General features: G+C 40.1%; 7 protein-coding genes across 7 annotated transcripts; 2 read left to right on the top strand and 5 right to left on the bottom strand.

Annotated features, from left to right (window-relative positions):
* Positions 1–602: 602 nt before the first annotated feature.
* On the bottom strand, positions 603–53,911 carry LOC136677758 (hemicentin-1-like). The gene is made up of 19 exons (XM_066655374.1): positions 53,647–53,911; positions 52,918–53,151; positions 52,609–52,734; positions 38,069–38,203; positions 36,190–36,459; positions 35,558–35,812; positions 35,182–35,436; positions 34,869–35,098; positions 20,751–20,769; positions 19,924–20,178; positions 19,586–19,840; positions 19,240–19,494; positions 18,902–19,156; positions 18,564–18,818; positions 18,200–18,460; positions 4,640–4,866; positions 3,457–3,694; positions 763–985; positions 603–657 (listed from the first exon to the last, which is right to left on the bottom strand). The coding sequence occupies exons 1-19, from the start codon at positions 53,909–53,911 to the stop codon at positions 603–605; spliced, it is 4,068 nt and encodes a 1,355-aa protein (XP_066511471.1).
* On the bottom strand, positions 38,281–47,755 carry LOC136687617 (sialic acid-binding Ig-like lectin 12). Its single transcript, XM_066662122.1, has 5 exons — positions 47,715–47,755; positions 44,705–44,830; positions 44,088–44,401; positions 40,788–41,021; positions 38,281–38,378 (listed from the first exon to the last, which is right to left on the bottom strand). Exons 1-5 carry the CDS (start codon positions 47,753–47,755, stop codon positions 38,281–38,283), a joined length of 813 nt encoding a protein of 270 aa, XP_066518219.1.
* Positions 53,912–70,341: 16,430 nt separating the features above from the next.
* LOC136677766 (B-cell receptor CD22-like) lies at positions 70,342–76,745 on the bottom strand. The gene is made up of 10 exons (XM_066655385.1): positions 76,367–76,745; positions 73,310–73,543; positions 72,456–72,710; positions 72,118–72,372; positions 71,786–72,034; positions 71,619–71,700; positions 71,116–71,161; positions 70,923–71,009; positions 70,726–70,806; positions 70,342–70,374 (listed from the first exon to the last, which is right to left on the bottom strand). Exons 1-10 carry the CDS (start codon positions 76,743–76,745, stop codon positions 70,342–70,344), a joined length of 1,701 nt encoding a protein of 566 aa, XP_066511482.1.
* Positions 76,746–85,500: 8,755 nt separating this feature from the next.
* Positions 85,501–106,454, bottom strand: LOC136677771 (sialoadhesin-like). The gene is made up of 21 exons (XM_066655399.1): positions 106,326–106,454; positions 104,361–104,708; positions 103,868–104,104; positions 101,903–102,250; positions 101,409–101,645; positions 100,734–100,988; positions 100,378–100,638; positions 100,217–100,301; positions 98,662–98,707; positions 98,483–98,563; positions 97,080–97,099; positions 96,944–96,966; positions 90,286–90,636; positions 89,115–89,357; positions 88,677–88,931; positions 88,339–88,593; positions 87,985–88,233; positions 87,801–87,888; positions 87,680–87,722; positions 86,280–86,512; positions 85,501–86,164 (listed from the first exon to the last, which is right to left on the bottom strand). The coding sequence occupies exons 1-21, from the start codon at positions 106,366–106,368 to the stop codon at positions 86,125–86,127; spliced, it is 3,741 nt and encodes a 1,246-aa protein (XP_066511496.1). The 5' UTR covers positions 106,369–106,454; the 3' UTR covers positions 85,501–86,124.
* Positions 106,391–115,884, bottom strand: LOC136677780 (Schwann cell myelin protein-like). The gene is made up of 5 exons (XM_066655410.1): positions 115,817–115,884; positions 113,999–114,053; positions 111,792–112,139; positions 106,506–106,562; positions 106,391–106,422 (listed from the first exon to the last, which is right to left on the bottom strand). Exons 2-5 carry the CDS (start codon positions 114,045–114,047, stop codon positions 106,391–106,393), a joined length of 486 nt encoding a protein of 161 aa, XP_066511507.1. The 5' UTR covers positions 114,048–114,053; positions 115,817–115,884.
* A 2,735-nt stretch (positions 115,885–118,619) lies between these two features.
* Positions 118,620–227,303, top strand: LOC136677786 (sialoadhesin-like). Its single transcript, XM_066655423.1, has 36 exons — positions 118,620–118,769; positions 119,623–119,689; positions 120,392–120,583; positions 121,540–121,782; positions 121,969–122,223; positions 122,331–122,560; positions 128,896–128,914; positions 134,860–135,114; positions 135,222–135,451; positions 144,238–144,256; positions 144,671–144,919; positions 144,999–145,080; positions 145,255–145,300; positions 145,400–145,486; positions 145,602–145,682; positions 153,505–153,571; positions 154,026–154,097; positions 155,965–156,198; positions 158,115–158,369; positions 158,456–158,697; positions 171,550–171,568; positions 171,748–172,002; positions 172,086–172,315; positions 179,357–179,375; positions 180,867–181,100; positions 184,425–184,666; positions 185,727–185,982; positions 189,909–190,259; positions 191,741–191,972; positions 201,384–201,400; positions 219,550–219,791; positions 220,532–220,794; positions 222,598–222,775; positions 222,948–223,065; positions 226,693–226,709; positions 227,274–227,303. Exons 1-36 carry the CDS (start codon positions 118,620–118,622, stop codon positions 227,301–227,303), a joined length of 5,778 nt encoding a protein of 1,925 aa, XP_066511520.1.
* Positions 227,304–227,350: 47 nt separating this feature from the next.
* LOC136677788 (B-cell receptor CD22-like) lies at positions 227,351–230,369 on the top strand. The gene is made up of 6 exons (XM_066655437.1): positions 227,351–227,624; positions 228,547–228,789; positions 229,311–229,569; positions 229,894–229,939; positions 230,039–230,125; positions 230,244–230,369. The coding sequence occupies exons 1-6, from the start codon at positions 227,351–227,353 to the stop codon at positions 230,367–230,369; spliced, it is 1,035 nt and encodes a 344-aa protein (XP_066511534.1).
* Positions 230,370–245,218: the final 14,849 nt, after the last annotated feature.

A 245,218-nucleotide genomic window follows, 5' to 3' on the forward strand; every position in this document is an offset into this window, starting at 1 on the left:
ACATCCAGAGCCTTGAGGAACCCGGGGTGAACTTCATCCACCCCTGGGGCCCTACCGCCAAGGAGTTTTCCTACCACCTCCACCACCTAAGCCCCAGTGATAGACGAGCGCCCCCCCCCACCCCCCCAACCCCCCCCGCCCCCGGGTCCCCAAACTCTAATTCCTCTGCGGAAGACATGCTGGTGTGATTGAGAAAATCCTATAAGTATTCCTTCCACCGCCTAATGACGTCCCCAGTCGAGGTCAACAGTTCCCCACCCCCACCAAATGCAGTGTTGGTGGAAAACCGCTTTCCACTCCTGAGTCGCCTGATGGTTTGCCAGAATCTTCTCGGAGCCGACCGAAAGTTGTTTTCCATGTTCTCACCGAACTCCTCCCACACCTGAGTTTTTGCCTCAGCGACAGCTAAAGCCGCAAGCCGCTTGGCTCCTCGGTACCTGTCAGAGACTAATAAGACCATAAGACTAATCCACAAAATGGATTTTTGGGAGAAATGTTTGTTGTGGTTTACGTGTAATACATTTTCTCTTTCCAGTGGTATTCAGATGAAAGGTATGTCAATGTGTCATAAAATTATTCCAGCTGTGTACAGTGAATGTTTGTCATTTTACGCTGCTGTAGATCACAGTCAGATCCTCAAGTGCAGAAGCAGAAGACCTGGGTCAGCAGAACAGACTCAAGTCACCAACAATTATTTAAAAATAAAGCTAATTATAAGTTGTTTAAAGAAAAATTATGTTTGATAAGGTCAGTTCCTCTCACCTGCTGGAAGCATCATTGCGAATAAATCTGACACTAACATACTGAACGCCCTCTTCAGTCTTTTCTTCCATTTTAGTAAAGCGGCGCTGGACAGTGGCATACTGAGCATCCTCATCAATCCCCAAGACAGAAGCTTTTGATGAAGAGCTTCCATCATTCTTAGGGTTTATATCTCGCAGATGAACAACACTAGCATAATGAACGTCATCTCCAGTGGATGGATCTAGATCAGCAGTTGGATCACATGGAGATCTCACCACAACATCACTGTAGAAATTTTCCTAAATCACAAGTAATGACCAACTGAGTAAGTCATTCTGTTTAATCATTCTGTTGAAATAGTACACCATCTGAACTGTATTCTATTGAACAACATTTGAAATAGTATGTTTTACACAGTTACATTAGGGTCATAGTTAATAATAACTGTTAATATTCAGTTTCACAACACTTATTTGGAGTTAACTGATCAGAAAGATGCATACACTTACCTTACACACAAAACAGCAATTATGACAAATATACGCCAAGCTACCACTCCAACAACTGCATAGAGAACTACATATGCAGCTCCTGTGTGCAGAAGTAAAAATGAACAAATTTTTACTTTGCATTTCTTCTTCCTCTTATTATTATTATTATTATTATTATTATTATTATTATTACAAACCGGATTCCAAAAAAGTTGGGACACTAAACAAATTGTGAATAAAAACTGAATGCAATGATGTGGAGATGGCAAATTTCAATATTTTATTCATAATAGAACATAGATGACAGATCAAAAGTTTAATCTGAGTAAATGTAACATTTTAAAGGAAAAAAATGTTGGTTCAAAATTTCAGTGTCAACAAATCCCAAAAAAGTTGGGACAAGTAGCAATAAGTGGCTGGAAAAAAGAAATAAAGCATATTACGAACAGCTGGAAGACCAATTATCACTAATTAGGTCAATTGACAACATGATTGGGTATAAAAAGAGCTTCTCAGAGTGTCAGTGTCTCTCTGAAGCCAAGATGGTAAGAGGATCACCAATTCCATCATTGTTGCGCAGAAAGATAGTGCAGCGATACCAGAATGGTGTTACCCAGCGTAAAATAGCAAAGACTTTTAAGTTATCATCATCAACCGTGCATAACATCAAAAGATTCAGAAAATCTGGAACAATTGCTATGCGCAAGGGTCAAGGCCGTAAAACTCTACTGGATGCTTGTGATCTCTGGGCCCTTAAACGTCACTGCACCTCAAACAGGAATGCCACTGTCAAGGAAATAACAGAATGGGCTCAGGAATACTTCCAGAAAGCATTGCCAGTGAACATAATCCACCGTGCCATCCGCCGTTGCCAGCTGAAACTCTACAGTGCAAAGAGGAAGCCATTTCTAAGCAAGCTCCACAAGCTCAGACGTTTGCACTGGGCCAGGGGTCTTTTAAAATGGAGTGTGGCAAAATGGAAGACTGTTCTGTGGTCCGATGAGTCACAATTTGAAGTTCTTTACGGTGTTGTTAATTTTGCTGTGTTGTGAAGACAGGTGATGGAAAAGAATCTCCGCAGACATGGTTAAAGGTCTAAATACATCTTTATTTACAAAACAGTGTCTTACGGGTTCTTAAGGATCCCGTGAGAGGAGTGTTCAATTTAGCGCTCAAAATCTCTCCCATGTCTAAATTCTCTCCCTCCCTCCACTGCTCTATATGGACACTGCTCTATATGGTTCTCCCACCTTTCCAAATATGGTGATCTAGAGATTGGTTAACATTCGCATGTTCTAAGGGAGGGGTAAAATTCATAGTTTCTTACCCTCACTGACAGCTTATCCTAAACATTTCTCTCTGTGGAACACAGACACAGAGCATATGGCTGAACATAAAAAACAGTGAACATTCCTTAATACTGCACTTAGGCCTTATCATTAAATGTACCTCAGTGGAACACTGGGACGGCATGTCATCCGGACCAGAGAGGACAAGGATCAGAAGCCTGCATCACTGATGGTATGGGGATGCATGAGTGCTTGTGGCATGGGCAGCTTTCATGTCTGGAAAGGCACCATTAATGCAGAGAACTATGTTCAGGTTCTAGAACAACATATGCTCCAATCTACACGTCAACTCTTTCAGGGAATACCCTGCATTTTTCAACAAGATAATGCCAGACCACATTCTGCAGCAATCACAGCATCATGGCTACGTAGGAGAAGGATCCGGGTACTGAAATGGCCAGCCTGCAGTCCAGATCTTTCACCTATAGAGAACATTTGGCGCATCATAAAGAGGAAGGTGCGACAAAGAAGGTCCAAGAAGATTGAACAGTTAGAGGCCTGTATTAGACATGAATGGGAGAGCATTCCTATTTCTAAACTTGAGAAACTGGTCTCCTCTGTCCCCAGACGTCTGTTGAGTGTTGTAAGAAGAAGGGGTAAAAAATGGCCTTGTCCCAACTTTTTGGGGATTTGTTGATGCCATGAAATTTTGAAACAACATATTATTTCCCTTAAAATGATACATTCTCTCAGTTTAAACTTTTGATCTGTGATTTGTGTTCTATTCTGAATATAATATTAGATGTAGGCACCTCCACATCATTGCATTCAGTTTTTATTCACAATTTGTTTAGTGTCCCAACTTTTTTGGAATCCGGTTTGTATTAGTAGTAGTCAGTATTAGTATTAGTATTAGTAGTATTCAGTAATACCTTTTACACCAACAGACACTGCAGCTGCTGTCTGAGCTCCGTACTCATTCTGAGACACACAGTAGTAGGATCCACTCTGTAGAGCACTGTAACTGTGTCCAGATCCTACAGGTGAGGTTTCACCTTCTTTAAACCAGGTGTAGTTCTGCACAGGTGGATTAGCATCACTGCTGCAGGTCAGAGTCACTGAACTGTCCTCCACTGTCTCACCAGAGGGACGGATGGACACTAAGATGTTCTTTGGGCCGTATGGAGGTAGAATAATGCATTAAGAATGGGATTAATTAGATGGATGAAAATGACCAATGGCAGCATTCTTGAATATGTTAACACTTTAATTCATTCTTTTAAAAATAAAATATGTAACCATTAACAGTGTCTGGTGTCTGCACAGGATAATTGGACACACGTAAACATCCGACAATTTCACACAGTGAGTCCACTGGCTAAGGTGTCTAGGGACTGTGGGAAGAAACCCACACAGACACTTAGAGAAAACTAAACTTCTCTCAGACAGTGACCTGAGACTGGGTTTGAAACCACAACCTCAGCACCCTGGAGTCTTGCTACTTACTGTATTGATTTTTAATTTAAACTACATGTTTCATTCATTATGAATTTAGTTGGAAAAAAGCTCATTATTTAAAGCTCCTCCTGCAGATATTTCAGTAAACTTTCAGAATTCTTTAACTGGCTTTCACTCATAGATTTATTCATTCATTCATTCATTATCTGTAACCGCTTATCCAGTTCAGGGTTGCGGTGAGTCCAGAGCCTACCTGGAATCATTGGGCGCAAAGGCAGGAATACACCCTGGAGGGGGTGCCAGACCTTCAGAGGGTAACACAGACACACACATTCACTCAAACACTCACACCTACGGACACTTTGGAGTCGCCAATCCACCTACCAACGTGTGTTTTTGGACTGTGGGAGGAAACCGGAGCACCCGGAGGAAACCCACGCGGACACGGAGAGAACACACCAACTCCTCACAGACAGTCACCCGGAGCGGGAATCGAACCCACAACCTCCAGGCCCCTGAAGCTGTGTGACTGTGACACTACCTGCTGCGCCACCGTGCCGCCCACTCATAGATTTATTATTGTTTAAAAAGGAATTATTGCTACAATTCTGCACCAACCCTGAAACTGAAAGAAATGAGTCTGTACTTACATCTGACATTCAGAGTGACCTCAGGAGAGTTCAGACCCTTTACAGCACAGTGATATCTGCCCTTATCCTCCCTGCTGACCGACTGCAGGTGGAGCTGGTCAGTTCTGGAGGATAAACCATGTCCATTTTCGTACCAGGTGAATGTTGGACTGTCAGGCAGACTGCAGGAGGTTTTACATGTGAGAGTGACTTTATCTCCCTCTGTCACTGTCTCAGGAACCTCCACCTGGAGAACTGTAAGCAACAGAAATATATACACAGTGCAGTCCTCACATTAACTGAATAAATGGTTCATTTCTGTTGTGAATGATCTGCAGGAGTCCGCTGTCACTTTAGTTTCAAACTCACAGTGTATTTAGAACACCTTCATTTTGTTATTTTATTTCAGTTTTTAATCTCACAATATTTCAGGAGTAACACTGAAATACATCTGGACTGGAAAAGTACTGAACTGTGCTTCTCCAGGACTAAGCAGTGTTTCTCTCATGTGTTTTATTTATTTATTTATTTATTTATTTATTTATAATTTAACTAGGAAAGTCATTAAGAACATATTCTTATTTACAATGACAGCCTGGCAAAGCAGCAAGGTCTGCTTGAGGATTTTTGGTGACAGGATCAGTAAAGACTTCTGACTGCCAAAGAAAAATCTACAGAATGCCTCTTTGGGTCCCTGAGCTCCTGTGCTGGCAGAATTGTTACAGTCTTCCACAAAGAATGACTGTTTTGGAAACAAGCATTCAGGCCATGTTATCAGAGTTTAAGGACTGGCATTCCTGTGCTGTTCGAGGACTATCTGGGTGTGGGAGTGGTGGCAGCGGACAGTGGGCATGGCATGGGCATTCAGACAATAAAGAGAACTCTAAACATTGAAGAACACAATTTGAGATGAGGATATTTCTCTATTCCTGCTCTATCGAGGGGTAATATTAGTTTATTTTTGTTATTTCGGAACACTTACAGTGTAAATGTCTCTGAATCTGGGAGACTGCTAACAGCATTACCAACAGTGCTACAGAAACAACTTGAGTTACAAATGAGACTCTGTGTATAGCTCAAACAGTGAATAATCCTTAATGTTAAACATCAGCCACATATAAACGACTGTCAGTTTTCTTCTCAAACATAACAATCCTTTAATAAACACAGAACTTCTGAACATAAACAAACTGGAGAGAGCAGCATTTTCCTACAATCTTAGATGTCGCCTTTAAGTAAGTGATGGAGACATTTCATTCATTAATTTTCTGTAACCCTTATCCAGTTCAGGGTCACTGTGGGGACAGGCCTACCCGGAAACAATGGGTGCATGGCAGGAACACACCCTGGAGGGGGCACCAGTCCTTTTTAGGGTGACACGCACTCATACATTCACTCACTCACACACACACACACACACACAAAAACACACAAACACATATAGACCTACAGACCATGGCAGGAAATCCACGCGGAAATGGTGAGAACCAGAGGCGATTGCTCTAAGACTGCAAGGGAAGCTCAGCTTCCCCTAAAATGTCAAAAAATAAGTGATCAAATATATACTGTTGTGTGTACATGTCATTGAATAAATATGCACTACAACACGCTCAACATTTGTTCAGAATCAGCTTCTTATCACTGGTAAAGACGCCACTTTCCTCTCAATCATTCCCGTAGCTTCAGTTCTTTAAACGGTTCAATGGCGTATAGCGAAGCAGCGAAGTGCAGCGAAACGAGCCATTGGATAAATGCCTGGGCTTTGTCCCGCCCATTGGACGCTCGGCGTCTCTGGAGGTCTATGGGGCAGTGGGCTGGCCTTGGCTAGCCTGGATGCTCAGCTTCTGTATGATGATTGGATGATCTGTCTGAGGCTGAATCCCTTTTTGATTGACAGCGATCCTTTGGTGTAAAGATCCGTGCGAGCATTACATTTTCATTCTGTTCTGAATTGAACCGGAGACTTTCTGAATCCTCTTAGTGGCATTTTCTTTGCTAAAAACGACTAGCGACAAATCGAGCTTCTATTTCTGGTGGGGTTTTTTTTGTAACTGCTTGTGTTTGGAGAATGACTTCTATCACTCTTTCTGACTTCTATCGCAGTTTCTGTCCAGCGGGTGCTGCTGAGCCCCTCCACCATCACAAAGCACTCACAGGCGGACACACTTCACATGGGCCAAGGCCGTTTAAGCAGCCTAGCTCTGCTGGCCATTGAGAGGACACTAGTCAAGTCCCTGGAAAAGACGCCTTGTTGGTACGACAGGGTCACAGATCATTTTGTTGAAAAGGAATGGAGGGTAGAATTTACATATAAATAAACCCACACATTTTATGGTGTAGGCCGAAATTGAGCTTCCCCTCCTTGAAAGACCAGCATCCGCCACTGGTGAGAACACACCACATTACAGACACTCACCTGGAATTGACCTTAAACCCACAACCTTCAGGACCCTGGAAACCACCGTGCTGCTCTGGGGACATTCCCCCAGTGTGAATTATGCTTGTGCCTATCTTTACCTTGTCAGACATTTTAATATGACATTTCTGTAATAAGTCTCAAAAGTGACAATAGGTGTGAGGGTGTGAGTGAATGTGTGAGCGTGTGTGTTGCCCTGTGAAGGACTGGCGTCCCCTCAAGGGTGTATTCCTGCCTTGCGGCCAATGATTCCAGGTAGGCTCTGGACCCACCATGACCCTGAAATGCGGTTATAGATAATGGATGGATTTCTGTAACACAGCCCCAAAGGATGATATATAGTAATAAACTCCTAACTGTACAGAGTGGAGATTATATCTGATGAGGAGTGACAGCTCTGACTCACCAGAGATGAAGAGCAGAAACAGCAGAGAAACAGTGAGAGACATTCTGAGTGAAACCATCAGTGAAACCTGGATGATCAGAAATGACACATTACTTTTTCAAGGCTCGGCAACATCTCTAAATCTGCAGAACCATGTTCATAGTGCAGACACAGAGCTCTGAGTTAAACACTGTTACTGCACTGAACATTAGATGTTTGTTACATAGCAGTGTTTCTACAGTTATAGAGAGAACACTTTGTGGATCCTGAAGGAAACTGCAGCGTTGCAGTAGCAGACATATTCCACATGAACAGACATAAACTAGTCTAAATAGAGGGGGTTATAGTTCTCATATCACTGCTACATTTCCTCTGTTATATACATGCACTTCACTAACAGTGCATCTTAGTAGATGCTTTAGAGTAGAAATGATCACAAGGGACCAATAGTCAACCTACATTTCTGAACCTAAAGACAACACAAATATTAGAGTCACTTCACTTCTCTTTCCTTTAACTATGAATTAATGACTCTTTACTGATTCCAAAAGCACTGAGTCTTTTCCTATCTTCATCTCGTCAATCCAAAGAACAAATGAAGAAAAACACAGAATAAAACTATGTGGGTAAAGTGTTGCTGACATATTTTCACGTCTGGACACTTTCCTTCCTGTCTTCAATCTATTGGTTCTTTCATGATCAAGCATGAAATAAACATAGAGACTTTACATCATTAAAAAATGGCTACTTAAAGAACTGTTAAATATTGTAAAAAACTAAGGCAGTAGTTAGTTGATAAACATCTTCCATTATCAGTGATGTTGAGTGACATCTCTATTTTTACATTTACTTAGAATTTCCATTACCTTTGAACACACAGGCCTCAGGTTGTGAGCTTGTGATGTTGTCTACTGTTGACTTAAACTGCCATCTAGAGGAATTTGATCTACTCCCACTGCATCATAAGGTCCATTACTGGCTGAGATCTGGAGCTCTAGTAACTCATCTGTCTCTTTATCCATCTTTCTCTTCTGCTCAGATTTCACTTAAAACATCGTCCTCAACATGTTTAATTTCATATGACGATAACTGGTGTTAAAGTGATGGTGTAACAGCTGTGACAGAAAGCAGATAAATCTGAGATGCAACTGGAAACTGACTGGAATCATCTCACACCTTCCGAGATGAAGAAAACACCCTCAAACTGACTGTTTTTGTACTGAGGTCACTTTCTCTGGTTTTAGAATGTAGGAAATCTCTGCCCATCTCTCTCTGGATTTGTTTAATTAAAAAATATACAGAACAATAAATTATTGATTGTGTTGTGAGCTGTGGAAGAAAGCAGAATCAAGAGGTGACACCAAAATGGATGCAATGCAATGGCTTTATTTAAACGGTATCTTTATATCCTGCAATTCAGGATTTAAAAAAACCTGCTAATAATGTAAAATAAGCAAAGTATAAGTGAAAGATATAACACAAGCGACAAAATATTTGATACAGCAGATAAAGGGAACCAGTGAATGAACAGAATTAAAACAAATGAAAGAAATGTGGATTAAACAAATGTCTCAATAACAGAATCAGTTACATTCATGGATGATTACTGTGAAGATATTTAAATTTGAAGAGTGCAGGAGTTATTTAGTTGTCACATCACCACAGCACTTGGACATTGGGTCAAGAGCTTCATACATGTCATTGTTAGGATCTTCAACCAACCCCCTCCCCTTAATTCAAATTGTCCTGTTATAGATTAGGAAGTGTAATCAGGCCTGGCTGAGCTGGCAGACAGAGGCATGTTGCATCCACTCACTGTCATTGGTCCACCTTATAGATGTAAAATCAGAGACAGTAGCTCATCTGTCGCTACACAGTGTGTGTCGGTCATCCTCTAGTCCTTCATCAGTGACAGAGGACACTGTTACCTGAAAATGTTTTGTTGGGGGACTTTTCTCAATGCAGTAGTGACAATAAGGGCTTTAAAAACTCCAGCAGCACTGCTGTGCCTGATCCACTCACACCAGTACAACAAACACAAACACATCACCACAACGTCATTGTCACTGCAGCACTGAGAATGGTCCATTATCCAAGTCATACCTGTCCTGGCCTTTGAAGAACATTGTGAAATGGGGATGGAAGTAGGCAAAAAGACAAATGGACTACAGTCTATGATTGGAGAACTACAAAGTGCTCCTGTTTAGTCAGTGGAGCTGATAAAAAATGTACAATGAAATAGTAGGTGTTTCTAATCCAGTGATTGTCTGATGTGTACATGAATGAGCAAGGAAGGTGTGCAGGATGTGTATTAAAGGAACTCTAGGAAAGAAAGCTAGATAACAATTTTTTCTTAGTTTTGATTTGATCTAGTATGTTTTTAGTATTAGATCAATGCATTTTAACTGATTATACTATAATATTCTAAACATGCAAGTGTGCATCAGTCAGAATTTTCTTTCTCTCTTTCTCTCCCTTTTTCTCAGATGATTTGGTGGGAGGATCTCTTCCAGTTCCTGTTTTGACAGTTTAATTTCTGACATTCTGAAAGAAAAATAAAACACAGCCAACATTAACCCTTTCTGCTCTAATACAATTTACATAAGCTTCCAATTAACTCCTAAATGCCAAAAAAGTTTTTGTTTTCACCATAAATGACCCTAGAGACATCTAAAGTGATCCACAGATGTTGATCTTTGCCAGAAAAGGTTCTGAGTGTTCCAAGTATATTTATTTTTATATTTATTCAAGTCTAAATAGAGGATCACATGTGGTATTTCATAGTATTTTATTGGAAATCGAATTTTGTTTTTACATATTTTTTTTTTATAAATTACTTCAAATATACATTGCATAGTTTATGTTTGGGCTATGACAAGCCATTTTGGACATTATTATGTTCTAACAAGATAAATGGACTTGCTAGGAATGTATATTAGTCCTTTTTGAAAAATTGTGGCAATAATTATCCAAAGTGTCAAAATGGTGTCAAACAGTGCTCAATCACCTTGAATAAGGTGTTAAATTAATGGTTAATTAACGTCTTCTGGCCGTTAAATGGTACTGCATGATAAATGGGCATTTCCTTTTATAAAACATAAGATGAAAACTTCATACAATATTTTTTTTAAAAATAAGGATTGCACATGGTTTGCTTGAGGCAGATTTCTCATTATCTGTCTTTATATTTGCATATATTACACCACTTCAATGGAAAGATCACAGTTCCAGCTTTCATATGACACTTTAATCATGCAAATATCTTATTTCTTAAATATATCTTAAAAATAATATCTTAAAAATAAAAAAGGTATGAAGCAGAGAATGTGACAATTACTAGTCTGAAACCACTGGTGGTTTCATGGAGCTGATCTTAACATAACCCATGCAGACTTTGCTGACATATGTAATTTAAGTAAAGTGAAAATGTCCAAAATATTAAATCGTAAATGGAACAAAAACACAGTAAATATAAGCAAAAAAAGAAAATGCAGATGAATGCTCTATCTGGAGAAGGTGAAGTTAGAAACAGGTTCAAAGAACAAACACGTTTCTCGGTACAAACTCCACAGATGAACATGAAGCAGTCCTCAGTAGAAGAAAACTGACTCAATGCTAGTGTAGTGGAGGATGGATCCAGATCAATAAATGAAAAATTAAGACTCTGACTTTCCATTCTCTTTTATATAAAAGGAGAAGATGGGACCTGCATTCCACAGAGTGTGCGTGCTGAAAGACTACGCATGCACACACACACACAAACTCATGCACACACCTATATCTGATTGCCAGAAGGCTAAGCAGAACACTTTTCAGTGACCCCCAGGATGACACTGAGTGGTCCTCCTCAAATGTTATGATGACCAGATGACTTAAACCCCCTTCTTCTGAGCCTAAGTGATACCCCAAATTTTATGACTCCATTAAGCCTAAAAGATCAATCAGAGCCTTGGAGACCTGGATTAAAGAACCCCGGAACTCCCAGCGTTTATTACCCTCCAGCGTCTGACTGTTGAACCTTATCTTATCCAAGATCGCCAGATGGCCTCAGGACTGGCTAATGGTAACCTCTCTCAACCCAAGTTCAAACCAGGCAAACAGCATGGACCAACAGTGCCCCTAATTTGACAGTTGCGAAATCATATATCACCCCAATCACTTTCACCCTCTCGTTCTAAAGAGATATTTCTGATGTTTCTGCTAAAACTAAGCATGTATTATACAATTTGTTATTAATGTTATCATCTGTTATTCTCCTGTGACTGTCTACTAACTAACCGAGTGATGTGAATTAATGTTTTAATCACAAGGAAAAATTCCGGTCTCAATTTAGAAAAATTAATTAATCTCTAACATCTAGAATAGTTGATAATATACTTGATATATATATATATATATATATTTGATAAAAATACTCCAGTATACTCATTATGCTATATTCAAGTATGTATGAAGTATTAATTCATTTTTGGTTATATATTCGCCAAAACATAAGTGATCTTTTTCTTTCCCTGGAACTTGAGACGGTCACGTGGACTCCCCAAACCCAGGAACCAATCAGAGGATGGCGACCTCCCAAATGGGCGTGACTGCGCCACCTATGAAAAAGGGAGTCGCACTCCCTTACTTTACGCTTACGCTCTCTCTTATGCTCCTGTTTTCTTGACGCTCTCATCTCTTGTTTTTCTTAGTTTTCTCTTTACACTGACAAAGCCGACTCTTCCAAAAGACTCTTAAAAGAAGACAGATCTTCATGCGAACTGACAGGGGACGCCTTGTGTCAGTTAGCATTGCAATACAGAAGTTAAAGAGGAACAAGGACGATTAATCGTCGGTAATCTTGAACTTTCAACTTTTAATTTGTGTTCGTTGTTTGTAGCCCAATCCAAGTTTAATTTTACGACTGATCAAAGCAGGTGAAACTTATTTTGGCCAGAATAAGAGCCACCGCTGAAATTAGTTGGGGATTCAAAATTAGTAATAATTATTTACTTAGGAGTACATCGCTTCTGAGGATCGGAGGAAAAAAGTGCACTTCCTTGCAACGTTCTACCTCACTCCGGGAAAAGCCAGCCAGGCCAGCAGTTCTCTGTGAAGGGAATCCCCCGACTGACGTCACACCGTCTAAGGACGCCAAAAGCGGCTGACTCAACCTGGAGGAAATCTCCTCACTAATCAACCTACCTTCAGCTGTGACAAGTCAAGCACCTGAAGAACGGAGATTGAAAATCTGCTGGACCCATCGGCTTGGTGATAATAACGACAAGAGAAAGCAAGCAAGTACATTCCTCATTCTCAGAAGCTGATGCAGAATTAAGTCTCCTGATAAATTTATACACTAATTAAATCATTTAGCAACACATTATTAACAAGTCATATAGCCTAGCCAATTCTTAAATTCAAACTGGTTTCACCTGCATTGTTTCCGTGAGATTTTGCTATGTTTATCAACTTATTATCATTCCTCTTAATAAATTATTTCCATTATTTGAAATAATACAGTGTGTGGAGTTTGTTCCTTAGAGTCTGAAAATTCTGAGAACTCATCCCTAGCGTTGACAGTATTTCAATCTCTGATAAATTATTGATATTGTTGTCATCTAAATTCAGTAATAATAATAATAATAATAATTATTATTATTATTATTATTATTATAAGTGATAATCACCATTAAGCATAACTAACTCAAATACTGTTACTAGGCTACACTAGGTTCTCATACTCAGGAGAGCGGGACTGAGGATCCAGAGCTGTGTATGTATCATCAGAAGGACTGGAATTGACAGTCTGTTTGAGGGAGAGACAGAATGAATCCAAGGACAAGACATAAAGACGTTTGAGGTAGTGTAGGATTTCTTCATGAATCTGAATGTCTGAGTGAAGGGTGTTTCTGAAGAGACACTTACCACAGATGAGCTATACATGTTATCAGATGACCTGGGCATGGGCTCAAGAGCTGTAAACGTGTTGCCATCAAGCTTAGGGTCATAGTTCTGTAACAATGAGGTTAGAGAATGTGAGAATTTTTTACTGTGGCCACTCAGGTTTAACCTGCAGTGTTTCCAAACCCTGATGAATATCTCCTCATGCACAGATTGTATTGGAGTTTAGTCTTCGATTTTGGTGCTCAATTCAAGAGTCTTCACTGACCAAGAGCATTTACTTTGTAGAATAAAAGTCTGGAAACAACACTAATTTCATAATATTTTACCGTAATGAACAGTAAAATATAACAATTTAAACAATGGTCTGGAGCCACAGGACACAACTAACTACTTAACCCTGCCCTATTTACTCTGCTCTAACCCACACTATAATTTCAACAGGGGAGAAACAAGCCCTTCAGGAGTTTAAAATGATAAGTTCCAACAGCAGTCTTTAAACACCTCACCTGGTAGATATTATCTTGATCCTCCACCACGCTGTTCTTCACAATCTTCCTCTTCCAGCTTTTAGAAAAGATTGAGAGATGTATCAGTGTGATTCATTATTATGAAGTTATAAATGCTTTTGGACTAGCCGATACCAATATTAATAACCAATAATTGTATCATTTTGCAATTGATATTAATTGTAATTAAACATTGGGTTAAAGCTAAATAAATTATTTGTATTGTGAGTTGTCCTAGGACAAGCCTTTTTTCAGTATTTGTACATTTCTATACAAGTTAATTTAAATTTTTTTCAATGATTTACTGCTGGTTCCACATGAATGGTTTTTAGAGTGGCACTAATTAGCGTGGCACTGACTTTGTTTTTAGAAATCGAGGGAGAGAGTGGCATAAAGTCGCTCAGAGGGACAGAGAGTGTTTGAGTGAATTTCTGAAGTAATAAATTCAGACACTGTAGTGGTTGAGAGTATCTTTCTGTGGTTTAACCTGCTTTCTGTGTGTGTGTTTGTGTATGTTTACACTGTTATCTGTGTGTGTACTGAGCATCGAGGATATCTTAAATTAGTTTTCACCACAGAGAAATGTAATCTCATAAACTGTAAAAAAAAACATCAGTGCAAATCTGCAAGCACAAAGTTATTGATTGTAATATCGGCTAAAATTCCAATATCGAACCAATAACAATAAATAAAATATATAATAATATATCCCCCTTCCTGGATCAGGGCCTTGTCGTGGCGGAAGGGCTTGTGTGGTCTCATGACCTCCAGGGTTATGTCGTCGGGAGCTGTTAGCTCCCAGTAGGGTCTCCCATGGCGAACAGGTCTGGAGTGAAGATCCAGACAAACATGATCCAAAAGCATTCCTATGAGTACACACATTAAAATTCAGTGTACCCTGCCCGGGAAAGGGTTACCGGGACCTACCCCTGGAGCCAGGCCTGGGGGTAGTGTCCGACGGCGAGCGCCTGGTGGCTGGGCAGCCCACGTAACCCGGCCGGGCTCAGCCCGAAATGGCAACGTGGGAGGATCATGTAGGCTCACCACCCGCAAGATCCAGAGTAGGGGTGCGGTGCAATGCCCATCGGGCACAGAGCGGGGGCAGGGGGGCCCCTGGCGTCGTGGAACTTGTCAGCGGAAACTGGTTCTTGGTACGTGGAACATAACCTCACTGGGGGGGAAAGAGCCAGAGCTGGTGCGTGAGGTTGAGAGATACCAGCTAGATATAGTTGGGCTCACCTCTACACACAGTGTAGGCTCTGGAACCAAACTCCTCGATAGGGGTTGGTCTCTCTCTTACTCAGGAGTTGCACAGGGTGAGAGGCGCCGGGCGGGTGTGGGGATACTCACAAGTCCCCGGCTGGCGCCTGTACAGCTGGAGTTTGTCCCAGTAAACGAGAGGGTCGCCTCAATGCGGCTCCGGCTTGCAGAGAGGAAAACTTTGACTGTTGTGTGTGCGTATGCACCGAACAGCAGCTCAGAGTATTCGGCCTCCTTGGAGGCAGTGACTGGAGTTCTAGAGGGGATTCCATGCACTGACTCTGTTGTTTTGCTGGGGGACTTCAATGCTCACGTTGGCAATGACTGGGAAACCTGGAGAGGAGTGATTGGGAGGAACGGACTGCCTGATCTAAACCCGAGTGGTGTGATGTTGTTGGACTTCTGTGCTAGCCATGGTTTGTCCATAACGAACACCATGTTCGAACATAAGATTGCTCATAAGTGTACTTGGTACCAGAGCACTCTGGGCCAAAGGTCAATGATCGACTTTGTGGTTGTGTCTTCTGACCTGAGGCCATATGTTTTGGACACTCGGGTAAAGAGAGGGGCTGAGCTGTCAACCGATCACCATCTGGTGGTGAGTTGGATCCGATGGCGGGGAAAGCTGCCGGACAGACCTGGTAAACCCAAACGTATTGTGAGGGTGTGCTGGGAAAAGCTGGCAGATGACTCTGTCCGGATTGATTTCAACTCTCACCTCCGAGAGAACTTCTCACATGTTCCGGAGGAGGTAGGGGGAATGGAGTCTGAATGGACACTGTTCCGGACCTCCATCGTGGAAGCGGCTGCATGTAGCTGTGGTCAAAAGCTTGTCGGTGCCTGTTATGGCGGCAACCCAAGAACCCGTTGGTGGACACCAGGGGTGAGGGAAGCTGTCAAGTGGAAGAAGGAGGCTTTTCGAGATTGGCTAGCTCGGGGAACTTCCGATTCTGCGGATGGGTACCGGCAGGCGAAAAAGGCTGCAGCTGTGGCAGTTGCTGAAGCAAAATCCAGAGCATGGGAGGAGTTTGGAGAGGCCATGGAGAATGACTTCCGGGCGGCCTCAAAGAGGTTCTGGAAAACACTCCGACAGCTCAGGAGGGGGAGGGGGGACACTGTCCAAGCTGTGCTCAGCAAGGATGGTGAAACTCTGAACTCGACTGAGCGTATTGTTGGGCGTTGGAAGGAACACTTTGAGGAACTCCTTAACCCGAGAGACATGCCTCCTGTACAGGAGGTAGGGCCAGAAGTGTCTGGGGGGTCAGATTCCATTTCCTTGGCTGAAGTCACTGAGGTGGTGAAAAAGCTTCGCAGTGGCAAAGCTCCGGGAGTGGATGAGATTCGCCCAGAGTTACTGAAGGCACTCGATACTGTGGGGCTGTCTTGGATGACACGCCTATACAATATCGCATGGACCTCGGGAACGGTGCCTTTGGATTGGCAAACCGGGGTGGTGGTTCCTATTTTCAAAAAAGGGGACCGGAGAAAGTGTGCCAATTATCGTGGCATTACACTTCTCAGCCTCCCGGGGAAAGTCTATGCCAAGGTGCTGGAAAGGAGAATCCGTCCGATAGTCGAACCTAGGATATTGGAGGAACAATGCGGATTTCGTCCTGGCCGTGGAACTATGGACCAACTCTTTACTTTTGCACAGATGATTGAGGGGGCGTGGGAATTTGCTACTCCACTCTACACATGCTTTGTGAATTTGGAGAAGGCATATGACCGTGTTCCCCGAGAGATTCTGTGGGAGGTGCTCCAGGAGTATGGGGTGCCAGGGTCGCTCCGGCGAGCCGTACGGTCCTTGTACTCTCAGAGTTTGAGTTGTGTTCGCATCCTTGGTAGTAAGTCAGGCTTGTTCAGTGTGGGCATTGGACTCCGTCAGGGCTGTGCCTTATCTCCACTCCTGTTCCTGATATTCATGGACAGGGTGGCGCGGCGTAGCCTGGGGCAGGAGGGCTTCCGTCGAGGATCTCGGGAGGTGGCATCTCTGCTTTTTGCGGACGATGTTGTTCTTCTGGCTTCTTCGCACGGAGGCCTCCAGCGTTCACTTGAGCAGTTTGCAGCTGAGTGTGAAGCGGTCGGTATGCGGATCAGCACCTCCAAGTCTGAGGCCATGGTTATCTCCCGGAAACAGATGGCATGCTCCCTTCAGGTAAGGGGTGAGAACCTGCCCCAAGTGAAGGAGTTCAAGTATCTCGGGTTCTTGTTCACGAGTGATGGGAAGAGAGATGGTGAGATTGACCGTAGGATAGGTGCAGCGTCTGCAGTAATGCGGTCACTGTACCGCACCGTTGTGGTGAAGAGAGAGCTGAGCCATAAAGCAAAGCTCTCAATTTACCGGTCAGTCTACGTTCCCACTCTCACCTATGGTCATGAGCTCTGGGTAATGACCGAAAGAACACGATCGCGGATACAAGCGGCCGAAATGAGCTTTCTCCGACGGGTCGCTGGGCGTACTCTCCGTGATCGGGTGAGGAGCTCAGTGACTAGGGAGGAGCTTGGAGTAGAGTCGCTGCTCCTTCGCATTGAGAGAAGTCAGTTGAGGTGGTTTGGGCATTTGATCAGGATGCCTCCTGGACGCCTCCCACTGGAGGTATACCAGGCACGTCCAACTGGAAGGAGGCCCCGGGGTAGACCCAGGACACGCTGGAGGGATTATATCTCCCGGCTGTCCTGGGAACGCCTTGGGATCCCCCAGGAGGAATTGGTGGATGTTGCAAGGGACAGAGACGTCTGGGCTTCTTTGCTCGCCCTGTTGCCACCGCGACCCTGAAATGGAGAAGCGGAGAAGAAAATGATGATGATAATATATCCGCTGCCGGTATATTGTGCATCACTAGTTATTTGTTACTCCTTCATAGTCTTTCTACAGAAAGGAACACGCAAAGAATTAATTGAAATGTATCAGAACACACATGCTCAGAGAAATGTCCATTCTTACCACATCATGAAAACAACAGCAGTGATCACTGCAACTCCACAGACTCCAACTCCAACCCCCACATACAGCATGCAATGTCCTGTTGAGACATGACAGAAATCCTGATTGTTTCATATGCTCTATCTAAACTCGCCAGACTGCCAACACCAAACAATCAAGAATGAAGACATGGTGCATTTTTCTTCAAATACCTTCAATATTGACAGGAACTGCAGCTGATTTTTTAGACCCAAGTTCATTCTGAGTGAAACAGTAGTACCATCCACTGCTTCTGGAGTTCTTTGTAAAGCTGTAACTGTGTCCAGATCCTACAGGTGAGGTTTCACCTTCTATAAACCAGGTGTAGTTCTGCACAGGTGGATTAGCATCACTGCTGCAGGTCAGAGTCACTGAACTGTCCTCCACTGTTTCACCAGAGAAAGTGATGGACACTGAGACACTCGTTGGAGGATCTAATCATTTAGAGGTGAATAGCAGTGAGTGATTAGTTAATCACAGGACAACAAGGATTATTTTGTGTATATATAGCCATTGGAAGATAAATAATGCACTTACACAAAACATTCAGAGTCAAAACTTCAGAGTATTTCTCTCCGTGTTCATTACTGCACTTGCACTTGTATTCTCCACTGTCCACAGAGCTAGTCTTGTTCATTGTGTAAATCTCTCCTTTTGATAAATATGTTGTTCCTTTAAACCAGTTACACTCTGGAGGTGGATTAGCATCACTGCCGCAGGTCAGAGTCACTGAACTGTCCTCAACTGTTTCACCAGAGGGACGGATGGACACTGAGACACTCTTTGGAGGATCTACACATCAGAGAATAACAGCAGTGAGTGATCTGATCATCACAGGACACAGAGTCTGATTAAACAAATCATTTTTCACTTACACAGAACATTCAGAGTCAGAGCTTCAGAGTGTTTCTCTCCATGTTCATTGCTGCAGTTGCACTTGTATTCTCCATTGTCCACAGAGCGGATCCTGTTCATTGTGTAGTTCTCTCCTTTTGATAAAAATGATGTTCCTTTAAACCAGTTACACTCTGGAGGTGGATTAGCATCACTGCTGCAGGTCAGAGTCACTGAACTGTCCTCCACTGTTTCACCAGAGGGACGGATGGACATTGAGACACTCTTTGGAGGATCTACACATCAGAGAATAACAGCAGTGAGTGATCTGATCATCACAGGACACAGAGTCTGATTAAACAAATCATTTTTCACTTACACAGAACATTCAGAGTCAGAGCTTCAGAGTGTTTCTCTCCATGTTCATTGCTGCAGTTGCACTTGTATTCTCCATTGTCCACAGAGCGGATCCTGTTCATTGTGTAGTTCTCTCCTTTTGATAAAAATGATGTTCCTTTAAACCAGTTACACTCTGGAGGTGGATTAGCATCACTGCTGCAGGTCAGAGTCACTGAACTCTCCTCCACTGTTTCACCAGAGGGACGGATGGACACTGAGACACTCTTTGGAGGATCTAGACGTCGATATATCAGCAATGAGTTATTCTGATCGTCACAGAATAGGAATAAAGAATGCACAGCTCGATCAAATGAAAATTCACTTACACAGAACATTCAGAGTCAGAGCTTCAGAGTGTTTCTCTCCGTGTTCATTGCTGCAGTTGCACTTATATTCTCCACTGTCCACAGAGCGGATCCTGTTCATTGTGTAGTTCTCTCCTTTTGATAAAAATGATGTTCCTTTAAACCAGTTACACTCTGGAGGTGGATTAGCATCACTGCTGCAGGTCAGAGTCACTGAACTGTCCTCCACTGTTTCTCCAGAGGGACGGATGGACACTGAGACACTCTTTGGAGGATCTAGACATCGAAGGATCAGCAATGAGTTATTCTCAGAATAGGAATAAAGAATGCACAGTTGGATCAGGTGAAAATTCACTTACACAGAACATTCAGAGTCAGAGCTTCAGAGTATTTCTCTCCGTGTTCATTACTGCACTTGCACCTGTATTCTCCACTGTTCACAGAGCTAGTCTTGTTCATTGTGTAAATCTCTCCTTTGGCTGCCAAAGAGGTTCCTTTAAACCAGTTATACTCTGGAGGTGGATTAGCATCACTGCTGCAGGTCAGAGTCACTGAACTGTCCTCCACTATTTCACCAGAGGGATGGATGGACACTAAGATGTTCTTTGGGCCGTCTGGAGGTAGAATAATGCATTAAGAATGGGATTAATTAGCTGGATGAAAATGACCAATGGCAGCATTCTTGACTTTTTTAACTATTTAATTCATTCTATTAAAAATAAGTGACCATTAATGATGTTAAGACTCAGAGTGTCTGCGTGTGCCCAATGATCCTGTGCAGACACCAAAGTTTTAATTGCTGATAATCTCACACAGCGACTCCACTGGCTAAGGTGTCTAGGGACTATGGGAAGAAACCCACGCAGACACTTGAAGAAAACTAAACTTCTCTTAGACAGTGACCTGAGACTGGGTTTGAAACCACAACCTCAGCACCCTGGAGTCTTGCTACTTACTGTATTGATTTTTAATTTAAAATACATGTTTCATTCATCATGAATTTAATGGAAAAAAGCTCATTATTTATAGATTCTCTGTGAAGATATTTCAGTGAACTCTCAGAATCCTTTAACTGGCTTACACTCATAGATTTATTATTGTTTCAAGAGAAATTACTGTTACAGTTCAACACCAACCCTCAGCTTTCTTTATTTTCTGAAACTGAAAGAAATAAGTCTGTACTTACATCTGACATTCAGAGTGACCTCAGTAGAGTTCAGACCCTGTACAGCACAGTGATATCTGCCCTTATCCTCCCTGCTGACCGACTGCAGGTGGAGCTGGTCAGTTCTGGAGGATAAACCATGTCCATTTTTGTACCAGGTGAATGTTGGACTGTCAGGCAGACTGCAGGAGGTTTTACATGTGAGAGTGACTTTATCTCCCTCTGACACTGCCTCAGGAACCTCCACCTGGAGAACTGTAAACAACAGAAATATATACACAGTGCTGTCCTCCCATTAACTGTATAAATGTTTTATTTCTGTTGTGAATGATCTGCAGAAGTCCACTTTCAATTTAGTGTCGAACTCACACTCTATTTAGAGAAACAAAAATATTGATTTTTTTGGTTTCAGTTTTTAAATCTCACAATATTTCAGGAGTAACACACTGAAACACATCTGGATTTGTCACGATACCAAAATTATGACTTTCGATAGTATACCTGCCTAAATATCTTGATACCGATACTGAGACGATACCATCGCAAAAACCTAAAACATCAGGAAAAGTAATGAACTTTCTCCACAAGATCAGCAAAAACACTGTTATCTGCTTGTTAAGTGTGAGGCCACACGTCATGTTTCAATCGCCACTTCAATCCTATGTCATACTTTCATAAGACAGGTTTACTGTTCGAATAAAGCTGAATGCCTCAATCAATTTTGTGTTCTCATTTTAGAAAAAGGAATCTATTCAACATAAAAACGAAGCAAACGTGTTTCGCTAGGAGGTCTGAAATGTATGGAAGCCTGTTTCCACCACCTAAAATAATACAAAAAGGCAACAGTTTTTTATTTTTCATTAATATGCAATTTGCTATCTCAATATTTTGAGATACTATCTCATTATTTTTTGAGATACTAAGTCAGTATATTGAGATTGTATACTATCATATCTCACATCTCAGTATATTGACTTATTATTTAAAATAATAAAACACTGCCTCAACATAATGAGATAATACCTCAATAAAAAAGAATGCGATACCACCTCAATGTATTGAATTAGTATCTCAAAATAATAAGAAAGAACCTTGAAATATTGAGATAGCAACTTGCATATTAATGAAAAATAAAACATTTTAAAAGTAAAAATTTTAAAAATTATTTCCTGTGGCGGAAACAGGGCTTCCATAGATGAGTTCAAATTAGTGGCAAAAATCATTAACGAAGGGAAAGGAGGCAAAGTTTAAACATGACTTCCTACATTTCTAATATAAAGAGATGATTTGGACTTTGCCTCATAAATATTTGATCTAAAATAAGAGATGTTATTTATAAAATAGTGCACAGACATTACCCAGTTAATGCTAGAAAAAGTCGATTTGTTTCCATCTCTGATAGTTTCAGTTTATACCTTCTCCTTTTGGGTAGATATATTTTGGAATTTAGGAAAAACAATAGGTAAAGACATTCCCCTTAAAAGTCAATATATTCTCTATATCTTTGATGACCCTCTATTTCAATCTAATGAATATTTTATTATCAACCTGGTTACAATACTAGCAAAACATTACATTCTCAAAGTTAAAAACTCCCATAGAAAACTACCATCTTATATATCTTTTATAAACTCAGACTTTAAAATATATTTGCAAACAATGAACTCGATAGGCCTCAATTTGAATAAAAAACTTCAAAATGTGTAAAGATTTTGAAACAATACAATTTTATTTAAGTAAGAAATAATTAAGTACAGTGTCTTATTTCTGCTGATGGATCTTACCTGTGACAGAAAGATCAACTCCACCTGCACCTGTCCACTTTCCTTGAGGTCGATCTGTTATAAATCTGAAGTAGTATTTCCTCTGGTCCTTTTCTGTCACATCTCTCAGTCTGAGGGTGCAGTTGTGTTGTTTATCTCCAGTGAACTGAGCCCTGTCTCTGTACTCTGGGTCATTTAACAGATCATGATTTGTAGGCCATTGTTTGTCCCAGAAAGCTTCTTGCACTGAATGATTACTTGGATATGTGTAAGTGCAGCCCATTGTCACTGTAGATGCTTTTAGGGCACAGATAGACATGGGGTTGTATTTTACACCCCACTCATTATGGGTAAGAACTCCTGCAAAACACAATATAGAAATGTTAATTCTGGAGCAAGATGACAGCAAGAAGCTCCACAGATCACTTAATGTCCCTGCTGAGACTGGACACGCAGTAGAACAGACTGGGTTCATATTCCAGAAATATATTTTCTCTAAAATCTTTATCTCTAACATTACCATGACAACTTCCATTAGGACTGAGTTTAGAAAGATAGCTATTATACACCAGTTTGAGTTCAGTCTGATCCTGACTCCAGAGAGCAACAGAGTGCTAAAGATAATGTTGATGAATGCTGGTGAATGAAGAGTTGACTAAGATACTGTTTTAGGAAGGACATAAAACCACAGATTCTCTAAAAATGTAACTACGCGTTGCATCGATGCAGACCACAATGACCCTCCCCCACTCAGAGACGCAGACAGCACCACATTCACAGCAAGATATTTCCTCAGACATGGTGTTGGTTTCAGGGACGAATAAAAATGTTGAACAAAGGAAAAATACTGAGGTCTCCGGGAAAAAATATATAACTCAACGAGGAGCGACACCACGTGGTAAAAACGTGACGGCTTTGTATTAGTTACTTTCCTGGCACCTCATATAAACTCTGATCTGTCCCAAACAACGACCTACTCCCTAAATAGTGCACTTTTAAGATTTATAAAAGTATTTATACTACACCCCTACATACTACACTGTGTTTGAGATTCAGGTTTGAGATGATGTGGCGGGGTAATTGCACAGGAAAGTAACAATTAGAAAAATGTAATGCCTAAAGGGCAAAGTCAGCAGGGAACCCACCAATGTGTATCCTACCTGGCAAGAAATAGTTAATCCTCCTCTAAAATTACTTTGGGTGGCACGCGCCCTTTACCTAGTGTGTCTAAACATAGCAGTTCAACTAACTGAAAGTAGGCGTGCCCAAAACTTCCCTGTCCACAAGGTGCTTAACAAAAGGGGGAATGAATCATACACTGAGTCTGCTTTACATGCACTAACCTTGATGAGCAAAGGCAGAGTAACAGATAATTAAACTAAACAAACAGAATGAGACAAAACTAGACGAAGTTAACCAAATTAAATTATAAACAGAACATTACCAAACTCTGCAGCCAGAAATGAGCCGAGCTCCTCCAGCATATCAAAAACACACGCATACATTACATTTGTTGTAAATGCCTCACTGTTAACTGAAATACCAGTTCCTAAACCCTGACACCACTGAGATTAGCTTCTTTAACACATGCCAGCCTCAATGGGGTATGTAAACATGGCCTAATTGCCAGACAGCGTCACTACTCTTTTGTATAAAGTGGAACAGATCTGAGCTTAATCGCTTTGCTCAGTATTGAGTAGCACTTGGGTTTGTGCATACAGGTTTCACAGAAGATGCTCATGTGCTGGAATAACACTCTCAGCTGTGTGTACATGTGGTTAACCTGTCAACATACACTCTCTTCCTGTCCTGTTCTCTAATGAACATATATAGTGTGGCAACCCTTACCGCAGACAGTCAGGACTTGAAGTTTCATTGTGAGTGTGAGAGTGCAGGAGGAGGGGCAATGTTGCAGAGTTCTACATATCCCATCATGCTCTGCTGGCTCTCCTTCTGAACTTAAGCCTCAGTTACAGCTGCATTTACAGTTCAGTGCTGTTAAATTTGAACAGCTGGTAATTGTTTATGTGATGTTAGTGCATTTATATTGAGTTTGGTGTAGTGTACTCAGATTTTGTGTGGTTCACCATGAATCAGGTTCCTAGCACTGATAGTTTCCTCCCTGTATTTTCTTCATTGGTTACACCCACCAATGTTTTTAAGTGCTGTAAGTGTGTAATAATCCAAAAAAAAAATTGAATTAATATTACACTGGTTAAACATGCTGCTTTCTTTTGAGTCTTCTTTATGCATGTCACAATATGCACTGCTAAAAAAAATACAGATAAATAAATAAAGGGAACACTTAAACAACACAATGTAACTCCAATTCAATCACACTTCTGTGACATCAACCTGTCCCATTAGGAAGCAACACTGATTGTGAATCAATTTCATCTGCTGTTGTGCAAATGCAACAGACAGCAGATAGAAGCAAGAGGCAATTAGCAAGACACCCCCTATAAAGGAGTGGTTCTGTAGGTGGTGAACACAGACCACTTCTCTGTTCTCATTCTTTCTGGCTGAGGTTTTTTGATCACTTTTGCATTTTGTCAGTGCTCTCACCCTTAGAGGCACCATGAGGCGGTGTCTACAACCCACAGAAGTTGCTCAGGTGATGCAGCTCATCCAGGAGGGCACTTCAATGCGAGCTGTGGCAAGAAGGTTTGCTATGTCTGCTAGCTGTGTCAAGAGCTGTGTCATGAAGGAGATACCAGGAGACAGGTCAATACACCAGGAGATGTGGAGGGGGCCGTAGTAGAGTAACAACACCGCAACAGGACCGCTACCTTTGTGCAAGGAGGAACAGGAGGAGCAGTGCCAGAGCCCTGCAAAATGACCTCCAGCAGGCCACTAATAGCCATGTTTCTGTGCAAAGTGTCAGAAAAAGACTCCATGAGGGTTGTATGAGGGCCTGCTATGTGTGCTCATCCAAACTGGCTGAGCTTGAGCTATTTTGCAAAGACGAATGGGCAAAAATCTCAGTGTCTAGATGCTCAAAGCTGGTAGAGACATACCCCAAAAGGCTTGCAGCTGTAATTGCAGTGAAAGGTGGCTCTACAAAGTATTGAGCTGCTCTTTGTTGATTGTAGCTCTGTGTTCAACAACATATTCCCAGATAGACTGACTGTTAAGCTAATGGGCATTAGTCTTCCATACACTATATGCAGTTGGCTAAGAAACTTCCTCACAGACCGTGTACAGAGAGTTAGAGTTGGCTCAAACCTCTCCACAGCTCTCAACATTAACACTGGATTTCCCCAGAGTTGTGTGCTCAGCCCACTCCTCTACACACTGTACACGTATGACTGTGTCAGCAGCCACTCAGACAATGTCACAGTCAAGTTCACTGACAACACTATTCTGGTCAGACTGATCTCTGATGGCGATGAAACGGCATACAGGGAAGTGATTCAAAGGCTAGTGGAGTGGTGCTGAGTAACAACTTGGTTATTAACACCTCCAAGACCAAAGAGCTGATTGTAGACTTCAGAAGGAAGAACTCCAACCTGCAGTCAATCTGCATCGATTGACAGAGGGTGGAGGGGGAATATATGGACCCAGATCTCCAATGGGGTTCTAAAACTTCAGCAGTGGTGAAGAAGGCCCAGCCGCATCTCTATTTCCTGAGGATCCTTAAGAGGCTAAATCTGGATAAGAAATTGCTGACTGTCTTCTAGCGCTGCTCCATGGAGAGCTTTCGGATATATTGCATCTCTGCGTGGTTTTCCAGTTGTACAACAGCACATAAAAATGCCATACAGAGGGTCATCAACACGGCACAGAAAATCATTGGACACTCTCTCCCCTCCCTAGAGGCCCTCCACAGCAGTCGTTGCCTCAGGAGGGCCTACACTATTATCAAGCACCCTACACATCCAGGACACCGGATGTTTGTACCGCTGCCCTCAGGCAGATGTTACAGACCATTTAAAACAAGGACAAACCGTTTGAGAGAGTTTTTATAACAGGGCCATATCTCTGTTAAACAAAATCAAATAGTTCATATATAAGCAGATCTGGTTTCTTTTAAATGGGTTCAGTGCAATAATTGACAGTTGTGGATTTTGTACATAGGATAACTTATAGTTAATAATTTATGTTGTGCTCTTAAATTTGTTTACTGCTTTTATTTTAAATAATGCTCTTTTAGTTCTTTTTGTTTCAATTATTTTACTCTTAAATGCACCAAGGGGAGGGGAGGGTGTAATCCAATTTCGCTGTGTAATTGTACAAGTACAATGTGGACTGATAATAAAGGTTCATTCATTCATTTGCTGCTCTCCAATCTGTTTCATATTTGAAAGAGGTCTAATGTGGTCACAAAGCCCCAGTGTCTGTAAATGGGTAAAAAACAATATGCCGTGTTCTGGTTTCCTCTCTCCTTCTACACTCATAGTAAATAAATGTCATCTGCAGCTATTTAGACAACAACGAGAACTCCAAACATTGTAGAACACGATCTGAGGTCTGAGGATGTTGCTCTTTTCCTGCTCCGTAGGTGTGTAACATTGACTTATATTTGCAATTTTGGACCACATACGGTGGAAATGTCTCCATATTTGGGAGATTGCTAACATTCATTCATTAATTCATTGGCTGTAACCTCTTACTCAGTTGAGGGTCGCAGGGGGGTGTATTCCAACCTTGAGCCCAATAATTTCGGGTAGCTCTGGACCCACCGTGACTGTGAACTGGATAAGCGGTTGCAGATGATGAACGAATGAATTTCTGTAACACAGCCCCAAAGGAAGATATATAATAATAAACTCCTAATTGTACAGAGTGGAGATTATATCTGATGAGGAGTGACAGCTCTGACTCACCAGAGATGAAGAGCAGAAACAGCAGAGAAACAGTGAGAGACATTCTGAGTGAAACCATCAGTGAAACCTGGATGATCAGAAATGACACATTACTTTTTCAAGGCTCAGCAACATCTCTAAATCTGCAGAACCATGTTCATAGTGCAGACACAGAGCTCTGAGTTAAACACTGTTACTGCACTGAACATTAGGTGTGTGTTACATAGCAGTGTTTCTACAGTTATAGAGAGAACACTTTGTGGATCCTGAAGGAAACTGCAGCATTGCAGTAGCAGACATATTCCACATGAACAGACATAAACTAGTCTAAATAGAGGGGGTTAGTATCATTTCACATCTCTTCATTAGCTATGACTCGTTATTAATTCCAAAAGCACAGAGACTTTACCTACCTTCAGTAAGTGATTGTCCTGACTTCAATCCAAAGAACGAATGCAGAGAACAAGAGAAGACTTTACAGGTTAAACTATATATAATTAGTGTTAACCACCTTTAACACATTGACATTTCTCTTCCTGTCTTCACTCGATTGGTCCTTCCTTAAGTATAATCTATGTACAGATTATACTCTTTTCTCATTAAAAACTATGAAGTATAACACTAAATATTCAAACAACTGTTGTATATTGTAGAATACAGAGGCTGTGGTGAGATCAGCATCTTCCATTTAATCTGTTATTTTTACTTTTTCAAGCTCAACTATCTGAAGAGGGTTTGAGTGATGTCAGCTGATCAGCAGCTCTATTTTTTTATTTACCTAGAATTTCCGTTACCTTTCAACACTAGGGCCTCAGTGGTGAGTTCAGCTTGTGGTTAGTGTCGTGTTGATGTCATCTACTATTGGTTTATGCTGCCATCTAGGGGAATATAGGGAGGAGATCTATTCTCATTGCAGACTAAGGTCCATCACTGGCTGAGATCTGGAGCTCTAGTAACTCATCTGTCTCTTCATCCATTTTTCTCTTCTACTCAGATGTCACTTTAAACAAAGCCCTCAACATGTTTCTTTTCATAAGATGATAACTGGTGTTAAAGTGAACCACTTTTCTGTTTGAGGGCTTCTCTCTCTCGCTCTCTCACACTCTGTCAATCTGTCAGTGCATATGTGTGTGTGAGTTTGCCTGTGAAAGAGAGAGTGAGAAAGAGTGCAGAGTCACACAAAGTAAAAGGAAGTCACAACTGCCCACAACAACCCACATAACACTCTGCACATTTTCAACAGGCCTAGAAGCTGCACCATATTGTCTATAGAGGCATAAGAGTGTATTCCTTCCTATGGTGTCTTATAGGAATATAAACTGACACTGTATTCTAAATGTTCTGTTCCAGATACACCTTCTGTACTACTCGTTAATGCCCAAATTTGGAACACATTCTAATCCGGCATTAAGAGGCATCTATTCAAACTCACCCATAAATATCACTTTATTCTAATTAATTTTGTTAATAATTATGTTGTTCATTTTCAGAATAATCAAATTGTTCCCCTTTTCCTAAACAACGACTCCCACCAACACAAAGGGATTAAAACAGGCCAGAAAACGTACACATGTCAAAGCTCAGATATCAAAAGTATCTATATTAGCCAGACAATGTTCCAGTGCAAGGTGCAAATGGGGAAGTAAAATTATCATAGTGCATTAATATAGACTTATATTAGTGTTATACACAGACAAAATCACTTAGATTGAAAATCTACCTTACCTCTTATACTAGTATTTTTTATTGTCTTAGCAATAGCCAAGGTAGAAGCAGATATCTAGGTCTGTCCTCTTAAGACTCCTAGTTAGTAGTGCACATGTCAGATGAACACTTGTCTCAACCATTCTCTCACACTCACCATCAGACCCTCTCTCACTCACCATCAGACCCTTTTCCCCACTCACCATCATACCCTTTCTCTCACACTCACCATTAGACCCTTTCTCTCACACTCACAAGTAGACCCTTTCTCTCACACTCACCATTAGACCCTTTCTCTCACACTCACCATTAGACCCTTTCTCTCACACTCACCATCTGACCCTTTCTCTCACACTCACCATCTGACCCTTTCTCTCACACTCACCATTAGACCTTTTCTCTCACACTCACCATCTGACCCTTTCTCTCACACTCACCATCTGACCCTTTCTTTCCCTCTCCATCAGACCTTTTCTCTCACACTCACCATCAGACCCTCTCTCACTCACCATCAGACCCTTTCTCTCACACTCACCATCTGACCCTTTCTCTCACACTCACCATCTGACCCTTTCTTTCCCTCACCATCAGACCTTTTCTCTCACACTCACCATCAGACACTCTCTCACTCACCATCAGTTCCTTTTTCCCACTCACCTTCATACCCTTTCTCTCACACTCACCATTAGACCCTTTCTCTCACACTCACCATCTGACCCTTTCTCTCACACTCACCATCTGACCCTTTCTCTCACACTCACCATTAGACCCTTTCTCTCACACTCACCATTAGACCCTTTCTCTCACACTCACCATTAGACCCTTTCTGACACTCACCATCTGACCCTTTCTCTCTCACTCACCATCAGACCCTTTCTCTCACACTCACCATCAGACCCTCTCTCACTCACCATCAGACCCTTTCTCTCACACTCACCATTAGACCCTTTCTTTCCCTCTCCATCAGACCTTTTCTCTCACACTCACCATCAGACCCTCTCTCACTCACCATCAGACCCTTTCTCTCACACTCACCATCTGACCCTTTCTCTCACACTCACCATCAGACCCTTTCTTTCCCTCACCATCAGACCCTTACTCTCACACTCACCATCAGACCCTTTCTCTCACTCACCATCAGGCCCTTTCTCACACTCACCTTCAGGCCCTTTCTCACACTCACCATCATGCCCTTTCTCTCACACTCACCATCTGACCCTTTCTCTCACACTCACCATCAGACCCTTTCTCTCACTCACTATCAGACCCTCTCTCACTCACTATCAGACCCTCTCTCACTCACCATCAGACCCTTTCTCTCACTCACTATCAGACCCTCTCTCACTCACTATCAGACCCTCTCTCACTCACCATCAGACCCTTTCTCTCACACTCACCATCAGACCCTTTCTCTCACACTGACCGTCAGACCTTTTCTCTCACTCACTATCAGACACTCTCACACTCACCATCAGGCCCTTTCTCACACTCACCATCATACCCTTTCTCTCACACTCACCATCTGACCCTTTCTCTCACACTCACCATCAGACCATTTCTCTTACCATCAGACACTTTCTCTCACTCACCATCAGACCCTCTCTCTCACACACCATCAGACTCTTTCTCTCACACTCACCATCAGACCTTGTCTCTTACACACACCATCAGACCGTTTCTCTCACACTCACTATCAGACACCTTCTCTCATATTCACCATCAGACCCTTTCAATTCAATATGCTTGATTGGCATGGCCATATTTACACATAATATTGCCAATTGGAACATTAAGAGTATCACGACTTTCTTTTTTTTTTTTTTTTTTTACTATTGTTATTAAGGTGGCACGGTGGCGCAGCAGGTAGTGTCGCAGTCACACAGCTCCAGGGACCTGGAGGTTGTGGGTTCAATTCCCACTCTGGGTGATTGTCTGTGAGGAGTTGGTGTGTTCTCCCCATGTCCGCGTGGGTTTCCTCCGGGTGTTCCGATTTCCTCCCACAGTCCAAAAACACACGTTCGTAGGTGGATTGGCGACTCAAAAGTGTCCGTAGGTGTGAATGTGTGTCTGTGTTGCCCTGTGAAGGACTGGCGCCCCCTCCAGGGTGTGGTTCCACCTTGCGCCCAATTATTGCAGGTAGGCTCTGGACCCACCGTGACCCTGGACTGGATAAGCGGTTACAGATAATGAATGAACTACTTTTATTATTAATCTAATAATTAACAGCAATCTTGTAGAACTGTAATAATTAAAAGAACCAGTTAAAACAATATATATAATAAATAAGTAAATAATAATATTATAAAAAAAATAATTGGTAAGAATGGTAACAGACAGGGTAATTGTGTGTGTGTATATATGTGTATGTGTATGTCTCTACAGCGCCGCTCTGGTACTGCCGGCAGTGTCTCTCCTCTCTGGGGAGCCAGGTCTGTCTATAGCAGCTGGTCTGCTGAGTCTGTACCTGGTCAGTGTGGCTCTGTGTGTGGGGTCAGTCACTGTGCTGAGGTACTCTATTACAGTGCACTGTCGATTAAGAGGCGTGATCCAATGGGTGATGTAGTTGTGTTTTTGGAGTGTTATAATTTGGTTGACTCTGACTGGGGTTGTTTCAGACTGGTCCTGACGGGGGTTAGTGTGTATGTTCTAATGGGTGATGTAGTTGTGTTTTTGTAGTGTTATAATTTGGTTGACTCTGATTGTGGTGGTTAGTGTGGGTTAGTGAAGTCAGTGTCAGGACCAGCTGTGTGAGGGAATTCTTCTCTTTGCTCAGCTTTGCAGGGTTTTGTAGTGATATGAGTGGGGGTCACTTTTTAGATGTAGCCAATATTTAAACATTCGTTTTTGCATTTTCAGTAACAGAGGGTACTGGCCTAATTCTGCTCTGCAGCCATAGTTTGGTGTCGTCCTGTGCACTTGCAGGATGCTTTTACAAAATTATGTGTGCATCATTTCCATTGGGTGTTTGTCCCAATGGTCAAATATGTGGTTTTGAAGTGCCCCCCACACCTCACTGCCGTACAGGAGAATTGTTCTATAATTGATTGGAATAATTTGAGCCTGATCCGAATTGGAATTTTAATGGGAATTTGGCGTAGAACACCCTGCGTGCTTTCTCTCTCAGTTCATTGACCGTTGGCCTGAAGCTTCCTGTTGAACTGATCTTCAAACCTAAATAGTTATACTCTCTACTGGAGTATAACCTGTGTGTCCCTAATGTGAAGCAGGGGGAATGTCCCTGAGATCTGGGTCTCTTTTGGAAAATAATGGTTTTGGTAACCTTTTTCAGGTTTACTGTAAGAGCCCAGTTCTGACAGTACTGCTCCAGCAGGTCCAGGTTCTGCTGCAAACCCTGCTCTGTGGGGGACAGCAGAACCAGGTTGTCTGCGTAGAGCAGGAGTTTAATCTCTGAGTTGTGCTGAGTTGCTGCAGAACACTCCAGAAATGTGGCCAATTTGTTTATATAATCGTTAAATAGTGTTGTGCTTAAGCAGCAGCACTGTCTCACTCCGCACTCCTGAGAGAACAGCACTGTCCTTTTGCTGCCAATCTTTATATCACATATATTAACACTAAATAGAAATGTGCCAGTGTTACTTGCTAATTAACAATTGTATGTTTCCCAGTGATTGGGTATGAATCCAATCTGACTCTTGCTCAGGACATTGTGCTTCATAAGGAAGACCCTCTCTCTCACACTCACCATCAGATGCACCTTTAGCACATGGCATAAAAGGAAACAAAAACAAAGCAGGAATACACTAAACAGGGCAAAAGCGTGACAATTGACAGTTTAAAAAATGTGGGATCCAACTACAGACATTGTACACAAGCCCATTTTCAATAACAAAGCACAAAATATTTTAATATATGCATTTATTCATTTAATACTAATATAAAACATTTCTAAATCAAATACTGAAAGATTCCAAATGCCTAATGTAGGCTTTGGCAGGCAAGAATAATAGGAAACATACAATTGTTAATTAGCAAGTATAAGGTTTACAAACAATAGAAATCCTCACTAAATATAATATATAGGCTCTTCAGTAAGGAGGTAATTTTGTTTGGAAATTGAGCACTTGTAGGATCTGATATGAGGATGTGAACTATTTTAGTTGTATTTTTTTAAAATATTTTTAATATTAAGAGTACTCAGTGTGTATAATTCAGGGTTACTGACAAAAGAAAAAAAATACCAAAGCTAAGTTTCCATCATTTACTGAAAATTAACCAACGTGATTTCTTATTATTATTTTTTTAATCGGACCTTGTGAAACTCCTCAGAGCTCAGTATAAACAGAGAAATAGGTTCTGAATATGACAGGGTTTTGTGTGTCTAGTTTGAATTTATATCCAAAAAGTGGTTTGGTCTTGTTGACCCGAGTATTAATAACGTTCCCAATGTTTGTCACTGAAAATTTAACTATATTCAATAAAATTTAGGTTCATTTAAAAATGCTCTCAATAAGACTAATCCATAAAATGGATTTTTGGGAGAAATGTTTGTTGTAGTTTACATGTAATAAATCTTCTCTTTCCAGTGGTATTCAGATGAAAGGTATGTCAATGTGTCATAAAATTATTCCAGCTGTGTACAGTGAATGTTTGTCATTTTACGCTGCTGTAGATCACAGTCGGATCCTCAAGTGCAGAAGCAGAAAACCTGGGTCAGCAGAACAGACTCAAGTCACCAACAATTATTTAAAAATAAAGCTAATTATAAGTTGTTTAAAGAAAAATTATGTTTGATAAGGTCAGTTCCTCTCACCTGCTGGAAGCATCATTGCGAATAAATCTGACACTAACATACTGAACGCCCTCTTCAGTCTTTTCTTCCATTTTAGTAAAGCGGCACTGGACAGTGGCATACTGAGCATCCCCATCAATCCCCAAGACAGAAGCTTTTGATGAAGAGCTTCCATCATTCTTAGGGTTTATATCTCGCAGATGAACAACACTAGAATAATGAACGTCATCTCCATTGGATGGATCTAGATCAGCAGTTGGATCACATGGAGATCTCACCGCAACATTACTGTAGAAATTTTCCTAAATCACAAGTAATAACAACTGAGTAAGTCATTCTGTTTAATCATTCTCTTGATATATTACTGAACTGCATTCTATTGAACAACATACGAAATAGAATGTTTTACACAGTTACATTAGGGTCATAGTAACACTGGCAGATTTCTATATAGTGTTAATATTTCCCACCACAAACTAGAATATAGATTTGTTGTTTGTTTGTTTTTGAGACTAGTTTGTTAGTTTGTCTCATGAATAGTTTAGAATCCTATAAAGATGTCCCATTAGAATCACATTCAATACACTGAAAAAGAACAAAGACATGTAACAGTGATATTATTTTGCGGTGTAATTGACTTACCTCCTGTACATTAATATTATCAGTTGAATTTCCTCTACTCTTTCTCCTGAAACGTATCAAGGTAATAGTGTTAGCAGTAATGGCAAAACTGAACTGTAATGAAAACCCCTACATTAATGTTTTCACTGATACAAAGAAAACTTATGTAATGGAAAAACCCAGCTTAATCCAAAGTAAAATAATCAGTTAATATTCAGTATCACAACACTTATTTGGAGTTAACAGATCAGAAAATTGCATACACTTACCTTACACACAAAACAGCAATTATGACAAATATACCCCAAGCTACCACTCCAATAACTGCATAGAGAACCATATATGCAGCTCCTGTGTGCAGAAGTTCACAAATATATTGATGTGTAAAAATGAACATATTTTTACTTTGCATTCCTTCTTCCTCTTATTATTATTATTATTATTAGTAGTAGTAGTAGTAGTAGTATTCAGTAATACCTGTTACATGGACAGGCACTGCAGCTGCTATCTGAGCTCCGTACTCATTCTGAGCCACACAGTAGTAGGATCCACTCTGTAGAGCACTGTAACTGTGTCCAGATCCTACAGGTGAGGTTTCACCTTCTTTAAACCAGGTGTAGTTCTGCACAGGTGGATTAGCATCACTGCTGCAGGTCAGAGTCACTGAACTGTCCTCCACTGTTTCACCAGAGGGACGGATGGACACTGAGACACTCTTTGAAGGATCTACACATCAGAGAATAACAGCAGTGAGTGATCTGATCATCACAGGACACGGAGTCTGATTAAACAAATCATTATTCACTTACACACAACATTCAGAGTCAGAGGTTCAGAGTATTTCACTCCGTGTTCATTACTGCAGTTGCACTTGTATTCTCCACTGTCCACAGAGCGGATCCTGTTCATTGTGTAGTTCTCTCCTTTTGATAATAATGATGTTCCTTTAAACCAGTTACACTCTGGAGGTGGATTAGCATCACTGCTGCAGGTCAGAGTCACTGAACTGTCCTCCACTGTTTCACCAGAGGGACGGATGGACACTGAGACACTCTTTGGAGGATCTAAGAATCAGAGAGTAATAATAGTGAATGATTTAGTCATCACAGGGCATTAGACCTTTCTAAATGAAACATTGCTTCAAAATGAATAATGCACACATGGATCAAGTGAAAATTCACGTACACAGAACATTCAGAGTCAGAGCTTCAGAGTATTTCTCTCCGTGTTCATTACTGCAGTTGCACTTGTATTCTCCACTGTCCACAGAGCGGATCCTGTTCATTGTGTAGTTCTCTCCTTTTGATAAAAATGATGTTCCTTTAAACCAGTTACACTCTGGAGGTGGATTAGCATCACTGCTGCAGGTCAGAGTAACTGAACTGTCCTCCACTGTTTCACCAGAGGGACGGACGGACACTGAGACACTCTTTGGACCGTCTGTAGGTAGAGAGATTTGTTAGATTTTAAGGTGTTTAATTTCTATTTGAGTCAGCAAACTCTTGCAGAACCAGCTCATAGAGAAATATGTGGTTAATTTCAGCATATGATCTACTAAAACTATCTTTTAAATTGCAAACAAAAATTTTACTCTCTTTTTATAATATCTGAATATATGAAATTAATATGTAATCATAATATATATTATAATACATAATAACAATATCATATATTTAAAATTTAGACTTTCCAATAATGTTTTAAATATACATGTGTCATATTGAATATAATATGCCAGTTAAGGTTATAAATCATATCCAGAAACAGGGGTGAGGTATCAGATATTTAACATTTTAAAAAGCTGAATTAAATCTTACATAAAACAGTCAGTGTTTTGTACTCTGAGAGCTGAGACCCCTGTGTGTTGTTCGCCATGCACCGATATTCCCCACTGTCTGCAGAGCTGATGTTTGAGATGCTGTAGTTCTGTTGTGTTGATTTCAGCTGAGGTCCTTTGTCCAGCTTCTTAAACCAGGTGTAGTTCTGCACAGGTGGATTAGCATCACTGCTGCAGGTCAGAGTCACTGAACTGTCCTCCACTGTTTCACCAGAGGGACGGATGGACACTGAGACATTCTTTGGGCCGTCTGTAGGTAGAGGGACACATATTTACAGTGGGTGATTGTCTTTTTGTCACGGCTGAGTAGAGAGGATGAGCGAGGCAGACGTACATGCAAGGATTTTATTTACAAAACAGAAGCAAATCAAAACAGACACAGGCAAGACGGATCGACTAAAGAGAAGACGTAACTAAACAAAGACAGACAGGAGACAGCCATGAACTGGGGTAGACATGGGGGCCACAGAGACAGAGTAATGCACAGAACACCAGACAAAGGAGCACTCAAACCACATGGGTATATAAGGACAAACAAGGAATACCTGGAGACAATTGGACAGAGGCAGAACTAGGGCGGAGACAGGAACAACAACAAACAGAGCCATGTCCTACATGAGCACATGGTGGGGAAAACAGACAGGACTGGGACAGGATGTGACACTTTTGAAGTAAGAAAACTGTAAATGTCCTGAAGAACTTTCTCTTGTCTTTGTATCACTTTTATTCAAATTAATATATGATGAGTTCTGTAATTGTAGTCTTAATACATTCAGTAAATGACTCAAACTTTTGATTAACTGTGTCACGCTCTAGTCTTGTCATGTCTGTTTTCCTGGCCATGTGCTCACTCTCAGCACATGGCTCTGTTTTGTTGTTGCTCTTATTCCGCCTCCTCGTCTGTGTCTCATTTGTTACCCTGCCCCCTCGTTATTTGTCTCAGGTGCGTCTCGTCTGTGTTTTGTATTTAAGTCCCCTTCCTTCACTTCCTCTTGTTGGTCATTCGTTCTTTGTACTGTGTCAAGTCGGTCATGTTATCTAGTCTGTCTGTTTCTGCAGTTTCTCCGTTATTGTTTTCCACGTTGTCGTTTCATTTCCTCTGTCGTTGTTTCATTCTTTAGTCTGTCTGTCCCGTTTGCCCTGTTTAGCTCCCTGTGTCTAGTTTAGTCTGCTTGGCTCCCCGTTTGTTGTCTTTCTGTTAAAGTCTAGTTGTTTTGTTATATTTCTTTAATAAAAGTACTGTGTTTTAGCGAGTGCGTCCGCCTCCGACAGTCCGCCCCGTGGTTCCTGACAAACTGATGACTTAAATTCTGACTCCATTAGAAATACAGGGAGTGGTTGTTTTTCCAAAAAATTATAGAATTTTTCTTTTACCACTTAAATTAACTTACTGAAAAAAGATAATGGCTCTAAAAATCAAAGCTTGCCAAATGAAATATTTTAAAAAAGTAATTACAAAATTAATTAAATCTTACATAAAACAGTCAGTGTGTTGTACTCTGAGACCCCTGTGTGTTGTTCGCCATGCACCGATATTCCTCACTGTCTGCAGATCTGATGTTTGAGATGCTGTAGTTCTGTTGTGTTGATTTCAGCTGAGGTCCTTTGTCCAGTTTCTTAAACCAGGTGTAGTTCTGCACAGGTGGATTAGCATCACTGCTGCAGGTCAGAGTCACTGAACTGTCCTCCACTGTTTCACCAGAGGGACGGATGGACACTGAGACACTCTTTGGAGGATCTAAGCATCAGAGAGTAATAATAGTGAATGATTTAGTCATCACAGGGCGTTAGACCTTTCTAAATGAAACATTGCTTCAAAATGAATAATGCACACATGGATCAAGTGAAAATTCACGTACACAGAACATTCAGAGTCAGATCTTCAGAGTGTTTCTCTCCGTGTTCATTACTGCAGTTGCACTTGTATTCTCCACTGTCCACAGAGCGGATCCTGTTCATGGTGTAGTTCTCTCCTTTTGATAAAAATGATGTTCCTTTAAACCAGTTACACTCTGGAGGTGGATTAGCATCACTGCTGCAGGTCAGAGTCACTGAACTGTCCTCCACTGTTTCACCAGAGGGACGGATGGACATTGAGACACTCTTTGGAGGATCTACACATCAGAGAATAACAGCAGTGAGTGATCTGATCATCACAGGACACAGAGTCTGATTAAACAAATCATTTTTCACTTACACAGAACATTCAGAGTCAGAGTTTCAGAGTGTACAGCATAACAGATTTGCAGAAAATGGCATTAGCCCTTGTCACAGAGGTATTCTTAGCATTTCAAAAACAGGAAATGCCCAGAATAATTGCCCTTGTCATTAGAAGGTCTGGAGAAGTTTTAGGGCTTCATAGCAATATGTTTGTTTACTCTATGTTGTTAACCTACTCTTTGGTTCCAGCTGGGAACAAATTTCTTCTGGTTTGCGAACCAGTTTATGTCGACGGAAACATCAAAAGTTTACAAATTTAGTTCAAGAACGGGAACCTTTCCTGTTCCTTGTTGGTGGAGAAGTGGTATGTGTAATATGGTTGAAATAACAACAGACGGTGTAGTAGCGACCTTCAGTTCTCTCTGTGAAATATGGCTGAACTAACAGCAGGAGGTGAAATAATGTTCCTACTCATTTCAACACTAGGAGTCAGTCAGTAAGAGAAAATGACTCTTCTAGCCTGACCCCGGAAGGCAGTACAGGAAAAAGGAATTTATTTCAAAATACAACAAACATATGGAACTTGAACTTTGGATCTCTATATTTTCCATCACTTTATCACAGCAGCTGTTGTGGTAAATATTATTAATAAAAGTAATTGTATGGTTTGGTTTTAGTTGACATTAAAGTAACCCTGCAAGGTTTAGGCAACATGAGTACATGCAGGACAGTAGTCAAAACAGGAAGGTCAGGGGTTCATAGCAATCAATATAATCTGCATATGCAGACAGTTAATCTTGAGCAATCTTGCAAAGCTTAGGCAATATGAGTAAGTGTAAAAAAAGCAGCAACACACATTAGCGCACTGCTAATCAGATGGATCAGCTAAAGCAAAACAGAATGTTCAATAACACTTACATATCAGACAGAAAAACAGTTGTACACACATAGCAACCGCCTAGCAACGATGATGCGCACAATCACAAACAGACACCTTGCTTAAGTGTCAGACAGAACATAGTATAAGAAGAGGAGTCAGAAAGCGAGGTCTTCAGAGAACAGGAGGTAAAAGAATTCTCCCCGGAATTCCGTATAATAAAAACTTTTTTGATTGTTCACTCAAACTCTGTGTTAACCTCTTCTGTTCCAATTATTTGCATCAACGAATGCACAGGACATATTTTTCCACACTGTGTAAAAGATTTATGATGATTCATTAAACAATGATTGTCCAAAATCACTTTATTGAAGTTAATCTTATTGAAATGTAATAATTTTATAATATTTCATAATATTTGTACAGGGTTGTGTGTAGGCACATGATTAGTTTTTATATCAATTGATAGTTTGTTAAACATAGTTAATATAGAGCCCAGTCCCACTGGATCATATTTGGATTTATACTACACACACTGTTCACACACCACTCGACTGATGCAGACACACAGATTGACTTTTCAGTCTTATTGTTCAGGAAAAGTCATTTGTCATTCAACAATACTACACCTAACGCTGCTGTTCCTGAGTCAGACACCTGTCACACAGCGCCAGTGGTGCTTTTCTACAGCGGCTTGACTAAACTCGCCTTTAGCGGGTCGCTTTTCCACTAGTACAGCTCCCCCAGGAAATGGAACCTGTGACGTCTTTAAACCCAGTCTCTAACGGGAACCGCGGGATTTGAAAACCATGACTGTGACGGTACATTTAGGCACTGTTTACTCATTGTGTATTAGCGTGTATTTTACTACTGTTTTATATCTTAGAAAATTATGATTTTGGAAGATCTAGAAAAAGTTCAGTTAGTGTAATTAGAGCCGTAACTTCATCTGATTATCATTATTTTGCAAATCAATCGTTTGTGGAGGAAAACTATTAAAACTTTTTCAACTAGAAATGTGAAGATAAAAACTGAGAGGTCTGTAATCACACTGAACTCGTTTAGGAAAACCCACCTTGAATGTTTCGTTTTGGAAATTCACAGTCGTGGCCTAAAAGCTTAGAGAAACGTAGGGCGAGAAAGATGCTGCTCTGAGTGTGCTGAACGCCCCTAAATTGTGTACGTATTCTTTTTCATTTTGCTGGTGATTATATGAAATTTGCTTTGTTCTTGGGTTCATGAATGAAGTTATTGTGAATTATTTTATTTTATTTTTTGAGAATTAATAAATAAACAACAGATTAGAATCACACAATTCTTCACAAGAATGTCTCTGAGATTTGGTTTAACTTTTAAGTAAGATTACTGCCTGGACTGCAGCATCTTTAACACGCTGACCAGGAAAAACATGAAAAGGGTTTTAATGTAACTTTGTCTTTCACTCATAGATTTATTATTGTTTAAAGAGAAATTACAGCTACAGTTCAGCACCAACCCTCAGTTTTATTTTCTGAGACTGAAAGAAATGAGTCTGTACTTACATCTGACATTCAGAGTGACCTCAGGAGAGTTCAGACCCTGTACAGCACAGTGATATCTGCCCTTATCCTCCCTGCTGACCGACTGCAGGTGGAGACGTTTAGTACTGGAGGATAAACCATGTCCATTTTTGTACCAGGTGAATGTTGTACGGTAAGGCAGACTGCAGGAGGTTTTACATGTGAGAGTGACTTTATCTCCCTCTGTCACTGCCTCAGGAACCTCCACCTGCAGATCTGTAAATTAGAGACAATATTCTGTGTTATTCTCAAATTACACAACGTTAATTAATGAGGAAAAAAGGAAAAAAATAATGCGGCTAAATTCACTTATGTTGTCAGTGTTATCCGGATTAAAAATAGTCCTCTTTCTACTCTTCTTATGCCCCATCCACATGGATCGGGATAATTTTAAAAACAGAGATTGTCCTCTCTCCATTTTTAAAAATATCTCCATTCAAAATAACATGAAAACGATTGTATTATGAAGTCAGACCAGTAGGGGGCCATAGTACGGCTTAAAGAGAGGCACCACACATGAGAGAAACAGAGGATTAATCCCAAATCACTCCTATGTAGTTCACCATGCAATTCATGGAATTACAGAATCTAGATCTTAATAATGCATTATATATTTCTAATACAACATCATATATATATTCATTTATATGTGGGAATCTGAAATCTAGTGCTGTCTGTGTTGCTCTGTGAAGGACTGGCGCCCCCTCCAGGGTGTAATCTCGCCTTGCGCCCAATGATTCCAGGTAGGCTCTGGACCCACCGCGACCCTGAACTGGATAAGCGGTTACAGATAATGAATGAATGAAATCTAGTGCTATCTGAATGTAAACATTGTAGTTCAATGAATTATGTAATTAATTTTATTGGGAGAAAAGAGCTATTTGATTTACAGCTAAAGACGTGCATGATGTGAAATATCCATTTTCCTCATCCACAAGAGAAAGTGTGAATTGAGTCTTATTCTCAAAGCTTTGGTGTATTTCTGAACATTTTAATAATTACAGACCAAATCAATATGTAACATTCATTCATTCATTGTCTGTAACCCTTATCATATTCAGGGTCGCTGTGGGAAATGAGCGAATCAGCGATCCTTTGGTGTAAAGATCCGAGGGAGCATTACATTTTCATTCTGTTCTGAATTGAACCGGAGACTTTCTTAATCCTTTTAGCGGCATTTTCTTTGTTAAAAATGACCAGCGACAAATCGAGCTTCTATTTCTGGTGGTTTATTTGTAGCTGCTTGTGTTTGGAGACCGACTTCTATCACTCTTTCTGACTTCTATCGCAGTTTCTGTCCAGCGGGTGCTGCTGAGCCCCTCCACCGTCACAAAGCACTCACAGGCGGACACACTTCACATGGACCAAGGCCGTTTAAGCAGCCTAGCTCTGCTGGCCATTGAGAGGACACTAGTCAAGTCCCTGGAAAAGACGCCTTGTTGGTACGACAGGGTCACAGATCATTTTGTTGAAAAGGAACGGAGGGTAGAATTTACGTATAAATAAACCGACACATTTTATGATGTAGGCCGAAATTGAGCTTCCCCTCCTTGAAAGACCAGCATCCGCCACTGTATCAGTATCATTCCACACCCAGGTGACATTAGTTAATGTCTAAACTCAGTTAAACTCATTTCTCGGGACGTATCAGTGTCTGGCTTTTTCTGTGAACTGCAGTGAGATTAATCAGAGGATCAGATTAAACTGGATCTGATCAAACTGCAGAGGATCAGATTCAACTGTTCAACAGAAATATTCATTTGTTTCTCTGTAGCTTGAAGGTGAGCTGCTGATCTTGTGTTGACACAGACACTGAGACAGCCAGCCTGCAAGTAAGACAGAAACTTTACCTGTCCGTGTTTTCACCTGTTTTATACAGGTTAGTAAGTCATATGCTCGGAAAATAATTCTGAAAACGTTGAGCATACATGTTGAAAATCAATGTTTCGTCGAATTGGTACCCTAAATGGCATTTAATTTAAGTATGAAAGTTTTGTTAATCGTGGTGCTAGATGCTGGTGCTAACAAAATCAAAACTACTCATGCTCTGTGGGTTTTTTTGTGTAAGTGTGGGTTCCTTAGTACCCTGTTGTATATAATTTGTGTTCCTTGAGACTTTATCTCAGCACACTTATGGAAGTACTGGCTAAGGGTATGTGCCAAATTAGAGCTGAGCTGGTGAGGTGTTGTGAATGTTTTGTTATGGTAGGGATGGTTCTGTGAAGTAAATCTGTGGTTACTTATGGTTTTCATGTTTATATTATTGTGATAAAAACTGTTTAAGCTTTTGCAAAATTACAGGCTGTGAAGTACATATAAATATATGTGTACATGTACCAATTCTATTTCAATTCATCAAAAGGGTGAAGAAACCTCCAGTGAACTAAAGCAGATATCCATGCACACAAATTTGGTGAATGTTTGAGTCACATGATATAGACACTTAAAGTTTCGTCTCTTCAAATTGTATTTAATGGAAAATGATGTTCTAAGAGATGTATTTAAGAATACTGCTTATTGATTTATTGAAGCCTGCAAGTAAGACGGAAACTGACTCCTGTCTGTGTTTTTCCCCGTTTTATACAGGTTTATGTACACAGGGACCTCTCCAGGATCAGTATCAGGGTTGTCATACATTTCTAGACAGAAATAATTCATGTTTAAACCTTAATATTTACTTGAGTAAGATTAGATCATTTACATAAAGCACAACTCTAAAGAAGTGCTCACGGAAATATTTAACAAATCCATACATATTCTTATCTGTGTGAATGTTTCAGCGTTTCACTTAGAACCTCAGTATATTTCACAGACATTGTATTTTATACCTGTTTCTGAGTGGGACACTGTTTACTCTTCTGTTTAATCCTCTTAATTCAGTCACAAACTGCAGGACAGTAGATCTTTATGGTGACTGTGTAAATAAACATCTCGGTCTCCCCTATAATACTGAAACCACAACATTGTAAAACCCTTTTGTAGGGGTCCATTTAACTATTTTACTGTAATTTAGCTAAAACTGAGATCTATTATCTATTAGAATTTAAAGTAAGCGCTGATCAACGAACAGATTCCACTCATGTTTATAGTGATTAGACAAAATTGGATCTGAGATCAGCTCTTACTCTGAAATACTTTGTAAACACTGCACCTCCAGGACTAAGCAGTGTTTTTCTCAGGTGTGGTGTGAAGGACTGATGTAGTTCTCTTACAGAACTGCTGGAGGAATCCTGTTCACCAGTGAATGAAGTACAGTGTCTTATTTCTGCTGATGGATCTTACCTGTGACAGAGAGATCAACTCCATTTAGACCTTGCCACTTTCCTCCAGTCTGATCTGTTATAAATCTGAAGTAGTATTTACTCTGGTCCTTTTCTGTCACATCTCTCAGTCTGAGGGTGCAGTTATGTTGTTTATCTCCAGTGAACTGAACCCTGTTTCTGTACTCTGGGTCATTTAACAGATCAGGAGGCTCTACACCATTTACAGGCCACTCTTTGGTCCAGAAAGCTCTTTGGACTGAGCGACGATTTGGATATCTGTAAGTGCAGCCCATCGTCACTGTAGACCCCTTTAGAGCACAGATAGATTTAGGGCTGTAATTCACACCCCAATCACTTTGAGCAACACCTCCTGCAACACACACAATACAGAAACATACAAATTATGAGAAGGGTCGCAGTGTAGAACAATGTGCTGATGCTGATTTTAAAGGTTATATCTTATTTTAGTTGAGTTTAAGATTATCGTCTGCAGTAAAACGAGTTTATCTGGAGCCATAGACACATTTTCAGAATCTCTTCTTTTAGTTTGGAAGGGAACATGGAGGAGTGAAAAAAATACTAGTAAGAAGACTTTACACTTTTAGCACCGCTAAGAGAAGTAAATATAATCCTAACTGTACAGAGTGGAGATTATATCTGATGAGGAGTGACAGCTCTGACTCACCAGAGATGAAGAGCAGAAACAGCAGAGAAACAGTGAGAGACATTCTGAGTGAAACCATCAGTGAAACCTGGATGCTCCTGTACAGAATGTAACACATTACAGTCAATAAAAACCTTACATTTAGAGATTATATTAAAAGGTCATTGAAAATCTAACACACTGCGACCCTGAAATGGACACGCGGAAAAGATAATAATGATGATGATGATGATTAAAATCTAACATCTGTACAGAGACTTTGGTGAATTTCTAATAGTTACAGACCAAATCAAACAGTTAATCAAAAAAAATGAGATTATGGTAATTACTTAATGATTGATATTTACTGAGGATACAAAAAACATTAACTAAAGCTTTAAAAAGAGTTAAAATCAACACTTCACAGGAACTCATCTGTGCTCTCTGTAGTTTAGAAGAACATTGTTCAAAACCTATGTTCATATCAGTGTTTTTACATTTTCAGTGGGGTTTAATCTTGTGTGATAACAACCAGATTAAATATAAACCAAAATAGTTTCAGGGACCTACTTCATTAACACGGGGAAGATTAGAAAATACATTTCTATAATGAAATGTAGAATTTTAAAAATCAATGATTGTATCAATGGCAATGCAAACAAAACGAACCATACAAGAGTATACACAAAATAAGCTTTATTCAGTTGTATTTAAAAAGTGTAAAACATCCATCTCTGTGGTGAAAAGACATGAAGAAGGACACACAAGGCCAAGATCACAAATTTTCCAATTTAATAAGATTTAATAAAAACATCTTTTTAATTTACAATGTATAAATAATTGATACATTATAATTTATAATTTTATTTACAGTTTACAAAGTTTCTTTAACTATGAATTAAAGACTCTTTACTAAACCCAGAATCACGAAGCATTTTTCCTACCTCCGTTAAGCTCTTTATCATCTGCTCTTAAAGAGAGAATGTGGAGAAGAGGCGCTGTGACGGTTTAAATGGTTCAACTGTGTGGTTACAAAGTGTTACTGACTCTTCTCACATAAAGTGACAATTTTTTTTCTAGTTTTCCACTGAATCAGTCGTTCTTTCTTAAAAAAAAAAAAGCTGTGTTTACAAGAAAAATTCAAGAAAGAAATCTGTATGATTCCAGTCAAAATTTACTTTTTTTAATTTTATGAAGTCAGTGTTTTGGAGGGTGGCGTATTTAATCTTGATTCTGATTTAAAATGAATTCACTCATTCATTCCCTGTAACACTTTGTGGAGTTCGGGGATGTGGTGGGTCTGGAGCCCACCCAGAATCATTTGGTGAAAGGCAGGAAAGCACCCTGCACCTTTGGGGCAGAATGAATTTAATTAGTTAGTGGTCAACAGGCGAGGATGAACGTGATTTTGGTTAGCAGACATTGGGCTGAAATTTTCAAATACAGCACCATATACAGGGTAAGTGTTTGCCTGTTAGAAATAAATGCAATATCATATCATTTTTTGTTACTGGAGACTTAGATTTGTTTAATAATTTGTTAGAAGCGTTGCAGAAACTCTCCGCATTCAGTTTTGCTTGAATGGAGGACAATAGTTCACTGGCTCTGAGACTCTGGAGAAAGTAATTTCTCACATCTGAGTTATGACGGCTGCCTGTGAAGGATCTACAGAATACAGAGGAGATACAGTGATGCTCCTGAGGTAGAGGCTTAGACAAAATGGAATATAACATTCTGCAAAATCCACTGGAATATTTGCAACACTTCCAACAAATTATGAAACAGAACTAACTACAAAAAAGAAAAGAATATTGCACATTTATTTCTTTTAGAGACATTTCTGTGAGTCAGAGCAGAGCAGTCAATCACAAAGGTTTGGTTGAAGCTTCACTGGTTTATGGCACTTTATTTAAAATAAATATCCCCCTAATATGTGTAAACAAGTCACATTCATCTCCACCCTTTGGATTAGACCCAATTACATTCAATCTGCCTCCAGAACCATTTTGAATGTTTTTTCACACAAGCCACTCACGAAAGATCAGCAGTTCATCACAGGGCATCACACACTCACACATTCCCTGTCACTGACACCTGTGCACTGTGGAGAGAAACCATCACACTCCTCACACACAGTCACTCGAGGCAGGGCTTGAACCCCAACCCCAGGACCAGGAACTATGACAGAGACACTAACCGCTGTGACACTGTTCAAAATGAACTGAAAAAACAAGAGTTTGATGGATATTACATATTTATTTTCTAAAAGCTTGGTAATATAATTCAGATCAGTGAACACTTACAGCAGTAAAAGAAGCTGCTGATAAAAAATAAAAATCCATAATAAAGTAAAATGAAGAAGAAATTGTACAGAATTGAGAAGAATTGTACAAAGCATAAAATAACAAAAATATATATATTTCACCAAGAAAAGCTTAAGTTAAAGGGCACTGAAGGTGTTTAAAATATAAATTATGCGGATGTCACACATTATCAGATGTAATTAAACATAGAAAATATATATATTTTTAAAAATTGAAGATCAACAAAACCAAGACCCTGTACAAATCTAGTTTCTTTTTATTTTGTTTGTTTGTTTTTACTGATGGGAACCTGTAACTGATGTTGCTTTGTTGACTGCTGATATCAGTTAAAACTAAACACAGTTTTTATTATTTCTTCATATATTTTTCACTTGTTTACCTTCCCCCTTCCACATTAGTTTTCTCCCTCCATATACTATACACATATACTATAATATTTGATGCATTTCTATACTGAATATCACTCAGTCACAATCAAACTAATGGAGCATCAGGCAGCATCTCTCTCTCACACTCAGCTGACTTTCAGGTGTGGGTTTCTTTTGTTCCAGTGGGTTTAAGGTTGACAGCCTGAAAGAAAAGAAAAAATGTCAAACTTAAACTAATTTTAAACTCTCTCTCTCTCTCTCTCTCTCTCTCTCTCTCTCACACACACACACACACACACAAACACACTTACTTTGGGTAGTCCCTTAGAGACAGGGTGATGAGCTCGGACATCCGGGAGAGACTCGGAGTGGAGCCGCTGCTCCTCCACGTCGAGAGGAGCCTCCTGGACACCTTCCTGGTGAGGTGTTCCGGGCATGTCCAACGGGAAGGAGGCCCCGGGGCAGAAAAAGAACACGCTGGAGAACACTACATGTCTTGACTGGTCTTTGAACACCTCAGTATACCCCCGGAGGAGCTGGAAGCAGTGCCTGGGGTGAGGGAGGTCAGGGTTTCTTTACTCTGACTGCTTCCCCCGCGACCCGGACCTGGATAAGCGGTGGATAATGGATGGATGGATGGAAAGATTGACTGACTGCTAGAGTGTCGTACTCAGGAGAGCAGGAGTTTGAGTAACTGATAAACAGCTCTATTTTCTCTCAGTGGAACTTCCTCTATCTCTCAAACCTCAGTGGGGAACTGGTCTTTTGGACAGTGTCATCTACTGTTGGGTTATACTTAAATTAGATATTTGTAAAAGTAATAAATATTTGATGAGAACAGATGAATTCTCCAATCCACAGGTTAAAGGTTTTTAGAAATTATAACATTAATATAGTGTAATAGTATAAATATAGTATAATATACAGAGAGGGTATGATTCTGAAGATGTGTCAGACCTCATTAAACAGTGATTCCTAAAGGTTAAGGAAAGGACAAAACACCAGGCTGACTAAGACTTCACACACACACACACTCACACACACAGTTGTGTCACAGTTTGTGGACTTGTGGGTTGTGATGGGTCAGGAGCCCACCCAGAATCACTTGGTGAAACAAAATCACTCCTCAGAATCATTCTGCAGGTATAGCTGCCTTTGAGGCAGAATGAATGTAATTGGTTACCAGCCAAAAGACGAGGATGAAAGTTATTAAGACACACTGGGTGGAGATTTACTGGAATTTTTGCAACACTTCCAACAAATTATGAAACAGAACTAACTACAAAAAGAAAAGTATATAGAATAATATACTTACATAGTATTTTATATAGTAAAGTATATAGTATAATAGTATATATATTATATAATAGTATAGTATATAGTATAATATAGTATAAATAATATTACATTTATTTCTTTGGAAGCAATTTCAGTGAGTCGGCACAGAGCGGGCAATCACAAAGGTCTGGGTGGAGCTTTACTGGTTTATGTTAATAAATATCAATTAATTACATTAATTCTGCCCCCAGAACCTCTTTAAATAATGATTTTTCACATGAGCCACTCGCGACAGAGCAGAAGTTCATCACAGGGCATCACACACTCACACATTCCCTGACACTCACACCTGTGCACTGTGGAGAGAAACCATCACACACCTCACACACAGTCACTCGAGGCAGGGCTTGAGCCCTAATCCCAGGACCCTGCAGCTGTGACAGAGACACTACCCGCTGTGACACTTAAAAAATAACTGAAAAAACAACAGTTTGATGGATATTACGTATTTATTTTCTAAAAGCTTGGTAATATAATTCAGTGAACACTTACAGCAGTAAAAGAAGCTGTTAATGAAAAATAAAAATCCATAATAAAGTTAAATGAAGAAGAAATTGTACAAAGCATAAAAAAAGATCTAACAAATCTAACAAATATTCATATTTTGAAGAAAAGCTTAACTTAAAGACCACTCGAGATGTTTAAAATATGAATTATGTGGACTTGACCCATTATCAGATGTAATTAAACATATAAAATGTCTAAAAACAAATTTGAAGATCAACTAAAACCAAGACCCTGTACAAACCTAATTTTTTTTTGTACGTTTTTTGTTTTTTTTCCAGGCAGGAATCTGTAACTGATGGTGTTCTGTTGACTGCTTTTATTATTTTTTCATAATTTTTTTTCCCTCGTTTTACCTTCCCCAGTTCTCCTTCACAGTAGCTCATTCGCTCTCCACTGCAGGACTGTACCTCTCTGTCTGAGTTGTTTAACAAGACACTTAGTGGAACTACTCTTAAACTACTTATACTTTAAAACTTTAAACATTTCAATACTGAAAACAACACTCAGTCACAGTCAGGACTAATGCAACACAAACAGCATATCTCTCTCTCTCTCTCATGAGTGAATCTCTCCCGTTTCAGCAGTTTCCATGGTGATGGTCTGAAAGAAAAGTAAGTGTGAGACACACCCAACACAAATTAACACACATAAACACACATTCTGTGAAGCTGATACATATAGTTTTAACATTTTAATTATTAAAATAGCACTGAGTTATAATTGGGACCTGAATCCAGAAACAGAGGATGATGAAGAGAAAACAATAGCACACAGCAGAAAGAGAAGAAAAATCAGATGAAGCCTCAGGACGAAAATGGAGGACAGAAACATGATTAAGACAAATACAAGACCATAGAATACACACACGTCCCAGTAGAAGCTCCACAAAAGAGGAAGGTGGAGCTGTTGGTGAGCAGATGGTGGTGAAGGAGACTCCAGTGGAGTCCTTCATGTCTGAATGTCTGAGTGAAGTGTGTTTCTGAAGAGACTCTTACTGCAAGTGTGTGGCACACATCATCAGACGATGTGGACATGGAGTCGAGAGCTGTATATGTGTCGTCCTCAGTGTTAGGTTCAAAGTTCTGGAGAGAGGAGTGTTAGAGAACATAGATGGAGTCCTTGTTGATCACGGAGTGTAATCAGGTCAGTAGCCACTGTGTACATTTGTTCCTATAATCTATAAAATATTGTAAGTTCATTATCATTCATTCATTATCTGTAACCGCTTATCCAGTTCAGGGTCGCGGTGGGTCCAGAGCCAATCTGGAATCATCAGGTGCAAGGCTGGAATACACCCTGGAGGGGGCGCCAGTCCTTCACAGGGCAACACACACTCACACACTTGACAGTGGGAGGACACTGGAGCACCAACGGAAACCCACGCGGACACGGGAAGAACACACCAAACTTCTCACAGACAGTCATCTGGAGCGGGACTCGAACCCACAACCTCCAGGTCCCTGGAGCTGTGTGACTGCGACACTACCTTATTCACCAGGCATGTCAAATTCTTTTAGACTTCTGAAAGACTTCACCCAGCACTGCAAATCAATAGAATCAATTTATTTGTTTAAATAATCCTTGTCACCAAAAAAGTATACCAAAGTAATGTTATTTTGGAACCACTGATTTGTACTAAATCACTAATATGTTATTTAAATTATATTAAATTTCACTTAATATATGCTGAGGGTACTGGTCATGTGTTTTTTGTCACTCTTCTAATACAACTGAAATGTATTTCTCTGGGCTCCCAGCCTCAACCCTAAATCACATTAAAATGAGCTTAACTGATTAACAAAATATATAATAAAAGTCACTAATATAAACAAGCAGACCATGTCAATATCACTAATAAAACTTATGCAGTAGCACAAAGTATACAAATATATAATATTACAAATTACGATACTTGTAAATTATAATCATTTTACTTACACAACACTAAGTAAATAAAAACTTTAATGTACTTCATTCATTCATTCATTATCTGTAACCACTTATCCAGTTCAGGGTTGCGGTGGGTCCGGAGCCTACCCGGAATCACTGGGTGCAAGGCGGGAACACACCCTGGAGGGGGCGCCAGTCCTTCACAGAGTGACACACACTCACACACTTGACAGCAGGAGGACACTGGAGTGCCCGGAGGAAACCCACGCGGACACAGGGGGAACACACCAAATTCCTCACAGACTGTCACCCGGAGCAGGACTCGAACCCACAACATCCAGGCCCCTGGAGCTGTGTGACTGCGCCCTACTAAGCAAATAAATATATTTAAAGTGTATTTACAGAGTTACTAAAATAACATATAACTAGTACACTATGTATATATAAAGTGTAACTTAATATAATTTAAATTACCTATTAGCAGTGATTTAGTACAAATTAGTGGTTCCAAAGTAGTACATTTTAATTACTCTTTTTTCATAAAATCATATACTGCGTAGCTTGTTTTTTTTTTGGAAGGCTATAGATCATTCATTGCTTTCACACTTTCCACACACTTCTGCTCTGAGACTGAATAACAGATTGTGTCCAAACTGCAGAGTTCAGAATCAGCCCCTTGAACAGCCCTCTTACTGCACACCTGTGATTCTCTACAGACTCATCTTAGATCAGTACTGCAGATCTAATTTCTGCATCTACAGGTGGAGATGTGTAATGAATCCAGCTGCTGGAGCTCCTCTCCACTGCAGAGTGGAGTGTCTACTCTGCTCTAACCGACTACATCAACTCAACAGTTGAGAAACAAGCCCCTCAGGAGTTTAATCAGATCAGTTCCAGCAGCAGAAACACAGCACTGTGCAGCTTCACTCCAACAGCAGTCTTTAAACACCTCACCTTGTAGTTGTCCTTTGCTCTGATCTTCTTGTTGTTCCAGCTGTAAATAGAAAAGACTTAGAGATTTAACAGCAAGACTTATTCTTGATCAGTCATTACTTTAGTATGAATTCCAGTTATTGCATCTTGTCTTTTAATGTTTTGCTTCATAAATGAATAAACACAAAGGATGAATATGAATGTGTGAATGAACACAACCTCAAACAAGTGTTCCTTCTTACCACATGAAAACAAGAGCAATAATCGCTGTGATTCCAATTCCATCGGCCACATAAAGGATCAGGGACTTTACACCTGAGAGACACGTGAACAGAAACCAGAACAAATATTTATATGTTCTACCCAAAAGAAACCAGACTGTCACTGATACAACAATCATTTCTCTTTAAATACCTTTTACACCGATAGACACTGCAGCTGTTGTCTGAGCTCCGTACTCATTCTGAGCCACACAGTAGTAGGATCCACTCTGTAGAGCACTGTAACTGTGTCCAGATCCTACAGGTGAGGTTTCACCTTCTTTAAACCAGGTGTAGTTCTGCACAGGTGGATTAGCATCACTGCTGCAGGTCAGAGTCACTGAACTGTCCTTCACTGTCTCACCAGACGGACAGATGGACACTGAGACATTCTTTGGGCCGTCTAGAGGTATAGAGACACACTGCCTGTTATGTGGGTGATGTTCTATTTGAATGACCAAAACATAAAAGCAATGCAGATGTACACCATGATATCAAATGAAAACAAACCATGGATCTCCTTTTTTCTTCACCAACCCTCAGTTTCTTTATTTTCTGAAACTGAAAGAAATGAGTCTGTACTTACATCTGACATTCAGAGTGACCTCAGGAGAGTTCAGACCCTGTACAGCACAGTGATATCTGCCCTTATCCTCTCTGCTGACCGACTGCAGGTGGAGCTGGTCAGTTCTGGAGGATAAACCATGTCCATTTTTGTACCAGGTGAATGTTGGACTGTCAGTCAGACTGCAGGAGGTTTTACATGTGAGAGTGACTCTATCTCCCTCTGTCACTGTCTCAGGAACCTCCACCTGGAGAACTGTAAACAAGAGAAAATTGTCTGTGTTATCTTCACCTTAGAATCAATAAATTACTGGTGTTTTAAATGTTTCGGAAAAAAAGAAGAATTAAAAGCAATGCTGCAGATGAAACTTAAGCACTTTACATAAAGCACAATAATAATTCTAATGAGGGGCTCACTGAAGGCCATGTGAATTTAATCATCAAACATAATGTCCTGTTTGTGTTTCACGCTGAAACTCCTTATATTTTAAATATATTAAATACATTTCCTATATGTATATGAATAGGTGTAATTTAAACTTAGGGTAATTCTCCTTAATTCAGATTCATCTGATCCTAGATCAGTGCTGTGTTTCTGAAATGCTGTGTAAACACTGCTCCTCCAGGACTAAGCAGTGTTTTTCTCAGGTGTGGTGTGAAGGACTGATGTAGTTCTCTTACAGAACTGCTGGAGGAATCCTGTTCACCAGTGAATGAAGTAAAGTGTCTTATTTCTGCTGATGGATCTTACCTGTGACAGAGAGATCAACTCCATCTTCACCTTGATACTTTCCTCCAGTCTGATCTGTTATAAATCTGAAGTAGTATTTCCTCTGGTCCTTTTCTGTCACATCTCTCAGTCTGAGGGTGCAGTTGTGTTGTTTATCTCCAGTGAACTGAACCCTGTCTCTGTACTCTGGGTCATTTAACAGATCAGGAGGCTCTTCGCCATTTACAGACCACCCTTTGGTCCAGAAAGCTGTTTGATTACTTGGATATGTGTAAGTGCAGCCCATCGTCACTGTAGACCCCTTTAGAGCACAGATAGATTGAGGGCTGTAATACACACCCCAATCACTCTGGGCAACAACTCCTATGACACACAGTACACAAGTGTTTAATTTATTACTATGATATGAGTCTCAGTCTGGAAAAAAATATGTTAGGAGGCTGAGGGGAGAAATGAAAAAAAATCTAATAAGAAGCACAACTGACCAGAGAGGTAAATATAATTGTCACCTTACAGAGTGGAGATTATATCTGATGAGGAGTGACAGCTCTGACTCACCAGAGATGAAGAGCAGAAACAGCAGAGAAACAGTGAGAGACATTCTGAGTGAAACCATCAGTGAAACCTGGATGATCCTGTACAGAATGTTAAAGAAATAAAACTTCATTTTGAGGCAGAAATGCTTGTTCAAGTGTCAGTGTATTTATGCCGAGTACATAACAATTCAAAGGTGTCACTTTTACAGATTTATGAGCTGCATCTTGTTCAGACTTTTCAAAAAAGTTCAATAAATGTGCATGGCCAGGTTCTATCCAGTTTTATAAATAACTCCACAGTCTTTCATAGTTTAATGATCTTGAGGGACAAATAGCTTATTAATAAAAATGTATTTGTTCATTAATTAATGACTCTACTAATTCCAAGAGCAATAAGTAATTTCCTACCTTCAGTAAATGTTTTGTATCTTCTCTTAAAGAGCGACTGTAAAGAGTGAGTGGAGGTTTGACAGTTTAAACTGTCACTGTGTGGTTAAAAAGTGTCACTGACTCTTTCTCACATAATGACCATTTTTCTGCTGAATCTGTCGTACGTTCTGTGTTCTCAACAAAGGAAATCTGCATAACATCTTCAGATTACTAAAATCCACGTAAATAACAGGAGTGTACTAATATATATATTAGTGTGTGTGTGTGTGTGTGTGTGTGTGTATAAACAATGTGTTTATAATGGGGGCTTCTCTGGAGCAGGAACAGCTTATGCCGCCTTCTCAAAAGCGTCCAGATATGCCAAGGTGGGTGTTAGAAGGGACTGTAGAGCCGTCCTTGGGAGCAGGGGGCCCTGCGACGACGTCCACGGAGGCAGGAGCTTGTGCTGCTCGCAGGGCACGTGCTGGAGCTGTAGAGGGTTTAGGGGGTTTGACGGGCGCACTCATGAGGGATTTCTTCAACCATGGATCCCCCAGAGGTGCGCCCCTGTTAGCCTCACCTCCCTTGTCCTGAAGTTGGAGGCTAACAGCCCCTACCCTTAACCCCCACCCCCCAAAAAAATAAATTTCCCTGGACCTGAGGGGGTAATCCTCCAGCGAAGGGGAGACCCCAGCCTGCTGTTTTCGCCGACTCTTTCTCCTATTTCTCCCGTTGGAGCAGTCTCTCAGTTCAGGAGTCGACTCTCTGAAGTCCTCGACTCGATTAGCGCCTGGAGTATAGAGGCCTGGACTTCCTTTAGCTTCTGAAAATAACTGTATGTGCTAGCTGCGTCCTTAATTTGGTCGGTCATTCTGTCACGATCCTCGGGGCGGACTGACGGAGGCGGACGCACTTGCTAAAACAGTGAACTTTATTTAGGAAAGAATAACAAAACAGAGAGATAACCGAGACAACTGATAACTGAGTGCTAAACAGACAGAGAAACAGACTCAACCTAGACATATAACTAAATAGACAAACCTGGACACAGAGCTTAAACAGAGACCTAAACCTGAACACAGAAAGCTAAACAGACTGAACGGTATTGACAATGAGAGACACAAGGAAGGAAACAGACAGAACAAGATGAAGCGAGGGACAGACAGACTGGACTGGAATGTGTATAATAATTGTTTTAATGTTTTTAATCTCTCCAGAGAAACAAGCATTAAATAATGTTAAATAGTAAAATAATGAAACAAAACCTGCTGCACATCACATCTCTGAGCAGTTTTTAGGATGTAATTCGAGATTTAAAATTTGGTCTGACGTTACCAACAATTTCAAATGTATTATTGAGATGTTTCTAGGCAGATTAGTTTTGAATTTACAGGTCCCTTCTCCTCAGAGAGAGAAACCTAGGTCTGTACGAGATTAAATGACTGTCCGAGGTGGAGAGACTGTCCTTTGTAAAGACTTTGTTCAAACACAGAAATGTAAAACTCTTGGTTTCAGCTCTGACTTCTCTCTGTTGGTGACGTCAGGGTTGGTTCTGTCATCTAATGTTGGTTTATGCTGCCATCTAGAGGAATGTTTTATAATAACATGCACAATGGCCCACAAGGCCCTGTTCAAATCTGGAGCTGTGTAGGTCCTGATCTAAAACATAAAATGTGTCTCAGTATCCAGTGAGCGGCCTGCCATTAACTAAGTACTTTTTAATATTAGTTATGGTCAGATTTGCATGTCAGCTAGCACTGTGAGTTGAGGCTATTGTTTTAGCTACATGTTGTGAGAGTTTTCACTTGGAATTCAAAAGTGTGTGAGCAGACAATAAGAAAATGCAGTCAGCTTCTGCTCCTGTGTCGGCGGCATCCCCCGCCGCTTCTCTTCCTGTGCCGGCAGTGACCCCCGCCGCTTCTTCTCCTGTGATGGCGGCATCCCCGGCTGCTTCTGCACTCGTGACTGTGGCCCCGGCCGATCTGGCAGCCGTGACTGTGGCCCCGGCCGCTTCTGCACCTGTGACTGTGGCCCCGGCCGCTTCAGGTTGTGTCCGTAGGCCGGCCCCAAGAACTTCGGGGCCGATCCCCAGAACTGTGCTCAGGCTGATACCTCAGGCTTCCCCACAGACTTTTGCCAGTCCTGAGTATCCTCCTGTTATTCTGGTTCCCGAGTCTGTCCCTGTCCTGGTTCCTGTTTCTGTCCTAGTCCCTGTACCTGTGTCTGCCTTTGTCTCTGTTCCTGTCCCTGTCACTGTGTTTGTGTCTGTCCCCATAAATGTCCTAGTCCCAGTTCCTCAGCCAAGTCCTGTCCAGTCCCCTGTTAATAATCCTGTCCAGTCCCCGTTTCAGTCTAGTGTCTTGTCACCTGTCTCTTCTCCTGTCTTTTCTCCAGTCCAGTCCCTGTTTCAACCCTCTGTCCAGTCTCCAGTCCTGTCCCTGTTTCAACCCTCTGTCCAGTCTCCAGTCCAGTCCCTGTTTCAACCATCTGTCCAGTTTCCAGTTCAGTCATTGTTTCAACCCTCTATCCAGTCTCCAGTCCAGTCCCCGTTTCAACCCTCTGTCCTGTCTCAAGTCCTGCCTCGTGTCCAGTTCCAGCACCCAGCCTCAGTCCAGTCACCTGCCTTGTCTCAAGTTCAGTCACCTGTCCTGTCTCAAGCCTCAGGCCTGTCACCTGTCCTGTCTCCCGCCTCACTTGAAATTTTATAATTGTAATAATATTGTATTTAATAATATTCATAGAGGGTGGTGTGTAGGCACATCATTAGTTTTTATATCAACTGATAGTTTGTTAAATATAGTAAATCATATTTGTATATATACTACACACACTGTTGACACATCACTCGACTGATGCAGACACACAGATTGACTTTTCAGTTTTGTTGTTCAGGAAAAGTCATTTGAAGAGATGAAATATTGTAGTGGTTTTAAATTTCAAAGGGGTGCCAACAATACTACACCTAACGCTGCTGTTCCTGAGTCAGACTCCTGTCACACAACACCAGTGGTGCTTTTCTACTGCATGGCTACGGCTTGACTAGACTCACCTTTAGCTTCATGACTTTCATGAAAAGTCATTTGAGAGGTTTAAATGTTGTAGTCGTTTTAAATGCATCTAAATTCTTTAATCATACAAATGTAGTACACTATGAATGTGCATTAATTTTAATTGAAAAAATTTGACATTTTGGGACTTAAATAATAAAAAAATATATGGCAAAATTCAGAGACCTTGCCTCTTCACACAGCCCAGATAAGAATTTGAGATAACCGAGCAGAGAAGGATCGTAAACCACACTACGGGGATGGTTTATGACCCAAGGTCTCATAGGGTCAAGCAACTCTTCTCAAATGGAATGCAGAGACACACATGATATTCCACTTTGAGTAAATGTCCTCTAACACATCTTAAAGAGTGTTAAAACTAAAAGAATCACACATTCCTTAATTCCTAAGTTTACCTGGTAAACTAGTTGCATATATGTACAACTGTGTGAAATTAAATTCCATTTGGACAATCAGAATGGATGGAATTAGTTTACGTGTTTAAAATCACCTTTTATATGAACATATGTAGAACCAAGGTAGAACTCATGTAAAACCAACATACTCTGTGTGTTATTTGGATAAGAATTATGTAAAACCAACATACTCTGTGTGTTATTTGGATAAGAATTATGTAAAACATGGTTTGTCTGAATGATATTACTTTGTGTGAATGTTTCAGTGATTGAAACTTCAATCACTTGTGACTTAGAACCTCAGTATATTTCACAGACATTGTATTTTATACCTGTTTCTGAGTGGGACAATGTTTACTCTTCTGTTTATTCCTCTTAATTCGGTCATAAACTGCTGGACAGTAGATCTTTATGGTGACTGTGTAAATAAACACCTCAGTCTCCCCTATAATACTGACAACACAACACTGTAAAACACTTTTGTATGGGTCCATTTAACTATTTTACAGTAATTTAGCTAAAACTGAGACTATTACCATTTAAAGTAAGCGCTGATCAATGAACAGATTCCACTCATGTTTATAATGATTAGACAAAACTGGATCTGAAATATTTTGAATATGAAATGGATCTCTTACTCTGAAATACTTTGTAAACACTGCTTCTCCAGGACTAAGCAGTGCTTTTCTCAGGTGTGGTGTGAAGGACTGATGTAGGTCTCTTACAGAACTGCTGGAGGAATCCTGTTCACCAGTGAATGAAGTACAGTGTCTTATTTCTGCTGATGGATCTTACCTGTGACAGAGAGATCAACTCCACCTGCACCGGTCCAGTTTCCTCCAGTCTGATTTGTTATAAATCTGAAGTAATATTTACTCTGGTCCTTTTCTGTCACATCTCTCAGTCTGAGGGTGCAGTTGTGTTGTTTATCTCCAGTGAACTGAACCCTGTCTCTGTACTCTGGGTCATTTAACAGATCAGGAGGCTCTACACCCTTTGCAGGCCACTGTTTGGTCCAGAAAGCTGTTTGGACTGAGTGAACACTTGGATGTGTAGTGTGGTATGATGAATATGTATTAATTTCTAATAAGAAATTTGACTTTCTGAGATTTGATTTTAAATACCCAAACTTTAGCTGGTTTTCAGAGACATCCCCAAGCCCCACCAAGCCAAGATTGGAATCTGAGATAAGCATTTCATCTCCAAATTGGTGCCTGAAGGTATGTGTCAGAGAGTCATAAAACTGACACTATAGACCCTTTTAAGGACAGTTTACGGCACAGGGTCAAGAGAAGGTTTTTTGCAGAATGCAGAGAGACACACAGACTCAGATAATATTCCACTTTGATTCCATGTCCTCGTATACCCTTTTAAAGACTGTTAACTTTAAAAGGCTCAAACATCCCAAAGTTCTTACATGGAAAACAAGTTGTATATGGGTACAACTGTGAAATTAATACCATTTGGACAATCAAAATGGGTGCAATAGGACACCATGTTGGCGCAGCAGGTAGTTTTGCAGTCACACAGCTCCAGGGACCTGGAAGTTGTGGGTTCAATTCCTGCTCCGGAGTTGTGTTGACATATAATCTTTTATATCGCAAAAGTATTATTCAGAAATCTTGGGATGGTCATTCAACAGGAATCGTCTTGTCAAGGGTCAAAAATGTTATGTAATGTCACTACCAAGGTACAGGAAACAGCCAATCAGGTGCAAGAGAGGCTCCAATCCTCAATCTCTGAAATCCAATCAGGTATTCAAGGTGTGGCAAGATGGTAGTGGTCAGGAAGAATGTACAATAAAGTGAAGTAGCACGACTACGCCACCTAAGGGACTTTCACCCCTAGGAAAATAAAAAAGGGTGCATTAAAGCCCAGAGGAGAAGATGGAAAAGACACTCAGGTTCGTTCACACCAAGAGGCCAGAGGTGTATTTCCAACACTTCCAAATTTATTAACAATACATTTTAAAACAAGGGTTCATGTAACCAACAAGACTGTAATGAATACCAACACAAAAATAATACCTAGACAAGACAAGTTGTAAAACAGTGCCAGGCTTACCACGGCAGAGAAATTTATGAACTCAAAGGAATCCCCTATACTACCACCATACGTGATCACACCACACAGGTTACTCACCAAGTGTTCTAAACTGCAGGACGAGTGACCGGGACTCCACAAACCAACCCTATGACCTCCTGCTGCTCCTGTCTAGTCAAGGGAGAGAGAGAGAGAAGAAAAGAAGAGAACACACAAAAAGTAACCAATAATAAAGAAAAAGAAATTAAAAGGTTTACTCCAAAAAGGCTTCAATCTTCACACCACCTCAAACACACACACAGCACTTAATTGTAGTGATTGTAACTTTTACAAATAAAAAATAAAGAGAGAAGGAATCACAAAAAACAACAAAATAACACTAAAACAAAACAATATAATCTTTAAAAAAACAAAACAAAAAGCCAAACGGAAACATATCTTTACTAAAAAAGTCAAAACTAAGACAAAACAGCAGCACTGCAGGAACTGGAACAAGCCAGGACCACCCAGGCTCTGGAACTTGACAAATACAAACACTAAACAAAATCTTCGACTAAAATCTAATTTTAAAATAATTAGGAGATAATCTGCATACATACCAGGAGACAGAAGTACAGCGTTCCCCACAGCGATCAAAATCAAAGAGGATACAGCAGTGGTAGCGACCCACCAAATTAAAATAAACAATATTATCTCCCAATCTGATCGTTAGTAAAACAAACCAAATAGAGTCAACATACCCTCGCTATGATGTGGACACAGGAACCCAACCATCCAACGCCGGCAATCCAAGCACAAGCCAACGGCTTACAATCGTCAAGGAGCAATCCACAGCAGCCATGCTGAACGCTGCCGATATGGAAATCAGACATCGGAAGAGAAACAGGAAATGCCCTAGCAAGCAGCCCACCACTGCCGATACATATAGCGCAAGAAAGGCCCGCTCCCCATTAAATTCAATCAATCAATCAATCAAATTTTATTTATATAGCGCTTTTCACAACAAAAAGTCGTCACAAAGCAGCTTTACAGAGATCCGGGTCCAAGCCTCCTATGAGCAAGCCAGGGGCAACAGTGGCAAGGAAAAACTCCCTCAGCACACGAGGAAGAAACCTTGGAAGGAACCAAGACTCATACGGGGAACCCATCCTCCTCGGGTCGACACCGGAGAAACAACAGAGAACAGAAGTAAAAGTGAAATGATGACCGATGAAGGGGTTATAGTAATATAAATGTAGTATATTAGTGATGATGGAGAAGCAGAAATGAAAATGGTGAGGATGGTATTAGTGATGTATGAGTCTGATGAAGGAGGAGGTGATCAGGGATTCTGTGTGAGTTAAAATTAGGTGCAGTGTTAATCTGAGATAAAACAGCATGGCCAAGCATGATAGTGTAGATGAGACAAGGCCAGGATCTTGTACAGGACACGGGCTGGATCAGGGCAACACCTGGAGAGCAGCAGGACATCTCAAAGCATGAGAGAGAGACAGGAGAAAGAAAGCCAGACAAAGGGAACAAATAAAAATAGAGGTTAGTAGGGTCATGGTAAAGAACGGGCAAATTTATCCTGCGAAAAAAGCTTCCACTGATCAGGTAAGAGAACCCAGCGACAGACAGCGTGTTGGCGGTTACTACAAAGCTAACTAAGAATGCTGTAGCTATGGTGATATGACAGGGTTAATACAGAACAGTGATAATATGAAAACCAGCCCGAACACCAATATAGAAGGAGTAACCTGAAAGTGAGTGATTAACCAAAAGCTTGTTTGAAAAGGTAGGTTTTTAATCTAGATTTAAAGATTGAGAGTGTGTCTGAGCCCCGAACAGTAACTGGAAGGCTATTCCAGAGTTGAGGAGCTTTGTGAGAAAAGGCTCTTCCTCCTGCTGTGTTTTTCTTAATGCGAGGAACAAAGAGTAGATGGGCATCCTGTGAACGAAGTGTACGTGACGGGCGATAAGGTATGAGAAGTTCAGTAAGATACTGCGGGCCTAAACCATTTAGAGATTTATAAGCTAAGAGGAGTATTTTATAGTCAATGCGAAATTTTACAGGTAGCCAGTGTAGGGACGAGAGAACTGGGGTGATATGTTCGAATTTTCTAGCTCTAGTGAGCACCCTGGCTGCTGCATTTTGAACTAACTGAAGCTTGTGTAACGCTTTGCACGAGCTCCCTGCCAGGAGCGCATTGCAGTAGTCTAGACGTGAAGTTATAAAAGCATGCACTAGTTTCTCTGCATCTTTTGATGATAAAATATGCCGAATTTTGGCAATATTGCGTAGGTGGAAGAAGGCGGTTTTGACTGTAATGGATATGTGGGTATCAAATGTGAGAGTCGAATCAAAGGCTACCCCTAAGTTTTTAATGATGGCATTGTGTTTTACTGTTGAATTATTAGGATTAATAGCAGCATTTCTGAGTGAATGTATGTGAGTATCTGTACCTAGTAACAAGACCAAGTTTTATCAGAATTTAACATGAGAAAATTTTGCATCATCCAGTCTTTAATTTCAGTTAGACATTCTGTTATTTTACGTAGACAAGCAACATCATTGGGTTTGGCTGATATATACAGTTGTGTGTCATCAGCATAACAGTGGAATTGAATCCCATGCTTACGGATTAGTCTACCCAGTGGCAGCATGTAGAGTGTGAACAATACAGGGCCAAGCACTGATCCTTGTGGAACACCATATTTAACTAAAGTATGATTAGAGGATTTATTGAAAAAATTAAATTGAAAGCTCCTCCCCAAAATCCTCACCAGGAAGCATAGGAGGTAAAACCAATGGCAGAAATCCATCCTGCTACAAAGGCGCGTTTTCTAAACTCTGGTAAAAAGCCAGTGGCGCGAAATCTCAAAAGAGGAAAAGAGAGAGAGAAAGAAGACACCCTTCACACTTTTCTCTTTTAAGCCGTTTTCAAGGCTAAAGAGAGAAATGACTCAGGTTTAAATGACTCTGTAGGCACCTCTGCAGGCGTTAGACTCTCGTGGCTTTCTTAAACAGTCTTGGGCCCCTCAAGAGTGGTCCAGATAGAACAGAAGTTCTATTTTAATTTTATCTCCATTAGAAAACTATAGTAAAAAGGGCTGTGGTTATTCCAGCAAAAATCAACGCCACAGCCAGAGCATTGAAGAAGATCTGACCTCTGATCTTCAAAGGGATGACAAAGCTTCCGGACCAGCGACGGCCACACGCACTCTCAGAATGACCTTCTGAGATGAGGCCCAGGAGAGACCTGCATGGACATGTCTCTCACAAGGCGGCAGATCAGCGATCTGCGACCATGTCTCTGAAAAGAGGGAGGAAAGGAATGCCTGTGGTGGCAGCCTACAGGGCCCGTGTCTGCAGTTCTCCAGGAAGCCGGGCTGGAAAGCACCGTGCGGCAGTGACATGCTCCCAGCTGTCTCCCAGGATACGTATGGTCACATGGTTTCATTTCTTCATGGCTCAGGAGTGGTGCTGAATGCTTGCTGGGATAAACAATGGCCTTTCTAGAATTTAGGGTAATTATCATTTTTAGTCTCAGAAATTTTGGTGAATTTCTGAACATAGTTATAGTTACAGACCAAATCAAACAGTTTATCAAAAAATTAGATTATGGTAATTACTTAATGATAGATATTTATTCAGGATACAAATATCATGCCACACCCAGGTAACATTAACTAAAGACTTAAAAGCCTTTAAACTGAACATTACACAGGAACTCATCTGTGCTCTCTGTAGTTTAGAAGAACATTTTTCAAGACGTATGTTCATATCAGTGATTTTACATTTTCAGTGGGATTTAATCTTGTGTGAAAAGATGAATCTACAGAAAAGAACCTAATTCTTCATGTCTAATGTGAGGAAATTAACCACAGACAACATTTAATAATTTTTTATAATCCATTTTTTACCAAGGTGGTAACATTTCATTAATCAACTATAAACAGTAATCGACAGAATAGAACTCACAGCAAAAAATAACATATAGCTTTCTGTTATTCAGCTGTAATTTTGGTTTTGTTGCTCACTCAGTAAAATAAACAGAAAGAGTCTCAACTTCAGACTCCTGATTATCTCAGCTCTACACTTCTGCAGCTTAGAACAACACCAAAGACAATGAGAAGAGGACACAGTGCGATCGGTTACAGCCTCCTACTGAGTGAAATATACAACGTGTATTCAGAACAGGGCCACTTTGTTCTGATCTGCAAATGTTTTAATAAAGACATCTTTTTAACAGTATTTTTAAAGTAATAACTGCAATTTACAAAGTTTCTTTAACTATAAATTAGAGACTCTTAACTAAACCCAGAATCACTAAGCATTTTTCCTACCTTCATTAAGCTCTTTATCGTCTGCTCTTAAAGAGAGAATGTGGAGAAGAGGAGCTGTGATGGTTTAAATGGTTCAACTCTGTGGTTACAAAGCGTTACTGACTCTTTCTCACATAAACTGACCATTTTTTTCACCTAGTTTTCCACTGAATCAGTCGTTCTTTCTTTTTATTAAAAAAAAGAAAAGCTGTGTTTACAAGAAAAAAATCAAGAAGGAAATCTGTATGATTCCAGTCAAAATTTACTTATTTCATGAAGTCAGTTTATTGGAGGGTGCTGTATTTAATCTTGATTTTGATTTAAAATGAATTCACTCATTCATTGCCTGTAACAGTTTCTGGAGTTCTGGGATGTGGTAGGTCTGGAGCCCACCCAGAATCATTTGGTGAAAGGCAATAACACACCCTGCAGCTCATGTACAAAATCACTACTCAGTGTTTCTGGGGCAGCGCCGCCTTTGGGGCAGAATGAATGTAATTAGTTACTGGTCAACAGGTGAGGATGAATGTGATTGGTTAGCACACATTGGACTGAAATTTTCAAATATAGCACCATATACAGGGTAAGCTCTGCCTAGTCCCTGGTGTTTGCCTGTGTAGCAGACTTGAAAATGCGCTGGTCACAGAAGCAGACACACACACACCAGGGAGTGGAGATCTGGAGATTTATTCTGAATAAAACAGCATGGGGCACAGTAAGCTCATGCAGCAAATCAGCACCCTCTCTCACACTACGCCATACAGCATCCACTATGCTTCTCACAAACCCCTAATCATATAAAACAGTTTCATATGAAGAGAATGAAATACACTGATGAGGGTCAATTTGTACCTGACCACAGATATGATGAATTTTGTGATACATGACGGTATTACATTAATTCACCTCATCTACTCATTAGCAGTGTCAAACAAGTTCCATACAGAACTGTGTAATGCTGAGCTACTACAAAGAACTCAAAAACCCATGTGAGGAAAACAATAAAAAATATAAATGAAATAATTACATGAATAAAATGTAATATTTTGATCGTATAGTGTTTTAAATACTACATTAGAGCCTGACAGATCTCAATATTTCATATAATCCCTTATTACAATCACACAACAATGAACATACCTGAATAAAACAGCATGGGGCACAGTAAGCTCATGCAGCAAATCAGCACCCTCTCTCACCCTACACTGGTAACGCCAAAGAAATGTGACCGTGTTATACATCGCCAAATATCGTTCATATTTGACACAAAACTGACGTTCCAAACATTTTCTCCTGAGATATTATATTACACGTCATCACAATTTCATGATTTAGTGGCTTAATACTGCATTTTTCAAGGAAAGAGCGCAGCAGGTCTTTCCCATACAGAATTCACTATGCTTCTAACAAATCTACTGATGTCATGAGGTATATTTATCAGACGGTCTCATAAGACAGTATTAAGAAATGTTCAGTGTGTTTTTTATGTTCAGCCATATGCTCTATGTATGTGCGCTACAGAGAGGGATGTTTAGGATGAGCTGTCAGAGAGCAGGACACTATCAATTTTACACCCTCCCTTTAGAAAACATGCAAATGTAAACTATCCTCTATGTTTGCCTTATTTGGAAAGGAGAGAACTATATAGACGAAAGGATCCGAGCCAGCGGGGAGAGATCATAGACATGGGACAGAGATGATCGGAGCGCTCAATTGAACTATCTCTCACGGGATCCTTAAGAACCCGTAAGACACTGTTTTGGTAAATAAAGATGTATTTACACTTTTAACAGTGTCTGCGGAGATTCTTTTCCATCACCTATCTTCACAACACAGCAAAAGTTAACAACAGTCAAGCCAGCCACACTTAGATTTGGTGGAACGTCGTTTTCTGAACATTACGGTAATAGCGTGCAGAGGAACAAATTTCAAAATAAAAGCCAAAAGTCAATGACAGGAAATGTATGTAATAAATAAATAATTTTCTAAACAAATAATAAATGGATAAACAACAAATATTTGCTATTTTGTGGAAATGATGACTCTCAAGTCACTCTGATGTGCCATTTTAAAAAAAAGGCTCTTTGTGTAGTCCCATGTCTGTAAATTTATTTCCAAATTTATATAATTATTAAAAAGAAACCATTAGTTTGCACAGAACAATTTCACTTCATAATCATAGTACAACCCCTGATTTTATCACTCACTGAATATCAAGTCATTCTGATGTGTCATTTCAAAATAAAGGCCCTTTGAATTGTCCCATTTCTGTAAATTTATTTCCAAATTTAAATAATAATTAAAAGTGAACTATTAGTTTGCACAGAACAATTTCACTTCATAATCATAGTACCGCATCTGATTATGTCACTCACTGAATATCAAGTCATTCTGATGTGTCATTTCAAAATAAAGGCCCTTTGTGTTGTCCTATGTCTGTAAGATTAATTCCAAATTTATATAATTATTAAAAAGAAACCATTAGTTTGCACAGAACAATTTCACTTCAAAATCATAGTACCATACCTGATTATGTCACCCACTTAATATGAAGTCATTCTGATGTGTCATTTCAAAATAAAAGCCCTTTGAATTGTCCCAATTCTGTAAATTTATTTCCAAATTCAGGTCATTATTAAAAGTGAACCATTAGTTTGCACAGAACAATTTCACTTCATAATCATAGTACAACACCTGATTATGTCACTCACTAAATATCAAGTCATTCTGATGTGTCATTTCAAAATAAAGGCCCTTTGAATGGTCCCATTTCTGTAAATTAATTTCGTATTTTGTAGTGTGTCTAATTTGTTCATCCACTCATTACATCCAGATCACATTACTGATTTATGTGCTCCCAATGAGCTCTATTATGCTAACGAAGCAAGTCCAATATGCTGCTGTAAAGGTTCTGACTTGATGGAAAACAATGGATTACATTACACCTGAACGTCAATCACTGAACTGGTTATTGGTAAGACTACATTATATATTTTAGGAATGTTTTTTTAAATTGGCTTTAAGGTGTCAGATGTGGTACTATGATTATGAAGTGAAATTGTTCTGTGCAAACTAATAGTTCACTTTTAATAATTATGTAAACCTTGAATTAAATTTACAGAAATGTGACAATTCAAAGGGCTTTTATTTTGAAATGACACATCAGAATGACTTGATATTCAGTGTGTGACATAATCAGGTGTTGTACTATGATTATGAAGTGAAATTGTTCTGTGCAAACTAATGGTTTCTTTTTAATAATTATTTAAATTTCTAAATAAATTTACAGAAATGTGACAATTCAAAGGGCTTTTATTTTGAAATGACACATCAGAATGACTTGATATTCAGTGAGTGACATAATCAGGTGTTGTACTATGATTATGAAGTGAAAATGTTCTGTGCAACTAATAGTTCACTTTTAATAATTATGTAAATTTGAAAATAAATTTACAGACATAGGACAATTCAAAGGGCCTTTATTTTGAAATGACACATCAGAATGACTTGATATTCAGTGAGTGACATAATCAGGTGTTGTACTATGATTATGAAGTGAAATTGTTCTGTGCAAACTAATGTTTTCTTCCTAATAATTATATAAATTTGGAATTAATCTTACAGACATAGGACAACATAAAAAAAAAAAAATTATTTATTACATACATTTCCTGTCATTGACTTTTGGCTTTTATTTTGAAATTTGTTCCTCTGCACGCTATTACCGTAATGTTCAGAATACGACGTTCCACCAAATCTAAGTGGGGGCTGGCTTGACCAACCTTTTCCAAGTGGGGGCTGGCTTGACTTCAGTACGAAACTGGAGGAAAAACGCTGCATGTGCTTACTTTGAGTGTTACATTAATTAAGACCCCAGCTAAAACAGGCTCAGGGGGAACCCAAAACGGTTACGAAAATTTAACTTATTACAATTCAAGCATATAGTGACACACAAAAAAAGAAATAAAGTTTTGGTGAAGTTCACAATAGCCATAATTAATTTATCATAACAAACAAAATAATTATAAATAAAAAAAAAAATAAACCAATTTAATCTCAGCTGCACCTGCTAGAAATAAATGCAATATCATATCATTTTTTGTTACTGGAGACTTAGATTTGTTTAATAATTTGTTAGAAGCGTTGCAGAAACTCTCCGCATTCAGTTTTGCTTGAATGGAGGACAATAGTTCACTGGCTCTGAGACTCTGAAGAAAGTAATTTCTCACATCTAAGTTAGGACGGCTGCCTGTGAAGGATCTACAGAATACAGAGGAGACACAATGATGCTCCTGAGGTAGAGACTTAGATGAAATGGAATATAACATTCTGCAAATTCCACTGGAATTTTTGCAACGCTTCCAAAAAATTACGAAAAGAACTAACTACAAAAAAGAAAAGAATATTGCACATTTATTTCTTTTAAAGTCATTTCTGTAAGTCAGAGCAGAGCAGTCAATCACAAAGGTCTGGTTGGAGCTTTTCTGGTTTATGGCACTGTGTTTAAAATAAATTTTTGCCCAATGTGTGTAAACCAATCACATTCATCTCCGCCTTTTGGCGTATCACAGCGGGTAGTGTCTCTGTCAATGTCTGGGTTCAAGCCTCCAGAACTATTTTCAATAATTTTTATTCACACAAGCCACTCGTGACAGAGCAGCATTCCATCACAGGGCATGCTGTCACTCCCTGGAACTATGACAGAGACACTACCCGCTGTGACACTGTTCAAAATGAACTGATAAAACAACAGTTTGATGGATATTACATATTTATTTTCTAAAAGCTTGGTAATATAATTCAGATCAGTGAACACTTACAGCAGTAAAAGAAGCTGCTGATGAAAAATAAAAATCCATAATAAATTAAAATGAACAAGAAATTGTACAGAATTGAGAAGAATTGTACAAAGCATAAAATAAAATAACAAAAATGTATATATATTTCACCAAGAAAAGCTTAAGTTAAAGGGCACTGAAGGTGTTTAAAATATAAACTATGCGGATGTCACACATTATCAGATGTAATTAAACATAGAAAATATTTTTTTTAAATTAATGATCAACAAAACCAAGACCCTGTACAAATCTACAGTTTCTTTTTATTGTGTTTGTTTGTTTTTACTGATGGGAACCTGTAACTGATGTTGCTTTGTTGACTGCTGATATCAGTTAAAACTAAACACAGTTTTTATTATTTCTTCATATATTTTTCACTTGTTTACCTTCCCCCTTCCCCATTAGTTTTCTCCCTCCACAGCAGATCACTCACCAACCGCAGACCAACCTCACAATGATTTCACTCTTTACAATAGAATCTCATTTCACCTCGGCTTGGGGCAAGCACCAGAAGCTCCCCAGTGTATCTCCAGTGGGGCCTGATAAGAGGAAAATACACTGAGCTCCACACTCTAACGCAAGGGGAGCTCAAACCCAGGCTCCAATGGCCCCAAAGCTGTGGCACAAAAACCATCTACAGTGTCACACTGTACTCAGCAGTGTGTTCTCTAAAGGTACATTACATTCCCTTTTCCAGAAGGAGAGGAGAATATTTGTATAATTACATTATAGAACTGTGTAAAATAAAAGAATATAATATAACTCCTGGAGATGAATTGGGGTGTATGAAATCAACACAACTTTATAATTTACAATGTTCAATAACTAAAGGTAGAGAATGTGTTCCCACAGTGACATTGTTTCTGACAGTGTAAGTGTTTACTGGCAGCATCATTGCTGCTTTGTAATTGTACACACCACCGACTTTTGAGATTCAGTCTATTTCAGTGCAGAAGTACAGAGGAAAGATAGAAACAGAGCTGAACGCATCTGCTATATGAACTCAGTGGAGTTTAACTCTTAAACAGCATTCCTGAAGTTTTATACTATAATAATTTAAGCATTTCTATACTGAATATAACTCAGTCACAGTCAAACTAATGGAGCATCAGGCAGCATCTCTCTCTCACGCACTCTCAGTTAACTTTCAGGTGTGGATTTATTGTGTTTCAGTGGTTTCCATGGTGACAGCCTGAAAGAAAAGAAAGAAAATTAAACTCAACTAAATTTTAAACTCTCTCTCTCTCTCTCTCTCTCTCTCTCTCTATCTCTGTCTGCTGTCTGTCTCGCTCTCTCACACACACACACACACACGCACACACACACACACACACACACAAAATGAAGCTGACATGGTTTTAGGCATTGTAAATGTTAAAGCAACATTAAATCATAACTGAAGCATGAACACAAAATCACAGAGTGTAGTGGATGATTAACAGAGAATAAAGAGCACAAAGGAAAAGGAAGAAAAACAAGTGAAGGCTCCAGCAGGAGAACAGAGGAAGACCAAAGTTATTTCAGTAGAAGAGGACTGACTCACTGCTAGATTGTCGTACACTGGAGAGCAATACTGAGGATCCAAAGCTGTGTACAGATCATCAGAAGGACTGGAATGGACAGTCTGTTTGAGGGAGAGACCGAATGAAGCAGAGGAGGAGACATGAAGACGTTTGAGGTTTGGGAGTTCTTCATGAATCTGAATGTCTGAGTGAAGTGTGTTTCTGAAGAGACTCTTACTGCGAGTGTGTGGTACACATCATCAGAGGACCTGGACATGGGGTGGAGAGCTGTGTATGTGTCGTCCTTGGTGTTAGGGTCAGACTTCTGGAGAGAGGAGGGTCAGAGAACAGAAGCAGTTCAAGTCCTCACTGACTTAAATTAGAATGAATCTGGTTTATAATGTTTAGTTTGTGATGTTGGTTTACTTCACCTGCTGTAGGTTTACTTCATCAGTGGGATTTCCTCTTCTCTTTCTCCTATAAATTATTGAGAAATAACAGCTATTACAAAACAGTAAATAAATATTTATTTTTCATGGAAACAAAACAAATAAACAATATATTTAATAAATATGCATACAGGCAGTTATAGGCAGCCTTGGCCTAATGGTTAGAGACCGGGCTTGGTACCGGAAGGTTTCTGTTTCGAACCCCAGGACCAGCGTGAACATCCACGGCTGAAGTGCCCTTGAGCAAGGCCCTGAACCCCCAAATACTCCCTAGGCGCCGGGGATGGCTGCCCACTGCTCTGGGGGTGTGTTCACAGCCCCTAGTGAAATAGTGTGTGTGTGTGTGTGTGTTCACTGCCACAGATGGGTTAAATGGGGAAGACACATTTCATTGTACAATGACAAGTAATTGCAGATTTAATTTAATTTTATATTCAGTTACACATCACTTGTTGAATGGATCAGAAAAAAATGGGTACACTTACCTTACACATAAAACAACAATGATGACAGATAAACCTCCAGCTACCACTGCTACAACTGCATAGAGAACTACTTTTCCAAACCCTGTGCACAGAGGAATACTAAAGTTTAAAGATAAAACTTGAATGAATGTTTTTTTAATGATCCTCAGTATATTTTCACTTAGTACCTTTTACAGTGACAGACACTGCAGCTGCTGTCTGAGCTCCGTACTCATTCTGAGCCACACAGTAGTAGGATCCACTCTGTAGAGCACTGTAACTGTGTCCAGATCCTACAGGTGAGGTTTCACCTTCTTTAAACCAGGTGTAGTTCTGCACAGGTGGATTAGCATCACTGCTGCAGGTCAGAGTCACTGAACTGTCCTCCACTGTTTCACCAGAGGGACGGATGGACACTGAGACACTCTTTGGAGGATCTACACATCAGAGAATAACAGCAGTGAGTGATCTGATCATCACAGGACACAGAGTCTGATTAAACAAATCATTATTCACTTACACACAACATTCAGAGTCAGAGCTTCAGAGTATTTCACTCCGTGTTCATTACTGCACTTGCACTTGTATTCTCCACTGTCCACAGAGCGGATCCTGTTCATTGTGTAGTTCTCTACTTTTGATAAAAATGATGCTCCTTTAAACCAGTTACACTCTGTAGGTGGATTAGCATCACTGCTGCAGGTCAGAGTCACTGAACTGTCCTCCACTGTATCACCAGAGGGACGGATGGACACTGAGACACTCTTTGGAGGATCTACACATCAGAGAATAACAGCAGTGAGTGATCTGATCATCACAGGACACAGAGTCTGATTAAACAAATCATTATTCACTTACACAGAACATTCAGAGTCAGAGCTTCAGAGTATTTCTCTCTGTGTTCATTACTGCACTTGCACTTGTATTCTCCACTGTCCACAGAGCGGATCCTGTTCATTGTGTAGTTCTCTCCTTTTGATAAAAATGATGTTCCTTTAAACCAGTTACACTCTGGAGGTGGATTAGCATCACTGCTGCAGGTCAGAGTCACTGAACTGTCCTCCACTGTTCCACCAGAGGGATGGATGGACACCAAGATGTATTGTGGGCCATCTAGAGGTAGAATGACACATTGCACTTCACAGGGATGAACATTTCAGTAGTAAAACATTCATTCATTCATTCATTCATTATCTGTAGCCCTTATCCAGTTCAGGGTCATGGTGGGTCCAGGGTCTATCCGGACTCATTGGGCGCAAGGTAGAAATACAAGGTAGGGATGCCGGTCCTTCACAGGGCAACACACACTCACACCAGCGGACACTTTTGAATCACCAATCCACATACCAACGTGTATTTTTGGACCGTGGGAGGAAACAAACCCATGTGGACATGGGGAGAACGTACCAAATTCCTCCAGGTCCCTGGAGCTGTGTGACTGCGACACTACTTGCTACACCACTGCCCTACTCCAATCCAGTCAGTGTGTAAACATCTCAGAATCATCTCTGAGTTAGAGAACTGATCTAAGACCAGATTCAGTCCCTGTTACTAATGATTACAGCCACAGAATCCTTAATCAACACTTTATTCCTTTCATAAATGGAAAAAAAACATGAATATTTACATTCACTTATGGATTTATTATTGTTTAAAGAGAAACTACGGGAACAAACCTCAGCTTTATTTTCTGAGACTGAGTCTGTACTTACATCTGACATTCAGAGTGACCTCAGGAGAGTTCAGACCCTGTACAGCACAGTGATATCTGCCCTTATCTTCCCTGCTGACCGCCTGCAGGTGGAGCTGGTCAGTTCTGGAGGATAAACTATGTCCATTTTTGTACCAGGTGAATGTTGGACTGTCAGTCAGACTGCAGGAGGTGTTACATGTGAGAGTGACTTTATCTCCCTCTGTCACTGTCTCAGGAACCTCCACCTGCAGATCTGTAAATTAAAGACAATATTCTGTGCTACTCTCAAATTAGACAACATTAATTAATGTGAATGAAAAAAGGAAAAATGATGGGGCTAAGTTCACTTATGTTATCAGTGTTGACCTGATTAAATATAGCCCTCTTCTCTTCTTATGTCCCATCCACACAGATCCAGATATTTTTAAAAAACATTTTTGAAATGATATGAAAACGGTTGCATTATGAAGTCAGTCCAATAGGGGGCCAGAGTAACGCTTAAAGAGAGGCATCAAAACACCACCGCATGAGAGAAACAGAAGTTTAATCCCAAATCACTCCATGCTCACTAAGTAGTTCACTATGCAATTCATGGAATTACTGAATCTAGATCTTAAAAATGCATTATATATTTCTGATTCATCATCATATATATTCACTTATATGTGGGAATCTGAAATCTAGTGCTATCTGAACGTAAACAATGTAATTTAATGAATTATGTATTCATTAATTTATTGGGAGGGAAGAGCTATTTGATTTACAGCTAGAGAAAGGTAAGCTGTGTGACCTCCGAAAAGTAAAATTTTCCTCATCCAAAAGAAAATTTGTGAATGGAGTCTTATTATCAGAAGCTTTTGTATATTTCTGAACATTGTAATAATTACAGACCAAAACAATATGTAACGTTTTATCATAAAAATGGAGATTATGGTAATTACTTAGTAAAGTATTTTAATATCAGGATACAAATATTATGCCACACCCAGGTTACATTAGCTAAAGTCTAAACTGGAGTGAGATAATTGTCATTTATGAAAGGGTGCAAAAACGGCATTAAATTGAGTAAGTAAACAGTAAACTGTGAAACATGTGCAGAGCTACAAGTAGCAAGCACTTATTGCACAGTGCTTGATTTTCTCCTCTCACTGTCTCTGTTTTTGCTTGGTTTTCTTGATTCTGTGCGCTTGAGTCTAATTTGCTCGATTTAATGCTGTTTTACGGTCTTGCATGAAAGACAGTGATCTCACTCCATACTAAACCCAGTTAAAACCCAGTCATTTCTTGTGACGTAGAAGTGTCTGGCTTTTTCTGTGGACTGCAGAGAGATTATTCAGAGGAACAGATTCTGTCAAACAGAACAAAAACTCTCAAACATAAATATAAATTTGTTTCTCTGTAGCTTTGACAGTTGAGTGATAATCAGTAAACAGAGTAAATACAGAATATAAAACAATAACAAAAAGAACAAGCATGAATAGATTAAGTTTGAGGAGTATTATAAGCAAGGGAGAAAAGAGATTTTTTGAGGTTTGATTTGAATATAGAGAGAGTCTGAGAATGTTAGAGCTTAGTAAGTGAGAAGGAGTATTTTGAGTTGAATCCCATACTTTATAGGAAGCGAGTGAAGATGTTGGAGAACAGGCATGATGTGTTGATGAGAACAAGTGCGAGTGAGAAGGTGGACAGCAGAGTTCTGAATAAGCTGAAGAAGAAGAGCCGACGCCGAATACAAGAGAGTTGTAGTAGTCCAAGCGGGTGGTGATGAAGGCAGGAATAAGGATTTCAGTGGCAGATTGGGAAAGAGAGAGCTTGATTTTGACTTTTTTTCACAGATGAAAATATGTCGTTTTGATTATAGAACTGATGTGAGCACTAAGTGAAATTGTCGAGTCGAGGATGACACCCAGATTACGAAACAGGGAAGAGCTGCTGCTCTTGTGTTGACACAGACACTGAGACACAGGCTGAATTTCAAAACACTCACTGCACCCTACTCAGTGCACTACACTATAGTTTAGAAGAACAACTCAAGGCCTATGTTCATTGTGATGGGAAAATGCATACTAACACCAATGAGTAATACTGATAATGATAACACAATATATTCTGTGAGCAATTATACTAAGTAATCTTGATTAAATATTACTAATATACTATTAAGAGATATAGTGCTTGTGACCCAGGGCATGACCCAAGAGAAACTGTTGGAGGGGGGAAAGTGCTGAACATCACACTTCTGAGATAAGAATAGGGAAGTAAGGTCCCTAGATAGATTAAAGAAGTGAGAAGTCCAATCAATGAGTTGAAGAAAATCGTGAGTACATCTTAAACTTGACCTAACCGTCTGCAATCATTTTGCTGACAGAAGTAAAATAGAAGACAACAGATACATGCATAGCAAACATGCCAATTGAGGGAATGTCTGGGTTTTTGCAATGAGACATGATGTAATAATGTCAGAACGGTACACATGATGCTTGGTGTACATGCAGAAGGGTCACATCACTGCATCAAATATTCTAATAAACTAGAGATTGGAGAGAATTCTTGATTTCGTGTCTTTATTCCTCTGATTTCTCCTTGGGCCTAAGAATTTTTGAGCATTGATCTTCCTTCCTGGTGACACTTAGACAATTGCCATAACATTCATATCAGTGTTTTTACATTTGCAGTGGGATTTAATCTAATTTGTTTACAATAATTGAAAATACAAGTTTAGGATCAATATCAGTGTTGTCATACATTTTTAGACAGAACCAATTAAAGTTTAAACCTTAATATTTTCTTCAGTAAGATTAGATCATTTACATAAAGCACAACTCTAAAGACGTGCTCATGGAAAAATTTTTTTAACAAATCCATACATATTCTTATCTGTGTGAATGTTTCGGCGTTTCACTTAGAACCTCTAAACCTATATTTCACAGACATTGTATTTTATACCTGTTTCTGAGTGGGACACTGTTTACTCTTCTGTGTGAAGGACTGATGTAATTCTCTTACAGAACTGCTGGAGGAATCCTGTTCACCAGTGAATTAAGTGCAGTGTCTTATTTCTGCTGATGGATCTTACCTGTGACAGAAAGATCAACTCCATCTGGATCTTGATACTTTCCTCCAGTCTGATCTGTTATAAATCTGAAGTAGTATTTACTCTGGTCCTTTTCTGTCAAATCTCTCAGTCTGAGGGTGCAGTTGTGTTGTTTATCTCCAGTGAACTGAACTCTGTCTCTGTACTCTGGGTCATTTAACAGATCAGGACGCTCTTCACCATTTGGTGCCCACCCTTTGTTCCAGAAAGCTTGTTTGATTGAGCGACCGTATGGATATATGTAAGTGCAACCTATCGTCACTGTAGACCCCTTTAGAGCACAGATAGATTTAGGGCTGTATTTCACAACCCACTCAAACTGACCAACAACTCCTGCAACACACAGTACAGAAAAGTGCATATTATGAGATGGAAAAATGTTTAGAAAAATGTGCTGATTCTAATTTTGAACATATTAGATTATATTTTTTAGCTGAGTTTTTGACTGTCATCTGCAGTAAGACAAACTCATCTGGAGCTATAATCGCAAAGTCAGATACTCCACAGTTCTTGTGTGGCATAAGGGATTCCGGGAAAACCGTGGAGACGAAAGTAAATGAAAATAAACAGAAAGATGCACAATCAAGAAACACGCAGGAGTGATTAACTGCAACCAAGTAATAATTAGCACAAAGACTGAGGATACAATGGATATAAGAAAAAAACTGTAACCTAAAATGGGACTATGACATAAACTAACATGACAGATTTAGGACAAAAGCAGAAAAGGAAACAAAACCTAAAACTCAAATATAAAAGTTGAAATACACTAACAATAAAAGGCATGCCAAAGTAACAGAAGCTAAGGACATAAACACTAAGGATGAAAAATTCAAACAGGACAAAGGAGCAGACAAAAGACCAGAGAGAACAGAGTACAAACAAACCTGAAGGACCAACCAACAATGAGAATAACAGATAATATGTAACAAGATGGAGACTGTGTCAAGCCAAAAGGGGTGTGCCAGATGTACGGAGTAACATTACTGTGAAAAATAATCATCTACATTCATGAATAAATATTTAAGTTGTACACAAAAGTCTGTTTTGTGTGTGTTTTGTATGAATACGACTTCAAAAATATACGAAAAAGACTTAAAAAGACTTACACATACAACTTGAATTATTAAAGGTACAAACAAACACAAATTAGAAAGTGAGAAAACACTGTCGAAAATACGACACTGGACTCACAGGCAAGATGCATAGAGCAGATGGCCAATTGATTTGATATAGTGCGCATGCGTGGCCCCCTGCATCTTGTTTTGAACTGGTGGTGGTGGCAAGGTCTGTGTACATTTCATTAGTTTCAGTGGTGGACAAAGTACACAAATCATGTACTTGAGTAAAAGTACAGATACTCAAGGTGAAATATTACTTCAGTAAAAGTAAAAGTCTTTATTGTAGATCTCTACTTGAGTAAAAGAACAAAAGTATTTATCGTCAAATCTACTAAAGTATTTAAAGTAAAAGTACTATGAGGTATTATGGATCTAATGTCCTGTTTTCATTTTGTAACAGTTAAACGCTCTGTAGGTGAAAAGACTTGTGTAACTCTTGGTTCCCCAGTCTTTAATTAGAATATCATTAATTAGTCTGACACTGAACACAGCAGAAATGGCCAAAGATTAAATACAATGACTTATGTTATATCAACTATTACTTACATCCAAGGTCAAGGTGTTGCCTGAATATTAACACAATTAATGCTTCTGTGCTGAACCTATGCCGTAAGCAGCGCGGCCTCATGTGCACTTCTCCAAAAATGTAACTCATCTACGCAGCCCACGCATACCACAACTGTGGATCAAGTTGCTCAAATCAGGAAGTCCAGAAATGTTAACTCCACTACACTACACTCTCTAAATAGTGCACTTTAAAGATTTGTAAAACTACTGCCACTTCAGCACTACATTTTGTCCTACATAGGGTTGAAGATGATGTTTGAAATGCAGCTCTAGTAGTTTGGTGGTGCAATTGCAGAGTCACGCAGACACCAACGCACAAGTATAAACTTCCACTATAGCATAGGACACTTGTGCATAACATGGTTTTTACTAATTTAGGAGAACTAGTTAAGATTTGGGTTTTTTCTGCTCCTGGGACTCCCCTTAGTGCAATTAATTTTTACAGCACTGTACTGAAATTGGTAGGGATGGGGAGGGAGAGGGTGGTTTCCTACCCTCCTCCAAATGTTACATAGTGCAGGTTCTGCAGTACTGACCTGAGAGTAGCAATGACAGAGGCCCTATTACAGGACAGTGAAGCATCACAATGCTTTTGAAGCTGTAATTTTAAGGTAAAAATATTACTGAGTGTCCTTTTAAGCTCTCTGTTTTGTCTACGTAGATGCAGAGTATAGTTTGAGTAATTTCTGCAATTCTGAGACACCTGTTTCTTAAACAGGCTGTGGTTTTGTTTTTCTGACCTTTTGTCTGATATTCGTTTTTGTCTTTTGGACTTGTTTATCCCCCTGTAGTGGTTTTTAGGTTTTTGAATTGTTTTTCTGGTTTTGACCTCGCTACACATATTGTGTTTAATAAATCTCCAACTGACTCTCACCCTCTGTGAGTAATTTGTGACATCTACAGATACGTAAACCGTGTTTATGAATGAATAGTAGTTAAATACTTGTACATATACTGTGTTCTAGCATTATAATTTAACATGGGGTGGGGGAATGTGTTTATTATTATTATTATTATTATTAATGCTCCAGGCACATAAGCTTCATATTGCACAAGCAGGATAAACAAAACAAAATAACAGATAAGACAAAATGACCAAAATATAATTAAATACAACTCATATGATTTCACTTTAAATAAATGTGTCCTTTTCATTAATATAAATTTCTATATATTATAGGTAATTATTTGTAATCCTTGATTACGGAAAAAAAAATCCTCTATCCTATCAAATATGATCCACTATATTCATCAGTGACCACATGAAAATAAAATAAAACATAGAAATGTGCCTCTAATATGTAAATACACAGATTCAGGTAAAAACCATATAATCTTAAAATAACTTACATCGGCCACAAGGGGACACCATAAGATTTCATTTGACACCTCTCCCACCAGTTCAAAACAAGCAGCAGCAGACCACCCATACGTACAATATCGAATTGATTGGCCGTCTGTTCTATGTGTCTTGCCTGTGAGTCCAGTGACAGTGTTTTCTCACTTTCCAATTCGTGTTCGTATAATCCTAACTGTACAGAGTGGAGATTATATCTGATGAGGAGTGACAGCTCTGACTCACCAGAGATGAAGAGTAGAAACAGCAGAGAAACAGTGAGAGACATTCTGAGTGAAACCATCAGTGAAACCTGGATGATCAGAAATGACACATTACTTTTTCAAGGCTCAGCAACATCTCTAAATCTGCAGAACCATGTTCATAGTGCAGACACAGAGCTCTGAGTTAAACACTGTTACTGCACTGAACATTAGATGTGTGTTACATAGCAGTGTTTCTACAGTTATAGAGAGAACACTTTGTGGATCCTGAAGGAAACTGCAGCGTTGCAGTAGCAGACATATTCCACATGAACAGACATAAACTAGTCTAAATAGAGGGGGTTATAGTTCTCATATCACTGCTACATTTCCTCTGTTATATACATGCACTTCACTAACAGTGCGTCTCAGTAGATGCTTTAGAGTAGAAATGATCACAAGGGACCAATAGTCAACCTACATTTCTGAACCTAAAGACAACACAAATATTAGTCACTTCACTTCTCTTTCTATTAACAATGAATTAATGACTCTTTACTGATTCCAAAAGCACTGAGTCTTTTCCTACCTTCATTAAGCGTCGTTCATCTCTTCAACACAAAGAACAAATGTAGAGATCTATAGAGTAAAACTATATGCGGGTAAAGTGGTGCTGACTTATTTTAACACTGACATTTTCTTCCTGATTTCACTCTATTGGTCCCTCCTTAATGAAGTATAAACTAGACACAGACTCTCTGTCTCATTAGAAATTGTAGATTATGAAACATTAAATACTGAAAGAACTGTTATAGAATTGTAGAATATTAAGGCAGTAGTGAGATGATGAACATCTTCAGTTTAATCAGTAAATCTACTCTTTCTCATCTGTTTGTAGAGAGTTTGAGTAACTGATAAACAGCTCTATTTTCTACCAGTGGAACTTCCTCTGTCTCTCAGACCTCAGTGGGGAGCTGGTCTTTTGGACAGTGTCATCTACGGTTGGGTTATACTGCCATCTAGAGGAATTTAGAGAGGAGTTCTACTCCCACTGCCCCATCAGGTCCATCGCTGACTGAGATGTGGAGCTCTAGTAACTCATCTTTCTCTTCTGCTCAGATTTCACTGATTCCAAAAGCATTAAGTCTTTTCTTAACTTCATTATGCGACATTCGTCTCTTCAACCCAACGAACAAAAGCTGGAGAAGCTTTATTCGTACAATCTGTCAAACTATAGGGCGGCACGGTGATGCAGCAGGTAGTGTCGCAGTCACACAGCCCCAGGGGCCTGGAGGTTGTGGGTTAGATTCCCGCTCCGGGTGACTGTCTGTGAGGAGTTGGTGTGTTCTCCCCGTGTCTGCGTGGGTTTCCTCTGGGTGCTCCGGTTTCCTCCCACAGTCCAAAAACACACGTTAGTTAGTAGCGACTCAAAAGTGTCCGTATGTGTATGTGTGTGTGTGTGTGTTGCCCTGTGAAGGACTGGCGCCCCCTCCAGGGTGTATTCCTGCCTTCCAGGTAGGCTCTGGACCCACTGCGACCCTGAATTGGATAAGCGGTTACAGATAATGAATGAATGAATGAATGTCAAACTATATATGGGTAAAATGTTGATGTCTTGCACTCTGAAAAAAAATTGCCACAGTAAAATTTCTTCATATTCAGGATATCAAGTCTGTTATATTGTGTCTTTAGTGAGTCATTTCAGATTTTTGAGACACTTCAAAAACAACGAGATAATATCCGCGGAATGAAGCTAAATGTGTAGTTTTTCCACGGTATGGAAGTTGTGTTCGTATTTTGCCATCTCGCGGTGACAGAATGGAACTTGTGCACTATCCCAGCTAGAATAATTGTATCAGCCCACACTCGGGCCGAATCACACACGCCGGAACAAAAACACTCGGTCGGATGCCGGCACGCGGAGTCGGCATTGTCTCGGACGTATAGTGGGCCGATAGTTTCGGCCAGAGTCTGGGAAACTCTCGGCGCAGACTCGGCCGAGTGTTGTGGCTGAGGCGCGGCTCAAATGACTCGGCCCTAGTTCGGCAAGCCATAACTAAATCGCGATAACAGGACCACGGCCAGAAGCACGCCATTAGTGCCAGACTAGGCCCAGATCTGGCTCATTATCGGTTGTAATAGTTTATTTCTATACATACCCCCCCCCCCCCAACACACACACACACACACACACACACCACCCTCCCTTCCCTCAGAAAAGGGTAGAATCAGGTTCATGGTGAAATTACTGCTTTATTAAATAACTTACACTCTCAGAAAAAAAAGACAAAGGCACATTATTGGTCACTAAAAGGTACAAGTGTTTAAAAGTCCAGTTTTGTTCCTTGAAGGTACACTGCATTCTCTTCTCCGGTGGGAGACACGTTTGTAGTATTTCATTTTAAAATGTCATATAACAAAAACATAATAAAAGTCCTGGAGATGAAACAGGGTGTATGAAATCAACACATTTTAAATCTACAGTTATAATAAAATCATGTTCCCTAATTAAAATGTACAAATATGTACAATTGAGGGTACCACCACAATGACAACATCTGACAATGTAATATTAGTAAGTGTGCTTTTCATACAACCTTGAAACAATGGAAACATACCGCAATTGCTATGTATACAGATAATACATAAAATAAATAAATAGAAAATACATTTGTAACTGGCATTGAAATTTGAAATTGGCCGTGTCATGATTTCCTAAATCCAATTAACATTCAAATAGTGTTTTCTAAAGAAACAATTGGTTTTACACCCTAAGAACTGCCATTTAAATTCAGACTTTTCTTTAAAAATATACTATGCTAAGGCCATATAACAAATCGCTTAAAATTCACCAGTAGGTTTGGAAAAGTAAAAAAAAAAGCAGAAAGGTACTTTAAAACAGTTTGAGTTTCCTCAAATCTGTGGAAGTACACATTTGACACTTATTCATGGCACACATCAGTTCCATCAACAGTTTGCAAGCCTCTGCTGTGTTGTCTCACTTTGTCAATACCTCACTGCCCTCAACAATGATGGAAATATCAGCCGTATGCTCATCTCTGTCAGCCTGGACAACAGGGATCTTCAGGACGTGCAGTGTAGTGAAAGAACACTCAAGTGTAGTCACCTCAGTTGTACTCCTTGTTGAATTCCAGCTCTATAATTAAACATATAGAGATTATGTACATGTTCTGTTCTCTTCAATATATTTTCTTTAAAAATATTTAACGGAAAACTGCAAACTGCTTATGCATGCAGATTTATTAACTACAGAAGTTCAAATGTAAAAGATTATCAGGTTATAGTACAAACGATTACGATTATGCTACAACCGATACTAAAGATCTCATCTTAATAAGTTAAATTAACCTCCTATCTGCTCCAGAAATAAACTACTTCACATGCTTTTGTTTATTTTTTTCTCTAAATAAATAGACTTCTATCGTTTTCAATATAACCTCCTTCAACCCATTAATCACTAGCGAAAAATCACTGCTACTCCCTAACAAAGGATTAGTGTGTGTGGAATTATATATTTAAAACATTACATTACACCAAAAACCAGCACTGAGAAATGTGTTTAAGCGGTTATATTTCTTATTTTTCTTCTTATACTGAGGGAAGCGGTTCCGTGTGACACAAAAACCCACAAAAATGCTCACATCGTCTTGTAAAATACGCCATCAAATCACATAATTATTCAAATTAAAATAACTCATGTATGAGCGATTGTCATGTGATTTAAATGTTTTCTGTCAGAGAAAAAAAGAGCTAGACTTAAACAGGTTATCGCTAGCTAAAGTTTGTCATTTGAAAAAAAAACGGTTCAATATTACGTATGTAAGATAAAGCAGTTGATAGAATAACGTACATAACATTAACGATGTTAACTACATTTGGGCGATACCAAAATACTCATGTATCCAAAAATATAAGGTTAAACTGAAATACTTACGGGATGAAGCTGCTGCCTGAGGCCGGTGAGAGCTGCTCGCGCGCCGCGGTCACAGAAAAGAGCGCGAATCTTCATCTTCTTCTTCTTCTGTGTTTTTACAGCGGTTCACTTCCGCCACCTTCAGTTTTCTCATTCAGAGTTCATTCATTTTAAAGCTGTCGTCTTCAAAAACTTAAATAACAATTCCCTCCCTTCAGCACCGCACTGTCTCCTTATTAACCCTGTTTATCATAATCATTTCTGTCGTTCGTGTCCCAGTCATTACATCAATATTCTAAAATAGTACAGTACAGAGCTTACCTTTAACTGTATGGCATTTAACAAGTTAAAATAATGATTAATTTATTTAACATCTATTACATCGTTTTCCAGACAATTACCAGTATTTTATTTTACTTTTAGATGTGGGCCACATACGATTAATACGCAGTATTTAATAAAGTGCTCTGATCAGTGTAGTGTGCTAACTGCAATGGCATTCGCCTCGCCAAGTCGACAGTGCCAACGTGGAACTGGGCCAGATACAGGGTGCCGCATTCACGCCGAGACGGCAGTCAGCCGACAGTGCCGAGCCTGAGCCAGAATCGGCCCAGATCTACCTTGCTAGCTGGGATTTAAGGTGGAACAGAAAATCGTCATGAATCGATTGCTTATTCTATATTTATCAATTTGGTTTACAGCACTAAAATGCAGTCTGACATTACCAACAATTTCAAATGTATTGTTGAGATGTTTCTAGGCAGATTGGCTTTGAATTTACAGGTCCCTTCCCCTCAGAGAGAGAAACCTAGGTCTGTACGAGATTAAATGACTGTCTGAGGTGGAGAGACTGTCCTTTGTAAAGACTTACAAAGTAAAGACTAAAACTCTTGGTTTCAGCTCTGACTGCTCTCTGTTGATGACGTCAGGGTTGGTTTTGTCATCTAATGTTGGTTTAAGCTGCCATCTAGAGGAATGTTTTATAATAACATGCACAATGGCCCAAAAGGCCCTGTTCAAATCTGGAGCTGTGTAGGTCCTGATCTAACACATACAATGTGTCTCAGTATCCAGTGAGCGGCCTGCCATTAACTAAGTACTTTTTATTATTAGTTGTGGCCAGATTTGCATGTTAGCTAGCACTGTGAGCTCAGGCTATTGTTTAAGCTACATGCTGTGGACAAGTGAGTGCTAATATAAAGCAGTAGTCCTGGTCTGAAAACCTTCTATCAGCTTTCATGGTAATATGCCCTGAACCCTTTGTTTACTGTCAGTGTGAACAGCTTTGTCCAAGTTAATCCAGAACTGAAGTTCAAGATGTTCCCAGAGGACATGTGACAGTATGAGCCAGATATTAGAAAAATTCCCCTTTGAGCTTGAAAAGATTACACAGACCTTAATGTAATTATGGAATAAATAATGCTATTTAATGAATAAAACTAATGAGACGTTTTCACTTGAAATTCAAAAGTGCGTGAGCAGACAATAAGAAAATGCAGTTAGCAGTCTGTTGGAGTCTGAACAGCAGAATATTGTGTCATGTTTTTTTCTCCACAAGCCGTCAAGCAGGAAATTGTCCTCAGTTTTGGTAGCAGGGTCCACGATGACACAGCAGGTGGTGTGGAAAACACACAGCCCCTGGGTCTCAGAGTCCTGGGTTCAGTCCCAGGCAGAGTTTGTTGTGTTCTCTCTGTATCTGTGTGGGTTTCCTCCCAAATTCAAAATACACATGCTGGTAGGTGGATGGGTTATGTGACGTGTGTGTGTGTGTGTGTGTGTGTGTGAGAGAGAGAGAGAGAGAGAGAGAGAGAGAGAGAGAGAGAGAGAGAGAGAGAGAGAGAATGTGTGTGAGATTGTCCACAGGTGTGAGTGTGTGAGAGTAACTCTGTGATTGAGTGATTGACTGGGTAAGTCTTTCACCCAAAGATTCAAGGTAGACTCATGACCCTCCCCTGATGAAGATGAAGCGATTACAGATGTAAATGAATTAGTGAATGAATTAATGATGAATAAATAATTTTAATACACATTTAACTTTATGTTATTATTAAAGTGGTGGTGCCCTGTAAAGGCTTTTGTTTTTGTATAGATGTACATTAAGGTGTTCTCCCTGTCTCTGCTTTGGTTTCCTCCAGGTGCTCCGGTTCCCTCCCAACACACCCTCCCCTCGAGGGTGTGTTGCACGCAGTGATTCCGGGTAGGCTCCGGACCCACTGCAACCCTGAACTGGATAAGGGTTACAGATAGTGAATGAATGAATGTAGATTAAGAAAATGACCGGAAATTTTGTTTGACCCAAAAATGTATCTGTGTGCTGTTTTCATTGACTGAGGGGAAATGGTTGCCATTAAAATACTGTGTAAAATATTGTAGTCCAGAAAGCATCCTGAGCATCCTAGAGATTGAACTATTGATGTAGAAACAGGGGGCTATATAAAAGAAATGAAAAATGGGTCAAACTAAAGATATGTGCTGTAGCATATGGGCAAATCACAACGCGTCCTCTCTTCAGTAGACTGTGGCAGATGAAGGTTTTGTCCATGTCCAAGTTTGATCTAAATCAGACCTGCAGGTGTAATTTAGCTGACACTACTGTAGATCACTGCTGCTGAATCAATCCTAAAAAAAGGAATAAACACTGTGTCACCCTTTTGACATTGTCCTTTCCATGTTTATGTTTTTAGAAAGGACAGAGTATTTGAATTCACACAGTTCAATAAAGTCTGTCTCTCACCTGTCCTTCTCCCCAGTGCAAGTAAATCTGATGCTGGCATAATCAACACTGCCCTCCTCTGTCTTCTCTCTCGGATTATTAGGGTGGTGCGGGATGCAGGCATACTGGACCTCCTCATCTGCCCTCTCAGCATTCCTGGGATTGTTTACTTTCTGAGGTACAACATTGGAGTAATAATCCTCATCCTCATGGACTGGATCTGCTGCCGCTCCCACATTACTGTAGATATGTTCCTGTGGTGAGAAATATCATGCGACAAATCACCTCATGAAATGGCATGTGGTGTAATGTTCCAATGACAGATTGATGCCTACTTTTTTAGATTTACCAGACACTTTAAGTGTTTTTGCACAAAGTATCCGTATCGGATCGGTATCGCCGATACCTGCCTGAATTTTACTCAGTATTGGATCTGAAAGGAAATCAGTGGTATCGAACATCACTACTATAAACTCATTCTGTAGAGTGTGGTGTGTTCTCCCTGTGTCTGATTGGGTTTCATCCAAGTGCCACAGTTTCGTCCCACAATCCAAAACATTCATGTGAGGGTAAATTAGCTGTACAAAGTGTCTGTAGACTTGAGTATGTGAGTGACTGTGAGATGTTGTGTGATAGACTGGTGCTCTCTCTCTAGGGTGTGTTCTTGCCTTGTGCCTGATGATTCCAGGTAAGCTCTGGTCTGACCACAATACCACAGTTACAGAAAATGAATGAATGAACCATTTTCCAAAAGCATTTCATCCTGATCAGGGACACAGTGTGTTACATCTTGCCCACTACCTGTCCGACTACTGTGACAACTAGTGTCATTTTAATTTTAAATAATTTATTTAAAGCAATAGTGGGGTTTTTTTTCTAGCTACAAGTTAAAAATGCATTGTAAACTGAAAGTTGTGAATAAATATTTTTAAAAGTAAAGAGGATGAGTCAAAACTTTCATTCAGTCATTCATTCACTGTCTGAAACCCTTATCCAATTCAGGGTCGCGGTGGGTCCAGAGACTACCCAGAATCACTGGGCACAAGGCAGGAACACACCCTGGAGGGGGTGCCAGTCCTTCACAGGGTGACACACACTCACGGACACACCTAAAAACGTGTGTTTTTTGAGGAAACCAGAGCACCTGGAGGAAACCCGCACAGACACGGGGAGAATACACCAAACTCCACTCAGACAGTCACCCGGAGCGGGACTCGAACCGACAACCTCAAGGTCACTGGAGCTGGGACAGAGACACTACATGCACCACCGTGCCACCCTTTCAGTCAGTCAGTCAGTCTACATGATTTGCTAGACAACATTAGCATGTGTATACAATGAAAAGAAAACAATAGAAGTGTATACATAGTGTTGTGCATAAATTAGCAACTGTGTTGTTCTGTGTTTTGTAGATGATTTACCTGTTTTTGGTTGACATTATTAGCTAAACTTGTTCTTTTTTTCCTAGAAAAATACAAGTGGTATTACTAATAAGAAGAAAAACAAGAAGAAGAGAGACTATCAAAAAAAGCACTTTCTCACCTTAGACACAAAATAGCAATAATGGCAATGGTACATAAACATCCAGCTATGACTCCAAGAACTGCATACAGAATAATAAGCCCAAACCCTGAATGCAGACACATGTTTAGATTAAATGTGTGCTCATTTTTAAAAGAGTTATAAAAGTGTTATTACACTTAACAGTTTTATTCGATATGAATACCTTTTATACTGACAGACACTGCAGCTGTTGTCTGAGCTCCGTACTCATTCTGAGCCACACAGTAGTAGGATCCACTCTGTAGAGCACTGTAACTGTGTCCAGATCCTACAGGTGAGGTTTCACCTTCTTTAAACCAGGTGTAGTTCTGCACAGGGGGATTACCATCACTGCTGCAGGTCAGAGTCACTGAACTGTCCTCCACTGTTTCACCAGAGGGACGGATGGACACTGAGACACTCTTTGGAGGATCTAAAATCAGTGAATAGTAATAGTAAGTGACCTAAACATCAAAATTAGATATTTATAACAGATAATGTTTAAATATAAAGCTATTATAAGTGAAAATTCACTTACACAGAACATTCAGAGTCCGTGCTTCAGAGTATTTCTCTCCGTGTTCATTACTGCACTTGCACTTGTATTCTCCACTGTCCACAGAGCGGATCCTGTTCATTGTGTAGTTCTCTCCTTTTGATAAAAATGACGTTCCTTTAAACCAGTTACACTCTGGAGGTGGATTAGCATCACTGCTGCAGGTCAGAGTCACTGAACTGTCCTCCACTGTTTCACCAGAGGGACGGAGGGACACTGAGACACTCTTTGGAGGATCTACACATCAGAGAATAACAGCAGTGAGTGATCTGATCATCACAGGACACAGAGTCTGATTAAAAAAATCTTTATTTACTTACACAGAACATTCAGAGTCAGAGCTTCAGAGTATATCTCTCCGTGTTCATTACTGCACTTGCACTTGTATTTTCCACTGTCCACAGAGCGGATCCTGTTCATTGTGTAGTTCCCTCCTTTTGATAAAAATGATGTTCCTTTAAACCAGTTACACTCTGGAGGTGGATTAGCATCACTGCTGCAGGTCAGAGTCACTGAACTGTCCTCCACTGTTTCACCAGAGGGACGGATAGACATTGAAACACTCTTTGGACCATCTGGAGGTAGAGAGACACATTACACTATACACTTTCTAATATAACTTGGTTGGTCATCTACATGTGTGATTAGGAGAAAAAAATGTAAATCATAGTTTGTCATATTATTCATTTAAACTTGGTTGTGAAATATTTAATCTTCATCTTTGGTCGTTTTATGACACTTCAGGACCCTGTACTTACATCTGACATTCAGAGTGACCTCAGGAGACTTTAGGTACATTGGACTCCGTACAGCACAGTGATATCTGTCTTTATTCCACCTGCTGACTGACTGTAGGAGGAGCTGGTCAGTTCTGGAGGATAAACCATGTCCATTTTTGTACCAGGTGAATGTTGGACTGTCAGTCAGACTGCAGGAGGTTTTACATGTGAGAGTAACTTTATCTCCCTCTGTCACTGTCTCAGGAACCTCCACCTGCAGATCTGTAAAGAAGAGAAAACACACTCAGTTGTTCTCATATTAACTGAATGAACACAGCACTGATGGTGGGACTATTTCTTCATAAAAGTAAAATAAAATTGGGTGCAACCGTGGCCTTGAGTTTAGAGAAGCAACCTTGAGGCTGGAGGGTCACTGGTTAACTTCCCAGGACCGGCAAGAAAAAAAAAAAATCATTCACAGCTCAAGTGCCCTTGAGAATGGCACCTTACCCCCAAACTGCTCCCCGGGCACTGAGGTGGTAGGCAGACCCCTGCTCTACTTGTGTGTGTGTGTGTGTGTGGTTTCACTGCCACTTGTGTGTGTGAAGAATTGCTCACTTGTGTAAGTATTTTCTGTTGTGGAAGGACAACGATTACTTCCTCTGGTAATATTTTCACAATGGCAATATTTCATTGAGCACTGTGTTCTCTTTCTTAATTCTGTCATTAACAGGTAAAACATCTGTTAAATCCATTAAAGATCATATGGTTCTTACTCTGTAGCACTGCAGGAGGTGAGAAACAAAGTTTTTACAACCCCAAATCTGACAAACAATTGGAGCTCTATGAAAAATGCAAATTAAAAAAAACTCAGATTATGAAATTTATTTAAATCCATTTGATAATAAAAATCTGATCCTGTATTTGAGACCTGCAGCACATTACAGAAAAAGTTGGTAAACAAATGTAAGAAGGGTTTTACTGTCACACAACACTACCATTCAGTAACATTAATATGTGTGTAATGCTGGGCAAGTCTCAGGTAAATCTCCCAGAATCACAGCTACAAATTCTCATCCTGGGGAAGCACATGTAATGTATTAATTTGGAAATATTGGTCCCCAATTTTTTAACCATTAAACCCTTTATTCCTGCTGTGGTGTGAAGGACTGGTGAAGTACAGTGTCTTATTTCTGCTGATGGATCTTACCTGTAACAGAAAAATCAACTCCACCTGCACCTGTCCACTTTCCTCCAGTCTGATATGTTATAAATCTGAAGTAGTATTTACTCTGGTCATTTTCTTTCACATCTCTCAGTGTGAGGGTGCAGTTGTGTTGTTTATCTCCAGTGAACTGAACCCTGTCTCTGTACTCTGGGGCATTTAACAGATCAGGAGGCTCTACACCATTTACAGACAGGTCTTTGGTCCAGAAAGCTCTTTGGACTGAGTGACCCCATGGATATGTGTAAGTGCAGCCCATGTTCACTGTAGACCCCTTTAGAGCACAGATAGATTGAGGGGTGTAATTCACACTCCACCCACTCCGAGCAACACCTCCTGCAACACACACAATACAGAAATATGTACATTATTACAATATATATGTCAGTCAATAAAACAATAAATTTCTTGTGGGAAAATAAATACAATTTAGGCCCTATCATCTGGAGATAGCTAATGTGATCCATGGCAATGTATTAGCCAACCAAGACTGGGAATCTGAAAGGGCACAACTGTCCTTGCTCTCTCTGTGTGGGTAACATGGCCCTTCATCTCCCCTCCACACACATTCTGGTAGCCATCATGAGAATCTATTAGTAGCAAATTGTGCTCTCCAAGCTTCTTGAGCTCAGATGATGTTATATTGGAAATATTTAAATAAAAACAAAGACTAGCTTCACATGTCTCAGAGAACCCATGTGCAGCCTTCAGTCACAAAGCCTGGTAGCACTGTGAGAGTGGGGGAGACAAATGTAAGAAAATGAAATAAACAATGACTGAAACTTGAGAAAAGACTGGGAGAAAATCTTTCCAAAAACATACAATACAAAATCTCCTGCAAGACTTGTTTATTTCTGTATTCTTGGTTTTGAATTTCAGGTCAGGAGTTCATGTAGACACTCAGTATGTGGACACTGGACCTGTATGAGCTGTTTGGAAATCCCAATCCAAAGCATTAATAAGACCTTGTCTCTGTAACTACCTTCACTCTTCTGGAAGTTTGATTGTCAAGGTGACTTCTGAGAGACATTTTCCTGGTGATGATAGTGGCTGATGAATCCGCTACTTTAATTGGTCACTTTGATTACTGTCCATGACCTTTGATTGGCTGTTCACACACGTCTTGTTTTTATATGCATGGCTTTGAAGACAAATAAAGGCCTCATTCAGTCAAAGAACATTTTTAAGTTTAAACACTGATGTTGGACAAAGGCCTGGCTCAAAATTGACATTGACTTCATCCCAAAAGTGGGGTTCATTTGGGTTTTGTGTTCTCTGTACCACTCAAGCTAATTCTGTGAACTGAACATTTCACAAAGCACCTGAACACAGAGTTTGTGCTGATGTTGTTTCAGAGGCAGTTTGATTTCTATGCTGCACTCTTCTCTACCTATTGGCCCCTCTTCTGTGAGTTTGTCTACCGCTTCATCGCTGAGCTACTGGTAGGCGCTTCCTATAATAGCGTTTTGGTGTGTGGCATCAGGGCAGAGGTTTCACAATATAGTGTCAGATGTTGCATTCTGTGGCAGTGCCACATTTCCATTCACTGATCTTTTCAGTAAAACCCACTCAACCACCAGGGTTTAAGTGATTGTTTGTGCAGATTGTAAGCAGTGTGTCAGGTATTATACAGCTGTTGTAGTGTGTCGGTGAACTCCTAGAAGTAGTGTCCTATTTTCTGTAATGTAGTGTAGATTTCTGAGCAGGATACAATGTGACACAGATCTCCCACCTACTCAGTCCACTGTGTCTGACATCAATTAGCTACACTTGTAAGTAGTAGGTCTCCACACTCTTATTTGCAACAGGCTAATATTAGTATATTGCATCAGATTTTAAATGGTTTAATGCAAAAAAAAAAAAAAAAAATGTTCATTTTAAAGTCTTTCCTTTAAAAAATAAATTATTGTACACTAAGCCAGTTTACATTCTGATGAGGAGTGACAGCTCTGACTCACCAGAGATGAAGAGCAGAAACAGCAGAGAAACAGTGAGAGACATTCTGAGTGAAACCATCAGTGAAACCTGGATGATCAGAACACATGACAAAATGCACTTTGCATAGAGATTTATTTCAAGCATCACTAAAATCTCACTTTCATAGAATAAAAATCTCAGTTACAAAACACTTTGTAAATATCAAATTAAACACAGAAAACAATGACCTGATCTGTCTCAACAGAAACAGCACCAATACATGAGTACTGTTGTGAAAAACAAGTACACCCGCACACTTTGTTTTTTTGGAACCAATAATTTATGCTAAATCACATCAATGTTCCTATATTATGTTCAACATAATCATCATTTTTATCATAATCGTTTCCACTTATCCATTTCAGCGTCACAGACCACTCTTCCAATACAATTTAAATATACTCATATTCAGTGTAGTATAATACATATACTTCTAATTTAAAAATGAAAGCATCAGTGTCACTGCAGCGCTGAGAATGATTAGCACATCGTACCTGCTCTGTGGGGGTCCTGACCATGGAAGAGCACGGTGAAATAGTGAAAATAAAATCTACAGAGTAACAGATGGACCCCAGTCTGCAACTGTAGAACTACAAAGTGCTCCTGAGGAGCTGATAAAAATAAACAATGATTGTACACAAATAGATGTTCTTAATCCAGTGATCATTCAGTATATATACACACACACACATTCACACCAGAACATGTCCACATTCATGTTTCTACACTCACTGCCCACTTAACTGTAGTCTATTTGCTCTATCTCCCTGTTTTTAGTTGTCAGGACCAACACAGAGCAGGTGTTTTTTGGTTATGCCTTTTTCTGGTTGGTAGACTATTCTCAGCTCTCCATTCATTGTCTGTTTTATCAGCTTCAGTGACATTATGGGTGTAATTTAGTTCATCTACATCCCACAGGACACCACAGAGCAAATGTTATTCGAGGGGGGAGGGAGCTGGGTGGGGTTGGTGTATCATTCTTAGCGCTGCAGTGACTCTGACATGCACTGTACTATCATATGGTGTCCGATGATCTTGTGATAGAAATTAAGACAAAGAGGCTGCAAAACTCTAAAACTACATTTGGCAATCTAAAGACAGTGTAAAGGCTGATATCCTTTAACTTCCTGTTTCTATTAACCTTTAATTTAAAGAATTATAAATGAAGACTTCACTGGTTTATCAAAGAACTGATTATTTACCTACCTTAATTATGTGGTGAACATCTCTTGCTCCAAAAATATGAATGCTGAAATAGAGGAGCTTCATCAGTTTAAACTATGTATTTGTATGTGGTCAGAACTGCTGTCACATCTCACATACCCTCATATTTTTGCTTCCTCTTTTTGTGTGACTGCCTTCCTCTTACAAGCATGAGAGAGACACATTTAGAAAACCCACGTAGTCCAAAGTTCCATTTGGTTCAATGCTTATGCTTCTCAAAAAGTGAGAGTTTCTATATGAAGTGTACATTTTGTTTCATTATTTAAGAAATTGAGGAATATAAATATGCATTCAGACTAGTGGAGAAAGTTGGTGGTTAGTAGCATTATTTCCTAACATTTTAACTTCCTGTTTTTTGGGGGGTTTTTTTTGTGAACACAGAATACATTTTATTAGCTTGTCCATAACAGGAGTGCTCAGTCTATCAACCATAACAACCAGAAACCTAAAACAGACAACAGGGTGTACGCTCAACTGGTTAAGTCACTTTTCCACCAGTTATGAGACCTGAAACTTCTGATGAACACCTTCCTCCACTGTGTTCATCAGAATTCGAGACAGTGGTAGACGTAATGCATGTCAAATATCCAATGGCATCCTGAGGCCTGTGGCCCTCCTCAGAGACCACACTAGGGTGAGAGGTCTATAGGGAATTGGTTTAAACAAGTTTATCAGTGCCCTACTCATTGTATTGATGTTTATGAGGTAGTTTACATTAATACAGTGGCTGGATTCAGACAACAGCATAATGCAGCTTCAAGATATGCTCAGTTTATATATCAATTTTTACTTCTATTTGAATACCTTCGCCATGTGGGTCCTGTACATTACACAGCAAATTCACTAGTGTTAAATCAATGCCAGTAGTGTAAAAATGTAAACTTGTCAACACTCTCAGTGTTAATTTAACACTAAAAGTGTTTATTTAACACTGGTGGATTTGCTGTTTACATTACATTCTGGTCCTTACGCTGCTATGAGTGGATCAGACACAGCAGTGCTGCTAGAGTTTTTATAACCTCTATCCGCTCTCTGTCCACTCTGTTAGACACAGTAACCCATCTGTTGTTGCACGGTGTGTGTTGGTTGGTAGGCAGCCAGCAATCAGCTTGGTCTGATGAGTCACATATTCGTTTACTGTTCAATGTGTGTCTACATTGTGTTTTGGCCAATGAAGAGCTGAGTTGTGTCGTTATCATCTCTTACTCAGCTACTGCAGACACGATGAGAAAGTGTGTAAAAGGCTGCACACACAAGTCAGACAAAAGCAAAGGAACAGTCTGCACATTGTTATGTTAAAGCCTGTTATAAAGTGGGATTACATGATTTTACCCATTCGTTCAGTGTGACATTTATCTCAAACAAGCCTCCTGTGACTGCTTTTCCTGTCAGACTCCTTTGTTTCATGCTGATGACTTTCCATCCATGCTTCCCCCACAATTTACATTTCATGTTTTTGGTCATAGCTTCTTTTTCTAGCCTTAACAGGCCTTTAAAAACACTATGTAGGTATTTTTGTCTTTTACAGCACTGTCCTGAAGAAGGCAGTGGGAGGAGGGGGAAGGAGATGGGTGGTGGGATGCTTTCCTACTCACTCTCAAAAGCTACATACAGCAGTTTCTGGAGAACTAAGACAAATGCTCTGTTCTCCCTATTACAGGTCAGTGGAAGATTATGATGGTTTTGAAGCTGTAATTTTAACATAAAAAATCTGCCGAGTGTTGTTTTAAACAGCAGAGTTGTTACTCGATAACAATAATGAAATAATGCTTCAGCAAAACATTCACTCTGGATCGGACAGAACAGAATTCTGATGAATATTTGACAGTATAATGAGAGTGTGGCAGACTAAATCAAATTCAGAAAATATCAGTTTTTCTCGTTTTAAAACAACATCGGCAAATGTTTAGATGTAAGGCAGTAAGGCTCCTGACCCACCTGCTCTTCCAGCACTTATGCAATAAATTGTATCAATTGCCTGACCTACGCGCTCGCTCCACACTTACAGCCATTACGAAGTGCCTCAGATTCAGCTAATCAGAAACGTCAAATGACAAAGGTAATTTCTGATTGGATGGTTTGACCGCCAAGTGGGAAGGATATACTGGTCGGAGACCAGTAAATAGATGGATACCGGCGAGTGGGAGGTTATGGTTAGGGGGAAATCTGACAATGCCCTCTGAACGGCAACAGACCAGTGCACCACAGCCAGACATTTTATTTTATATTCATTGAATTGGCCACACTGTAGAGGTTTTTATCTGTTGTTTTAATCCTTGTATTTACCTTGATTAACTGAGTCAGCAACGTAGCTGATATGCTAAAATCAATGTACATAGTGTAAATTAATGCGATGGTTAGTGCAAATTAGCAACGACGGTAAATGGTATTGCAACGACTGTAGAAACTACTTTATTAATAATAGAAAGTACTGTAAATGCTATCTAGATCGGTAGTTATCAACATACAGGGCTAGCTGACTGTGTAATGCTTAAATCTAAATAACTTAGGAACTTAAAGGAAGCTTAATACTGCAATAAAGTTAGCTTGCGGTTTGCTATTCAGAACTCTGTTGGCTATAACCCTGTAATGTAGTAACGTACACCTGCATATATTAGTGTGTATTTGATTTAACTATACTTCAAAATTTATGTAAAGCAAAATAGTATTTCATTTTTTTAATTTTTTTTTTGCCGTAAAGATTGGCAATATATGTAGCCTTAATAACATACAGGGGAATGAAACGAGGGTGAACTGAACCCACATGGGTAGAGTCAGTAGAGCTTTCCAGAGTTAAAACCTATTTGTTCAGTGTTGTTTTTTTGTGTGTGTCTGTGTGTGTAAAACAGGCGGTTGCTCAGGTGGGTTGATTTAAACCTGCCTTCCTCTCTCTACATGAACAGTTTTGAACTGCAGTATTAAGCTTCCTAGAAAGTTATTTACTGGTCTCTGGCCTGTATGTCCTTCCCACTTGGCGGTCAAACCATCCAATCAGAAATTACCTTTGTCATTTGACGTGTCTGATTGGCTGAATCTGAGGCACTTTGTAATGGCTGTAAGTGTGGAGCGAGCGCGCAGGTCAAAGACATCGCTCACAGAAACCTTGCTAACTCAAAAATATCCGCGCGCGCGCGCGCGCAGAAACCTTCTTGCTCGTTCGAAATTGTGGCACAAAAATAACGCCATACTGATGAGCTGTGGTGTCTTTGTCCTATATGTGACCTACCAGGGCTAACATAACAGATAGTTGTTCCTGACTCTTTAGAAGCATTTGCTGTTTGAATGTGGCATAACAACAGATTCATTTTCGAATGAGAAGTACAATTCAATTTAGATATTTTTTATTGACATTTTATTGATATTTTTAATCACATACTATATGTGGTAATACATACATAAAGCTTTGTAAACAACACGATAAAATTAGGAATATCAATAATACCTTTTTCAGCATTGTACACATGACTGTAAAAAGAGAAGAACAAACTCACACATGTAACTCATTATGATACTACAATATCTCTATAACAAAATTAAAGACTGGACTACGTTTGTTCTTTATTCCCTTGGGATGGTCTCAGATCTGGGTTCTCTTAATCTAGAGAGAGAAACAGAGACAGACATAAACACACACACACAATTAGGGATGTCATTATACCAAACATTTATAAGTTAGTACGAATATCACGAAAAGTCTATGATTCTCAACACCAATATCGAAAAATAACAAAAAAAAAAAAATAAAAAAAATAAACTAATGCATGGCTACAAAGGTGCAATTTAGTAAATCACTTTTTTTACTGTTGTTTCTACACCTTTAAATATCTGACGTTTTGGGAGGCAGGAGCTTCACCCTGATTGGCTGTAGAGCGAGGCAACTTCTCTCAGACTCCTCTTGTATTTAAATGGTCTCAGTGGGAGAAAGGCCATTAATGAAAGAAATCTAAGCTTTAAAAACCTATTTATTGTATTAATTATTGTTTGTTGAGCTTGTGGCTGGCAAATAAAACCGTCTGAGTCGTCTCGTACGCTGCGTGATTCCATTAGTTGCTGAAACCTAATGCCCTCTTCTGAAGTATGAGTCGGTGTTTGTCCTTGGTTGTGCATCACCATATCTTGGGCTCTGATAGCGTTGGAACATGAGAGTCTAAGTAACAAGGGGTTCATATTTTAATTTAATTTTGTAAACGTTTTGCCAGTACTCTTTACACAAACCTGAGGATTACCAACAAAAGGTTTGACAAAAAGACTCAACTTTCGTATCGTTTTGAAAGAAACAGCCTTTAGGTAAGCGCTGGTATTCTTTGTGTGTGAGTTGCTTCTGGGCCCTTCAGGCTTCGTGATGCAGATGTTTGTTTGTTTCCATAGGTAACATTTTTTTTAACCAGTCACAACAGAACTGTTGCTTCTGGCGACACCATTCCTCATGTTGGTGTTGTTGTGGTTTTTATCTTTCTCTGCATATTAGCATGTAGGCTTATTGTGAACTCGTGTGATGTGAGAGATCTGCGAAGCCTTCGGTAACTCCGGTACCACAGGACACAAGACCCATATAGTTTTCAGAATTTTGGTATCGATTAAAATGTATATTTATCTTCAAACACATACAGTTGTTTCTAATTTAATTGATTATCTGTAACCATCCAGAGCCTACCTGGAATCATAGGGCACAAAGCAGGAATACACCCTGGAGGGGGGCGCTAGTCCTTCACAAGTCAACACACACACACATTCACTCACACATACGGACACGTTTGAGACATGTACATACACTTTTGACCAATCCACCTACCAACAGGTGTTTTTGGACTGTGGGAGGAAACCGAAGCACCCAGAGGAAACTCATGCGGACAAGGGGAAAACACACCACACTCGAACCCACAACCTCCAGGTCCCTGGAGCTTTGTGACTGTGACACTTCCTGCTGCACCATCATGCTGCCCTGCTTCTAATTTTTAATAAAAAAGAAAGCTCAACTCACTGCTAGTGTGTCATACTCAGGAGACCTGGACATGGTGTCAAGAGCTGTGTATGTGTCCTCCATAGCAATAGGGTCAACATTCTGCACAAAAGAAGGTTAAAGAACATGAGTCAATTGAGTCATCATTAAGAGAAAGTTTTACAGGACTGTGGAAAGGTACAGAAGCATGTGGAGGTCACCTGGTAATCATGCTCCTCTGTCTTTCTGGTCTGCCTCTTCTTCCTACTGTTAGGAAAAAAAGTTTTTTGATAATGTAGTGTGATATGATTAATGTGTATTAATTTCTAATAAGAAATGTGACTTTGAGATTTTATTTTAAATACCCAGACTTTAGCTGGTTTCAGAGACATCCCCAAGCCACACCAAGCCAAGATTGGAATTTGAGATCAGCTTTTCAGCAAGAACTGGCTCCAAATTGGTGCCCGAAGGTCTGTGTCAGAGTCATAAAACTGACACTATACGCCCTTTTAAGGACAGTTTACGACACAGGGTCTCGGAAGATCATGCAATTCTTCTCAAATTCAGAATGCAGAGAGAGACACAGACTCAACCTTGATTAAAACTGTCTTCTCACACATTTTGAAAGATTGTTAATCAAAATAATCACATTCCTTAATTCCTTGGTTTACCTGATGCACAAGTTGCCTATGGGCACAACTGTTTGAAATTAATTCCATTTGGACAATCAAAATGGGTGGGATTAATTTAAATGTGTACCAAGGTAGCCACTTATTATGTGTGTATTTGCTTAATAATTATGAAACATGGTTGTCTTAATGATATTACTTTATGTAAACATATAATCTTTTATATTGCAAAGTATGATTCAGAATCCTGGGACATTCATTCAAAAAGGGATGGTCTTCAAGCCTTTGTCTTGTCAAGGGTCATAAATTGTATGTAATGTCACTACAAATGTACAGGAAACAGCCAATCAGGAGCAAGAGAAGCTCCAATCCTTAACCCTGAGGACCAATCGGGTATTAAAGGCGGGCTTTCTAAATTCTGGTTAAAAAGCCCAGTGGTGCCAAATGAAAAAGCTTTTTCAGACTTCACTCCAGGCTTAGGATTTTTGGCGTCCTCTTTTCACACACCTTCGCTTCACTTCACACTTTTTCTCTTTTAGCCTTTTTGTCAAGGCTGAAGAGGAAAATGACTCAGGTGTTGAAATGACTCTGCAGGCATCTGACTCTCATGGCTTTCTTAAATAGTCTTCGGCCCCTCAAGCAGGGTCCAGGCAAAACAGTTTTATTAAAATTTTATCTCTAGTAGAAACTATAGTTTTTGAAAGGACTGTAGTTTAACTCTAGCAAAATTCAGTGCCACCCAGAGCACGAGAAGACCTCAGACCTCTGACCCTCAAAGTGATGACAAAGCTTCTGCACCCTCAGAATGAACTTCTGAGATGAGGAGAAACCTGCCCAGGAGAGATCGGCATGGACGTGTTTCATTGAGCTTATCAAAATGAATTAAATAATTAATTAGTAAAATAATAATTAATTATCATTGACTCCGCTTTGTAGTGCTTATGCCACTGCAACGTGTGCACGCTATTTCCACTACAATAATAAACAAATTATGCTCCTTTAGCAGCAACATTAGACACAGCAGCATTGCCTGATTAATTTGTTACTGCCTTACAGTAAAATCTGTACCACGTTACAGCACAGAAAACATAAGAAATGTTAAGAAATATGATCAGAAATGTTACAAAATGTAAATCTGCATGTTTACCTCATCCAGAAGACTACGGATAGAAGAACAACAACAGCACAGAGGCTGATGCCAAAAGCAACAGACAGAACCATAAGGTAGTCACCTGAAACACAGAGGAGGAGGAGTAATTAAGTTAAATGTAACCACTGATTTAAATATGTGACAAAACTATTGCTTACCATTTACATTGACGAGTGCTGCAGACGATTTCTCAGAGCCATGTTTATTCTGAGCCAAACAGTAGTACCTGCCAACACTATTGGAATCAAGCATAAAGCTGTAATGCTGTCCTGATCCTATAGCTGACAATCCAGCATCTTTAAACCAGGTGTAGTTCTGCACAGGTGGATTAGCATCACTGCTGCAGGTCAGAGTCACTGAACTGCCCTCCACTATTTCACCAGAGGGACGGATGGCCACTGAAGTATTCTTTGGAGGATCTACACATGAGAGAACCCCAAAACAACTCTAGCCCTCTCAGGACATCACAGGTTCAGAAAAGAAAACCTCAAAAATAAATAAGGTATGTACTTACACAACACATTTAGAGTCAGAGCATCTGAGTATTTCACTATATGAGCATTACTGCACTTGCACTTGTATTCTCCACTGTCCACAGAGCTGATTTCAATGATTGTGTAGGTCTCTCCTTTTGATAAAAATAATGTTCCTTTAAACCACATACATTCCCCAGGTGGACTATCATCACTGCTGCAGGTCAGAGTCACTGAACTGTACTCCACTATTTCACCAGAGGGACGGATGGACACTATGACACTCTTTGGAGGATCTGAAAAGAGGATTAGTATAGGTTTCCATCTTATGATGTGCCCCACAGTGCACTGAATCAACACCAAGAATGCGAACAGATCCTCTCAAACAGTAGCAATAAATTAAAATAAAATGGGAAATGTGAAATTGTTGTTATAAAATTATGAAAGAAAATGTTATGATACAATCTTCATGACACTGGAAATAGGAAGTTATGATCACCATCCCAAATGTCAAGAAATGGCTAGAGGGGCAAAAAGCCTCACCGCCTTATAGCATGCAATAAAGTGTAAGGGTTTGATAATCTGCAGCAGGTAAGGACTTCATTTTAATACACTTAGTTTCTGAAGGAGCAGGTTCATGCTTATGGAGATATAATGCTTAAACCCACTTTTTGGATTAGCTTTATAAATACTTGAGAGAATGAATTAGTACTTACTGACATTCAGAGTGACCTCAGGAGACTGAGGTACCTGACCCATTACACCACAGTGATATCTGCTCTTATCCTCCCTGCTGACCGACTGCAGCTGGAGCTGTTGAGTACCAGTGGATATAATGTGTCCATTTTTGTACCAGGTGAATGTTGGACTGTTAGTCAGACTGCAGGAGGTTTTACATGTGAGAGTGACTTTATCTCCCTCTATCACTCTCTCAGGAACCTCCACCTGGAGACCTGCAAGAAAGAGAAGACACATTTTTGTTGTTATGTTTTCTAAATAAATATGTTACTGGCCAGTTTTAGGACTAATGCTGCTTCTGCTGAATCTTGAGCATCTTATGTGTGTTCCTATTAAGAGAAACTATGAATAGAATTTTCTGCTGTTAATGTGCATTGCTCAGGTGTCGTAAGAACAATGTAACTCTATTAAAGAACTGCTGGAACAATCCTTTTCACCCGTGGTTTTTTTTTTTTCTGTTGATGGATCTTACCTGTGACAGAAAGATCAACTCCATTTTCACCTGTCCACTTTCCTCCAGTCTGATCTGTTATAAATCTGAAGTAGTATTTACTCTGGTCCATTTTTGTAACATTGCTCAGTCTGAGGGTGCAGTTGTGTTGTTTATCTCCGAGATACTCCGTCCTGTTTCTGTACACTTGAACATCAAGTAAATCAGGAGGCTCTTTATCTGTAGGCCACTCTTTGGTCCACATTGTTTTTTTGATGACAAGATCACTTGGATATGTGTAAGTGCAGCCCATCCTCACTTTAGACCCAGTGAGGGCACAGACAGATTTAGGGTTATAATTCACAGCCCACTCATTCTGAGCAACAGCTCCTGCAACACACAGTACAGGAATGTGCAGAATGTTACTATGGGTTTCGGTCAAGAAAAATGCTGTAAAATCTGAACTTCAGCTAATTCCTGAGCCTCTTCTGTTTGGTAGAGTTTGCAAACCATGTCTGTATGCTTAGATTGTATATTTCTAGCTTTAATATCTTCCACATATTGTGTTTATTTTGATTGGTGTAATGTTCTAAGAAAGACAGGAGGTGAGTAGATGTCAATACAAGCTTTTATTACACAAATAACAAGAATGAACCAAAGTGGGACATTTCGTGAACACACATTAATTTGGATTGACAAAACCAGTAAATTATATTTGAAACATTTATACAGCAAATAGCTGTTGATTTTTGTACATATGTTAATTGTGCTTAAAATATAGTAATAGTTTGAAGGTTGTTGTTACTAAAATATGGACCGACGTAACCTCTGTGTCTTAAAGCCATTGCTAAGGGGTTTCTAGGCATTTGCAATGTGTACTCAGGTATTGTTAAATAGTGATGTCATTTCAAGTGGTTGCTAAGGTGATTCTATTTAGTTAAAATGGAATCAAAGCTGGTTGTTACGTACTTGCTAAGCATTTACTATGGTATATAGTTGCAAATATGTTGCAAGGCTGTGGTTAAGGCATCTCAGAAGTATTCCGTGTGTTTGCTAAAGCATTGCAATGTTGTTGATATCAAAGTTGGATGCTAAGGTGTTCCTGATGTTGCTGTTTTTGTTCAAATTTGCTGGCAAGGTGTTTCAAGGTGACTGCTATGGTATAAAAGTGATCCCTAAAGGGTTGCCAGGCCTTTTGTACGATATTCAATGTTGTTGCTCAGATGTTGTTAGGTAGTTGCTAAGATATCCCAAATGGTTGCTAAGGTGTGTCAAGGCAGTTTCTGATGTGTTGGCGATGGTTGTTTACATGGGTAAGCATTGCTATGCAGTTGCTATGGTACATAAGGTGGTTGCCAAAACATAGCTAGCCAATTCACCAAGCTATACTGTTGCTATGCTTTATAAGGTGGATTTTCATAGACCAGAGCCACTTTTGAATCACTTTGTGCCAAAGGGTCACTTGAGGGAATACTTTAGCCAAATCACCATCAGTGAAGACCTTTGGGCATGGTATATTAAAAAATGAAGCCAAGAGTAAATAAGTAAAATTTTCACAACACAAATTGAAACAGAGTATTGAGAAAACATATGTGGCACTGGAAATGGGGAGGTTATGGTCACCATCCCAAATGTCAAGAAATGGCTAGAGCAGCATAAAGCCTCACAGCATTATAACAAGCTATAAAGTGTAAGGATTTGGAGCGATGCATCATTATTTAATACCTTTAGGATAAGTTGGAATGGTGTTTGTGATCCAGAGATATTCCTCTAAAACCTGCACCTGATCTTGCTAATGTTTATGGCTGAATGCAACCAATTTGTGACAGAAATGTTCCAAAATTCAAGTAAAGCCTTCCCAGCAAATGAGAATCTGCAGCAGGTAAGGACTTCATTTTAATACACTTAGTTTCTGAAGGAGCAGGTTCATGCTTATGGAGATATAATGCTTAAACCCACTTTTTGGATTAGCTTTATAAATACTTGAGAGAATGAATTAGTACTTACTGACATTCAGAGTGACCTCAGGAGACTGAGGTACCTGACCCATTACACCACAGTGATATCTGCTCTTATCCTCCCTGCTGACCGACTGCAGCTGGAGCTGTTGAGTACCAGTGGATATAATGTGTCCATTTTTGTACCAGGTGAATGTTGGACTGTTAGTCAGACTGCAGGAGGTTTTACATGTGAGAGTGACTTTATCTCCCTCTATCACTCTCTCAGGAACCTCCACCTGGAGACCTGCAAGAAAGAGAAGACACATTTTTGTTGTTATGTTTTCTAAATAAATATGTTACTGGCCAGTTTTAGGACTAATGCTGCTTCTGCTGAATCTTGAGCATCTTATGTGTGTTCCTATTAAGAGAAACTATGAATAGAATTTTCTGCTGTTAATGTGCATTGCTCAGGTGTCGTAAGAACAATGTAACTCTATTAAAGAACTGCTGGAACAATCCTTTTCACCCGTGGTTTTTTTTTTTCTGTTGATGGATCTTACCTGTGACAGAAAGATCAACTCCATTTTCACCTGTCCACTTTCCTCCAGTCTGATCTGTTATAAATCTGAAGTAGTATTTACTCTGGTCCATTTTTGTAACATTGCTCAGTCTGAGGGTGCAGTTGTGTTGTTTATCTCCGAGATACTCCGTCCTGTTTCTGTACACTTGAACATCAAGTAAATCAGGAGGCTCTTTATCTGTAGGCCACTCTTTGGTCCACATTGTTTTTTTGATGACAAGATCACTTGGATATGTGTAAGTGCAGCCCATCCTCACTTTAGACCCAGTGAGGGCACAGACAGATTTAGGGTTATAATTCACAGCCCACTCATTCTGAGCAACAGCTCCTGCAACACACAGTACAGGAATGTGCAGAATGTTACTATGGGTTTCGGTCAAGAAAAATGCTGTAAAATCTGAACTTCAGCTAATTCCTGAGCCTCTTCTGTTTGGTAGAGTTTGCAAACCATGTCTGTATGCTTAGATTGTATATTTCTAGCTTTAATATCTTCCACATATTGTGTTTATTTTGATTGGTGTAATGTTCTAAGAAAGACAGGAGGTGAGTAGATGTCAATACAAGCTTTTATTACACAAATAACAAGAATGAACCAAAGTGGGACATTTCGTGAACACACATTAATTTGGATTGACAAAACCAGTAAATTATATTTGAAACATTTATACAGCAAATAGCTGTTGATTTTTGTACATATGTTAATTGTGCTTAAAATATAGTAATAGTTTGAAGGTTGTTGTTACTAAAATATGGACCGACGTAACCTCTGTGTCTTAAAGCCATTGCTAAGGGGTTTCTAGGCATTTGCAATGTGTACTCAGGTATTGTTAAATAGTGATGTCATTTCAAGTGGTTGCTAAGGTGATTCTATTTAGTTAAAATGGAATCAAAGCTGGTTGTTACGTACTTGCTAAGCATTTACTATGGTATATAGTTGCAAATATGTTGCAAGGCTGTGGTTAAGGCATCTCAGAAGTATTCCGTGTGTTTGCTAAAGCATTGCAATGTTGTTGATATCAAAGTTGGATGCTAAGGTGTTCCTGATGTTGCTGTTTTTGTTCAAATTTGCTGGCAAGGTGTTTCAAGGTGACTGCTATGGTATAAAAGTGATCCCTAAAGGGTTGCCAGGCCTTTTGTACGATATTCAATGTTGTTGCTCAGATGTTGTTAGGTAGTTGCTAAGATATCCCAAATGGTTGCTAAGGTGTGTCAAGGCAGTTTCTGATGTGTTGGCGATGGTTGTTTACATGGGTAAGCATTGCTATGCAGTTGCTATGGTACATAAGGTGGTTGCCAAAACATAGCTAGCCAATTCACCAAGCTATACTGTTGCTATGCTTTATAAGGTGGATTTTCATAGACCAGAGCCACTTTTGAATCACTTTGTGCCAAAGGGTCACTTGAGGGAATACTTTAGCCAAATCACCATCAGTGAAGACCTTTGGGCATGGTATATTAAAAAATGAAGCCAAGAGTAAATAAGTAAAATTTTCACAACACAAATTGAAACAGAGTATTGAGAAAACATATGTGGCACTGGAAATGGGGAGGTTATGGTCACCATCCCAAATGTCAAGAAATGGCTAGAGCAGCATAAAGCCTCACAGCATTATAACAAGCTATAAAGTGTAAGGATTTGGAGCGATGCATCATTATTTAATACCTTTAGGATAAGTTGGAATGGTGTTTGTGATCCAGAGATATTCCTCTAAAACCTGCACCTGATCTTGCTAATGTTTATGGCTGAATGCAACCAATTTGTGACAGAAATGTTCCAAAATTCAAGTAAAGCCTTCCCAGCAAATGAGAATCTGCAGCAGGTAAGGACTTCATTTTAATACACTTAGTTTCTGAAGGAGCAGGTTCATGCTTATGGAGATATAATGCTTAAACCCACTTTTTGGATTAGCTTTATAAATACTTGAGAGAATGAATTAGTACTTACTGACATTCAGAGTGACCTCAGGGGACTGAAGTACCTGACCCATTACACCACAGTGATATCTGCTCTTATCCTCCCTGCTGACCGACGGCAGCTGGAGCTGTTGAGTACCAGTGGATATAATGTGTCCATTTTTGTACCAGGTGAATGTTGGACTGTCAGTCAGACTGCAGGAGGTTTTACATGTGAGAGTGACTTTATCTCCCTCTATCACTCTCTCAGGAACCTCCACCTGGAGACCTGCAAGAAAGAGAAGACAAAATTTTGTTGTTACGTTCTCTAAAGAACTGGCCACTTGTAGGCCAAATGCTGCTTCTGCTGAATCTTGAGCATCTTATGGGTGTTCCTATTAGGAGAAGCTACTTTAAGAATTTGCTGCTGTTAATGTGTTTTGCTGAGATTTCTCAGGTGTCATAAGAACATCTAAAGTATTTTTATTAAAGAACTGCTGGAGGGGGGGACGCTCGAGAGCTCACTATGGAGTAGAACGTGTTGAACTTGAGCTCCTGCTGAGCTTTTGTTTTATTTAACATTTTTTGGATGCTTAAGATTACGGTATTTTGTTAGTTTCCTAAAAGTGCTCTTTAAGTAAGGCGGCAAAGTTTGTGTGTACTTATGGCTACAAACTTGTGTAAATATAAGTGTAGTGGCCTGCTCAGTACGGACACCTCGGAGCGATTTACTTTACCTTCGATCAAATCCCCTGTAATGGACGTGGTAGCTCTCAAATCCGAGATTCTCCTCTCACTAAAGTTCCTACACTGAAGTTCTCACGGACTACTAACTATTATCACCAGTAGATTGACCAGAGGAGGATGGGTCACCCCTTGTGAGCCTTGGTTCCTCCCAAGGTTTCTTCCTCAGCTGGGGGAGTTTTTCCTTGCCACTGTCACCCCTGGCTTGCTCACTTGAGGGTTTTACATTTGTTTTTACATTTCATGTCAAATCTTTGTCTTACTGGAATTCTGTGAAGCTGCTTTGTGACAACATCAGTTGTGAAAAGCGCTATATAAATAAATTTGATTTGATTTGATTTGACTAAAAGCGGATATCTCGGCGGTGATTAAATCAGAACTGAATTCTGAACCATCAGAATTCCTTCTTTTCTCCAGTCCATGGAACATACTCTCGTATTGATTACTTTTTTGTTGATAAGGGCCTTCTGCCCTTCATCACTAAATGTGATTATGGAGCCATAGTTATCTCAGACCATGACCCCTTGTTTGTGCAAATGCGTATTCCTAACACACAGCTCAATTACCGCCCTTGGAGGCTCAATCCATTACTCTTATCAGATGAAATTTTTACTAATTTCATTACATCAGAAATTAGATCCTTTCAATCAATCAGACCCCTGGAATGTGTTCTCTAACTGTGTGGGAGGCATTGAAGGCATATCTAAGGGGCCAAGTCATATCGTACAGTGCCAATATTAAAAAAGTTGAAACAGCACGCCTTAAGGCACTGATGGACGAGATGTTGGAGATAGACAAATGAAATAGTGTTTTGCCATCTGCAGAAAATGTGAAAAAGCGCATGTCATTACAAACTGAATTTGATCTCTTATCAACACGACAGGCTGAATATCTGATCCATAAATCACGCCATAGGAGTTATGAACATGGGGAGAAAGCTGGTTGGTTACTTGCTCACCAGTTGCGACAAAGAACTGCTAATCAAACCATACCAGCAATTAATGATGATCTAGGACATACCCATAGCGATAGTCTTAAAATTAATTAATGTTTTAAATGTTTTTATCAGTTATTATATACGTCTGACTCAAGTACAAATTCATCTGAGTTGGAGGAGTTCTACAAGACCTTGCACATCCCTTCTTTAGATTTAGAGACAGACAGTGAATTGAAGTAGAAGAAATAACATTAGCAATACAATCTATGCAGAGTGGTAAGTCTCCGGGGCCTGATGGTTACCTTACAGAGTTTTTTAAAAAATTCTCAGAATTACTTTCTCCGTTGTTATTATCAGTCTTTGAAGAATCATTTTCAGAACAGTCCCTACCTTTAACCATGCGGCAGGCAGTTATTTCTTTGATTCTAAAGAAGGATAAAAATCCTATGGATTGTAGTTCATATCGCCCCATTTCTTTATTAAATACAGATGCAAAAAATCTCGCTAAAGAACTAGCTCGCCGTTTAGAAGTGGTCCTTCCCAATATTAAATTTCAGGATCAAACAGGCTTTATCAAAAATCGTTTCTCTTATTTTAACATTAGACGCCTGCTGAATATTCTTTATACCCCTCCCCCGCCTGGAACGTCTGAAGTAGTGCTATCACTTGATGCAGAGAAGGCCTTTGACCGGGCGGAATGGAACTATCTCTTTGATGCGCTGCGGTGGTTTGGGTTGGGACCCAAATTCATATCATGGGTAAAGATTTTATATAAGCTCCCAATGGCTGCAGTGCGAACTAATAATAATATGTCCTCTTTTTTTTAACTTAATCGCGGTACAAGACAGGGGTGCCCCTTATCCCCACTCATTTTCGCAATGGCAATGGAACCACTTGCTATAGCTATAAAGCAAAATGTAGACATTAAGGAAATTGTGCGTCCTAGGTTGGAGCAGAAAGTCTCGCTTTATGCTGATGATATGTTATTATATATTTCTGACCCGCTCTCATGAATATATCAAAATTAATGATCCTACTAACAGAGTTTGGTAAGATCTCTGGTTATAAAATAAACTTCCAGAAAAGCAAGCTAATGCCTATAGACGCTGGGAAAGATATGTCTTTGGCCTCCTTTCCATTTAAACTTTGCCTTAAAAAGTTTAGATACCTCGGAATTAGGATCACACATGATCACAATGATCTATACATTGCTAATTATCAACCTTTATTATCTCAGCTTAAACAAGATATGGTGCGATGGGCCTCCCTGCCTCTTTCCTTGATTGGCCGAATTAATTCAGTTAAGATGAATGTTCTACCAAAATTCTTGTATATTTTCCAGTCTCTTCCGATTTTCTTAACTAAATCGTTTTTTCTCAAATTAAATAACTTAATATTGACCTTTATCTGGAACAATAAAACACCCCGAATAAAAAGGAAAATACTGCAAAGAGGTCAGAGTTCACGGGGTCTAGCACTCCCGAACTTTTTGTTTTACTATTGGGCAGCAAATATAAGGGCGTTGTTGTATTGGATGATGAATGAAAGTACTGCCCCTGTGTGGACGATCTTAGAGGAATCGTCTGTTGATTCTACTTCTCTAGCTGCATTATTGTATTCCGAACTGCCATTTACATCACTGCTTTTAGCTCAAACCCTGTTTTCATATGCTCAATTAAAATCTGGAACCAATTCAGGAGGTCCTTTTCCCTGAGAGGTCTGTCACAGGCAGCTCCAATTATAAACAATCATATGTTTCTTCCATCAATATTGGATAAAACCTTTGCTATTTAGGCCAGAAAGGGCATGCTTTCATTGTCTGATCTTTACATCGATGGTAATTTTGCCTCATTTCAACAGCTAATACAGCAATACAATATACCTAGATCACAGTTCTATAGATATTTACAGCTCTGACATTTCGTATCTTTAAAGTTGGACTGTTTTCCATTATCTCCTTCAACTTCTCTGCTAGAATCAATCTTTAAGTACAAAGCAATTAATAAACAGGTGATAAGTATAATTTATGAATTAATTCATTCACATAATTCTACCTCACTAGAACTTCTTAAAAATAAATGGGAAACTGATCTGGATGAAACAATATCAGAAGAAACGTGGCATAAAATAATACAAGGAATCTTCTCAACCTCTATATGTGTGAAAAATGCCGTTATTCAGTTCAAGATTGTACATTGTTTACATTGGTCCAAGGTTAGATTTTCAAAGAGCAAGACCAACTTAGATCCTACATGTGACCGATGTGGATTGGCACCAGCGTCACTTCTGCATATGTTTTGGACGTGTTCAAAACTATATTCCTTTTGGAATTCTATCTTTGAGACTTTCTCAAAGATTTCTGGGAAAACAGTGGAAGCATCACCATTCATAGCACTGTTCGGTGGAGTCCCGATAGATTCTGATCTTAACAGACGGGATATAAATATGTTTGCTTTCTGCTCTCTCCTCGCCAGGAGGTTAATTTTGTTCAAGTGGAAAGATACTAACCCACCAACTTTCAGTCACTGGATAAGAGAAGTCTTGTAGCATCTTAGATTGGAAACGATTAGATATACTCTGAGAGGGTCCGTTGTGAAGTTTTTTGATACTTGGCAACCTTTTCTAACTTTCGATGAAGATCTGGATGCAGACAGGGTGTTAATATATCTTTTTTGTTTTACTTTGTAATTAATTTATATATTCACATATTATTGTGTGTGTATGTTTGTGTTTATATGTATATATGCATGTTGTTGTTGTTATTATTATTATTAATTATTGTTATTTGTTAATTCGATTACTTTATAATTTCTGTTTATATGCATAGCTGGCCCTTTTTTTTTTTTCTTGAGAATATACGTGTATCACGGTAGCGCAGCAGGTAGTGTCGCAGTCACACAGCTCCAGGGGCCTGGAGGTTGTGGGTTCGATTCCCGCTCCGGGTGACTGTCTGTGAGGAGTTGGTGTGTTCTCCCCGTGTCCGCGTGGGTTTCCTCCGGGTGCTCCGGTTTCCTCCCACAGTCCAAAAACACACGTTGCAGGTGGATTGGTGACTCGAAAGTGTCCGTAGGTGTGAGTGAATGTGTGTGTGTCTGTGTTGCCCTGTGAAGGACTGGCGTCCCCTCCAGGGTGTATTCCCGCCTTGCGCCCGATGATTCCAGGTAGGCTCTGGACCCCCCGCGACCCTAAATTGGATAAGCGGTTACAGATAATGGATGGATACGTGTATCATGCCTGGTATGAGGAGGGTTAGGGATGGGGAATCTGATATTTCTTTTCTGTGATTGTAATGTAAAAAACGCCGTAAAAAAAAAAAACTTTGATAAAAATAAAAGAACTGCTGGAGGAATCCTGTTCACTAGTGAATGAAGTACAGTGTTTTTTTCTGTTGATGGATGTCAGGAATCGCGGAGCGGACTGACTGAGGCGGACGCATTTGCTAAAACGCGGACAGTTTAATAAAGCAAAACAAAGACAAGATACAAAGGAAACAACAAAACACGAAATGAAACGAAACTATCACAGAGACAGACTAGACTGGGAAACGAAACGACGACGAGGGAAACTACGGAGACAGACAGATAACATGACCGACATGACAAAGGAGAAATGAGAACGTGAAATGAACGACCAACAGGACACGAGACAAGAGGGCTTAAATACTAACACAAATGAGAAACACCTGGACAGATAATGAGGACGGGTTAACACATGACACGGACGAGGAGGCGGGACGAGGGCGGAGACAAGGATATAAACAAAACATAGCCATGTGCTAAAAGCACATGGCCGGGGACAACAGACATGACAGGACGAAGGCGTGACAATGGATCTTACCTGTGACAGAAAGATGAACTCCATCTGCACCTTGATACTTTCCTCCAGTCTGATCTGTTATAAATCTGAAGTAGTATTTACTCTGGTCCATTTGTGTAACATTGCTCAGTCTGAGGGTGCAGTTGTGTTGTTTATCTCCGAGATACTCCGTCCTGTTTCTGTACAATTGAACATCAAGTAAATCAGGAGGCTCTTTATCTGTAGGCCACTCTTTGGTCCACATTGTTTTTTTGATGACAAGATCACTTGGATACGTGTAATTGCAGCCCATCCTCACTTTAGACCCAGTGAGGGCACAGACAGATTTAGGGTTATAATTCACAGCCCACTCATTCTGAGCAACAGCTCCTGCAACACACAGTACAGGAATGTGCAGAATGTTACTATGGGTTTCGGTCAAGAAAAATGCTGTAAAATCTGAACTTCAGCTAATTCCTGAGCCTCTTCTGTTTGGTAGAGTTTGCAAACCATGTCTGTATGCTTAGATTGTATATTTCTAGCTTTAATATCTTCCACATATTGTGTTTATATTGACTGGTGTAACCGTTCTAAAAAAGACAGGTGGTGAGTAGATGTTAATACAAGCTTTCATTACACAAATAACAAGAATGAACCAAAGTGGGACATTTTGTGAACAAACATTCTTTTGGATTTTCAAAACCAGTAAATTATATTTGAAACATTTATACAGCAAATAGCTGTTGATTGTTGTACATATGTTAATTGTGCTTAAAATATAGTAATAGTTTGAAGGCTGTTGTTACTAACATGTTACTATGGACTGACATAACCTCTGTGTCTCAAAGCCATTGCTAAGGCTTTTCTATATGGAGAGAGATTACACTCAAACTACTTTACAAATGCATAAATGTCAATCCTTAAATTAAACACAAGTCAAAAATATTTTTCATTTTTTCCAAATAAATACATCCCAATCTGTGTCTCGCAGTCTGCAGTTAGTCCAAATACAGTTACTTTCAGAAATACATGTATTTGGTTTTCATAGATATATCACAATTTTATGCAAACATAAATACATTTGTTTAAATTTATATTGCATATATTTGTAAAGTCGAAGTCTCGAATTGAAAGTTTATTTGTAAATTGTTGAATCTGCATTTGTGGATCAAGCTTATGACCACGATAAGCTGTACACTCCATCAAGCTGGGCTTTATGGAAGAGTGGTAAGAAAAAAGCCTTTACTTACAAACAAAAGTAGGAAGGCTCATTTTGTGTTTGAAGGAGACTCCCCGAAAATATGAAGGAAGGTGCTCTGGTCAGATGAGACCAAAATTGAACTTTTCTGCCACCAAGTAAAACACTATGCCTGGCATAAAACCAACCCATCTCATCACCCCAAGAACACCATCCCTACAGTGAAACATGATGGAGGCAGCATCAGCCTGTGGGGATGTTTTTCAGCAGCAGGGACTGGGAAACTGGTCAGAGTCAATGGATAGATAGATGGTGCTAAATACAGGGATATTTCTGAGCAAAAACTATTTTGGTCTGTCAGTAATTAGCGATTGGGACTGAGGTTCACCTTCCAACAGGACAATGACCTAAAACATACTGCTAAAGCCACACTCAAGTGCATAAAGAGGAAATGTGTAAATTAATTGGAATGGCTTACTCAAAGCCCAGACCTTAATCCAACTGAGAATCTGTGGTCAGACTTGAAGATTGCTATACACCAGCAGAAACCATTTAACTAGAAGGAGCTGGAGCAGTTTTGCCTTGTGCAATGGTCAAAAATCCTCGACAGAAATTGTGGCAAGCTCAGTGAGACTTATCCAAAGTGACTTACAGCTGTAATTGCAGTAAAAGGTGGCTCTTGTTGTAGGCATGTTCTGTAAATGCAAACCTGCAAATAATCTTATTTAATTCCAGGTTGTGGGGTAGCAAAGCACAATAAATGGCAAGGAGGGTGAATACTTACACAAGGCACTTTATATTTTGGACAGTGGGAGGAAACTGCTGCACCAGGAGGAAACCCATGCAGACACAGATGGAATACACCACACTCCTCAGAGACAGTGACCTGAGGCTGGGAATGAACCAACAAAACCCCAGAACACTGGAGCTGTGTAGCAGTAGCTAACTGCAGCACCACTGTGCCTCTCAATTCACACCCAGTGCTTATTATTTTAAGTATACCCTGAATCTAACTTGATCAGTAAAAATGTCTGAAATTGATGTGACTCACCCGAAACCATGAACAGAAGGACAAGTGTCATTTCTGGTGATGTCGTCATAGCAACCTGTACAATACAATACAAATAAATGCTCTTTTAGTATAAATAATAATTAGATTAGTAACGAACATAAAACTGAACATTACAAGATGAGGAATTAATGCATTATATCATAATGTCATATTGTTTCTAAATATAATTGTGTATGTTATAAACGATTTATAATGGGTTTTTTTTCTGAGAGGAGGCAAATGTTGTGTAATGAAGTTAAAATCACCCCAATGTAGCGTTGAAGTGAGACAATGAAGATTTAATTGCAATGTAGTAGCTCATGCAGCATGGCAGAGTTTTATTTGCACCAAGGTAACTCATGGAGCTGGCAATGTGAGTACTAATTGCCCTGCAGTAGCTCAAAGAGCAGGCATAACAAGGTTTAACGTTTGCTAATCATATTTTATTTGAATTCTTCCCATCAGCACATTCATTCATTCATTATCTGTAACCGCTTATCCAATACACCCTGGAGGGGGCGCCAGTCCTTCACAGGGCAACACAGACACACACACACATTCACTCACACCTTCGGACACTTTGGAGTCACCAATCCATCTACCAACGTGTGCTTTTTGGACCGTGGGAGGAAACCCACGCGGACACGGGGAGAACACACCAACTCCTCACAGACAGTCACCCGGAGCGGGAATCAAACCCACAACCTCCAGGTCCCTGGAGCTGTGTGACTGCGACACTACCTGCTGCGCCACCGTGCTGCTCCATCAGCACATGATATCACCAAATAGTAAAGACAGTGTTTGTGCTGTGAACATTTGTCTGTGAGCAAATACAAAAAGAGGGGGTTGTTGTTCGCACTGTGAGCCAATGAAAAATAGAAGGAAGATCTCAGGGTGTTCTTTTCTTATGCCTAACCCACACTACAGGATGTTAATGATGATTGTTATTAGTCCCCAAAGGCCCCACATTACACGTTACTGTCCGCCCTGAATGAAACACCACATACTTTCACACACTTTTTGCTCTTGTCCGACAGCCACTTTTCATGTTTCATATTTAAAATTACAATCAGGGTAGCCCTGACTGTACTGGGAGAAGATTGGAGGAATAAAGGTTGGATTATGGAGTCCTCACACTACAGAATAGCCATGGAAGGTAAATGTTTACGATCACCCTAATATCAGGAGAGCTTTTGTGATTGTCATGAGGAGCAAATCAGCCTCAAAATCAAACCTGTCCCTTAGTGTGGGCCATACATCACAGGATTACTCTTCACTTCAGTTTACCAAATAGACATGAAATTTCTTATGCTATAATTTTAATAAACGCCTTCATTTCCAAATAACATATGATACATACCAAATACTATACTACGCTTATAATGCATTATGGCTTTAAGGTTTATTACAGTAATTAACCACAAAATAAATTCACTCCTGTGTGTAAGGTACACAAGATAATGCATGAAAAGGTAAAATGATCATCATGAAGAATCCCAACAAGGCTCAGAAACTTCAGTGAATATTTAATCAGTTATAACTTCGAAATATTAATTTATTTTAAAAAATAAAAATTAATTTATTTTATCAAATATTTATGTGTTAGAATTTTCCCCATATGAATGTTGTTGGTTTAGTACAAAAATCTATTTATTTGAATGTTATGGGGACCTCAACAAAAATACAGATGATCTGTTTATGCTGTCTGTTGGGACAAAGGGAACTGAATTACAAGTACACACCTGCCCCTAAGTATAATAACAAAACTGCAAAAATAATCCACACTGTCAGTAGACCAGTTAAACAATCACTACTTACCTTGCAGTTTGAAGTGTTCACTCTCTTTAAAAAGCAGAACCAGCACTGAGCTTTTCATGATAATGTCGTTTATACCTCAGTGTTGCAATCATTTTCTGCAATATTTGCCATTTTTTTCTTTTTTCTACATCAGTACCCACTTGTACAATGAAGCACAAGTCCCCCTTCTGTCAAATGTTAAACCCCTAAAACAACAGGACGCAACATTTAGAAGATATTTCCAAGAAAATTTTTTTATCTCTATTCCATCTCCTTAATTTAGTACTTGATTTACAAATCTGCAACAAGTCTGAGCAGAGACATCACTACACACACACTCTAACAGATCTAAACACACACACAAACATACTGTAACAAGACTAACCACCAAACACACACACTAACAACCACCACCACATATAACAAAATAACAAAGCTAAACACCACACCACACACACGTACTAAAAGTTTAATCTTGTTTTTCATTTTGAGGAGTTTTTAACATTTTAGAGATGATGTGTACAATATGTGCATGTGTTCATTTACAGTGTGTGTGTTGGGGGGTATATATTTTAAATAAAATATGAGGAAGCAATATTCAGCAAGTAGCAGTTGTTGCAAAACATGTGTCACAGCGAAAAAACTCTGCTGTTTCATAATTATCAGTGCAAAATTTTGTAATATGGGAACTTTTCAGGTCAGTCTACTGTGACATTTCATGACAGTGAAAACATAATACTTGCTGGTTTAGTGGTTATTTTTCAAGTCAACACAACCATTTAGGGCCTAAATGGGCAGCTGAGTATCAGAAAGTCATATCCACAGATTCAAATATAGGCCTCACATATGGATGGCTGTCTGTGTCAATAATGGGGCCTGGATGTGTTGAACATAGCTCTAATATTGGCAGCTCACCTGCAAACACAAAATCACTCAAAATGACAATAACCCACTTGTATAGAGAATGTTCCATGTATAGAGAATAAATGGGATTCTCACTATTATCCGATATGCAGCAAACCTGCTTCATACTAATACTAATGTACCAACCCACCAAGAAGTGTCTGATTTTAGCACAGCTAGCTCATGTTGTGGGTTCTAAGTCATGACTGAATTCCTGAAAATCATTTTGCTTACAGATTCATGAAGAACTCCTACACACCTCAAACATCTTCATGTCTCCTTATTTTCCTTATAATTATCCAATATTGATTTCTTTTTTTATCATATTGCTATTAAACTTATATAGAGTTATATAAATTTATGTATTTTATTTTTTAGTGTTTGCTGAACTGCAATTCTTGAAAGGTACTGCCATTACAAGCCATTAATTGTGTTTAGATCTTAGCTCCTTTCATTTTATTTACTCTCAGAGCTCACAAACTGATGTCTAATGTTCTCCACTGGCTGTTTGTCTTGAAAACCAATTAGACAAACACACACACAAACTGCTACAAAGCTCCTGTATTCTCTGACCAGAGAAAGTGATCTCAGTGCTAAGAAACATCAGTGTTGATCTGGTTTCACATATGACAGAAAATGTCTGGATAATCAAGCTGCCTTTTCACTTATGTAGCTCACAGTGTTTGAATATCAGACATGATCTGACAGGTGGAATTTCTCCATGTGGTGTGCACCTGGGGCAGCACCTGCAGGAGAAATATTAATTCACTGTGATACTTCGGAACATTATAGATATTCCGCTCTATTCACACACAGGCATACTCAGATATTTTCCAGGCTTTGTATTAGGGGGCTGGCAGGATCAAATCTGTGTAATGTCTCATACAAATGTTACGGATATTTGTATTCACACACACAGCTCCTCAGGGAAAAGTCCCAAAAATATTTCTGAAAGATTCCAACTGTATGTAACCTGCTAGTGAAAAGTTACGCTTTTCCTGAGCAGTGCAGGGAAGCAAAATGTTTTTTATTAATATTATTTATATATATTATTTACATTAGGTATTGTGTGCTCCCGCCTTGCACCCAGTGATTCTGGATAGGTTCAGGACCCACCACAACCCTGAAATGTATAAGTGCTTACAGACAATGAATGAATATATATAATTTATTTCCAAGTAAATTGCTTATTAATTGTGAAATGAGAAATGCTAGCATCACCTAGACTTAAGCTGAGAGAAATGGGTACATTACTGGTTTGTTTAGACAGATCAGGTTTTTTACTGAGGAACCTGAATATGGAGAGTCCAAGATTCGTGGACGGCAGCTTCAGATCCTCAGTGTTATAATTGCATGGTAACCAACCATATTGCTGAAGGTAAAGGTATTGCTGCCATAGTGTCTCACTACATATAGGTGCTACATGTATCTCAAGTCTTTCTGTTTTCTGTCACAATTGTTACACCATCACTTTAAAACCAGTTATATTCATTCATTCATTCATTATCTGTAACCGCTTATCCAAGTCAGGGTCACGGTGGGTCCAGAGCCTACCTGGAATCATTGGGCGCAAGGTGGGAATACACCCCGGAGGGGGCGCCAGTCCTTCACAGGGCAACACAGACACACACACACACACACACTCACACCTACGGACACTTTTGAGTCGCCAATCCACCTACCAACGTGTGTTTTTGGACTGTGGGAGGAAACCGGAGCAAACCCACGCGGACACGGGGAGAACACACCAACTCCTCACAGACGGTCACCCGGAGTGGGAATCAAACCCACCACCTCCAGGTTCCTGGAGCTGTGTGATTGCGACACTACCTGCTGCACCACCGTGCCGCCCAAAACCAGTTATAGTCATATGAAATTAAACCTGTTGAGGATTCAATTTTAATCTGAACAGAAGAGAAAGATGGATGAAGAGATAGACGAGTTACTAGAGCTCCAGATCTCAGTCAATGCTGGACCTAATGGTGCAGTGGGAGTAGATCTTTCTAAATTGCCACTAGCTGAATTCACCATTGAGGCCACTGACGACACCGCAGAGTGTTCAGAGGTGGAGGTAAAAATGTAAAAATAGAGCTGGTTGCCAGGTGACATCACTGAAAATCAGATGAACCTACCCAAACAACAGACAGATGATCAAACAAGAACAAAATCACTGATTAAATGGAAGATGTTCATCATCTCACTACAGCATTAGTATTCTACAGTATACAACAGTTCTTTATTGTTTTTATAATCTACAAATTTAATAAGAAAGAGTTTCTATTTCTAGTTTAAACTTGAATAAGGATGGACCAGTAAAGTGAAGACAGGAAGAGCATTGTCAGAGTGTGTGAAATTCTCAGCAACACTTTACCCACATATAGTTTAACCCTACATTTGTCTGCATTTGTTCTTTGTGTTGAAGAGATGAACGACGTTTAATGAAGGTAGGAAAAGACTCAGTGCTTTTGGAATCAGTAAAGAGTCATTAATTCATTGTTAATGGAAAGAGAAGTGAAGTGGTTCTAATATTTGTGTTGTCTTTAGGTTCAAAAATGTAGGTTGACTATTGGTCCCTTGTGATCATTTCTACTCTAAAGCATCTACTGAGACGCACTGTTAGTGAAGTGCATGTGTATAACAGAGGAAATGTAGCAGTGATATGAGAACTATAACCCCTCTATTTAGACTAGTTTATGTCTGTTCATGTGGAATATGTCTGCTACTGCAACGCTGCAGTTTCCTTCAGGATCCACAAAGTGTTCTCTCTATAACTGTAGAAACACTGCTATGTAACACACATCTAATGTTCAGTGCAGTAACAGTGTTTAACTCAGAGCTCTGTGTCTGCACTATGAACATGGTTCTGCAGATTTAGAGATGTTGCTGAGCCTTGAAAAAGTAATGTGTCATTTCTGATCATCCAGGTTTCACTGATGGTTTCACTCAGAATGTCTCTCACTGTTTCTCTGCTGTTTCTGCTCTTCATCTCTGGTGAGTCACTCTTCATTAGATTCACTCTGTGAAGATTCATTTGATCTCTCTATCACCAGATAAAATAATATTTAAAAAATGTGAGTTAGTTCATCACACTGCGATAAAAATAAATAACTAATATGTGCTGAACTGGAAGTGTGAAATACAGTAACAGCGCCCCCTGTTGTTTCACAAAGGGTCTCTGCTGCAGTTTCCATTTCCCAAAGCCTTGTACATTCTGAGCTGTTCTTATTTAAAACACGAATCATATATGTATGCTTTTAAATTGTGAATTGTGGGTAACTGCAGGGCACAGATGATACACTGGGAGCATCCTCCAGATCTCTCTGAACAAAGGCTGTATTTCTCCACTGTGTTCAGACTCTGTTCTCACAACTTTGCAGTTTTTATTCTCCAAATATTTACTTTATTATTTAATCTGAGCTCAAATATTCATCAAAATGAAGAGTCTCAGTTAAAGCACAGTGTTTATGGAGCACTTTCTCAGACTGAGACCCTCAGTGTAATAATGTACACATTTCTGTATTGTGTGTGTTGCAGGAGTTGTTCCTCAGGACGTGTGGAGTGTGAATTACAGACCTATGTCTATCTGTGCTGTAAAGGGGTCTACAGTAAACATGGGCTGCACTTACACATATCCCAGGGGTCACTCAGTCCAAAGAGCTTTCTGGACCTAAGACCTATCTGTAAATGGTGAAGAGCCTCCTGATCTGTTAAATGACCCAGAGTACAGAGACAGGGTTCAGTTCACTGGAGATAAACAACACAACTGCGCCCTCAGACTGAGAGATGTGACAGAAAAGGACCAGAGTAAATACTACTTCAGATTTATAACAGATCAGACTGGAGGAAAGTATCAAGGTGCAGATGGAGTTGATCTCTCTGTCACAGGTAAGATCCATCAGCAGAAATAAGACACTGTACTTCATTCACTGGTGAACAGGATTCCTCCAGCAGTTCTGTAAGAGACCTACATCAGTCCTTCACACTACATGTGGAATTAGGGACTTACTGCTAAAAGCTGTAGGACCAACATTTACAATCCACTACACAGTAAGAGTGTTTATATCAGATGAGGTTTTGTAGCTGAGATTCAGGGAGATTTACCTGATACTTGCCCTGCATTACACATCTGAATGTTACTGAATGGTGGTGTTGTGTGATGGTAAAATCCTCAGCGTTAAAACCTCCTACAGTGCGAGTGTAAGAACCGTATTGTCTCTAATGGAGTTATTAACTGTAACTGGAAGAATTAGGGGAGAGAACACTGAGGTTAAACACAGAGCCGTATTAAATACTGGAGGCTCCAGTGCTGAGGGTGAGGGTGAGTGAGACATGTTCGTTTATCTACGCTGCTTGTGGTCTGAAACTTCCTGACCGACAGACCACAAGCAGTGTGGGTAGATAAACATGTCTCAGCCACCCACTCCCTCAGTGCAGGAGGTATGTGTCTCTCACACACGTGCACAGACAGACCGACAGACACACAAACACACACATACACACACACACACAGAGGACATTTTTCACTAGACACTATTCACCCATTTCCCTTAGTTACATTAGAGTATTATCTCTGTGTCCTTGTCTTATTTCAGGTTCAATTGAGAACTTGTGTGATGTTAATTACAGCAGTAGGATAAATATCACTTGTGTAAGGCCCTGCTCTCTTTACCCTTCCACTCTGATAACGTTTGACTATGACTTGATAAGAACACAGTGTGTAGTTTACTGTTGTAATAAATAGAGGCACATCATCAGTGATGTGTTCATTAAGTCGGTGTGTGGACAGCACTGTAGTTAATGTGAGGAGATCACAGTGTAAGTGTGTTTTCTCTTGTTTACAGATGTGCAGGTGGATGTTCCTGAGACAGTGACAGAGGGAGATAACGTCACTCTCACATGTAAAACCTCCTGCAGTCTGACTGACAGTCCACAAATCTCCTGGTACAGAAATGGACAATATTCATACCACAGCAGTGCCCAGCTCCTCCTGCAGTCAGTCAGCAGGGGGAATAAAGACAGTTATCACTGTGCTGTATGGTTTCCGATGTCCCTAAAGTCTCCTGAGGTCACTCTGAATGTCAGATGTAAGTACAGGGTCCTGAAGGTTCATAATACGACCAAAGATGAAGATTCATTTATTTGTGATTAAATTAAAATTAACAATTTGGGCAGAAACTGTCATTTACACCATAGCTTCTTGTTAAAAAATGTAGCTGACCAACAAAGCCATATAATAAGGTGTTAAACATAAGGTTTTATTCTACCTCCAGACGGTCCAAAGAGTGTATCAGTGTCCGTCCGTCCCTCTGGTGAAACAGTGGAGGACAGTTCAGTGACTCTGACCTGCAGCAGTGATGCTAATCCACCTCCAGAGTGTAACTGGTTTAAAGGAACATCATTTTTATCAAAAGGAGAGAACTACACAATGAACAGGATCCGCCCTGTGGACAGTGGAGAATACAAGTGCAAGTGCAGTAATGAACACGGAGAGAAATACTCTGAAGCTCTGACTCTGAATGTTCTGTGTAAGTGAATATCTACTAGTTACAGCTGTATTTTGTAGAAATTCTGATTTCTAAAGATAAAATTTCTTAGGTTGATTCAGTCACTGCTGTTATTCTCTGATGTGTAGATCCTCCAAAGAGTGTCTCAGTGTCCATCCGTCCCTCTGGTGAAACAGTGGAGGACAGTTCAGTGACTCTGACCTGCAGCAGTGATGCTAATCCACCTGTGCAGAACTACACCTGGTTTAAAGAAGGTGAAACCTCACCTGTAGGATCTGGACACAGTTACAGTGCTCTACAGAGTGGATCCTACTACTGTGTGGCTCAGAATGAGTACGGAGCACAGACAGCAGTTGCAGTGTCTGTCGGTGTAAAAGGTATTTAAAGAGAAATGGATGATGTATCACTGACGGTCTGGTGGCTTTGGGTAGAACGTATAAAACATTTGTTCTGGTCTCTGTTGATGTGTCTCTCAGGTGTAAAGTCCCTGCTCCTGTATGTGGGGGTTGGAGTTGGAGTTTGTGGAGTGTCAGTGATTACTGCTGTTGTTTTCATGATGTAGTAAGAATGGATATTATGAAGAAACACTTATCCACACTTTCATTTCTAGTCGTCTTTGTTACTGTAACCCTCTCCTTGCTGGTATCAGCTCCTCCTCTATTCACAAACTCCAGAATTCTGATGTGCGTCTCCTCACCCACATTCACATGCATCACCATATTACACCTGATTTCCACTGGCTTCCGCTCAAATATCGGCTTCCTCTCTGTAAACCCTTCCACACCCTCAGGTCCTGTACAACCTTATTCTCTTTTCATATAATTAATTCTAATTTTAAATATCTTTTCACACTCTCATATTATCTGCCTCAAGTCTAATCTGTTCTTTCACTGTGTCCTGTCCTGTTATATTAAGTTTTGTCTAAGAGTATGTATCAATGTGTTCTTCTTATCTGTTTTCCACTGTGTATTACAAATTGTAAGTGTCAATGGGTTCCTGAAAAGCACTACATAAGTAAAAATATTATTTTTAATATTATTGTTATTATTATTATTTATGCAGCAAAACTACAAATCACTGAAACATCTGAATGCATGAAGAAAACAAGAAATTTCAATAGAGTTCATAGCAATGTAATGTTTAATCACTAATGAATCACGCTGATACATCACTCACACTTTTCTAACAGCAGGAGGAGGAAGAGTGTGAAGAACAGATTGGTGGAGAATCAAGATAATATCTACCAGGTGAGGGACTTGTTTCTCACCTGTTGAGATGATGTAGTGGGTTAGAGCAGAGTAAACACTCCACTCTGCAGTGGAGAGGAGCTCCAGCAGCTGGAGTCATTTCACATCTCCACCTGTAGATGGCAGAACTGATCTAAGACGAGTCTGTAGAGAATCACAGGTGTGCAGTAAGAGGGCTGTTCAAGGAGCTGATTCTGAACTCTGAAGTTTGAACACCATCTGTGATTCAGTCTCAGAGCCATTGTCCACACACTTAGAGTGGTCTGTAAGTGTAGTCTGTGGTGTTAATGAACTTGATGTTGGTCAGTGAGGACTTGAACTGCTTCTGTTCTCTGACCCTCCTCTCTCCAGAAGTCTGAGCCTAACACCAAGGACGACACATACACAGCTCTCCACCCCATGTCCAGGTCCTCTGATGATGTGTACCACACACTCGCAGTAAGAGTCTCTTCAGAAACACACTTCACTCAGACATTCAGATTCATGAAGGACTCCTACACACCTCAAACGTCTTCATGTCTCCTCCTCTGCTTCATTCTGTCTCTCCCTCAAACAGACTGTCTATTCCAGTCCTTCTGATGATCCGTGCACAGCTCTGGACCCTCAGTCCCGCTCTCCTGAGTACGATACTCTAGCAGTGAGTCAATCCTCTTCTACTGAGGACTGTTTAGTAGCTCTTTAAGACACAGCAGAATCTCCACCATGGAGTCTCATTCACCACCAACTAAACAGCTTCTCCTTCCTCTTCTGTAACTTTTTCTTTGTTCATAACTGATTCCCTCAGTATTCTGTTTTAGTATAAACATATGTGAGTAATTGATTTAAATGTTAATATTACTACAATCATTTAGTGAGTTCTTGCATCAGATTCAGTGTGTTTATGTCTGTGTGTTTCTTTCAGATTGTTAAACAATAGTGGTGACCAACAATAAAAAAACCCATAAAGCACTGGTAGGAGGAGCAAGCAATGACCAGCATCACAGAAAGCAGTGAGCAGCTTTTGAGAGGATTATTTTCTTAATGGACATCAATGTTCAGTTTAACACAACATCAGTTTCAGATCATCACCGACTCACCAAGAACAAACTGAAGGGAGAAGAAAGAAATAATTATTTTATGATCATATTGCTATTAAAATGAGTTATATAATTTAATTATCAGGGGTTTTGTGTTTGCTGAACTTCACAATATTAAAACGTACTGTTTCAATAAAGATACTGCTGGTGTTCAGATTTGTCTTTGTTCAGAGCTCATTAAATGATCTCCAATCTTCTCCATGCTGGCTATGTTGAAAATGAAACACAGACACACACACACACACACACACACACACACACATGTATGAACTATAGAAAATGTCTGGAGAATCAGACTGAGACATTTATAGAGTTGACCTTTCACTCATGTTGTGCTGGAGATCATACAAATGTTAAGGATGTTTGTGTTCACACCCACATTTCCTCAGGGTAAAGTCACAAAATACATGTTACTGTGCATGTGTAAGAGGAGTGTTTTCTTCATGTCTGACAGTGTGAGATGATTCCACTCAGAAAGTTTACTGTCACAGTAACACATTGTCTTTAAAACCAGTTGTAGTCATATGAAATTAAACCTGTTGAGGATTCAATTTTAATCTGAACAGAAGAGAAAGATGGATGAGGAGACAGATGAGTTACTAGAGCTCCAGATCTCAGTCAATGCTGGACCTAATGGTGCAGTGGGAGTAGATCTTTCTAAATGGACACAAGCTGAATTCACCATTGACACCACTGAGTGTTCAGAGGCAGAGGAAATGCTAGGCAAATGTAAAAAGAGCTGGTTGTCAGGTGACATCACTCAAACCCTCTACAGACAGATGAGCAAAAAAGGACAAAATCACTGATTATATGGAAGATGTTCATCATCTCACTACAGCGTTAGTATTCTACAATATACTACAGTTCTTTCAATATTTAATGTTTTCATAATCTTCCATTTCTAAAGCGAAAGAGAAAGAGTCTAGTCTATGTCTAGATTAAACTTGAATAAGGAGGAACCAGTAAAGTGAAGACAGGAAGAACATTGTCAGAGTGTGAAATTCTCAGCAACACATTACCCACATATAGTTTTACTCTATAAATCTCTACATTTGTTCTTTGGATTGAAGAGATGAACAATGCTTAATGAAGGTAGGAAAAGACTAATGAGTAAAAAAAGAGTACTAAAGAGTAGATTTACTGATTAAACTAAAGATGTTCATCATCTCACTACTGCCTTAATATTCTACAATTCTATAACAGTTCTTTCAGTATTTAATGTTACATAATCTACAATTTCTAATGAGACAGAGAGTCTGTGTCTAGTTCATACTTCATTAAGGAGGGACCAATAGAGTGAAATCAGGAAGAAAAGTGTCAGAGTGTTAAAATAAGTCAGCACCACTTTACCCGCATATAGTTTTACTCTATAGATCTCGACATTTGTTCTTTGTGTTAAAGAGATGAACGACGCTTAATGAAGGTAGGAAAAGACTCAGTGCTTTTGGAATCAGTAAAGAGTCATTAATTCATTGTTAATGGAAAGAGAAGTGAAGTGACTCTAATATTTGTGTTGTCTTTAGGTTCAGAAATGTAGGTTGACTATTGGTCCCTTGTGATCATTTCTACTCTAAAGCATCTACTGAGACGCACTGTTAGTGAAGTGCATGTATATAACAGAGGAAATGTAGCAGTGATATGAGAACTATAACCCCCTCTATTTAGACTAGTTTATGTCTGTTCATGTGGAATATGTCTGCTACTGCAACGCTGCAGTTTCCTTCAGGATCCACAAAGTGTTCTCTCTATAACTGTAGAAACACTGCTATGTAACACACATCTAATGTTCAGTGCAGTAACAGTGTTTAACTCAGAGCTCTGTGTCTGCACTATGAACATGGTTCTGCAGATTTAGAGATGTTGCTGAGCCTTGAAAAAGTAATGTGTCATTTCTGATCATCCAGGTTTCACTGATGGTTTCACTCAGAATGTCTCTCACTGTTTCTCTGCTGTTTCTGCTCTTCATCTCTGGTGAGTCACTCTTCAACAGATTCAGTCTGTGGAGATTAATTTGATCTCTGTCACCAGATAAATATAATCTAAATATAAAAATATAAATATATAAAAATATAAAAAATGTGAGTTAGTTCATCACACTGCAATAAAAAATAAACTACTAATATGTGCTGAACTGGAAGTGTGAAATACAGTAACAGCGCCCCCTGTTGTTTCACAAAGTGTCTCTGCTGCAGTTTCCATTTCCCAAAGCCTTGTACATTCTGAGCTGTTCTTATTTAAAACCATAAACAATATTTTAAGGCCAACTCAGTAATGAAGAATGTAGTTTCCACCAAGTTCAGTGTGTTTCCTCAGTGTTGTACAGTGTGCAGTGAATTGTGGGTAAGTGCAGAGCACAGATGATACACTGGGAGCATCCTCCAGATCTCTCTGAACAAAGGCTGTATTTCTCCACTGTGTTCAGACTCTGTTCTCACAACTTTCCAGTTTTTATTCTCCAGATATGTACTTTATGATTTTACCTGATGTCACGCCTGTAGCGGCGGACGTCTCGCTTCCTCCTTCAGTTCAGGACACTTCAACACTTGAGTCTGGGAAAGACTCAGAGGACTTCAATTCCCATGATTCAGCTGATGGTCACATGACATCACCAACCAATAGAACTCCTCTCACACGTTCCAGGTCACCTGAGTTTTAATTCACAGCTGTTTCGGTTTTGTCTCAATCACTCTCTCACCATATAAACCCGGACTCTTGCCTTCACCAGTTGCGAAGTATTGCTAACCCATGTTACTTACCGAGCGAACCTTATCTCTGAAAGCCTACCCGTGTATGACCCTTGCTTACGTTTCACTTGACTCTGTGTTTTTGATTACGGACTGCTACTATTTACTACGTTGTGTTTCTGACCCTAGCCTGTCCCTCACTATTCTTTGGATTGCCCCTTTTGCTGTAATTGCTTTCTCTTTACGGTGTGCTTTGCACATCCCTAAAGTAAATTTCTTTTTGTTAAACACCCGCGAGCGTCTCTGTTGTTTACCAAGCCTGACACCTGAGCTCAAATATTCATCAAAATGAAGAGTCTCAGTTAAAGCACAGTGTTTATGGAGCACGTTCTCAGACTGAGACCCTCAGTGTAATAATGTACACATTTCTGTATTGTGTGTGTTGCAGGAGTTGTTCCTCGGGATGTGTGGAGTGTGAATTACAGACCTATGTCTATCTGTGCTGTAAATGGGTCTACAGTGATGATGGGCTGCACTTACACATACCCCAGGGGTCACTCAGTCCAAAGAGCTTTCTGGACCAAAGACCTGTCTGTAAATGGTGAAGAGCCCCCTGATCTGTTAAATGACCCAGAGTACAGGGACAGGGTTCAGTTCACTGGAGATAAACAACACAACTGCGCCCTCAGACTGAGAGATGTGACAGAAAAGGACCAGAGTAAATACTACTTCAGATTTATAACAGATCAGACTGAAGGAAAGTATCAAGGTGAAGATGGAGTTGATCTCTCTGTCACAGGTAAGATCCATCAGCAGAAATAAGACACTGTACTTCATTCACTGGTGAACAGGATTCCTCCAGCAGTTCTGTAAGAGACCTACATCAGTCCTTCACACTATGAGTTTTTGTAGCTGAGATTCAGAGATATTTACCTGATACTTGCCCTGCATTACACATCTGAATGTTACTGAATGGTAGTGTTGTGTGATGGTAAAATCCTCAGCGTTAAAACCTCCTACAGTGCGAGTGTAAGGACCGTATTGTCTCTTATGGAGTTATTAACTGTGACTGGAAGAATTAGGGGAGAGAACACTGAGGTTAAACACAGAGCCGTATTAAATACTGGAGGCTCCAGTGCTGAGGGTGAGGGTGAGTGAGACATGTTCGTTTACGCTGCTTGTGGTCTGAAACTTCCTGACCTGACTCTGTATGTAATAAATCAACTTTGATGTGATGATAATTACAGCAGTAGGATAAATATCACTTGAGTAAGGTCCTGCTCTCTTTACCCTTCCACTCTGATAACGTTTGACTATGACTTGATAAGAACACAGTGTGTAGTTTACTGTTGTAATAAATAGAGGCACATCATCAGTGATGTGTTCATTAAGTCGGTGTGTGGACAGCACTGTAGTTAATGTGAGGAGATCACAGTGTAAGTGTGTTTTCTCTTGTTTACAGATCTGCAGGTGGAGGTTCCTGAGACAGTGACAGAGGGAGATAACGTCACTCTCACATGTAAAACCTCCTGCAGTCTGACTGACAGTCCACAAATCTCCTGGTACAAAAATGGACAATATTCATACCACAGCAGTGCCCAGCTCCTCCTGCAGTCAGTCAGCAGGTGGAATAAAGACAGATATCACTGTGCTGTATGGAGTCCAATGTACCTAAAGTCTCCTGAGGTCACCGTGAATGTCAGATGTAAGTACAGGGTCCTGAAGGTTCATAATACGACCAAAGATGAAGCTTCATTTACACTGGAACTGTTCATTTATACCAAACCTCTGCCATTTGGCAGTTATACCTTTAAATCCCAAAGAACTGCCATTTGGAAGGTGTGAATAGCTCTTCTTGCCTCCAGTGTTATGTAAATGAGGTCATTACATTTGCAAGAAGTAACTTTAAGGACACTCCACTACACTCTACACTCTTTTCTGCAACAAGTTGGTGAACCCCCCCAAAAAAATGTCAACATTACCAGAAATTTAGATTCAAGTTAGCTTTATTGGTATATGCACAGGAAAGAACACACCTGAACACACCTGGCACTGCCAAAACATCTCCTTTCTGCATTTGCCACATGTGAACCTGTTACAAGAAACACAATGCTTAGTGGCATGGTTATTCTTGCAGCAACACAACCTGGCACAATGCCCTTTTCCCTGTGTCAGGTGTGGGTGGTTACTGCTGAAAGTTTTTCTTATGCACCTCCTTGGCTGCCGTATGAGACTGTGCAAGCCCTCTTGCAAGCTTCACATTTAGGAAATCTTACCAGAAGAGATTTCAGAGTCACCGCTCTGATCAATAGTTATTTCTTCTCCATCGGAGTCACAGGGGTTGACATGGTTGAGCCTGCTGTGTACTGTAAACCTTTGCCATCTTTGCTTCTCAGTCAACAGAGTAAGTGTTGTGTGGTGAGCTTTTATCCACATGGAGGTGGATGCACAAATAATCGTTATCATCATCGTTCACGCTATCACCCACCATACCCGTCCCTGTTCACTGTTACCTGGTACTGGCATATTTCGATCTAATGGCTGCAACAACAACATTTTTAAAATAAATATAGAACCCATCTCAGTTACCTCCATCGTGTATATTTGTAATATTGTACTATAGTGAGAAATGTTTATTCTATTTTATTTCACTCAGCATGTAGCCAGATAGGCTATTTACTGTGGTGCAGTTTATTATATAAAGTTTACACACTTTATTAACAAGTTTTCCAGTGTCTGCACTCATCTTTCTCTTTATTCTAAAACTGACACAAGGACATTATTTGAACTATAATTCCAAAACATCTCAAGTCTGCCTCCTTTGTACTAATTGGATTTTTCTCACTGATGATTTGTCAAAATAGCTAAAGTTCAGATTTTTTAACCATTATTTTAAGTAATTTTGTATTTTGAAAAACTGCCAATACGTAAAGATATTTTTACATAAATTTATACAAAAAAACAACCCTCAGCTACTTGTAAATAAGACATTTTTACTTAAACTTTTTTAAAACCCAAAGTAAAAGAATCTTATCAGGACATTTTGTCTTGTTTTATGTCAAAATATCTCACCCCATTGGCAAACATTTTCTTGACAAGTAAATATGACCCAAATTAAGATAAAATACTATTTTTGAGCAATTTTTACTTATTAAGAAGGGTTAACATCAAGGGTTTTTTCTCCATCTGAGTCAATGGATCAACATAGTTCACACTATCATTCATGCCCCCCCCCCCCCCCCCGGGTTTAGCACCTACTAGTGGCTTAATGTCCATAACAAAAGATGGCCTACTGGGATGCAAAGTACCCCAGCACTGCCATTTGGCAGTCTCTGATAGAAGGGGTCATATGAAAATCCTGGTAATTCTAGTGTTTATTTGTGATTCAGTTAAAATGGAGTTATGAAATAACTAAAGCTTGGGAGAAGGACCACGCCGGATTCCTCCCCTTCACCATTACGCCTGCTATAAGACTACTCTCCTCACGTTCTTGTGATGAAATTTGCACCGACCAAGCTGCTTCCTGTTCGGCTGTGGTACTTCTATCCCCTCTGCCATGGATCTCGACATCATCACTTCCGTCACTGAACTCTTCTCGCATAGCCAACCTGTTCCTCCTTCTCCTGTTCCCCCTCGATCTAGTCCATATAGTATCGCCTCATCAAGGTCATCATCCCGACATGGCCACTGGTTTTCACTCTGGTTCTCAGTGCTCCCGCCGACCTTTACCTGTCTCCCCAGCTTTCACGGCCCATCTCTCCGCCTGAGGCATTCTTCCTGACCGCTGGACGCTATGCCTATATTCTCTCTGCCTCCTGAGCCTCCCCGTGCTTCATCCTCCAAATCTTGCTCCCTCACATCACAGACTGGGCTGTTACTAGACTCTAAAAAGTTTTGACACTGTTTTTCCTGCGGTCGCGCCGCCCTCAAGGCCATTTTTTTCCTTGTATCTGGCCTCCCTCTGAGGTAAACAACCCGCACACACAGACGTCACACCTCCTGCACGCTCTGGAGCCGTCCAGCCCACCAAGCTTCTTCCTGGTGTTGTTTCGCTACCACCTGCCTCTCCAGTGATAGCGCGTCCTGAATCTACCTTCACTGCCACTCCAGCCTGTGCTGTGCCTGCTTCTTCTGGCCCTCTGCCTGGTTCTAGTGTCTTTTTTCGCCTCTCTCCTTCCCTCCTCTTTTCTCAGTCAACCCAATCTCCCTTCCCTCAATCATCCCCCTCCCTCAATCATCCCTCCTCCTCCCTCAATCATCCCCTCCTCCCTCAGTCATGCTTCCCCCTCCCTCAATCATCCCAACCCCTTCCCTTTCTCTCAGGTCCCCCTGCTGCCATGCCTCTGGATCCATCCAGTAACGCCCACATATTCAATCCACTTCTCACATCGTCTTGCCTTCATTGAGGCAAATCATTATCCAAGGTGCAGATGTTGCCTTCTCTTTTTCAATTTTGTTTTTTCTCCAGGCCTTGTAATGCTGCCAAATCCCTCCTTCACCTGTTGCAACATTCTCTCTGCATTTTCTGAACCTGACAGTTTCTTTGCTTCTTGCTAAAGAGGTTTCCAGTAGTTTAATTATTGAGCCTTTCTCTCCTCCTCCTTTCTGACTGTATAGGATCTGGTTCATTCCCCAGTTCCAAATCCTTGCTCTGCTATATCTCGACTGTAGAGCATGTCATCGTTAATCAAGGGTTAAACTTGCCGGTTGCAGTGCCTGGCTGACTAAAGCCAATATTGTTTCTGTCTTCAAAATTCTGAAAGAACTGGGGACTGCTGGAACCAAAATTACTACTTTGTCATCAGACTCACTTTTTGCTGAAAAAGCAGATTAAAAATATTCAATACCATCGCAGAAGCAATCTGTTAGATCCTACTGAATGTACAAAAACTGTCTTTCGTTCTCCACATTCTTGATGATTTTGTGGTCATTGATCCCCATTTCACCACAAGCTCACGGCCTCACTGTCTTATCCAGCACCTTTAGCCGCCTGGGGATTCCTCTCTCTAGGGAAAAAACAGCGGGCCCTTCATCCTCTCTGGAGGATGGTATCACTTTATACTCGGTCTCCTTCCAAGCTTCACTTTCCCAGGCCAACTCAACTGTATCACCCATGCTCTCTCTGCTTTTAGCGATTCTCCCATCTGTACAAAACAACAGCTTCTATCTCTTTTGGGCCACATCATCTATGTCATTTGAATTATCCCACAGGGTCTCGCATTCATCTCTCATCTCCTTCATCCTGCCTCCTCAGTCCACTCAATACACCATTCTGTCACCTTTGACGACTCTTGCCTTTCTGAGTTGAAGTCCTGGCTCAACCTTCTTTGCCACTGGAATGGCATCTCTTTCTTTTAGAACGATGCTATTTCCAACCCTCTAGATGTCCAGCTTTTTGTAGACACCGCTCCTTCCATTGGTTTTGGTGTTTAATATAGAGGCCACAGGTTTGCTTTTCCCTGGCCGTTTTTCTCGTTTTGATAAATTCTGAAACTTATTATATAAAGCAGAGTGTCAAACCATGCCAGTGCCATCATTTTTGGAAACCATCTAACTCCCAGCTGCAACACCTGATATCTCAAGCCCAGGAAACCATACTTTCAGCCATCTCTCCACAAACACTCTCCACCTACTGGTCAGGATGGAAACTCTTCCAGAATTTCCATACCTTGCACAACATTGCCCTTCCTTCAAACAACCTCTACATAACTGCCACCTTCCTTACATCAGCCCATACACAATACTCCATCCGTCTCTCCAACTTAAGAGTATATTTAGCCACAATAAACTTCTTCACAAAACTCATAACTGGTACACCTCATTCTTTCTCCAGTCACTCTCAGATTACCCTTCTCCTCAAAGGAATTCGAAAGGCTGAACCCCATTTTCTATCTCCAATCATTTCAGCCAAACCTCAAACGTTTTATTACGCTGCCTGAACACACTCCGCTCAGGATGCTTGTTATAGAGGTTGTTAGGATTGATAGACTGATGTAGACTAGTGCCGATGTAGTTAGATAGCAGTCCCCTCAGGTTGTCCGACAAGAACAGAAAGATGTCACTTTTTAAATTGTTGGTTTATTCACACTCTCATGAACATGCCACAGATATATTAGCTTGACCACTTTGCACTTAGATATAAACCCGTGGTTTCTATGAACAGAAATAAACAGGACATACGCAGTTATAAAATAAATGCAATAAACAAATATGTGACAATAATATTGTGCACATCACATACAAATATAGTCCTGATTTAGTCTAATTATACTATCCCAGGCATGAATACAGTCTGACATTAACAATAAGAATGCTTTTAACCACTATTCTAAAATAACTTAACTGCTGAAGATATAGACCATCTGTATTAGTAAAATTATTGAGTTTAGAAATGCAGGCAATGTATCTATTGCAATTACTAGAGTGATGTTTAGGCTGAAATATGATGCTGTAAGTTTAGACCTACATGCACCACAATGCCACATCAAGCACACAATCAGTCTCTATAACGACACACCAAGCATCTGCATGACAGTTAAAACAGAAAGTTAGTAACAGAGCCGAGCTTGACTCTCTTTCTCTTCCAAATAATGAAGGTGTTGATTATTGAACACTTAGTCTCATTTGACGCACAGTAGAGATGATGATAGACAAATTCTGTCGTAAAGTTTTGCAGTATCCAAAAGTTGGCTATGCTGATATCCTTTACTCCGGTGAGCTCTCAGCTCTGCAGAAGCAGGTCCAGGTGGCGCCTTCACGAGGCCACCGACAGAGTGTTCTGATTGGTTCTTAAGCTGAGCACCTTTCAGCCACCAGCTCAGCACATGAACAGTGCACATCCCAGACCCATGCAACAAGGGTTAGGGTGACAGCATTCTGAACAATGCTACTTACCTACTATTGCCCCTACACTTGACGCCATTTTTCTCCTTGCCCTTTTTGGCTTTCTCAGAATTTCAGAATTTTCAGCTCTCTGTCTCATCCAATTCATTTATTTACCTTCTCATGACAGACATCACCATCCTTTATTCCAATACACTAACCTTTAACATCAAACAGAGCAAAACCGATCAACTCTGCAAAATAACCCATGTATATCTTTTTAAATTAAATTCTCCACTCCCTATGAACCCCTCATCATCAATCTTAGGAATTCCCAGAATGCTCAACCAACTGACGCACTATTTATCACAGAATCCAGATCCATACTTTCACAATACTGGTTTCACACTCATTTCCGTCACATTCTCTTACTCAGCAGTTACCCACTGGCCAAATGGGCACAGCTTCCACAGCCTCCCATCAGGGACAATCAGATCACACCATTCAACTCCACAGCCGACGGTCCTCTCAGGCATATCACAGCTACATCCGTTCCCAAATCAACAATCTCAGACTTACACATGAGAAACTCGCATTTCTCCGAACAGGAGCTTTTGGGATCCAGCTTCAATCTTTACCAGCAACAGCTGCCCAGAACTCCAGCCCAAGTCCCCTTCCTTGCCCTGCTCACATCAGGAGTGGTCCGCACTTCACGTAATTAATATTTAGACAGAACCTGTCATTTACACCATTTCTTCTTGTCAAACATGTAGCTAACCAGCCAAGTCAGATAGTAAAGTGTTAATCACGGTTTTATTCTACCTCCAGACGGTCCAAAGAGTGTCTCAGTGTCCATCCGTCCCTCTGGTGAAACAGTGGAGGACAGTTCAGTGACTCTGACCTGCAGCAGTGATGCTAATCCACCTCCAGAGTGTAACTGGTTTAAAGGAACATCATTTTTATCAAAAGGAGAGAACTACACAATGAACAGGATCCGCCCTGTGGACAGTGGAGAATACAAGTGCAAGTGCAGTAATGAACACGGAGAGAAATACTCTGAAGCTCTGACTCTGAATGTTGTGTGTAAGTGAATATCTACTAGTTGCAGCTGTATTTTGTAGAAATTCTGATTTCTAAAGATAAAATGTCTTAGGTTGATTCACTCACTGCTGTTATTCTCTGATGTGTAGATCCTCCAAAGAGTGTCTCAGTGTCCATCAGTCCCTCTGGTGAAACAGTGGAGGACAGTTCAGTGACTCTGACCTGCAGCAGTGATGCTAATCCACCTGTGCAGAACTACACCTGGTTTAAAGAAGGTGAAACCTCACCTGTAGGATCTGGACACAGTTACAGTGCTCTACAGAATGAATCCTACTACTGTGTGGCTCAGAATGAGTACGGAGCTCAGACAGCAGCTGCAGTGTCTGTCGGTGTTAAAGGTATTAATAAAAAAATTAAGTGAATTAAAGAACACTAATGAAAGTCTTATCTTTAATATTTAAAACTCTTCTGCACACAGGAGGTGGAAATGCAGTTCTCTATGCAGTTGTAGGAGCATTAGCTGGAGGTTTATTTGTCGTCATTGTTGTTTTATTTATAATGTAAGTGTGCACCTTTTAATACAAAACTTAATATAATTTCAGATTTCTTCAAACATACGTTTTTCTTCCACTATTAGTCTTTTTTTTTTTTTTTTTTACCAGTGATGCTGTTCCTTGATTTCCTTTATCTTTTTTTAAACATCCTTTATCATTGTTGTGTTTATTATTAATACTCTTACCACTTTTTAGAAGAAAGAGCAGTGGAAATCCTGTCGATGAAGTAAATCTAGAGCAGGTAAGTCAGTTACAACACTAATAACATCAGTTACATGTTTTAATTCCTTTTGCTCTATATTTATTAAAATATTCATTTAATTTTAAATGAGTAACTACATGTAAACTACATTTACTTATTTATTTAATGTGTACAATATACACTTCTATAAATTAATCTAAAAAAATAAATAATAATAATAATAATATTATAAAAAATAAAACCAACGGGAATAAAGGCTGTATTTTCATTAAAAAATAAAACACTGTATAAAAAACCTCAAATTTTACTGTAATCCTCATCTAATCACATGTGAAATGTATCAGTATTCCAAATATTATGATCTAGTTTTTTTCTTAAATCATCATCATCTTTTATTGCATCACAACAAAATTGTTTATTCAGTTGGTCACTACAATCTCTATGCAGCCCAATGAGAATGATGTTCATTATGGTAGTGTTGTCCTACGAAGAGGCAGAAACCCCAGGAATGCTGGAAGCTCTTCACCAAATGTCTCTGGGGCAGATGAGGTGGTCCAGTACGCCACTGTCCTTCACCACAATAATAAAGTGGAAAAGAAGCCTGAGGAGGACCCTCAGTATGCTAGTGTCAGATTTGCTCACACTGGTGCTGCTAACAGGTGAGAGGAACTGTCCTTATCAACACTGCATTATCTCTTGTAACCGTTACAATTGGATTCATAATTAAATAATTGTTTCTGCTATCTCACTCTGTTCTGCTGACGCAGGTCTCCTACCTCCACACTGGAGGATCTGACAGTGATCTACTGCAGTGCGAAATAAACTTCTGCACCAGGAAAATCATTCTGACCCATGGACAGAGCATTCATCTGAATCCCTTTGAAAAGAGAATATAATCAAACTACAACATAATGTTTGGATTTCAACTTTACATTCACTTCTTGGAGTAGTTTTGTTGATGTAACCCAATGAACAGATAAATCTAGGGTGTCTGTTAATAACTGCGCCTGGAGGAAACCAAAATGGACACAGGGAGAACACCATAAATTCCTCACAAACATTCACCTGGAGTGGGGCTCGAACCAAGTTGGAACTGGCAGCAAATTCAGGAGTGCATTAACTGCATAAACAGATTGAAAAACTAAACAACTCGAGTCAAATGAGTTTCTGTGGTGTAGTGGACTCAGGACTAATGTGATCAAAGATCTCTTTCATCTTAAGACCAGACTCTTATTTACATCACCTGTCTGTTTCTTCCAAATATCAAGGTAAAGTGGGGGATGATCCAGCCACACCAACCTTACAATCAACAGCATTTGGAATTAAAAATGCATGAAACGGATGTAACACAAAGCCCCATCTTCACACATTGATATAATCCCTTCAGCTAAAGGAGCCTGGAGGTCTGTAGGTTGACCCACTCACCATTGTTATGTAAAAGACTTAATCAAGACAGTCCCTGTTTTTTTTTATCGAGTCAAACCATGGAACTCCATCAGTAAAAAAGGGACGACATTTATATTCCCCTGTTCAATACAGACTGGAAGCAAACAAGCAAACACTGAAACTTCACATGACAATTAATCTGACACTAGACATGACCTATATATCAAGATCCTGAATAAAACTTTCAGGAGCAACTGCGTCCACACAGGGAACGAATACGACACAAGAATACCTCAAAGTATTTGAACAAATACTTCAAAGAGTTCTTTTGTCTAGCGTGTCTCCTAAAAGGTTGTATAATCTTAAGAAAAACTTCTTACATTCCTGAGTCACCGAGGTGACTCACTCAAATTGTAAGTTCAGTTCGGATATTCGGTTCCAGCATTAAGGATCAACTACAAATCAACTTCAGGATCCACCAACAAACAAAGGAAGATCCACTCCGACTCCACCAAGGAAAACTTCTTAGAAAGAACGGACTCCATTTTAAGTATTGAGCCTTCTGCAGGAAGACATCATTTTTAATTATTATTTGTTTAGTTCATTTTGCTTCATTTATTCGTTTCTTTATTGCTCCACAAAAGTCTCCATGTTTTAACTGATCAACGGCTGGTAAACTTGACTTGGCCAAGCAAGTAGACCACCCTAGATTAAGTTCACAGATTAGAGATTATAATATAATAAATGCTCAGCATTTATCCAAGGAATATCATTTGCTCATAAATGCTTATTTATCCAAGGAGCACGCGTTGAGTGGCTGAACCTGCCTGTCGACAACCACAGCCAGCCCAAGACAAGAAATTCCAGTGTCTTCAAGGCCTGACAAACCAACTCTTAAACCACCAGGACCTCGCTACGCCTGAAGCGCCCAGCAGATAGACCCTGAAAAACAATCCTTCAGGACGCCCTTATCAGTGAGAGGACCGATTGCCCGGGATCTCTACCATAGACCCAGATCATTTGCTTAGAGACAAAGGCTATAAGAAGTCACCATTGTGTACAGTAAGACTCTGTCTTCAAACTTGCTTTTAAGGTGAATGCCTTCAATCCTTTTGATACAATTTTACTTCCCCTTTTGTCACTAATTATAATTTAACACAATCCAAACACATTAATCTTTCATCGCACATTATTGAAGGTCATATAAGGGTTTTGGTTTGCCAATTAGCCCAATCAATGAAATTTTAATCATTAATTTCCTGTTATGAACATACTGTTACCCAAATAAATAACCTTTCTATATTATACGAGTGCTGTGTTCATGTGTTGAATTTGTTCATGAGAGCCAAGTGTAAATCCACGTCCAATCCAGGTTCTTAATATAGGGCAATTGTATATTTATCCATCCATCCATCCATCCATTATCCACCGCTTATCCGGGTCCGGGTCGTGGGGAAGCAGTCTGAGCAAAGAAACCCAAACCTCCCTCTCCCCAGCCACTGCCTCCAGCTCCTCCGGGGGTATTCCGAGGCGTTCCCAGGCCAGTCGAGACATGTAGTCTCTCCAGCGTGTTCTTGTTCTGCCCCGGGGTCTCCCCCCTGTTGGACATGCCCGGAACACCTCACCAGGAAGGCGTCCAGGAGGCATCCGAACCAGATGCCCGAACCACCTCAACTCACTCATCTCGACGTGGAGGAGCCAGACTCCACTCCGAGTCTCTCCAGGATGTCCGAGCTTCTAACCCTGTCTCTAAGGGAGAGTCCAGACACCCTGCGGAGAAAACTCATTTCAGCCACTTGTACCTGCGATCTCATTCTTTTGGTCACTACCCAAAGCTCGTGACCATAAGTGAGGGTTGGGACGTAGATTGAACAGTAAATCGAGAGCTTTGCTTTTCTGCTTTGCTCACTCTTCACCACTAATTTATACTTAATTAATTTTATATGCATTACCCACTCAGCAGATTAATTAATAATTTATTTATGACTAATTAATTAACTAACTCTCCTACAGTGGAAATTCAAACAGTGAATAAATACTTAGAGACAAGTTAAACTTTACCCACATACAAACACAAATCTTTTTCTTCCTCAAAAAAACGCTGAGTTTCTTAATATAAAGAAAACAGATGGAAGTTTCCCCACAATCACAGACAATATCACTGTCATGACTTTTACTGATATTTATCATTAACATTATCTCACTCCCTCTTTTTTTATTTTTACATATGTGTGAATGATCATTGATGAAAATAAACCAGATCGGAGCACAGACCTGAGATTCAGAACCTAATGTGGAATGGGCTGTTTGCAGAAGCCTTGAGCAGGTGAGAAAACCAATGCTGAAACAGCAGTAAGTCCAGTTTTATGAGAGGCCGTCTAGGGCAAAATACACTGAAACACTTGCACACAACACACTGAAAAATCTATACTGACTCATGCATGCTCAATATCAAAAGGGAAATAAGGCTCAGTTCTTCAGAAACTACCTTCACTTTACACTGAGATGACTTCCAGGCGCACTGTAAATTACACACTCACCACTTCATAATCTCCACAAAACCAACAAAGTAACAATGACAGAAAAAAGGTCTCTCTCAATGTGTCAATGTTTTCTCTGACATTCAGAGTTTTAACTGAAGTTAGCTGCTCTGGGAGACTAAGAGAACTGACAGCTGGCAGTTTGTTGTGCAGTTAATTTCCAAACAACGTTATTCATAGCTACAGACTTCAGTCTGCTGTATGCTGTGTGCCAAAGCCTAGCATTGCCTTTAATGTTATTATGATGGACTCATTTTATTAGAAAACTTGACTTTAAATGTTTCTTTGAAAAATAGTTCATGTCCACCTTCGTTTTTTTTGCTGCCATCCTCACTTGCTTTTGACACCCATGTGTCACCCAGGATGCACCTTACTCTTACAGTAACACTCACTTATGACTGGAAAGACTTCCTTCCAGTTTTGGTGCTGCTAACAACCAAACATAGCTACAGAGTCTCACATGACATCAGGGAAAGGCACAGCCAATCACTCTGATCATATGTGATAAGGGGAGGAAGGACTCCAGTAGAGAAAATGATTTAACCCTTTCTGCACTTCTAGGTTAATGAGACGGTGACCGATGATCTTTTTTTTTTATCTTGGAGATAAATTTATAGGTAGGGACCATTCAGTACTTGCTGGATATTTCTTGGGACATGTCACTTCCCTCCATGCGAATTCTATGCCCTTTTAGTTATTTGAAAGAAACAGTGTTTCATTGTTTTACACTGTTTTAGACTGAAAACATTATTTAATATTTTAACTTCACATTTTTATGATTTTGGTGAATGTTGTAATCTATGTGTTTTTATTTTTGTTTTTCTTTAGTGTCAGAAATAAAGGAAAAAGTGCCTGTTGATAGGTCAAACTAAAATTGTAATCCATTTTAGCAGAAAGAAAAACCCAGACTCTGGTGTAGATTGTGATGTCTGTGAGACTTTTAAACGTTTGGTTCATTTAAGAATCAAAGTTGATTTTATGTTTTATAAGACAAAGAAGAAGCTTGACAGTTTTTTGAATGTGTGGAACCATGATGGGGCTCTGTACACCATTCTCTGATCTGTTAAAAAAACAACTGCACTTGATTCTCTCCCTCTCTCTCTCTCTCTCTCTCTCTCTCTCTCTCCCTCTCCTGCCGCCTGCCGCCTTCAAACCTTATTTCAAATAAATTCAGCCACCATCTTCTCCTCTCTATTAACATTGTAGGATGTGACCTAGAGGGGGCGCCAGAACATAATCTTAGGATCTTCAACCATAAGTGAAGCCACTGTTGGAGGAGGCATGTGTCTGGATACAAACTAAATGTCCCATATGAATAAAACTAATAAAGTCAATTTGTGTGTGTTACACTTCAGACATTTTAGTGACAGACTGGAAAGCCATTTTATTTAACTCCTAAAATCTCAGACCAGAGAAAGTGATCTCTATACAAAGAACAATCAGTGTGTGAGTGTTTTCTTCATATCTGATGATGTGATATGAGTCCACTCAGAGTTTCCAGCTGTATCTCAGGTTCATCTGCTTTCTGTCACAGCTGTTACACCATCACCTTAACACCAGTTATCATCATATGAAATGAAACATGTTGAGGACTCTGTTTAAAGTGAAATCTGAGCAGAAGAGAAAGATGGATGAAGAGACAGATGAGTTACTAGAGCTCCAGATCTCAGTCAGTGATGGACCTTATGGAGCAGTGGGAGTAGAACTAAATTCGTCTAGATGGCCGTTTTAGACAAGAATAGATTACATCATCACCACACTGACCACAAGTTCAGCTCCACACTGAGGCGTGAGTGTTCAGAAGAAAAGGAAAGTGCAATATCAGAAAATAGAGAACTTCATCAGTCTCTCAAACTCTACAGACAGATGAGAAGGAGTAAAATCACTGATTACATGGAAGATGTTCATCATCTCACAATATATATATATATATATATATATAATCTGCCATTTCTGATGAGTAGGAGTGGTTATGTCCAGTTTATACTGTGATAAGAAAGGACAAATGCAGTAAAAACAGGAAGAACAATGTCAGCGTGCAACTCAGCAACAATTTAAACACATTTAGGCTCAGAATAAATGGGTAAAGCTTCTCTTGGTCTCAGCATTTGTTCTTTGGATTGAAGAGATGAACAACACTTAATGAAGGTAGGAAAACTGTTAGTGAAGTGCATGTATATGACAGAGGAAATGTAGCAGTGATATGAGAACTATAACCCCCTCTATTTAGACTAGTTTATGTCTGTTCATGTGGAATATGTCTGCTACTGCAACACTGCAGTTTCCTTCAGGATCCACAAAGTGTTCTCTCTATAACTGTAGAAACACTGCTATGTAACACACATCTAATGTTCAGTGCAGTAACAGTGTTTAACTCAGAGCTCTGTGTCTGCACTATGAACATGGTTCTGCAGATTTAGAGATGTTGCTGAGCCTTGAAAAAGTAATGTGTCATTTCTGATCATCCAGGTTTCACTGATGGTTTCACTCAGAATGTCTCTCACTGTTTCTCTGCTGTTTCTGCTCTTCATCTCTGGTGAGTCAGAGCTGTCACTCCTCATCAGATATAATCTCCACTCTGTACAGTTAGGAGTTTATTATTATATATCATCCTTTGGGGCTGTGTTAATGTCCTGTCTTTAGTCCTGACTCTAGATCTGATTCAGTTCTGTTTTATTAAACCCTACTCTTATCTCGTGTTTGGAAATCCTTGACTCTAAAGAGGTCAGTAATCATTTGATCGGTCTGTTACCAGAAACAAAATAAAATAAACAACTGTGAGTTAGTTCTTCACACAGCTATAAAAATTAAAATGTCCAGACTGAAGTGTGCTGAACTGGAAGTGTGAAATACTGTAACAGCGCCCCCTGTTGTTTCACAAAGTGTCTCTGCTGCAGTTTCCATTTCCCAAAGCCTTGGTAAAATTTAAAGAGCATTAAATAATATATTTTTAGACAAACTCCAACCTGGAGACTTCAGTTTCCTCTAAGATAGTGATTTCTGTTCTCTGTGTTGTACAGTGTGCAGTGAATTGTGGGTAAGTGCAGGACACAGAGGATACACTGGGAGTGTCCTCCAGAGCTCTCTGAACAAAGGCTGTATTTCTCCACTGTGTTTGGACTTAATTCTCTCAACTTTTAAATGATTATTCTCCAGTTGTTTACATTATTCACAGTTTTCAGCACCATCTCTACATTAATGTATTTAGCAGGTATTTATCCACATTATCTTCTGTAACACTGTTCCTCTCTGGAGTCAGGATCAGACTGAACTCAGAAACTGTTGTTGTGTAACAGCTATCGTCCTAAACTCAGTCCTAATGAAAGTTCTCATGGTAACGTTACAGATAAAGATTAGATTTTAGAGTGAGGTTATTTCTGGAATATGACCCTGGTCAGTTTTACTGTGTGTTCAGTGTTAACAGTTCTCTACAGTGTGTTCGTTTCTGCAGCCCTCCCCCTCCCCCACATTACTGACAAATCAGTGGAGCTTCTCACTTCATGATTTTAACTGAGTTCAGCTGAAGAGTCTTAGTTAAAGCAGCAATCTGCACGACTGAGACCCTCACTGTAATTATTCTTCTGTATTGTGTGTGTTGCAGGAGGTGTTGCTCAGAGTGTGTGGAGTGTGGATTACAGCCCTAAATCTATCTGTGCTCTAAAGGGTTCTACACTGAAGATGGGCTGCACTTACACATATCCATGGAGTCACTCAGTCCAAAGAGCTTTCTGGAGAAAACAGTGGCTTGCAAACAGTGAAGAGCCTCCTGATCTGTTAAATGACCCAGAGTACATAGACAGGGCTCAGTTCACTGGAGATAAACAACACAACAGCACCCTCAGACTGAGAGATGTGACAGAAAAGGACCAGAGTAAATACTACTTCAGATTTATAACAGATCAGACTGGAGGAATGTGGACAGGTGCAGATGGAGTTGATCTTTCTGTCACAGGTAAGATCCATCAGCAATGTCTAAGCAATTTCTATGTTGTAGAATAATTTTGACTAATATTTAAATGTCTTTTTTTATTTCAATGTTTTGTGTTTAATTCTTCCTCATATTCAGCTGCTTTTTACTGTTCCTTGTCTCTGTAAAACTCTCTAACTTTGACCATTTTGTATGAAAAGTCCTCTATAAATAAATGTGCCTCTTTTTTTTTGTTGTTCTTTTTTTTTAAACTTTTGTACAGATGCTATCAAAAAAATCAGGCATTAATTAAGTTAATGTGAGGAGAGAACAGTGTAATTGTGTTTTCTCTTGTTTACAGATCTGCAGGTGGAGGTTCCTGAGACAGTGACAGAGGGAGATAAAGTCACTCTCACATGTCAAACCTCCTGCAGTCTGACTGACAGTCCAACATTCACCTGGTACAAAAATGGACATGGTTTATCCTCCAGAACTGACCAGCTCCACCTGCAGTCAGTCAGCAGGGAGGATAAGGGCAGATATCACTGTGCTGTACAGGGTCTGAACTCTCCTGAGGTCACTCTGAATGTCAGATGTAAGTACAGACTCAGTCTCAGAAAACAAGAAACTGAGGGTTGGTGCTGAACTGTAGCAGTAATTTCTCTTTAAACAATAATAAATATATGAGTGAAAGACAGTTACAGAAATTCTCCAGAGTTCACTGAAATATCTGCAGGAAGGAGCTTTAAATCTGAAAATGATGAACACAGTCTAAACCTGTCTGAAAAACAACCAGAAGAAGAACATCTCACAAAACTTTATTTTATACTGGTCCCAATTAGCTTTAGATGAGTTTATATTATAGCTCTGTTTTTCTTTTTGTTTTTTTAAATGAATAACTCCAAACTGACAACAGTTAATGTGATAGTAATTAAACTTATATTAGACACTTGTCATTAGTCCTGACATTTTCATCCCTGTAAAACACAATGTGTCTCTCTACCTCCAGACGGTCCAAAGAGTGTCTCAGTGTCCATCCGTCCCTCTGGTGAAACAGTGGAGGACAGTTCAGTGACTCTGACCTGCAGCAGTGATGCTAATCCACCTGTGCAGAACTACACCTGGTTTAAAGAAGGTGAAACCTCACCTGTAGGATCTGGACACAGTTACAGTGCTCTACAGAGTGGATCCTACTACTGTGTGGCTCAGAATGAGTACGGAGCTCAGACAGCAGCTGCAGTGTCTGTCGGTGTAAAAGGTATTAAATAGTTAAAAAATCATTAAAGTACATTCCTTAAAGCTAATCTCTTTAAACTGCAGTGTTTATCTGCCCACAGGGTCTGGTTTGGTAGTTCTCTGTGCAGTGATTGCAGTGGTAGCTGGAGGTTTATCTCTCATCGTTGCTGTTGTATGTTTACGGTAAGTGTTTACATCTTTTCTGATCCATTCTCTGAAAATAATGCTTTGAAACCGAATATTAATGGATTATTTTACCCATGATTCACTTGGACTTTTCCATTGTGTGAGTTTTCTGGTTGTATCAGTCAGAATATTCATGTTGGGTTTGTTATTATAACTCTCACTACTCTTCAGGAGAAAGAGAAGAGGAAATCCCGCTGATGAAGTAAACCTACAGCAGGTGAATCCATCACAAACTAAACATTATAAACCAGATTCATTCTAATTTAAATCAGTGAGGACTTGAACTGCTTCTGTTCTCTGACCCTCCTCTCTCCAGAAGTCTGACCCTAACACCAAGGACGACACATACACAGCTCTCCACCCCATGTCCAGGTCCTCTGATGATGTGTACCATACACTCGCAGTAAGAGTCTCTTCACAAACACACTTCACTCAGACATTCAGATTCATGAAGAACTCCTACACACCTCAAACGTCTTCATGTCTCCTCTGCTTCATTCTGTCTCTCCCTCAAACAGACTGTCCATTCCAGTCCTTCTGATGATCCGTACATAGCTCTGGATCCTCAGTCCCGCTCTCCTGAGTACGACACTCTAGCAGTGAGTCAATCCTCTTCTACTGAGGACTGTTTAGTAGCTCTTTAAGACACAGCAGAATCTTCACTGTGGAGTCTCCTTCACCACCATCTGAACAGCTTCTCCTTCCTCTTCTGTGGAGCTTCTACTGGGACGTATCAAATTGTGTGTGTGTGTGTGTGTGTGTCTTTCAGATGGTTAAAACATAATGGCGTTCAACAATAACCACAGTTCCCATAAAGCACTGGTAGGAGGAGCCAGCAATGACCAACACAGAAAACCGTTACAAACAGTGAGCAGCTTTTGAGAGGATTATTTTCTTAATGGACATCAACGGTCAGTTTAACACATCAGCTTCAGATCATCACCGACTCACCAAGAACAAACTGAATGAAGAACAGTGAATGTGTGTGTGTGTGTGTGTGTGTGTGTGTGTGTGTGTGTGTGTGTGTGTGTGTGAAGTCTTAGTAAGCCTGGTGATTTGTCCTGTTCCTAACCTTTAGGAATCACTGTTTAATGAGGTCTGACACATCTTCAGAATCATACCCTCTCTGTATATTATACTATATTTATACTATTACACTATATTAATGTTATAATTTCTAAAACCTTTAACCTGTGGTTTGAAGAATTCATCAATTATTTATTACTTATTTATTACAAATATCTCATTTCTAGTTCTTCAACTCATCTCACTCACATCTGTCATTCTTTATATCAGTGATCCCCAAACTTTTCTACCGTGCCTCCATTTTGTAGATGAGAATATTTAGACATTGACACATTTACATATCTTTTACTTCCAAGCTCCACTGGAATTTACTTATACTTTCATACACCACTGCAACTGTAGAAAAGAACAGAAATGTAGTGCTTGTGCTTAACAGTCGTTGTTAAACATATTTGTTCCTAATTGCTTCCCTGCACTAAAATTAAATATAAAACAGCTTCCTGAGAGAAAAAGCCCAAAACCTGCACCTTGGCTCTTCAAAAAAAAAAATGACATATTTAACCCCTTCATCTCTTCTGAGATATGCCTCGTCATATTTACTTGTTTACCCTTTGGTTTTTCATTTGCCTCGCTGCACCTCCCCCTGCAGTCGCTCCACGCCCCACTTTGGGAACCACTGCTTTAAATGAATACTATGTCTTTACTTGTTGGTTTGCTCTTATCATTTATTTCATTTTTAAGTTTGATTTATTTTATGATGATAGTGTTAATACACTGAGTTATATATTTTTCTGAGCAGGTACTTGCTGAACTGCAGCATATGAAAGGTACTGTTTAAATAAAGCCATTGCTGGTGAAAAGATCTTGTCTCCTTTCAGTTTACTTTCTGTTGTCTATGCTGGAAATCTTTAGAAACCCCCCCCCCCCCCCCACACACACACAATAGTCAGTGATTAATTATTATGCCGTGAATGTGGAATTCCTCTAGATGGCGGTATAAACGAACAGTAGATGAAATCACTCACCACTGAGTGTTCAGAGGGAAGTTTCAATGAAAGAAAATAGAGCTGTTTATCAGTCACTCAATCTCTCTACAAACAGACGAGTGACAAACAGTAAAATCACTCATTAAACGTAAGATATTCATCATCTCTCTACTGCCTTAGTGTTCTACAATATTCAACAGTTCTTTCAGTATTTAATGTATTTATAATCTGCAGATTTAATAATAAAGAATCTAGTCTATGGCTAGTTTATACTTCATTAAGGAGGAGCCAAATATTTGAAGACAGGAAGAACAATGTCAGAGTGTGTAAAAATAGGTCAGCACCACTTTACCCACATATAGTTTAACCCTATATTTGTCAGCATTTGTTCTTTGTGTTGAAGAGATGAACGACGCTTAATGAAGGTAGGAAAAGACTCAGTGCTTTTGGAATCAGTAAAGAGTCATTAATTCATTGTTAATGGAAAGAGAAGTGAAGTGACTCTAATATTTGTGTTGTCTTTAGGTTCAGAAATGTAGGTTGACTATTGGTCCCTTGTGATCATTTCTACTCTAAAGCATCTACTGAGACACACTGTTGGTGAAGTGCATGTATATAACTATTATATACATCTAATGTTTAGCGCAGTAACAGTTTACTGTCATTTCTGATCATCCAGGTTTCACATTAATGGGGCAGCTATCCACAGGGGAAACCCTGGATAGCAGTGCTGGGGCGTTTTTAGCACTAACCACCAGGAAGAACTCAAAAGCAAACAGAGATGCTTTGCAGTCAGTGAGATTACAACCGGGCCTGCAGGTGTGAAAGGGAAGTGTGTGCTCCGCTCTATTATAGAGGAGGTAGTAGTACTTGTGACTGGGGAGGTTCTAAAAGTCCAAAAACAGAATCAGGAGGTGACTAAAAGGGATGAGACTGAAAATGATGGAAAAGCAGAGGCAAAAGACTTTAGGAAAAATCTTAAAAATCAAATCCTGCTGTTTACACTAATTTTTCGGTTTCTAACACCCAGCAAATGAAAGTGATAATCTGCTGACAAACCCACCAGAGAGACACAGCTGCTGTCAGACCAACAGAGTTAGAAATGGAGAGCCCAAAATGGGTGGGAAAAACAATAGAGCAAGAACTAGAGTGTATGTTGTACATTAAATTATTGAAAAACAATAAATGATTACAGACAGAGAGCAACTAAGTAGCAACTAACATACTAATGGTTTAAATACAGCTATACATTTATGAGAAAATATAAAAACTGTAGGGTGGTGATGCAGCAGGTACTGTCACAGTCACACAGCTCCAGGGTCCTGGAGGTTGAGGGTTCATATCCTGCTCCAGGTGACTGTCTGTGAGGAGTTGGTGTGTTCTCCCTGTGTCTGTGTGGGTTTACTCCAGTTGCTCCGGTTTTCTCCCACAGTCCAAAAACACACGTTGGCGACTCAAAAGTGTCCATAGGTGTGAGTGTGTGAGTGAATGTGTGTGTGTCTGGGTGAACTGGATAAGCAGTTATGGATAATGAATGAATTAATAAAAACTGTAGAAATTGGTAGAAACCTTTAAGAAAGAGATAACAATGAGAAAAGAGATGAATCTTATATTATAATCAAGACTTTTATCTTCCTTATTTATCCTTCATTTCCACTTAAAATATAATTTAGTTGGCAGTTGTTTGATCATTATTTACAATTTTCCAATTCAAACCTTTAGTTCCACCAAGCTAATACTGGTGCTATTCTCCATGCAATGTTCCTATCTGAATTGTCCATTCCACCTTTAATAGGCCATTATACAAGGATAAAGTTAGTATTAAAACATGAATAATTTCTGTCTTTGGTGCAGCAGGTAGTGTCGCAGTCACACAGCTCCAGGGACCTGGAGGTTGTGGGTTCAAGTCCCGCTCCGGGTGACTGTCTGTGAGGAGTGTGGTGTGTTCTCCCAGTGTCCATGTGGGTTTCCTCCAGGTGCTCCGTTTTCCTCCCATGGTCTAAAACCACACATTGGTAGGTGTCCGTAGGTGTGAGTGTGTGTGTATTGGTGATAATTGATGAGGTTGCTGAGTAGTGTGTGCAGGGGGCAGAATTGGGAGGGTGAGGGTTAGAGTAGAGAGAGAGTTCAGCATTCTCACAGCCTGATGGATGGGGCTGTCCCTCAGTCTGCTGGTCCTAGCCCTGAGACTACGCAGTCTCCGCACTGATGGCAGCAGGATGAAGAAGCTGTGTAGCGGGTGGGTGGGATCACCTGCCAAGCAGAGGGCTTTTCGTAGGAGGCGGGAACTGTATAAGTCCTGAAGGCAGGGGAGAGAAGTACCAATGATCTTCTCAGCTGTTCTCACAATACGCTGGAGGGTTCTGCGGCAGGATGCTGTGCAGGCCCTGTACCACGCAGTGAAACAGCTAGTCAGGATACTCTCGATGGCCCCCTTGTAGAAGGTGATCATGATGGGGGTGGGAGCTCTTGCTCTTCTTAGCTTACGGAGAAAGTAGAGCCGTTGGTGAGCCTTCTTGGCCAGTGATGCTGTGTTGATGGTCCAGGAGAGTTCCTCTGTGAGGTGCACACCCAGGAACTTGGTGCTGCTCACGCTCTCCACAGCAGCCCCGTTGATGGATAGAGGGGCATGTTGTGTGCGAGTTCTCCTGAAGTCCACAACAATCTCCTTGGTATTCTCAGTGTTCAGAGAGAGATTGTTGTGTTTGCACCAAGAGGCCAGCCAGCTCACCTCGCTCCTGTAGTGTGACTCATTGTTGTTGATGATGAGGCCTACCACAGTCGTGTCATCCACAAACTTGATGAAGAGGTTGGAGGTGTGTGATGGAGAGCAGTCGTGGGTTAGCAGAGTAAACAGAAGGGGGCTCAGCACGCATCCCGTACTGCCAACCCGTACTGCCTGTGGTCTTCCAGTCAGGAAGTCAAGCAGCCAGTTGCACAGTGATGTGTTCAGTCCCAGTCTGTCCAGTTTCTGAATGAGTTGTTGGGGGATGATTGTGTTGAATGCAGAACTGAAATCAATAAAAAGCATTCTGACATAAGTGTCTTTCTTGCCCAGATGAGTAAGGGCTGAATGGAGAGCAGTGGAGACAGCATCATCAGTGGAAGTGGCCAGAAACTTGTAAATAACTCATGAAAGAATAAAGTTACATTAAAACCAAGCACACAATTGTTTTTCTTGTGAAATTACCATTAAGTTTGATGTGCCCCTCTGCCCATTGAAAAAACAAAAGTTGGATCCAAAATGGCCACCATTGTCACCACCCATCTTGAAAAGTTTTCCCCCTCCCATATAATAATGTGCCACAAACAAGAAGTTAATATCACCAACCATTCCCATTTTATTAAGGTGAATCCATATAAATGGCCCACCCTGTATACTTGCTTACCTGTTATGGAGAAAATAGACAAACTCACATTACTTTTATAGACTTGCTGGGCTCAAACTGCCTCTATTTTTCAAATACATCACCAGTATTTCTTCTCATTTTTCATGTCTCTGGTCAAGGAGATTTTTAGCAGGATGTTTACACCTTATAGGTGTCAGAGTCAGTCGATGCAGCGAGCCACCAGCAGTGGGCCTGGCCGGTACAGGGGAAGAGCTGGACGATCTGGCTCTCAGGACTCAAACTCCCAGAATCCTCAGCGGCAATCAGCACCAACCAGCTTCAGCTGTGTAGTGCTGTATATAAAGCCAGACTCAAGCACAAGCTAAAATTACACCTTTTTGAAGGAGTGAATGGTAATTGTGGGTATAGCAAAAGAGAAGACAAAAATAAAAGAAACATTTGAAAGCGTAGATAATACAGAAAAGAGAAAGCTAAAGCAGAAAAGAGAAGAGGCTAAAAATAAAAAAAAAAAGAAAAGTGATTAAAAAAATAGCTGGATAGAGACAACTAAACTGAAAAGAAAAGGCTTTAAAGCCTCAAAGGAATTGTTTAAAGAGCAATTAGGTAAATATATGAGTCATATTCATAAATATTTTAGTTATATGGAGTAAGATCACTGTCTTTTATGCGAGAGCGCACAGACGACATTAAATCGAGCAAGTCAGACTCAACGAGCGCACAGAATTTTTTACCTTGCAACCTGGGCTTGCGTACTGTGCTGGGGTTGGACAGAGGGCAGTATTTCAGGTCGATCCACCAATAGAGCTTCTCTTCAGAAAGGGCCTCCTCACATAACAATTAACAATTCTGGCTGCAGTACTGCTCTCAGAGAAGCCAGGGGTTTAAATGTTACCTTAATCTCTGATGACAAATACTGGTCCTTTTATTATTTAGTAAAACAAATGTTACTGATTGCTCCTTCAATTGCAGGACATGTTTGCATTATTCTGTTTGTGGATGGAATACCCTGTCTCACTAAACATGGGCAAACTTGGGCTTTTCCTATCTATATTGGCTGTTTTAGAGGTTCTGTATTTGTCTGTTCTGAACTGCTAGATCAGAATGTGGAGGAAAAATTATTTTCAATATTTATACCAACCAAGTGATAAATGTCACTTTCTCTTCCTCTTTCTCTCGCTGTACTTTTAGGGTATTAAAAGTAACTTGTTTGAACTTCGGTTAATCATGCCTTGTGACTGGTGAGATACCCAATGCTCTCTATTTTATCTACTCTTGCTTTTAACTGTATGTATGTCAGTCTCTTCTCCCAAGCACTGTGACCTGAAACATGACACAAAGCCTGCCTGGGCAAAAGGATGATCACAGAAAAGGTGGTATTAATTGGACCAAATGGTTTAAAGATTTATTCTGTAATAGTTATTCTTTTAGAATAGAAGGGGTTATGTTAGAATAAAAAAATAAAAGCTTATGATGTATATGATACTCAGTGTATAGGTATGGGCACTTCTCCTTTTGCTGCAGGGTATTTAATGATGATGTTGCCCTCCCCATATGAATTGCACTCTGTGCATTGCGTGAATGTTCTCAAGTCCTCGTTTCCTGTTGTCTTCATGTGATATGCACATAATACAAGAGGATCTTCACATATAAGGAAAGACTCTGTTAAGATATAGTCTGATTGGTTCCTTGATGTATTTCTTGTCTCTATGACTGCCAGCCTAAAATATAACCTAATGTCACACCCAAACTAAACAGAGCTTTTCCTAACAGTGACTTGTGTGTCATACTTTGGCCAAGTTCTCTTGAGTTAACGAAGGTAGGAAAATACTTAATCATTCTTGAATTAACAAAGACTTAATTAATTCATGGAAAGAAATGTGAATTCATGCATTTATAATATATTTACTACACTTTTGTTAATAAGCACTTTGTCCTTGAAGATCATTTAACTATAGAAGAAAGAATAAAAGATGTGTTATTAATAAAACTGACAAAGTTCAGACCCGTGCTTAGTTTGTAAATCATGAGTTAAGGGAAGACCCAGTGTGGCGTGATCCAGCATCTGTGAATGGGGCTCCTGGGGCATGGGGCAGTATTCTATCATACTGTAGAATAGTGGGCATCACCAGTGGTGACAAACTCATTTGAGGTAATGGCTGTTCCAAGTGTTACTATTCGTGAAATAAAACCATGTTTATGTAATTAATACATTCAGCTCACATTCACATTTATTCAAAGCAGTTGTAATAAAGAAACATGTGACTAAACACAAGTAAGCACTGTGTTATCATTTATATCACTTTATACTGTTCCTGATCATCAACTCCTAATGAAGAACACAGTAACACCCTGCTCATTAGTAATGACTCACTATGTGATGCTGATAACTCCCAAAAACAACACAGTGACAACAAATTCACTACCAAAAGCGACATGTGCATTTGAAAGTATTTCTCAAAGAATAAGGAGGTAGGACACAACAGTGAAATAAATATTTCTGTGAGCTCTCTCTTGACCAGATCGCCCTGAAGACTTCAAAGGTCTTTATTTACATTTACACTTATATTGTGCCTGTCTAGACACCTAACGATCAATTGGCGCGCACACACACACACACACACACAAACACACACACAGATGAGAACGGCAGCCAAATGCAGGGGTGTATCAAGCCTTTCAAAAGGGGATATTCTGCAATGGGGAAGTAAATTCCCTTCTGAAATGATCATTGCCACATTATAACTACAATCACGAACAATTATAACTTCCAGAATTTCTACATTTAATATAACACTAGGTCTACAGTATGGAAATAAAACCATGAGTAGTACTGTAAACGACCCAAAATGGAAGAACTTATTCATACCCTTTGGCCTAACTTTTCAACACTATTTATAATGTTGTGCATCTAAATCCGACTCCTGTTTGACATCAACACTATTTCATATGCGTGCAAAGTCAAGCGAATACTTTTGGCAATATAAAGTATTTAAAAATGTTGGAATTTGAACACGCATTTTTGGCTCTAAATGAAGTTTTACATGTTTATGTTCATCCAGGGTTCTCTGATGGTTTCACTCAGAATGCATAACACACTTTCTCTGCTGTGTCTGCTCTTCATCTCTGGTAAGTCAGCTGCCACTCCCCATTAGATATAAATAATACTATGTAGACATATTACCGTGGCCTGAACAGTGGCCAAAAATGACATTGCAGCTGGGTCTAAATAATTGCAAGTCCACGGTTTACAATCAGTGTCATTGGTAAAAGTGGGTGTTTAGTTTAGTTTAATGGTGGGAGGTGGTTTATTTTCACTTTCTTGATAGGTGGGACACATGCTGAAAAGCCTATGAATGCTGTCAATTGTTTTGTGCCCCTCCATACAAGGACAAAAAAATAAAATAAATAAAACCCCTTCATTGATGTATTTTTGGAAATAGCCTCAGGTTTCCATCTGAGTTTAATTTCTATTCATTCACTTTATCTGCTCCTTTGTTATTTCATTTCACATTTCTACAGGAGAACATTTTACTAACAAAGAGCCATATCATAAATTACACATTTCTCTTTTGTGTTACAGGAGCTGCTACACAGACTGAGAGGAGTGTAAATTACAACCCTACACCTATCTGTGGTCTTAAGGGGTCTACAGGTATGTTGAATTGTGCAAACTTATATACAAGAATACATTCAGTACAAACACTTTCTGGTCAAATGTGGCCAGCAAACAACTACATCCTCAGACTGAGAGATTATACGAAAAAGACCTAAGAAAATACTACTTCAAAATTAAGTATTTCAGGTCTGTGTAGCATAGAGCAGGAGATGTGTGTTTAGAAATACAAGCCTTTCTCAACCAGGGTGCTGCAGCATCTGGCTTCATCAGGGGTAATGTCAAAATATTTGGATGTTGCTGACAAAAAAAAGTCAAAAATATGATTTGGCCAAAAGTGTCATTGCAGCTGGGTCTACAATCTGTGTTTAGATCCGTGTGGCACTGGTGAAAGTGGGTGCTCAGTTTAGTTTGTTGATGGTGGGAGGCAGTTTATTTTCACTTTCTTGATCGGGGGTGATACATTTTAGATGGGTCTTGGTCCAGTTTTGGACCTGCTGGGTATGTGGCCAAGCCCCGCTCTGGGTGACTTTGAAGAGTTTCACACATCAGTGTCAAAAACTATACATATATAATTCATTCATTCATTCATTATCTGTAACCGCTTATCCAATTCAGGGTCGCGGTGGGTCCAGAGCCTACCTGGAATCATTGGGCGCAAGCAGGAATACATCCTGGAGGGGGCGCCAGTCCTTCACAGGGCACATATAATTAATTAATTAAAAAATAAGCACACATTCCCTCAACAAATAAAATCAAACAAACCACAAATTCTGCCCCAGGCTCAAGCTAAAGTCCACTCTTGTGTCATTAGACATACGGCTAAAAGAAAATAAAACTTCAATGTAATGTGTAATGTGAAAGGCTACACAATGTTGATATTTCCTTACCTTTCATTTTGGATGTGGATGCTAGTCCCAGTAAGCTAAGTACCAATAATAACTAGCAAAACCTAGAAAATGCAATACTTCAGGGAGTTAACATCCCTTAAGAGAAATTCTGTTTTCTCATGTTTAGAGGATAAAACCATATACCTGTGAGCACAAAGTCGAGTGAAGGAATTTCTGAGAATTTTGTCTGTTTACAGATTTTTTCCTCTCTCTTTTAATCTTAAACTTAAAACTGCAATGGGCTACTAGTCTTGTGTTTTTCTCGACCCGTTTTCAGACCATGACATCAGTAGTCTACCTTTGCAATGGCAACTGGAAAACCCAGCACAATCTAAGCGGATACAGATGGAAACAATAACGTGGGGAGGCACAACAAATGGGGTGGCAGAGTAATTTACATATATCAACAAAATGAAGGCAATATTTCTGTGTTTCTGTTTAAAATGTGAGTTTGACTCTAAAGCCCTGGAGACACTACACTACTTTTAATGTCGGGACAGATTATAAACAGACTGGGTTACTCTCACTACACAACTTTATGTTTTGGATGATTTTTATGGAGACTGGAATAATGTCACACCCCAAAATGTTGTTGAAAAATCAAACGTTTGATATGTCTGATACGCAGTTTGGAGTCAGAGCCCCTCGCACACTACCCAACTTTCACCCGGACTGACACCTGCGACTGCAACAGAGTCTGCAGACTAGAGCCAACTAGCACACACCCGGCCCAAGTGGAAATCAGTGTTAAAATTGGACTAAAAGTCGTGTCGTGTAACCCCAGCTTAAAGTGACAGCAGACACTTGTAGATCATTCATTCATTCATTACCTGTAACCGCTTATCTAGTTCAGGGTCGCGGTGGGTCGAGAGCCTACCTGGAATCATTGGGTGCAAGGCGGGAATACACCCTGGAGGGGGAGCCAGTCCTTTCTTGTAGATCATTTACAACCATAATGAAAGATTTCTTCAGTTAATGTGAATACAGCATTGTGTATATATTTCCCTTGTTTACAGTTCTCCAGGTGGAGGTTCCTGAGAGTGTGACAGAGGGAGATAATGTCACTCTCACATGTAAAACCTCCTGCAGTCGGACTGATAGTCCATCATTCACCTGGTACAAAAATGGACATGGTTTATCCTCCAGAACTGAGCAGCTCCACCTGCAGTCGGTCAGCAGGGAGGATAAGGGCAGATATCACTGTGCTGTACAGGGTCTGAACTCTCCTGAGGTCACTCTGAATGTCAGATGTAAGTGTAACACCCTTGCTTCCCTTTCCCATATTTATTTTAAAAGTTACTAAGCCGAGGGGCTCTGAGATCAATTTAATCCTTTATTTTATATCCTCACTGCAGTATTGCCCTTGTAAAACCTACGCTTGAATCTAAAGGAACAGCAGTTATGATAGAGTATTCTTATTTATCTAATTGTTTAACCCTTACCAGTATAACTGAATTTAATGTAAAGTTGTAATAAAATATAGAAATACTGTTTCCCTTTGTTCAATATAAAAAATAATTAACCATTTATAATTCAGATAATATTTTTAAGTACTGAAGATTAAGTTACCACCTGTAAAGAGCTAGTATCTATAAAGTATGCACTTAAGATTGCTTTACAGTTACCATCTAATGAACTATAATACACTGTGAATGTAGATCAATGCACCAAATCAGATGTCAAAATACAGAAATACAAATCTTATAACTTGAGTGATATGATGATTAAAATGATTTAGCACTACACTTATAAATGCTCTGACTTCAGGTAGCAACTTACTAATAGTTTAGAAGAGTTTAGATTCACAATAGTCTGAAAAGAGTTAAACTCAGTATTCAATTTTAAACTCCGTAGTTAAATATTATGAACATAAATTCACAACTCGGTATGCCTAACATAACTCGGTAGTGCAACAACACCAATGTAAATCCATGGAAATGTTAAACTTTAAGCATGTTAACGTAAATGTAGGCCCACACACACACACACACCCCCCTCGTAACAGGCCTGTGTCATTGCTCTGGTGCACTGAGGCCCTTAAAACAGAAAATGGCTTCTTCACTCTGGGCCAAATAAAAAAACAAATGGTACCTCGTTCACTGAGAGCCAGGTACAACACAGCAGCTGTCTCACACACCTCTGTTTGAACGACCCGTACAATCAACAGGCAGAAAGTGTCTTCCTTCGAAACCACAAAGACCCTGAAATGACACAGCAGCCCAGAAAACCGTCTGACCAATGTCCTCCTGAAGTTGTGAGTGAGCAGACCTCTGATATCCAGTGTGGCATGTAGCTAACAGATCTATGTTACACAGAGCAAAACATATACACACAGCAAAGATGGTTCACTGTGGTGTCTCTGCATAAAGTTAGTGTTCAATTAATGACTGAAAGGGTATTAACTTTTTTTAAATCACTTTTAAAGAAACACTTTCAAACTTTTTTCCTGCTCTTCTTCACTCTTCACCCACTCCACTGTCTCTTCTCCTTTTTTCCCTCCAAGTCTCACCCCTGTCATCACTCAATTGGCTAGCTACGCTCATTCAGCAAAGGGCTAAAAGTAAACCTAACCTGCTGACAAAGAGCATATGCTCAGCTTGTACATTCCAATCTGACCATTCTTAAAGAGACAGTAACTAATTTTACATAAACTAGCTTTCATATTTTCATATATGAACTACATATGTTATTTTTTAACCAGGCTACATAAGTACAGATTAATTTCTCTCAGTCTCAGAAAAGTTGAGGGTTAGTGTTGAACTGTAGCAGTAATTTCTCTTTAAACAATAAAAATCTATGAATGAAAGACAAAATGTTGGGTCACTGGCTATGAGGAGTTAAGTGTGTTCTTCCTGTGTCTGTCTGGGTTTCCTCTGGGTGTTAAAAATACATGTTTTTAAGTTGATTGACTGTGTAAAACTGAGTGTTAGTGACTGGGTGAGTGTGTAATGCCCTGCGATGAACTGGCATCCTGGTCAGGGTGTGATCCTGCCATGCATCTAATGATTCCGAGTAGGCTACAGACCCACCCTGAACCTAAATGGGATGAAATGGTTAGAGAAGTCTAATAGATAATGATTTAATGAATTTTGGACTGTTGTTCAGGAAATTCACAGTTGCTGTGTAACTATTTAATTCCATATTTTTTATATTGTTCTACCTCTAGACGGCCCAAAGGTTGCTTCAGTGTCCATCCGTCCCTCTGGTGAAACAGTGGAGAACAGTTCAGTGACTCTGACCTGCAGCAGTGACGCTAATCCACCTCCAGAATGTCACTGGTTTAAAGGAATAATATTAGAAACAAAATCAAAGTCCTACACAATGAAAGAGATCAGCTCTGTGGACAGTGGTATATACAAGTGCAAGTGCTTTAATGAGCATGGAGAGAGATACTCTGAAGCTCTAATTGTCAATGTTTTGTGTAAGTGCATTTTAACTTCATACATATGTGTATTCTTTCTTTATATCCTGTGACGATCACTCACTGCTGTTTTTTTTCATGTGTAGATCCTCCAAAGAGTGTCTCAGTGTCCATCCGTCCCTCTGGAGAAACAGTGGAGGACAGTTCAGTGACTCTGACCTGCAGCAGTGATGCTAATCCACCTGTGCAGAACTACACCTGGTTTAAAGAAGGTGAAACCTCACCTGTAGGATCTGGACACAGTTACAGCTTTACACTGAACTCCAGAAGCAGTGGATGGTACTACTGTTTCACTCAGAATGAACTTGGGTCTAAAAAATCAGCTGCAGTTCCAGTCGGTATAAAAGATATTTAAAGCAATGTATTCATTCCTAGATATTTACTGACAGTCTGGTGACATTTCATAGAATGTATAGACATTTGTCCTGGTTTCTTTTCATGTGTCTCTCAGGTGTAAAGTCCCTGATCCTGTATGTGGACCTGTAAGTCGCCAATCCACCTACCAACGTGTGTTTTTGGACTGTGTGAGGAAACCAGAGCACCCAGAGGAAACCCATGCAGACAAAGACAGTCACCCGGAGCGGGAATCAAACCCACAACATCCAGGCCCCTGGAGCTGTGTGACTGCGACACTACCTGCTGCGCCACCGTGCCGCCCACATCCTATATTCAACCCTTAAAAGGAGGTATTGCTGAAAGGAGCAAAAAGTGCAATATCTTGGTGCCACACTCCATCACTCGAACACAGGCTGATAGTGAACTTTCCTGACCAACACACATCTCGTCACGACATGCACAACAAACACAAAATAATCACCCCAATGCATCCCAAAGTCAAAAAGTCTCAAAGACAGAGAAAAACAAAGAAACACTGAAAATCACAGCGCAATATGGAGCAGGAAGTCTCAGCTCCTCTTAGTACTTGTACACTTGTACTGCCCCTAATGGTTTGTGTGTTTAACAGTGAAATAATGTATTTTTACAGTAAAGACTTGTAAAAGTTAGTATTTTGGTTAATACAAATATTTACAGTATTTCACTGTTTTCAACCTTTTTAGAGTTTACAGTCATTTACTGTCAAGGTTTTACAATTTTCCCCCTAAAATGTACAGATATTTTTTACAGTGTAGGCATCGAGCCCAGCTGTTTCACTGTCTAAAAAGTCTCTGTGGGTTAGAAGAAGAGAGAGAGAACATTTGAGCAGAAAATTCTTGGCTCATAATATAAAAAATATTAGAGAAACACTAAGTTTCATCGTTTCTATCCAGTAAATTAATCAGTACAGAGCTGTCCACTGTTGGAAAATCTGGGAGTTTACAGAGCAGATGATGGGTGAAAAGTTTCACTTACTGTGAGCAGGCAAACTTTCCAGGCTAAATGTCCTGGTAATCTGCAGGTGGAGGGAAAACTTCATGCCCAATTTAACCTAAAACAGTGTGTAAAAATAATGGACCAAATTAACTTTGAGTATACTCTCGGATCATTCTCTCTCTGACTATTATTTTCCCACAGATTGACAATTGGGTGAAACTACTTCGATATCAATAAGGACATTTTGGAAAAAAGGGATATTTTGAAAAGACACATTGAACAGAAAGAGGATTAAAATAATTGTTTTATTTGAAGCCAAGAAACTGTAGAAAAAAAAGCCTTTATTTTTCTCATTCGTTACTGATTTATTAAATAATTTTGGGTAATTTTATTGTTGGTTTTGATACACTTTGTGTTTACTGTTAAGGTTATTGATAATGTTTGGTTTTATTCTGAAGGTTGAACTAAGAGGTTGGGCTAAAGTTAAATGTAAACACATACCTATTGCATTTTTAAAAAGGAGAAAAATATACTGAATCAGCACCAACACTTGCCTTAACTTACATTTACCTTATAATTTAAGTGAAACTAAAAGAGAAGAGGAAGGACACAATTCGTTGGTAAAATGTCTGTAAACAGGATTTAATCATGTTTAAAAGAAAACAGGTGTTTAGTGTTGAATAATAATAACTGTAACCGACTGATAAACATTGAACAAAAAGGAAAATCAGTACTTACCTTTGGTTTATTTTTTTATCTCGATCAAGTACGTATTGTTTTTGTTTTGGGGACATTTGTATGTATTTTGTTTATTTGCTTTTGGTCTAAGAACTTCTGTTAAACTGAAGAGATTCCTTTAAATATTAAACAAATATATATTTTAAGTAGTGTCCTCCCGGGTTTACTCCGGGTGCTCCGGTTTCCTCCCACAGTCCAAAAACACACGTTGCAGGTGGATTGGCGACTCAAAAGTGTCCGTAGGTGTGACTGTGTGAGTGAATGTGTGTGTGTGTCTGTGTTGCCCTGTGAAGGACTGGCACCCCCTCCAGGGTGTATTCCCGCCTTGCGCCCAATGATTCCAGGTAGGCTCTGGACCCACTGCGACCCTGAATTGGATAAGCAGTTACAGATAATGAGTGAATGAATGAATATTTTAAATAGGGCGGCACAGTGACGCAGCAGGTAGTGTCGCAGTCACACAGCTCCAGGGACCTGGAGGTTGTAGGTTCGATTCCCCCTCCGGGTGTGTTCTCCCCGTGTCTGCATGGGTTTCCTCCGGGTGCTCTGGTTTCCTCCCACAGTCCAAAAACACACGTTAGTAGGTTGATTGGCGACTCAAAAGTGACCGTAGGTGTGAATGTGTGTGTGTGTGTTGCCCTGTGAAGGACCGGCGCCCCCTCCAGGGTGTATTCCTGCCTTGCGCCCGACTGAAAGAGAATCCGATTTAACCATTATTTCATCCCTCTTAATCTGCTAAAATAAAAATGTGCCAACATGCCAATTCAGTAATAATAATCTGCGAATTAATTTTATTAAGAGGGATGAAATTGTGAAACATGTTTATGGTAAGTACGAAACTACTCTGAAAAGAACAGCTTCCATCAATCTATATACGTCTCATGTTATCAGTGAAAATAAGAACAATAAGTTTAAACGGAAATCTATAATGATCTCAGCCAATTAACTGGCCACTTGTGCTATGGTATGTTGGATTTTGGTAGACAGCAAAGCAGGATGAGTTGACAAAAAATAAAAAGAAATTTTATACACATACCCAAAACATTAACAAATAACTCATAGTACTGAAAGGTGAGTAGAGGTTGAGGAAGGCTGTAGAAATTGTCTGACACAGTCTTGAAAACATCCCTCTCAAAGCCTGGGTAAGATGGTTGGTTTGAAGAAAATGATTCCAGGTAGGCTCCCACCGCGACCCTGAACTGGATAAGCGGTTACAGACAATGGATGGATGGATATTTCAAATATGAAATACATTTCATAATTTCCACATCTCTGGTCTTATCCCTTTAATGTATTTTGCTCCCTGAGCAAACCTAACTGGTCCATTGGTTATCTCTATATTTTAATCAAGTAACCTTTGGTGTCACTGTCAAGCATTTGTGTCTAAAGTGCTACACATTTCTAATGATAATTCTACATTAAATAATCATGCTGATAAATCATTTTCTGAAAGGAGGAAGAAGAACAAAAACAAGAAGAAAAGTGTAAAGAAGTGTGTGGTGGAAAATCATGATAATATCTACCAGGTGAGCTGTTTAAAGGAACACTATGTAGTATTTCTACCTTACAATTATAGCTTCTAAATGACTGTGATGTTCCATGAAGCTGTAATAGAGAGAACAGAGCCTCTGTGGATGCTGGGTCCTCTGCTGGTTTACTGCACTAAGCAACGTTTGAATCTTGGGTGGTTGCTTATCTACAAGAAGAATATAGATCGATATTCCCAGTACAGACATTATGGCAGTGGGAGCAAGTAGGAGAAACAGAGAGAGAGAGGGAGAGAGAGAGAGAAGCTGTACAAATGTACTAATACTGGACTGAATTTACACATTAGAGTGGAGTTGGTGTTGGAGTAGTGCTCTGCAACTTTCTTTGTAACTTTCATGTGTTGCAGTGTTAGTTAGTGATAAGTTTTGTTGACCAAAGTGTTATAATCAGTTTTTGAGAGTTACTGTGCAGTGAGCCAGAGTTTTCAGCTGCTAACTTTAGCTCACTTTTTCATGTTAGAAATCGAATCTGGTAATAAGTGCTGTGGGTTGCTGTGTGGATGAAATGGCTAGAGTTACACTTGTGTCAGTTGAACCCAAGCTTTGTTGGGGAAACTGTTAGAATCAGGTTTTTGAGAGTTGCTGAAGAATAGGGACGAATGCCAGCACCTGCTAACTTTAGCCAGTGGATGGTAGTGTTAATGTAAAACATGGAAAGAGGGCAACGTCCGTAGTCTCCAGATTGAATTTCAAATTTTGACTTTTTGGGCCACAGGACAGTTTTCCACTTCCACCAGTATGTGTCTGTTTTTATTTCACTGCCATCTGAGGGCCTGATCACAGCCAGACAATATTAAACCTTGTTCCTTGCCTGTAGAAATATCTCTTTTTTATTTTTTACTATATTAGCAAAGTCTTGATAATTAAATTCAAGAAGGGCATATATAATTTATTGCCAAAATTATTCGCTTGTCTGCCTTTGAACGCATATGAACTTGAATGACATCCCATTGTTAATCCATAGGGCTTAATATGACGTTGGCCCACCCTCTGCAGCTATAACAGCTTCAGCTCCTCTGGGAAGGCTTTCCACAAGGTTCAGCAGTGTATATGGGAATATTTGACCATTCTTCAATAAGTGCATTAGTGAAATGAGACAATAATGCTGGACGAGGCTCTAATTTATCCCAAAGTTCTGACAACTGCCAAACCCAGACTTATCCATGAGATCCCCAGACTGAGACATGTGATTCCTCACTCCAGAAAACATGTCTCAACTGCTCTAAAGTCCAGTGGCTGTCTGCTTTACACCAATGCATCCAACGCTTCACATTGCTCCTGGTGATGTAAGGATTGGATGCAGTTGCTAGGCCATGAAAAGCCATTCTATGAACCTCTCACCACAATGTTCCTGAGCTAATATGAAGACCACATGACTTTGGAGGTCTGTAGTGATTGACTCTGCAGAAAGTTTGCGACCTCTGTGCATTATTCGCCTCACCTTCTGCTGTCACTGCTCTGTCCTTTTATGTGGCCTACCGCATCGTGGTTGAGTTGCTGTTGTTCCCAGTTGCTTCCAATTTGTTAAAAACCCACTGACAGTTGACTGTGGATATTTAGTACTGAGGAAATTTCATGACTGGACTGGACTGGACTGATAGAAGAGAGTGTCGCAAGGAAGCGTAGCAAGCGAAGAGAGAAGAAGCGAAGTGCGAAGAGAGCTGCTTAGAGCTGGGCGACTCGGTCGACTGGCGCGGTCACGCCCATTTGGGAGGTCTCCTTTCTCTGATTGGATCCTGGGTCTGAGGCTCATGTGACTTTCTTCACGTTTCAGAGAGAGAGAAGTCACATTTTTGGCTACTGCAAAATACTGGATAAAATAAAATTCAGGATAAAGTATACTTTCATACATACTTGGGTATAGCATAATAAGTGTACTGGATTATGTTTATCAAATATATATGTATGTATATATCTTGAGTACATTACCAACTATTCTAGATGTTAGAAACTAATTCGTCTTCCTAAACAGAGACAGAAATTTTCCTTCATGATTGAAACAGTAATACACATCACTTCATTAGTTAGTAGACATTCACCTGAGAATAACAGAGAGTAACATTAATAACACATTGCATAAAACATGTTTATAACAGCGGCGCCCCGACGCGTCCGTTATGTATTTAGAGGGCGGCAGGGCGAAATCCTTATCAGAGTAGAGAGTCTTAAACTTTTCATTTCTTGATCTGGTCCATACTCCACTACAATGTACCTGTAAGTCAGTAAAGAGTTATCTCTTGACACGAGTGCCAAAATCCAAGAGTGCTCCAGTCCAAGCTGTGCATGAGAAGAGTTTCATCAGGAGTTGGGAACACTGCAAGTTAATCCTGAGTGGGTGCAATAAAAATCATATTTAGACAATTAGAAAATTTCTTACTGCTTTCATTCTGCTCAAACTGCTTATTTTCTCTAACACTCCTCTTTCCAGAACTATGACCCTAAGATTGAGGACAACACATTTACAGCTCTTGACCCCATTCCTAGGTCCTCTGATATGTGTAGCGGAGCTGCAGTAAGAGTCTCTTCAGAAACACACTTCATTCAGATTAATGAAGAACTCCTACACACCTCAAACGTCTTCATGTCTCCTCCTCTGCTTCATTCTGTCTCTCCCTCAAACAGACTGTCCATTCCAGTCCTTCTGATGATCCGTACACAGCTCTGGATCCTCAGTCCCGCTCTCCTGAGTACGACACTCTAGCAGTGAGTCAATCCTCTTCTACTGAGGACTGTTTAGTAGCTCTTTAAGACACAGCAGAGTCTCCACTGTGGAGTCTCCTTCACCACCATCTGAACAGCTTCACCTTCCTCTTCTGTGGAGCTTCTACTGGATCGTGTGTGTTTTCTTTGTTCTTGTATCAAATTTTGTGTGTGTGTGTGTGTGTGTGTGTGTGTGGTATGTTTCTTTCAGGTTTCTAAAAAATAATGGCATTCAACAATCTCCACAGTTCCCATAATGCACTGGTAGGAGGAGCCAGCAATGACCAACACAGAAAAGCATTACAAACAGTGAGCAGCTTTTGGGAGGATTATTTTCTTAATGGACATCAACGGTCAGTTTAACACAACATCAGTTTCAGATCATCACCGACTCACCAAGAACAAACTGAAGGAACAACAGTGAAAGTGTGTGTGTGTGAAGTCTTAGTCAGCCTGGTGTTTTGTCCTGTTCCTAACCTTTAGGAATCACTGTTTAATGTGGTCTGATACATCTTCAGAATCATCTGATACATCATCTGTTATCTCTGTATATTTTACTTCACAAGGTAGCATTTCTAACTTCAAATAACAGCTTCAACATCACCCACTGACCTGTAATAGGGAGAGAACAGAACCTTTGTTACTGCTACTGTGGCATCAGCACTGTAGAAACTGCACTATGCAACTTTTGTAACCAGAGTGGATACCTCTTATGAGGACTGCAAAAAGTTTTAAACCACATTTTATGCCCAAGGGGAAATCTGCAGTTAGTAGCCACTAACATCGAGGGAGTCTGTGTCCATTTAGCAGTCTGTAACACTGCTGTTAGCCCAAGGTAATATTGAACAATGGAGTGTGGCTAGGAGTGTGTAACTGGTAATATCAACAAAGCGAACCCCTCTCCATTGCCCTGTGACTGTTACAGTGAGTGTAAATGTTACAAGTCTGTTTTAACCCCATCGTCTGATGCTGCTCACTGCCTGGATCCCTATTCTCACCACTGTTCTGTACTTTCTGTTCTGTCTTTTGGAGGTCTTTGTTCTTTGTACTATTTTTGTAAGACTGCTTTGGGTTCATGGAAATTGTCATAATTGTCATTTTTATTAATTATTTGACTGATATATTTATTGTTGTGAGCTAAACAGTGAATAAATAGGTGAATAGTGAAGGTGAGGATATGACATGGTTTCAGGACAGTGCTGTGAAATTAAATAACCCACTGCAGCTGTAGGGGGCCCTGTAGGAAAAATACAAAATATTACACAATGTCCATTGACCCCATGGTCTTTTGTCATAAAATATTTATTCAAAGTCTGGTGAGACAAATTTGCTTCCATACTGTGGAAGAAAAATGCCAAATCTTACCTGATGTCCTTTGAACCCATGGTTTTTGTCATAATATATATATTATTTTTACACAAATATCTCATTTCTAGTGCTTCAGTTTATTTCACTTAGATCTTTTATTATATGCAACCTTTGTGTTTAGTTGTCATTTTGCTTTTATTCTTTATTCATTTTTAAGTTTTTATTAGCTGGTGTTTTGTTTGCTGAACTGCATCATATGAAAGGTACTGTTTAAATAAAGCCATTGCTGGTGTTTAGATCTCGCCTACTTTGATTTTACATTTTTCCAGAGCTCACAATGGTCTCTAATGTTCTCTGTGCTGGTTATCTTGAGAATTAAACTTATTAAACACACACACACACACACACACACAAGTGCAAAGATGGAACAGTGCCAGACAAGGAACAGTTATAATAACGATAAACCATTAGAGACCTTTGTCCTGATGGAGTGGATGCCATCGCCAGCAAAGTGCCGGGAAACTAAAGTGTGGCTGTGGAACTACGCACTCTGACAGAGTTTATCGCTCTTTTACTGCAACAGATGCCGAATGTTGTCTAAAAGGACAAGGGACTTTGTCACTAAAGTCAATGGTTTACACTGAACATTGCCTTTGAGTGTTCAGTGATATTTCTCATACTCTGCAATGAGCTCTAACCAGCACAGTGGGTGGCATAGACTGTCCTTTGTAACATTGTGTCCAGTGAGTTGAATTGCTGAGCTTGGCCTGAATCTATTCTGATTTTAAGATAGTGTACATGATTGGAAAGAGGTATCTGGGATGGATGGCTGCAGGGTTGGGATCATCTCCAGTAAGAGATCTCTTGTGCAGCAGGATGCAAAGAAAAGTAACTAAACAAAGAGATACAAAGAAAAAACAAGAACCTTAATTAATACAGAAAAATAATGAAAACAATTAACTTGTGTCAAAATAAAAAGAGAACAGTTCCTCAAACAAAGGTCCACTGAGGAATGAAGCCACAGCTTTCTCTAACTTAGCAAGCTACCATGTGCTTACCCCTTATGGCTTGAAAACTGAGACTAAAACTCAGTACTGCCACCACTACCACTTACTGGATAGGGTAGGTATTACAATAAAAACACTACGCTACACACAGTAGGGGAAATAATGAGATAAAGTGCAGTATGTGTGTGTGTGTGTTTAGTTCAGTCAATGAATGTTGGGGAGTCTGGAGGCTTGGGGGAGTATATTTTCCAGATGGTATGAGTGAAGAGTGTGTGAGGGGTGTGTGTGATTACCCACAATGCTGATTGCTCTGTGGATGCAGTGTGTGGTGTAAATATCAGTGATGGAGGAGACACACAAATGATCTTCTCAGCTGTCCTCGATATCCGCTGCACGGACTTGAGGTGGCACATGTGCTTCCCTCACCCTTGCCCTCACAGGAAGTAGAAGCACTGCAGGTCTTTCTTGGTGATGGAGCTGGTGTTCAGGTGAGATCCTCTTCCAGGAGAAAGCTCCTGAGGATCTCCACAGTGGAGCTGATCTTCAGTGGAGAGAGATCACACCCTGTTCTTCTGAATTCAACAATCATCTCCTTAATTTTGTCTGTGTTGATTCTGCACTTAAAACAGTCCTGAAGAGCAAAGGTGGCTCTTGCTGGCCATGTTCTCACCCGCTTTCTGACTGGTCTGTGGTGTCTGGTGAGAGGTCTATGTGCTGGGATACAGAAATGTGATCAGTATCAAAGGTGGGGGCGGGGCTTCCTCCTGTAAACGCTGGGTATAATTGTGTAAACCAGGTCCAGTGCATATGTTCCTCTTGTAAAGTTCATATGTTGGTAGAATTTAGAGAAAACTGAGTGAGATTCCCCAGATTGAATCTCTAACGACATTAAACTGTCCATCAGGGTGTGATCTGCAGTTCACTATAATCGCACCGTACAGTACACAGAGTGTCTTTGGGAAATATATACTCTGAAAATGAGCACTGCTGTTAATTCCCTTATAATATAAAAGGGTCTACACCTAACAGACACAAACTGATGTAAATACAAATCTCCACTGTGAGCACAGAGTTTCTATCAGCGTGGAGAGTCTGTGGAGCTGAGTGGTGATGTTGGGAAATCTCGCTGACCGATCCATGACTTTGTGTAGCAGCTGCTGGAGAGGTTCAATGAGTGAATGCTGTCCAAACACGGCTTTATTTAGGCCACAACCTTCTGAGGACGCCCACAATGTCTGATTCTTCTTCTCAGTGTCCACAAGGTACTGTTTAAATAAAGCCTTTGCTGGTGATTAGATCTCGTCTCCTTCGACTTTACTTTCTTCAAGGGCTCATGAATTGATCTCTAATGTTCAATATGCTGACTAACTAGAAAATTAAACACACACATGTGCACACTGCTCCTACATTCTCAGACCAGAGAAAGTGATCCCAGAACAAACAACAATCAGTGTGTGTGTTTTCTTCATATCTGATGGTGTGAGATGATTCCACTCAGAGTTTCCAGCTGTATCTCAGGTTTATCTGCTTTCTGTCTCAGCTGTTACACCATCACTTTAACGCCAGTTATCGTCATATGAAATGAAACATGTTGAGGACAATGTTTTAAGTGAAATCTGAGCAGAAGAGAAAGATGGATAAAGAGACAGATGAGTTACTAGAGCTCCAGATCTCAGTCAGTGATGGATCTTATGGTGCAGTGGGAGTTGATCTCTCTAAATTCCTCTAGATAGCAGTATAAGCCAACAGTAGATGACATCTCTACCACACTGACCACACTCACCACTGAGGCCTGAGTGTCCAAGGTAAAGGAAGTTCGAATGAGAGAAGACAGAGCTGTTCATCAGTTACTCAATCTCTCAGCCGACAGACGAGGGAAGAAGAGTAAAATTACTGATTAAATACAAGATGTTCATCATTCTACAAACAGTTCTTTCAATCTTCAATGTTTCCTAATTTACAATTTTAATGAGAAAGAGAGTCTAGTTCATGTCTAGTTTAAATGTCATTAAGGAGGAGTCAACACATTAAAAACAGGAAGAAAAGGTGTATGTGTGAAAATAATTCAGCAACACTTTACCCACATATAGTTTTACTCTATAGATCTCTGCATTTGTTCTTTGTGTTGAAGAGATGAACGACGCTTAATGAAGGTAGGAAAAGACTCAGTGCTTTTGGAATCAGTAAAGAGTCATTAACTCATTGTTAATGGAAAGAGAAGTGAAGTGACTCTAATATTTGTGTTGTCTTTAGGTTCAGAAATGTAGGTTGACTATTGGTCCCTTGTGATCATTTCTACTCTAAAGCATCTACTGAGACGCACTGTTAGTGAAGTGCATGTATATAATAGAGGAAATGTAGAGGTGATATGAGAACTATAACCCCCTCTATTTAGACTAGTTTATGTCTGTTCATGTGGAATATGTCTGCTACTGCAACGCTGCAGTTTCCTTCAGGATCCACAAAGTGTTCTCTCTATAACTGTAGAAACACTGCTATGTAACACACATCTAATGTTCAGTGCAGTAACAGTGTTTAACTCAGAGCTCTGTGTCTGCACTATGAACATGGTTCTGCAGATTTAGAGATGTTGCTGAGCCTTGAAAAAGTAATGTGTCATTACTGATCATCCAGGTTTCACTGATGGTTTCACTCAGAATGTCTCTCACTGTTTCTCTACTGTTTCTGCTCTTCATCTCTGGTGAGTGACTCTTCATTAGATTCACTCTGTGGAGATTCATTTGATCTCTCTGTTACCAAATAAAATAATATAAAAAAATGTGAGTTAGTTCATCACACTGCGATAAAAATTAAAAACTAATATGTGCGGAACTGGAAGTGTGAAATACAGTAACAGCGCCCCCTGTTATTTCACAAAGTGTCTCTGTTGCAGTTTCCATTTCCCAAGGCCTTGTACATTCTGAGCTGTTCTCATTTAAAACATAAATCATATATGTATGCTTTTAAATTGTGAATTGTGGGTAACTGCAGGACACAGATGATACACTGGAAGCATCCTCCAGATCTCTCTAAACAAAGGCTGTATTTCTCCACTATGTTTCAGACTCTGTTCTCACAACTTTCCACTTTTTATTCTCCAAATATTTACTTTATTATTTAATCTGAGCTCAAATATTCATCAAAATGAAGAGTCTCAGTTAAAGCACAGTGTTCATGGAGCACTTTCTCAGACTGAGACCCTCAGTGTAATAATGTACACATTTCTGTATTGTGTGTGTTGCAGGAGTTGTTCCTCAGGACATGTGGAGTGTGTATTACAGACCTATGTCTATCTGTGCTCTAAAGGGGTCTACAGTAAACATGGGCTGCACTTACACATATCCCAGGGATCACTCAGTCCAAAGAGCTTTCTGGACCAAAGACCTGTCTGTAAATGGTGAAGAGCCTCCTGATCTGTTAAATGACCCAGAGTACAGAGACAGGGTTCAGTTCACTGGAGATAAACAACACAACTGCGCCCTCAGACTGAGAGATGTGACAGAAAAGGACCAGAGTAAATACTACTTCAGATTTATAACAGATCAGACTGGAGGAAAGTGGCAAGGTGCAGATGGAGTTGATCTCTCTGTCACAGGTAAGATCCATCAGCAGAAATAAGACACTGTACTTCATTCACTGGTGAACAGGATTCCTCCAGCAGTTCTGTTAGAGAACTACATCAGTCCTTCACACTACATGTGGAATTAGGGACTTACTGCTAAAAGCTGTGGGACCAACATTTACAATCCACTACACAGTAAGAGTGTTTATATCGGATGAGGTTTTGTAGCTGAGATTCTGGGAGATTTACCTGATACTTGCCCTGCATTACACATCTGAATGTTACTGAATGGTAGTGTTGTGTGATGGTAAAATCCTCAGCGTTAAAACCTCCTACAGTGCGAGTGTAAGGACCGTATTGTCTCTTACGGAGTTATTAACTGTGACTGGAAGAATTAGGGGAGAGAACACTGAGGTTAAACACAGAGCCGTATTAAATACTGGAGGCTCCAGTGCTGAGGGTGAGGGTGAGTGAGACATGTTCGTTTATCTACGCTGCTTGTGGTCTGAAACTTCCTGACCGACAGACCACAAGCAGTGTGGGTAGGTAAACATGTCTCAGCCACCCACTCCCTCAGTGCAGGAGGTATGTGTCTCTCACACACGTGCACAGACAGACAGACAGACAAACACACAGAGAGAGAGGACATTTTTCACTAGACACTATTCACCCATTTTCCTTAGTTACATTAGAGTATTATCTCTGTGTCCTTGTCTTATTTCAGGTTCAATTGAGAACTCTGTCCTTACATTTTATATATCTTTATTTCTAATTTCTTATAGATTCTGATTCTGATTATTTTCCCCCAAAGAAGTGCTCAGTCATCAGAACATTTCATTGCTGGTTGTACCATGTGTGACTCTGTATGTGACAAATCATCTTTGATGTGATGATAATTACAGCAGTAGGATAAATATCACTTGTGTAAGGCCCTGCTCTCTTTACCCTTCCATAAAGACAGATATTACTGTTCTGTATGGGGTCAGATGTCCCTAAAGTCTCCTGAGGTCACTCTGAATGTCAGATGTAAGTACAGGGTCCTGAAGGTTCATAATACGACCAAAGATGAAGGTTCATTTATTTGTGATTAAATTTAAATGAATGATTTGCACAGAAACATTTACACCATTTCTTCTTGTCAAAATGGAGCTGACCAGCAAAGTCATATAATAAAGTGTTAAACATAAAGTTTTATCTACGTCCAGACGGTCCAAAGAGTGTCTCAGTGTCCATCCGTCCCTCTGGTGAAACAGTGGGGGACAGTTCAGTGACTCTGACCTGCAGCAGTGATGCTAATCCACCTCCAGAGTGTAACTGGTTTAAAGGAACATTATTTTTATCAAAAGGAGAGAACTACACAATGAACAGGATCCGCTCTGTGGACAGTGGAGGATACAAGTGCAAGTGCAGTAATGAACACGGAGAGATATACTCTGAAGCTCTGACTCTGAATGTTCTGTGTAAGTGAATAATGATTTGTTTAATCAGACTCTGTGTCCTGTGATGATCAGATCACTCACTGCTGTTATTCTCTAATGTGTAGATCCTCCAAAGAGTGTCTCAGTGTCCATCCGTCCCTCTGGTGAAACAGTGGAGGACAGTTCAGTGACTCTGACCTGCAGCAGTGATGCTAATCCACCTGTGCAGAACTACACCTGGTTTAAAGAAGGTGAAACCTCACCTGTAGGATCTGGACACAGTTACAGTGCTCTACAGAGTGGATCCTACTACTGTGTGGCTCAGAATGACTACGGAGCTCAGACAGCAGCTGCAGTGTCTGTCGGTGTAAAAGGTATTAAATAGTTAAGAAATCATTAAAAGACATTCCTTAAAGCTAATCTCTTTAAACTGCAGTGTTTATCTGCCCACAGAGTCTGGTTTGGTAGTTCTCTGTGCAGTGATTGCAGTGGTAGCTGGAGGTTTATCTCTCATCGTTGCTGTTGTATGTTTACGGTAAGTGTTTACATCTTTTCTGATCCATTCTCTGAAAATGATGCTTTGAAACTGAATATTAATGGATTATTTTACCCATGATTCACTTGGACTTTTCCATTGTGTGAGTTTTCTGTTTGTATCAGTCAGAATATTCATGTTGGGTTTGCTATTATAACTCTCACTACTCTTCAGAAGAAAGAGAAGAGGAAATTCCGCTGATAAATTAAACCTACAGCAGGTGAATCAGTTACAACAAAGTAATATCAGTTTTGGGTTTAATGGCAGAAAATATTTAATGTATTATATATATTCGAGAATAAACGCTTAATTTTACTTAGCATTACTACATGCAGCATACACCGCTAACAATCTAGCCTCCAGTAATAATAATAATAATAATAATAATAATAATAATAACAATAATAATAATCTCCAGTCTATGGCTGAAAGGCAGTAGTTACTGTAGAGAAACATAACACTTACTGTAACCCAAATTCAAAATTGTGTAGTTTAAATTTATAAATCACTTTCTATTGCATCGTAGCAAAATTCTTTACTCAGTTGGTCACTACTCCTCACTTTAGGAAAATCTCTACAGCGATGTGGCAGTGAGATCTCCAGTCAGTGACACATCGACTGATCCAGAGCCGCCCAATGAGAACGATGTTCATTATGGTAATGTTGTCCCCCGGAGAGACAGAAACCCCAGGAATGCTGGAAGCTCTTCACCTAAAGCCTCTGGGGCTGATGAGGAGGTCCAGTACGCCACTGTCCAGCTCCGCCCTGATAAAGTGAAAAAGAAGAGCAGAGAGGACACTCAGTTTACTAGTGTCAGATCTGGTGAGAGGTGAGAGGAACTGTCTTTATCAAACGTACTTGGTCTCTCCTAACAGTTTAGAACTGGATTATTATTGAAATATCTGTTTGTGGTAACCCACACGGTTTGTTCTGCTGATGCAGGTCTCCTACCTCCACATTTGAGGATCTGTCAGTGATCTACAGCAGTGTAAAATAACATTCACAGACCTGTTCAGAACCAGAGTTATGACCCGCTGACAGTTTTCATCTGAACCCCACTGGAAAGAGAAGATATTAGTTCAGTTTCATCAAATTTGGATTTCACTTTGTGGATTAGTCGTTATGATAGAGAACATATTTCTAATGAAACTGCATTTATGAAGAATATTTCAGTGACCACCGCTGTTAAAGACATACTTTCTGGAAGAAAGGACAATGTGTGACATCAACCAACAGTTTATTATTTTAAAAATGTCCAACATAAACCTGGATCTCTCTCTGTATCCACCACGTGCAACTCAACAGCACCACCTTTTGGAGAACAAGAAAAACACACAGAGAGATAAATATTTATTATTATTATATTATATATTAATATTAATGAGATTGATAAAAGAAAAAGGTTTATCTAGAGCACAGTCTGTTGTCAGAGCATTTTACTAATCATTATTGGGATGTAAAGAGTATTTCAAAAATGAATATCAACTACTACTTCTTTAGTTTATATTATGATCGTATTGTGGGATTCATGTGAAGTGGAAGCTTAATAAAAATATGTGGCAACAGACAGATCAGGTGAAGTGTTTCTTTATAATGAACTACAGACAAATACAGTGTTTTAGCACAACAATCTACACACAAACTCCACAGGGACTTGGTACAGTGTGATTCAGGAGACACCTGTGGCAATGAAACGGTTGTCCTCATGTTGTTACAACATCATAGGATCTGGATTCATCTCCGAGTGAAACAACTACAGCAGGTCACCACCCCTGAGTTGTCTCCATGTGCACTGTGTTACCAGCCTGCATCACAGGAGGAGCTTTTGTTCCTCTGTTGAAGTAGTGTTGTTGCCTCCTCTGCAGTTGTGTCAGTGCTAGATGAACACCTTTAGGCGTAGCTGGGAACAGAACTGCAGTGGTAGCAGGGAGAGTGATCCTGAGGACACAAGCCTTTAAGATCTGTGCTGGAGAGTGTTTCATGTCTATGGTGAGGGTGTTTCTGAAGTGAAGAAGGACTAGGATGAACCTGACAGTTCTGCCTCCTTCAGTAACTGCTTTACAGTCTGTATGTTTCTTTCTGCTAGCCCACTGACTGTGGATAAGCTGCCTGGAACTTCTCAGCCCAAACTCCTACTCGACTTGGCACGCCTCAGTGTGCTTTTCAGCCCTTGTCCTCCACGGCTCCACATCCCAGTTCTCACAGAGCAGTTATTTTGTCACTTGTTGCACATCCACCTCTTGCTGGAGTTTCTCATCAGCCACAAGTCCAAGGAACATTTGAATCTCTTTAAAAGGCCACAGTGTAATTTTATAAGCTGCTGCTGTGAGTCGGATAAAAACAACTGTGGTCGCTGCTGTAAACTGGAGATCATACAGATGGTGAGTTTGTGCTGGAGGTCTGCATTTCACTGTGGTTGATAAGTCTCTCTGGCCAATCAGTGCTCTGCAGGGTTTACACTTCACTGGTTCCAGGCTGAATCAAGACAAGTAGGTACCAACTCAACTTTCAAAACTGGAGAACAGCACATGGTCAGATTTTATCCTCTTGTTGGCTGTATCTGGTAAACAATACCTTCATTCTGCAGACCACAGCTGATTACTTCTCGGTGATATTCAGTATTTCAGGACAGACAGTTAACAATCAACAACAAAGACTGCCCTCTGCAGCCACTTTCAGCCAGAGAAGCTCTGGGATTTCATGCCAAATTCAGCTCTTTCTGGTTCTTTGGCTGAAACACCTGGACATACCTCCCCCATCTCATTGATATACCTGGTCATTCCTGGCCTATACATGATTTGTCTGGTATGTTCCCTTGTTCACTATATACCCTGAAGAGCAGTGTGTACTGCTGAAGCACTTGGTGGAACTGCGTTCTACATTTTGGACAGTTATTTAGTTTAATGTGTTTCAGTTTCTGCAGTGTACAATCATTTGCAGTAGCTGCCTTGAGCTGTTTCAACCTGTCTTCCCTCAGAGGGTCACTCACATCCAATGCAAAGATGACTTCTTTATCACCAAGGTTTTAGCAGCAAAGAACTTATGCTCACTGACCGTCTGTGAGACTCTGTCAGCAATCAGCAGCCCTTTGCCAGGTGTGTAACATATATGAACATTTCTACATTAACAACAGCATCATAGTGCTGTATTCAGGGTGTTCTTCAGTAGAGACTCCAAAAGGACAATGATCTGTCTGGACCTTCCCCTTGACTCTGTAAATATACTGATGGAATATTTTGACAGAGAATCACATTGTTAGTGTCAGTGAGAGCCCTGAATTTGCAGGTGACAGTTGTCTCTCCTGCAACAGACATGCACCTAAGCTGTTGTTCACTGCTTGAACCTGGTGTTTAGTAGAATGAAAGCACCTGAGCACTGGAGCATTAAGTCAAGGTTTTCTTCAGGCGTTTCCGTCCCTCATCATCTACACGATTCCACTCCCAATCCATGTCTTTGTGTAGCAGCTGCTGGAGAGGTTTAGTGAGTGCTGTTTCCCCTGGAATGATCTGAGCCAGATATTTTATCACACAGAGAAGTGCAGGTGTTGAAATATCAGCTATTGCTGCCACCTTATGACCCATGAACCAGACGGCACATTGTGTTGGATCTTGTCTGGACTGATTTTGAAATTCAGTTCCACAGCACACTCCAGTATTTTGGTGTTGAACATACTGCCACTCTATAGCAGATGTTCATGCCATCAGCCACTGTGTGGACACCTTCAGTGTCATGCTGTGCTGCTTGAAGGCTTTATTAGCTGACTTAATAACTAAAGGTTATTGTCTAATCTCTACCTCCACCGGGTACCTCCAACATGCAGAACAGTGAAAACTCCCTGTCAGGTTTCACCTGCTAGTACTTGTGACGACCCTTTTGGCCATCTGAGTTGTGGTGAATTGCACGTAGAGTCTCCGTCTAATTCGTAGTGGGACACACCAGTCCTCAGGTGTTGTCTCCCATTTAAAAGGCTTTCAAATGAGAAAGAAAGTAATTGAGATCTATTGGTCTGGAAAAGGTTATTTCTAAAGTTTTGGGACTCCAGTGAACCACAGTGAGAGCCATTATCCACAAATGGTAACAAGGCGGAACAGTGGTGAACCTTCCCAGGAGTGACCGGTCAACCAAAATTACCCCAAGAGTGCAGCGATGACTCATCCAAGAAGTCACAAAAGACCCCACAACAACATCCAAAGAACTGCAGGCATCACTTGCCTCAGTTAAGGTCAGCGTTCATGACTCCACCATAAGAAAGAGACTGGGCAAAAATGGCCTGCATAGAAGAGTGCCAAGACTAAAACGACTGCTGGGCGAAAAGAACATTAAGGCTCGTCTCAATTTTGCCAGAAAACATCTATTTTGTGAAAAAACTCTGTGGACTGATGAGACAAAAGTTGAAGTTTTTGGAAAGTGTGTGTCCTATTACATCTGGTGTAAAAAAAGACCATCATACCTACAGTAAAATATGGTGGTGGTAGTGTGATGGTCTGGGGCTGTTTTGCTGCTTCAGGACCTGGAAGATTGCTGTGAAAAATGGAACCATGAATTCCGCTGTCTACCAAAAAATCCTGAAGGACAATATCCGGCCATCTGTTCATGATCTCAAGCTGAAATAAACTTAGGTTCTGCAGCAGGACACTGATCCAAAACACAACCAGCAAGTCCACCTCTGAATGGCTGAAGAAAAACAAAGTGAAGACTTTGGAGTGACCTAGTCAAAGTCCTGACCAGAATCCTATTGGGATGCTTTGGCATGACCTTAAAAAGGCGGTTCATGTTCGAAAACCCTCCGATGTGGCTCAATTACAACAATTCTGCAAAGCTGAGTGAGCCATGATTCCTCCACAGCGCTGTGAAAGACTCATTGCAAGTTTCTGCAAATGCTTGATTGCAGTTGTTGCTGCTAAGAGCGGCCCAAAGATTTCTTAGGTTTAGGGGCAAACACGTTTTCACACAGGGCCATAGAGGTTTGGATTTTTCTTCTCATTTAATAATAAAACCTTCATTTAAAAACTGCATTTTGTTTGTATTTGTGTTATTTTTGACTAATATTTAAATTTGTTTGATGATCTGAAACATTTAAGAGTGACAAACATGCAAAAAATAAAGAAATCATGAAGAGGGCAAACACTTTTTCATGACATTGTGTGTGTGTATAAAAAACAAATAAATACCTGGTTTTACTACTATCTTTACTTGTCGCCTGTCTCGTTGTTTTGTCATGGTCTGTTCAAAAGCCGTTTCATAACACCATCCTTCCTCTATAAAATAGAAATAACTTTTTTTTTTTTGCTTGCACAACACACCTTCAGATGTTAGAATGGAGAATGCTGTCTAAAAACTGCTTTGTTCAGGTTGACTATTCTTTTTAATGTCCACAGGGTACTGTTTAAATAAAGCCATTGTTGGTGATTAGATCTCACCTATGAAACAACAGTAGAAAACATCACCACTAAACTGACCACAAATTCACCAATAAGGCACAAGTGTTCAGAGTTAAGGGAAGTTTCAGTGACAGAAAACAGCTGTTTATCAGTCACTCAATCTCTCTACGAACAGACGAGAAAGAAAGAGTAAATTCACTGATTAAAAGAAAGATGTTCATCATCTCTCTACTGCCTTAATATTCTACAGTATACAACAGTTCTTTTAGTATTTAATGTTTGATAATCTACAGTCTCTGATAAAAAAAAAAACAGTCTAGTTTATACTGGAATAAGGAGGCGCCAGTAGAGTGAAGACAGGAAGAGCATTGTCAGATTGTGTAAAAATAAGCCAGCACCACCTTAACCACATAGAGTTATAGGTTTTTCTGCATTTGTTCTTTGTGTTGAAAAGATGAGTGACACTTAATGAAGGTAGGAAAAGACTACCTTTTGTGCTTTTGGAATCAGTAAAGTGTCATTAATTCATTGTTAATGGAAAGAGAAGTGAAATCACTCTAATATTTGTGTTGTCTTTAGGTTCAGAAATGTAGGTTGACTATTGGTCCCTTGTGATCATTTCTACTCTAAAGCATCTACTGAGACGCACTGTTAGTGAAGTGCATGTATATAACAGAGGAAATGTAGCAGTGATATGAGAACTATAACCCCCTCTATTTAGACTAGTTTACGTCTGTTCATGTGGAATATGTCTGCTACTGCAACGCTGCAGTTTCCTTCAGGATCCACACAGTGTTCTCTCTATAACTGTAGAAACACTGCTATGTAACACACATCTAATGTTCAGTGCAGTAACAGTGTTTAACTCAGAGCTCTGTGTCTGCACTATGAACATGGTTCTGCAGATTTTGAGATGTTGCTGAGCCTTGAAAAAGTAATGTGTCATTTCTGATCATCCAGGTTTCACTGATGGTTTCACTCAGAATGTCTCTCACTGTTTCTCTGCTGTTTCTGCTCTTCATCTCTGGTGAGTCAGAGCTGTCACTCCTCATCAGATATAATCTCCACTCTGTACAGTTAGGAGTTTATTATTATATATCATCCTTTGGGGCTGTGTTAATGTCCTGTCTTTAGTCCTGACTCTAGATCTGATACAGTTCTGTTTTATTAAACCCTACTCTTATCTCGTGTTTGGAAATCCTCGACTCTAAAGAGGTCAGTAATCATTTGATCGGTCTGTTACCAGAAACAAAGTAAAATAAACAACTGTGAGTTAGTTCTTCACACAGCTATAAAAATTAAAATGTCCAGACTGAAGTGTGCTGAACTGGAAGTGTGAAACACTGTAACAGCGCCCCCTGTTGTTTCACAGCGTGTCTCTGCTGCAGTTTCCATTTCCCAAAGCCTTGGTCAAATTTAAGAGCATTAAATAATATGTTTTAAGACAAACTCCAACCTGGAGACTTCAGTTTCCTCTAAGATAGTGATTTCTGTTCTCTGTGTTGTACAGTGTGCAGTGAATTGTGGGTAAGTGCAGGACACAGAGGATACACTGGGAGTGTCCTCCAGAGCTCTCTGAACAAAGGCTGTATTTCTCCACTGTGTTTGGACTTAATTCTCTCAACTTTTAAATGATTATTCTCCAGTTGTTTACATTATTCACAGTTTTCAGCACCATCTCTACATTAATGTATTTAGCAGGTATTTATCCACATTATCTTCTGTAACACTGTTCCTCTCTGGAGTCAGGATGAGACTGAACTCAGAAACTGTTGTTGTGTAACAGCTATCGTCCTAAACTCAGTCCTAAAGGAAGTTCTCATGGTAACGTTACAGATAAAGATTAGATTTTAGAGTGAGGATATTTCTGGAATATGACCCTGGTCAGTTTTACTGTGTGTTCAGTGTTAACAGTTCTCTACAGTGTGTTCGTTTCTGCAGCCCTCCCCCTCCCCCACATTACTGACAAATCTGTGATGTTCAGCTGAAGAGTCTTAGTTAAAGCAGCAATCTGCACGACTGAGACCCTCACTGTAATTATTCTTCTGTATTGTGTGTGTTGCAGGAGGTGTTGCTCAGTACTGGTGGGGTGTGGATTACAGCCCTCAATCTATCTGTGCTCTAAAGGGGTCTACAGTGACGATGGGCTGCACTTACACATATCCATGGAGTCACTCAGTCCAAAGAGCTTTCTGGACCAAACAGTGGCCTGTAAATGGTGAAGAGCCTCCTGATCTGTTAAATGACCCAGAGTACAGCGACAGGGTTCAGTTTACTGGAGATAAACAACACAACTGCACCCTCAGACTGAGAGATGTGACAGAAAAGGACCAGAGTAAATACTACTTCAGATTTATTACAGATCAGACTGGAGGAAAGTGGACAGGTGCAGATGGAGTTGATCTCTCTGTCACAGGTAAGGTCCATCAGCAGAAATAAGACACTGTACTTCATTCACTGGTGAACAGGATTCCTCCAGCAGTTCTGTAAGAGAACTACATCAGTCCTTCACACCACACCTGAGAAAAACACTGTTTAGTCCTGGAGGAGCATTTATTGAGTTAATGTGAGGACAGCACTGTGTATATATTCCTCTTGTTTACAGAGTAAGATCATATTCAGTTATGGCTGCTGTACACTGGGTGAAAGCTATAGCGTTTAGCACTCTTCCTCACTCAGGGGCTGGAAATGACTTGAGTAAATGTTCTCCTAAGTTTTATCAGCCTTTATCAAGGTGCTCTTCCTCACTTTCAGAGGAAACTTCCAGACTTTAATATGATCTTCCTTTAACTATCTATTTAAACACCTTTCTGAGGAGCTAGATCTCAGCAATGTTCTCATTCTTTAATTTTTCATGTTTATTTCTATGTTGTAGAATAATTTTGACTTTTTAGCTGCTTTTTACCGTTCCTCTTGTCTCTGTAAAGCTCTCTGACTTTGACCATTTTGTATGAAACATTCTCTACAAATAAACTTGCCTTGTTTTACAGATCTGCAGGTGGAGGTTCCTGAGACAGTGACAGAGGGAGATAACGTCACTCTCACATGTAAAACCTCCTGCAGTCTGACTGACAGTGCAACATTCACCTGGTACAAAAATGGACATGGTTTATCCTCCAGAACTGACCAGCTCCACCTGCAGTCGGTCAGCAGGGAGGATAAGGGCAGATATCACTGTGCTGTACAGGGTCTGAACTCTCCTGAGGTCACTCTGAATGTCAGATGTAAGTACAGACTCAGTCTCAGAAAATTAAGAAAATTGAGGGTTGTTCCCATAGTTTCTCTTTAAACAATAATAAATCCATAAGTGAATGTAAATATTTATTAGTTCATCTATGCAAGGAATAAAGTGTTGATTAAGGATTCCATGGCTGTAATCATTAGTAACAGGGACTGAATCTGGTCTTAGATCAGTTCTCTAACTCAGAGATGATTATGAGGTGTTTACACACTGACTGGATTGGAGTAATCAGAGTAATGTCATGAGTTTCTAAAGGTTCATTAAAGTTATGTTTTAAATCTATGCAGTAATTTTAATGAATGTACAGTTAATATTGACACTTTTATTCAGCTAAACCCAGGACAATAAAGTACAAGCATGTTTTAACTTCCAGATCTGCAGGTGGAGGTTCCTGAGAGAGTGATAGAGGGAGATAACATCACTCTCACATGTAAACCAAGTTTCAATCTGACTGACAGTGCAACATTCACCTGGTACAAAAACGGACAAGATACATACAACAGTACTGACCCTCTCCTCCTGCAGTCAGTCAGCAGTGGGAATAAAGACAGATATCACTGTGCTGTATGGAGTCCGATGTCCCTAAAGTCTCCTGAGGTCACTCTGAATGTCAGATGTAAGTACAGGGTCCTGAAGTTTCATAATTCAACCAAAGATGAAGGTTCAATTATTGCAATGATGTCTAAATTAATAACTGGGCAAAAACTGTAATTATACACCATTTGTTTCTTGTAAACATTGTAGCTAACCAGAGAAGTCATATAATAAAGTAAAAAAATAAGGACAGCTATCACTGATGTAGGTAGAGATTGAGTCTATAAAGAAACTGAGGGTTGGTGCTGAACTGTAGCAGTAATTTCTCTTTAAACAATAATAAATCTATGAGTGAAAGACACAGTTACAGAAATTCTCCAGAGTTCACTGAAATATCTGCAGGAAGGAGCTGTAAATCTGAAAATGATGAACTCAGTCTAAACCTGTCTGAAAAACAACCAGAAGAAGAACATCTCACAAAACTTTATTTTATACTGGTCCCAATTAGCTTTAGATGAGTTTATATTATAGCTCTGTTTTTATTTTTGTTCTTTGAAATGAATAATTCCAAACTGACAACAGTTAATGTGATAGTTATTAAACTTATGTAGTGGAGTATGGATCGAATAAAGAAATGAAAAGTTCTGAATGAAAGACTCTCCACTCTGATAAGGATTTTTTGGAACAGAATCCCACATTCCACAGACTGCGTTTGTGAGGAGAGGCTCTGCACCCGTCCCCAGACACACACACACACACACAAACTCACACACACACACACACACAAACTCACACACACACACACACACAAACACACACACACACACACAAACTCACACACACACACACACAAACTCACGCACATCAAAGGCTAAGCAGGACACGTTCCGTCTTCTTCAGAAATGGAAAGAAAACAGACCCAGTTTATGACGCTTTTAAGCCAGAAGGAGATCAAACAAAGTGTTGGAGAATGGGATTAACGAACCCAGTTTTATTGCCTTCAGCGTCAAGATGGCGACTGATTATCTTCTGCAAATCGACAGATGGCCCTCAGAATTGACCTTGCGGTGAACTCCCATAACCCGGCTCAAACCAAACAAATAGCATGGACCAACAGTGCCCCCAAGTGGACGTTTGCGAAATCACGTTTCGCCCTGCTGCCTTCTAAATGCATAACGAACGCATCGAGTGTTTTTAAACATGTTTATGCAATGTGTATTAATGTTACTCTCTGTTATTCTCAAGTGAATGTCTACTAACTAATGAAGTGATGTGTATTACTGTTTCAATCATGAAGGAAAATTTCTGTCTCTGATTAGGAAAATGAATTAGTTTCTAACTTCTAGCATAATATTGTAGTGGGATGTAATCGTAAAATACCCAAGATATATATACATAGATATTTGTCATTGTGCTATACCACAAGTATGTATAAGTATTCTATTTTATCCAGTATTTTCATAAGAAAGATTTTGTGACTTCTCTCACTCTGAAACGTGAAGAAAGTCATGTGAGCCTCAGACCCAGGATCCAATCAAAGAAAGCAGACCTCCCAAATGGGCGTGACCGCGCCACATCTGAAAAGGGAGTTCCCAGCTCTAAGCTCGCCCTGTTCAGCTCTCTGTTCTACTCTGCTTCTTTCCGCTTCGTTTTTTTACGCTGCACTCTTCTATGCTCTTCACGTCGCCCTCTCTTCACTTCACTTGCGACGCTCTACTTCTTCTTATGCCGACAAACTACTCTCCAACAGAACTTTATAGAGGACCTCACTCAACTTCCAAGGGACGCCTTGTGCTAGTTAGCAGTGCGATACAGAAAATACAGAGTAACGTCGAACAATTTTCAGTAATCTTTTCTTTGTTTATTTGTGTTCATGTTTGTCGCCCAATCAAAGTTTTAATTTTACGACTGATCAAAGCAGGTGAAACTTATTCGTGGCCAGAATAAAAGACACCGATAAGACAGAGGAAAATCGTAAAATAAGTATAAAATTTAATAATTCAAAACCAGTTCTGGAGATAGGAGGAAAGTCAGCAATCTTCCATCGTGAAGCCCTTCTATCAGGAAGGATAAAACTAGCTAAGTCAGCTGCTCTCTGTGAGGGGAATCCCCGGCTGACGTCACACCGTCCGAGGGACGCTGAAAAGGGGCTGAATCATCAGGAAGGGAAGCTCCCCACTGATCCGCCCAACTTCAGCCGTGACAAGTCAAGCCCCAGAGAAACAACAGAATGAAGATCTGCGGGACATCAGCAGCTGTGATCATAACCCTGAAGTCAGAAGGAAAGTAAGCTAAAATTCCTCATTTCCAGAGCTGAAATTTGAATTAAATCTCTTAGTAACATAATCTTAATCAGACCATAGCAACATATCTTTTCCAAGTCATATCGCCTACCCTATCTCTAAATTCGAACCGGTTTGACCTGCGTTGATCCCGTGAGAATTTTTATGATTGTGCTATGTTTATTAAATATTCTTTTTTCTCTTAATAAAATATTTCCATTATTTGAAATAACAGTGTGTGGAGTTTGTTCATTAAGAGTCTGAAAATCCTGAAGAACTCACGTAGCGGTGACAGTATTCACTCTCGAATTAATTGTTAAGGTTTTGTCATTTAAGTCGATCCTAATAATAATAATTATTGTCATTAGTCAAACCATTATTAATCAAGAACGAGTAAGAATAAGGTCAAGCCGCTACACTTATATTAGACACTTGTCATTAGTCCTGACATTTTCATCCCTGTAAAACACAATGTGTCTCTCTACCTCCAGACGGTCCAAAGAGTGTCTCAGTGTCCATCCGTCCCTCTGGTGAAACAGTGGAGGACAGTTCAGTGACTCTGACCTGCAGCAGTGATGCTAATCCACCTGTGCAGAACTACACCTGGTTTAAAGAAGGTGAAACCTCACCTGTAGGATCTGGACACAGTTACAGTGCTCTACAGAGTGGATCCTACTACTGTGTGGCTCAGAATGAGTACGGAGCTCAGACAGCAGCTGCAGTGTCTGTCGATGTAAAAGGTATTAAATAGTTAAAAAATCATTAAAGGACATTCCTTAAAGCTAATCTCTTTAAACTGCAGTGTTTATCTGTCCACAGGGTCTGGTTTGGTAGTTCTCTGTGCAGTGATTGCAGTGGTAGCTGGAGGTTTATCTCTCATCGTTGCTGTTGTATGTTTACGGTAAGTGTTTACATCTTTTCTGATCCATTCTCTGAAAATAATGCTTTGAAACTGAATATTAATTAATAATTTTACCCATGATTCACTTGGACATTTCCATTGTGTGAGTTTTCTGTTTGTATCAGTCAGAATATTCATGTTGGGTTTGTTATTATAACTCTCACTACTCTTCAGGAGAAAGAGAAGAGGAAATCCCACTGATGAAGTAAACCTACAGCAGGTGAATCAGTTACAACAAAGTAATATCAGTTTTGTGTTCAATGGCAGTAAATAATTAATGTATTATTTATTATTTTTTGGTGGCATGGTGGCACAGCAGGTAGTGTCGCAGTCACACAGCTCCAGAGGCCTGGAGGTTGTGGGTTCGATTCCTGCTCCGGGTGACTGTCTGTGAGGAGTTGGTGTGTTCTCCCCGTGTCCGCGTAGGTTTCCTCCCACAGTACAAAAACACACGTTAGTAGGTGGATTGGCGACTCAAAATTGTCCATAGGTGTGAGTGTGTGAGTGAATGTGTGTGTGTCTGTGTTGCCCTGTGAAGGACTGGAGCCCCATCCAGGGTGTATTCCCGCCTTGCGCCCAATGATTCCAGGTAGGCTCTGGACCCACCGCGACCCTGAACTGGATAAGCGGTTACAGATAATGAATGAATGAATGAATTACTACATGTAGCATACACTGCTAACAATCTAGCCTCCAATAGTAATAACAATAATAATAATAATAATAATCTCCAGTCTATGGCTGAAAGGCAGTGGTTACTGTAGAGAAACATGACAGTTACTGTAACCCAAATCTATCTAAATGTAAAATGCGTGGTTTAATTTTTTAAAATCACCTTCTATTGCATCGTAACAACATTCTTTATTCAGTTGGTCACTACTCCTCACTTTAGGAAAATCTCTACAGCAATGTGGCAGTGAGATCTCCAGTCAGTGACACATCGACTGATCCAGAGCCGCCCAATGAGAACGATGTTCATTATGGTAATGTTGTCCCCCGGAGAGACAGAAACCCCAGGAATGCTGGAAGCTCTTCACCTAAAGCCTCTGGGGCTGATGAGGAGGTCCAGTACGCCACTGTCCAGCTCCGCCCTGATAAAGTGAAAAAGAAGAGCGGAGAGGACACTCAGTTTACTAGTGTCAGATCTGGTGAGAGGTGAGAGGAACTGTCTTTATCAAACGTACTTGGTCTCTCCTAACAGTTTAGAACTGGATTATTATTAAAATATCTGTTTGTTGTAACTCACACGGTTTGTTTTGCTGATGCAGGTCTCCTAACTCCACATTTGAGGATCTGTCAGTGATCTACAGCAGTGTAAAATAACATTCACAGACCTGTTCAGAACCAGAGTTATGACCCGCTCACAGTTTTCGTCTGAATCCCACTGGAAAGAGAAGATATATTAGTTCAGTTTCATCAAATTTGGATTTCACTTTGTGGATTAGTCGTTTTGATAGAGAACATATTTCTAATGAAACTGAATTTATGAAGAATATTTCAGTGACCACCGCTGTTAAAGACATACTTTCTGGAAGAAAGGACAATGTGTGACATCAACCAACAGTTTATTATTTTAAAAATGTCCAACATAAACCTGGATCTCTCTCTGTATCCACCACGTGCAACTCAACAGCACCACCTTTTGGAGAACAAGAAAAACAGACAGAGAAATTCATTCATTCATTCATTATCTGTAACCGCTTATCCAGTTCAGGGTCGCGGTGGGTCCAGAGCCTACCTGGAATCATTGGGCGCAAGGTGGAAATACACCCTGGAGGGGGCGCCAGTCCTTCACAGGGCAACACGGACACACACACATTCACTCACACCTATGGACACTTTTGAGTCACCAATCCACCTACCAACGTGTGTTTTTGGACTGTGGGAGGAAACCGGAGCACCCAGAGGAAACCCACGCGGACACGGGGAGAACACACCAACTCCTCACAGACAGTCACCCGGAGCAGGAATCAAACCCACAACCTCCAGGTCCCTGGAGCTGTGTGACTGCGACACTACCTGCTGCGCCACCGTGCCGCCCTAGAGAGAGAAATATTTATTATTATTATATTGTATGATTAATATTAATGAGATTGATGAAAGAAAAAGGTTTGTCTAGAGCACAGTCTGTTGTCAGAGCATTTTACTAATTATTATTGGGATGTAAAGAATATTTCAAAAATGAATGTCAACTACTCGTTCTTTAGTTTATATTATGATCATATTGTGGGATTCATATGAAGTGGAAGCTTAATAAAAATATGTGGCAACAGACAGATCAGGTGAAGTGTTTCTTTATAATGAACTACAGACAAATACAGTGTTTTACCACAACAATCAAAACACAAACTCCACAGGGACTTGGTACAGTGTGATTCAGGAGACATCTGTGGCAATGAAACTGTTGTCCTCATGTTGTTACAACGTCATAGGATCTGTAGTCATCCCCGAGTGAAACAACTACAGCAGGTCACCACTCCTGAGTTGTCTCCATGTGCACTGTGTTACCAGCCTGCAGCACAGGAGGAGCTTTTGTTCCTCTGTTGAAGTAGTGTTGTTGCCTCCTCTGCAGTCGTGTCAGTGCCAGATGAACACCTTTAGGCGTAGCTGGGAACAGAACTGCAGTGGTAGCAGGGAGAGTGATCCTGAGGACACAGACCTTTAAGATCTGTACTGGGGAAGGTTTCAAGTCTGTGGTGAGGGTGTTTCTGAAAGGAAGAAGGACTAGGATGAACCTGACAGTTCTGCCTCCTTCGGTAACTGCTTTACAGTCTGTATGTTTCTTTCTGCTAGCCCACTGACTGTGGATAAGCTGCCTGGAATTTCTCAGCCCAAAGTCCTACTCGACTTGGCACGCCTCAGTGTGCTTTTCAGCCCTTGTCCTCCAAGGCTCCACATCCCAGTTCTCACAGATCAGCAGCTATTTTGTCACTTGTTGCACATCCATCTCTTGCTGGGGTTTGTCTTCAGCCACGAATCCAAGGAACATTTGAATCTCTTTAAATTCCACAGTGTAATGTTATAAGCTGCTGCTGTGAGTCGGATAAAAACAACTGTGGTTGCTGCTGTAAACTGGAGATCATACAGATGGTGAGTTTGTGCAGGAGGTCTGCATTTCACTGTGGTTGATAAGTCTCTCTGGCCAATCAGTGCTCTGCAGGGTTTACACCTCACTGGTTCCAGGATGAGTCAAGCCAAGTAGGTACAAACTCAACTTTCAAAACTGGAGAACAGCACATGGTCAAATAATGTATCCTTTTGTTTGCCGTATCTGGTAAACAATACCTTCATTGTGCAGACCACAGTCAATAACTTCTCTGTGATATTCAGTATTTCAGGACAGATAGTCAACAATTAACAACAAAGACTGAACCCTGCAGCCACTTTCAGCCAGAGAAGCTCTGGGATTTCATGCCAAATTCAGCTCTTTCTGGTTCTTTGGCTGAAACAGCTGGACATACCTCCCCCATCTCCTTGATATACCTGGTCATTCCTGGCCTATACATGAGGTTTCTGGTATGTTCCCTTGTTCACTACATACCCTGAAGAGCAGTGTGGAGCTTTTGCAGCATCTCATTTCCTCAGGAATGATGATCCTCTTCCTATTCAATAAGACTGTTTTTTACTGCAATGGTGTGTCTGTTGAGCCAGTACTGCTGAAGCACAGAGTGGAGCTGCTTTCTATATTTTGGACAGTTATTTTGTTGTAAATGTAGCAATATTTCAACACATTGTCAGGACACCTGTACACTAGCCTCCCTCAGCAGAATACTTAGAACTTTGTAGATACTGGAGAAAAAATAATTTTAAAAAGCATTATTAATGGAGAGGACTCAGTGCCTTCCTCCTTCAGACCACAGTAGACAGCATTCAGGTGTTGTGTAGAATTCAGCTTCCCCTATCGTGAGATGAATCCTGTCAGGAGCATGTGCAATTTTTGCTCCAGGGACATTAATCTACAATTTACTAACGTCAACGAGACGAACAAAATAACACCTACATTTCAGTCAATCTTTTTAACAGAACAGAAAAACCATGACTTATAAATAATAATAAAATGCTAAAATAGGCAAAGTTTACATTCATTCATTATCTGTAACTGCTAATTCAGTTCAGGATGGCAGTGGTCCAGAGCCCTTTTGGAAGGCTCAAGGCAGGAACACACCTTGGAGGGCGCTTGTCTTTCGGAGGGTGACAAACACACATGCATTCACTCACACACTTAAACCTACGGACAATTTTGAGCCACCAGTCCACCTACAAATGTGTACTGAAATGACAAAAAAACTTCTTGACTCTTGAATTTTGAACTGGAAGTGTGAAATACTGTAACAGCGCCCCCTGTTGTTTCACAGCGTGTCTCTGCTGCAGTTTCCATTTCCCAAAGCCTTGGTCAAATTTAAGAGCATTAAATAATATATTTTAAGACAAACTCCAACCTGGAGACTTCCGTTTCCTCTAAGATAGTGATTTCTGTTCTCTGTGTTGTACAGTGTGCAGTGAATTGTGGGTAAGTGCAGGACACAGAGGATACACTGGGAGTGTCCTCCAGATCTCTCTGAACAAAGGCTGTATTTCTCCACTGTGTTTGGATTTAATTCTCTCAACTTTTAAATGATTATTCTCCAATTGTTTACATTATTCACAGTTTTCAGCACCATCTCTACATTAATGTATTTAGCAGGTATTTATCCACATTATCTTCTGTAACACTGTTCCTCTCTGGAGTCAGGATCAGACTGAACTCAGAAACTGTTGTTGTGTAACAGCTATCGTCCTAAACTCAGTCCTAATTGAAGTTCTCATGGTAACGTTACAGATAAAGATTAGATTTTAGAGTGAGGTTACTTCTGGAATATGACCCTGGTCAGTTTTACTGTGTGTTCAGTGTTAACAGTTCTCTACAGTGTGTTCATTTCTGCAGCCCTCCCCCTCCCCCACATTACTGACAAATCTGTGGAGCTTCTCACTTCATGATTTTAACTGAGTTCAGCTGAAGAGTCTTAGTTAAAGCAGCAATCTGCACGACTGAGACCCTCACTGTAATTATTCTTCTGTATTGTGTGTGTTGCAGGAGATGTTGCTCAGAGTGGGTGGAGTGTGGATTACAGCCCTCAATCTATCTGTGCTCTAAAGGGGTCTACAGTGACGACGGGCTGCACTTACACATATCCATGGAGTCACTCAGTCCAAAGACCTTTCTGGACCAAACAGTGGTCTGTAAATGCTGAAGAGCCTCCTGATCTGTTAAATGACCCAGAGTACAGAGGCAGGGCTCAATTCACTGGAGATAAACAACACAACTGCACCCTCAGACTGAGAGATGTGACAGAAAAGGACCAGAGTAAATACTACTTCAGATTTATAACAGATCAGACTGGAAGAGAGTATCAAGGTGAAAGTGGAGTTGATCTTTCTGTCACAGGTAAGATCCAGCAGCAGAAATAAGACACTGTACTTCACCAGTACTTCACACCACACCAGGAATAAAGGATTTAATGGTTAAAAAAAATGGGGACCAACATTTACACACTAATACATTACATGTGCTTCCCCAGGATGAGAATTTGTAGCTGTGATTCTGGGAGATTTACCTGAGACTTTCCCAGCATTACACACTTATTAATGTTACTGAATGGTAGTGTTGTGTGTAAAATCCTTCTTACATTTACTTAGATTTTTAACATTGGCTTTGATTTTATTTCATTAATTACCCAAGATACTTGGTGTTTTGTCTGGTCACCTTCAATTGGTCTGTGAATTTACATCCATTTCTGGTCTGCAACATATTCCAGAAAAGTTAGGATGATAAAGTTGACTTATTGTAATGTTGTCTGTTTCACCTGTTTGAAATCATATCATTATTTTACCTCATTACTCGCCCTAAACTGACCCTGTCCCAACTTTTTCTGTAATGTGCTGCAGGACCGAAATACAGGATCAGATTTATATTAACAAATGAAATTAAGTAAATTCAAAGAGAAAAACTTAAAATATTTTGGAGTTTTATTGTCTTCCATTAAATAAAATTCAAAGTAAATTTCATAAACTGAAGTTTTTTTATTTGTATTTTTCATAGAGCTCCAATTGTTTGTCAGATTTGGGGTTGTAAAATACTCAGTGTCTCACCTCCTGCAGTGCTACAGAGTAAGAACCATATGATCTCTAATGGATTTAACAGAGATATTTACTTGTTATTGATGGAATTAAGAAAGAGAACACGGTGCTCAATGAAATATTGCCATTGTGAAAATATTACTAGAGGAAGTAATCTTTGTCCTTCCACAACAGAAAATACTTTGCTTAAGAAGAGAAACATCTATTTTAATCCCCTTAGGGAAATTAGTTCTCTACATTTAACTCATCCATGGTAGTGAACTCAAGTGAGCAATTCTTCACACACAAACTAGGGGCAGTGAACACACACACACACACACACACACACAAGTGGAGCAGGGGGCTGCCAACCACCTCGGTGCTCGGGGAGCAGTTTGGGGATTAGGTGCCATGCTCAAGGGCACTTGAGCTGTGAATGATTTTTTTTTTCTTGCCAGTCCTGGGAAGTTAACCAGTTCACCTGGTACAAAAATGGACAATATACATACTCCAAAACTGACCAGCTCCTCCTACAGTCAGTCATCAGGTGGAATAAAGACAGATATCATTGTGCTGTATGGAGTCCAATGTACCTAAAGTCTCCTGAGGTCACTCTGAATGTCAGATGTAAGTACAGGGTCCTGAAGTGTCATAATTCGACCAAAGACGAAGATTAAATATTTCACAACCAAGTTTAAATGAATAATATGACAAACTATGATTTACATTTTTTTCTCCTAATCACACATGTAGATGACCAACCAAGTTATATTAGAAAGTGTATAGTGTAATGTGTCTCTCTACCTCCAGACGGTCCAAAGAGTGTCTCAGTGTCCATCCGTCCCTCTGGTGAAACAGTGGAGGACAGTTCAGTGACTCTGACCTGCAGCAGTGATGCTAATCCACCTGTGCAGAACTACACCTGGTTTAAAGAAGGTGAAACCTCACCTGTAGGATCTGGACACAGTTACAGTGCTCTACAGAAAGGATCCTACTACTGTGTGGCTCAGAATGAGTACGGAGCTCAGACAGCAGCTGCAGTGTCTGTCGATGTAAAAGGTATTAAATAGTTAAAAAATCATTAAAGGACATTCCTTAAAGCTAATCTCTTTAAAGTGCAGTGTTTATCTGCCCACAGGGTCTGGTTTGGTAGTTCTCTGTGCAGTGATTGCAGTGGTAGCTGGAGGTTTATCTCTCATCGTTGCTGTTGTATGTTTACGGTAAGTGTTTACATCTTTTCTGATCCATTCTCTGAAAATAATGCTTTGAAACTGAATATTAATGGATTATTTGACCCATGATTCACTTGGACTTTTCCATTGTGTGAGTTTTCTGTTTGTATCAGTCAGAATATTCATGTTGGGTTTGTTATTATAACTCTCACTACTCTTCAGGAGAAAGAGAAGAGGAAATCCCACTGATGAAGTAAACCTACAGCAGGTGAATCTATCACAAACTAAACATTATAACCCAGATTCATTCTAATTTAAGTCAGTGAGGACTTGAACTGCTTCTGTTCTCTGACCCTCCTCTCTCCAGAAGTCTGACCCTAACACCAAGGACGACACATACACAGCTCTCCACCCCATGTCCAGGTCCTCTGATGATGTGTACCACACACTCGCAGTAAGAGTCTCTTCAGAAACACACTTCACTCAGACATTCAGATTCATGAAGAACTCCTACACACCTCAAACGTCTCCATGTCTCCTCCTCTGCTTCATTCTGTCTCTCCCTCAAACAGACTGTCCATTCCAGTCCTTCTGATGATCCATACACAGCTCTGGATCCTCAGTCCTGCTCTCCTGAGCACGACACTCTAGCAATGAGTCAATCCTCTTCTACTGAGGACTGTTTAGTAGCTCTTTAAGACACAGTAGAGTCTCCTTCACCACCATCTGAACAGCTTCTCCTTCCTCATCTGTGGAGCTTCTACCAGAATTAAATTGTGTGTGTGTGTGGTGTATGATGTGTGGTGTTTTTCTTTCAGATGGTTAAATAATAATGGCATTCAACAATCTCCACAGTTCCTATAATGCACTGGTAGGAGGAGCCAGCAATGACCAACGCAGAAAAGCGTTACAAACAGTGAGCAGCTTTTGGGAGGATTATGTTCTTAATGGACATCAACGGTCAGTTTAACACAAACTCAGTTTCAGATCATCACCGACTCACCAAGAACAAACTGAAGGAAGAACAGTAAAAGTGTGTGTGTGTGTGTGTGTGAAGTCTTAGTCAGCCTGGTGTTTTATCCTGTTCCTAACCTTTAGGAATCACTGTTTAATGAGGTCTGACACATCTTCAGAATCATACCCTCTTTGTATATTATACTATATTCATACTATTACACTATATTAATGTTATAATTCCTAAAACCGTTAACCTGTGGTTTGGAGAATTCATCTGATGTCATCAACCTTCTCACAGCTTGCCACCTAGTGCCTTGTTGAATTGCTTAACTGATGTGAGTGCTTGGATGATGGAGAACTTCCTGGGCCTAAATAATAAAAAATCTGAAGCCATCATATTTGCTTCTCCTGCAACAGTCAGGAGGCTTAGTGACACTACTGTTTGTATCCCTGGTTTTGTTGTCTCTACCTCAAGAAATCTCTGAGTAATTTTTTATTCTAAATTATCATTTGAATTACATATTAACAACACATGTAGGACAGCCTTCTACCATCTTAAAAATATCTCTAGGATTCGCCCTTTTCTCTCTCTCACTGCTGGTGAGACCATAGTCCATGCATTTGTAACTTCCAGACTTGACTACTGCAATGCTCTGTTGTGTGGCCTCCCTGCTCGGGCTTTGAGCAGGTTGCAGTATGTGCAGAACTCTGCTGCTAGGGTGCTGACCCATACAAGATCATGGGAACATATTACTTCAGTCCTAAGTCGTCTTCATTGGCTTCCAGTGAAGTTCCGTATACAGTACAAATTGCTTGTGTTGGTGTTAAAATCCTTGCATGACCTTGCCCCTTTTTATGTAAGTAGTTTACTTCAATCATACTCTCCAGTGCATACTCTTCGGTCCTCAAGCCTCCATTTGCTTGAGGTCCTGAAACTTGGTGAGTGGAGTGCAGCTAACAACATGGCACTGGATATCACTAAGACTAAATAACTCATCCTGGACTTCCGGCGGAACAGGACCACTCCTGCCCCCTTACACATGAACGGTGAACATGTGGAGCAAGTGGAATCTTTCAACTTCCTTGGAGTTCACATCTCTGCAGACCTCTCTTGGACAGTCAACACCTCTGCACTTGTTAAGAAGGCCCAGCAGCGGCCTCATTTCCTGAGGGTGCTCAGGAAGGAGCAACTACACACGCGTCTGCTGACCTTCTACCGCTCCACCATAGAGAGCCTACTGACCTATGCTGTGTCAGTGTGGCACTCCAGCTGCACAGATGCTGACAGAAAAAGACTGCAGAGGGTGACCTATACTGCAGGAAAAATCACTGGCTGCTCTCTGCCTTCCATAAACTCCATCTATAATTCCCGCTGTCTTAGTAGGGCTAGGAACATTCTTAAGGATAACACCCATCCTGGCTTCCACCTCCTTAATCTGTTGCCTTCTGGTAGGTGCTACAGGTCCATACCGGCCAAAACAAACAGACTCAGGGACAGCTTCTTTCCCAAAGCCATCACATTGCTAAATGGGAATCTGCAATAACTGACATTTACAGTGTCTCATCTGTTTTGTTTGTCCTATTTGGCTATTGTGTACTTATATGTTGAGTTATTGTCTGTGCACATTAGTGTTTTTTTACTCAGTAGATTTTATTAGTTAGTTCTAACTTTTCTATTTAAATATTGCACTGTGGGCACTTTTTAAGAAGCAACTTCCAATCTCGTTGTACTATGTATACTGTGTATGCTGTGTATAATGACAATAAAGGCTTTCTATTCTATTCTATTCTATTCTATTCTATTCTATTCTATTTCTGTATTCTCTGAAGAGAGAAAGTGATCTCAGTGCAAAGAAACATCAGTGTTAAAGTACCTTCACATATGAACTATAGAAAATGTCTGGAGAATCAGATTCAGACATTTCTTGAGTTGACCTTTCACTCATGTAGTGCACAGCTGGTGATTTTCTGTATCAGACAATCTTTCCATGTGGTGTAGACACAGGGCAGCATCTGCAGGAGGAACAACATAATTGCACTGTGATACTCCGGAACATTAATGGCTCTATTCACACACTGGCTTGCTCAGATATTACTCAGGCACTGAGGGGGCTGGAAGGACAAAGTCTGTGTAATCAAATCATCATCAAATCAAATTTATTTATATAGCGCTTTTCACAACTGATGTTGTCACAAAGTCAATCAATCAATCAATCAAATTTTATTTATATATCGCTTTTCACAACAAAAAGTTGTCACAAAGCAGCTTTACAGAGATCCGGGTCCAAGCCTCCTATGAGCAAGCCAGGGGCAACAGTGGCAAGGAAAAACTCCCTCAGCACACGAGGAAGAAACCTTGGAAGGAACCAAGACTCATACGGGGAACCCATCCTCCTCGGGTCGACACCGGAGAAACAACAGAGAACAGAAGTAAAAGTGAAATGATGACCGATGAAGGGGTTGTAGTAATATAAATGTAGTATATTAATGATGATGGAGAAGCAGAAATGAAAATGTTGAGGATGATGATATTAGTGATGTATGAGTCTGATGAAGGAGGAGGTGATCAGGGATTCTGTGTGAGTTAAAATTAGGTGCAGAGTTAATCTGAGATAAAACAGCATGGCCAAGCATGATAGTGTAGATGAGACAAGGACAGGATCTTGTACAGGACACGGGCTGGATCAGGGCAACACCTGGAGAGCAGCAGGACATCTCAAAGCATGAGAGAGAGACAGGAGAAAGAAAGCCAAACAAAGGGAACAAATAAAAATACAGAGGTTATTAGGGTCATGGTAAAGAACGGGCAAATTTGTCCTGCGAAAAAAGCTTCCACTGGTCAGGCAAGAGAACCCAGCGACAGACAGCGTGTTGGCAGTTACTACAAAGCTAACTAAGAATGCTGTAGCTATGGTGATATGGCAGGGTTAATACAGAACAGTGATAATATAAAAACCAGCCCGAACACCAATATAGAAGGAGTAACCTGAAAGTGAGTGATTAACCAAAAGCTTGTTTGAAAAGGTAGGTTTTTAATCTAGATTTAAAAATTGAGAGTGTAACCGGAAGGCTATTCCAGAGTTGAGGAGCTTTGTGAGAAAAGGCTCTTCCTCCTGCTGTGTTTTTCTTAATGCGAGGAACAAAGAGTAGATGGGCATCCTGTGAACGAAGTGTACGTGACTCTCATAAGGTATGAGCTCTCATAAGGTATGAGAAGTTCAGTAAGATACTGTGGGCCTAAACCATTTAGAGATTTATAAGCTAAGAGGAGTATTTTATAGTCAATGCGATATTTTACAGGCAGCCAGTGTAGGGACGAGAGAACTGGGGTGATATGTTCGAATTTTCTAGCTCTAGTGAGCACCCTGGCTGCTGCATTTTGAACTAACTGAAGCTTGTGTAACGCTTTGCACGAGCTCCCTGCCAGGATCGCATTGCAGTAGTCTAGACGTGAAGTTATAAAAGCATGCACTAGTTTCTCTGCATCTTTTAATGATAAAATATGCCGAATTTTGGCAATACTGCGTAGGTGGAAGAAGGCGGTTTTGACTGTATTGGATATGTGGGTATCAAATGTGAGAGTCGAATCAAAGGCTACCCCTAAGTTTTTAATGATGGCATTGTGTGTTACTGTTGAATTATCAAGGTTAATAGCAGCATTTCTGAGTGAAGGTATCTGAGTATCTGTACCTAGTAACAAGACCTCAGTTTTATCAGAATTTAACATGAGAAAATTTTGCATCATCCAGTCTTTAATTTCAGTTAGACATTCTGTTATTTTACGTAGACAAGCAACATCATTGGGTTTGGCTGATATATACAGTTGTGTTTCATCAGCATAACAGTGGAATTGAATCCCATGCTTACGGATTAGTCGACCAGGTGGCAGCATGTAGAGTGTGAACAATACAGGGCCAAGCACTGATCCTTGTGGAACACCATGTTTAACTAAAGTATGATTAGAGGATTTATTATTCAGATAAACAAATTGATAACGATCGGATAAATAAGATCTGAACCAAGAGAGGGCAGATCCTTTTATTCCTACCAGATTTTCCAGCCTATCAAGAAGCATCACATGATCTATGGTATCAAATGCTTCACTAAGGTCAAGCAGCACCAGAATAGAGATATAGCCCTTATCATGTGAAAGGAGTAAGTCATTAGTTACTCTTGTTAGAGCCGTTTCTGTGCTGTGATTTGGTCTAAATCCAGACTGAAAAATGTCATGAATGTCATTGTTTTGTAGATAAGAGCACAACTGCTGTGACACGACTTTTTCTAGAATCTTAGCAATAAAAGGGAGGTTTGATATTGGCCTGTAGTTTGCGAGTACAAGAGGGTCAAGATTGGGTTTTTTAATAATTGGTTTGATTACCGCTAGTTTCAGAGTTTTTGGTACATATCCAATGTTGAGGGATGAGTTTATTATTGTGAGCAATGGTCTAATGACTTTAGGTAAAATCTGTTTAAATAATTGTGTTGGTACAGGATCCAGTAAGCATGAAGTTGATTTAGATGAGCTAATTAAACTAAGCAAGTCAATTTCATCAACAGAATTCAAGTAGTCTAAGTGCACCTCAGAGCTGGCGGGGGGTTCATCTACGAGAGCCGATGTGACTTTGGACTGATTTTGGATTTTGAGGCGAATGCAATCAATTTTATCATTAAAAAACCTCATAAAGTCATTGCTACAGAAATCAGAGGACAGGGACAATGGGGTTGATTTCCTTTTTGTTTCCAATTAGATTTGATACAGTGCTAAAAAGGAATCTAGGGTTGTCTTTGTTGTTTTCTATAAGGGAAGAGATGTACTGTGATTTGGCTTTAGATAAGGCATGTTTGTAGTCGGTGAGGCTGTGCTGCCATGCAATTCGGAAACATTCTAGTTTTGTGTCTCCATTTACGTTCATGGTTACGAGCAGCCAGTTTTAATGCACGCATGCTGTCACTATACCATGGAGCAAGCCTTTTCTCTCTAAATTGTTTGGTCTTGACTGGTGCAACACTATCTAGGTTTGTACACAATAAGTGGTGTAGGTTGTTTGTAATGAGCTCAAGGTCATTTGGGTGAGTTGGAAAAGAAATGGTGGTAAGGTCTGGAAGGTTGTTGATAAAATCACTAACTGTTGAGGATGTTATAGTGCGCTTTCTAATATAGCGTGGTTGTGGACAAATATCAAAGTTTAACGCAATTTCATATGTGATTAGATGGTGATCAGAGATGGTCTCATGTAGCGAGAGATTGGATAGATTCTTTATCTCAATGCCCCGTGTTAACACTAGGTCCAATGTGTGTTTGCATTGATGAGTGGGCCCAGTAACATTCTGAGTGAACCCTAGCACATCCAAAATTGATTCAAATGCAATTTTAAGTGGATCATGGTCCTTCTCAAAATGAATATTGAAATCACCAACAATTAAGGCCTTTTCTGATACGATAACTACACTTGAGAGAAAATCAGCAAATTCACAAAGAAATTCTGTATAAGGGCCAGGAGGACGATAGATTGTGATGAGCATAAACGAGTGCTGCCTTTTTGATGCAGTGACTTTAAGAGTAAGTACTTCAAAGGATTTAGTATCATAACTAGATTAATAGATAACAAAGTGGCTTCACAGAATTCCAGTAAGACAAGATTTGACATGAAATGTAAAAACTGTAGTGTAGTAAGGTACACCACAAATATATACATATAATTTTATAATTTGTTTTATAGCCTTGACCTTATTCAAACTCCTCTAATCTCTGATATTTGAGTTAATGAGATTAATTACGATTTATAATTGGCTTAAGCAATTAAAACATTAATAATTAGTTTGAAAATGAATAATAATCATGCTAAATGAGTACGTCAGGACTTTCAGGGAAATAATAAACAAATTGCAAACACTGTGATTTCAAATAATGAGAGTTTTATTAATAAAGAGAAGTATTTAATTAACATAGCACAACCTTGTAATCTCACGGTGTCCGGCAGGGGGAACTGATTCGAGCTTAAAGGTGAGCTAGGCACTACTGTCTTGTGATTAAATTGTTGCTAACTAAGGTTAATAAATGGTAAATTATAAAAAAGGTTTATTTAGACATCAGCTCCTGAAAAGGTGTTAAATACGCTAGCTTACTCGTTCGCCGTTTCACCGAGCCGTCGCGTCCTGCTGTTTAATCTCCGTGTCCTGGGGTACTCTCGTCGTTCCACGTGGTGAGAAGCAGGCCCGCTTATGGAGGATCTCTTTCCAGTCGATTCGAAGACTTTCGATTCCGAGCTGAGCTGCGTCGATCGAGATTTCCCTCCTTTGGACTTTCACAGGCGTGGCTGGTTTTCCACCGTAGTGGAGCGGCTTTTTCAGAGTATTAGCTAGTCTCGTTGTTCAGCTTTCCAGGATTGATGTCTTCAGGAATCAGCTTATAACGATAATATATCTGTTATCGATTACTCAAACGGTTGATACCTTACTTTGGCCACAAATAAGTTTCACCCGCTTTGATCACTCGTGAGATCACACTTCGATAGGTAATAAACATAAACAAGATTAAAAGAAAAGAAATATATTCAAATTACTCGATGTATTAGTAAAACTTCATACTCTTAGCTAATTTCGAGACGTCTCTCGTAAGCTTTAAATGAAGTCTCTGAGTTTTTCCTTTGTTTCGTCGTCGTCGTGGAGAAGAGAGTGTTTTTTTTGTTGTTCAAAGTTTCTCGTCGGCGTCCTCTCTTTCCAGCTTTCTTTCGTGGTCCGTTACTTCTGTAGAGTCCTCGCAACTCTTCGGAACTTCGAACTGAATGTGAGCAGTCGAGCTGCTGTTTTTTCAAGGCTGGCGCGGTCACGCCTTAACGGGAGGAGTCTTCTTTCTGATTGGACACAAATTCAGTCTCACGTGACTCTCGCTGGGGGGAGAGAGTCGAAGGGGGTTTGAATCATTGATTCACACATAAAGAATGTGAATTTCTCGTATCAAAATTCTTATACCCGTTATCAACATATAACAATGAGTACATTGGACTATTAACATCAGACAGTTACATAAGGTTTCATCTTTACGTCCCATTTATGATGCTATGCTGGGAAAGAATATTAATTCGTTTAATCCTATTCAGAGGTAGGATTTCTCTTCATGATAGAAACAGTCCACAATATACACATTTCGTTAGGAGGTAGGCATTCATCTGAGGGTACAGAAAGTGACATCAATACATTTGTTCAATACACAAATAATTCAGAGTTCGACTATTTTCCGCTATTGTTTTCCAGCGACTCCGAGCGAGGCGTAGTTTCGCCAGTGTCCATTTGGTGTCGCTGTTGATCCATGCTTCGGCGGGTGATTCACGGGGGTTCACTCGAGGTCACTTTTGGTTAAAACATTTGTTGGCCCTGTTTAGTGGGCTCGAGATAAGGAGCCGACATTTAGGTGCCATTGTCATAGACGGCCGTAAAAGCTCTCTTCTTTGTTTGAGGTTCCTGTCTCTTAAGAGCATTATAAAATAGGTTATCTCGACAGTTCCTGTTAGTTAAAAGAGAAAAGGGGGTTGTTGGGGCCATGTGTTACTTTTAAAGTGTCCTTCTAACGTCCTTTGATGCTTTAGATTGGGTGGGTGTGTGTGTGTGGGGCTGCTATGTTGCAGACGAAAAGTCTTCTTCAGAATGGAAAAATTTTAATTCAAAACTTTTCATTTCTTCATTTCGATCTGTCCAAATCTATCTTCGGTATTCATATTTGGCCCATACTCCACTACATTCCCCCCTTTCTTTTCAGTTTTATGGTTCGGCAGGGATCATGGAGCTGAAAAGAACTTTTGCTGTGGAGGAAGGTGAGATCAGCAAGCATATTCAAACACATTTCCAGAGCTGATGTATTCCTATTAATGTATGGGTGTATATGGAATGTGTATGTTTGCATGCTGAAGGGATCCTAATTATTTAGGGGTAGGTCTTGTTCAAACGCAACCTCGAGAGCTGATTCTTCGACATGGCCTTCGGCTTCATATCTAAAACTTGGGGGTTCACCTCTCTGGGCTCTTTTATGTCTAACGAATTTGACCATTTTATTAGACCAAGTTTCTAACCTGCTCTGGAGGGCTCGAGTGCGTTTGAAATAGAACCAAGCTATACCAAAGGTCAAAAGATATCCTAATCCTACCAGGGTAACTAGTAAGGTGTCCGGGGTGGACCATGCATAGGTGACAGGCTGAACTGGCCATAGGGGTTGAGACGACAGTTCTCTAAGAGTGTTATCTATGGGGGTTAGATCAATGACTTGGGTTCCCTCATATTCTAGGCGAGCTAGTGTTTTAGTATCTAGCTCGATGGTGTGTTTGGAGAAGAACTCTGAGATTTCTATGTCGCTCTCATATTGGTCAGGGTTTAGGTGATACAGGGCCAGGTCTCCTACATGTAAGATTGCGTTTACAGGGACGTCTACCCAGAAGGTTTGGCTAGGAAGGAGTACCCTTTCTGAGGTGTCATGTTGATCATAGGTTAGTAGGGCCTCTCTAAAGGGGGTGTTAACCAACCAACGATTTCCAACAATCTCAGCTTGAGTACTGGTTACCAAACGTCGGGGCGTAACGACTACCGGGCATTGAGTATTACTCATCATAGGCTTGAGGCCACAGATCCCATTTGCGCTGTCACGAATGAAAGGTTTGCTAGGGCACAAGTAGTGAATGTCTTTAGTGAGTGTGCACATAAGCAAATTGGGTACCAGGTATAGGTCAGGGTTATCGTCTTGGTATGCTACAAGAGATGTTGTTTTCACACGAACGTAGGCAGAATCTTGCCAGAAGCCAACGTTGACAACATCTTTCAAACGGTATATGTTTTCAGGCGCCATTATGGGAAGGTTAATAATGAATGCTAATTCTCGGTCTTGAGGATTAACATAAATTGGGATGGCGCTACCTAAGGTATAGGCTAGGTGGGCCTGGAGGTCGGTAACTACTTCTCGAGTTGCTGTGGATAAAATCTCCTGTACTAAGGATAGAGGCACCAGGTAGGGAGGAATTCTCCCCATGGCTAGGCTATCTACCGAGGAGCTGATTTCTTGTAGCATATCAGACAATAACATATTCACAAGCTGGATGTGGGCAAGGTCAAGTTGTACTACTGAAAGCATGGAGTTAACTGTCTGGAGCGTTTTGTTCAAGGCGACACTGTGAGCGTTGAGCACTACGACGGTGCCACGTAGGGTTTGCCCAATGGTTTGCAGGTGCTGCTGCTGTTTGTCTAATTGGGTTTTAATGTTCGGAATTTCCGCTTGCAATTCCCCTACTTGACGTTTAACAGTGGCTACATTGACGGCATTGACGGCGGACGTTCCGAGACTCAGTAGTGATCCCACAGTTGCAGCTGCCATTAGCAATCCGCCTATGAAGCGTTTAGGTCGTTTATTAAAACCATTTAGTTCCGATTGCGTCACGGTAAACTTTTGTAGCTGGCGGAGCATGTGAGTTACGTCGGCTTCAGCATGGCTGATAGCTTCCTCAGTCCATCTAACTCCATTCCGGCCAGTCTGCAGAGTGGTTATCGGTAGGTTTTTGCTACACGCTTCGGCGGGATTCAACCGTACAAATACTCTCTGGGTATGGAGGCGGCAATTAGTGATTAGCAGTCCCGGCTGGTCTTTCAGTATTATTCCTGAGTCAGGACCTGGTTCAATCACTTCAGGGAGCACGGCGGTTCCTAGGGAGCCGACGATCAGGAGAATGAGCAGCGGGGCCATCCTACCGGAAGAGATGCTCATGGTTAGATTTAGGGTATTTACGGCGAGTCGTTTAGACAAATTATAAAAATTTTCACGATACCCCCCTTTTTGATAAAAATTTCCTAGGGTAAGCACTCTACAATAATTGACGATGAGGGACTAGGGTCTTGCACCCTGAGTGTCCTCAGTCTGGTTAGAAGCTCGTTGCCTGCTAAAGAGTGAGAGAAAAAGGGAAAAGGGATAGGAGAACTAAGGTGTGAGTAGAAGGTTATAGTTGTTTGTTAACTAACACCCTTCCTGCCTTTGGTTCTGTCGTTTATGATCTAACACAAGCGTTAGTATCCCCTACAAGTCCCATGGGGGTTGTGTGTGGTCGGATTTGGTTGCGGTGGACCCATTTGAATTCGGTACTGCCCCGAGCTTTGTTTATTTTGATCCTGTAAACAACGGGGGACAGTTTGTCTGTTATCTTATAGGGACCGGACCATCGGGGTAGGAATTTGCGGGCCAAATTCCCCCCTGTTTTTCGCGACCTTCCGACAGGTTGGACAAAGAAGTAGTACCATACTTTGTCCCCTATTTGGAGTTCATCGTGGGATGCTTTGTGATCGTAGTACGCTTTGCGACCTTCTGCACTTCTTTCCAGTTTCTGCTGGGCAAAGGCGAAAGTAGCTTTGAGGTGTTTCTGCAGGTCCTCCATATACTGATGAGTGGTGTAGGCTACGGCTATGCTAGCTTCACCTGGCTGATATAACAGATGTAGAGGCAGAGTCATTTGTCTCCCTGTCATCAACTCAAAGGGTGAGACCCCGACCGCGTCGTGTGGGGTCGCCCGTATGGCCATCAGTACGAGGGGGAGTTTGACATCCCAGTCTCGTTGGTTTGCTGCTACATACTTTTTCAGTATGCTAACAACAGTTCGGTTGGCTCGCTCTACCTGACCTGAGCTTTGAGGATGGTAGCTAATGTGAAGGCTGGCTTTTACTCCTAAGAGTTGCCAGAGCTGCTGCATGACCTCAGCTGTGAAATGTGTCCCTCTGTCAGAGTCGACACGGCTGGGTAGGCCAAACCGTGAGAAGACATGGTTCATCAGTAAGTATGCAGTGGTTAGCGCTGTGTCATTCGGTGCGGGGAGGCATTCTACCCATTTAGTGAATGCACACGTGACTGTGAGGAAGTACTTGTTACCTCTTACTGTTCGAGTGAGTGGTCCAACCCAGTCTATCTGGAGGTTTGACCAAGGGAAGGATAATCCCTTCTTTTGCAAGGGGGCTCTATGAAGAGGATTTGAGGGTTGAAATTGGCAACATACCAGACAGCCTTTAATATAGTCAGCCACGTCTTTTACCATGTGGGGCCAATATGCCACCTGCCTGAGCGCATGGTGTGTTGCTTTGACCCCTTTGTGTCCTGCAGATGGGGAGTCATGGGCGTGCATCAGCATCACCCCCCTGTGGCACTGAGGAACCACGAACGTAGGTGAAGTGTGCGAGTCAGTGGCATGAACTAGCAAGCCTTTGACGACTTGGAGGGACGCTCTGGCGCCGTATAGGTCTTTAAGGCCTGGTATGGTGTCAAGATCTTGTGCTGCGATGGGATTAGTAGATGGGTCAGAGATGTGGCTAAGCACTTTAGAAATGGATGGGTCTCGAGCTTGGAGAGCAACTAAGTCAGCGTCCGAAAAAGCAGGGTTAATAGAGACAATGGTAGTTTTGGCATTGTCAGGCGACGCCTTCGTTACTGTTCGAGACCGTGTGACAGCTAGGACTTCGATGTCGGGTGGGTTTGGAAAAAGGGAGGGATCGAATGTCCACGATGTGCCTTCGCGGGCCCCTTGTTTGGCTAAGCTATCTGCTTGATCATTGAATTCTTTGTCATCTCCCGGGACTCGGAAGTGACCCTTCACTTTCTTCCAGTAGATCTGCAGGTCATGTGTGTCTACCAAGTGTTCGCATGCCGCGAAAAGCTCTTTGTGTTTAACTGGCTTTTTGTTTGACGTGGTGTAGTTGTTGGTTTTCCACAGTCTCAAGTGGCATGTGAAACTTAGGCGCGCGTAGTTGGAGTCTGTGCAGATCACCAACGTTTTTACGCTTTTCTGGACTGCAGACTGGATTGTGATGAGAATTCCTGCTATTTCAGCATATTGGGAGAACTGAGCACCCAATTTGAAACTTAGGGGTTCGTGAGGCCATCCGTTTATTCCGATAATACCCACCCCTGCCATCAGGGTGTGTTCTCGGCGGAACGAACAACCATCTACATACGCAGTGACAAGGTCTTTGCATGTGTTAGGATCGAAATAGTGGTGGTTAGCCATGGTGGGTAAGAGGGTTTCTGGAGTTTGTGGCACTTGGGAAGGAATGTTTCCTTCGCATCGCCTGCAGGAAGCAAGGCCTGTGCCTAGGGGGCTCTTGTAGTTTTGCGCGTAACGCACCTCTAAGTCAAAGCTTTGGAGAGCCATTAGCCAGGATGCTACTCGAGCGTTAGTTACTACACCCTCTCGAATCCGTTGGCTGTTTAGGAAAGTGACTGGTTGATGATGAGTTTCAACAATCACCTTCTGACCACCTAGGTAGTTGGAGAAATGTTTGACTGCCCACACTGTTGCTAGTAGTGCTTTTTCGCAGTCACTGTATTTGTTTTCGGCAGCCAGCATAGTTTTACTAGCATAGGCTATGACACGTTTGTCTCTATCGTGTAATTGATACAGACCGGAGCTGAGACAGTGGTCCGAGAACCCTACTTCTAGGTAGAATTCTTTGCTACTGTCAGGATAGGCAAGGCATGGAGCCGTGCACAGTTTCGATTTTAGTGCCTGCATGGCGTGTTCCTGGGCTTCGCCCCAGGTGAACGGAGTGTCCTTTTTCAGGAGGTCATAAAGTGGACGAGCTAGGTCCGCATAGTTCTCTATGAATTGTCGTGAGTAGTTGCATACTCCTAAGAAACTGCGGAGTTCCTTAAGATTGGTGGGTGCTGCGAGGTTTGTTACTCCTTGCACTCGACTCACTTGTGGTTCAACACCATCAGTGCTTACGAGCAGACCGACGTAATTCACTTTTGTTCTGCACCACTGACATTTGGAGAGTGATATTTTCGCACCTGCTGTTGTAAGCTGGTCAAGGACATGATCAATCTCGTCAATGTGTGCCTGTAGGGAGTGGTTACGCATGAGTATGTCGTCCACATATATGAGGGTGCCTCGCTCGCGGGCATCAGGGCATGCTTTGTTTAAGAAAATATTAAACTCCGCGGGTGAGTTGGCATATCCAAAAGGGCACCGAGTGAATGTGTACTGTCGGTTTGCGAAAGTGAAAGCGAGCTTGTGTTGGTCTTCTGCTTGCACCGGGATGGTCCAGAAGCCAGAGGCTACATCGATGGTGGAAAAGTATTTAGCGTTTCGGACCGAGGGAAGTTCTTGCTCCAATTGCGTCATCGGCCATAGAGACAAGGGAACTTGTTGATTTAGTTTCCGATAGTCGATGGTTAAGCGCCATTTACCATTTGGTTTTATGACAGGCCATAATGGTGCCGAATATGTGCTATTACAGGGTCGAATTATGCCCTTTTCCAGCAAGTCATCAATGATTTCTTGTACCGGTTCATAGGATGCCAACGGAATTTTGTATTGGCGGACAAAGGTGGGTGGTGCTCCTGGACGAGTGGGAATGCGTACTGAATGAATGTCAGTGAGACCACAGTCCGTTGAATCTTTGGAAAAAGATTTTTGATATTTAAGGAGCACTTCACAGAGTTTCTCACGTTCTTCTTTGCTTTGGAGGGCGTCGGCCTCCTTTAGAACTTGTTCGACTTGGATACGAAATTCGGAGTCAGATAGTTCTTTTGAAGTACGTGGATTTGAAGTGTTTTCTCCTGCTTCGGGAAGAAGAGATGGTTCCCGGGAGGATTCCGGGGATGAATCTATGGAAAGAACCGTGATCGTCATTTGATTGTCGTCAGCGAGATCTATCCTGCAAATGGCGTCGTTACTCATGTCCAGAGCTGAGAAGAGAGCAACAGCTCGTGTCGGATGAGTGTAGAACACCTTTGATTCTGCATGGTCAAGAAGCAGGGATTCAGGCATTGGTCCTATGATCGGAATTCGCAACTCGAAGTCATGGAATTTCGTACTGACTAACCAACCCAGAGGGGATGAGTGAGGGATCGTTAAGGGTTGAGTGGTTTCGTTCCGTACGAATAGATAGGTGGATCTTGCTCGCGTCTCCACCAAAGGTGTGGCTTCGAGGGTGAGGCCTAGTTCGAAGAACTGAGGTGACGGTTGGAAAAGTGCGTGCGCGTGGCTTAAGTGTTGGCCAGGTCGCATGACTAAGCGGATGGGTACATTTGCTGCGTTCGCAGGTACCACAAGTGAACCTTGGTTAGTGACCTGACATACCTCGGGAATAGTTCGTCCTGAGCCTAGGTTGCTGAGATCAGAGGACCAGGTTTCCGTTGAAACATCAGTCAAAGACCACAGCACGCTATTGAGGGTGTCTACGTGGACGTCGAGGCGCACCAAGAAGTCACTTCCAATGTAAACATCGTGCGGCAAGTTAGGGACGACTAAGAAATAATGGGTGATTACCCTTTTGTTCCACTGGACGGTTAAAGCGCAAATTCCATCAGTGGGTGACATTGCTTTTGATGTAAGGTTAAGAGGAAAACGACAAGGACTGCTCACCAAAGGAATATTTGGTTGAGTGAGGCGCAGAGTGTTAAAGAGGGTTTGGCTTATGGCGGACTGGTCGGTCCATAGAGCCAGAACTGCATTGTCTACATGATAGTCCTGCATTGTGAGACCATTCACGATGGGAAGGCCGGGAGCGTCTGTTGTGGACGGCTGTGTGAAAGTGCACAGGAATGTGTTCCGTTGTTCTAACATGGCACTAGGGGGCCAGGGAGAGACTGCTGTCTCTGGCGTGGCTGCCATGGGCTCAGTTTCCTCTTCCTCGAAGTGAGGGATCTGACTTGGTGGATCTCCTATTGATTCAGGCCGGATTTCGAGACGGCAACACTGAGCTTCCCGGTGGTGCGGGGTGCAGATGGGTAAAGGCTCACGCACTTGTGCCCAGATCTTTGACCTTTTGAAGTCAATCAGTGGTTCGAAGCGATTAAGGAGATCTTTGCCGATGAGGAAGGGAATTGTTTCGAGAGGAGACACATGGACTGGATGCACTAAAGTCATTGGTCCAATGGCTAAGTGTATTAGTGCCATAGATTGGATAGTGAGGCCTGCATGTGAATACGGCTGAATTTTAAGAGAACAGTTTTGGAGCTGAATCTCGCGATTTTCACGCCGCGCAATGGCTCGAACCTGGTGGAATAAGGCGGAAGACATGAGCGTGACATCTGATGCAGTGTCCAACAGGGCCTCATGTACTAGCCTTCTTTCCACAATGGTGGACAAGTAGAATTTGCGTGCAACCCCTTTCTCAGTCAAGTGTCCCATGAATTGTCGGACGGGTGTGTCGCCTTCAATGACTGAAGGGTCATTTGGCGTTAAACCTTCTTTACCGTCTAACTGAACAACTAAAACAGCACTGGAGGGTGGTTGCAAGTCACCCCCCTGTATCATCGGGTTTTCAATGTTTGTTTGGGTCACGAGGAGATCGCACGGTGCGCTGTAAGACGGAGCTTTGCTTGTCACTTCTCCTACATGACTCTCTAACATTTCTGGGGTGTTAGAGGATGGCTTTGGGTTAGGCCGCGAAGAGGTGATAGAAAGAACGTCAGGTTTTTTTTTTTTCTCTTTGCAAATCATTGCAAGCATTCGGCGGATGTCCTCTAACTCTTTAGAGGTGAGTTCCTTGCCTTTAAGCTTGTCTTTAGCGTGATTTTCTTTATTTTGATACCAGTATTTCTCTTTCTTTTCTCTATAGGAATCAGAAAGCTGGTTCGGAGCTGTTCGCTCATATCCCTTATGGGAATGTGATGGTTTTCCACGGCCCGCACCGCGGTTTTCTGCAGGGTAATAGTCACGACCATACCCAGCCCTGTCCCGAGGGTTCCAGAAATCTTTGTCGTGATTTCTGTCTGGCCTGCGAGGAGGGTAGCGCTTATATTGGTGTGAGGGCGGATGAGGTTTCGGGCCCTCACTGGTCCACGGAGTGGAGGAAGGGTCCAGGGCGGATCTTTGTGGATCGGCCTGGGTGGCACCTTCTAACTCTAAATGTGGGGAGTTGGAGTCGACATTGAAGACTTGGGGTGTTTCGGACCGCCTGTTGGGGATTTGTTGGGATTTTAGGAAACCTCTGAGTGCTAAATCACGCAGCTGCCTGCTAGACAGGGTGCGAGGGCAAGCTGAGACTCCCAACTGATGACTGGTGTGGGGATGGAGGTTTTGGATAAATAGTGACTTGAAATTTAACTCTTCCTCCATTCCGGAGTCATTTCTAGGTCCGAAGTACGCCTGTCTGAGTCGGTTATAATATTCCTGAGGGGATTCCTGGCGTTGCTGTTTTACGTTCAAAGCAGCGGCCAGTCCGGTCTGTGACAGGTGATTGGAGAATTCTTCCTCCAATGCTTGGCACAGCACATCATATCGCGCTTTTACATAGTCTGGCTGACGTTCAATGAAGTTACTGACGTCTCGGTTGGAGGTCAGTTTAATCACATATAGTCTGTCATCTATGGTGATCCCGGGGAACCTTTGGAGGTAAAAGTCAATATCTTTTAGGTAGGAAAAGATATCATTAGAACCGTCAGGTTTGGGATCAAAGCGGGTTATATTACGCGCGATTTTATCTAGGTCCTTGTATGAGGGACCATGAGAGGGTAAAGGTTGAGGGGACCAGACACTGGGTTGCAGTGCTCTGGGTCTAGCAGGGCGGTGTAAGGGACGACTGACAGGAGACACAGGGGAAGGTGAAATACCCGTTGATACCAGAGGAGGTGCTGCAGCAGCTCTAAAGGTTACGGTCCCTGAGTCTGGTTCCTGATCCTCACTATCTTCCTGCTGGTCCTGTCTTCCTATAGCGGCACTAGGTGGCACGTCAGGAGTGACTTGGGGCAGTGTGTTCCCTTCAGCTATTTCGCTTTGAAGTCGACTTAACTCTGCCTCTACCTTTGCCTGCTGTCGCCGTGACACGTCAAGCTCACGTTCGCTGGCTCTGAGCTGTACTACAGCGAGGAGGGCTATTTGACCTAATGCCTCAGTTAGGGGCTTGCCCTTGAGGATGTCGGTTAAGTGGTTCTCTACCCACTTAGCCACCCTGTGGTCACGAAGGGCCTGTGAGGCTTTCTGCACAGTTTCTGCGAGTCCAGGCATCACATCATTGGTGATGCTGGTCAGAACAGAGAATGCCTCAATCCCACAAACCTTCTACATATACTTCCGAAGAGAAAGTCCCTTCTGCCATGTTAGCTGTGTTTTAACTGCGAGGTGTAACTTACTTCTATTTAGTTAGGATTAATTCCGTTAATCCCTTTTCTAACTAAATCTGAACTAAATTCACTTGTACCGAGTGCTCTAAGAGTAACTGCTAGTATGTCTGGTGTTAGAGTTCGCTTGTGGATCTCTAAGGGAAGTCTGTTAGTAGGAGAGGGTGGAGTGAAAGTTGCTATGCGCGAGTGAATACAAGAAGAGAGAAAAAAAATTAAAAAAATTTTCAATAATTAAAATTATTAAAAATTTTGAATTAAAGAATTGTCGAAAAATTTGGATTAAAGAATTTTAATATTAAGTGAGGTTTATTACTAGATATAATTTCCAATTAAGGAATTATGAAAGTAAAAGAGTTTTCCGAATTAAAGAATTGTTGAGAACAGCGAATTTAAAAGACTCTCTCTTTTAACTGCGTTTGTGGTCTGGTATCAAGTTAAAGTGTCAATCTCTAATTACTGCACACTGTCTGCTGTAGTTGTATCAACTTATTATGCTTCCAAGCCTTTTCTTGTAATTATTCAGATGTGCAGAGTTTAGAGACAGCCACTAGAGCTGTGATACCAGGTCTTATCAGTGTGAACTGGTTGACAACTTCAAATGCGATAGCAAGTTTTCTCCACCAGAGGGTACTGAAGGTATGTCTGAATGGCAACAGCGAGCTTCAGTATTTAAGTTGAACTTAAATTGTAATACCAGACTAGGACACCAGAGGGCGACAAGCAAGTTACAATGCGATAGCAGCAATGGACACCAGTCGGCGCTGGTGGGAATCCCAATCAACACGGCACCAGCAGACACAGTAACACAAGTGGGAATTTCCACTGTAGCGGGAAGTTTCAACACTAGAGGGCGTTATCAGATTAAAATCTAAAATGGGATAAAGATTTTAAACGCTCAGATACTCTATCAAAAAATAAAAATTAAAATTTTAAAAGGGGAACAGAGATTTTACACTAAGGTATTTTAAAAGAATTTCATCTGTAATGACAACTTTTAAACACCAGAGGGCTGCTAAACACTTATGTTGTCTCGGCGGACAACCTCCCAACCACTAGAGGGTGTACGGGAATCAAACGTCAAGGGTAGCACCGCTTGACCACAAGGAGGAGCACGGGAGGACACGCTTCAATAGACGCTAGTTATGAAGTATTTTTCCCTGCAATTACGCACTTATACCACAAGAGGGAATTTGTCTTCCTCTGTTTTGGGGGCGTTTTGAATTTCCCTCCTTAGTTTCAGCTCCGCCCCTTCAAAGGGGTTCGTTCCTTTCTGAATACGAGTTCAGTTTAACAGGAACAGCTGGCAAGAGCAGACCGCTCTTCATACAAGCCGTATTTTCGGCTGTTTAATAACCTCCCAATCGCCTAGCGCGCGATCTCGTTATTAACGCTGGTAGCGACCCAGTTTAAAACGAACAGGGGTGTTCGGTTCGGTGGTCTCACTTCGCCGGAGTTTCGCGGCGGGAGGTCGAATCCGACGGCAAAGTCTTACAGCGGAATTTCGCGCAGTTCAGACGTGCCCAGGCCTCAATTTAATGCATGCAAAATGGCGCAGAGCCGCGCTCTTTCAAAAACAACCAAGCTTATTTTCTAACCGGTATATATCACAGAACAGTTTTTCAGCAGTAACAAACACAACACGAAATTACCCACATCAAGCTTTGAATCTCAATCGTTATTCAGCAACACAAACAGCGGAAAGTATTTCATAAACCCAAGCTGATATTGTTTCAGTGTTTTTACAGTTTGTTCATTAAAAGCCTTTTTCCTGGCCTCGCGTGGGCGCCAAAAATAAATATGCTTGTATATGTAGTGTAGTAAGGTACACCACAAATATATACATATAATTTTATAATTTGTTTTATAGCCTTAACCTTATTCAAACTCCTCCAATCTCTGATATTTGACTTAATGAGATTAATTACGATTTATAATTGGCTTAAGCAATTAAAACATTAATAATTAGTTTGAAAATGAATAATAATCATGCTAAATGAGTACGTCAGGATTTTCAGGGAAATAATAAACAAATTGCAAACACTGTGATTTCAAATAATGAGAGTTTTATTAATAAAGAGAAGTATTTAATTAACATAGCACAACCTTGTAATCTCACGGTGTCCGGCAGGGGGAACTGATTCGAGCTTAAAGGTGAGCTAGGCACTACTGTCTTGTGATTAAATTGTTGCTAACTAAGGTTAATAAATGGTAAATTATAAAAAAGGTTTATTTAGACATCAGCTACTGAAAAGGTGTTAAATACGCTAGCTTACTCGTTCGCCGTTTCACCGAGCCGTCGCGTCCTGCTGTTTAATCTCCGTGTCCTGGGGTACTCTCGTCGTTCCACGTGGTGAGAAGCAGGCCCGCTTATGGAGGATCTCTTTCCAGTCGATTCGAAGACTTTCGATTCCGAGCTGAGCTGCGTCGATCGAGATTTCCCTCCTTTGGACTTTCACAGGCGTGGCTGGTTTTCCACCGTAGTGGAGCGGCTTTTTCAGAGTATTAGCTAGTCTCGTTGTTCAGCTTTCCAGGATTGATGTCTTCAGGAATCAGCTTATAACGATAATATATCTGTTATCGATTACTCAAACGGTTGATACCTTACTTTGGCCACAAATAAGTTTCACCCGCTTTGATCACTCGTGAGATCACACTTCGATAGGTAATAAACATAAACAAGATTAAAAGAAAAGAAATATATTCAAATTACTCGATGTATTAGTAAAACTTCATACTCTTAGCTAATTTCGAGACGTCTCTCGTAAGCTTTAAATGAAGTCTCTGAGTTTTTCCTTTGTTTCGTCGTCGTCGTGGAGAAGAGAGTGTTTTTTTGTTGTTCAAAGTTTCTCGTCGGCGTCCTCTCTTTCCAGCTTTCTTTCGTGGTCCGTTACTTCTGTAGAGTCCTCGCAACTCTTCGGAACTTCGAACTGAATGTGAGCAGTCGAGCTGCTGTTTTTTCAAGGCTGGCACGGTCACGCCTTAACGGGAGGAGTCTTCTTTCTGATTGGACACAAATTCAGTCTCACGTGACTCTCGCTGGGGGGAGAGAGTCGAAGGGGGTTTGAATCATTGATTCACATATAAAGAATGTGAATTTCTCGTATCAAAATTCTTATACCCATTATCAACATATAACAATGAGTACATTGGACTATTAACATCAGACAGTTACATAAGGTTTCATCTTTACGTCCCATTTATGATGCTATGCTGGGAAAGAATATTAATTCGTTTAATCCTATTCAGAGGTAGGATTTCTCTTCATGATAGAAACAGTCCACAATATACACATTTCGTTAGGAGGTAGGCATTCATCTGAGGGTACAGAAAGTGACATCAATACATTTGTTCAATACACAAATAATTCAGAGTTCGACTATTTTCCGCTATTGTTTTCCAGCGACTCCGAGCGAGGCGTAGTTTCGCCAGTGTCCATTTGGTGTCGCTGTTGATCCATGCTTCGGCGGGTGATTCACGGGGGTTCACTCGAGGTCACTTTTGGTTAAAACATTTGTTGGCCCTGTTTAGTGGGCTCGAGATAAGGAGCCGACATTTAGGTGCCATTGTCATAGACGGCCGTAAAAGCTCTCTTCTTTGTTTGAGGTTCCTGTCTCTTAAGAGCATTATAAAATAGGTTATCTCGACAGTTCCTGTTAGTTAAAAGAGAAAAGGGGGTTGTTGGGGCCATGTGTTACTTTTAAAGTGTCCTTCTAACGTCCTTTGATGCTTTAGATTGGGTGGGTGGGTGTGTGTGGGGCTGCTATGTTGCAGACGAAAAGTCTTCTTCAGAATGGAAAAATTTTAATTCAAAACTTTTCATTTCTTCATTTCGATCTGTCCAAATCTATCTTCGGTATTCATATTTGGCCCATACTCCACTACAAAACAAATTGTAAAACCCTCAAGTGAGCAAGCCAGGGGCGACAGTGGCAAGGAAAAACTCCCCCAGCTGAGGAAGAAACCTTGGGAGGAACCAAGGCTCACAAGGGGTGACCCATCCTCCTCTGGTCAATCTACTGGTGATAATAGTTATTAGTCCATGAGAACTTCAGTGTAGGGGCAGCTTCAAGGCACTTGGTGGTTGCAGGAGCGTGGGCAGCTGATCTGAAGCGTGGAGGAGGATCTCGACAGTCATCCATCAGTGTCCAGACGGACAGGTGGGCAGTCGTTTACTCGGAAAGATGTAAAGGGATGGAATTAGTTTTGAACTGTTTTGTGTTTGTAAAGTAGAAAATATGAAAATTTCCAGAGTGTGGCTAATGACTCCGGCAGATCTGACTATGACAGCTTTAACTAAAAGGAAAGAACCAGGAGGACACACAGACACGGGAGCATCCTGAAACACTGGCATCCCTCCGCTACACAGTCAACAAACCTGAGTGATCGCGAGAAGCGGCGGGACGACAGCACCAGGTCCATGGTCCTAAAATAGAGCCTTGTGGAATTCCAAATCTTAATTTAGAATAATTTGAATTTAGATTGTTTACTTTTACAAATTGGTAACGTTCCGTTAAGTAAGATTTGAACCATAATAGGGCTGTCCCTGTGATTCCAACCATGTTTTCTAACCTTTCTAGGAGAATATTGTGGTCTATTGTATCGAAGGCTGCGCTTAGGTCAAGAAGCACCAACAGGGATACGTGGCCTTGATCAGAGGCAAGAAGAAGATCATTTGTTATCTTGACTAGAGCTGTCTCTGTACTATGATGTTGCCTGAATCCAGATTGGAATTTTTCATATATATGATTCTTATGTAGATAAGTTGTAATGTCTCGTACAAATGTTAAGGATGTTTGTGTTCACACCCACAGCTCCTCAGGGTCAAGTCCCAAAATATTTCTGTTACTGTGCATGTGTAAGAAGAGCTTATGAGGGGTTTTTTCATGTCTGACAGTGTGAGATGATTCCACTCAGAAAGTTTCCAGCTGTATCTCAGGTCTTTCTGTTTCCTGTCACAGTAACACAATATCTTTAAAACCAGTAATAGTCATATGAAATTAAACCTGTTTAGGATTAAATTTTAATCTGAGCAAATAAGAAAGATGGATGAAGAGACAGATGAGTTACTAGAGCTCCAGATCTCAGTCAACGCTGGACCTAATGGTGCAGTGGCAGTAGATCTTTCTAAATGGCCACAAGCTGTATTCACCACTGAGGCCACTGACAACACCACAGAGTGTTCAGAGGTGGAGGAAATGCTAGACAAATGTAAAAATAGAGCTGGTTGTCAGGTGACATCACTCAAACCCTCTACAGACAGACGAGCTAAAAAGGACAAAATCACTGATTAAATGGAAGATGTTCATCATCTCACTACAGCGTTAGTATTCTACAATACACTACAGTTCTTTCAATATTTAATGTTTTTATAATCTTCCATTTCTAAAGAGAGAGAGTCTAGTCTATGTCTAGTTTAAACTTGAATAAGGAGGGACCAGTAAAGTGAAGACAGGAAGAGCATTGTCAGAGTGTGTGAAATTCTCAGCAACACTTTACCCACATATAGTTTTACTCTATAGATCTCTAAATTTTTTCTTTGTGTTGAAGAGATGAACGACGCTTAATGAAGGTAGGACAAGACTCTGTGCTTTTGGAATCAGTAAAGAGTCATTAATTCATTATTAATGGTGAGGTATATTTATCGTAAGGCAGTATTAAGAAATGTTCACTGTGTTTTTCATGTTCAGCCATATGCGCTGTGTCTGTGCTCCACCGAAGAGGAATGTATAGGATAAGTTGGGAGTGAGGGCAGGAGGCCATAATTTTTACCCCTCCCTTAACATGCATTGTAAATTATCCTTTATGTTTACCTTATTTGGAAAGGAGAGAAACATATAGAGCGAGGTCCTAGCCAGATGAGAAAGAGAGAATCTACTCTCATGGGATCCTTAAGAACCCGTAAGACACTGTTTTGGTAAATAAAGATGTATTTACAATTTTAACCGTGTCTGCGGAGATTCTTTTCCATCACCTGTCTTCACAACACAGCAAAGGTTAACAACAATGGAAAGAGAAGTGAAGTGACTCTAATATTTGTGTTGTCTTTAGGTTCAGAAATGTAGGTTGACTATTGGTCCCTTGTGATCATTTCTACTTTAAAGCATCTACTGAGACGCACTGTTAGTGAAGTGCATGTGTATAACAGAGGAAATGTAGCAGTGATATGAGAACTATAACCCCCTCTATTTAGACTAGTTTATGTCTGTTCATGTGGAATATGTCTGCTAACTGCAACGCTGTAGTTTCCTTCAGGATCCACACAGTGTTCTCTCTATAACTGTAGAAACACTGCTATGTAACACACATCTAATGTTCAGTGCAGTAACAGTGTTTAACTCAGAGCTCTGTGTCTGCACTATGAACATGGTTCTGCAGATTTAGAGATGTTGCTGAGCCTTGAAAAAGTAATGTGTCATTTCTGATCATCCAGGTTTCACTGATGGTTTCAGTCAGAATGTCTCTCACTGTTTCTCTGCTGTTTCTCCTCTTCATCTCTGGTGAGTCACTCTTCATCAGATTCACTCTGTGGAGATTCATTTGATCTCTCTGTCACCAAATAAAATAATACAAATAAATCTGAATTAGTTTATAACACTGTGATAAAAATAAACTACGATTATGTGCGGAACTGGAAGTGTGAAATACTGTAACAGCGCCCCCTGTTGTTTCACAAAGTGTCTGTGCTGCAGTTTACATTTCCCAAGGCCTGGTAAATTCTGAGCTGTTCATATTTAAAAGCATAAACAATATATTTTAGGGCCAACACAGTAATGAAGACTTTAGTTTCCACCAAGTTTAGTGTGTTTCCTCAGTGTTGTACATATGCAGTGAATTGTGGGTAACTGCAGGACACAGATGATACACTGGGAGCATCCTCCAGATCTCTCTGAACAAAGGCTGTATTTCTCCACTGTGTTCAGACTCTGTTCTCACAACTTTCCAGTATTTATTCTCCATATATTTACTTTATGATTTTACCTGAGCTCAAATATTCATCAAAATGAAGAGTCTCAGTTAAAGCACAGTGTTTATGCAGCACTTTCTCAGACTGAAACCCTCAGTGTAATAATGTACACATTTCTGTATTGTGTGTGTTGCAGGAGTTGTTCCTCAGGACGTGTGGAGTGTGAATTACAGACCTATGTCTATCTGTGCTGTAAATGGGTCTACAGTGACGATGGGCTGCACTTACACATATCCCAGGGGTCACTCAGTCCAAAGAGCTTTCTGGACCAAAGACCTGTCTGTAAATGGTGAAGAGCCTCCTGATCTGTTAAATGACCCAGAGTACAGAGACAGAGTTCAGTTCACTGGAGATAAACAACACAACTGCACCCTCAGACAGAGATGTGACAGAAAAGGACCAGAGTAAATACTACTTCAGATTTATAACAGATCAGACTGGAGGAAAGTGGCAAGGTGCAGATGGAGTTGATCTCTCTGTCACAGGTAAGATCCATCAGCAGAAATAAGACACTGTACTTCATTCACTGGTGAACAGGATTCCTCCAGCAGTTCTGTAAGAGACCTACATCAGTCCTTCACACTACATGTGGAATTAGGGACTTACTGCTAAAAGCTGTAGGACCAACATTTACAATCCACTACACAGTAAGAGTGTTTATATCAGATGAGGTTTTGTAGCTGAGATTCTGGGAGATTTACCTGATACTTTACACATCTGAATGTTACTGAATGGTAGTGTTGTGTGATGGTAAAATCCTCAGCGTTAAAACCTCCTACAGTGCAAGTGTAAGAACCGTATTGTCTCTTATGGAGTTATTAACTGTGACTGGAAGAATTAGGGGAGAGAACACTGAGGATAAACACAGAGCCGTATTAAACACTGGAGGCTCCAGTGCTGAGGGTGAGGGTGAGTGAGACATGTTCGTTTATCTACGCTGCTTGTGGTCTGAAACTTCCTGACCGACAGACCACAAGCAGTGTGGGTAGGTAAACATGTCTCAGCCACCCACTCCCTCAGTGCAGGAGGTATGTGTCTCTCACACACGTGCACAGACAGACACACACACAGAGAGAGAGGACATTTTTCACTAGACACTATTCACCCATTTCCCTTAGTTACATTAGAGTATTATCTCTGTGTCCTTATCTTATTTCAGGTTCAATTGAGAACTCCGTCCTTACATTTTATATATCTTTATTTCTAATTTCTTATAGATTCTGATACTGATTATTTTCCCCCAAAGAAGTGCTCAGTCATCAAAGCATTTCACTGCTGGTTGTACCATGTGTGACTCTGTATGTGACAAATCATCTTTGATGTGATGTTAATTACAGCAGTAGGATAAATATCACTTGTGTAAGGCACTGCTCTCTTTACCCTTCCACTCTGATAACGTTTGACTACGGCTTGATAAGAACTCAGTGTGTAGTTTACTGTTGTAATAAATAGAGGCACATCATCAGTGATGTGTTCATTAAGTCGGTGTGTGGACAGCAGTGTAGTTAATGTGAGGAGATCACAGTGTAAGTGTGTTTTCTCTTGTTTACAGATCTGCAGGTGGAGGTTCCTGAGACAGTGACAGAGGGAGATAACGTCACTCTCACATGTAAAACCTCCTGCAGTCTGACTGACAGTCCACAAATCTCCTGGTACAAAAATGGACAATATTCATACCACAGCAGTGCCCAGCTCCTCCTGCAGTCAGTCAGCAGGGGGAATAAAGACAGATATCACTGTGCTGTATGGAGTCCGATGTCCCTAAAGTCTCCTGAGGTCACACTGTAAGTACAGGGTCCTGAAGGTTCATAATATGACCAAAGATGAAGATTCAATTATTGCAATGATGTCTAAATTAATAACTGGGCAAAAACTGTAATTATACACCATTTGTTTCTTGTAAACATTGTCGCTAACCATCATCATCATCATCATCATTTTCTTCTCCGCTTCTCCATTTCAGGGTCGCGGTTGTCGCTAACCAGAGAAGTCATATAATAAAGTAAAAGAATAAGGACAGCTATCACTGATGTAGGTAGAGATTGAGTCTATAAAGAAACTGAGGGTTGGTGCTGAACTGTAGCAGTAATTTCTCTTTAAACAATAATACATCTATGAGTGAAAGACACAGTTACAGAAATTCTCCAGAGTTCACTGAAATATCTGCAGGAAGGAGCTTTAAATCTGAAAATGATGAACACAGTCTAAACCTGTCTGAAAAACAACCAGAAGAAGAACATCTCACAAAACTTTATTTTATACTGGTCCCAATTAGCTTTAGATGAGTTTATATTATAGCTCTGTTTTACTTTTTGTTTTTTTTAAATGAATAATTCCAAACGGACAACAGTTAATGTGATAGTTATTAAACTTATATTAGACACTTGTCATTAGTCCTGACATTTTCATCCCTGTAAAGCACAATGTGTCTCTCTACCTCCAGACGGTCCAAAGAGTGTCTCAGTGTCCATCCGTCCCTCTGGTGAAACAGTGGAGGACAGTTCAGTGACTCTGACCTGCAGCAGTGATGCTAATCCACCTGTGCAGAACTACACCTGGTTTAAAGAAGGTGAAACCTCACCTGTAGGATCTGGACACAGTTACAGTGCTCTACAGAACGGATCCTACTACTGTGTGGCTCAGAATGAGTACGGAGCTCAGACAGCAGCTGCAGTGTCTGTCGATGTAAAAGGTATTAAATAGTTAAAAAATCATTAAAGGACATTCCTTAAAGCTAATCTCTTTAAACTGCAGTGTTTATCTGCCCACAGGGTCTGGTTTGGTAGTTCTCTGTGCAGTGATTGCAGTGGTAGCTGGAGGTTTATCTCTCATCGTTGCTGTTGTATGTTTACGGTAAGTGTTTACATCTTTTCTGATCCATTCTCTGAAAATAATGCTTTGAAACTGAATATTAATGGAATATTTTACCCATGATTCACTTGGACTTTTCCATTGTGTGAGTTTTCTGTTTGTATCAGTCAGAATATTCATGTTGGGTTTGTTATTATAACTCTCACTACTCTTCAGGAGAAAGAGAAGAGGAAATTCAGCTGATGAAGTAAACCTACAGCAGGTGAATCAGTTACAACAAAGTAATATCAGTTTTGTGTTTAATGGCAGTAAATAATTAATGTATTATTTATTTTTCAAAATAAATGCTTAATTTGTCTTAGCATTACTACATGTAGCATACACCGCTAACTATCTAGCCTCCAGTAATAATAATAATAATAATAATAATAATAATAATAATAATAATAATCTCCAGTCTAAGGCTGAAAGGCAGTAGTTACTGTAGAGAAACATGACACTTACTGTAACCCAAATCTATCTAAATGTAAAATGCGTGGTTTAATTTTTTTTATCACTTTCTATTGCATCGTAACAAAATTCTTTACTCAGTTGGTCACTACTCCTCACTTTAGGAAAATCTCTACAGCGATGTGGCAGTGAGATCTCCAGTCAGTGACACATCGACTGATCCAGAGCCGCCCAATGAGAACGATGTTCATTATGGTAATGTTGTCCCCCGGAGAGACAGAAACCCCAGGAATGCTGGAAGCTCTTCACCTAAAGTCTCTGGGGCTGATGAGGAGGTCCAGTACGCCACTGTCCAGCTCCGCCCTGATAAAGTGAAAAAGAAGAGCGGAGAGGACACTCAGTTTACTAGTGTCAGATCTGGTGAGAGGTGAGAGGAACTGTCTTTATCAAACGTACTTGGTCTCTTCTAACAGTTTAGAACTGGATTATTATTGAAATATCTGTTTGTTGTAACCCACACAGTTTGTTCTGCTGATGCAGGTCTCCTACCTCCACATTTGAGGATCTATCAGTGATCTACAGCAGTGTAAAATAACATTCACAGACCTATTCAGAACCAGAGTTATGACCCGCTGACAGTTTTTATCTGAATCTCACTGGAAAGAGAAGATATTAGTTCAATTTCATCAAATTTGGATTTCACTTTGTGGATTAGTCGTTTTGATAGAGAACATATTTCTAATGAAACTGAATTTATGAAGAATATTTCAGTGACCACCGCTGTTAAAGACATACTTTCTGGAAGAAAGGACAATGTGTGACATCAACCAACAGTTTATTATTTTAAAAATGTCCAACAAATACCTGGATCTCTCTCTGTATCCACCACGTGCAACTCAACAGCACCACCTTTTGGAGAACAAGAAAAACACAGAGAGAGAAATATTTATTATTATTATATTGTATATTAATATTAATGAGATTGATAAAAGAAAAAGGTTCATCTAGAGCACAGTCTGTTGTCAGAGCATTTTACTAATTATTATTGGGATGTAAAGAGTATTTCAAAAATGAATATCAAGTACTACTTCTTTAGTTTATATTGTGATCGTATTGTGGGATTCATGTGAAGTGGAAGCTTAATAAAAAGATGTGGCAACAGACAGATCAGGTGAAGTGTTTCTTTATAACGAATTACAGACAAATACAGCAGTGTTTTACCACAACAATCAACACACAAACTCCACAGGGACTTGGTACAGTGTGATTCAGGAGACATCTGTGGCAATGAAACTGTTGTCCTCATGTTGTTACAACGTCATAGGATCTGGATTCATCTCCGAGAGAAACAACTACAGCAGGTCACCACTCCTGAGTTGTCTCCATGTGCACTGTGTTACCAGCCTGCAGCACAGGAGGAGCTTTTGTTCCTCTGTTGAAGTAGTGTTGTTGCCTCCTCTGCAGTGGTGTCAGTGCCAGATGAACACCTTTAGGCGTAGCTGGGAACAGAACTGCAGTGGTAGCAGGGAGAGTGATCCTGAGGACACAGACCTTTAAGATCTGTACTGGGGAAGGTTTCAAGTCTGTGGTGAGGGTGTTTCTGAAGGGAAGAAGGACTAGGATGAACCTGACAGTTCTGCCTCATTCGGTAACTGCTTTACAGTCTGTATGTTTCTTTCTGCTAGCCCACTGACTGTGGATAAGCTGCCTGGAACTTCTCAGCCCAAAGTCCTACTCGACTTGGCACGCCTCAGTGTGCTTTTCAGCCCTTGTCCTCCACGGCTCCACATCCCAGTTCTCACAGATCAGCAGTTATTTTGTTACTTGTTGTACATCCACCTTTTGCTGGAGTTTCTCTTCAGCCACAGATCCAAAAGGACATTTGAATCTCTTTAAAAGGCCACAGTGTAATTTTATAAGCTGCTGCTGTGAGTCAGATAAAAACAACTGTGGTCGCTGCTGTAAACTGGAGATCATACAGATGGTGAGTTTGTGCTGGAGGTCTGCATTTCACTGTGGTTGATAAGTCTCTCTGGCCAATCAGTGCTCTGCAGGGTTTACACTTCACTGGTTCCAGGATGAGTCAAGACAAGTAGGTACAAACTCAACTTTCAAAACTGGAGAACAGCACATGGTCAGATTTTATCCTCTTGTTTGCCGTATCTGGTAAACAATACCTTCATTCTGCAGACCACAGTCAATGACTTCTCTGTGATATTCAGTATTTCAGGACAGACAGTCAACAATCAACAACAAAGACTGACCTCTCCAGCCACTTTCAGCCAGAGAAGCTCTGGGATTTCATGCCAAATTCAGCTCTTTCTGGTTCTTTGGCTGAAACAGCTGGACATACCTCCCCCATCTCCTTGATATACCTGGTCATTCCTGGTGAATACATGAGGTTTCTGGTATGTTCCCTTGTTCACTACATACCCTGAAGAGCAGTGTGTACTGCTGAAGCACTTGGTGGAGCTGCGTTCTACATTTTGGACAGCTATTTAGTTTAATGTGTTTCAGTTTCTGCAGTGTACAATCATTTGCAGTAGCTGCATTGAGCTGTTTCAACATGTCTTCCCTCAGAGGGTCACTCACATCCAATGCAAAGATGACTCCTTCATCACCAAGGTTTCAGCAGCAAAGAACTTCTCATCACTGACCGTCTGTGAGACTCTGTCAGCAATCAGCAGCCCTTTGCCAGGTGTGTAACAGATATGAACATTTCTACATTAACAACAGCATCATGGTGCTGTATTCAGGGTGTTCTTCAGTAGAGACTCCAAAAGGACTATGATCTGTCTGGACTTCCCCTTGACTCTGTAAATATACTGATGGAATATTTTGACAGAGAATCACATTGTCAGTGTCAGTGAGAGCCCTAAATTTGCAGGTGACAGTTTTCTCTCCTGCAACAGACATGCACCTAAGCTGTTGTTCACTGCTTGAACCTGGTGTTTAGTAGAATGAAAGCACCTGAGCACTGGAGCATTAAATCAAGGTTTTCTTCAGGTGTTTCCGTCCCTCATCATCTACACAATTCCACTCACAATCCATGTCTTTGTGTAGCAGCTGCTGGAGAGGTTTAGTGAGTGCTGTTTCCCCTGGAATGATCTGAGCCAGATATTTTATCACACAGAGAAGTGCAGGTTTATCTGATGGTGTTGAAATGTCAGCTATTGCTGCCACCTTATGACCCATGAACTAGACTGCACTTGCATTGTGTTGGATCTTGTCTGGACTGATTTTGAAATTCAGTTCCACAGCACACTCCAGCATTTTGGTGTTGAACCTACTGCCACTCTATAGCAGATGTACATGCCATCAGCCACTGTGTGGATACCTTCAGTGTCATGCTGCGCTGCTTGAAGACTTTATTAGCTGACTTAATAACTAAAGGTTATTGTCTAATCTCTACCTCCACCGGGTACCTCCAACATGCAGAACAGTGAAAACTCCCTGTCAGGTCTCACCTGCTAGTACTTGTGATGACCCTTTTGGCCATCTGGTGAATTGCAGGTAGAGTCTCCGTCTAATTCGTAGTGGGACACACCAGTCCTCAGGTGTTGTCGCCCATTTAAACGGCTTTCAAATGAGAAAGAAAGTAATTGAGATTTACTGGTCTGGAAAAGGTTATTTCTAAAGTTTTGGGACTCCAGTGAACCACAGTGAGAGCCATTTTCCACAAATGGTAACAAGGCGGAACAGTGGTGAACCTTCCCAGGAGTGGCCGGTCAACCAAAATTACCTCAAGAGTGCAGCGATGACTCATCCAAGAACTCACAACAGACCCCACAACAACATCCAAAGAACTGCCGGCATCACTTGCCTCAGTTAAGGTCAGCGTTCATGACTCCACCATAAGAAAGAGACTGGGCAAAAATGGCCTGCATAGCAGAGTGCCAAGACTAAAACGACTGCTGGGCGAAAAGAACATTAAGGCTCGTCTCAATTTTGCCAGAAAACATCTATTTTGAGAAAATACTCTGTGGACTGATGAGACAAAAGTTGAAGTTTTTGGAAAGTGTGGTTCCCATTACATCTGGTGTAAAAGTAACACTGCATTTCAGAAAAAGACCATCATACCTACAGTAAAATATGGTGGTGGTAGTGTGAGGGTCTGGGGCTGTCTACCAAAACATCCTGAAGGAGAATGTCCGGCCATCTGTTCATGACCTGAAGCTGAAACGAACTTAGGTTCTGCAGCAGGACACTGATCCAAAACACACCAGCAAGTCCACCTCTGAATGGCTGAAGAAAAACAAAGTGAAAGACTTTGGAGTGCCCTAGTCAAAGTCCTGACCTAAATCTTATTGAGATGCTGTGGCGTGACCTTAAAAAATTGGATCATGCTCGAAAACCCTCCGATGTGGTTGAATTACAGCAATTCTGCAAAGCTGAGTGAGACATGATTCCTCCACAGCGCTGTGAAAGACTCATTGCAAGTTTCTGCAAACGCTTGATTGCAGTTGTTGCTGCTAAGGGCGGCTCAAAGATTTCTTAGGTTTAGGGGCAAACACATTTTCACACTGGGCCATAGAGGTTTGGATTTTTCTTCTCACTTAATAATAAAACCTTCATTTAAAAACTGCATTTTGTGTGTGTGTGTGTATAAAAAACAAATAAACACCTGGTTGTGCTACTATCTTTACTTGTCGCCTGTCTCGTTGTTTTGTCATGGTCTGTTCAAAAGCCGTTTCATAACACTATCCTTCCTCTATAAAATAGAAATGACTTTTTTGCTTGCACAACACACATATGTTAGAATGGAGAATGATGTCTAAAAACCGCTTTGTTTAGGTTGACTATTCTTTTTAATGTCCACAGGGTACTGTTTAAATAAAACCATTGTTGGTGATTTTATCTCACCTATAAAACAACAGTAGAAAACATCACCACTAAACTGACCACAAATTCACCAACAGGGCACAAGTGTTCAGAGTTAAGGGAAGTTTCAGTGAGAGAAAACAGCTGTTTATCAGTCACTCAATCTCTCTACGAACAGACGAGCAAGAAAGAGTAAATTCACTGATTAAAAGAAAGATGTTCATCATTTCTCTACTGCCTTAATATTCTACAGTATACAACAGTTCTTTCAGTAATGTATTTATTATCTACAGTTTCTGATAAAAAAAAAACAGTCTAGTTTATACTGGAATAAGGAGGCGTCAGTAGAGTGAAGACAGGAAGAACATTGTCAGATTCTGTAAAAATAAGGCAGCACCACCTTAACCACATAGAGTTATATGTTTTTCTGCATTTGTTCTTTGTGTTGAAGAGAGGAACGACGCTTAATGAAGGTAGGAAAAGACTCAGTGCTTTTGGAATCAGTAAAGAGTCATTAATTCATTGTTAATGGAAAGAGAAGTGAAGTGACTCTAATATTTGTGCTGTCTTTAGGTTCAGAAATGTAGGTTGAATATTGGTCCCTTGTGATCATTTCTACTCTAAAGCATCTACAGAGACGCACTGTTAGTGAAGTGCATGTGTATAACGTATGTTAATGTAGCAGTGATATGAGAACTATAACCCCCTCTATTTAGACTAGTTTATGTCAGTTCATGTGGAATGTCTGCTACTGCAACGCTGCAGTTTCCTTCAGGATCCACAAAGTGTTCTCTCTATAACTGTAGAAACACTGCTATGTAACACACATCTAATGTTCAGTGCAGTAACAGTGTTTAACTCAGAGCTCTGTGTCTGCACTATGAACATGGTTCTGCAGATTTAGAGATGTTGCCGAGCCTTGAAAAAGTAATGTGTCATTTCTGATCATCCAGGTTTCACTGATGGTTTCACTCAGAATGTCTCTCACTGTTTCTCTGCTGTTTCTGCTCTTCATCTCTGGTGAGTCAGAGCTGTCACTACTCATCAGATATAATCTCCACTCTGTACAGTTAGGAGTTTATTATTATATATCATCCTTTGGGGCTGTGTTAATGTCCTGTCTTTAGTCCTGACTCTAGATCTGATACAGTTCTGTTTTATTAAACCCTACTCTTATCTTGTGTTTGGAATTCCCCGACTCTAAAGAGGTCAGTAATCATTTGATCGGTCTGTTACCAGAAACAAAATAAAATAAACAACTGTGAGTTAGTTCTTCACACAGCTATAAAAATTAAAATGTCCAGACTGAAGTGTGCTGAACTGGAAGTGTGAAATACTGTAACAGCGCCCCCTGTTGTTTCACAAAGTGTCTCTGCTGCAGTTTCCATTTCCCAAAGCCTTGGTCAAATTTAAAGAGCATTAAATAATATATTTTTAGACAAACTCCAACCTGGAGACTTCAGTTTCCTCTAAGATAGTGATTTCTGTTCTCTGTGTTGTACAGTGTGCAGTGAATTGTGGGTAAGTGCAGGACACAGAGGATACACTGGGAGTGTCCTCCAGATCTCTCTGAACAAAGGCTGTATTTCTCCACTGTGTTTGGATTTAATTCTCTCAACATTTAAATGATTATTCTCCAGTTGTTTACATTATTCACGGTTTTCAGCACCATCTCTACATTAATGTATTTAGCAGGTATTTATCCACATTATCTTCTGTAACACTGTTCCTCTCTGGAGTCAGGATCAGACTGAACTCAGAAACTGTTGTTGTGTAACAGCTATCGTCCTAAACTCAGTCCTAATGGAAGTTCTCATGGTAACGTTACAGATAAAGATTAGATTTTAGAGTGAGGTCATTTCTGGAATATGACCCTGGTCAGTTTTACTGTGTGTTCAGTGTTAACAGTTCTCTACAGTGTGTTCGTTTCTGCAGCCCTCCCCTTCCCCCACATCACTGACAAATCAGTGGAGCTTCTCACTTCATGATTTTAACTGAGTTCAGCTGAAGAGTCTTAGTTAAAGCAGCAATCTGCACGACTGAGACCCTCACTGTAATTATTCTTCTGTATTGTGTGTGTTGCAGGAGGTGTTGCTCAGAGTGGGTGGAGTGTGAATTACACCCCTCAATCTATCTGTGCTCTAAAGGGGTCTACAGTGACGATGGGCTGCACTTACACATATCCATGGGGTCACTCAGTCCAAAGAGCTTTCTGGAACAAAGGGTGGTCTGTAAATGGTGTAGAACCTCCTGATCTGTTAAATGACCCAGAGTACAGACGCAGGGTTCAGTTCACTGGAGATAAACAACACAACTGCACCCTCAGACTGAGAGATGTGACAGAAAAGGACCAGAGTAAATACTACTTCAGATTTATAACAGATCAGACTGGAAGAGAGTATCAAGGTGAAAGTGGAGTTGATCTTTCTGTCACAGGTAAGATCCATCAGCAGAAATAAGACAGTGTACTTCACCAGTCCTTCACACCACACAAGGAATAAAGGATTTAATGGTTAAAAAAATGTGGGGACCAACATTTACAAACTAATACATTACATGTGCTTCCCCAGGATGAGAATTTGTAGCTGTGATTCTGGGAGATTTACCTGAGACTTGCCCAGCATTACACACTTATTAATGTTACTGAATGGTAGTGTTGTGTGACAGTAAACTTCTTACATTTGTTCACCAAGTTTTTCTGTAATGTGCTGCAGGTCTCAAATACAGGATCAGATTTTTATTTTCAAATGAATTTAAATAAATTTCATAATCTGAGTTTTTTTTTTATTTGCATTTTTCATAGAGCTCCAATTGTTTGTCAGATTTGGGGTTGTAAAAACTTTGTTTCTCACCTCCTGCAGTGCTACAGAGTAAGAACCATAAGATCTCTAATGGATTTAACAGATGTTTTACCTGTTAATGACAGGATTAGGAAAGAGAACACAGTGCTCAATGAAATATTGCCATTGTGAAAATATTACTAGAGGAAGTAATTGTTGTCCTTCCACAACAGAAAATATTTACACAAGTGAGCAATTCTTCACACACACAAGGGGCAGTGAAACCACACACACACACACAAGTGGAGCAGGGGTCTGCCAACCACCTCAGTGCCCGGGGAGCAGTTTGGGGATTAGGTGCTATTCTCAGGGGCACTTGAGCTGTGAATGATTTTTTTTTCCTTGCCGGTCCTGGGAAGTTAACCAGTGACCCTCCAGCCTCAAGGTTGCTTCTCTAAACTCAAGGCCACGGTTGCACCCAATTTTATTTTACTTTTACGAAGAAATAGTCCCACCATCAGTGCTGTGTTCATTCAGTTAATATGAGAACAACTGAGTGTGTTTTCTCCTGTTTACAGATCTGCAGGTGGAGGTTCCTGAGACAGTGACAGAGGGAGATAAAGTCACTCTCACATGTAAAACCTCCTGCAGTCTGACTGACAGTCCAACATTCACCTGGTACAAAAATGGACAAGATACATACTCCAAAACTGACCAGATCCTCCTACAGTCAGTCAGCAGGTGGAATAAAGACAGATATCACTGTGCTGTATGGAGTCCAATGTACCTAAAGTCTCCTGAGGTCACTCTGAATGTCAGATGTAAGTACAGGGTCCTGAAGTTTCATAAAATGACCAAAGATGAAGATTAAATATTTCACAACCAAGTTTAAATGAATAATATGATAAACTATGATTTACATTTTTTTCTCCTAAACACACATGTAGATGACCAACCAAGTTATATTAGAAAGTGTATAGTGTAATGTGTCTCTCTACCTCCAGACGGTCCAAAGAGTGTTTCAATGTCTATCCGTCCCTCTGGTGAAACAGTGGAGGACAGTTCAGTGACTCTGACCTGCAGCAGTGATGCTAATCCACCTCCAGAGTGTAACTGGTTTAAAGGAACATCATTTTTATCAAAAGGAGAGAACTACACAATGAACAGGATCCGCTCTGTGGACAGTGGAGAATACAAGTGCAAGTGCAGTAATGAACACGGAGAGATATACTCTGAAGCTCTGACTCTGAATGTTCTGTGTAAGTGAATAATGATCTGTTTAATCAGACTCTGTGTCCTGTGATGATCAGATCACTCACTGCTGTTATTCTCTGATGTGTAGATCCTCCAAAGAGTGTCTCAGTGTCTATCCGTCCCTCTGGTGAGACAGTGGAGGACAGTTCAGTGACTCTGACCTGCAGCAGTGATGCTAATCCACCTGTGCAGAACTACACCTGGTTTAAAGAAGGTGAAACCTCACCTGTAGGATCTGGACACAGTTACAGTGCTCTACAGAGTGGATCCTACTACTGTGTGGCTCAGAATGAGTACGGAGCTCAGGAAGCAGCTGCAGTGTCTGTCGGTGTAAAAGGTATTAAACAGTTAAAAAATCATTAAAGGCATTTCTTAAAGCTAATCTCTTTAAACTGCAGTGTTTATCTGCCCACAGGGTCTGGTTTGGTAGTTCTCTGTGCAGTGATTGCAGTGGTAGCTGGAGGTTTATCTCTCATCGTTGCTGTTGTATGTTTACGGTAAGTGTTTACATCTTTTCTGATCCATTCTCTGAAAATAATGCTTTGAAACGGAATATTAATGGATTATTTTACCCATGATTCACTTGGACTTTTCCATTGTGTGAGTTTTCTGTTTGTATCAGTCAGAATATTCATGTTGGGTTTGTTATTATAACTCTCACTACTCTTCAGGAGAAAGAGAAGAGGAAATCCCACTGACGAAGTAAACCTACAGCAGGTGAATCCATCACAAACTAAACATTATAAACCAGATTCATTCTAATTTAAGTCAGTGAGGATTTGAACTGCTTCTGTTCTCTGACCCCCCTCTCTCCAGAATTCTGACCCTAACACCAAGGATGACACATACACAGCTCTCCACCCCATGTCCAGGTCCTCTGATGATGTGTACCACACACTCGCAGTAAGAGTCTCTTCAGAAACACACTTCACTCAGACATTCAGATTCATGAAGAACTCCTACACACCTCAAACGTCTTCATGTCTCCTCCTCTGCTTCATTCTGTCCCTCCCTCAAACAGACTGTCCATTCCAGTCCTTCTGATGATCCGTACACAGCTCTGGATCCTCAGTCCCGCTCTCCTGAGTACGACACTCTAGCAGTGAGTCAATCCTCTTCTACTGAGGACTGTTTAGTAGCTCTTTAAGACACAGCAGGGTCTCCACTCTGGAGTCTCCTTCATCACCATCTGAACAGCTTCTCCTTCCTCTTCTGTGGAGCTTCTACTGGGATGTGTATGTTTTCTTTGTTCTTGTATTTGTCTCATTCATGTCTCTGTCCTCCTCCTGTTTTCCTCCTGAGTCTTCATCTGCTTTTCCTTCTCTTTTTTCTTGGGCACATAAACATATTTGGATATTGATTTGAAATATAATCATTACTATGATTACTGTTCCTCTTACAGTGTGTGTGTGTGTGTGTGTGTGTGTGTGTGTGTGTTTCTTTCAGGTGGTTAAATAATAACGGTGTCCAACAATCTCCACAGAACCCATAAATCACTGGTAGTTGTAGTTACATTAGTAATGCTGTAGCTACATCAACAGGTGCTGGATCCTCTTTTCAAACCTGTAATGTAAAGGTGTAAAGATGTGATGTGGTCAGAAAAACGCAGCGAAAACCAATAATTAATATATTAGTCTTTGTATTCTCTCCACACTCAGGAACACAACTGCTTTCAATTAAAGAATCTTAAGGACTGTGATTTTAAGCAAAACACATCAACATTTTACAGGAGAATCATGTCACCTCCAGAATTGTGTCTAAATAATTGTTCATTTTTCCTGCTTGTGTGACACTCATCCTGAATCTTACGAGCTTTTTTATCTTTATTGTTCTTTATTGTAAGGATTAGTTTACTGTAAAGACTGAGAGACATTAGTCGATTACATCCAGATTTGTTTGAACTCACGTTACTTGATTTCTTCTTGTATTTCTTTATCTATTAATGTTTTATATTTAAATATATATATATAAATATATAATGTAGTGGAGTATGGACAAATATGAATACCAAAGACAGATTTGGACAGATTGAAATGAAGAAATGAAAAGTTTTGAATTAAAACTTCTCCAGTCTGAATAGGACCTTTCCTCTGCGACCAAGTCACATTCCAGAGGACTGTCTGTGCCCGCGGGGGTGCAAAGCCCCACAAACACGCACACACATAAGATCTAACATCAAAGACTAGAGAGAGACACTTTAAAAGTAACACATGGCCCCAACAACCCCCGTCTCTCTTTTAACTAACAGGAACTGTCGAAGATAACCGATTTTATGATGCTTTTAAGAGACAGGAACCTCAAACACAAGGAAGGGTTATAATCCCGTTTATGACGAAATGGCACCTAAATGTCGGCTCCTTATCTCGAGCCCACTAAACAGGGCCAACAGATGTTTAAACCAAAAGTGACCTCGAGTGAACTCCCGGGAATCATCAACCAAAACATGGATCAACAGCGACACCAAATGGACACTGGCAAAACTACGCCTCGCTCGGAGTCGCCGGAAACCATGACGGAAAATAGTCGAACTCTGATTATTTGTGTATTAAACAAATGTATTGATGTCACTTTCTGTACCCTCAGATGAATGCCTACCTCCTAATGAAATGTGTATATTGTGGACTGTTTCTATCATGAAGAGAAATCCTACCTCTGAATAGGATTAAACGAACTAATATACTTTTCCAGCGTATCGTCATGAATGGGACATAAAGATGAAACCTTATGTAACTGTTTGATATTAATAACCCAGTATACTCATTATTGTATGTTACTAATACGAATAGGAAATTTCGATACGGGAAATGTATATCTTATTACTTATTGTTTAAGAGATCTTTGATCCAGCCTTCCCACTTTTCTGTCTCATGGAGTCAGTCACGTGAGCCTGAACTCGCGTCCAATCAAAAAGAGGACGCCTTCCATTAGGGCGTGACCGCGCCAGCCTTGAAAAAACAGCAGCTCGACTGCTCACATTCAGTTCGAAGTTCTGAAGAGTTGCGAGGACTCTACAGAAGTAACGGACCACGAAAGAAAGCTGGAAAGAGAGGACGCCGACGAGAAACCTTGAACGATAAAGAAACGCTTTCTCTTCCACGCCGACAACGAAACAAAGGAACCCTCTCAGACTTCATCCAAAAAGCTTACGAGAGACGTCTCGAAATTAGCTAAGAGTACGAAGTTTTACTAATACGTCAAGTAATTTGAATATCTTTCTTTTCTTTTAATCGTGTTTATGGCTTATAACCCAATCTAAGTTTAATTTCACGACTGATCGAAGCAGGTGAACTTATTCGTGGCCAGAGTAAGGAAACACTGCCGATACACCAGGAAGTCTTAGAATAAGTGAGTTTATTGAAGCGGTTTCAGTTCTGGAACTGCAGCAACCAGCGGAAATTTCGTCCAAACGTCCATATAGTTGGACGCTCCCACTCACGACACTGAGCCAGAGGATTCTGCCGCCGGCGTCATCACGCTCCGAGTACGCCAAGGCGACTCAACCGACGAAGAAAAGCCTCCATGCGGACTCAGCCTGGAAACTTCTGAGACCGCGAAATCAAGCAAGACGCCATAACTCCCAGGACCTCAGAGAGCCTTTGTACGCAACGAGTGGTGAGAATCGACGAAAAGTAAGCTAAACTTATGCATTTCCAGAGCTGAACACCGAATTAAGTTCTTGATAAATTCTGTATTAATTAAACCTTAGCTAGTAACTTTAGTCACAAGTCAGAAGCGCCTAGCTCACCTTTAAGCTCGAATCAGTTCCCCCTGCCGGACACCGACTGGAGTCAAGCTATCCGCACTTTGGAAACTGACGGTCAAGCCATCCGCACTTCAAATCCGAATGCACGTATAGGCGCGTCATTACGGTTTTTCATTGCGGAGAACACCACATCCGCTTTGGGACAGATAGAGAGTCTGAAACCCGCGTTTGAGTAGCGATGTCTCTGTTAATAAATAAATGCACGCAATGCTAAAATGGACTAAAATTAACAAGCCATTAGGAATATATTTCGTTTTAAATCACTTTAAAAAGGCAAAACATGCTTTGATTATTTCATATATTTACGTATTTTTTACTTTTCTATAAACACTTAACTGGCTTTGAATAGTAATCCTGGTGGACATGTAGAAATACAGATTACATTTTACTGTCATTAAACAGAGGGAGCTCACTATAATATTCTCATGGATTTATACTGAATACTTAGCAATATGGATTTCTCAAAAACTGCCCATAATGCCTAAACCATTCCACTGTCATTAAAAAGAGGGGCCTCTTGGTTATTACCTGTATGATTTTGGTAGAATTTCACTGTGTACTTTTCTCATAAACTCATACTGAATATTACTAACATGGATTTCTCAAAAATTACCCACAATGCCTAAACCATTCCACTGTCATTAAACAGAGGGACCTCTTGGCTATCAGCTGTATGATTTTGGTAGAATTTCACTGTGTGCTTTTCTCATAAACACGTATTACATACGTACTGATATGGATTTCTCAAAATTTACCCATAATGCCTAAACCATTCCACTGTCATTAAACAGAGGGACCTCTTGGTTATTAGCTGTATGATTTTGGTAGAATTACACTGTGTACTTTTCTCATAAACTCATACTGAATATTACTAACATGGATTTCTCAAAAATTACCCATAATGCCTAAACCATTCCACTGTCATTAAACAGAGGGACCTCTTGGCTATCAGCTGTATGATTTTGGTAGAATTTCACTGTGTACTTTTCTCATAAACTCATACTGAATATTACTAACATGGATTTCTCAAAAATTACCCATAATGCCTAAACCATTGTACTGTCATTAAACAGAGGGACCTCGAGGCTATTACCTGTTTGATTTTGGTAGAATTTCACTGTGTACTTTTCTCATAAACACATATTACATACGTACTGATATGGATTTCTCAAAAATTTCCCATAATGCCTAAACCATTGTACTGTCATTAAACAGAGGGACCTCTTGGCTATCAGCTGTATGATTTTGGTAGAATTTCACTGTGTACTTTTCTCATAAACACATATTACATACGTACTGATATGGATTTCTCCAAATTTACCCATAATGCCTAAACCATTCCACTGCCATTAAACAGAGGGGCCTCCTGGCTATCGGCTGTATGATTTTGGTGTAATTTCACTGTGTACTTTTCTCATAAACTCATACTGAACATTTACCAATATGGATTTCTGAAAAATTACCCATAATGCCTAAACCATTCCACTGTCATTAAACAGAGGGGCCTCTTGGCTATTAACTGTATGATTTTGGTAGAATTTCACTGTGTACTTTTCCCATAAACACATACTGAATATTACCAATGTGGATTTCTCAAAAATTACCCATAATGCCTAAACCATTCCACTGTCATTAAACAGAGGGGCCTCTTGGCTATCAGCTGTATGATTTTGGTAGAATTTCACTGTGTACTTTTCTCATAAACACATACTGAATATTACCAACATGGATTTCTCAAAAATTACCCATAATGCCTAAACCATTGTACTGTCATTAAACAGAGGGACCTCTTGGCTATCAGCTGTATGATTTTGGTAGAATTTCACTGTGTACTTTTCTCATAAACACATATTACATACGTACTAACATGGATTTCTCAAAAATTACCCATAATGCCTAAACCATTGTACTGTCATTAAAAAGAGGGACCTCTTGGCTATTACCTGTATGATTTTGGTAGAATTTCACTGTGTGCTTTTTTCATAAACACATACTGAATATTACCAATATGGATTTCTCAAAAATTACCCATAATGCCTAAACCATTCCACTGTCATTAAACAGAGGGGCCCCTTGGCTATCAGCTGTATGATTTTGGTAGAATTTCACTGTGTACTTTTCTCATAAACACAAATTACATACGTACTGATATGGATTTCTCAAAAATTACCCATAATGCCTAAACCATTCCACTGTCATTAAACAGAGGGGCCCCTTGGCTATCAGCTGTATGATTTTGGTAGAATTTCACTGTGTACTTTTCTCATAAACACAAATTACATACGTACTGATATGGATTTCTCAAAAATTACCCATAATGCCTAAACCATTCCACTGTCATTAAACAGAGGGACCTCTTGGCTATCAGCTGAATGATTTTGGTAGAATTTCACTGTGTACTTTTCTCATAAACACATATTACATACGTACTGATATGGATTTCTCCAAATTTACCCATAATGCCTAAACCATTCCACTGCCATTAAACAGAGGGGCCTCCTGGCTATCAGCTGTATGATTTTGGTGTAATTTCACTGTGTACTTTTCTCATAAACTCATACTGAACATTTACCAATATGGATTTCTCCAAATTTACCCATAATGCCTAAACCATTCCACTGTCATTAAACAGAGGGACCTCTTGGCTATTACCTGTATGATTTTGGTAGAATTTCACTGTGTACTTTTCTCATAAACTCATACTGAACACTTACCGATATGGATTTCTCAAAAATTACCCATAATGCCTAAACCATTCCACTGTCATTAAACAGAGGGGCCTCTTGGCTATCAGCTGTATGATTTTGGTAGAATTTCACTGTGTACTTTTCTCATAAACTCATACTGAACATTTACAGATATGGATTTCTCAAAAATTACCCATAATGCCTAAACCATTCCACTGTCATTTAACAGAGGGACCTCTTGGCTATCAGCTGTATGATTTTGGTAGAATTTCACTGTGTACTTCTTTCATAAACACATATTACATACGTATTGATATGGATTTCTCAAAAATTACCCATAATGCCTAAACCATTCCACTGTCATTAAACAGAGGGACCTCTTGGCTATCAACTGTATGATTTTGGTAGAATTTCACTGTGTACTTTTTTCATAAACTCATACTGAACATTTACAGATATGGATTTCTCAAAAATTACCCATAATGCCTAAACCATTCCACTGCCATTAAACAGATGGACCTCTTGGCTATCAGCTGTATGATTTTGGTAGAATTTCACTGTGTACTTTTCTCATAAACACATACTGAATATTACCAATATGGATTTCTCAAAATTTTCCCATAATGCCTAAACCATTCTACTGTCATTAAACAGAGGGGCATCTTGTCTACCAACTGTATGATTTTGTTAAGATTTCACTGTATACTTTTCTCATAAAGTCATACTCAATATATACCGATATGGATTTCTCAAGAATTACCCATAATGCCTAAACCATTCTACTCTTATTAAACAGAGGGACCTCTTGGCTATCAGCTGTATGATTTTGGCAAAATTTCACTGTATACTTTTCTCATAAACTCATACTGAATACATTCCTATATGGATTTCTCAAAAATTACCCATAATGCCTAAACCATTCCACTGTCATTAAACAGAGGGGCCTCTTGGCTATCAGCTGTATGATTTTGGCAAAATTTCACTGTGTACTTTTCTCATAAACTCATACTGAATACATTCCAATATGGATTTCTTAAAAATTACCCATAATGCCTAAACCATTGTACTGTCATTAAACAGAGGGACCTCTTGGTTATTACCTGTATGATTTTGGTAGAATTTCACTGTGTACTTTTCTCATAAACACATACTGAATATTACCAACATGGATTTCTCAAAAATTACCCATAATGCCTAAACCATTCCACTGTCATTAACTAGAGGGGCCCCTTGGCTATCAGCTGTATGATTTTGGTAGAATTTCACTGTGTATTTTTCTCACAAAGTCATATTACATATTTACTGATATGGATTTCTCAGAAATTACCCATAATGCCTAAACCATTCCACTGTCATTAAACAGAGGGGCCCCTTGGCTATCAGCTGTATGATTTTGGTAGAATTTCACTGTGTGCTTTTTTCATAAACACATACTGAATATTACCAATATGGATTTCTCAAAAATTACCCATAATGCCTAAACCATTCTACTCTTATTAAACAGAGGGACCTCTTGGCTATCAGCTGTATGATTTTTACAGAATTTCACTGTATATGCTTCGCATAGATAAGAAAGATATTTTCTGAAGCCCATGGGAAAGGACCTTGTGCATTTTCATATCATATGGCAAAAGCATTTGAGTTACAGTTGTTTTTCTGTGATGCTTGGAAGGCAGACTGCACAGCTGTTTTTAAACAGAATCAACAACAAGTGGGACACAATCGTGAATAAAATAAAATATCAAATAAAAAACTGAAAAGTGAGGCATGCAATATTATTCGGCCCTCTTAATAATATTGCATATTTTATTTTATTCACGATTGTGTCCCACTTGTTGTTGATTCTTCACAGAAAAATTAAAATTTCATATATTTATGTTTGAATCCTGAAATGTGGCAAAAGTTTGAAAAGTTCAAGGGGGCCAAATACTTTCGCAAGGCACTATATATTCTGCTGTTGCATCAGTGGTCTCTTCCCTACAGTTACATAAGTATGGCATGCTGTACTCTGGGTTGCTCTGTAGCGGATAGATGCTCTCATTTGATTGGTTGTCATGTAGGTTATGTTCAAAAACATAGACAGCTAGGGTTAGTTTCCAACCAATACCAAACCACCTCTAACGCCCCCAACTCCAACATCCTAACAACTTGAACGTTAATAATTATCAAAATTATGAAGAACTTGAATTACTGTGTATTTCCAGATTCTGTTTAAAAACAGCTGTGCAGTCTGCCTTCCAAGCATCACAGAAAAACAACTGTAACTCAAATGCTTTTGCCATATGATATGAAAATGCACAAGGTCCTTTCCCATGGGCTTCAGAAAATATCTTTCTTATCTATGCGAAGCATATACAGTGAAATTCTGTAAAAATCATACAGCTGATAGCCAAGAGGTCCCTCTGTTTAATAAGAGTAGAATGGTTTAGGCATTATGGGTAATTTTTGAGAAATCCATAGTGGTAATATTCAGTATGTGTTTATGAAAAAAGCACACAGTGAAATTCTACCAAAATCATACAGCTGATAGCCAAGGGGCCCCTCTGTTTAATGACAGTGGAATGGTTTAGGCATTATGGGTAATTTCTGAGAAATCCATATCAGTAAATATGTAATATGACTTTGTGAGAAAAATACACAGTGAAATTCTACCAAAATCATACAGCTGATAGCCAAGGGGCCCCTCTGTTTAATGACAGTGGAATGGTTTAGGCATTATGGGTAATTTTTGAGAAATCCATGTTGGTAATATTCAGTATGTGTTTATGAGAAAAGTACACAGTGAAATTCTACCAAAATCATACAGGTAATAACCAAGAGGTCCCTCTGTTTAATGACAGTACAATGGTTTAGGCATTATGGGTAATTTTTAAGAAATCCATATTGGAATGTATTCAGTATGAGTTTATGAGAAAAGTACACAGTGAAATTTTGCCAAAATCATACAGCTGATAGCCAAGAGGCCCCTCTGTTTAATGACAGTGGAATGGTTTAGGCATTATGGGTAATTTTTGAGAAATCCATATAGGAATGTATTCAGTATGAGTTTATGAGAAAAGTATACAGTGAAATTTTGCCAAAATCATACAGCTGATAGCCAAGAGGTCCCTCTGTTTAATAAGAGTAGAATGGTTTAGGCATTATGGGTAATTCTTGAGAAATCCATATCGGTATATATTGAGTATGACTTTATGAGAAAAGTATACAGTGAAATCTTAACAAAATCATACAGTTGGTAGACAAGATGCCCCTCTGTTTAATGACAGTAGAATGGTTTAGGCATTATGGGAAAATTTTGAGAAATCCATATTGGTAATATTCAGTATGTGTTTATGAGAAAAGTACACAGTGAAATTACACCAAAATCATACAGCTGATAGCCAAGAGGTCCCTCTGTTTAATGGCAGTGGAATGGTTTAGGCATTATGGGTAATTCTTGAGAAATCCATATCGGTATATATTGAGTATGACTTTATGAGAAAAGTATACAGTGAAATCTTAACAAAATCATACAGTTGGTAGACAAGATGCCCCTCTGTTTAATGACAGTAGAATGGTTTAGGCATTATGGGAAAATTTTGAGAAATCCATATTGGTAATATTCAGTATGTGTTTATGAGAAAAGTACACAGTGAAATTACACCAAAATCATACAGCTGATAGCCAAGAGGTCCCTCTGTTTAATGGCAGTGGAATGGTTTAGGCATTATGGGTAATTCTTGAGAAATCCATATCGGTATATATTGAGTATGACTTTATGAGAAAAGTATACAGTGAAATCTTAACAAAATAATACAGTTGGTAGAAAAGATGCCCCTCTGTTTAATGACAGTAGAATGGTTTAGGCATTATGGGAAAATTTTGAGAAATCCATATTGGTAATATTCAGTATGTGTTTATGAGAAAAGTACACAGTGAAATTCTACCAAAATCATACAGCTGATAGCCAAGAGGTCCCTCTGTTAAATGACAGTGGAATGGTTTAGGCATTATGGGTAATTTTTGAGAAATCCATATCTGTAAATGTTCAGTATGAGTTTATGAGAAAAGTACACAGTGAAATTCTACCAAAATCATACAGCTGATAGCCAAGAGGTCCCTCTGTTTAATGACAGTGGAATGGTTTAGGCATTATGGGTAATTTTTGAGAAATCCATATCAATACTTATGTAATATGTGTTTATGAGAAAAGTACACAGTGAAATTCTACCAAAATCATACAGCTGATAGCCAAGAGGCCCCTCTGTTTAATGACAGTGGAATGGTTTAGGCATTATGGGTAATTTTTGAGAAATCCATATCGGTAAGTGTTCAGTATGAGTTTATGAGAAAAGTACACAGTGAAATTCTACCAAAATCATACAGGTAATAGCCAAGAGGTCCCTCTGTTTAATGACAGTGGAATGGTTTAGGCATTATGGGTAATTTTTCAGAAATCCATATTGGTAAATGTTCAGTATGAGTTTATGAGAAAAGTACACAGTGAAATTACACCAAAATCATACAGCCGATAGCCAGGAGGCCCCTCTGTTTAATGGCAGTGGAATGGTTTAGGCATTATGGGTAAATTTGGAGAAATCCATATTGGTAAATGTTCAGTATGAGTTTATGAGAAAAGTACACAGTGAAATTACACCAAAATCATACAGCTGATAGCCAGGAGGCCCCTCTGTTTAATGGCAGTGGAATGGTTTAGGCATTATGGGTAAATTTGGAGAAATCCATATCAGTACGTATGTAATATGTGTTTATGAGAAAAGTACACAGTGAAATTCTACCAAAATCATTCAGCTGATAGCCAAGAGGTCCCTCTGTTTAATGACAGTGGAATGGTTTAGGCATTATGGGTAATTTTTGAGAAATCCATATCAGTACGTATGTAATTTGTGTTTATGAGAAAAGTACACAGTGAAATTCTACCAAAATCATACAGCTGATAGCCAAGGGGCCCCTCTGTTTAATGACAGTGGAATGGTTTAGGCATTATGGGTAATTTTTGAGAAATCCATATTGGTAATATTCAGTATGTGTTTATGAAAAAAGCACACAGTGAAATTCTACCAAAATCATACAGGTAATAGCCAAGAGGTCCCTCTTTTTAATGACAGTACAATGGTTTAGGCATTATGGGTAATTTTTGAGAAATCCATGTTAGTAATATTCAGTATGAGTTTATGAGAAAAGTACACAGTGAAATTCTACCAAAATCATACAGCTGATAGCCAAGGGGCCCCTCTGTTTAATGACAGTGGAATGGTTTAGGCATTATGGGTAATTTTTGAGAAATCCATATTGGAATTTATTCAGTATGAGTTTATGAGAAAAGTATACAGTATAATTTTGCCAAAATCATACAGCTGATAGCCAAGAGGCCCCTCTAGTTAATGACAGTGGAATGGTTTAGGCATTATGGGTAATTTTTGAGAAATCCATGTTGGTAATATTCAGTATGTGTTTATGAGAAAAGTACACAGTGAAATTCTACCAAAATTATACAGCTGATAGCCAAGGGGCCCCTCTGTTTAATGACAGTGGAATGGTTTAGGCATTATGGGTAATTTTTGAGAAATCCATGTTGGTAATATTCAGTATGTGTTTATGAGAAAAGTACACAGTGAAATTCTACCAAAATCATACAGCTGATAGCCAAGAGGCCCCTCTGTTTAATGACAGTGGAATGGTTTAGGCATTATGGGTAATTTTTGAGAAATCCATATTGGTAATATTCAGTATGTGTTTATGAGAAAAGTACACAGTGAAATTCTACCAAAATCATGCAGCTGATAGCCAAGAGGCCCCTCTGTTTAATGACAGTGGAATGGTTTAGGCATTATGGGTAATTTTTGAGAAATCCATATTGGTAATATTCAGTATGTGTTTATGAGAAAAGTACACAGTGAAATTCTACCAAAATCATGCAGCTGATAGCCAAGAGGCCCCTCTGTTTAATGACAGTGGAATGGTTTAGGCATTATGGGTAATTTTTGAGAAATCCATGTTGGTAATATTCAGTATGTGTTTATGAGAAAAGTACACAGTGAAATTCTACCAAAATCATACAGCTGATAGCCAAGAGGCCCCTCTGTTTAATGACAGTGGAATGGTTTAGGCATTATGGGTATTTTTTGAGAAATCCATATTGGTAATATTCAGTATGTGTTTATGAGAAAAGTACACAGTGAAATTCTACCAAAATCATGCAGCTGATAGCCAAGAGGCCCCTCTGTTTAATGACAGTGGAATGGTTTAGGCATTATGGGTAATTTTTGAGAAATCCATGTTGGTAATATTCAGTATGTGTTTATGAGAAAAGTACACAGTGAAATTCTACCAAAATCATACAGCTGATAGCCAAGAGGCCCCTCTGTTTAATGACAGTGGAATGGTTTAGGCATTATGGGTAATTTTTGAGAAATCCATATTGGTAATATTCAGTATGTGTTTATGAGAAAAGTACACAGTGAAATTCTACCAAAATCATACAGGTAATAGCCAAGAGGTCCCTCTTTTTAATGACAGTACAATGGTTTAGGCATTATGGGTAATCTTTGAGAAATACATATCAGTACGTATGTAATATGTGTTTATGAGAAAAGTACACAGTGAAATTCTACCAAAATCATACAGCTGATAGCCAAGAGGTCCCTCTGTTTAATGACAGTACAATGGTTTAGGCATTATGGGTAATTTTTGAGAAATCCATGTTGGTAATATTCAGTATGTGTTTATGAGAAAAGTACACAGTGAAATTCTACCAAAATCATACAGCTGATAGCCAAGAGGCCCCTCTGTTTAATGACAGTGGAATGGTTTAGGCATTATGGGTAATTTTTGAGAAATCCATATTGGTAATATTCAGTATGTGTTTATGAGAAAAGTACACAGTGAAATTCTACCAAAATCATACAGGTAATAGCCAAGAGGTCCCTCTTTTTAATGACAGTACAATGGTTTAGGCATTATGGGTAATTTTTGAGAAATCCATATTGGAATGTATTCAGTATGAGTTTATGAGAAAAGTATACAGTGAAATTTTACCAAAATCATACAGCTGATAGCCAAGAGGCCCCTCTGTTTAATGAAAGTGGAATGGTTTAGGCATTATGGGTAATTTTTGAGAAATCCATATTGGTAATATTCAGTATGTGTTTATGAGAAAAGTACACAGTGAAATTCTACCAAAATCATACAGTTAATAGCCAAGAGGCCCCTCTGTTTAATGACAGTGGAATGGTTTAGGCATTATGGGTAATTTTTCAGAAATCCATATTGGTAAATGTTCAGTATGAGTTTATGAGAAAAGTACACAGTGAAATTACACCAAAATCATACAGCCGATAGCCAGGAGGCCCCTCTGTTTAATGGCAGTGGAATGGTTTAGGCATTATGGGTAAATTTGGAGAAATCCATATCAGTACGTATGTAATATGTGTTTATGAGAAAAGTATACAGTGAAATTTTGCCAAAATCATACAGCTGATAGCCAAGAGGCCCCTCTGTTTAATGGCAGTGGAATGGTTTAGGCATTATGGGTAATTTTTGAGAAATCCATATTGGTAATATTCAGTATGAGTTTATGAGAAAAGTACACAGTGAAATTCTACCAAAATCATACAGGTAATAGCCTCGAGGTCCCTCTGTTTAATGACAGTGGAATGGTTTAGGCATTATGGGTAAATTTTGAGAAATCCATATTGGTAGGTATTCAGTATAAATCCATGAGAATATTATACAGTGAGCTACCTCTGTTTAATGACAGTAAAATGTAATCTGTATTTCTACATGTCCACCAGGATTACTATTCAAAGCCAGTTAAGTGTTTATAGAAAAGTAAAAAAAAATACGTAAATGTATGAAATAATCAAAGCGTGTTTTGCCTCTTTAAAGAGATTTAAAACGAAATATATTCCTAATGGCTTGTTAATTTTAGCCCATTTAGTCCATTTTAGCATTGCGTGCATTTATTTAGTAACAGAGACATCGCTGCTCAAACGCGGATTTCAGACTCTCTATCTGTCCCAAAGCGGATGTGGTGTTCTCCGCAATGAAAAACCGTAATGACGCGCCTATACGTGCATTCGGATTTGAAGCGCGGATGGCTTGACCGTCAGTTTCCAAAGTGCGGATAGCTTGACTCCAGTGGACACCGTGAGATTACAAGGTTGTGCTATGTAATTAAATACTTCTCTTTATTAATAAAACTCTCATTATTTGAAATCACAGTGTTTACAATTTGTTCGTTATTTCCTGAAAATCCTGAAGTACTCATTTTAGCATGATTATTATTCATTCTCAAACTAATTATTAATGTTTTAATTGCTTAAGACAATTATAAATCTTAATTAATTTCACTCAGTCAAATATCAGAGGTTGGAGGAGTTTGAATAAGGTCAAGGCTATAAAACAAATTAACAATTATAAAATTATATGTATATGTATTTGTGGTGTACCTTACTACACTACAATAAATATACAATAGTATATAGAGTATGCAGAACTGTTTGAAACTTCTGTTGTGAGGTTATAGATACTTTATAAAGCCTTAACACGCTCCATTTTTGCAGACTATTTTGCATAATGCTTGTGAGCATCTGGTTTTCAGATATTGTTCTTTTTTATGCAAAATCTTAAATAACTGAATAAAAACTTAAATAAAAACTTTATGGATGAATATGTTTCACTCATTCACTTTTAAATGAAAAATGGGCTCTCGTTCCCTTCACTGTGTCACTGCCAGGACAATATTAGACACACCACTTTACTGTAAACACTTGTCTGCTTTTTGTTTTGTTCTCATCATTGGGCCCAGTGTACACCTCTTTTAGACAGTAAAGAATGTAATGCACTTCTATTAACCGTGACTTTCCTGATTGCTGGGAAAAGAGAGAATTCAGGATCATTAAACTGAACTTGGTATAAAGAGAGTATACTGTAGAGAAAATTTTATTTGAATTGCCTTAGTCGAAAATACAAAACAACATGGCAAAAAACAGACAAACAAATGACCTGCACAATGTAGAACTCTAATTACAGATCACTGTGCATGTACAACACAGAGGGAGAGTTTGCTTTATAATATAAATGGTTAACGTACATGTATGGGTCTCGTGTAGCTGCTCCATGTCCATGACGAAATGACACATTGGCATCATAACCTTTGGTTTTTAGCTTTTGTTACAACCACATTTCCTCTTACATCACAGACTCAGTCACAGAGCTTTGACAGGTTTCATTTTTGTGGCCATCACTTCATTTGGCCCATTGTTTAGGTGCATGACTCATTTTAATTTGCATAACTGTTATCAACATGCTTTAAGGATCAGATTGTTGTTTGATACAACGTCTTAATAGATTGTGTCTAAATGTGTGTAGAGTTATTATAACGCTGGACGAGCAGGTGTTCATAAAAGTTTAGCCACACAGTGTAATACTGAGGTGTATAAGGAACAGAACATTCACAGAGTCAGAGTTTTATTCCTAAAGAAAATCAAAGGAAGGATTGTAGTGTTTCTATGACAACATGATGACCGATCTATGGGATGTTGT

The sequence above is a fragment of the Hoplias malabaricus genome, chromosome 2, assembly GCF_029633855.1.
Source record: "Hoplias malabaricus isolate fHopMal1 chromosome 2, fHopMal1.hap1, whole genome shotgun sequence".
Classification (NCBI taxonomy): Eukaryota; Metazoa; Chordata; class Actinopteri; order Characiformes; family Erythrinidae; genus Hoplias; species Hoplias malabaricus.

What these genes read in the sequence shown, in the direction of transcription:
- LOC136677786 (XM_066655423.1), top strand. Translation starts at nt 118,620, where the DNA reads ATGGATGAAGAGATAGACGAGTTACTAGAGCTCCAGATCTCAGTCAAT. An exon ending in ATGTGTACCATACACTCGCA is followed by an intron (nt 145,487 to 145,601) that starts GTAAGAGTCTCT and finishes TCCCTCAAACAG; the next exon opens with ACTGTCCATTCCAGTCCTTC. An exon ending in GTGAATACATGAGGTTTCTG is followed by an intron (nt 222,776 to 222,947) that starts GTATGTTCCCTT and finishes GTCTTCCCTCAG; the next exon opens with AGGGTCACTCACATCCAATG.
- LOC136687617 (XM_066662122.1), bottom strand. Translation starts at nt 47,755, where the DNA reads ATGTCCGAGCTCATCACCCTGTCTCTAAGGGACTACCCAAA. An exon ending in TATAATCTCCACTCTGTACA is followed by an intron (nt 44,402 to 44,704) that starts GTTAGGATTATA and finishes TGTGAATTACAG; the next exon opens with CCCTAAATCTATCTGTGCTC. An exon ending in AGTTGATCTCTCTGTCACAG is followed by an intron (nt 41,022 to 44,087) that starts GTAAGATCCATC and finishes TCTAATTTACAG; the next exon opens with ATCTGCAGGTGGAGGTTCCT.
- LOC136677780 (XM_066655410.1), bottom strand. Translation starts at nt 114,047, where the DNA reads ATGACGACATCACCAGAAATGACACTTGTCCTTCTGTTCATGGTTTCG. An exon ending in AGTTCATCTTTCTGTCACAG is followed by an intron (nt 106,563 to 111,791) that starts GTAAGATCCATT and finishes TCTTTCTTGCAG; the next exon opens with GTCTCCAGGTGGAGGTTCCT. An exon ending in AGATAAAGTCACTCTCACAT is followed by an intron (nt 106,423 to 106,505) that starts GTAAAACCTCCT and finishes GGTACTCAACAG; the next exon opens with CTCCAGCTGCCGTCGGTCAG.
- LOC136677771 (XM_066655399.1), bottom strand. Translation starts at nt 106,368, where the DNA reads ATGGGTCAGGTACTTCAGTCCCCTGAGGTCACTCTGAATGTCA. An exon ending in AGCACTCGTCAATGTAAATG is followed by an intron (nt 100,302 to 100,377) that starts GTAAGCAATAGT and finishes TCTGTGTTTCAG; the next exon opens with GTGACTACCTTATGGTTCTG. An exon ending in TCTGACTCTGAATGTTCTGT is followed by an intron (nt 88,594 to 88,676) that starts GTAAGTAAATAA and finishes TCTGATGTGTAG; the next exon opens with ATCCTCCAAAGAGTGTCTCA.
- LOC136677788 (XM_066655437.1), top strand. Translation starts at nt 227,351, where the DNA reads ATGGGCTGCACTTACACATATCCATGGGGTCACTCAGTCCAAAGAGCT. An exon ending in AGTTGATCTTTCTGTCACAG is followed by an intron (nt 227,625 to 228,546) that starts GTAAGATCCATC and finishes TCCTGTTTACAG; the next exon opens with ATCTGCAGGTGGAGGTTCCT. An exon ending in ACGAAGTAAACCTACAGCAG is followed by an intron (nt 229,940 to 230,038) that starts GTGAATCCATCA and finishes CCCTCTCTCCAG; the next exon opens with AATTCTGACCCTAACACCAA.
- LOC136677766 (XM_066655385.1), bottom strand. Translation starts at nt 76,745, where the DNA reads ATGCACTTTTCTGTACTGTGTGTTGCAGGAGTTGTTGGTCAGTTTGAG. An exon ending in AGTTGATCTTTCTGTCACAG is followed by an intron (nt 73,544 to 76,366) that starts GTAAGATCCATC and finishes TTTAATTTACAG; the next exon opens with ATCTGCAGGTGGAGGTTCCT. An exon ending in ATGTGTACCACACACTCGCA is followed by an intron (nt 70,807 to 70,922) that starts GTAAGAGTCTCT and finishes TCCCTCAAACAG; the next exon opens with ACTGTCCATTCCAGTCCTTC.
- LOC136677758 (XM_066655374.1), bottom strand. Translation starts at nt 53,911, where the DNA reads ATGGGCTGCACTTACACATATCCAAGTAATCAAACAGCTTTCTGGACC. An exon ending in TCTGACTCTGAATGTTCTGT is followed by an intron (nt 18,819 to 18,901) that starts GTAAGTGAAAAA and finishes TCTGATGTGTAG; the next exon opens with ATCCTCCAAAGAGTGTCTCA. An exon ending in AGTGTCTGTTGGTGTAAAAG is followed by an intron (nt 986 to 3,456) that starts GTATTACTGAAT and finishes CTGCTGATCTAG; the next exon opens with ATCCATCCACTGGAGATGAC.